The sequence below is a fragment of the Peromyscus leucopus genome, chromosome 4 (genome assembly GCF_004664715.2).
Source record: "Peromyscus leucopus breed LL Stock chromosome 4, UCI_PerLeu_2.1, whole genome shotgun sequence".
In the NCBI taxonomy this organism is placed as follows: Eukaryota; Metazoa; Chordata; class Mammalia; order Rodentia; family Cricetidae; genus Peromyscus; species Peromyscus leucopus.
This window is the reverse complement of record NC_051066.1, coordinates 69,851,022-70,133,480: the sequence shown is the minus strand read 5'-3', so window position 1 is coordinate 70,133,480 and position 282,459 is coordinate 69,851,022. Positions and strand designations below refer to the sequence as shown.

General features: G+C 42.2%; 1 protein-coding gene, 2 long non-coding RNA genes and 1 pseudogene across 3 annotated transcripts; 3 read left to right on the top strand and 1 right to left on the bottom strand.

The window, feature by feature from the left end:
- Positions 1 to 43,486: 43,486 nt before the first annotated feature.
- LOC119087866 lies at positions 43,487 to 45,938 on the top strand. Its single transcript, XR_005091361.1, has 2 exons — positions 43,487 to 45,095; positions 45,290 to 45,938. It is a non-coding gene; the product is annotated as an uncharacterized LOC119087866 (long non-coding RNA).
- Positions 45,939 to 54,631: 8,693 nt separating this feature from the next.
- Positions 54,632 to 135,275, top strand: LOC114699734. Its single transcript, XR_003735574.2, has 4 exons — positions 54,632 to 55,006; positions 59,907 to 60,009; positions 112,847 to 112,942; positions 135,036 to 135,275. It is a non-coding gene; the product is annotated as an uncharacterized LOC114699734 (long non-coding RNA).
- LOC114699741 lies at positions 67,470 to 67,571 on the bottom strand (annotated as a pseudogene).
- A 5,779-nt stretch (positions 135,276 to 141,054) lies between the features above and the next one.
- On the top strand, positions 141,055 to 272,799 carry Hsd17b12 (hydroxysteroid 17-beta dehydrogenase 12). The gene is made up of 11 exons (XM_028879005.2): positions 141,055 to 141,328; positions 191,872 to 191,918; positions 194,526 to 194,601; positions 227,935 to 228,042; positions 241,401 to 241,465; positions 242,265 to 242,309; positions 253,755 to 253,789; positions 260,336 to 260,417; positions 261,875 to 261,940; positions 271,444 to 271,593; positions 271,867 to 272,799. The coding sequence occupies exons 1-11, from the start codon at positions 141,169 to 141,171 to the stop codon at positions 271,969 to 271,971; spliced, it is 939 nt and encodes a 312-aa protein (XP_028734838.1). The 5' UTR covers positions 141,055 to 141,168; the 3' UTR covers positions 271,972 to 272,799.
- Positions 272,800 to 282,459: the final 9,660 nt, after the last annotated feature.

Sequence of the window (282,459 nt, the reverse complement as noted above, 5' to 3'; positions counted from 1 at the left end):
TTCATCACCCTCTCCATCACTGAGCCATCTCTGCATGGGATGCATCATGCATCTTCTCCTCCAACACTCCGAGCTGCTGTTCCCCACTCTGGGCCTCTGGGCTCCTCTGTCTCTGCCTGGGGCTCTGTCCTGCTGGCCCTCCTCTGGGTAATTGCTCATCCCTAATACTCCTTAGTACCACCTCCCTTGAGGAGCTTGCCCTGACCAAGTTCCTCAGCCCCCTCTTGTTCTATGGTGGAGAGAAAAGCCAGACATTCAAACTCAGAGGGTGGTAGTGGACTGCGGAGGTGGAAAAGCTGAGCGGGCACTCTCGGGTACCACCTTGGTTGCCTTCCTGCCCGGCCTGCTCATCACAGGAAAGATGCTGCTTCTCCCACCGACTACTGTATACCTCGCCATCACTGCCTGCTTCAGACTCCTGGCCTCCTCTTCATCCCTGAGCTGCTACTTCATTCTCCTGAATGCAAATAGCCCTCCTTGCAGTATGTTTCCCCTCTCTTTAGTGAGCTTTGTTCCGGGGAGTACCTACCGCCTGCCCCATGCCAATGGTCTTCCTGGCTCAGCCTTCATGACGGACTGCGGCAGAAGAGGAGGATGGGGAAAAAAGATGGACCACAACAGGAACATGTGGTAGTCAGTCTTGTATGACTACAACAAAGTACCTGAGGCCATTCTCTTATAAGGAGAAAAAGGTTTATTTAGCTCATCATTTGGAAGGCTCCAAGTCCAAGACCAGGAGGTCTGGCCTCAGTGGCGCATCATGGCGGGAGCACGTGCAGGAACACAGGGTCACATCATGACCCAGATGAAGAAGAATGAGAACAGGCAGGGCTGTGCCTGACCCTTTATAACAGCACTCTAGAGAGGAACTGAGGAGTTCCATGATCCCAGCACTTAGCAGGCTGAGGCAGGAGGATTGACATGAGTTCAATGCCAGCCTGGATTACACAGTGAAGCCTCATCTCAAAACAAAAAGGAGTCCCACGAGAACCACCGAGGGAGTCAAAAGATCAGCTTCCCACCACAGCGTTTAAAGACCTCTGCTAGGACCCTCCCACGTGTCCCCACAGTTCCTGCCTGTGGACCAAATGACACATATGACCCTGTATGTGAACTCAGCATCCAATGGCAGCGGGGAGCACTAGATGTGTTTTTAAAGCACCCTCACAATTACCTACCTCTACCTATCAGCTGTACCCACTCGTAAGATGGAAACCTCCTGAAGGAAGAACCCTGTCTTGCTCATAGGTATCAATACATCCCCATCTCCTAGTGGAGGGGCTGGTTCAAGGTGAGTTTCCTTATATGTGGTTGAACAAACAATTGATCTGTAGCTAGGTGACTGATGGATAGAAGAAGACTGGGTTTGGAAATGGGGGATGAAGGGCCTAGACAAGGTTAAGGGGTATCACAGATGGAAGACAAGAGAGAGTCCATCTGTGATGGAAGACAAGAGAGAGTATTAAGAATAACTGAGCCGGGCGGTGGTGGCACACGCCTTTAATCCTAGCACTGGGAGGCAGAAGCAGGTGGACCTCTGTAAGTTTGAGGCCAGCCTAGTCTACAGAGTGAGTCCCAGGATAGGCTCCAAAGATACACAGAGAAACCCTGTCTCGAAAAACCATTTAAAAAAGAATAACTGAGGTGTATGTATGGGGGGAAAAAAGCAGACAAATTGGGCTGCATCAGAATTCAAAACTTTTGAGTTTAGGGTGCTGTTCAATAGTTATAAGCAGCCCAAATGATAGGAGAAAATACCTGCAAATCACACATCCACCAAGAGAAGAATACCCAGGGGCTGAGTCGGTACAGTGCTCGCTGTGCAAACAAAGGACCTGGATTCTGTTCCTGGCACCCCCCTAAAAGCCAGGCATGGCAGCATGCCTGTAATCCCAGCACTGGGAAGGTGGAGACAGGAGGATCTCTGGGACTTGCAGGGGCTCACTGGCCACTCATTGTAACATTGAACTCCAGGCTCAGTGAGAGACCCTGTCTCAAAGGATAAAGCAAAGACTGATTGAGGAAAACACTTGATGTCTACCTCTGGCCTTTATATGCACAGAGAGAGAGATAGAGAGAGGGAGAAGGATAGAGACAGAGAAGAGACCAGAATAGATAACAAGCTCCTAAAACTGGGAGTGAACTTGGTACCACTTAGACGAACTTTAGGAGCATCACTAGGTGAGCAGGATCCTGCGTATCTCCATCTGTAGCATTCCATGGTCTGTACCGGGAGCTCCTGTCTTATCCAACTCCAAAACAAGTGTCTGCGTATCTTGAATACTCAGCCCCAACATACCTTATGTAACCCAGGCTGGCCTTGAACTCAAAGCTGGCCTTGACCTTTGGATGCTGCTGACACTACATCCTGAGCGCTGGGATTAGACACATGTATGTGGGACTGGGGATCAAACCCAGGGCTTTGCACACATTAGTCAAGCACTGGATCAACTGAGCTGCATCCCCAGCCCTGAGTATCTCTTGAGTGTGATACAGCACATTCCTGGCTACCACGCCCTCTCTGTTCTCTGCCTTACACATCTTTTAGCCCCTGTGGGTGTCCCTAGGTCAGTCGTTGATAGCTCATCAGCAGCTGGTTACCGAACCACCAAGCTCTACAAAGTAGCCTCCCCAGAAAAGAATACTTGGACATTCCCTTCCCCCTATGGATGCTGAGGGAAGACGCTAGAGCTCCTGCAGCAATGCCGGCCGCCCACAGTCACATTCATCCAAATACTCCTGAGGGTGACATGTCTGCGCCTTGTTAAGGGGAAGGAGTTGTGGAAACAGCTAACACTCATTTGGATCCGAAGCTGTGACTAAGGAGGGTGATCGAGCTGGGTCATTCTGGGGGCAGAAATGAAATGCGCTTAGAAAGAAATGAGCCTGAAATTCTTTTGTCGTTTTTTAAATGTGTCCCTAAGAACAGCCCAAAGGAGCCCTAGGCAGCCATAAAGACAATGTCTGCCCCTCCCACAGTGCCTGTGGGGAAGGGGTGCACAGGGTGCTGAACAACATCCCCTTTTGCTTCTGCTGGGGATTTTAAGTCTGAGTCCTTTGAGAAATGAGGCTAGCACGGATGCTCTCTCTAGAAAAGTGCTGTGAGCCCATAATTTGCATCTCACTTCAGGGGGCTCATGGGTCCAGGTGGAGGACCCCAGACTGGAATGAGCCCAGTCCTGCAGGGAGGCGCTACAAAGCAGCAACTGGTCTCTCCGGTTCTCAGTTTCTGCCCACGGAGACAGCGATGGGCACAGCCTAGTAGTGTGACCTACAGAGATCCCTAGATAGTCCGTGAGTTTCTCATACAGTCTTACTCGATCTCGGACCAGATGTGCGGACAAGGTCCCTGGGTAGAGGCTGCCCCTGGCCCACAGTTCAGAAGCACAGCCTGCAGTCCGCCTTCCCGAGAGCATTAGATTCCACCAAGGTTCTTGTTTGGGAGGGAGCAGGAAAGAATCCTGGGGTTCTAATAAGACTTGAGCTAGGCATGATTTTGCTTTGACTGCACAAGGGTCAGGTCAAGCCAGCTCGGAATCCAGTCTGGTCTGGTGTGTCCTTTCCTGAGGAGCAGGATAACTCCCAGGGGCTAGCCGCCAAGGGCATGGGATGGGAATCCACTGGCCATGAGGCCTTGCAGCCACAAGAGGGAGCCATGAGTTCTGAAAGGGGACAGTCTGGCTATGAGCCTGTCTCCCGCCTTCATCTCCCCCAACACCCACGCAGGCTTCCTAATCGTGATATTGGGTGCTGATTATGGAGGTGGGCAAGCCATAGGATGCAAGGTGTGGGTGAGCAGCAACTGGGCAGGTGCTCCCCTTCTGCCTGCCTCCTGGCAGGAACAATGTGCACAAAGCCTGGGACACCTTTGGGACAAGATGCCCACCCCCAACGCCTCTGAGCCTGCAGGCCTTTTTCAAGGAGCATCTCACCCTTTCTTATTCCTTCATTTTCTCGGTGAAATCAACCCAAGTTCAAAAGGGAAATGCGGAAATGCAGTCAGGCAAGGGGAACCTGTAAACCACCCCTTCTCAGATAGAGGGGTGGTTACCAAGATAGAAGGCGTCCTTCCTAAACACCGCTCCTCAGGAGATTAATAAACACCAGGGGGACTTTCAGGAAGAACAAGGGTCACTGCAGATGGGTGCCTTAGCAGTTTGTATGATGCCTAGAAACACCTGAGCTGCGGTATTCTGGAGGGAGAAACCAGTGGACCAGACACTCCTGTGTCCCCAAGGTTGGGATGGCTGCCCTGTTCAATGCCAATGTGCCATCCTGCTATGGTCCTGCTTTATAGCTGAGGAGCCTTGCAGCTAGATCTGAAGTTGAACTGTCTTGCCCAGAAAGAAAAGTACTTTTAGAAACCTCTCAGGGTCTCTAAGAGAAGGGTCTGTTAGCTTTCAGGCTCACAGAGGACCTGGCCCTGTCCTGACTACATCAGCACCTCACTCCAACCCGTGCCCTCAGCGTCCACAAACAGCCCAGAGTTCTCAGGATGACCCCAAAGTTACAGCGGTCATCCAGTCAGCCCCGTGTGTCAACTTCACCATGAACTGACCCTGACCAGCTCTCAGAAGCTGTGAGAGCTGGAGAGGGGGATGGGAATCCAGTCCTAGTCAGATAGCTAGACTGTTTCCTGTCCTTCTCCCTTCACGAGGGACTCTAGAGCAAGGCCTGCAACAATGATCCTGAAGAATGGGCCAGAAAGGCTCCGATCACCTTCCCTGGAGAGAAGCTCTGCACCCTTCCTTAGCGACATCCTTCTCCCAGCCCTGAGAACAGCCCAGACCCCTCTGTTCCCACCTCCTGTTCTTAAGACACCTATTCCCAGACTCAGCCTTGAGGCCCAGGGAGAGGCCACTCTCTGTTGCCAGGGCAACAGCTTCATTGTTCCCGGGCAGTAGTTGAGCTCCAGGCCCCCTCAGTTCCTGGACTGGGCTCTCCCTACCATTCGGAGCCAGTGGAGCTGGCAGGGCCCCCATTCTACTCCTCAGGATGCAGAGAAGGGGGGAGACAGGCTGGCTGGTCACCATGCCAACATCGCACTGCCCACATTCCTGAGGGAGGGAGCAGCAGGGTGTTCTGCAGTGGAGAAAGCGAGTGGGGAGTCCCTTGGGTCACCTGCCCAAAGGCCCCTGCTGCCACCAGCCTGCAGGCTCAGAGAGGGAAAGGATTTTCCTAGCATGGGTATTTTTGCCCATTTTGCTCCATGTCTGCATGCTTAAACAAAGCTCGGGCTTAGGACTTCCCCTGGCAGACCTGAATCTTCAGCCAGCAGGCAGGTCCATCCCTAGCTAAGGCAGAGGAGCCAGACCAAGTCTCCCTAAGCCTGAGCAGTGTTACTTCATCATCCACTCTTTCCTTCCCTGCCTGTTCACTTACAGCACTCGCCAGGGTGACTCAGGACCATCTTCTTGGTTAATTTATACCTGGGGGAGAGACTCTTCAAACTGTGAATGGTCCAAAGTGTCCCTGACACCAAGCTTCCAGAGGAGGAAGGAGCCTGGGTCTGCCTGGCTCCAGCATCCCCACTTCAAAGCTGAGAAGAGATCCTCACATCTGCCCACCACCCCCTGCATCCTTCCTCCCTGCGGTGCACAACAAGTAAATTGATTATTGACTAAAAATGAAGCTGGCTCAAGGAAGTTAAGGGCAGGGCGTCTTGCACGGCTGCGGCTGCTCCGCCGTATTGCGATGAATTCGTAAACAGACGTTCAGGGCGGCTACCCACTGTGTCCGGGTAATAATGAGATGACAACTGTTTACTCATTCATCCTTTTCGTGCTCACGGATCCCGTGTGCTCTGAGGACAGAGCAGACACTGTGGTGAGAGGGGCAGATGTGTAAACTGTCCTTTCCACTCCAACAGGAAATGGAGGGACTTAGAGGCATCCCCACACGTAGCGTCTTGATCGAGGTCTGGAGGGTCGGAAGCCACTCAGTCTGAGTTCAATGGAGTCTCCCCGGTGGTAAGCCGTGAGTCACACACGGGCTGGGCTGACAGTGATTCTGACACTCCTCTCGCTCAGTTTCCATGCAGTCACCACCGTCTTTGTCATATCTGTGTACCACCTACTGTTAGTCAAGTAATCATTTTCTTCACACTGACTAAGGTCTAAAAATAGAGGCTGGAGAGCTAGCTCAGCCAGTACGGTGCGTGTACGGAGCCCTGGGCCCGGCCTGGTGGACTTGGTGGGTTCATGCCAATCCAGGCGGATTCTCTCTCTTCGACCGAGAAGGCATGGTGAAGAATTTAAAAAGCAAGAGTTGTCCTTGGTAGGTCATTTCATTCTATTGTGGGGCTGCCATGCCAGAGCCCCCCAACTCCATCCTTCTGCCACTCCGTGATACCCACACTGAAAACACAGATGCCTCTTGGCTCCTCCCTGCATACATTTCTGCACATATAGAAGACAGGCCACAGCCCTCCTGATGACCCCTCTACACAGTCTTCTGTGTGGTCCTCACTCCCCTCCACTGACTCAGTATTTCCACTGTGGCAATCTGCTGTGGGCTCCACTCTCACAGTCCTCTCTCCACCCGTGGCCTCCAGATCAGCTCAATTTGGTCCCCCCCTTCCTGTGCCTTCACTCCATCAGCTGGTCCTCACCCCGGAGGGGAGCCCCGAGGGAGGGCCGAGATTTCCCAGCCTTGCTTCGCACAGCAGGGCCTCAGCCACTGAGTGACTCACTGGCAACCTCCTGGATTCTGTTTTCTGTTGCCTTTTGGGCATTTGCCCTTCTAAGCACGTTGCAAGAGAAAACACGAGCAAGGGATTATTACACTCTAAGGATGTAAAAATCTGAGCCTGCAAATCCTGCCCCTCCACCGCGACACACACACACACACAAACACACACACACACACGCAAATGCGTGTACACACGCACACCGTACACATGTGTACATCTGTTACAATTGTCTGACAGTCTATCTCTCATGCTCTATTGTGTTGAAGTATTCTTCCAGCCAAAATAAAAGGCCAGTTTAGAAACCAGTTTGGCTAGTGTGCATTTTTACTTCATTTATATGAAATAGCCAAGGCAGGCTAACCTGGAAACACAGAGATGGGAAACAGATCCGTGGGTTCCTCGATGTGGGGTGATGGGGATTTGGGGTGATGACTGGAGGAGACAGAAGGGTTGCTTGCTTGCAGAGCTGTCAGGGGAACCCATGTGCTAGGCAAGTGCTCTTCCACCAAGCTGTGCCCCCACCCCAACACCTGTTTTGTTTTGAGCTGATGAAAATGCCCTGTAGTTATTTGTAGTGATGACTGCACCGTTGTGGGAATATAGTCAAAAACATTTTGAGTTGTAAGATTTAAATGGCTGAACTGTAGGTAAGTGTGGATTGGTACCTTGAAGATGTTACCAACAGATGAGATAAGAGGAGGGCAAGGAGGGGAAGGGAAAGGGGAGGGCAGGAGGGGAGGGCAGGACCCTTCATCTGCTTCCATCACTGCCCTTCGTGTGTCTTTATTACAATTGTCCAACCTGCCCAGTCTGTCACCCACCCTACCAGCCTCTCTTCCATCCCTTCCATCCACCACTTACTTTAGTGATAATTAGAAGTAGCACTTGCCGAGTTGGTCAAGAGTTCTTGTTTAATTCCTTGGTGAGGCTGGTTATGCACAAAGCTCACCGATACCGGTCACCCATTTACCCCAAGCAGAATGTCAGGGGAATAGCAGCATCTTTTGGTTTCCTATGCTACTCCCAGACCCTTCTGCGAGCATATCCTTCTTATAAAACTAGGCCGCCCCACCAAGCACCCTTCAGTCATCAGCACGGTCTGCCAGTCTGCCGGCTCCCGTCCAACCTAGCCTTCCCCAGACTGTGCCCACCTGACTCATGAACAAGAGCTGTGGTCATGAGGAATGATCAGACTGTGGTGCTGACTCCGGTAGTGTGATAACAAACTCAGAGCCTTCAATCCAGGGCTCACGGTACAGCCAGGGAACCAGGGATGTCCCAGGACTGTCCTAAGAGTGTCCTGGGTTGCCTTAAGGCAGCATCATCGCCTTCAGAGTTAGTGAGTGAATAGAGCCCAAGTTCAGACACAGATTTTTATCCACAGGTTCTTGACTTGCAGTGTTGGTTGAACTCAGAGCCTCACCAGATTCCCAAGGTGAAAGTCAGGTCAATGGTTAGTTAAGACCGCAGAATCAGAGAGACAGTATCCAGGGGGCTTTGGGTAAGTCTCATCGCCTGAAACCCACACAGCTCCATCAAGCTTCTCGCACAGGTGGAGACCACCTCTCCAATCCTACCCAAGGCAGCTAGTCCTGCTTGCTGAGAGACTCTGTGGCTGTCCTCTGCCCTCAACACTTGCCCCAGCCTCCAGATCCACCATTAAAGACAATCTCTGTGTTCAGGGAGCCAGCTGGAACGTTAGTAACTTATATGCCAGTGAGATGGAAATGGAGAAGAGAAAAGAAGGAAGGAAAGTGGGGAGCGAGAGAGAATGGAAAAAAGAAAAAGAAGAGAGATGAAAAAAAAAAAAAAAAAAAAAAAAAAAAAAGAAAATGGGACAAAATAGAAGAGATAGAATTCGGACCGTGAGAAGGACATGGAACAGAAGCAGGTGAGCAGCTATCCAGGGAGGGTGTAGAAGCAAAAGATATGGCTGAGACACTGATGCATTGTGTTAAGATTTGGCTGGTCAGTGCTGATGAGTCATCGGATGGGATAGAGGTCAGTCAGGGAGAATGGGTGGGGGAGTGCGTGTTGCTGTGATACAGATGAATATGTGAGTGTGTTAGTAAGAGTGCATGGCCATGAGTGTGGGGGTGGTGTGGGGAGATGTGTGAGTGTGTGTAAGAGGAGGCCAGAGGTGGGCGTCAGCTGTCTTCCTCGGTCACTCTCCCTCTCATTTTGAGACAGGGGTTTCTCAACAATCCTGGAGCTCACCAATTGGGCTGGGCTGGCTGGCCAGTGAGCCCAATGGTTCTTCCTGTCTCCACATCCCAGTGTTGGAATCGCACGTGTTCAGTGACTCTCGTTTTATGTGTGAAAATGTTTGAGTTGTATGTATGTATGTTCACCATGGACATGCCTGATGCCTGTGGAGGTCAGATCCCCTAGAACCAGAGTTACAGATGGTTGTGTGACACCATGTATGGGCTGGGACCTAAACCAGGTCCTCTGCAAGAGAAATAAGTGCTCTTAAGTGCTGAACAGTCTCTCCAGCGCTTGTCTTGGTATGTGAGTTCTGGGGTAGAACTAAATTCCTTAGAGTACGGCAAACACTTTACTGTCTAAGCTGTCTCTCCAGCCCTGTTCCTGGGTGACGAGATCCCAGCATCGGTTATACTGTAAAACCACAAATAAACCACTGGCTAGATAAGAAATACAAGTACGGTAAACACAGACGGCAACAGAACCAGAGTGACTGCCAGATAAAGGGATCTGTAGTCGCCAACCCATTATGGATAGCAAAATATCCAGGACATTGCATCAAGATCTTCTGTGAATAGTTAAGAAAGGGAGAAGGGAGGGAGGGAGGGAAGAAGGGAGGGAGAGAGGGAAGGAGGGAGGGAGGGAAAAGGAAGGGAGGGAAGGAGGGAGGGAGGGAAGGAGGGAGGAAAGGAGAAAGGAAGGAGAGAGCTTAAGATCTAGAGAACTGACAAATTGTTTGAGGATATCAGAGGGGCATACATCTTCACTAAATTCCCAAACCACATCAGGTTAGGAGAAAAACGGTGTACTCTGTAGCATATGACATTGCAAGTCGCTGCTGTAACTCTTCTTCCCCAATTCCCCCCAAGGGAGTTGTGGTCATTTAGTGGAGTGATTGTACTCTGACAAGAGAGAAACACCAGCCTTCTCGGCTTATCGCAGCTCTCAGTAAATGAGAATCCCTGGCCATGGGTTGAGTAAGGAATTAAGATCCTGGAAATTAATGGAGTGTAGGCCAAACGAGGACAGGACAAACAGACTGGTTTCTGCCCTGTGATTGCTCCTCCAGGCCCTGAATGTAGAGCTGAAACACAAGCACAGATGTAGGCTGACTTGACCTGTGGAATACAGAAAGTCAAGACAGGAAGCACTAAGAGAAAGTGCCTGATGACATCAGTCCCCAACAAAGAAGCCATTCAAAATCAGTGCTGTGCTTTGGGGCCAATCACAGAAGACTCAGGCAGGGGTGGTATGCTGGAATCAACCGACATGGACTCCTGGGACTAGTTCTCATGAGGTGTGTGTGTCTGTCTGTCTGTCTGTGTATGTGTGTTCTGTGTGTGTGAGTCTGTCTGTGTATGTGTGTTCTGTGTGTGTGAGTCTGTCTGCGTATGTGTGTTCTGTGTGTGAGTCTGTCTGTGTATGTGTGTTCTGTGTCTGTCTGTGTGCCTGTCTTGTTCTGTGTGTGTGTGTGTATGTGTGTTGTGTGTGTGTTCTGTGTGTGTGTGTGTGTGTGTGTGTTCACATGTATGTGAGCCAGTGCATTTGTATGAAGGCCCGCGGTAGACAGCATGTCTTACATATAGAGCCAGAATCTCTTGGTGATTCAGTGAGTCTACCCAGCCAGCTCTCCCTAGGGATCTGCTGTCTCCACCTCTGGAGCACAGGACTTACAAGCAGGTAGTCACACCTACCGAGCTTCCAAATTCATTTCCTCCTGTTTGCAAGGCAAGTGCTTTACCAACGCCATCACTTGGTCTCCCCCGTCATGAGGTCTTTCCCATAACCTCATGATAACCTACGTCTTTGGATGTTTGCGATCTGACAAGGCTCTGGAAGTTAAACAAGGAAATAGGAAACACGTAAATCGGCGTCTCTCTTGAGCTCTTGCTCTCCTTTTCTGAAGCCAGCTTACCCACAAGCCCCTGAAGACTCCCGTCACATTCTCACTTCCTGTACATTTGTGCATGCCTATCCTGCACTTGGAGAGTAATGGCAGTGTGTAAGGGTAATCAGATTGTGAGTTTAATTATAACTGAGGTTCCAGATGTGCTCTGTTTATTGAATCCTATCAACACAGCCTCTGACACCTACTATGGTTAGATGAATGGATGCCAACATGGATGGAGCACTGTTTGTACAGAGGGAGCACGTCAGGAGTGCATTGCTTTTGCTACTGCTTTATTGGAATTCAAATACGGCACTGAAGATGAGCAGTACTATAGTGTTGAACAACCAGGCTCCACTGCATTACAGTTTGGAGAATGACTTGGGTTCATCTTACAAACAACTCTTGGTGAGACTTGAATTTGAAAACTTGGTTCTGTATCCAAAAGCTGCAGTCACAGCTGCCTGACTCCCGACTTCCTGACAGCTGAGGGAGGGTTCCCTAGATTCAGCACTTGTCTCTCTGGTTCCAAGCTCCCCATTTCTCAATCGTGCTTGAGGCCGTGAGCAACTCTTTAAAGAAATCAGTGATGAGATTCCCCCTGGATTCCTTCCAGGGCCTCCCAGCCCTTCCAGTGATTTTGTGAGCATCCAATGCCCTGAATATTTGCTGCGTCGATTGACTCTCCTGGATTTGTGTTATCTGCAACCTAACTCTAATACATACCTCTTTCTCAAGCTTTTTTTTTCACCACTTTTTGAATCTGCTATTAGATCACCTCTCCTTTTAATCCCCAAAGGGATTTGGGGGGGGCAGGATATATGTAACATTGTGTGGGACCTTCTCAACCACTGCCTCTCTGTGGTCTCTGACATCTAGCACCACCATCACCAACTTGCTGTGTCCTTCCTCCGAGTTGAACCACCTTAGCTCTGGAGCCCACCCTCTTCCAGAAGCGCACGGCTTCCTCCCCGCTGCATCTTAAGTGATGCTGTTCTCATGCTACTGTTTACCCACTAGAGAAACACCACCAAGATTGCCTCACTAAAACAACAACAACTTCAAGTTCTTTGCATCCTTCTAGTTAGGGACACTACTAAGCTCTCTGAAGGACTCACCCACCCTTCTGCCCTTTCCACGGACTCCTCTCTCCATGCAATTTAGCATTTTTCATCTTTCGTTCCATTGACACTGGCCCCACTCACATAACCCATGTGACCTTATGGACAGTGTGAGGGGATCCTTTCCTGACCTCATCTCCCTGAGGCAACAGACAGCACTAACTCTCTCCCCCATCACCACCATGACAGCACATTTCCAGGCCTTTCCACAGGAACTTGTGCTTGGTCCTTTCTCCTTTGGAGGCTCCATGTTCTTCTTCAGAATGTTTGTTTACTCAAGGCCCTCTCCCTGAGCCCTCCTTCCCACCCACCCCCCTCTCCCTGAGCCTCCTTCCACCCACCCCTAGATAATCTTATGCAAGCCCTTTGCTTCAACTCCAGCAACCACCAGGATCTGCCTACAACCCAGACCCTCCCCCAACTTCCACACTGTGCCTATCGACTTCCTACTCTTTCAGTAACTTTCTACTTACGTCCAAAAATTTTGGGCATCTATTCCCACTGGAACCTCTCACAAGCATCTCATTCTCAATATGTCTAGCACAGAACTGATCTCCCAAAATACATGCTTCCTTTTAAGTCCTTGTCCTGTGTGGTGATATTTTATTTGTATGTTAATAAAGTTTGCCTGGAGATCAGAGGAAATAGCCAGCTGTTTTAAGTAAACACAAAAGTCAGGCAGTGGTAGGACACGCCCTTAATCAGATCACTCGGCAGGCAGGGTCTCTGTGTGTTCAAGGTCACACTAGGGAACAAAGCCGAGTATGGTGACACACACCTTCAATCCCAGTACCAACCATAGAGACCTGGAGGTCTGTACAGACAGGCAGTGACAAGGAAGTGAGGTAGCTGGGCTAAGAGCCAATGAGAGGGCAGAACAGCAAGGCAACAAAGGCGTGAGTAGACAGGAAATAGCTCATTTTGGGGTAAGCTCATTTGGGAAGAGGTAAGGTTGGTGGCTCTCACTATTTCACTGATCTCTAAGGCTTTCACCCCTATATTTGGTTTCATGTTTTTTATTTAATAAGACCGTTTAGAAATTCGTCTACAGTCCTGTGAATGACACCATCGTTCACACAGACACTCCAGGAACCATCTTAATCCTTCTCCCTTGTCACCCACACTAGACTGTCAGGCAGGTTTCAGTTCTACCACAGAATGCTTTGGTAATGGTTTCTCTCTTCTTCTTTTCTGTCCTGGAGGTTCCCAGAGGACTCTCCCCTCCTCCCCCACTCTTCCCACTCCTCTCTTCCCCTACCCACTCTCTTCCCCTCTGCCCTCCCCTCTTCTTTCCACTCCCCTCTGATCTCCCACCCCAGCATCTGCCCATTCCCTAGTCTCCCCAACTCCTTTTTCAACCCCCGTCAGTCCATTCTCCGGGAAGAACAGAAGCCTCATCACACCACTCTCTTCCTAGACCCCCAAGGTGACGAGGTTGCCAGGATGAAGTCCATATTCCTAGACCGGAAGCCCTTTGCTGTCCGGCTTCTCTAGCTCCAGCTCCCTCCACTGACCACAGACGGCTCCGCTGCTGTTAACCCACGAGAACACACGTCACGCCACAGGCTCTCCTCTGTGTGGCAGACTCTTCCTTCCGCTCTTCACCTGGGCCATTTCTCCATCGTTCTTGAGACTCATCCCCCTCACCTCCTCTAGGAAGGAAACCCTCAAGCAGAGAAGGCCACCTTTCCTTTGTGGCCCTACTATGCCTCCTGTACCCTGCACTCAGCTCAGGTTGGTGGCGCACGCCTTTAATCCCAGCACTCGGGAGGCAGAGGCAGGTGCAGGCAGATCTCTGTGAGTTCGAGGCTAGCCTGGTCTACAGAGCGAGAGCCAGGAAAGGCGCAAAGCTACAGAGAGAAACCCTGTCTCGAAAAAAAACAAAACAAAATAACAAATATTTTAAATTCTCCTACACTAGTGCGTCTAGAAACAGACACCTCTTCTGCAGCATTCATTTACCTAAGTTCCATGGGTTTTTTTTTTTTTTTTCACCTGTCTGTATTCTACTGAGAGACCAAAGGCTCCTCAAGGGCCCAAGCCACACTTAGTGGTATGCTTCTTCAGACTAACGACTCTTTTCATGGACTATGTTGGCCCTGGACATTCTGCTACCATATAACTACAGACTTCCTTTTTTAAATTCTTTATATGGATGTGTATGTGGAGTGTGTGTGTGTGTGTGTGTGTGTGTGTGTGTCACACTTCACATGGGGAAATCAAGGGACAACCTCAAGTGTTGTTACCTTCCACCTTGTTTGAGAAAAGATCTTTTTTTGGGTTTTGCAATTATGTGCACCAGGCTAGCTGTAGAAATTCTCTTGTCTTTGTCTTCCATCTTCTCCACAGAAAGCTGGGATTACAGGCACATGCTACTGCTCAGAGCTTCACAGGCTTCTGGCAATTCAGACTCGGTCAGGTCCTCACTTTTTTTTTTTTGTTGTTTGTTTGTTTTTTGTTTTTTGAGACAGGGTTTCTCTGTGTAGTTTTGTGTCTTGTCCTGGAACTCACTCTGCAGACCAGGCTGGCCTGGAACTCACAGAGATCTGCCTGGCTCTGCCTCCCGAGTGCTGGATTAAAGGCGTGTGCCGCCGCCGCCGCCGCTGCTGCTGCTGCTGCTGCTGCTGCTGCTGCCGCCGCCGCCGCCGCCACCACCACCCGGCTCAGGTCCGCACTCTTGTATGGCAAGTGTTTTGCCTCTCTGTCCACCAAGTTATCATCTCAGCACTTAAAGTATAAACCCCTCTCTAAATTGCCACGGAGTACCCAGGCAACTTCAACCCCAATGTCTCTAGCCTGATCCCCTCATCTTCTGGGACACTCACTTTCCTGGAGCTAGAGTCTTTCTCTCCTACCTACACCATGTGTCATGGCAACAGTGAAGGAAGAAAAGAGGCAGAGAAGGTAGGATCTGCCTGTCCCAAAGCCCGGTCGAGGTGAGGAATGCTGTTCAATGAGGAGTTCTGTATCATAGGAGCACCCATGGCCTCTTGTTCCCCATGGATGACAGTTGTCCTTTTAGCGGACTAGTGACAGTAGACGAAGGTACTCCCAGAAGTGTTCAGTGGTCAGGGCTCAGGGGGAGAGGGACATGGAGGGTCAGGACACATGGCTGCCTTGCTCTTGGGCTGAATCAGAGACTCTCAGCCTTCCCACACCCCACCTTCAAGACACCAGTTTGTCTCCTTGCCATTTTCTCCGCACCAGGGGGAATTGTTTTCGTCTCCATTAAATATTTCAAATATTAAAAAGGAAGTGCCAAATCCTGAAAATACAAACACAGTAAATAAAAATCCTGAAAATACAAACACAATAGCCCAAGCTACAGACAAGAGTTCACTCTGACATCCTCAGGTTCCCAAGAGCCAACTCTCTGCTGCCCAGGAAAGCCACCCCCCTACTCTGCCTGGGTCACCCCTTGGCCCTGTTCCCTTTAGAAAGGTAGAGGAGAGCTCGGTGGACTTCAGCCTGAGTATCTGTAGGTGGGTTTCCCTCTGGTTTCTGCTAAGCCTCCACCCCCCCACCCCCGACACACACACACACCACCATCACCACCGCCACCACCGCCGGTCCTTTGTCCCTCTCTGCCCCTCTTCCTGCACCAGTTTCCCTTTCCCCTGAGAGCTGAGCAACAGCTGGGGGCAGATGAAACATGCCCCCAGGTCTGATCCTGCTAACTGTTTTTCCAGGAGCAGGAGACAGTGGCTGTTCCTCCTGCATCAGGTCTTCATGTCACTGATGACAGTGTCTATTGTTCAGCACAAAGCAGTGGACAGAAGACCTCAATGATTGAACTACAGCCTTATCAGGTCTTCTGAGAGCAGAAACCAGCTCCTAAGAAAAGAGTAGGGTAGTCCTCTTAGAGCCCCCACTTCCTAAACCAAGGACTAAGTGTGGTTTGCAAGGGCAGTGTCCTCAACACCCACTGAAATTACTTTAGTTTCCTTAAAAAAAAAAAAAAAGGAATCTGGATTGAGGTTCCCAACTCCCTCCCCAGAACTGTGGGGTGGGGAACATAGTCAAGGGCCTTGCAGAGTTTTTCTGACCATATTGTTGAGGAGATTGGATCCCCCTCTTCTCCACCAGCGGCCCCCAGGTGCTTCTCCTGAAAGCCAGAACCAGCTGCTCCCTGAACAGAAGCCAGCATGCTGGAGGTGACTAGGGACCGAGGACTAGAGTGCTTCAGGGATTGCGGGCAGAGGCCTGGAAAGGCGAAGGCCTGACTGAGCTGAGGCTGTTCTCACTGAGATATGGCCCAGGCCCGTGTCATAGGGGTGGTCAAAGGAGAAGATGTATTGAGAGAGGAAAGAAGAGGATGAGCAGGTGCAAGTTTACTCACAAGCTCACACACTCTGCTTATTCTTTTAAAACATACCACAGCCCAGTCACTTGTCTGAAGATGCACCAGCCACATCAAGAGAGGAAACCCTTGTCCTCAAGGAGGTGCCATCCTAGCATGGTGGCCCATGTACAGGAGCACCTACCTGCCTCTGGTTCCAGCTGCTGTCTGGCAGCTGCTGCTGTAGGAACATCTGGAAAGTACCAGGTACACCCCATCACCACAGAGCACTGGGAAGAAGCCAGAGCTGGGGGCTGGTTATCTAAGGGAAAATGTGACAGGAAAATATACCCAAAAGAACAGAAAATGGGACTCCAAGGAACTTGAATGTCCCTGTCATGACAGCATTAGTCACACTGGCCAAAGTTAGAAACAACCCAGGTGTCTGTCCCCAGATGGATGCAGGAAGAATATGTGTGTGCGCACGGTAAAATGTTCAGCCATAAAAAGGGATGGCATTCTGACACATGCTACAACATGAACGACTCTGGAAGACACTGCTAAATGAAGTCAGTCAGACATGAAAGGACACATGGTGTATGATTCCTCCTGTGTGAGACTCCTAGAATAGGCAAACTCAGAAAAAGGAAGTAGACTGGGAATTGTTAGTGAAGAAAACGGGCCAGGGTTACTGTTTAACGGGAACAGAGGTCCTTTGGGATGAACACACCCAGGAAATGAACAGCGCTGAAGGGCATAAAACATTGAGAACATACTCAATGCAACTTAATTGTGCACTTGGATTTGGGGCTAGCAAGATGGCTCAGTGAATAAGGGAGCTTGCTGCCAAGCCTGATGACCAGGGTTCAATGCCAAGAATCTACATGATGGAACGAGAGAACTGACTCCCACAAGTTGTTCTTTGACTTCCACAAATGTGCTGCTGCGGCATGTTCAAGCCCACACACAGACAGACACACAAATTAAATTTATTATATATATTTACCACACACGCTGTCTATATATGGATTTGTGTGTATGTGTGTGTGTGTTGCACAAGGGCATGCTTGTGTTTGTATACATACAGGAATATACGGTATGTCTTGAAGCTCTTGATGGAGTTCCCAGCATGCACCTCAGAGCTCAGCCAGGTACAGGTATGTGGAACTTGCCTGGATCCAGGAATGGACAGAGCTACAGATACAAGCACAGAATCTCAAAATAAGGAGCAGATCTCGGATCAGGTCATCTGGGAAGTCATCCCATCCTCTCCAGCCCTCCATCACCTTCAAATCTCTTTAAACACATGGTGTAGACTCAAAACCAGGAGGAGCCAGGGTGAGCACCTTGAGTAAGTGACATGAACCCTAAAAATGAGTGGGAGACACAGCTGCATTTAAAACACCCTCTATCTTTTTCTAAGTCTCAGCTATGTTTATTTTTAATGGATAGTACACTAATCATCTCCTCTCCTCATCAGATGTTTGAGCCTTTTGTAAAATCTTTCATTTCTGACCTTGAGTGTGGATCTTTACTCCATCAATAATAAGGTTTTCCTGTTGCCGTGCATTCTGAAGTTCCTCTTGTGAAGGAAACTGAACCAAGCCCACGCCTCCGTGAGCCAGTCTCTCTGTCAAAAGGTACAGCTCTTTCGTCTATGGCCACACTGAGCAGAGTGTCCGCTCAGCTCACTAGGTCCAAGGAACTTTTCTGATAAAAGTGATGGGCTGGCCAGCACTCCCATCATGCCCCTCGCAGCCGAGACTGCCACATTAAAACTGGAAGACTCCACGGCCTGCCTCTATCTTAAGGAACAGCTCCATAAAAGACAAATAGGGCTGTGGGCCCTGAGCTGCCAGAACTTCCAATTCGGCAGAAATCAAACAAAACAAAGATGCTCAAAGTCTAGACAAAAACCCTAAGCAGTCCACTCTATTGGTTACTTGTTTCTTTGTTTGTTTGTTTGTTTTCAGATATGTTGCAGAAACAAAATACCTTGTGGGTGAGCTCTGGATAGAGACATTCACTTGCTCTGTCCTGCCAGTTCTAGACAGGTCACTGGCTGGGTTTGCTTGAATACCTCTGATGATGGAGGAGTTCATTGCTCACTTAAAAGATATTTAGTTTTTACTTATGTGTATGTGTAACTCTGTATGTGCACATGCAGGTGTGTGGGTGCTGGCAGAGGCCAGAAGATGACAGGATCACCTGGAGCTAGAGTTACAGATGGTTGTCAACTGCCTAACGTGGGTCTTCTGAGAGAACAGCAAGCATTCTTAATCACAGAGCCATCTCTCCAGCCCCACTTACTTTTTATTTTTTATTTTTGTAAGTTCTAATTCTAAGGAAGATCTTGGGTAAACGTCCACTTTGTGAGCTATTGGTGACATTATTAAGGCCACTCCACGTAGTTAAAAGGGAGATTTATTAATGCCGTAACTTACAAATGAAGGGATAGGTAGGTTGCGGGTTCTGGGAAAGACGCAGCACAGTCTGGCGGTGTTCTCTGGAGAACTCTCCTCGGTCTACCTCTCGCATCCAGGGTCCAGGAAACAAGAGAGCTCAGCGCATCCGGATCTCGGATCTTCAGGGCCCTCTCTTGGCCCCGCCTTGAAGGAGTGACAGTTACCGAAGCCTCAATGGGGGTTGGAGCTTCCAGACCAAACCTGGAATGGCTACCCATTACAGTGAGCAAAGAAGATGGCCCAGTCAGTAGAGTGCTGTAATGCAAGCATGGAGACGTGAGTTCTGCCTTAGAACCCATGTAGAAGCTGGCGCAGGGACCCATGCCTGGAATCCCAGGATGAGGAGGCTGAGACAGGATGTCTGGAGCTCACAGGCCAGTCAGTCTAGCTGACTTATTGAGCTCCAGACTCAGTGATAGACCCTGTCTCAAAACAACCACCTCTGCCCTCCAGTGAAGGTGCATGTGCAGACAAGCATACACAGACATGGACACACACACACACACACACACACACACACACGGGGGGGGGGGGGACGGGACACATTACCATAAACCACCGAGTGCACAGACTTCACTTATTCTCAACACTTTGAGTAGCCATACGTCCCTGCACTCTGCCTTTCACTGCAGAGAGCCTTCTCTGGTCAAGGTTGAGCATGGCATTTGTCACCAGCATCTTCAGGCATGGGTGCTTGGATGAGGTCTCTGTACATGTGCACTTTAAGATGCTACAAAGCCACTCCTGATGTCCACTCTGCCATATAGACGTATTAGTTATGTGAAGTTAAGAGACAAAATCCCTGGGTGGTGGTGGCTCACCTTTAATCCCAGCACTTGGGAGGCAGAGGCAGGAGGATCTCTGTAATTTGAGGTTAGCCTGGTCTACAGAGCAAGTTCCAGGACAGCCAGTGCTGCACAAAGAAACCCTGTCTCAAAAAACCAGAGAGAGAGGGTGGGGATGAGAATGTGAGAGTCCCAGCACTTTAACTTAAACCAGTGAGGCTGGATTTTCAGTCACACGTGAATTCCCACTCAGAACTGACACATTAACCAATCTTCCTGGTATACCTGTAGGACCTGAGAAACCAGAGGAGGAGGGCATTCTACCCAGAGCCTGGAGAAATCTGGAAGGAGAGCCAAGCACAATGTCTAACCTAACAATACAAATTTACTATTGTTCTGCATCCCTTGTCTCTAAGGCATCATGGCCAAGAGAGTTCCTTCTTGTGTCGCCCAAAGAAAGGCAGACAATGAAAGGAGAGAGGACAGGTGAGACCTTTCCTGACCAGGCTCACAAGGTGACAAGGCCGGGTAGTTCAGCCTGGGCAGACACCCCAGCCCTCAGCAGCTGCAAGCAGATGGGATGTCTCAGAAGCCTGAACACCTGCTGGGGTCACTTACAAGTGACCCACATACAGCAATCCAGCCCCAGTGCAGGCCAGGCCCCAGGGCTTCTAGGATTAAAATACTGTGGCAATCAGACAATCACTGCCTCTTAAAGACGCCTCTCTGCCAGGGATATTCAAGGGCACTTAAGCACATTTTTAGGAAGCCTTCTACCCTGTACCTGTAAAGCCAGGGCTTGGGAGGTGGATAATAAACCCAAGGTCATACTCAGGTCCCTAAGTGAGTTTGAGGGCAGCCTGAGAGACATGAGTCCCCGTCTTTAAAACTAAACATAGTGGTCAAGGGTAGACAAGATGAATTGGTGGAGAATGTGCCAAGTCCCTTATGACCATGGCTCACGAGACTCCCTCTGCAGGAATTCCTTCAGTTTTAGTGTGAGTGTGAAATCAGCCTAAACATCACCTCCTCCAAGGAGATGTGGCAGCCTGTGTAACTAGTCGAGATATTTGCCAGCCCTCCCCAGATGCTAACCGTGTGGAAGGGTTGTTTTCCTGCTCCATTTACGTGGACGTGAATCAGCCAACTGGCTTTGGTCAATAAAATGGGCGTGGGAGTGGCAAAGCGAACCTTGGGGAAGTTATCACACGGCTCCACCACCTCTAATGTCCTCCTGCTCAAGAGAGTGGGGTTCCGCCATTGCTCTCCCATCCAGAAGGAAGATCCGTGAAGCAGAACCACAGTGCTGGGGGAAATTAATGCAAAAAAAAATATATTTTTTAAATCTTGTTTTTAGCCACTGATGTTGGGCTCATTTGTTACCGCAGCATATGCAGTTCAAGCTGATTGATGCACTCCCCGGGGCAAGATATCTGCAGCCTCCTCAATATGCTCTCATTCTGCCTCTTGTACAATCCGGTTCTCTGAGTTCGCTGTGATGTAATTGGGCTTTGTGGTTTGTTTCCTCCTTGTGTATCCAAAACTCAAAGCCCATGTCGTTTTGGCTTTTTCACTCGGTGCCTAGCACAAGGCACGAAACAAGAAAACAAACGAATGGCCAAAGAAGCCAAATGCTCTGTCCTGTCCTCACAAATGAGGGCAACCCTCCGCAGATTGTGCTGAAAATCCCTGTCTTTGAGGTGACATCAGGTGACGAGAGTTAACGGAAGTTCAAAACAAACAAAAAAACCAGAAAACTCAAGTTGGTGCTAAACTACATCACATCAGAAGTAACAGGAACTCCGAGAAGTCAGTGCTGGGCAGGGAGAAGGCTTTCTAAATGATGGGTCTAAGTCCCCATTAACAACAACTAGATTCAACATATTCATTACAGCTGTGCATGGAGCGGGGCAGGACCCTGAGCTAGGAACTCTGGCTTGTGAAAGCTGACCCAGCTTGTGTGCTAGGCAGGTCAAGCTCAAATAGCTTCTACTGGACCCCGGAACTCGACAACACGGCTCAGAAGCCTGGGCCCACTTGCCTGTCTCCTAGGAAGATTTATTTCATCCTGGCCACTACATTTTGGACGGAAGGGTCCCAGGCATCTCTGTCAAGGCATCCTCATACTGCCATAGGCTGGCTAAAAGCTGCTGGCACCACCTAAGACAGAGCTTTGCCACCCGTGTGATTTCTGAGGCTCTCTGGCTTGTCATACTTATTCTCTTACCTACTGTGTGTTCCCAGACACTGAAAATGCCTATCTCGGCATCTGCCTTTGCTCCCTGCACCCGTAAGAAGAGAGAGAGCCCAGGTGAAGTTTGCTGTCCAGTCACAAGGGCAGTGAGTGCATCTGCTGGGTTTCAGCAGAACCAAAACCACCATGTTTCCCGCAGGGAGGAAACGTGTCATGAAATCAACAGAGAAGACTGAAAGAACTAGTGTTGTGTCTGACCAGGCTCAGCTGCTCCTGTTTGATTTTCCATTGCCCTGTCCAAGGTGTTCACCGAAGTGGCCCTGGTGTACAAGTCTGAGCACAGTCCCAAGACCCCACCACGCCCCTCTGCTGTTAGTGCCAACGCAGCCTGGGGAGAGGTGGCAGGGATGGTCAGGGAAGCCCAAGGAGATGTGCTTTTTTTTTTTCTTTTGAGACAAAGTCTCAGGAATCCCATTCTGGCTTCCAGCAAGAACGACCTTGAATTCATAAACCTTTTCAACCTCCTGTCTCTGCCTCTCAACGGCTGGGATTACCTGCTTACACCGCGCTGGGGCTCAAACCCAGAGCTTTGTGAATGCTAGACAAGCTCTAGCAAAGGTGCTACACATCCAGCCCTGAGACAGGCACTTTCAATGCCTGGGGAGCAGGGGGATAAAGGATAGAGACCCAGTGACTGGAGTCTCACGGACTGGACCACCACTAGGGAAGTTAGAGGGGTGAAGACACAATGTCCTTTGGGAAGCCAAAGCAGGTTGAGGGCAGGGAAAGTAAGCGGGGTGGGTAGCAGCTAAACAGACTAGGGTCACCCCTAGAAGCCACCGCTGTCCGTCCCCCCCCTCCGCCCAGAGCACGCTGCGCTGCGGAATTCTGCCAGCACGAAGCAGAGTCACGAGCCGAGCTGGGAGCGAGGAGCGAGCAGGACATCGTCAGCGCCGGGAGAGCACGCGCGCGTGGGCGGACGGGGGCAGGGGCCTCGCATCCAGCCGCCCACTCCCCGTGCCTCCCGGGGCTCGCATTTCCATTCCGCACCTCCCTCACCTGCTTCCCCTCGCCCCACGAGGATGTGGAGAGGCTGGGAGGAGGTCTGAAGCAGCCTGGAGCCCCCATCCCTCCTCTCCTGCCTCCCCCTCCACCCCGGCATCCCGCCCCCGCCTCCCACCCCCGCCTGGGCTCCGGGGCTCCGCACCGCCCCCGCGCGCAAGGCTCTAGGGGCGGGAGAGGCAGCGGCGCCGGGTGGGGCCGGGCGGACTCCAAGGCTGCTACGTCAGCAACCGCGAGAGGGGATCCTGGGCGCGGCCCCGCCCCCTCACGTGCGCGCGGCGCAGGGCCCCGTGCCGCCCGCGTGACCGCCGCCCCCACTGCAGCTCCGCTACCACGCGTGGGAGGGAGGCCGCTGCGGCTGGAGAAAAGCCTTCCATCTGCGGCGGCGCCGTCTCCTGGTTTGGGACCCTCCCCTCTGCCCGGTGGTTGCGGGGGCGACGGGTCCTGGCCTGTCCACTGGCCTAGGTTTGAGGAAGGGATTTGATCTCCCTTCCCCACACCTCACTGGCCTTGCGTCCCCACCAGTGGGAGAAGGAGACCGGAAAGGAGTCGTTTATCTCAAGGGAAGACTTAGTTTCACATTTAAGCTGGAGCTTGGGAGGGGGAGGAGAGGGAGGAGAAGAGCTTTGGATAAGGAGTTGGGGATGGTGTTGCCAGCCCGATGCAGCCTCCCTTACTGCAACTTTGACCTGATATCACCTCCAGGGTTGAGCTCGGCTCCTTTGGACCTGGTATCGCTCGTTCGTCACCGGAACCTGGGTGCAGCATCTTCGTCTTTCCTGTGTCATTGACTTCACTGATTTCTTCTGGTCCCCCAACCCCATCACAAAGTTGCAAGTGGAGGTTGGAAAGAACCAATTAGGAATGAGGACAGTAACAGGCCAAGCACAGTGGAGTAGCCACAGCAACGGAGTAGATGGAGACCCATCATCTGTGCTTTGCCGATGCGTCCTTAAGTGACCCGTTTTCTGAGAGGTATCAGGTGCCAAGGTAGCCCGTACAGCCCTGTTGCTGTCCTGAGACCTCTGTCTTCTGGTTGCTGTGGTCACTGACCAGTTACAGGGAAAGTGGGGCTGCCTGGGACTAGGAATCTGGAACTGAAGCTCCTAAAGTCAAGAAAGCCATGTTTGGTGAAGCATAGAACCTGGAATGGAGGAAGAGTGGATGCCATTTGTAGATCAAATAACCAAGCTCTGGAGAACCGGGGTGGGTGGGGAGGACACTGACCTAACCCTGCCCAGTTTCTGGTCTCCGCAAGAATCCCAGCGTTCGTATGCTTGCTTGCGTGTGCCTTTTGTTCCCAGAACAAGCAGCTGTAGGCAAGGCAAAGCTTCATTGTGTCCAGATCTTAGTATGTTTTGTTTCCAGTACGGCAAGGAAATGAGTGAGCGAGATAAGGGGTAGGGGGGGTCATGAGTCCCATTTGTCTATGCATTTGGATACCAGTGTGTCTGGGCAATTGCGTTTTTATTCTTGGCTCCTGAGAAGGCTGATCAGCTCTGTATACTCAAATCTGGAAGTGGTCAATGTAATGGAGCTGCTATCAAGTGCCAGGCACTGTATGGAAAACAAAAGGAGTGCCAGTAAACGCCACCCACCATCCAAAGGAACATCTCTATCGGGAGAAATCTTATATGAAGTATGTGATGGTAAGAACCAACACCTTGGGGGGATGGAGAGATGACTCAGCGGTTAAGAGCACTGGCTACTCTCTCAGAGGACCTGGGTTCAATTCCCAGCACCCGCATGGCAGCTCACAATTGTCTGTGAGTTCCAGGGGCTGGGACACCCTCATACAGATGCCATGTAGGCAAAACACCAATGCACATTAAATAAATCATAGATAGATAGATAGAACCAACACCAGGCACCTGAAAGGAAGGGATGATGCTGGTTTGTCTGGAACAAGGGAAAGAATTCATGACCAGGGAGAGCCAAGGATCTGGTTAACAAATGAGTCTACTGAAGGGGTAAGGCATAGGCTTCTAGGTTTCTCAGCCCCAGGGTGCCCAGTGCACCCTAAACCTCAGATGTAGTCACGTAGAACCCTTGCCAGTTACACACAGTGGCTGACCTTGCCCATATCTATCATGACACCAGAAGGCCCTTCAAGGTTTCACAAACCTCCCTCTTCAGTTTTATCTTCCCATGCATCCTTTCGGGCCTACCATATCCACTGGATGACCTCCAGACTGGAGCATGGCCTCTGAAACCCTGCTTGTATGTCTTCACTCACATGCTTTTCCTTCTCCTTCTCCTCCACCATTTCTGTCCACTCATCCTTGAAAACGCAGCTCGCTCAAGTGCCAGCTCATCTCCCAGACACGTGCAATCTGAGTTCCCCCAACATCGTGTGCTCTGTCTTGGCATCACACATATTCTGCTGTGTTATAGGTGTGCAGAGGACACAGTCCTTCTGAGTAAGGATCACTCACCACTGATCAGATGGCTGTTCACCACCTCAGTCAGTGAAGCCACAGGCTCCTCCCTCTCGCCATGTTCCAGCCCTTTGTCATCCTCCCGCCTGCTCTCTTCAGTCACCTCTACAGCAGCCAGAGGGATCCTTCTAAAATACTCATTAGATCAGGCACTCCCCTCCTCAAGATCCTGTAATCACCTCCAGACATGACTCAAGATTTAGTGTGCTAGGTAAACCTATATCTGGGGCCGGAGAAATGGCTCAGCCCGTAAAGGCACTTGCCGCCACATCGGGTGACCCGAGTCGAAAGAAGAGAACTGAATCCCACATATTATCTTCTGACCTCTACACTCTTCCTGTGACATGTACATGTGCACATAATACACACACACACACACACACACACACACACACACACACACACACACGGAGAAGGGGGGAAGAATTTTTTAAGAGGGAGAAAAGTATTCACTACATCTGGCCCATCTGATATATGCTACTCTACCTTCCTTGGCCATCCTGACTTCCTTCCTGTTTCTGGAATATTGCAACTTATGTCTTCCTCGGAGACTCTTGGCTTGCTGGCCCTGGTAATGGAGCACTTGTGTTTTAAATTTTATGTGGCTCTCTCCCTTACTTCATTCAGGTCCTTTGGTTCAAATGACTTCCCTGAGAACCATTTCCTGACAGCCTCATCTGGAGTAAGCCTTTTTGCCAGCCACTCTCCATTCCCTTCTTTTTCCCTTCATGGCCTTGGCCACTGTCTGAACACAGCGTGCCTATTGGTTATCATTTAGTTATTATTTGTCACTACTATAGAAGGCAAGCCCCATGAGGTGAGGGACTTCAGTCTTGTTTTTGGATAGAGAGAGCTTTCTCACATACCGTGTTTCCAGTTTGTTAAATAGTGGGTAGGTCTTAATTCTGAGAGTAAGCCATACATTCCCTGAGGACAAGCACATATTTCAGACATTTGGATTCCCTTCTCCATCCCTTGTTATTTACAGGCAAGTCTACTCAAATACTCTCAGAGTCTGAAGAGAATTCTTACCTGTTGAATCCTGCCCTCCCATTTACATAACTGAAGTAGTCCCTCCTCCTCTGTGGGTGATAAATTCCAAGACCCCCATTGTATACAGTACTAAATCCCCTGTATTCACTGAAGTTTTCAATACTTACATGCCTATGATAACATTTAATTTGTAGATTGACACAGATTAAGAACAACCTTGATAAAATAGAGCAATGTACCATACAATAAAGTTTATGTGTTCTTCCTCAAAATCTCCCCCTCCTGTGATCATGTCAGGCCCACCTTCGTGGGCAGAAGACCCAGTGTCTGTGTGATGAGTGAAGCACAGTGGATGATGTAGATGTTGTGATGTAGCTTAGGCAGCACAATCCTGAGTAACCATGGGTGGGTAGCATCTATGGTGTGGATGCACCAGACAAATTAGGATTCCTATCTAGAGCAGAGTTTCTTCACGCTGTTTTTTTTTTTTTTTTTTTTTTTTTTTTTTTTTTTTTTTTTTTTTTTTTTTTTTGCTATGTATGTGGGAGCGTGGGTGTCAGTATGCACCCATGACATGTGTACAGAGGTCATAGGGCAACTTTAAGGAGTCAGTTCTCTACTTCTAACATGGGAATCCTAGGAATTGAACTCAGGCTATTAGACTTGGTGGCAAATGTCTTTCTGTACTCACTGAATCATGAATTATTTGGGGAAACTTTCCATTGAATATTTTCAGACCAAGGTTTACTGTGGATAAAAACTGTAGCTAAGGGGAGCAGGGTATTCAGAAGATACCAGGAAGTGATGTTACCCTACCCTCCACTCCCAAAGATGACCCACTTTTTATCACAGGCTCTTGGAAGGTCTACCAGATCTCTGTTTTTCCAACTGTGTGTCTCAGTTTGTTACTATGCTTTTAACCCATAGATTCTGATGGACTAGAATGGTTGAGGAAATTCAGAGCGGAGCACAGATTTTGAAGCTAAACATTACTTTCAGCTGGCTGTATATTTTCATACCATGATATAAATATTGTTGGCTATGGTTCAGAAGCTTTTTAAGCTCTAGGTGCCTCATAGATAGTCATTTGCAGAATGAATGGTTGCTCTTCACAGCTAAGTAGCATGTGCTGTGGGGTCCCTGTGCATCAGTCACTATGTTACACAGCCTTCCATGCATTGTCTCATGCAGACATTGTTGTAGGTCTAAGATCAGGGTGCTATTGTTCTAATTATTATCTCTTGCCTATGAACACAAAGCTGGCAAACAGCTAAACAGATGGCCTACTTCCAGAGCCCTGCTAACCATGATTCTGTCATGTATTACAGTGCCATCTAGTCACTGAAAAAGCTCTCCTTAGTTCATGTTTGAAAATAAAACACTACTTACCTGGCATTGCAATGGGAGAATTATTTTAGGTGTCTAGTAGTTGTCAATGAGATGGATGGCCTGGCATGGTGGCATGTGCCTTTAATCCCAGCACTTGGGAGGCAAAGGCAGGCAGATTCTCTGTGAGTTCAAGGCTAGCCTGCTCTACACAGTGAATTTTAGGACAGCTAGAGCTACACAGGGAAATCATATCTCAAAAAATACAAAGCAATAACAACAACGACAACAAAAAGAGTTCCACAGACAGAGGGAGCTTGAGAATTACTTGTCTAGATGTGCACAGGGGACAGGGGCTTGCACTCATGCATGCACGCACCCACACACACATGCACAAGCACACACTCATTCACTTTGAAGGCACCCATAACTGACTTTCAAGAGGGCAATTTGTCAGAAGCTGTGGTTTCAGTAGAGAGGGAAAACAGACCCTAGCTTAGACAAGGAGAAAGATGGGGTGCATGTGTGAATATCTTACCACGCTCTCCTCCAGTCTTTGGCTCTCCCTCCCAGAGCTCCCCACCCCCACCAGCTTAGACAGGGATCAGGAGGGTCTGCTGATGCATTCCTTAGAAGTCAACCTCCTGGGGCACAGAACAGGTGGAGAGAATGCAGGATGGATCTAAAGGGGTGAATGCAGAATCCTCAGCTTCCGATCCTCAGCACTAACAAAAACTAACAAGAATTCTCCAGGGATGCCCTGGGATGCAGTCTTGGCTCGGGCAAGACTTGACAGCTCACCACAGCCCTCACATCTACCCAAAGGACAAGATCAGAATGGGACAAGTGGGGCATTGTACTGTCTTGAGCCACACTGTGAGCCCCTCCCTTGGCCTTGTCTTAGTCACTGGACTCCCAGGGAGAAACACCAGGCCAGGAAAAGAGCTGCACCCCCACATCCACCTAGGTATCAGCAGCTCTGCCAGCACTCTGGCATCTTGTCCATGATCTAATCATGGCCCGAGGTCAGTGGGTTTTTTTTTTTTTTTAAAAAAAACAGGCTGGGGATTTGATTGTCTGGATGGCAGAAATTTACTCCTGCCAGGATTTTATATGCCTCAGAATTGAACCCCCTTGAGGAAAAAGAAGCAGGGCAAAGAATGGGCGGTGGGGGAAAAAGAGAGGGATAGAGTGCAGCCTTCCAATGGTGTGTTCCTGCTGTGTACACTTTCAGAGTTTGCAGGCAAATTTGTGGCTGCAATTGTGGCTAAAATATGAATGAATGTGGTTGTGTGCAGGTGCATGAATGACTGTAGTTTCTATGAATGAATGCATTTGTGATGAAGGGTGTATGGGAACCCTTGCAAGCTGGGGTAGTGGCTTGCAGGTGCCTGGCTGGCTGAAAGCATCCACGGATAAGTATCCTTACTGAAGTCTGTGAGGTGAGGTGGGGGTATGTAGGGGGAGTATTTGGTTTTCTCATAGCATCTGCTTTTTATGCTATTGTTGTGCTGCTGCTGCTGCTGCTAAAACATGGACCATTAGCAACTGTATGGCCCTCCCAGAAGCCCCAGAGAAGGGGAAACAGGCAGTCTGTTTGTTATCAGTTGAAGGCTCCTCTGGCCACTAGGAATTGTCCTTAGATAAACTCTAGCCCCACAGTCTCCTTTCTGGCCCGATGCTCTCTCTTCCTTGGGGCTTAGCAAGGAGCAGGTGAGTAGTGTGGCGAAATGGGGTTCTCTATGACCTGCATCCCCCTGACCCACTAGCCTGGCAGGGAAGAATTATGCAGATTGTTTCCTTGTCTAACATGCTGGGGTCGGCATCTGATGCCCTTCTCTTTCCCAACCAGCTTCCAGGGAAGGAGGAACTTCCTAATTTGGGGATAGAGTAATAAGCAAAACTGATTTGGGGGGGGGGGGGCGGGGCGGGGCGGTGAGAATTGTAAATCAGACCTGATAAATATGTTTAAAACTTAAGGAAGGTCCACTTAGTTTTAAGTCATATGAGCTAAATATATTTTGGACTCTTCTCCTCCACCCAAGGCATCCTTTGTCATTCGAGTGGTCTCTGTGAGTGCCCTTGTACACAACTGTCCTAATTAGTCCCCTCGTTAACAGTCTGGCAGATGCTAAGGACAGAATGGGTCAGGAAAACCAAATTCTTTCATCATCTAGAGGTACAAGTGTAGCCCATCTGAGGAGGATGAACCAGGGAGGAGCAAGGAATATAAGAAATGAAGACCACCAGATGATGATCACGTCCCTCCTCTGAAAGCAAAAAAAAAAAAAAAAAAAAAACCTACACCACCCCCCATCCAGGATCTCTGGGGGAGGCAGTGGGTGTTCACGTAAAGAAGTCACACGTACATGTGAAAATGTTTGGATGTAAAACAGACCTTTAGAAATTACACTGTTTAGCTATGTAAAGGACATAATTGGCCCCAGTAACAAGCACATGTTTAATAAATGCAGATTTTAATGATGCAATTTTGGCATCAGGTTGCTTATTTAAGTTCCCCTCAGATGAAGCCTTCTTCTATTTTGAGACACGAATTCTGTATTTTTCTGCCAGGCAACCACGAGAGGAAGAATATCCCAGAGTCCTTGTCTGTGAATGTACTGCCTCCACGAAGCATGAATGCATCGCTGGCACTTTGTGTCTCTATGAATGGGGGTTGCATGTGCTGGTCAGAGGCCACGTGAGACACGTGGGGTGGGAATTGTGTCTTTGGAAAAAAATGAATTGGAAGAAGTGAAACAGAGAAGCTATGAATGGCATAAGTCTCTCCCATGGTGCCCTCCACCACAACGCCCCTCACCATCATAAGACACACCTGTTTCATTAAAATGAATTCCTGGCTTTGCATATATCAGTAGACCAATGTCTTTGCTTGTGCGCCACTGTTCACAGGGTCCAGACTGAAAAAAAAAAAAAAAACCAGGGCTGCAACACAAAAGATACCGCAGTCAGCTCAGGCAGGAAGCTATTTTTAGATCAGAAAAAAAAAAAAAAACCAGCAGAAAAGAAAAAAAGAGAGAAGAAGAAGCACTTCTGGGTTTTGCAATCTAATTTGGTCCCCTTTCTTAAGGAAAAAAAAAATCCCATCGATGGCAATTTCCATACAATCTGATTCTATTTGGCTCCTAGCAAAGAAGAAGAGATCTAGGGCTGAAAATTCTGGAGTTTTATGGCTGCTTCTAGCTAGTAGCCTTTCTTCACCAGGCTCCAGCTGAATTAATTTGATACTATTTTTGAAAGTCAGTGTTTCTAAGGGAGACCTAATGACGCACTGACGTCAATGCAGGTCAATAGCACACGCTGCTGGAACTGGGCGTGCTACACGGAGCCAGGGCTGGAGCCTTTCCAAACAGCCCCAACTCTGCAAATATCCCAGCTTTGCAGGAGGGGGCACGGGGGGCGGGGGGGAGTGAGCCAGGGTTTTGTAAACATCAAGACCCCCATCATTCCCAGAGCCTCTTCAAAATCGACGCATATTTTCCTGACTCAAAGAAAGGCTAAATAGAAGCAGTCTCACTGCAGCATTAAAAAAATAAAAATAATACCTGTCAAAGGAATCATATGTAATTCGGGCAGCATGCACACACATTTACACTCAGAATGCAAGGCATATCATTAGGGTGTGTCTATAAATAGAGCCCAGTGTGTATGCATTGGGACTTAGTCCCTGGTCTGGGTTTTTGAACGTGGGTGATGAATTCTGTGTTCTGATCAGTTACTCGGGAGGTGCCTGAATGTGAGGGGGTGGGAGGTGGGAGGGGGCTGCCTCCTCTTCTCTTTCCCTCCGGCTGCTCTTCTCTCCTCTCCTCCCCCCTTCTCTCTTCCCCCTCCCTTTCTCCCTCCCCTCCCTCCCTCTTTCAGCATCTCCCCTACCCTCTTTCTTTCTCCTCTCTCCCTCTCTCCCCTCCCTCTCTCCCCCTCCCGCTCTCTTCTCCCTCTCCCTACAAGTCTGGCACTGAAGGAGAACTGTTTTGCTTTGCTCCGGGAAGAGTGCAGACACGACGTGAAATCCGGAGCTCTTTGCGTGGTGCATTTAAAATGCTTCCTTATTTATATTACCCTCATCCCCTCCCCTCTCCCACCCCCTCACCAGCCCTTCCAAATTTCCCTAGAAATCTGTGTAAAGCGTGGAGGGGAAAACATTTGCTTAAAAAGTGAAGGAGCTCGCCAAGGTAGGTTATACCATGCACTGCCTTGTGTTCGCCTTTTGCAAAGTTTATGATGTCAGTTGGTGAATGTTTGGAAGAGCAGTTCTTTATGACTATCCATGATTACTGTCTTTTTTTTTTTTTTTCATTGAACAATATCTGTACAAATAGCCTAGACTTCTTGAGCAGGCTTTGCTAGGGTCTTGTGTGTGTGGTTCTTGCAAGGGGCATGCCAATCGGGAATCAGGGAAAGAGATGCTGTGTTGTGGGGTGGGGGTGGCAGATTGGAGGGGGCTTCTCTAGTGGGCAATTGCTCCTTCCAGTTTGCCAGACTTGGGGATGATTCTCATTCACTAAATGTCTTCATTATCTGGTAATGATTTTGCACATGAAAAATCTAGTTCCAAAAAGGTTTCATGAAGTGAGAACAAAGTGAGGGGGAGTACAGGGTGATAAAGAGAGTTGGGGCATGCTGGTGGTGGCTGTGGCAATGTTTCCTTAAAAGAATTCAATCTCACAGTATCTGGGAAAATATGCTAAGTCTTCAATGGGTGTAAGCAAAAATGATTTTTTTAAAAACCTTATTAGTAGGTAAAATGGGGAAAAAAAATGTTTCCATTGCAAGAGCAAAAACCTGCTGCAGCTCACAACCACCTGTAGAGGGAAATCTTTATGCACAATTTCGTAGGGCCGGTTGTGTGGAGGAAAACCGCCTGGAAAGGCGCCTGGCAAACTTTGCTGCAGGAAGAGAGGCAGGCCCCCGCAGAGTGAAGGGCGAAATCGCGGGGGCGGGCAGCGAAGGGAGGGGGGAGGACGGAAGCTCACCGGAGTCATCTATGAAGCTGCAAAGTTGGCCTCCCTTGCTTTGGGGTGGGGGCGGGGGAGCACGGAGAAGGGCAAGCGTGAGCTAAGGGGCTTGCAGGGTGTGTGTGGGGGGAGCATCCTAGGAGGGTTTTGTTGGTGTGGTATTAAGTACCTTATGGAGATGTGGAGGTCTGAGTCCGGAGTTTCCCCTCCCGCCTTGTTCTCTCTTGCCTCCTGCCCCTGCACAAAGCCAGGTGGTAATCAACAAGTGTCTCTCCCAAGACTAGTTTTGAAAAGGAATTGGAGGGTTTTCTAATCGAGGTAAATCCACCGACTGTATTGTGTGTTATAGAGGGGCATTCATTGTTAGGTAGGAGCTTTGAAGAGTGGAGGGGTGGAGTGGGGGGCTTCAACGTCAGTCATTTGACCTTGGGAAACAGAGTTCAAATCCTCCGGAGTATTGAAAAGGCGGAACAAGGGTCATGATTCTCATCTTTCATCCCGAGCTTTCCAGGTACCCAGAGAAAAATCTAGCGCCTGCTTTTGGCCACACCTCGTCAATGGGGATTCCATGTGTCTGAAAAGCAAGATTTTTTTTTTTTAATCTAGAGAAGCAGGCAGCGCGGTCAGCTCAAGTGCTGTGTTTTCTCTCCCTTGCATACGATCTTCTAGGAAACCTGGATAGCCTCTTCTCTGAACAGCTGCCTCTTCTGAGAGCTGTAACGCAAATGCGTGTGGGGAGGGGGTGCCTTAGCTATCCTCAGATAGAGATAAGAGCTTGCTTGTCGTTTGGACGGCTGGCTGAACAGAACCTGAACCAGGGAAAAGACAATGAGACTGGGGTGGTGGAAGGGAGGACCAGCTGGATGACATGTCCAAAGGAAGGCGATGGTTTGTGAGGTTTTCCCTCCCAAAGGGGCGAAGTGGCTGCGTCACCAAAGGCACCTGATGAGGAAATACCAACAAGAAGATGGGAAACTGGGGAAGGAAGTTGGAAGTTAGAATTAGCAAGTCATTGCCTCACCCTCTGGAGCTAGAAATACCAAAACGCAGAGACATAGAAATAGTGAGTGCTGGGCATGGTGAGACATGGATGTAATCCCTGTGCCCAGAAGGTAGAGCCAGGAGAATGGCCACAGGTTTGAGGCCAGTTTGGTCCACATAGTGAGTTTCAGGCCAGACTGGGCTACAAAATGAGAGCCTAACTTTAAAAAAAAAAAAAAAAGAAAGAAAGAAAGAAAAAAAAGGGTAGGAGCTGGGGAAAGGGCTCCGCAGTTAAGAGCACTGGCTGCTCTTCTAGAGGTCCTGAGTTCAATTCCCAGCACCCACAAGGCAGTTCACAACTGTCTGTAACTCCCGTTCCAGGGGATCCAACCCTCACACAGACATACATGTGGGCAAAACACATGAATGTATATAAAATACAAATAAATTATTAAACGAAAGAAGCGAAGAGATGGGGTGGGGGAGGGGGGTGTCCAGGCTGTAGTTGATATGAAACACTATCAATCTAGAGAGAGCAGAGGGATAGGGACTCCACCCCCCAGTAAGGCCAGGCCAGCATGTCTGATAGGCACCCCAGCATCATTTAGGGTCCTGGTTAGGGGACTGCCCCATCACTTTCTGGCCACTAGAAGCATGGCAATGTCTTTCAAAGCCTAGGAGGAGTTGAGGCCACTTGGATTAGTCTTCTTGGAAGGAAATTGCCCTACTCTTTACTTAGGCTAACAAATGTTTCCCTCAGCTGTAGAGGAGAGAGTGGTTAGGAGAGAAACTAATATGGCCTTGAAATCCAGCCATGTGGCCCCCATCATCCCCTGAACCTATAAATCCCTCTCTGCTCTCAGCTGTGGTCTCTTGAGGACCAAATTCCAGAAGGACAATAGACCAATATATACTCTTCGACACTTCGTACTCACTAAAGGAGTTTCCTGTCCATCAGCCATCCCCCACCCTACAATCCACCTTTATCAGGTCTGAACACGCCCAGGTATATGTCAAGTGCAGACATGTATGCAAAGTATACATGTATCTGTATGTGTCAAGATGACATGAACACATGCAAATTTGCCCGGGGCTCTCACCACATGGAAGTCCATGAGCAACATAGAATCTTTCTCTTCTCACGAGTCTGGAGATGCCAGTTGAGAAATGCTACACCTGGTTTAGGGGTGGATCTGACATCCCTGAGTGTATGTGGTGAACCTGAATTTGCCCTGGGTTTCCTCATATTCATTCAGGAGTGTCAGTTGCCTCTTCTCTCGACGCTGGAGAGAGTTACCTCAAGCGAACATCCATTCAATGAAAAGAATGAAGTCCCAACTCAGTTCTTCAGTGCCTTGAATAATCCTGGTGCTTCTCTTCCCTTTCTCAAAAATAGGGGAATGAGCAGGGGCAACTGTATAATTTGGGGGGCCCAATACAAAATGAAAATGTAAAACCCCTTGTTCAAAAATCATGAAGATAATGCCATTAAAGACACTAAAATAAAAGGTTTTCTCTTTCTTCCACGGGCTCTCTAGACTCATTGTGGAGCTGATTGCATGCCTTCAGTGTTATGGGAAATAAACATTATTTTATTTTGTTAGTGTGAATTTTGCTACGCATCTCTATACTGTGCAGCGTTGGCTTTAAATACAGACAAAAGAACATCTAGCTTGTCTTCCCAGTCCCAGAAATTACACACCTCCCGCTTGTAGTCCCTGCATGCCGAGGCATCTCATTCCTACCAGAATGATGGGACAGCAAACAAAATGAGCTTTCCTGTTTTATATCTCACTTCTTGGTAAGGGTACCCAGTGCCAGTGCTCTCTGGCTTGCTGTTGAGTGGAGGAAGTCTGAGAAGAAAAGCTCTATGGTTCACTTTCTCTCCACCTCTCCTACGTCGTGGTTTTCAGTATCCTTCAGGTGGGCAGCAAATACAGAGAAGGGCTGTGCTGCCTGGCTTTGTCAGTCTGACACAAGTAATAGCCGTATGAGAGGAGGGACCCTCAACTGAGAAAATGCCCTCATCACATCTGGCTGTAGACCAGCCTGTGGAGCATTTTCTCAATTAGTGATTGATGGAGGAGGGTCCAGCCCATTGTGGGTGGTGCCATCCCTGGGCTGGTGGTCCTGGGTTCTATAAGAAAGCAGGCTGAGCAAGCCATGATGAGCGAGCCAGTAAGCAGCCCCCCTCCATGGCCTCTGCATTATCTCCTGCCTCCAGTTCCTGCCCTGTATGAGTTTCTAACCCAACTTCCTTCAATGATGTGGAAGCGTAAGCCAAATAAATCCTTTCCCCCCTTAACTTTCTTTTGATGATGGTGTTTCATCTCAGCAATAGTAACCCTGACTAGGACAAGAGCCATGAGTGACAAGTGCCGTGCTAAGGTCCCTCAGTCATTGGTGATGTTTAGAGCTCCTTGGCTTGTCTCCTGCATTCAAAGCAGCTTCTGGACAAAAAGCATGACCTCTCAGAACTGTGGGATCCCCTTTCTCTCAATCCTAGACTTATAACTCACCTACCCTGAACCTGACTGAGCTCTCAGTGGCATTCCCCAGAGGGCACCGCCAACAGAAAACCAAGTGGGAACCCATCCCACCTGTCTTCTCCATTCACTCACATGCTCCACTCTCCTACAGACTTACAGAATACAACTTCAAAGATAAGATAATTAAGAACTCCAAGGTCACGAATTTTAGGTTCTAATACAAGCACTCAGCCCTTCTGAGCACAGAACCCTACATGATGGCCACACACGTCACAAACTTTTGAAGACATCCTCAGCAGGAAGGGGTGAACATTGGCCCAGCTCCTAGACCAAGAGTCCAGTTGCTCACCTTCCTCCATCAAGCAAATAATTCCATCTACAACAGAAAACTTCGACATCCTCCATTACTGATTGGAGTACTCTTCTTCTCTAACCAAGTTCCACCTTGAAAAGCCCACTACTTCCCGATGTTCCAGCTTTGAAGACAGACCGCATCTGTTGATCTCTCCCAGGCCCACGGATGCCTTGCACTAGAGGCCAGGCCTTGGAAAAAGCATCCATTCTGGTCCATACCTGTCATAGCCAAGCTTGACTAGATCAATCAGATGCCCTACCCAAGTGTACCTTTAGGTTTTTCCATCTAAAGCAAATAAAGTGATGCTCAACATGCTCCATGAATGACTGTGCCAGTGATTTAATGCTAATTAATCATTATCAATCTCCCCATCACTCTGAAGTCTATCTAGAGATCTCCTGCCTTGGGATGACAGGTTTTTAGAAATTACTTTGGCAGTATAGTCAATTCATGTTGACTTGAAGGAGTAAGAGAACTTGAGGCTTAAAGGGCCCAAGGGAAAATAGTCCTGCATTCCTGATGGATCCCAGTAAGAAAGAAATTTTTCCTTCCTCCACCAAATGCCTTCCTGTTTCTAGCCGGCTAAGGAGCAAAGCAAGAGTGGTGCGGTGGACTAGGGTGGGACTAAGGTAGCATTAAAAATGCATCCTACCTGGAGAGTGAAGACACTATTGACCCTGCAGCATTGGCTCAGGGACTTTGAGGGTTGTGTGTTTCAGCCTTAAGCTGGCTTTTCTTTTCTGCCAGGCCCATTAGGTGACAGGAATGCCCTTTAGTGAAATACTTAGTTTGGTTGAAACTACCGAGTCTGTGTAGGAAAAAGAAAAAGGAATTACTCTTGCTTGTTCTTTTCTGTAACTTTTACTAGGCTTGGGGCAGCTTTAGTGATAGTCCAGTTAATGGGCTGGAACACTAATCAGTGAATTATTATTTATTGTTTATGAATTGAGCCTAGCACTGAGTTTGACCCATCATGAGTAATTAGTAAGTGATAGCTGATCCTGAGTATCTAATGATACCAAATAGAGTTGGCTGCACACTACTAGATTTTAAGTAGCCACATGGATGTGTATGGTTTTAGGCAAATTATTTAGCTGCATTGTTCACTTGACCTGAACAATGGGAGTATTCACCTCATAATCCATACCCTAGAGCAGTGGTTCTCAACCTTTCTAATGCTGAGACTCTTTTAATACAGTTCCTCCTGCTGTGACCCCCAACTATAACATTATTTCATTCCTATTTCCTAACTGTAATTTTGCTACTGGTATGAATCTTAATGTAACTATTTCATATGTGGAATATCTGGCATGTGACCTCCAAAGGGGTCAAGACCCCCAGGTTGAGAACCACTGCCCTAGAGGTTATCCTGAGATTAGAATGAGATGGCTTATGTGACATCACTCTAGCACATACAATGTATATGTTTGTATACATGGGTACACAGAAGCATATTGGAGGATTTATTAAGGCAACTCCATGTAGTTAAAAAGGAGGTTTATTTTGGGGGGTAACTTACAGCTAGTAAAGAAGTTGGTTACAGGACCCAGGAGAGGTGAGGTGCAGTCCAGCTGGGTTCTCTGGAGAACTCTGCTTGGTTGACCATCCAGCATCCAGGAACAAAGAGCCAGCACATCTGAATCTCGGGTCTTAAGGGCTCCCATCTCTGCCCCGCCTCAGAGGTTAGGCCATAGGGTAGGCGTGACAGTTACTGGAAGCCTCATTGGGAGTAGTACTTCCAGGTCAAAGCTGGAACAGCTACCCACTACAGAAGCAGATACCAAAGTGTCTTTAAATCTAGTCTTCTTCTCTTCCCCAACTCACTGAATGAAGGTAGATGCAGGATCCTGATAGTGTTCTGAATGCAGTATAATGATGAATAGTCTAGGCTGTGCAACCAAATACTGACTCCTGTACTTGGTTGGGTATGTGGCTTTTGATGGGTTATTTCAACTCTCTAAGCTTCAGTTTCTTGGCAGTTAAACTAGGTACCTATCTCAAAAAGGAACTGTGCTAATTCATTAACTTGATATTTGCATGTGGCTTAGCACAGTGCCTGGAGATTACCGAGTATCTGATAAGTTATTTTCAGAGTTGTCTTTACTGTTATATCTGTGGCCACTGGTGAACCTGTGGAACCATCAGAGAAGTGACTTGGGAACCATGTCTCTTGAGGCACATTGTATGCTCTACCATTGGTTTTTCCTACCAGGGTTAATTCCTCCTTTTCCAAAGCTACCATTTCCTTCACTTGGGGACCCTGGTCTTGAGATAAAATTTTTCTTCCCAAATTCCTACTAAAAGGAATTTCTCTCCACTGGCCTAGACTAGGCAACTATAATAGAACCTTCACCCCAACTCAAAAGTCCATTCATTCTTTTTTTTTTTTTTTTTATCACAACAGCCTCCACTCTGAAAGGGGAGCATGCAGGTAAGGAGAAGCTTGTCACAGACCTGGAGCTCAAGGGTATTAGTGGTGAGGGCTGTCTGCTGCATTTGGCTCAGGGGAAGCCAGAAGCCAGATCTCCATCACCCCTCACTGAACCAGATCCTCCAAGTACTCCTTAGACTTCATGAGAGCCCTCCTGGGAGTCTTTGGAGACGAATGTGACTGCTTACGTCAGATCTAGATCTTGAGTTTCAGTCACCTCATTTCTAGTGGAGAACCAAAGAGAGAAACCCCTTACCTAGCCTCCCTCCAGGCGTGGAGACTCTCCTGGATAGCAGCCCACAGTTTTAGCTCAGACACAAATCCTCCATGCCACCATGGCACCTGTAGTCAAGAGAAGAAATATCCCTTCAATCGTCCACATTCTTCTTCTGGTGAGGGCCTTAATGACTCTGAGTTCTTAAACAATTAGACAGTCCTTGTGTGGACCGTAAGCCATCAAAGGCCTCTGTTTCTATTCCGAATTTATCTGCTCTACGGCTTTCCTGCTCTACTAGAACTCCTTTCATCCCTGAGCTAATTGATGTCAGTGTGTGAATGGTGTGCAGGTACCAGTTGGGAGAGAAGAGCATGTGCCATTCACTAAGATCACAGAGTTCTAGCAATACTCTTGGTGAAGAGGCTAGACTTTTATGGCAGTATCCTCTTGGTGAAGAGGCTAGACTTTTATGGCAGTATCCTCTTGGTGAAGAGGCTAGACTTTTATGGCAGTATCCTCTTGGTGAAGAGGCTAGACTTTTATGGCAGTATTCTTACTAGAAGCCCGTAGTCTCATTATGTCAGGGATCCCAGGAATATCGGATTTTCTCTGACCCTACATCTTGGTATTAACAACCACAAAGCCAGAGACTGGGGAGATGGCTCAGTTGGTTAATTTCTTTACCAGCATAAGAACCTGAGCTCCGTCTCCCCAGAACTCATGTAGCAACGACAACAAACAGCAAATAGTTGAGTGTGGTGACGTGTATTTATGATTGCAGCACAGGGAAGGTGAAAACAGAGGGATCCCCGAGGCTTACTGCCTTGACAGTCTAACCTATTTGTCCATCGCTAGGCCAGGGAGAGACTCTGTCTCAAAAATAAATAAATAAATAAGGTAACAAGCTGCTGAGGAACGGCAGCTGATGTTGTGCTGTGACCTCCATGTGTACGTGTATATACATACTCACACAATTCTCCATTAAAAAATAGAGCTACAGCTGGGCGGTGGTGGCGCACGCCTTTAATCCCAGCACTCGGGAGGCAGAGGCAGGCAGATCTCTGTGAGTTCGAGGCCAGCCTGGGCTACCAAGTGAGTTCCAGGAAAGGCGCAAAGCTACACAGAGAAACCCTGTCTCGAAAAAACAAAACAAAACAAAAAAAAAAAAAAAAATAGAGCTACAGAGTCAGAAGTGGCCTCAACATCTGCAGCAAGTGGCCTCAACCACAGCTCTGCCCGCAGCACTTTGGATCCTAATGTAGGGCAAGGACTGTCTGTTCCTACTTATTATTTTTCATACTCTGTTTGCACAGATTTGAAAAGAGAAATGACAAGGAGAGGTGATATAAGGGGGAAGAGAGGATCAAAATAGTTACTATCTTTTCTCACCAGCTCCTTCTTAGACATGGCCACCAAATCAAGAGTTTCTCCTACTTTGCACTAATTTTCTGGCTTATAAGTTTTCAGTTTTATATATATTTGTGTGTATGTGTTTATGGGGCAGGGTATATGTGTATGCCAGATGCCTAAGAGGCCAGAAGAGAGCTATTAGATCCGTTGGAACTGGAGTCATAGACAGTCATGGACCACCCAATGTGGGTGCTGGGAACGTGGGTCCTTTGGAAGAGCAGCAAATGTTCCTAAACATTGACCCATCTCTCCAGCCCCAAGTTTTCATCTTTTAAAAAAATGTTAACTGTCTCTATTTTACAAACTGCAGCATCACAAAAGCTGATCCCTGCTGAGGGCATGCTGCATTCCTATAAGAATCTAGAAGTTCAGCCGGGTTGTGGTGGTGCACACCTTTAATCCCAGCACTCAGGAGGCAGAGGTAGGAGGATCTCTGTGAGTTCAAGGCCAACCTGGTCTACAGAGTGAGATCCAGGAAAGGTGCAAAGCTACACAGAGAAACCCTGTCTCAAAAAAAAAAAAAAAAAAAAAAAAAAAAAAAAAAAAAAAAAAAAATCTAGACGTTCACAGCGCTACAAGTCCTTCATCAGAATGAACCCCGTATCTATCAGAACATTGATTCTGCTAAGTCAGTGGTTCTCAACCTGTGAGTTATGACCCCTTTGTCAAACCTGTACCTCCAAAAATATTCACAATATGATTCATAAAAGTAGCAAAATTACAGTAATGATGTGGCAATGAAAATAATTTTATGGTTGGGGAGTCACCACAACATAAGGAGCTGTATTAAAGGGTCACAACCTGAGGAAGGTTGAGAATGAGTGTCCTAAGTTATAATCCAGACCAATGTTGTGCTTCGATTTGTCACCTAACTACTCTTTCAATCCAATGGAGTCCCACACAGCCACTGACGATAGTGAGCTAGGGCCACAAATTATCCCATGGATTAGAACGTCGGGTGCTTGTGCTAACTTGAGTAGTACGCATACTGACAAGGTGATCAGCATGAATCCCGCATGAGGATGGCAAATGCCGTTCAATGCTAACTCCATAGATGTAGGCACCAGGATAGGCCAGGGTGGGCCTGAGTTGGGGTCCCGATCTTCTTCCTGTACTCAGTGGTCCTCAGGCTCTTGGAGTTTCTTTTCCTCCACATCATCAGAAACTCACCTCTTTACCGGACAGCTTCCTTCTGGGGGCTGCCGTCAGTAGAGGATGAGTATAAGGAGCCAAGCTCATTGGTGGTGGAGGCAGGCTCTTTGTCACCTGTGATTAAGGAGCTGTGCCTCCTGTGATGTTCTCTATACAACTTCTGCTTCCCCTGAGTGATCCAAGTCCCTGTATCAAAGACATCCACACTGCCCTTGCCCAGAAGTGGGCAAACAGACCCCAGTAAAGACACAGGTAAGGATAAGGATACATGGAATAACAGGAATGGCGGCTACTGATCCTCCATTACCCGCCCCCATGCTATTCCTGATGGAACTTCTGAAGAACACCTTTTTTTTTTTAAAGGCGTTAGGATCCCGTGGGTACTACTCTGCAATCAGGACCCGGATGTCAGTTTTCCAGCTCGTTCCCAAAGTATGAAAATACAAAGCATTTTACAAAACCAAAATGTAAATGTGTCCTGTTGTCCGAGGGGAAAGGAGAGAAAACACTTCATCCTGGTGTGGCTTCTCCCTCTGGGATAGGCTGCATGTGCTCTATTAGAACAAGACAGGACGTCCCATGCTTTCATCAGCCTTGGTTTGACCTTAAACAAGTGTGTCCTCACCTGCACAGCCTCTGCTGGCCCTTGGAAACCTTTCGTGACACTGAAGCACATCTCATTGTGGTCTGTTTACGAGAAACTAGCCAGGGCTCAAATTTCAGAATACCAGCACTATGCATGACAGCTGTTTGAGTTTAAACAAGTAGTTTAATCTCTCTCTACCCTGTTTTCTTTCTTTCTTTTTTTTTTTTTCAACTAAAAGAGTACATTGTATTAAGACCCCTTTGTCAATGTTGGGTGAGGTTTGAATGGGATGATGCATACACTGTGTGTTTCAGTACATGAATACATGTATAGTCCCGAAATTAGCAGATGCTCAATGGCTATCATTACTTTTGAAAAGAAAGAACGCTCGCTCACCTTACATTTTTAACCTTTGTGAATGGCAAGTCTTTGCCTCATTCTGAGTCCCTTCTAAGCTATGTGTCATCCTGTAAGTAGATGAGGAGCTGAGTCTCTCGGGCACCCTAAAAGAAATGAGGCCACTGTTAATCAAACTCATGTAGTGAGCAAATGTTAATTGTAAGAGAGACAGAAAGATCTCTCCTCATCACCTGGGCTACTACTAGTGAACTGATTAACTATGAGTTAGAAAATAAGTGTGGAAAAATAGCTGTGCCTGGGTAGGCCAACTAACTGATTGGTAGGAATCTCAGAAAGGGAAGAGTGTGGGAAAGCTTGGCTCAGAAACCTTGGGACAATCCATCTGACTTTGGGCACCCGTTTTAGGTCCCTTGTCTGAAAGGGATCCCACACCTACCCTTTAAAGGCTCCCCAAAGCAGGCGTGACTATTTCTTTTACTTTACCGCTAGTCACTGAGCTACAAAGCCACCTTGGTGTAAATCTGGGGAACAGGGGAATGCTTAGACTCTATGATACCTTTGTAGCAAGTTTTTACTAAGCTGTTAATATCGGTTTGCAGCTGTAATCCACCTGTTTGTAGAATGAGGATGAGCAGGAAATTAGAGCATCCTCAACACTCCAAGGGTCAGAGATGTGTTAGCTCCATGCCTCAGTCCAGGATCTTTGGGGATGAGTACTAGGGGAGCCATATTTTTTTATTCCATTCAACCCAAGAGTTGAACCTTGACGGGACTGAACCTGTCACTAAAATTCAAGAACCCACATGTTCTCTGAAATAGGCCCAGGTCAGAGCCCTTAAGTTTCTAATTTTCTCTAAGCAAAAGAAGATTTCTGATGGAGAAAAAGCCTCTTAGCAGAGATTTGTTTTATGAACTGAAGAAAATATAGACAAAATCCGTTTTTACTCAGGAGTGCCCTCTACTGGCCCTGTGGTAAAACTCCATAGCAGCCATACTCTGCTGCCCCATGGACAAGCCTCTGAGCATTTTGGTCTGATTTCTTCTGCCTCCTTTATAACTTATCCTCATGTTTACTGGGCACCAATACAGTGTTAAGTGTTTTGCTTACATAATTCATTTCCTGTTTACCAAAACTCCATGCCTGAGTTTTACATATTAGATGACTGAGATCAAACATTGTGTAAAACAAGCCCCTGGTATCTCCATTTTGAGATCCTCATTATGCTTAGGAGTCATAACTCAAGAGAAGCAAGAACCAAGCAGGAATGTAAAGTGGGGAGTGGAATTTGCCCTCAGCACTTAATATAAATAGGTGGACCTTGGCTCTGGGATTGCTCCATGACCTTTCTGGGTACCAGAGCATTCCAGCCCTGCTGTTGAAAAAAAAAATACAAGCCCAAGAGGCAATTCATTAGATGGCTGTGTTCATCTAGTCTGTACTTTATTATACCCACATTGAAGAAGGCAGAGCAGCCATCAGGGTGACCAGGAAGAATTTCCAGGACAGAGAGGAAGCTTTTCCAACCTGCACAACATGTTCACACCAATGTTTTCACAGGTGAAGTTCTGTGGGGGAGGTGTGACAGGTAGCAGTACATTCACATGTTGAGAAATGAAACAACTGAGGGACTTCCGGGTTTTGTTAAGAGCCAGCATTGGCTTAAGCCCTGACTTTCTGCTTGGTGTTGGTTGGGGCTGAGTTCTACGTCTGGCTTTTTTGGAAAGAATGTGAGGGTGTTGTTTCTACAGCTGTGTGTATATGGGTACCCATGGAAGCCAGAAGTGGGCTTTGGATCCCTTGGAGCTGGAGTTAGAAGTGCCATAAGCCACAGAATGTGGGTAATGGGATCTGAGTTCTTGTCCTCTTAAGTGCTCTTAACCACCAAGCCCCAGTAAGTCGGGCTTTTTAGTTACAGGAAATAAACACTGTAAAAACCTTCTTGTTACACATGCAGACCCTTTCTTGAATTTCTCCTTTCTCGTATTAGATTGGTTCTTCATCTACCTCCCTTGGTATTAAGCATTTGAACTAGAAATTTCACTAGACACTTGTCTTTTGGAGGCAGATCTCTTACCAGTCCAACTTTTAGGGTTATTTAGAGCCCTGGGGAAAACCCAAATATACTTCAGTGCTCCTGTCCATGTGAGTGTGAAGATGTGTACATTTTCAACCTATCCAGGAGAATCTCAGAGCTTGTCCACACTAATTCTTCCCAGGGGTTTGAGCTATGGGTAAGTAATGGGGCTCTCACTGCTGCTCTGGGAGGGATGCTGGTCTCTAGTTTCACTGGCTGTGTCACAACTATACAGAGACCTCCAAAGCACACCCAACTCCCCTTCCTCCAACTCCAGACCTCCCATTAGCTGTCACTCTCCCTACAAGCCATGACGTCATAATAGGGTCAGAATGATGCCTACTGAGAATACAGAGCCGACAAGAGCAGCCTTTTGGGATTGCCTTCTCTGTGACTGCTTGGGTATCACTGGCCCAAACAGAGTGGCTAAGCTAAAACTATTTGCCCATGATGTAAGCCCGCCCCCGCCCCCTGAGCCTTTAGTGGCTGGTGGGAGGAACAGCTGTTTTTTGACTTGCTAATACCAGGAACTCCACTTTGCCAGAAAATGGGGTTTCTTGATGAATAGTTCCAGATTTTGCCAGTTGGGAGTGAACACGTATTTGGCCACCGGCTGGTAAGGGTGCCCATCCCTTTGTCCAACTGTTGCCTTGAACGCTTCCCCCTTGGACTCCTCCTGTCTCTAGGAAAGTCTAAATAATGCCAGGGAAGGAGGGGAGGGGCTAGCCTAGAGCTGAATGCCTGCAAGGGATTGTGAGTGATGGAATGTGGATTGCTGACACCATGTCCCTTTCCTCTCACTTGTTGTAGGAGCGCCAGCGACCGAGAGGAGACCAGATGAGTTTTCAGAGCAGTGCTCAGACACCCAGGACGCATGTCATCCTTTGCCTCCTGCTTTCTGCAATGTTGCTGCTCACCTTCATCTTCCTATTAACCCTCGCCATAATAATCCCCTCCTGACCGCCGCCACCCTTTCTCCATTTGTCACCCACTCAGCTCTTTCTCTGAGGTGTCACTCCCATGGGGCATGGCTTTGTCTCTGGTGAGCTCCCCTTTGAATCATATCCAGATGGCTACCATTATTTTCCCTTTCTTCTGTCTCCTCCTCACACCAGACTCAGCTAACACTCAGTCCCTTGATCAGGAAAACCCAAGAAAAACCTCCCTCTTCCAAAATGAAGTCACAGATGCTCTGCTGGAGCCATCACACTCAGGGAAGAGACCCCCCCCCCAAGTATAGCTGAGTGTGATGTCATTGAAACCGGATGGAAAGACCAGAAATCCTTTAATCCCAGTGAGACCTAGTGAAGGAGCTTTACTCATGACTGTTGAGACTGATTAAGGATATGGGGGCAGGGAGGAGGAGAGGGAGAAAGATGTTCTGAATTGGATTGCCCTTTAATACAGAATGGAATCCCCTAGATTTTTTTTTCTCCAATTAAATGTGCATTTCATTCTACCACATTGTGATGGCTTCACTATAGAGGTTTCCCCTGGAGACCCAAGGCTGTTCTTCACGGGTCCCAAAGCCACAGGCTACCAGATGATGAGGTAAGTGACACTGTCTAGAATGGTCTGTAGTGATCTCAGAAACCAAGTGCTCATGAAGACCCACCATATGAGACAGCAAGGTGTGTCCTCTGTTGAGTCCCTCTTGACTTGAGCCCTGGCAGGGAACCCCAGAACAGCAATACATGTTAGTGGGGCTCCACATTATTCTAGAAAGCAGAGAAGACCCTAAAGGCTGACTGTATTAGGAGCTGGGAATATCATTCTACTCTCTTAAAAAAAAAAAAAAAAAAAAAAAAGTCAAGCCTCAGTGACATATGCCTATAAGCCCAGCTACATGGGAAACTAAGGCACAAAGACTGTCAGTCAGTTCATGGCCAACCTGGCCCACAGAATGAATTCAAGGCCAGCCCAGGTAACTTAGTAAGACGTGTATTAGAAAAAGAACAGAAAACAAAACAAAAACAACAAAACCCAAGCCTACAGCTCAGTGGTAAAGAATTTATGTAGCATGTGTGAGGCCCTGGGTTCTATCCCCAGCACCCAAACAACATAAGTAACCTAGAATTGCTAGGAGATGCTAGGTTTTCATATGTAAGCTGAGTCTCCCTTCTTTTTTTATATTTATTTATTTATTTATTTATTTATTTATTTATTTATTATGTATACAGAAGAGGGTGCCAGATCTCATTACAGATGGTTGTGAGCCACCATGTGGTTGCTGGGAATTGAACTCAGGACCTCTGGAAGAGCACTCAGTGCTCTTAACCTCTGAGCCATCTCTCCAGCCCCTAAGTCTCCCTTCTTAATGACACAATTCAAAACCAGTTCAATAATCAGTAGATGCTTGCCAACAAGTGCAAACGCACAGCAGGTATTTCTAGCCAGCCCTTCCCTCTGGTCCACAGCCTAGATCTATTGGGGTGGGAACTACAGAAGTACAACCCCATTCATTATGATTGGCCTGTGAGACCTAAGCTTAGTAGATCCACAGCTGATGACAAAGCTGACTTAGGGCTATAATGTTCTGATAATTCTGACCCACCTAGAGCCCCATGAATTTGTGATGGTAATGACTCTGCCTGCTGAATTCTGGGAAATAGACCACTGTCCATCATAAGCTAAGTTCCCACGGGTGTCTCTAAGCTTCCCTCAGGTCATTCTTTCTTCCTGCAGTCTGTGCTTCTGAAGCTCCAGTGCCTTGCTGTTTGGCCTCTAACATATGCTGGCTTCCTGAGCTCCACCCCACTCCCTCAGCTTCTGCTCTGTATCACATGCTTGCTCTGGCTTAGTCTTTGTTTAGATCCTCACCATGAAACCTACTCTAGATATTCCTGGATGACTCTCCTCACTCTGTAACAAGTGCCTTTCAGGGGCAAAGCATGAAAACCCTATCATCTGGTTCTCCAAGGTGCCTTGCAGTTAGAATTAGGATGGAGAGGGGCTTGCCTCTTGACAGTGGAGTTGTGTGCAGATACTGTCTTAACTCTCCTGGAGTTGAATAATGTTAGATACTTTCCTGTGACTAGAGAACTGAGAATCTTTTACCATTGACGACAACAGAAAAAGATGTGGGGGTGTGGGATTCCCCCAGCATTAGACTATTCACTCCCAAACCTTCAAACGCAGTGGCTTCTAAGAAATGTTTCCCAAGGCTTGAATATACCTCTTGATCAGGTTGAGTGGTGAAAACATGTGTTTAAGAGAGTTAGGGGATTGTGGAATAGCTTACATTATGCATGCTGTGGCTTAGTCCCTGCCCCCTTCTCTCCGCTAATGGCTCAGTGTCTAAAGTTTTCAAAATCAGGAAAAGGATCAGGGACACCCATTTCTAAAGGAGAGCTGGGATGGATGGTCAACTCAAGGCTGTCAACCAAGACATCTATCTTGGAAGACTCTTCCCACCTTCCCCCTAGCACACAAGGGGCTTGTTTCTTTCCGTGTAGAGACGTAAGGGCAGCAGCCTGAATGGAAGGAGAAGTTTGATGTGTTTCCTCCCCTCTAGCTGGTTTCAGACAAACCCCTCCTGTTTGGAATGAAGCTAAGCTAGCTGAAGCCTTCTTTGCTATTGGGGTGGTTCTTTTCTCCAGCAGAGAGCCCCACCTCCAGACTATAGGGAAGTAAGGCGGTATCTCTTGATTCCAAAGACTTCCCTAGCAGGAGTAAATCAGTTTTATGAATCCAGTTATGGCTGAGAAAGCTTCACACACATCCACCTCCAAATGATGGAGTCTAGAACTTGAATACTGAAGACTAGAGTTGGAATTGAGCAAGCATGTTAGGTGTGGGCAGTACGCATTGCAGACACACAGATGGGAATCAGATCCAATCCCTGGTTTTGCAGCTTTAAGCTCTAAAGGGTTTTAGACCAGTCATTTAGACTTTCTGACCTCTATTTCCTTGGCTTTCAAATAAGAAGAAATAATAACTAATGGTTTGGGAGTGATTTCTTTACTTCATGATCCTATGAGGCCGGTGTCAATATTATAACACCTATAGAATTTCTGTGAGGATTAAATACCATAATTTCTGTGTAAATGTTCAACACAATATCTGGAGTATAGTTGGTATTTAAAACTATCATTCTTCCGTGGGTTTTCTGAGACTTACATTTTTCTCTCCTGTCCCAAACACAGTATTTTACCTACTGGCATTTTCCTTGATGTTTGGAAAAGAGAGAAGAGACCTAGGCAAAATATTCCTTGGCTTTGCTGATCCTGAAAGAGGAGAATCAGTTCTTCTCAAGGTCTACATGACGAACAGCTTACTCTTGCACGTTCTCTGAGGGGAGCATCAGGGGAATCTTGTCCAATTTGTGCTCATGATCCCAGGGATGGGTTGAAAATGCAGAGTGGTTTTCATCTTGGACAGGTTCCATGTCAGTCTATTAATTCCCCGAGTCTTTAGTTTGAGTGCTTAGACAGGAATTGGGCACCAGAGCCCTTAACAAAGAATGATGAGAGAGCTGGGAAAGCCAAGGTCACCCACTCCAACCCAAGCATGCACCAAAGGCTAGGGAAAAGAGAACCCGGAGAAGCGGGAATTGTAGAGGACTAACTTTCTGCAGTGGTGGCTTCTGTGTTTCCTAGCCCTGCTCAGGCAATCTAGTCAGTCCTGTGACTGCAGCATACCAGGACACGGCAGAGAGTCACTCTCTTCTGGGAGGAAAAGCAGAGCCACTGACTCCACCAGGTGGCCCCAGTTAGGTTATATTTTTCAGCTGTTGTCCTCAAAGTTGTGATGGTCAGGCCTCAGAACATTTCAACTACCCCCATCTCTATATTATTCAGGGTTTTCTGAAAACTATTAGGAATTATGAATGAATTTTCTGTGATCTCAAATCAAGCATGGTGGCATACCACCACCACATAGAGCATAGACAGCACAACACTATTCTGAATGCATCTCTTCTGTATAATTTATGTCATCTATGTAGAAACCTTATACTTTCTGTGAATGAGCTCACATCTGTGCTTATATCTTATGTCTTAAAATGCACCTCTGTGCCTTTAAATACACACTTAGCTGACATTTGTATGAATCCGAGACTACTTCATTGAAACACTGCCTGCATTTCATGTCCACCTGGTCACATCTGATGGCCCCATTGATATAAGCCACCCCCAGTACGAGAACCAAAGCCACTTCCTCCCTCTCATTGATGCTGCTGCTGGCTGCACACCAGCCCACTGCAGCAACATTCTCACATGCATACATACATACGTGCATTCAGAGAGCTAAAAATAAACAGCTGCTGATGGGCTGCCCGAGGGTGTCCTCCATATGGAGCAGACGTCCTCTGTCCCTCTCAGCTTAAGCCACGGACAAAAACTGAAGGGACTGCAGGGGCTTAAGCTTAAATGGAAACCTTGTAAGACAAGTTACAAAGGTTAGGAGGGGCGGGGGAGAGCTACAATAGCCTGAGTCTCAATGGCCTTCTTTTCCAGACCTTAGGGCCCAAATCCTCTTAATGACCTCTGAATAATTGTTTATTGGCATCCAGCAAAAGAACTGTAAAGGAAAGTTGATAATTAGGGTAAGAAAGGAGATGGTCCATGCTTGCAACCTGTGTGTAGCCTCTGACTTCCTATTTTTTTTTTCCATTCTCCGATCAGAGACCCTTCCAGGTAGATCCAGTGCTGTGTGCATCAGAGGAGGGGAAATTGTGTGTAATTTTGTACAGATTTTCCAATCTTGAGGAATTCTTCCCACCTCCATCGATCAAGAAACCCTTTGTCATGCTGAGGTGTGGCATTTCTTCCAAATACCTCCTATTCAGGCACACACACACCTAGACACACAGAGACCGTCATGAAACAAGGGCCATTCAGACTGGTTTGAAAATAACGCTCACCCACTGAGCTCTTTTCTAGGGTCATTATTTTAAGAAGGAAAAAAAAATCTGCTGGTATTTAAGAGTAAAGCTTCTCCTGGCCTCCAAAAGGCCTGATAACGTGGCTAGAGACAGCATCTGCAGCCTTTTTTTTTTTTTTAAATTTTTTCCGGCCACCTCATATAGAAAGAAAAGTTGCATATTCACCAATATTCTGCTATCTATATTTGTAGGGGCGGATTCCCTCCTTAGAGGTGAGGAGAAAAAGACTGCCTGACCCACCCTCTAGGCGTTCCCACCACCAGCAGCTGATCATTGGCAAAAGGCTACCTGTGCTGGTGTGTGTGTGTGTGTGTGTGTGTGTGTGTGTGTGTGTGTGTGTGTGGTGTGTGTGTTGTGCACGCTCGAGGTCACTTTAAGGCTTATCCGTCCCCGTACTGTGAGTCTGTCGGTCTCTCTGTAACTCAGATCATTGCTCTCTGGGAAGCTGTAGCTGGCTGATTCCGTGGGAGACCAAGCAGGATGCGTGGGCGCAGGGAAAAGAAGAGGAGAAAGAAAGAGGAGGGGGGAAGGGATCGAGAGCTGGAAAGAGGCGGGGGAGCCGTAGAATCTGTTATTTGCGTCACTCGAGGAGCCGGGGCTGTCTGGCCAACAAACAGAGAATTAATCCGAGTTATAGCCATAGCCTGCTCTGTTACTGTGGCCAGATGCGAAAGGGCGGGGAAAGCACGCGCGCCGGAGTCTGTGCACCGCCGAGTTTGCAAAGGGCGGCAGGATGTTTGGGGAGGGGGCAGTCTGGCTAGGCACGCCCCTCGGGGGCCCTCAGCACGCCCTGTGCCTCCTCTGCTGATGGCCAGCCCAAGCCTGGGTTGGCGCCCACTTCGACCGCCTCGCCTGCTCAGTGGCTGCGCTCAACACAAAGCGCTGTCTCTGAGCAGAAGCCTCTTCTAGCTTGAACCAGACCCACCAAAGAGGAGAATCTGCACGTGACGTCAGCAGCTGATGACTGACGCAGGCTGGCAGAGGAGACTCGAGGCGGCTGCTCCGCGCTGTCTTCATGAGTCTCTTTTCTCCATCCCCCCTTGTAGTGAATTACTAGAACGCAAAACACACACACACACACACACACACACACACACACACACACACACGTGCAGCCTTTAAAAATTTACATTTCCAAAGGCGGTGTGTTGCAAACACCACGCGATTTTGCAAAGCGTGTGTAGGGGATGTGGGAAGGGTATGGATGATCGTCCCCTCCCCCCTATTTGGGGATGTCCATCGTAGATAGTGTTAGACTCTAGAGCTTTCCAGGGAAGCTCTTCTGGGGGAAGGGGCTAAGCATCCCCAGTTTCCCCAACGTGTAGGAGATCTGGTCAATGGAGACCTGAAGCTCTAAGAATACAACCACTCCAACGCCTTCTGCTTGGGAGACTGTGAGGAGCTTGCAACAGGCAGAGGCATACAGGAGTTAATAGGAGGGAGGGAGAATATAAGAAATAGTAGGGTATTTTTCTGTTTTGAAAGACATCTATAGCAATGCAAGAGGGTCTGCAGAAACAAGTGAGGAGGGGGCGCTTGGTGCACCTTTAATGTTTTGGACTCAACGTTCCAGCGAAATGCCTTTGTGTGTGCAGGTTTTTTCAGTACTTGCTAAAAATAGCATCTGGGTTTGATCGTGTTCCAGAAATAGACCGAGGGCTGTACTGGGATAAAAAGCCAGCGAGGGTGGAAGAAAACCTGGACACCACCGCACCCCCCTCCCCATGTCTGGAAATTAATTGTTGGATTTTTCCTTCCTCTCTCCTTTATCCAACCCCCCCCCCCCCCCCGTGTTTCTTCTTCTCTTTTAAGGAGTTCCCGTTTGGGTAAGTAATATTATGTCATGTGCATGCTGCAGACTGTAAGTACAAGCTTCGTGCATGCTCGGGATGCATTCTTGGCTGCCTTTTTGCCCCTTTCTAAGTGGAAGAAGGAGACTGAGTAGGGGGTGAGGTGTAGCGCTCTCTGTGTGTATGTATGTATATAATGAATTGGGGGCTGCATGCAAAGGAACCGAGAAGGAATTCTTGCAGAGTTGGGAATCACCCTGACAAATTTGAGTCAATAGCAGCTGCAACGCTCTCTCTCGTTATGGGTCGGCGCTGTTGAGCTGGGTTCTCTCTACTGCCCTCTCCCCCTCCCTATTTTCTCCGTCATAAAGGGTGGCCAGACAAGATTTTATGGGCCATCTCGATGCGAGATTAATGGAGACTATGGAATATAGACCAGAACTGCATGGGGTAAAGGTAATAAAGAGAGGGGAGCGATCCCCATTCCGCTGACAAACCTCTCTACTTGCTTGGGTTGGGGTAATCAACACCTAGATGCTGGTCCTGACTGGTCTCGACTGATCCCGCCCTTGGTAGCTGTCCACGAATATAGGTGCTGAAAATTCCTTGGTCCGCAGCAAGTTCAGTTCTGAGCGCCAGGGGGCAGGATTGGCTCCAGCTGAAGCTAACCCCGCCCTGGATGCAAAACAGGGATCCGGAATGGAGGGGGTTAAGGATGTTCAAAGGGGATAGTCGTGACTTCGGTGAGAGCTTTGGGAAAAGGAGGGGTGAGTGGGAAGGAAAAGGGGAAAAAATTAAAGGAGAGGGAGCGAAGTGTTAGATTCAAGGATGAGCTAAGGCCGGGCGCTCCAGGAACCCAAGACCAAAGCCGGAGGCTCACCATCTCTTCCTGCAGAGGCTGGCCACTGTCTGGGTCTCCAGTCTCTGGCTCCAACACCTTCCCGCCAGTGGTTTTGAAATATTTCTCCCTGATGATGATGATTCTCAAAATAAGAGGCTATAGGTTGCTTATTTCGACCCTGTCCCCCTCCCACTTCATGCTCCCTCACATAACCACATCCTGCAATTCCTGGGAGGGGTGTAAAGGCGTGTGTTATGTCACTTACTACCCCCGCGTCCTTTGCATCCTAGTCACAGAAGCTCTAAATGACTTACTGGGATGGGAGTATTAAAAACCAAAGGACTGGAGTTGCTGGTGCTGTGCACAGAGAATCCAGGCTTCGGAACATCGCCTGGCGCCTGTAAGGCAGTTTTGCAAACCACTAACAGGAGAAATTAGGGAGGATTGTTCTCAAGGTTGACAAATGTTACTGGGGAAACCACCAGCTCTCTGGGGGTGAGTTGTGAGTGAGATTCATTACAGTCAGCTCCAGATACTTTGGCAGAACCTGTAGCCAGACAGATGAGGAAGGAGAAAAGTTATTGGGAGAGGGGATCACTCGCACACAAAGCCATATATACTGATTGACTCCTTGGACTAGGGTGCATCCTTAAACTGAGCCACAAGAGTAGCCAGAATGTAGACGGTGGGGAAACGAAGCACTCTTGCAGTCTACAATAAGCTTATATACATGCAGGAATATTGCATATTTGTTCTTTTGAAGCTCAAGTCGATGAGGTTATCTGTGAGGAGGGGGCACAGGATAGAGAGGGGGGAGACTAGGTAGTCCCTGTCCCACCTGGCAACAGCCCTGCCGTGGGTGACCGACCTACATCAGGGCAACTGGATTATAGCCCCTGGAGGGAAAAGAGAGTGAGTCGAGTTAATTTTAGCTCCGAAGGTCCCTTTCTGGGCAGGTTTCCTTGCTGTGGCTGAGTCTTCGTCAACTCCTAATAGTAACAAGGGCTGTTACTGAGGTGCAGAATAACCAAATAACGCTGCAGCCCACACTTTGTCTTGACAATCCAAGCTTGAAACAAAGCTGCTGCTCGCAGCTTCTTGGCCCACCCCTCCGCCTCCTCGTCATACCAAGGGGAGATACTAGTTCCCTTTTCCAAGTCTCGCCCCTCTCGGTCCCACAAGTTCCCTGTTTACAAATTCTGCCTCATTTGCAAAGGAAATTGCGGGGCGGAGCGGGGGGGGGGCAATCAAACACCTGCAAAACGTGAAGCAGTGGTGGTGGGGTTTCCAAGAGCCATGAATTGGGAGGGGGGACACCCCTTGTCCTTATGTCCCTCTAGCCCTCTCTCCCTTGCCTCTTCACTGCCTGGCACAATGCACAAGTTTACCCCCAAACTGGATCCTATTAAATAATTCAATGGTAGCGGTGCAATTTTGGTTGGAACCAGCACGGATTCCCAAGTCGTGACTGCAAAAAGTGAGTAATGCGCGCTGGCTGCGTCATGGCTCTAGTCACAGTTCATTCCGAACTGAGAAGGAATCGTGACTTCGCCTGGAGACGTCCCCTACATGGGAGTTGGGGAGGGGGGGCAAAGCAGGGGCCAACGGGGGTGGGGGAAAGACCTATCCAATGAAAACCTCTGTCAGGGGGTGTTGCATTTGAACACTGCACGCAGTGCCGCTGTCCCCTCTCTGCCCGCTGCACCCCCGCCCCCCAGCCAGCGCTCTCTGCGGTGCTGGCTTGCCTCTCCCGCTCCCCGAAGAGTCCTCAACAAGTTGGAGGGAGGCAGGAGCGCAGGGGTTAAGCTCGGGAAGCTGCAATTACCAAGATCGTGACCCTCCCACACAGTACAGTAACTTATATACTTACCTGGAAGAGCCCGCTTTGCCGCTGGGCAAACACCCGTGGGGGAGGGGAGGGACAAGAGGGGAGCGGGCTGGCCAGAGAGGGCCGCTTCCAGACCGCTGAAGTGCACACCGAACCAATGAACTCCCAAGACTCCCGGACTCAGGTAAGAAGAAAGGATTTGGAGCACTGGACGCCTGGTGGTCGGTAGGCTCAATGGTCGACCGAGCAGAACTTTTTTTTCCCCAATTGCCCCGCGCCACGCCAGTGGCAGGCGCAGACTGTGGAGCCCCCTCTGGCGTGTCGCTCAGACGCTGGGAGGGTGTGTGCTTGCATCTTTCAGTAGCTGAGCCAAGCAAAGGAATGCAGTGGGAGGGTGGGTGGGTGGGTCGCAGAAGTGTAGGAGGGTGATGCATGGGTGGAGGGGGTAGGCCGACAGGAACTTGGGAGACCAAGACTGAGGTCTAGAGATGCATCCTGTGGGTATGATGGGCCAAGGGCGTGTGTGTGTTTGTGTGTGTGTGGATAAGTCTGCCCGCACGTCGATTCCCGGGTGGCCAAAAAAAAGAAAAAAACAACAACAAAAACTTTTGCACCTAAGTTCTTGCAATGTTTGCAGTAAACCACCCAGACTTAGGTTTTCCCCACTGGGAGACGATATCACTGGAGAGGGAGACAGACATTTACTTGATCACATCCTTCTTTGGCATTCCTGGGGCTAGGCAAGAGGGGACTGAGAATTGGGTGGCGCTTCGCAGTAAAGAAGAGAGCATCCGCTGGAAGTTAGGATAGATGGAGTGGGGGAGGGGCCTAGAAGGAAAAAAGGAAAGCGGGAAGAGGAGAGACTATGCCCCCTCCTTTCTCTCCAGTCTCTCTTCCCCTCCCTCTTGCAGATGCTGGAATCTCCTGTCGCTGTGGCAATCAATGCCCAGCTCAACCCTTCTTGTTCCCCCAACGTTTTGCAGAATGGGGCGTGTGGGGGGGGGGATGCAGCAAGGAAGGGGCACCTGAGGCAAATGGACCATCTGGACGGGTTTTGAGGGGGGGTCGTGCGGAGGGAAGAGCTTCACCCTTCTTAGTGAACATTCAGAACTTTTGGGGGGCAGAGTGGGGTAGGGGGACTCGAGAAAGTCTCGTTTTTCTAGAAATAGGCCAACTAGAGTGGGGTTTGAGCTTATTTCATGTTCATCTTTGCCAGTCATTTTCCGTCTGGTTCTCCTGGCTTAGGTCCCGGTGGAAGAGGTCGCTCTCTTGAATCCCTCTTTCCCAATATACACTGCCACCCCCTCACCTGGGCTAGAATGGGAGGGAGTCATGGACAGTTTTTGCAACAACAATATTTTAATGTGTTCTAGTCTAGGTTTTGTTGAATAATTAGAAATGGAAATATTTTTCTCCCTCCCCCTTCTGAAAAAAAAAAAAAGAAATGTGAGCTCTCTTCTGATTGGTGGGTGACGATTTTAGTCCACACCAATGAGGTGGCGGCCCTGTCTGTATTTATTTAGTGCTCTGGGGGAGTTTTTCTCTTTACGCAGCGCCTGTAGTCACGGCTGGAACCTCTGCTGGGGGACTAGGAAGGATAGGAGGGGATTCGGGGGAAATCTGGACCGTACCTGTTCAGAGATCCACGACCTTGCAGCCAGGGCTAGCAGAACGCTGATATGGGAATTGGGTGTTAGACTAGATAGGGTCGGAGGCTCGGGGTGCTAGAGCGAGAGGGGTGGAGGCTGGGCTCAGGGATCTGGGGTCCCCCTCCGAGCTACCCTTCTCGTCTTCCACTACCTCTTGAGGTTGTGCAGGGCTGAGTCGGAGGATTTCGGACTGTCTGGAGAGAGAGAGGGATGGGTCTGGGGACGCGAGGAGGGAAGCGCGGCGCGCAGGGTGGGGAGGTTGAGCCGCGGAGGAGCGCGCCGGGGACATCCAGCCTCCTCGGCTTCGGGGTTCGGAGACGTGCTGGGCTGAAGGCGGCGGCGGCGGCGGACCGAAGAAGCGGGTAGACTGCCCTTCGCGAATCTTTTTGCGGTCTGGGCTTGCTGTACATAACTCAAAAGCCGGAAGCCCTTACCCCAAAAAGCATTCGCGGAGGGCGCGCTCGGCGACATGACTGCAGCTACCAGCGACCGCCCGAAGCCGGCACCTTCCCGAAGCGGCTCCATCCGAGAGTTCCCCAGTCTTTCTCCCCGTTTTCCACGGAAGAATCAGCTCTTTCCTTCCTGTCCTTTCCACGCTATGGGAGGCTTTGGTCACTCGCCTTCCCGCGGCGTGTCCCCCGCCCCCAACTTTTTAATCGACTTTGTATCACAGGGGAAATTGGAGAGGATGGCGTGCGTGTTTTCGAAGAAGTGAGAAGAAGCTAAAATGTAATAAAAGTTTACAGAAGTTGTATCGTTCCCCCACACCCCACATCCCAAATATCCCCACTCACACAATAAAAAGTGGGGGGGGGCATGGTTATAGGGCCAAGTCAGCACCTGGAATATGAATCAGTTTAGGACATTTTACGGTCATTTTTGACCCAAAGGATTAGAGTCTGCAATGGGGGCGGGGGGAGCCCTTGAGAGAGGGGCAGTAGACCCTAAGCATCCTCGGTTAGGATGCGCGGAACCTGGAGGAGGTGAGATGAACCTCCGTGAATCCGGTAGCTCCGAAAAAGAGGGGAAAACACCCAGGCACCGCCCGCTCCCCGGAGCCTTCCTTCTGAACCTTCTTCCACCCTAATTTCAGGCACGTTGCAGGCTCCAGTACCCACCCATCTCCTCTTTTTCAAAACTAAGTAGCTCAGAAGAGGATAAAACAGGCGGAAACTAGGGAAAACCCCCGCGGGGAAAGAGCTTCTGGGAGCTGCGGTTGTTGAGCTGTGGCGGCTGTAGCAGCCCCATGCTGGCCTCTCGAGGCGCCCGGACCTGGGGAGGGAGGCAAGCTGCAGAGGGGAGAGCCCGTGGGCCCCCCTCCTCCCCCTCCACTCTTTGCAGTCGTGACCACTTCGGTTACAAGTGGTACAAATCAGGCCTTCAACACGTTTTGTGCCCCGTGCCCTTCGCTAGCTAGGAACACTGCTAGACGCCCTTGCCCTTAAGGACTGGGCCAGAAGGACACACAGACACGCGCAAGTGCCCATGGAGATGAAAAGTAGATAGGAAATGGGTCTAGGGATGTGATAGCCCATGACCCCAGGGCTGCGAAGCTACCCATTTTCGGGGAGGGCCTCAATTTCCCCCGCATCCTAACCTTTCTGCTTTCCACAAACTCTGTGCACCATTATTTCTGGGTCCTGTAGTTACCCACCCAGACTCTACCCTCTCTACCCTCTCCTGAAAAAAAGGGAATGGCTCAGGGATGCTGAGAATGCTGGACAGAGGCAGCCGGTAATAGCTCAGTACGTGAGAAGGCACAGAACGTGAGGACTCCAGGCTCCAGGACTAAATCAGGGTCTCCCTCCCCAGATAAAGGACATTTTCCTTCTCCGAATGCATTTTCTGAAAGAGTAAAAGGATCTCAAAGATCTGGACAGGCGGTGGAGCGGGAGCAAAAGCTGGGGGGGATTTTCTTCCTGCCTCTCACCTGGGGCCGTCTGTGGAGCGATAGCTCTCGGAGGGAGAAGCAGGAGAGCCACGTTAGGTTAAAAATAGCTTCACACTGTGTCCTTTCACCTACTCCTTTGTCTTTTGCTTACTGTATCCCACCTCCTCCGCCCCCCACCCCCAGCCAGGAAGCCCTTCCCTCTCCAAAAGCCTGACCATTCACCAGATTTGGGAGCGAGGTGACCTTAGAGAAGTGAACTCGCATAGAAGGGCTTGAATAACCTGAGCACAGGCTTCTCAGAGCTCCTGTGCCCCCCAGTCCCCTCATCTCTCCCACCCGGGCTACACTGGGGACTGGAGTTCCAGGGCCCTAGAGCACCCGGCAGCGGAAGGCGTCGTGCGGCAGCGAGTCCTCGCCTCGCCTCGCCTCAGCCAGACAACTGTTGCTGTCTGAAAGCCGCCGCCGCCGCCGCCGCCGCCGCTGCCTAGCAGCTGCAGCCCAGAGCCGAGGCTGCTCACTTTGGGTCCTGCTGGGGGTCTGTGAAGGGGGGTGTCTCTCATTCCGGGGAGGACAGTGAAAATATTCCTCCCCCCCTTTCTCCTCAATAAGTGAAAAATCAGTGGCTTTTTGCATCTTTTCTCTCCTGCGTATGGTGATTACATCACTCAGGACAGTGGGAGCCCATTCCCCACTCTGAACTCAGTTTGCCATTGTTGAGGGAGGCAGGCAAAGGTTGGGGGGGGGAGGCATAATCTCTTTAGTCATTAAACTTCTAAGGCATAACCGCTCGCCTAGTGAGTCAGGGGCCTTGATGGAAACTTCTAGGCGCTTGCATCTGATGCCAAGCCCCAAAGGGGCCTGTAGAAGAGCCGGCAGCCTCTGGCTCCAATCTGCTTTTCACTGGGCGTGAGGTAGATGGGGTGCTGTGTGAGGTATTAGCAAAGCTGCAGTGAAGACCTAGTCCCCCAAGCCAACTAACTAATGTAGCTTTTGCCTGTCTTAAAAATCAAGACTAATGATTTTCTCCAGAGGTAAAAATAGGGTAAAGGAGCCACAGAACCCCCCCCAGCCCCAGCCCCCCTGTCTTCAGTGAGAAGAGGCAAGTGACCCAAGCCAGGCTGAGCTGTCTCATTTTGGGCCCACTTCACCTGCTGTGGTCTTAACTGTGCCAGCCGCTCGCCCCATGTCATTTCAAAAGTCTCCCCCCCACACACACATTATATTACCCCCTTCAGTCTTCCATTGAGGATGTGTGTTTGCTTTAAGTTGCCCTGTTTTGCCTGTCTCGGGCTAGAGGCAAAGGCAGAGCCTGATTTCAGGCATACTTCCTGCGGTATCAGATTATCTCAGGGACCTCTCAACAGCAAGATGCATTGGTCATCTCTGAAAAGCTCTCCTCTTGAACCAGCATTGCCCCCTGCCCTGGCTGCTCATTTCCCTTCTCACCAGCCTCCCATGCCTTGACTGCAATATACCCCAGTGCACAGTCTCACACTTGCTTCTCAGGCAGCTAAGTAACCTTGCCCCGTCTTGTTACCTTTTAGGTGGTCGAGCCTGTCCTGATACCGAGGGGTGACCACCCAAGCAAGGCAGTCTCAGAGGTTACAGAAGCTGGAAAGCCTGACTGAAGGATCTCAGGAGTCCCAGGTGAGTGGAGAGATGCCAACCCATGCATGGCCTTCGCTGGGGAGCCTCAAGGCTTCCACATGTACTCCTTCGGTGTTGAGAAGGCAGCGGCAAGGGGTCCAGCGCTTGGAAACAGTCCTCAGAGAAATGCATCCATCAAAGATGGTCAGCAGAAAGACAGCACCAAAGAGGCAAACCTACTTGTGATCCCAGAAGCAGGACTTGGGTGTGTTTGGAGGCTCCCACAACCACCAGTTCTAAGGGACAATGGCCTTGTTTAGTGAGAACTACGATCCAATCTTCCTTTCATCTTCTAAGCTGTTTCAGGCCCCCTAAGGAAGGGGAAGTTAAGGAGTCTTTTGCTGTGGTCAGTTTCTTCAGAGATACCAATAAGCTAAGTGACATCTCAATGGAGCTCAGCTTAGGATGGAGAGAAAAACTTTTAGGCTAATGATTCCTTGGTGCTAGGGAGGGAAAAGCAACCAGAAAATCTCCTTGCTTCTGAATGTTCACTTAGCTGGCTTTCCAGGCTACAGTCATACTTTGATTCTTACTGGGGCATTCAGTTCAAAGCTTGAAAGAGAGTGAAAGCAGGGGCTTGTAGAATTGTGAGGAAGGGAGAAACAGACCTACCAAGCTAATCCTTAGGTTCCACCTGAGCCCAACTAGGAAGCTGCCTTAAATCTTAGAGGGGGGACTGAAAGAACAGAGGCGTATTGCACTGAAGAAAATCTTCAGATTGTTAAGTCATGGACTGACTTGCTATATTAATTCAATGATGGTCATAGGGATTTTTAAATTTTTTTTTTTTACAATTTGAGAGCAGAACTCAAATAAAAAAGCAAGTTGACTGGAATCTTCTATAAATCCCACCTTGTAAAGTGGGGGTAAAGCTGTCAGATTGCTGGTTAGACCTAACTTCTTTTGAATCCCCCCCCTCAGATCCTTATCTGAGGTTCCCAGATTGAGAAATAGGTAATGTTAATTCTAAGAAGATAAGATCAACTCACTTTTCTCCTCAATTGATATTCCAACTGACGTGTGAGGACAGCTAGGAATGCAATATTGGGGAGGTATGGTTTTCTTGTCTGTAGGTTAATCTGTTTTAATGATGTTGGAAGAATCCATTGATAGCTTAAGCTTCAAACAGTATAGTATATAGATATAGATATGGTATGCAAAAACTGGGAGGTCTCATATAATATAAACATGCCAATCTCTCCATTTTATTTATATATCAAGTTGCTTATGTAATTTTACCTAGATCACTTAGCTGGGACTCCAACCCACATGGTCTTCTCTGGGTTTTCATTTATTAGTCACTAAATATTGCCTATCACTGCCAAACCATAGAGATTATTCATAAATACAATGCAGGATGTCATAACAGATTCCTTTCCCAAAATGGCTTGCATTTAGAATGTAAGGTTTCAAAGGAGTGTTGATAGCAAGTCTCTCTAGCTAGGAGCGTCCTGGGGGCATTGATTGAAGGTTAGGCCAATCCTCATCTCTTCCTTGAGACACTCACCATACTACTTAAAGGTTCTGAGGAAGTCTCAGCCCAAGAAAGTTGCTGTGTCATAGAATCCCAGGGCCGGTCATTTTCAAAGCCTCTGCCGGCAGGAAGGAGCTTGATGAGATGAATACCCCTCTTTCTCATTTTTTTCTTCTTTCATGGGGAGCAGAGTAACTGAATTAGCTTTTCTTATCTGATGGCTACATTGGGATCTGGTAACACGGTTGTAGGCCCCATTTGAATTCTCCTGGGAGCCTTCTCACCAATGGGAGGTCTATGATTCTTGTCTCTCCGGTTCGTTCTTTCCTATTCTTTTCTTCTCTGTTTTACGTTTACTTATATTATGCATCTGTGTGGGTATACACGTTACAGCCCCTGTGCATAGGTCCGAGGACAACTTGCCGGAGTCAGTTCTCTTCTCCCACCATGTGGGTTTCAGGAGTCACACTCGGCTCCTTTGTCTGCTGAGCCACCTCACAGACCGTTCTTTCTTTCTTTTTTTTTCTTCTCCTTTTTTCTTTCTTCAGTTAATTCTGAAGACCACCTGCTAATGGGATAGTTATTTGCCAAGATCAGTTTGAAACTTAAATTTTAGCCTTCTCCCAGATCTGAGTTTATTATGTTTGCCTCATGCACTTTGACCAATGGCAGCCATCTCGATGCCATGTTAATTACGTCCTCAGGATATATATATATATATATATATATATATATATATGAACAGCAGCCATGATGTGTGGGCTAGCTCAGACCCATGGCTGTAGTGGCCAGTTCTACCGGCTCTCACAGCTTTTGTTTTTCCCAGATGCACTTAGTGACGGCTTCTAACTAGGAAGTAAGATTCTGTGCTTCAAAAAGAAACAAGGAGAAAAAATACCAAGTGATACAATGTGAAAGTAGGTTTGTAAATACTTAAGGATACTCAGGCCCATGCAGGTCATGAATCTGAATGGCCCTCTCAGGCCTCGATTTCTCCATCTGTAAATGAGATACTGTGGCGTTCACACCCTTCTCATCCATGCGCTGACTCTGCTACTGTTGAATACATAGTTAACAAAGACTTACTGAGTCCCTACAGTGTGTATCAGATCTTCTCCTCAAGCACTGGACTTAAAAAGAAATCATTCTTCCTTTAATAATCTGATGGAAGCAATAGACTCTACTTTCCTGAAAAGAAAAGTATAAACATTTTATCATTGTTTCCGGGATTTCAATATGCCCCTGGTCTCCATGGGCCTCATGTTTCTCTAGTCTTCAAAGGCTTTCAGTTTATGGTATTAAGATTTGAGTTTAGGGTTCATCATCAAATCTTGATTTTAACTCCTTCCCTCCATCCCTTTCTCCTTTTTTTTTTTTAAAAAAAAAACTTAGTTGCCCTGTTGTACTCTCTCTCTCTCTCTCTCTCTCTCTCTCTCTCTCTCTCTCTCCTCTCTCCCTCTCCCTCTCCCTCTCCCTCTCCCTCTCCCTCTCCCTCCCTCCCTCCCTCCCCCTGTCCCGTGTGTGTGTGTGTGTGTGTGTGTGTGTGTGTGTGTGTGTGTGTGTTGTGATGTTTGGTCCTTTCTGTTTTGAGAACAAGCATTTGGAACGTAATAGAGCACATGTTTAGAACAAATACAGACCTGGCCTGCCAGCCAATATCTGAGAAGCAAAGTGGATGTGGGAGAAGAGGGAGGCTGATGTCCAAACCAGCCTAGTCCTAGGAATCTTACCTAGATAGTCCACCTCTTCGTAGGTAGTATTTTTGACAGAGTTTGAGGGTGGTGAAAGGAAGACAAGTTTATGTGAAGCTGTTCAGTGATCCACAACCTTAGGGGTCGCAGCAAAGACAAATTTCCTTGAATGCCTTTGACCATGATGCAAAGTCAGAGCTAGCCAGAGCCTCTCAAAGGGTCCCTTGAAAAGCAGAGTCCAGGCCTGTGAGGTTAGTGGACTGACAACTTCCAGATAACACAGCAACAGACTTTATGGCAGGCAGTTCTGCTAATGTCTCGAAGAAGAAGAAAATGGATGTTATCAGGAAGGGGATTGTTCTTTCATTTGTTTGTAGTGCTGAGGATGAAGCCCTGGCCCTTCTGTGTGATGCTTAAGTGTTCTACCACTAAGTTCCAGCCCAGCCTGAAAACAGGCATGTTAAAGGCTCAACCGAACATAGAAAGGTCAGAGGGCAGACTAGTTTTTCAGACTAGTTCTGGTCTTTCAGAGATTTTTTTTTTTTATCTGTCTTTAGTGCCCCCAAATTCTGCCTTTTAGTGAGGAGGCCAGGGGTCATTTGCTGACTCTAGTACTGATCAGATGTTAATGTATCTGTGAGTGGGAGGGAGGGGTTAGATGCTCTTATTCCATGTGAGTCCTTGTATAGCCAATGGGAGTCACTGCTGGGAGATGGTCATCTTTGAAAAGGCCAGATGAGGGCTATAAAAGCTTTGTGTCGAATTGTCAGGGGGTGGGGTGAAGTCTATGAATTTCCAGTTCAGCAGGAAAGCAGTGGGTTGGTACTGTGAGGTTAAGCTGTAAGAATTCATAGAAGATAAACCACGTGTTGTCATTTTCTCAACTTTCTCATCTGTAAAATGGGGATCATTGTGACACCTGTTATCACATTCTGTCGAGAATTAAATGAGATTGTGCATGTAAACTGCTTTCCATTAATGCTCAGTACATGATAACTCTTTCTAATCTTGTCACTATTATTATGGTTGGATTTTTTTTCCATCCCAATTGATACATATGGCAGTGTCGTAAAGGCTTAGCCCATAGACTTAAGAACTATGGGGCCAGAGCTATTCCCAGAGTGACAGATTAAAAAAATCATATTTTGTAGAAGCATCTGTCCTTTTGCTCCATAGCCTGCCAGTGCCTGGGATTATCCAGGCGAGGAGCTAGCAGAGGGGCTTGTAAGAAGGTCTCTTCCCCTTCACATGCTCCCTTATGGACCGCTGCTTTCCAGTTTCATCTCCCCTTGAATATTGTGACTTCCTGTTTTTTTTTATGACTGAATTTAATCACAATTGTTTTTGCAAACCTCTCTTTGACCTTAAAAAATAAGAGAAAAACAGAAAACCCCACCCTTCCATCTGTCCAAAAGCCAGTCTACCCAAGGTTCGTTCCATTCAAGCTTTACTCACAACCGAGTGCTAGTGTAAATGTTCAGAGTCTGGGCAATTTCCCCCAAGGATTAACAGAAGTCGTGCTTTTGTGAGTGATGGTTTCTCATCCCCTCCCACAAATGATTTGTTTTCTTCTTCTAAATTCACTCTTCAGAGTCTCAGAAACCTTAGTGTCTTCTACAATCTTCTCATTCTCCCTCAAATCTCTGTTTTCTTCATGTTGGTCCACATAATTTGTCCTCCTTGCTTTTTTTTTTTTTCATATTGATTGTAAGCATTAGTGTTGATTACAGGAAAAATAGGATGTAGACCCTGCATTTCCTGGATAATTCTAGAAAACTAAGGGCCAAGGCCACCATTTGTACCTCAAACTTGGCAAGTAGCTAAGACATTCCAAAGACAAGAAAGAGATACTCAGGAGTTTGGTTTGGGGCCCTGAGGATTATTTTCTTCTTCTTTTAGTTTGCATACATATTGGCATCTTCTCCCACGGACATTTTTACATTTCACACCGGAGCCCACCCTCCCTGCTTCTCTTCAGCCACTTTTCTTTCTACATATCATAAACAGAAGCTCAGGGACACATTAGGCACAGCCTAAGGAGTGGTCCTGTTATCTCTTTGCATCATTTGGAGGAAGCAGGAGGCGGTAGTGGGGGAAACAGGGAAGTTTCATGGTCGAGAGCTTTGTAGACCAAGTAGGTTTCCTGCCAAATATTGCCCCAATCCACTGCATGGCTTGAACTAGTTACATCTCTGACCGAATGTCCTCACCTGTAAAACACAGATACTGAAAGTACCTGTTCCATGAGATTGCTGGAAAGATGAAATGAAATGTCAGTCTGGACCTTTAGCCTGCAGTATGGTGTCAACCAATATGGACTGTTAATATTGTTGAGACAGGTCCCTCTGGACCCAGATCTACATAAGGGAGGTCCTGGGGTGGTTGGATGAGGAATGAGCAAGCAAAACAGCAATTAGAAAGTCATTAGATGTCATGAGGGAGGAGAAGACTCTAGAGTTTATGGTCCCAATCAGTATTTGGACTGGACCAAGCTTTTCCAAGTGCTGTGCATTGGGCTATGCTGCCTAGATGATAGCATCCAGGGACTTTGTGTGGGCCTTCCCAGTCTCTATGTCACACTCTGGTTAGTTAAATCACAGTGACTTATTCCACACTGAATGCTTAATGTCTCATCTGACAGATTGTCTAAGCTATCTCTAAGGGAGTCATGATCTCCAGGGGCAATTCATCTTTAAGATCCAGATTTGAGGATTGTTTTAAAAATAAAACAAAGAAATAAAAGCCAGAGATGTATCTTAGTGGCAGAGAGCTTGCCTAGTATGTGCAAGACCTGGGTTCAATCCTCAAAAATACACACACACACACACATACACACACATACACACACACACACAGAAGCTGGGCAGTGGTGGCGCACGCCTTTAATCCCAGCACTTGGGAGGCAGAGCCAGGCAGATCTCTGTGAGTTCGAGGCCAGCCTGGTGTGCAGAGCTGGCATCAAAACTACATGGAGAAACCCTGTCTTGAAAAACAAAAACAAACAAACAAAATACACAGAGAGACAGACAGATAGACAGATAGACAGACAGACATAGACCTTCTCTGGCCTTAAGTGAACAAATTAAATGTTCTGTAATCCCAGCATTTGGAGTAGGCTTCTGAGTTAGAGGCTAGCCTCAACTATGTAGGAAGACCTTGGTTTTGGTAATTATTGGATTTTTTGGGTTGTTTCTTGTTTTAGTTTTGTTTTGGGGTTTTGTTTTTTTTTTTCAAGTGAGAGGAATGGTATTTTTTTCATTAAAGAGGTTTATCTCCTCTTTGATGGGAGCTAACCAGAGCAACTGGGCCAGAGGTAAGAACAGCAAAGCAGAAGGCAGATTCTAGGAGCCCAAATAGAATCTTCTGAAGACCCTGCCATTGTCAGCGAGGAAGGGTCAGTGAGCAAATCAGCCTCCTGAACATTTAAGCTCTATTTGGTTCCTGTCTTATCTGAGCATTAACACCACATTCATGAGACAATGTTTTAATAAAAAAGGAAAACCGTTTCCAGCCAGCAAATGTCTTTATGTTTAGTTTATAAATTAAAAGGAAAATGTATATATAGGCAACAGAGCACAGAAACTATCATTTATAATAAAACTCTGAAAGGAATTTTCAAACAATTGTCTGGCTAGGTTTCTGAATTTAAATCTGCTGCCTGCTGTTTGTAAAACAAAAGTTTAAGAAAGCGTCTAAAGCTGTCATAGAAATGAATGCCCAGCCTAGTATCTTCCTATATTTTTCAGAGCCTTCTAAAGCATAGATGCTTCTTCCCAAAGTTACCCCTCAGGTAGTTGGTAGGAAGGAAAAAAACCTGTCTCAGCTAGTTTTACACAAGAAATAGCTGCGTTGAAATGTGGAGCAGTCAGGAAAACTGTAGCTGCCATGCCAAATAGCAAGCAAATGGTATTCAAAGAAAAATAAATAAATAAATAAATAGGCTCATTGCTTTTTTAAGGATTAGCTGTTAGCTTTGGATTTTTTTCTTTTCTTTTTTTTTTGTGATGATTTAAAATTCTGGGAGCAAGGGAAGTGCTTTTGAGAGAAAGAAACCCCTCAAAATTGAACTGTATCATTGATTTTTATTTTCAATTTAAAATCTTGTTTCTCAGTAAGATGCCTCTTAGCTAATCTGAGACTTAAAAGGGAATTTTATTTCTTTGCTTTGTCTTTCTTTTTCTTTTTCTCCTTTTTTTGTGTGTGTTTGTTTTCTGCATTGCTAACATGTTCAATACTAAATATAATTTAGTAAAGGTTATCTTCCTATCAAAGCTCAAATATCTCATACAGTATTTTATGTGTGGCTATAAAATAATAGCTTTTCACCTGATCCAAAGGAAATACAGCTTTCCACAGAGTTACTACACTTGATCTTAGCCAAAAGGCAGAGAAGCGATCCACAGAGTTACATACTCATTCATTGATGTGTTTGTTTGAGGGAAATATACCATGATGCTTATATTCATTCTTTAATTTGAAGTTAATATTTCTGTTTTAGTTAAAAATTGGGGAGTTATAAATATAGATATTGATCAATTTTTTTCTAAATAAAATCTTAAACTGAGAGCATATTTTTAACATAATTTTTAAGTTTATGTTTTCACTCTGAGTTTATTTCTTCTGTTTCTTTTCACATTTATAAATTATAAGTCTATAGGCCTTAGTGTGACATATCCAAATCATTTGTTTTATGTATGATGCTTATACTTATAAATGACACTTTTATGTACAATGCTTATACTTATAAATGGCACTTAACAGTGACTCTGCTTTGCTTTTAGAGGATGTTTATGTTTTCTCTAAATGCAGGAAAGTCTTATAATAAATTAAATTGCCAAATTCTGACAGTTACTAAAAAAAAATCACACTCTAGAATTAGTGAATTTTAATAAAATTTTCCATAAATTAAAATTTTCCATAAATTAAAAAAATAAAAATCTAAATCTCATAATTTTCCCCAAAATTTCACAAATTGTTCATTATTTTTCTTCCTTGAGTGTGTTCAGGCACCTGTTGCACTTAAATGTGTTTTCTAATGTGGAAGAGAGAAAATGAAAGGAAGTGAATTGGGAGATGGAATTCCTTATGAACTTGCTCCATCTTTCGTCCTGCCGTTCCTGAGCAGACAGGATGAGCAGGGCCACTATCTTTCTATCCCTGAGTCTTTCCCCATCTTTCTGTTGGTTATGCATATGCCGCTTACTGAGGAAATGATGACTTATAAAGATTTTTCAAATAGAAGTGTTGTGATAGAGAGGGAAACCAACTCATGTTTATTCTTTCTCTTTAAGGGACTGAGACTTTTTTTTTTTTAATGTTATGTACTCTGGGAGACTAATGTACATTTAGTGAGAACAGAATAGAATAAGGAGGCTGAGGTCTCAGAAAACTCTTTAAGGATGAGGGAAAAGTACATCACCAGCCAGGAACTACTGTCAGAAAGGACAAGGTAAAAGTGGATATAGGAAGCTGACTTCAACAGCTCAGCTCAATAACATGGTGCAAACCCTGAAATTGTGCAATCAGGATGGGACTAGGTGCTGTTAATTTCATAATGGCTATTTTGTTTATGCAGAAGTGTACAGCTGTGCAGATGCGCTCTCTCTCTCTCTCTCTCTCTCTCTCTCTCTCTCTCTCTCTCTCTCTCTCACACACACACACACACACACACACACAGGCACGCGCCCACAAACACATACACACTAAGATCCAAGTTCATATTTCTCATCTAAAAGATGGGATTTAACCTTGTGTCTGGGAAAATTCAATGTGAGCATGGAGCTACATGCTCGTCTGAGGTGAATTAGAATATAGAAATTCTAAATTTCACCTAAAATCAGAGTAGAGATCTGCCACATAATGTAACTAAATATTAGCTATATTTCTGGCATGAGGTGGTCTTTTATTCAAAAGTAAGTAACCCTCAAATCTGATGTAATCACCAGAACCCTTTTGATTCTTTAAAAAACCTTTGTTATAATTTTATACAATTATAGTTAACAATGCTAAACCAAAACCTTTGAATACAATTTTAATCTCCAGCTTTGAATATAGGAGAATCCAAAGTATGGCCTAAGAGAAGCCCTGTCTAGAATGTTTCAGTATCAATATTCTGCTAAGAAAATGCAGTTGTCAAATTTTTAAAGCTTGTAAAAAAGAGAAATTGATTTTGTCTTTGTAGAGTACCTTGAGATCATTAGGAGAGCAGTTGGTGATATAATTGTATAGTTGGAGCCTTCAATTATTATTTACTGATGATTTTGTTAAGAAAATGAGAAATTTTAGGAAAAAAAGAATGAGAAATACCAGAACAATTTAAAAACTAAAATTTAAAATGAAAAAGGAAAGGAAAATAATCTGAGCCCAAGAAGTAAAAATTAGAGGCCGTTTGAGGTAGGTTTAAACATGCAGTCTACATGTCAAATGAAATTCTGCGCCGCTGTCTTCTTGAAAGAGCATATGTACATAAAGCCAAATGCTAGGCACAAAAATATTAGAACTGATATATCAAGTTTTTTTTTGAAACCCTACTATTAAAATTGTTACCTCTCCCCCCTTTTTTGTAAATGTTTACTCTCTGGAGAACATGACCTACTCATGCATCCCCCTCCCCATTTCTTGCTGATTTAGGGACAAGTATAAAAGGAGAAAAGTCAGTGCATTCTGCCTGATAATTAAAGACATTCTGAGAGCTGTAAAGAGAGCCAACTTTTTAAAATTGTAATTACTCTATAATCACACAATTCTTGAAAAAATAGTAATCATTTTTTAATGTTCTGGATTTTAAAAACTGCATCTTTAGGAAAGGTTCTCTCAAGAAACAAAATGCTAGCAGTTTCTACCAAAAGTATCCAAGAAATCAATAGAAAAATATGTATTTGGTTTTAGGAGAAGCATTTAATAGAGCAAAAAAAAAATCCTGAGAAAACAGAGTCTTAAAAACATTGTATTGAAATTTTTGAGCAAAAAATGTGATAACCATTTTGGTTTTCTTTCCTTCTTTTTCTTTTCTTTTCTTTTTTTAAAAATTGTATTGATGTAATGGCATTGAACTCAAAGCTTGCTATTGTGTGGTCTGGTTAGTACTTTGGTCTCTTATGAGCTAGTACTGCCTGTATTTGCTAGGTGGTCCTCGCTGTCAAAAAACAAAAACAAAAACAAAAACCCTGCTCTTTCTGTTTGCATTAAAAATAATGGTTCACCCTGTGGAGTTCATTAGTTGCTTGTTTTTCTTCCCAAATACTTGCTTTTTCTTCACAATTTCATTATCATCTTGTCCCCTACACTGCCCAAAATGTCTGGTCAGAGTAGATTTTTTTTTTTATTCTTTTTTCTTATTTCAGAATTCTTGTCTTTGTCCAAGGCACATACCTTTTACTTCCAGCAAAGTGGCAGTCCTTCTGGAGTCAGAGCTGTTTTTATGGGGGCCACTGTAGCAGTTCTAATTTGCTGCCACCGTGACATGGCTTTGGGCAAGATGGCCTTGGTGGACTCCCAGAGCTCAGCCCACATTTGGTGTAAATGAATGTGAGTGTAAGCCTGACCCTCGCTGTGCAGAGACCCTGAGATTCCTTTCAGTTCCCTAATCCAGCAGAAGAGTCACAGGGTTCTGCATCGTGAGGCTTGTGGGGGTCTGTAGAGGGCTCCACCAGCATCAAGCTGAAGGTTCAAGCCTGTTCATGAAGACACCTGACATGGAGTTTATGTGACAGAGCACAGTGTCCCTGTACAAATGCTTCATTGACTCATGCTCACTTGTCTGAGAGAAGGTCTAATTGATAGTTTTTGGGGAAAAAAAATAGCTGAATTTAGATCCACTGGCTAGTAGCAAGCTTTCATTGATTACCTAACCAAAATCAGCCATCACGCGCTTCTTCTTGCTGCAGTCATCCAGGCAGCCCTGTTGATTCGATTATTTGTTTATTTGACAGGATGTCCTTGAGGATGTTGTTAGATATACATGGAGGCAACTTACTTCTTGATGTTGGTTGCTGGATTCTGTAGGATTGTGGATTTTTCAAGTGATCTTCTACCATAAGATTAACTTATTTAAAATTAGTCTTCACTAGTTTCTCATTAACATTGACTAAAAAAAAAAAAACCATGGCAATCCCAAGTGTAGAGTAACCAAGAAATGCTTATTAGCATGTAGATATTCATTTGAATAAATGAAAAACAATTTTTAATAATGTACTCTCATAGATTTGCAGCTTCCCGTCTCTCCTCCCTTTTCTCAAACAAGAAAACACACATAGAACGTTAGTGCACACATAAACAAGTGGGAGGCGGTGGAGAGGGACAGGAAGACAGAGTCCCAAGTACCCTGCTTACGTGATTCTCAAATTAGTCTGAAGAATGAATTGATTCTTTGTTCATGTTGCATATGCTCATTCATCATAAGCTATTAAGAACTTTCTAGAAATGATAGAGGCCCCTAAGACTATCTGGTTCATAATTCTTTTGTACTAGGAAAAACTGAGCAAGCATAAGTAGCCCATCTTGCCTCAAGTCCATAGAACATCAGTGAAGTCATGACTGGTCTGGAATGAGAACCTCCTGGCTTAGTAAGAATTGACCTTAAGCAGACTGGAGATGAAGTGCTGAGCTCCTGGATGGAGTATACTGGAGATGGGGTGCTGAGCCCCTGGGTAGAGTTGACTGGAGATGGGGTGCTGAGCACCTGGGCAGAGTTGACTGGAGATGGAGTACTGAGTCCCTGGGTAGATTTGACTGGAGATGAAGTGCTGAGCTCCTGGGTAGAGTTGACTGGAGATGGGGTGTTGAGCACCTGGATGGAGTAAACAAGAAAAAGCAGTATCAAGGGATTGGGGAGAAAGAAAGAAAAGAGGAGGGAAAACAGATGGTACAATTTCCTGGCTAGGACATTTTTCTAAGACAGGCTTATCGAGGACTCAATTTCGGTCAGTCTTGTCTCTCTGCTATTGGGTTATCAATAACAATTCCTATTGCTATTGTGAAATAATCCATCTAACTCATTCTCATTCCACCAAGTCTCTCAAAGGAAACATATTTCAGGAATCTCCTATCTGCAGAAGTTCAGATTTCAAACAGAAACCCCCCTTTCTTTCCAGTATAACATAACAAGCACTCATATGTATTTGTATGTGTGTGTCATGTCACTGCATGCATGTAAATGCCAGAGGATATATAACCCATGGGAGTCAGTTAACTCCTTCCACCCAGTAGGTTCTGGGGTTGGGGGTGCGGAACTCAGATAGTTAAGCCTGGAGACAGGTGCTTTTTCCCACGGACTTGCCTCTCTGGCAATACAGCAACCCAGGATACATTAGATGATATCTAAGAAAGTCCCACAGTAGGGTTGCAAATGTTCATTCACTTACCACTTACAGGGGCAAGTTTAAATCAAAACAGATTTAAACTGCTGTAAATTCAAGGCAAAATGAATTGGATAATAACTAGAGGTCAAAATCTACAGGAGCTGATGCTGTAGGGAGCTCAAGGGGGTGGGGAGCGTTGTGAGCTCAGGCTTGTGCTGTGAGTGGGATTTTGATAGAAAGATAAAGAGCACAGGCGTGTCTGGCTGTTGGAACTCCACAATAATCTGCAGTGGTGGGTGCACAGTATATGCTGGAAACCTTAGAGGCTATTGTTATTGGAACATTGGGTGACGAGAATGGTAACAGGGAACAAAGGGAGCCCAAAAGGTGCCAGATTGTAGAGGAAGCTGAATGCTGAGCAAAGGACTTTGTATTAATTCCAAGGGGCCCTGGAGAGCCATCGACGACCTCTGACCGGAAAAGTTCTCTAGTGACAGTATTGAAGAGGTGTTTCCAGACTGGGTTTCATGTAGTCAGAGATGTACTCAAACTCACTATATACTCAAGGATGATCTGATGTTGCTGCCTCATCCTGGGTACTGGGGTTACAGGCATGCGCCGCCATGGCTGGTTTATGCAGTACCATATGTCCAAGTCAGGGCTTCATGCGTGCTAGGCAAACACAACCAAGTGAGCTACATCTCCGTCACTGAAGAGTGGTATGGCAGGGCAAGAAAAAGGAGCAGAGAGCCTACAGGTGACCCAAACTGGTCCAGATCATTAAGGAAAGCTGCTGTTGTCCTCCCCTTCCCCAATCCTTTCCTTCAGGCCTCCTCACTTCCTGCTCCTTCTCTCCTCTTCCTTCCTGTCGCTTCAAGCCCAGTGACAGTGCTTTAGAATCTCTAGTAAGGTGACTGGACCCCTGTGAGGAGCTATATGTTAGGGACTATTTAGGTCCTCCTGTAGGACTTGGGGTACCAACAACCAGTCAAAACTTTTGACTTGAAAAACAAAACAAAACAAAAAACCCACAAATAAACAAAACAACTCTGAAAAGCAGTGAAATTCTTGGGTATCCTGCCGTTGTGTGCACTGTGTGTCCCCTCCTGGTGTGAAAAATGCTCATAGCTTGGGGAGAAAATGACTTTTAAATATCTAATGTCTTCACGATTGTGTGTCTTATGCCTTCAGTGAGCTACTCTCGTGGCTTTTGGATTGTGTCCCCAGAGGAAATAGTGTCACCGTCCCCCGTAGTGAGTCTTTTCATTTGGCCACCTGGGTCTGCCACGTGTCCTAGTCCCAGATGTATTAGATGTAGGCCACTTTCAGAATATTTTTTGTCTGTGTGCAATGTGTTTGTGTGATCATGAGTGTGTGTGTGTGATGTGTTTGGGTTTTCATGAATGTCAGTGTGTGGGTATGTGTGTGTGCATGCGTGTGTGCATATGTGTGCGTGTCTGTATCTGTGTACGTGTGCATGTGTGTAGGGGGGGGTGTTGTTCCTTGGGAGTCACCAATCTTGTTTCTTTGAGGCACATTCTCTCACCTCAGGCCAGGGGCTCAGGACATGGGCTGGGCTGGCTTGAGTGAGACCCAGAGGACTCACTTCTCTTGTCTTTGGTTAACCAGCAGCAGGATTGCAAGCATGTACCACCACGCCCTGTTTTAAAGCTGCTTTCCGGTCTTGTTTTGGCACCCTTTTACTAGTGAATTGATGGAAGTGAGGTTGATTCACCCCTCTTGCATCACCGATTCTATTCACAGCTGTGTATGCCGAAGTATTTGTAAGCAGTAAAAACAGATCCTGCTAGGATTTCATCCCATCCTGCAGTACTCTTCTCTTCAAGCTTTGTTTTCTTGTGAGGCCACGTCTGCTTGTTTTCCATGTCTGCCCACACACTGGAAGCCACATCACTGCACCTAAGCCCTCTTCCTCTCTTAATCCTCTTGACTCCATCCACACTTCCTTTGCTCTGACATCCTGTATTAGGCCTTCCATGTCAGAGGGGCACAGTTAGTTCCCTTCTCTGGGTGCAGATAAGACACTATAGAGTAGCACCAGGAGGGTCAGCCATGGATATACACCGGAGGTAGAACTGTATATATACATACCAAACCAGCAGAATTGACATTCAAGAAAGCAACTAAATGTCAGCGTGTAGATGCTAAATTATACATTTCAAAGGGTGGCTTTTATGGATAACTCTGCCATTGATTTCTTAAGTTACTTTAGACAATACCACAGTCTAGAGATTAAACGGTATCTTGTTAGTTAAAATAGTACATATGATATCACTGCTCAGCCCTCTACCCATCTATCCATCCGCTACTTCTTATATCAGCATAAAAACTGTCTGCAATGGTGTTTATCTGATGGTAGAGATGGTTAGTTATTTCTGATGAAGGAGAGAATGCAATGTTTTAAAACACATACCAAACAAACAAACAAACAAACAAACAAGTACCTTCCTTTCACAAATAGTCTTCCATAGTGCTTAATTTCCTGATAAGAAATCAGACTACCATCGGGCGGTGGTGGCGCACACCTTTAATCCCAGCACTTGGGAGGCAGAGCCAGGCAGATCTCTGTGAGTTCGAGGCCAGCCTGGTCTACAGAGCGAGATCCAGGACAGGCACCAAAGACAGACAGAGAAACCCGGTCTCAGAAAAACAAAAACAAAAAAGAGAGAAAGGAAGGAAGGGAGGGAGGGAGGGAGGGAGGGAGGGAGGAAGGGAGGGAGGGAGGAAGGAAGATATCAGACTACCTACCAAATATGATATAACTGGAATAGACTACATGACTCTTCCCATTGATATGTGTGTGTGTGTGTGTGTGTGTGTGTGTGTGTGTCTGTCTGTCTGTTTGTCTGATTCATTTACTTTATAAAACAAAAGAAGTAATAAGTCCTGTCCAGCTCCCCAGTCTGTGCTTCCTTGTTTACATAAAACTCGCCTTATTGTTTGTTTCTTTTAGAAAGTGTTTGTCACCAGGTGTGGATAATAGCAACATTGAGATGATGGAGGCAGGAGGATCTCAAGTTTGTGATCCTCTTACTATGTAGAGTGGGGACATTACTCAGTGGTAGAGAGCTGACCCGGTCTGCCCAAGGTCCTGGATTCTATCTCCCATCACTGTAAAATAAAGAAGTAAAAAAGTAGTTTGCTACATTTCTAGGTTCATATAACTAGATCAAGAATTGAGTGGATGCTCATGGAGAGACACAGATCCTCAAAATATTATTAGCCTCACATAAAATAGGATTGTGCTTGTCCTGCTATTTTAAAACAAAAATATTACAGGGAATGTTACTTAAAATCCAAGAGGAAAACAGATTGAGAATGTTTTAAGCCTCAAGTAAGCTTTTTTTAAAAAAATTTATTTATTTATTTATTTATTTATTTATTTTTATCTCTGGGCACATCCTTTCTTAAAGTATCCCTGCTAGTGCTCTGCAGGGCTCGGAAATGGTGGCAGTGGGTCTTTCACCCTCCACGGCTGATTTTGGGCATTGATTTATTCCCTGCTATGTAAATTAAGAACTTCCCAGGTGCTTCCCTGAGCTGCTTCCGTGGTCATAGCAGCTGTTTTACTAGTAGTATCAAGTAATATTGTTTTTATTTGTGCATTATCAAGTTTTGTGTCATTTTCATTCTTGCATCTACCCATAATTCATAGCTATTGTCTAGAACTTACTTCTTCTACTGTATCATTTTACTGCGTCTTCTCCATTCTTGAGTTATTTCATTTTATTGTTTAACTGGCTAGATTTTGCTGTAAACACATTTCTCTTCTAAAACAGCTCATTGGTCCTGTTTCATTGAGCTCATTTGTAGATGTTGCCTCTGCATTTGCAAAGCCTCCTGTTCTTGGGCTGAACTGTTTGAGAAAGGCAAGCAGCTTTCTTTGTATCTCGGCTTTGAGTCTCATTGTGAAACAGGCTGCCTGCATGATTGGACATCTACGTTTTTGTGACTGAAAACCTAAAAAGTCCTTTTTGGTTTTAGCCCTGATGTTTTATTTTGAAGTTGTGAGCTTTTAAATTAAATATTTCCAGAACCTATGTCTTTTAAAAAAAAAAAGTTCAAGATCAGCTGGGCAACACAGTGAGACTGTGTAGGATGGGGATGTAAGCTTTTCTACACTTAGTAGTATTCACTGGAGGGATTCAACAAGTCACTTAAATCCTGCATATCTCAATCAAATTGTTTATCTGTAAGAGTAAATAACTATACACACCTCTTAGAGCTGCTGGGATTGTATATACACAGAGTGAGTAGAATCACTCCTGTTTCATAAGGAACATTGCTTAAAGGTTGTTACTTTAAGGGATATTTTCTTCTGTTACTTCTTTTAATACTTTTTCTACCTCATTTGTTAATTTGCTCCTCCAATGACATGTATAGTCATGATTATTATTTTGTTACTCACCTTTACTCTTTCTGATCACTGACTTCTCCTTGATTTACTTAATACATTTGCCTTTTTCATTTACATAATTTTGTTTTAGTCTATAAGCCTATGACTGTAATCTCTATTACACTGGGTTGATTGTACTCTTTGGCATTTTTACTTGTTAATTTTTGAAATGGCATTTTTGGGCCTCGTCTGTTTCTCCAGATCCACTCCCCCCTCCCCCACCCCCACTTCCCCCTGTAATTTTGTCGTTTTTTATGAACTCGTGCCTGGGTTGGCCTAGTCTTCAGTTAAAGGCACATAGGAAGCATGTTTCTTTTGTTTCTTGAATTTTATCTATTTAGTATTGCTTGGGAGGAGGCATGCACGCCATTGCTCACACTCAAAAGTCAGTAGACAACCTTCAGGAGTCTCTTCTCGATTTCTACCCTGTTTCTGTATACTACCGTGAGATGCATACTTTCGGTTCGCTGGCCCAAGAACTTCCAGGGGATCCTCCAGGCTCCCCCAACCCCCCCCCCACCACCATTTCAACATAGCAGTGCTGGGATTGTAGATGTACACCACTGCCTCTGATTTTTTTTTTTAATTTAATTTTTGCCTGGGTTCTGGGGATCAAATTGAGTTTCTCAGGCATGGTGGCCAACACCTTTTACCCAATGAGCCGTCTCCATGGCCCTGAATTTTATTTTCTAGTCTGTTTCTTGGTGTTCGTGTTGCTTCCTGGGGAGGAGAGGTGGTGGTGAGTAGGTATGTCTTTGCACTGATGTCATTCCATTTTTTAAAAATCATGATTATGCTTAGACAGTTCCCTCTTACATATTTTTTGTTTGCTTTTCAAAGCAGAGCCTCTTTATACTTATGTATTTTCTATTTTTAAAAAGTTTAATTGTGAGGCTGGGAGGTGGTGGCGCACGCCTTTAATCCCAGCACTCGGGAGGCAGAGGCAGGTGGGTCTCTGTGAGATCGAGGCCAGCCTGGTCTACAAATCGAGTTCCAGGAAAGGCACCAAAACTACACAGAGAAACCCTGTCTCAAAAAAACCAAAAAAAAAAAAAAAAAAAAAGAAAAGAAAAAAGAAAAAAAAAGTTTAATGTGTGTGTGTGTGTACACGCATGCATGCATGAGTGTTGGTGTGTGTGTGCCACAGCCTCGTGTGTGTATGTGTGTGGGGGGGGGTCAGAGGACAAATTCTGGGAGTTGACTTTCTCCTTCTGCCTTTATGTGGGCTCCAGGGATGTGCTGGGAGCACCTTCTGCAGCCGAGCCTTCTCACAAGCCCGGATGTACTTACTTTCACAGTGCTTGTGACCTTTTGACCCCATCTCACACTATCATCTGGCTTTCCCCTTAGGCCCCATAGTTAAAGAGCTGCTTTTTATTTTATTTATTGACTAAGGATGAGGGGAGAGGGTGGCCTCTCTGGAAGTCTTTGTTGGACATCTCAGATTCTGCCTTTCCTTTGGAGGATCTTTCTCGCCATCCTGTGCCCCTGCGATCATTACTGGCTTGGTGGCAGCTATATATCTCCTTTTGATGGAGAGATAACATCTAGCTGGAGACCTGTGTCCCTCTGCCAGACTCTGCCTCCTGGTACAATTTCTCTGCTTCTCTCGGCAGCTGTTTCCAGATGTTTTACGGTGGGAGAGGAAAAACAGATGCAATACCCTTGCAGTTTTCTTCCCACTGGGTTTGTCATTTTCAGTGAGAATTCTCGGGGTGGGCTTGACTTCTTTCCAGAGCTCTTGAGGTGTGAGGAACAGTTGGGTTTGCCAATGGGAGCTTTGCCATTCTGATGCCCAGCTCTGCCACAGAACCAACTTCACGCCTCAACTGCTGCTTTCTGAGCTTCCGGTTTGACTGAGGTCCTTTTCCTGTTAATTGCTGCTAGTGAACTCCTGGTGTTAAGTCACTCAGAATTGGCTGAGATTTTTTGTGAGGCTATGCTCTTGTTTCCTTGTGATTCTTGTTCTTCCTCCGGGTCTCCTTCATTTCCATCTGTTTTGCTGCAATCTCTTCAGAAATAATTGGAGGGCAACAGTAATATGTTAAAATTTGCATAGCATTATGTTTAGTTACAGAAGTTGATACATGCACTTTGTACAAAGTTAAACTCTACCTGGATATATGTACATGTACGTCCTGCACTGAGCATCCTATTTTCTTCTCTCTCTCTCTCTCTCTCTCTCTCTCTCTCTCTCTCTCTCTCTCTCTCTCTCAGCAGTGTTGGACTTGGGACCCTGGCCCATATGCTAAGCAAGTGCTCTACCACATTCAGGTTTCCATTTGCATGAGACAGCATCTGTGATGGGTTAAAAACTCAAGTGCACTTTTAGAGTCAAATTACGGTTGTAATCCACTGTTCCAATAACGTCCACAGGCCAATCCCGGCCTTCCATAGAATCAGGTCATCTGGCAGAACCTTCCCAGTGTGGTCTTGGGAGACAATAACTGAAAGAAGAAAAATTCAAGGACTGCACAAGCAGAGATTTGGGCTTGCCTAGTGCCCAAGTGGGACTCAGTCCCCTGCTGTCTCCTCGGTGCCCTGATTGAATAAACAAATGGATGCCTAACAAGCCTTAGGTGCTTTTATTTTGAAAGCTATTTAAACTGCCCCTATTGCTTTGAGGGCAGTGGGGAAGGGCTGGAATAAGAAGCTGTGGGCAATTTGAGTGGATATCTGTAGACAGCTGTGTAGCTTGGTCGAGCTAATTGCAGGTTTCAGTCCCAAAGGGAAAACAGACAGCATCAGGCACAGGTTGAGTCTGAGGCCTGGCAGGTGGAAGAGATCCTTCACTCCTTGGCTGGGCCTTTCGCTTAGCTCTGTTTCCCATACAGCCCTGAAGGTGAGCATAGCAGGTCTTAGCCTGGACAGGTTTCATGTTAAAGGCAAGATGCTCATCAAAAAGCCTCTGAGCAGCTGGCTGTGGATTGTGTGTGGCTTTGTGCCCACCCAGAAACACCCCTGGAATCATAGCATAGCAAGATGGGCATGAAGCTAGTTTGGTCAATTTAAGAACCGACTCCCCTTAATTTATTTTTCTGAGATACTTGTTCTCTTGGTTAAGAAAAGCGTTAATGTCTGCCATATACTTTAGCTGTTAATCACATTTCACTTTTAATGTTACTATTTTTATTTTTAGTTGTTGTTGTCATTGTTCTTTTGGGACAAGGTCTCAGGAAGCCCAGGCAGGCCTCAATTTGATATGTAGCCAAAGCTGGACTTTAACTCCTACCTAATCCCCTTGCTTCTGCCTTTCAAGTCCTGTTCTACTAAGTTACTTCCCCAGCCGCAACTAAGATTTTATCCTAGCTTTTTCTTTTTCCTTCCTTCCTTCCTTTTCTCTCCCTTTCTCCTCCTTCTCTCCTTCCTTCTTTCCCTCCCTCCCTCCCTCCTTCTTTCCTTTCCTAAGGCTCGACCCCATAGCCCCACACATGCTCAGCAGGTTCTCTGTCACAGAACTACATGTAACCCCAGCTCTCCTCCATTGCTACCTACTGACAGCCTCATTTAATGATGTGCACCCCCCCACACTTTCGGTAGTACTGAACATGGAACCCAGGGCCATGTGCATACCAGGCAAGCTCTCCACCACTGAGCTACAGCTCCAGGTCCCGTGTGACTAATTCTTGACCAGGCCATTCAGCCTGTTTCCGCCCACTCTTCCTTTGGCTTGATCTAGTTATACCCAAGTATGATCAAAACTGAAAGTTCACGGGTAACTTCAATTAAGTCAGCTGGGAGGGTCTCCTGGGAGACCAGAAGGTGGTAGGAGAGACTGATGGTGGTGTGGGAGCAGGCTTATCCTTAGGGGAGGTCCTTGAACTAGCCTTCTAAGTCCTGCTGCTGGTTTTTGTTGGTTGGGTTGGTGTTTGTAGGGTTCACCTTGTAGAGTTTCACCTTAGCCCCTTGCTGGCCTTGAACTTGCAATTCTTCTGCTTCAGCCTCTCCAATCCTAGGATTATAGTCCCAAGCCTATGACAGGGTTTTGCATAAAAACTGCTACACAAACACAAATTTAAGATTCATTTTAAAAGTGAAAAAGAAAACCTTAGGGTGTTAAGTTGTGGGGGTTTTTGTTTTGTTTTGTTTTAATAGCTCCCAAGCACTTTGCCCTGTTAGGGGGCTCCATTTTGTTGTTGTTGTTGTTGTGTTAATGTGGGGGAGAATTTCTCCTTCTGAGTAGAACTGGTATACAAGAAGACTTGTGTGTATTGGATGTCCTGAGGCACTCACACTAGCTGGCCAGCTAGAAGATGGAGATTGTTATAGAAGTGGATTTGGAATGGTCATTTATATTTTGATGTTCTGTGGATTAGTATAAAAAAAAACCCAAAATCTTGGGCTGGAGATGTAGCTCAGTGGTAGAGCACTTGCCTAACATATTCATAAGGCTCTGAGTTCAAACCCAGCATTGCAAAAAAAAAAAAAAAAAAAAAAAAAAGTAAGTAAAAATAAAAGCCTACTTCATTTTTTGCTCATTGAGATTTTGCCTTTTGGGGATTAGAGGCAATCTGCATGCCCAACTATAGTACATTTATGTAAAACTTGTACATGACTTGGGGCTGAGGAGGTAGTTCAGTCAGTAACCCAAGCCTGAGAGTGTGAGTCCGATCCCCAGCACCCATGTAAAAAGCTGGAGTGGGATACACGTTCAGAAGTACCAGAGCTGGGGGGGTCAGAGAATCACAGATCCAGGGTCAGCCCAGCCTAACTCATCATCCCCAGGTTCCAGCAAGAGACCCCAAATCAAAATAATGAAAATAAAAGCGAGAGAAGTAGACACAACTGAGGAAGGATGCCTGAGACTGACTTCCAGTCTCCACACACATGTGTACTCCCACACACATAAACATGTACACTCACATGTGCACACTCACACACATGTAAAAAAACAGGAAAAGTTTTCATCCAACTTTATTCTATTATCTCATTTCTAATATAAATGCCTTCGAAAAGACAGCCCGATATATTTATTTTTCTGTATTTATTCTTAGCACAGTGGTAAACTTGTATAAAAATTCAATCCAAATTTATCTCTTAAAAATGTTAACATAAACTGTTAATTAAAAAAAGACATACTACTGATGTATTTTAACTTTGTAATTTTGTGGCCCACATTTGAAAATTGTTATGTTATTTGGAAATATTTTAATATATGTGAAATAACATGGAACCTTTGTATTTAAAATTCATTATTATATAACATGAGCTTATTTTGAGTTGTAACATTTCAAATACCTGTTTAATTTTTATTAATCCCCACATATATCACACCTTATATGTATTTGTGATTGAAAAATAAATATGTACACATTTAAAATAAACTATAAATCTGAATATTAAATAATTTCTTATTTTTCTTCTTTCAAATTATAGAGTTTATCCTACCTAGGTAGGTACTTGTTTTGACCCACACTGGTTCATTTTGTGATGCTCAAAATCATTTGAACAAATAATTCTCATTTAGACTCGGTATTCTTTATTTCATAAAGGAGGACACTGTGGAAATGCCGTTAGTGGGTTTGTATGAAAGAGGCCCATTTTACTTAGTAACTCTGGTTGAAATTTTGCTATTTTGTTGATGTCAGTCTCTCTGAAAATTGTGTGCTTTAGCTTGCTTTGTGATTTTTAATGTTCTCTTACTTTTTTAAAGACCCCCGAAGCAATTTTGAAGGCAGCCACCATTGTTAACACAATACTGGTGTCAAAATTGAAACACAAAATTGGGAAAATAGTTAGAGCTAAGGTTCCCATCATCATCCATTACTGGCACTGACTGCAGAATTGTTTTAACGAGTTGGTTTGATGTAATGATTCCACAAGCTCCTTGTTCTTGGGGTTCATACCAGCTCACACTGCAAGAGGAATTTCAACTTCCTCATTTGGAAGATAGTTAGGTGACCTTCTGCCTGCCTCATAAATGTGATTTTTAAGGTGCTTTAAATGGAGAACGTTTCCAATGATGTCTTCCTGGTTGCAAAGCTCTTTCATGGTGATATGATTTTGTATTTTTCTGTCTAACAAGTTGGCTTACAGCTGCCTCTGTAACCACAGCAGGTTGCTAATTTCTTGGAGTTTCCTTGAGTTTTGTCATCTGTCTGAGGGTGGTAGTTCAAGAAAATGTCAAGGTTTGCTGTTAGGAGCCGCTATGAATGGAAAACCGAGCCAGGGCGAGAAACCCATAGCAGGTTTATGTGGTTGAACAGACACAGTGTCTTGTAACAGGAACAGGGGTCTACCTTAAAAGTAGGTACCCAGGCTCTCTGGGGACCAGGAAATAAGGAGCCTTGTGAGCCCTGGCATGGAATCCCTTGTTCCTTCTTACCCTCATTCTGTCTGAGTTCGTCCATGGAATTGAAGTAGAGTTCTAGTTACCAACAAGCTATGTTGTCTTCAGACAGCTTGCTAAATACCTATATCTCTGCTTCATCTTCTATAAAATTTAGACCGTAATAATAGCCAATTCATATCATAATTGTTCTGAGACTGAATGGGATAGAATATAGTGCATGATCTAAAGCACTATATAACATAAGCCATTTATTATAGTGGGTAATGATCATAGGCTTTCCTGTGGAAACTGAGAGCCTGTATTAGGAAGTTATGTATACACAGACAAATGTACAACAATGAAATTATCATAATGATTATGAGTGCAACTGATTTAATGACCAAGAAGTCCAGAGCATCTAAAGGAGAGTAATTGACAACACTAAGCCACTAAGCAAGGAAATATATTGCCAGAATACTCTAAAAGGACAAAAGGGGGGAATACCAATATTAATATAATATTGTTATATTAAAGTACCTGAGACAATTAACTTCTAATGTATTCACTGTGCTCACAGTTTTGGAAGTTCTGGTTCAAGACAGAGTAGACTCATTGTTTTGGGCCTCTGGTGGGTGTGGCAAATGGCCAAAGCGGGAGCGTATATTACAGCACACTGACATCCCTGTGTCTGGGGAACAAAGGACAGGGGCAGGCACCACAGGCCATTCCAAAGGTGTGACCCTCAAGCCCTTCCCAAAGGCCTCTGGCATCTTCCAACACCACCACTTTGGGACCAAGCCCTGACCGCAGAAAACTATGGAGCACACTCAACATTCAGACTGTAGCATCCTTCAAGATCATTCACCTTCCTCTATGACCAGATCAAATCCTGAAACTATTCACAGTGGAAGCATCTGTGTTTAAATATCACCATGGAGGGAGCGCTCATGAAAGCTGTAGTATTTAATCAACTTGGTCTGTTTAGGAAAGTTCTTCCTGTTGGCTGTACCCATTATTGTCACAATGCAGGCATGTTTTTTTTGCAGTCCAGGGGCTTTGAAGGTACCATAGACCATTCAGCTACCTCCCCATGGAATCTGATGCTGGGAACAACACTCCCAAGGCTGCACACCTCAGCGGTGATTTGAATGACTTGGTCAGTCTGCCAGTTGGTGAAAGTGGTGGTACCAAGCAGTGTAGGACTGTACCCATGAGGGATCCAGAGGATTCCCCCAACAATCATCCGACCTGACTGTGTGCCCATTAGGCTTTCCTAAGACTGGGAATTCGCTGTCTCTCATGAAGAGCTCAACTGTCACTGTCTCCACTTGAAATATAAAGAACCCGATGCTTAAAAAGTGGAGCAAAGACAAAAGACACAGGAGTCAAACACAGGAGATTTGCCTCTAGCCACAGAGCACTAACCCAGTGTTCCCCAGAGAAGTCCCCCATGTTCCCACCATTCCCTTAACCAAATTATGCTAGCCATATTCTTTGTAGCAGAGAGTTGGGTCACCAGATTCTTTAAACTGAGGCCAGTCAGTTAATGCCCATCCTGACCCGTGCCTTTTCTAGGGAGTCATCCTGGGATAACAGGATGACCTGAAAGCCTATGTCTTCCAACTGTCACAGCTTCACATGGGAAGTTCATGGGAACCGTTTCAGGTGATTCCGGGTCATAATATTTAGCTTCTCCAGGCCCCATTTGCTGACTCAGTAAAAGAGCAGCTACAGTAAAGCCTACTTCAGATGGTTGTGGGGGAGGTTATGTGAACGCGTATAAATTGCTTAGGGAAGATAGGGGTGAGTTTATCGCATGACATGTACTATGTAAGTTATTGCTATATTGAGGTCTTTGCTTCATTGCAGAGATGTCCTAGGTGGGATACTATCATAGTCCTAAATTGTCTTCTCCCTTTTGTGAATGTCTAGCCATGAAGAGTACAGTGATCTTTGTATGGGTAGGAAAGAGAAAAGATGATGATGATGATGATGTGTGTGTGTGTGTGTGTGTGCACTTGTGTGTGCGAATGTGTATGTGTGTGCATGTGGAGTATGTATGTGTGGTGTATATTTGTATAATATAGTATATATGTGTGTTTAGTGTGTGTATGTGTGGTGTGTCTATGTGTAGTGTATGTGTGTATGTGCGATAGTGTGTATGTGTGTAGTATATGTGTGTAATGTATATGCGTATATGTGTACTATGTATGTGCATGTGTGTATGTGTGTGGTATGTCTGTGTGTAGTGCGTGTGTGTATGTGTGGTATGTGTGTATGTGTGTAGTGCATGTGTGTAGTGTATATATGTGTACTATGTATGTGCATGTGTGTATGTGTGTGGTGTGTGTGTAGTGTATATGTGTATATGTATGGTATATATATGTGTGATGTATATATGTGTATATGTGTATTGTAGTGTTGTATGTGGAATACGAATGTGTGTTTGTATATGTGTATGTGGTGTGTATGTTTGTAGCGTATGAAGTATGTTGTATATTTGTGTGTAAAGTGTATGATATGTATGTGTAGTGTGTGTGTGTGTGTGTGTGTGTGTGTGTGTGTGTGTGTGTGTAGAATCACCTGGTATAAAAGGCCTGAGATGCACGAATTAAACCAGAAAAGTCCCCGAGAGGAAATCAATGCTGGAGATCGTTCAGAGAGGCGTGAGCTCTTTCCTCACAGAAAGCCTCTCAAGCTCAGGTTCAGAAATCTGGGCTGTTGTCTTCTATTTCAATCGCAGACTTCAGAGGGAGGTGTGGCGGGAGACTGTGACGGAGTAAATCAAACCCTGCACATCACAGTGCATCCAGAGTGAGCGGCTCTGGTCTGGTTTGTGCTAGTGGCCAGGATGTCAGGAAGAGGAAATGACACTCCTTTGAAGAGTAATATGTGAGTTTTTAAAGTAAAGATAGGGGCCACCAAGGTAGCTCAGTGGGTAAGGCCATCATCAGACTTGAAGGCAACCCACAGGGTAGAAGGAGAGAACCAACTCCCGCAGTTGACTTCTGACCTTTGTTTACATGTGCACTGTGCGCACGCACACACACACACACCAAATTAAAAATATATTTTTAAAGGTTTTAAAAGGGATCTGAGTGTGACTCAGTCCACAGAGTGTTTGTCTAGTATGCATGCTGTAATCCCAGTACCCCAGGCGTGGAGGCAGGAAGACCAGAAATTCCATGTCATCCTCATCTACACATCAAGTTCGAGGCCAGCCTGAGGTTCATGAGACTCTGTCTCAAATATAAAAGAATAAATAAGCAAACAATTTAAAAGTAAAAATAAAACTTTTCCTTGATTTAAGAAACAATACTTTATTTAAAGAAGATTTTTAAAATTAGAAAATACACTCAATTTCAAAAAAGACCCACAATTCTCTTACTCAGCTTGGTATGTACGTCTGTGTACAGTTTTTTTTTTGTTGTTTGTTTGTTTTGTATTGTTTTGTTTTTGTTTTGGTTTTGGTTTTTGTTTTCGAGACAGGGTTTCTCTGTGCAGCCTTGGCTATCCTGGAACTCACTCTGTAGACCAGGCTGGCCTCGAACTCACAGAGATCTGCCTGCCTCCGCCTCCCTCCAGAGTGAGTGCTGAGATTAAAGGCATGCACGACCAAGGCCCGGCTGTTTGTTTTTTACACAGCAGACTCACTCATGCATTCTCTTCCTACAAACTGAGAATAATCCTTCATGCAGTTATCTATCATCGCAGCTTTCTGGATGCGGGCATGGAACCAGAGTCTTACACACTCAAGGCATGCAGTCTACTGCTCAGCTGCCTGCCCAGTCCTCATGCAGCATGACTTTAAATGTCCAGTGATGCCAGCATGTGCACACATCCCGGTGGATTCCACCATTTTGTATTCTTGGAAGATTTTCAACTTAAAACTAAAAGGTTTTTTGGCTGTCATAGGTAAAGCAGAGACGAAAACACTGTAGTTAAATCCTCATGAGCATCCACAATTATTTCTTAGGCTAAATTAATGCCAAATTGCTTTTCAGAAAAGTTGTTTCAAATAGTGCTGCTTTTTGGAAAGCATCTCAAAATCAGGAAAACGAGAGTTAAAGACAGCCAGGAGGGATGCTGGGTAAGTGGGCTTGCTTCAGTCGGTGAAACAGCCTTCTTGTTTCTCCAGGAAGCCAGGTGTGTGAGAGCTCACTGCTTCTCAACAAACAGCTCCTGACTCTTCTGTCCTTTGCCTGGTCCATGATCAGTGGAGGACCTACCAGAGTAGTGGGTTGAGGTGAAAAAGATCCATGTCATCTCTCATCCATGTCTGTCTCTCATCTACATTGTGTGACACTGGGAAAATTTAACAGCATCTCTGAGTTTCATTTTCCTTATCAGTAGGAATGACAGTATCTCAACTTTCTTTCCCATAGAGACTCTCTGAAGGTTAGAATTCCCAAGTTAGAAAACAGATATGCCATCCATCTCAGGGCATGGGAAACCTTTACCCATGGAAGCATTGATGACTACAATTGATGTATATTTAGTCTCCTTCAGAATCTGCCCTGATGTGAGGGAAGTGGATCCCCACCTTGGCAAGTGGGTGCAGGTTCTAATAGACCAGCCATCCTTGACAGCAAGTGACCTCCTCCTCTCTGGAACTTTGTATTGAGAGACATTGTACTCCCCAATTTCCATTATCAAAATTTCGGCATAATTTTCAGCAGAAACTCCTTTAAAAATGTGTACACAGGAGCCCAGATATCTTGTGCCCTCACATGCTTTACAAATACTTACCAGCAATGAGTAATCCTATTACCCACCAAGGTAAATTTTATCCATCCTCCAGATCACATTTAAACAACACCCCCTTTATGAAGCCCTCCATTATCCCAATTCCAGATGGGCCCATGGGCATTAGCAAGGATCAGCATCTCAATGACATTATTTCATTCATCAAATGGATATAATACACAGTTAAGAATTTGTCATACGAGGCTTATGGTCGGCAGTATGGACATCATTTTGTTTGCTTTGTTTTGATCCTGATCTGCAGACTACCAGATATGTGTGGAGCCTCCCTGATTCTAGCTTTTTGAGGTGACAGGCCTCCTCAGCAAGCAAAATAGCCCTTGTCAGGAGCAAGCAGCCACTGTCTCCTTCAAGGTATCTGATGAGGCAACTACTAAAGATCATAGAGGATACTTTAAACTTCTCATATACTCACCCCTCATTGGATATTATTCTAAGTTCTGTCGACTACCATGGAAATTTCTGCCCCTTCAGAGATGAGACTCTCAGGCTAAAGTCATGACACTTTTCCATGTGTATCACTATGTATCAACTCATAATTAACTCTATAGAATACCCTACTTCTTCTTGGGGCTTAATACATTTTTAGCAATGGTAGTTAATTACTAATATTAGTAATTTGGGTTTTTGAGACAAAGTCTTATGTGCTCAGGCAAAGTATGACCTTGCACTCCTGATCCTCCTGTCCCCACCTCACAAGTGATGGAGTTATAGCTATGTACTGCCACATCTAGCTTATTATTATTATTATTAATATTAATTGTGATGATTATAGGTTTCCCAGGAAATTACAAACCTCGTATCATTCCGTTATGTCAAGATCCTATCTTCCCTTTATTTCTTTTCTGGCTGAAATTAACATCAGAAAAAGATTAATACTCTCTTGGTATCAAATATAATTCATAGGAAAGGACTTTGAAAGCCTTAACACAGTCCTGAAGTTTTATGCATTTTGTTAACAACAATTATTACATTGCAGTTAAATAGTTCTATCAACAAACATGCTAGTAATTAGGATTGTTATAATTGTTATCATAATTATTACTATAATATTTTGGTCCATCTTCATCTATCTTGGGAACGTTGTTGTTGCTGAGTAAGAATCTTATTCTCTATCCTTGCAGAGAAGGGGATGTTTAGTAAATATATCATGCACAATACAACTGAATTTACTTAATAATGAGGTTGGTTGGATCTGTGGAAAAGTCTGGGTTTGGTTGGGTTGACCCAGAAGTCAGGCAGCTCGGTGCCAGCTTAAGCAGGATACATAATTTGTTGGGATGGAACACATTGGTTCATTCAACAAAGGTGTGTTGAACATCTGATGTACACTGGGAACCTATGGAGACAAAGGGAAAACAGCTGTGGGCAAGAGAAGTAGAGTCCAGCAAAGAAGGCAGAAAACACACAAGAAAATATGGATGGCATTGAGAATGCAAAGAATGAGAGTGGCTCACGTGAAATAAAATTAAGAAGCAGGACAGAGCATGTGGTCAAGAGAGGCCTCTCGGGTTGGTAACATAGGCTCTGAGATTGAGCAAAGATACAGAGCCTGCCTTCTCCAAGGAGAAGAGTATCCTGGTGAACATAAAGACTAAACACAGCCCACTTGTAACCTCAGCTTTCATGCAGCTAAGGCTGAAGGACCTGGAAGTCTAGGATAGCCTGGGTATACTGTAAAACCTGTAAGCTATGAAGGCTATATGTATTTCATCTGTATTTTTCCTGGTAGACCTAGCAGTCATTATTTGCATTCCTAACTTTTGATTACCTTCATGCTTTTCCTTTTTAACTAGAGATTGAACACAGAGACTCTTATGCATGCTAGGCAGATGACCCATCCTCAGCCCTCTTCCTTTTTTTTTTTTTTTTTTTAGGCAATGTCTCTCTAAGTTTCTCAGGCTGTCTTTAAATTCACCCTCTAACTAGGACATGTGCTGAATGTGTGATCTTTTGCCTCAGCCTCCCAAGTAGCTGAGATTACAGGCCTGCACCACCATGCTCAGTTCCTCTCATGTCATCTATAATGTATGTTTTACAATATGATAGTTTCATATGTTTTATTCTGCATATAGTATAAACCACATACTTGTGTAAACACTTTGCATAAGACCCATATCTTAACTGGATGTTCTTTGCTCCTGTATGTATAGTTTTCCTTTAGCCCAGAGGACTGACTTCCTTGAATATTTCTTTGTTGTTGTTGTTGTTGTTTTTCTGGTTTTTATTTTATTTTATTTTATTTTATTTTATTTTATTTTATTTTATTTTTTAGACAGGGTTTCACTGTGTTAGCCTTGGCTGTCCTGCAACTCACTTTGTAGACCAGGCTGGCCTTGAACTCAGATCGATCACCTGCCTCTGCTTCCCAAGTGCTGGGAGTAAAAGTGTGCACTACCATCACCTGGCCTACCTTTAACATTTCTTGTGGTGAAATTTTCTGGTTATGCATTACTCAGCACCCTCTCCCAAGAAAAAAAGCTCTTGTCCTTTTTTGAGGTGAATTTTCACTGGACGCAGTCTCGGGCTTTCTTCTTAGTACAAGGACACTGTTCCATCGTCCTCTGACTTCCATTGTTTCCAGCAAAAAGTCATCAGTGTTTTTATTTTTTGTTCCCTCTATGCATGCTTAAATTTTAGTGATTTTTCTGTTTACTCTAGGGCTTCAGAAGTGTGGTTTCAGTGTGTCTGGGTGTGGTTTTTGTTGTGACTTTGCATCTATGCATTTGCTGAGTTTGGATCTGAGGACTGAGGTTTTTCTGTCAAATGGCGAAGGGAGATAGTCATTAGGTATTCAGGTTTTTTATGATTCAGTCTCTACTTTCTTTCTGAATCTTCACTTATCTTAAGCCTCTTTTATTGTCCCTTGGTTTTCTGGGATATGTCCATTATTTCAGCCAATTTACTTTTCTATGCTTCTTCTGCAGTGTCTAAACTGTTGTTAGACCAATTCAGTAAATTTTAAATTTTATAGATTATCACTTTCACTTTTAGAATTTCCATCTAGTCTTGTTTAAAAATCTGGTCATTTAAGAATGCATTCTATTTCAGTATTGGGACTTTTAGGGTGTCTGGTTTTGCTTTAAGTTCTTGACTTTTTGTTTTCTTTTTATATTTTACAATTTCTCTTTTTCTTTTTTTTTTCATAGACTCTTGCTACATGATCCAGGCTTGCCTCAAACTCACAATCCTCCTTCCTCTGCATCCCAAGTGCTGGTATTACAGGCATGTACTGCAGCTCTTGAATTAACATGTTTTAAAGTCCTTGGTCACATTTTTCTCTCTCTTTGCACATCTAGTGAGGTTTTTGTTTGTTGTTTGTTTGTTGTTTTCTGTTTTTCTATTCACTGAACATTTTGGACTTCACATTATATCACTCTGGAAGGTGTTAAGTTTTATTCTGCCCAATAATTAATTTATTCACAAAGTTGCTTGATCCTTTGGGGTCTTGTTCTTAAAACTATGGAGAGAAGATGTAGAGAAATTCTCGGTCTGAACATGGAACAGTTTTATTCCTAAAATCCCTACCTTAATCAAATTGTAGTTCCATGCCCAGTGTGTACAGTGATATGACCTTATTCTAGATGCTCAGATCCTCAGTGTTTTCTAGCCTGCCACAATTGTTCCACAGAGCTGTTTTGTTTTGTTTTAATTCGTGCAGGGACTTACCATCTCTTCCTATGTGTCTACAGTTTGGTAGCATTCAAAGGAAAAAAAATGGCATTGGAAGGAACCTGGGTCCTTGCATGTGCTAAGACAGGTGCTCTACTACTGGCGTACCTCCCAGCTCAAGGAGATGTTAATGTGTGTTTCTAGAGCTGTTTCTCTCGACATTTCTTTCTTTCCAGAACCTACTGCACAAACCCAAAACTTCAACAACCCTGCACTCCTGCTTCTCCCATCACTCAGTGGGATCATGGTCCCCTTTTCTGCACCATGGTTCAGAAGTTCCAAGCAGAAGCCTCTGACAATTGGTGCCTTCTACTTTTCTCAGAGATTTTATTTTCTGAACTATATTTAAGCCATGAAAATGCTTTGGATTGATATTTGCTTTTAGCAGGAGGATTAGTCTTGAGTTACTCCATCATGGCCGACAGTGGAAGGCTTTGGTGCAACTGAGTGACTTTCAGTAGTTCCTCACTCTTGGATAGCTACAGCTTTATCCTCAAGAAATGGGATGCCTCTGAAAAGACATATGAATGTGAAGGCCAAGACTAAAGTTGTGTGTTAATTCAAATTGTTATTATTTTTTTTACAAACTCTGACAATGTTTTTCCTAAAGTGTGGCCATGTACTTTCATACAATTGTGTGAAAGAGAAGAAGGGGAAGGGGAAGAACAAGGGCTAGAGGACGGACTCAGAAGTTGAGAGGCTTGCTACTGCAGTTTGAATCCAGGCATCTATGTTGGACAGCACACAATTGCCCACCTGAGATCAAATAAGTACCAAAGCAGGAAAGACTTCCTGGAAAACTTTAATTTTTTTGAAAGAATATCCAGCATTAAAGTAATTTAAAACTTAGAAAAATGATTAGCAATTTGCTACATTTTTAATGCTGATCATGGAGCTCCCATAGTTAGAAATCCTTCAGTTTCTTTTTTTTTTTGAGACAAAGTCTCACTGTGTAGCCCAGGCTAGCCCTCATCTTGTGATCTACCTGCCTCAGTCTCCCCAGGGTTGGGATTATAAGTGTCCACACTATACCAGCAACTCTAATGTTAACTGACCATACTCACAGCTATCCTTTGTGGTTGGAACTTGATTTTCTAATTTACATATTATAAAACTGAGATAGAGGTAGACAGGGCATAACTTTGTTAAGGTTAATGACTAATAGACAGCAATTGGGAGCTGATCTCAGGTGATCTGAAAAAAATACATACATTTTAAACAGCTATGTAGCCTTCATATTAGACGCCGATCTTGGCACTGTCTCATGCCCCACTTCCCTGAATCAAACTAAAGAAATTGCATGGTGGTCTAAGGGATCTGTAAGTGCCTCCTTGGAATTTGGACATGGAGATACTTGGTCACTGATGAGACAGGCATTCTGTTGGTCCACAGATCTTTTTTCCCATTATCCTCTTTTACTCTTCCATTCCATCAGCTTTAGTCACCAATATTCTCCTTCGATGGTCAAGTGACCTCCAAGTATGGAGGAAAGTTGCTGAGTCATTTGGGAAATTTTCAGGGTCTCTCTCCTTATCTGGAACTCTTGAGTAAATCAGAGGACCATGATGGTGACCCATACTACATTTTGAAATGTACTATGCTGTTTGAACAAAATCCTTTTCTTAGTTAATTCACATCAGGAAATTTCCAACCTCACCCTCCTTTTGCCTTTGGGAAGGTGGTAGAGATGGGGAGAGTGGATATGAATCCGACCAGCGGCACTCGGTCTCTCCAAGGGCTTCGTCTTCATTTCTGTCTGACCATCGCTATTGCTCTTGGATGAGTTCTTCCTCTGATCTCTGAGCCTGCAGGAAGGAAGGAGGCCGCAGATTGCAGGCTATTATTGCAGCACTATCCTTTCTCTTTGGCCACCACACAGTCGTTCCCTGAGTCATGAACTACTCAACTCAGTGGCTGCTGAACTAAACTGCCTTTGAAAATCAGAGGAGAGAGTCTGTATGTGCCAAAAACAAGGCCCTGAGTCACCTAGCACATGGCAAGCGGGCAGCAGTGGGTAGGGTCAGAAGTGGGGGGAGGACCCAGCCCTTGCAGGGGTGTGGCCCTTCAAGTGCCCATACCCCACAGAAACCATCCCAGGTCATGAAACCTCATGTCCTCATAGACAGAAGATAGCACTGTGGGTCCCCTCCTTCATCTTCAAGGTTCGGGGTTAGTGACTCATCAACCTAAGCATCTTTTAACATAGATTGAGCCATGTATTATGGAAATCATGTTTTATTTGCCATGTCTAATGAAACTGTATTAGATATGATTTGTGGAACAAAATAGGCAGAGTTTGTGTTTGGAAACACAGCATCCTATTTACTGGGAAACTCAGATTTAGAGAGCTGTACTTAAGCCTATCTCAGAAAATGAGTGTCTTTTCCATCTTATCAATTACAGTTTTTCAATGACCGTGTATAATTATTTTTCTTTTCTTTTTGGAAGGAATCTTCTGCTGAAGAAAGAATCTAAAGAGCTGCATAAATTCCTCTAAGACTAATAACAGCAAACTTGATTTTATATTATAGATGCTTGTCCATAATTTTTCCACATGAGAAATATGTGCCTTCTTCAGAGACCCTGGATTAGAATTATTTTCTGGTGGTGTTTGAAGAAGAATCTGAACCCTCTGGTGCTGTTTGATTGTTTTGTAAAGAATTTTAGATTGTGTTTCACAACTTAGACTAAAAAAAAAAAAATTAAAAAAAAACCCACAAGAAATATCCTTTTACTCAATATACATTAAAGATAACTTCTGGCTGACATTTCCTCACATGAAAAAGTTGAGAAACTGCACTATATATATTATATTTAACTAACTTGAGGGCAGCTGTTATATTGAAAATCATTACCGGCAATTAGAGTCAACTACTGAAGGGTCCTAGAGTGTGGGCTGGGATCTTTCCTCCCTTTAAATTCTTACAGGAGAGAGAGAGAGAGAGAGAGAGAGAGAGAGAGAGAGAGAGAGAGAGAGAGAGAGAGAACAAACAAATCCCTCCCTCTAGCAAACTACCAGCAAAGTTCCATGTGATCCAACTTTAAACTTGAAATCAGGAAACATTACCATCAGTTTCTGAGGATTCCAGGGCTAGAAGTTAGCCAAAAGCTTCATAGTTCAGGGCTCAAGGGCCTCAGAAAACAAATTCTGAGCTCGAGCCCTATCAGCTCCCAGGTTAAAAATAGAGAATCATAGTTTTATTGTCTGATTATGACATACTCCGCACCAACGTCAGTAAGACTCAAATGTGCGTTGAGTGTAGCCAAAGGGTAAACAAATTAAACTGAAGTGACTCAGAAGACACGTAGGGAGCAGAGACGTGTAGAGGTAAGAAGGGACTTCGTTTCTGAGAGCAATCCCACTTAGAACTCAAGGGAGAGAATCTCATTAGAAAAGCCAAAGAACTGTAGAGCTAAGATAAATTGCGTTTATAAGCTTTTGTAACAGATGGAAGAGAACATACGCAGATGACCTGTGGACACTGCTGTCTACACTTTGGGAGTTACTGAACACTTGCTTGGGCATTCAAACCAACAAAATTTTTCTTTTAAACCAACAGAATTGCTGGGCCATACCTGCTAAGAATGTCAACTATAAAAACAGACTGATGGGGTGATGTAGGGACTTCAAGACTTCCCTCATCCCCACATGCCTCTTGGAAACTTACTGTGAGGACAAGGAGCAGTTGTTGAAGCTGGTAATGAATACTCTGCTCAGAAATTTGCCCTTATTTACTTTTGTGCTGTTTTTGTCCATAGCAGGACGTGGCCCAGTCATTCACTGACTTCCAGGAAGGCATCTATGGAAGGCTTGGGAGTCTACTTGTTAAAAAGGAAAAATATGTTTGTGTTTGGCCAGGATGAAGGTAGCTGGAAATTATGCTGAGTCACTTTCAAGGTGGCTACCTGGCAAGCAGGCCAATACCACTGAGCAAGGTGGGGTTCATCCATGGCTTTGAAGTCAGCAAACCTGGGTCCTGGTCCTTGCTGGGAAGACGGCAGGCTTCTCAACATCTCTATATTCCCTTTGCCTTCTCTTTGAATATCTTCTGCTTCTCTCCTAAGCATACATCATGCACTAAACAGGATATTCAGCCTCATGACAATTCCATGGAGTGAACCCGGACACCCCCATTTCACAGATGAAGACACTGAGACTTCCAAAGCTTGCGGTGCTCACTCAAGGACACAAAGTTAGGAACTCGAAGAGATTCAGATTCCCTTCAGTCGTATTTCCATCGAGGTCTTCACTCTGAAGTCCAGCTGATACGACATCATAATTGATGCTATGGCAGTCAGAAGAGATGATATTTGTAAGGTGCTGAAGTCATATACACATGTCAGATGTTCTAGTTGTCACCGTTAAGAACGGGAACAACCTAGACACAGTCCCAGGGCACGGTCAGGGAAAGGACTTTCAAAGGGCCTGTGAGCCAGAGCTAGTCAGTTCTAGTAAACCAGCTTAAGACTTCCTAACACATTTTCCTGACAGTGCCTCATGAAAATGTTAGAAATACTTTGCTCAAACTTTATAGACTTATAGTAAAAAAAAAAACAAAAAAAAAAAACCCAAAAAAGAAAGAAAGAAAAGAAAAGATAAGGAAGGAAGGAATCAGAAAGAAAGAAAGAAAGAAAAAAAACAGTAAGAGCCCTTTAGCTGCCATACACCTTTCTCAGGAGTGCATCCAATCCCAGTGTTTGGGACACAAAGCTTAAACCATTCTTTCTCAGGCTAGCAGTCTAGTGAGCTCCTCACATGATGTAAGCCTGCCCTCAGCACTCTGCTCTTGCATCTGAGACTTGACATCCACTCTAGTGTAGCTCAAGAGGGAGAGGAGGCCCTTCCTGTCCTCCCAATCAGCTCATGGAGTCCACAGAACCCTGAGGGCTGTTGCATAGACAGACGTGCCTGTGAAAGCTGGATCAAGAGTAAAGGGATTGAGGTCACTCGGAATAGGTCGGTAGGAAAATGCAAGTTCCTGCCCTGGCCTCTGGTTAGTATACCTTCTGGAGAAACTGAGCACTGGAAACTTAGGATTCATACTTATAAAGACATATTTTTCAAATTATTAAGTTGAATGGTGACGACAGCTCCACAAACAGAAGTGGTGGGATTGATAATTGTTTTTCCAATTTCCTCTTTGACAGAAAAAAGAAAAGAAAAAAAAACAACAACAACCTTTGAGTCATAAACTTGGACTATACTTGGAAAGAATGAAATCGGAAATGGAGCCCCTCAGAACTGGCTCCATTCTCCTTGGTTGTCCTAGGTGATATCCACCTGCTGAGCCTTGGAGTCCTCTCTGAGAACCAGTGAGGTCTTCTGCCACAGGTTCGGTTGAATCCCAGAAGCAATCAGGAAGCCGGCTCTCCCGGCTTTCCCCTTTGTCCAAAAGTCATAGCAGGTTTGCACCCTAAATATATGAAGTGGCCTTCATAAAGCTGCATGGATGGTCTCTGTCTGCGAAGAGAGTAATACAGAGAGGGACGACCCCAGGGTAGGGAGAGGTAGGGGGTGCTAAATGTGCTCCTCAATTTTATTTGGAGAGAAAAGGGAATACCGCACAAACCCGCTGCAGATCCTGTTCACATCTCAGAGTCCCGTGGTAGTCCCCACCCAATTAAGGATGGATTTCACCATCTGAATCTGGAGTCCCACGTTCTTTTTTTGTTTTGTTTTGTTTTTCGAGACAGGGTTTCTTTGTGTAGTTTTGCGCCTTTCCTGGAACTCGCTCTGTAGACCAAGCTGGCCTCGAACTCACAAAGATCCTCCTGCCTCTGCCTCCCGAGTGCTGGGATTAAAGGCGTGTGCCACCACCGCCCCACATGGAGTCCAACGTTCTTTATATGAGGCAGAATATTGAGAACTGCTTTTAAAAGAAATGGAAGAGGAATAATTAGGGAAGGAAAAGTGATAACACCATGGCAAGATTTTTATAAAGAAAAAAATTACAAATAATAGATACAATTTTGGAGTTTTTAAGACAAGGTATAATATGGTGGATTCATATGCCCAACCTCCTTTCCATAGATTTATGTGGTTATACATCAGTGTTTCTCAACCAGTGGGTCACGACCTCCTTGGGGTTGCATACTGGATATTATTTACAATTCATAACAGCAGTAAAATTACAGTTATGAAGTAGCAATGAAATAGTTTTATGGTTTGGGGGTCACCACAGCATGAGGAATTGTATTAGAGGGTTGCAGCATTGGGAAGGTTGAGAACCACTGCATATACACTTTCAGAAGAAAGTATGAACAAGGGAACACCACAGAAGAAATGAAGAAAACAGTCCCCCATTTTTATTTTTATCTTGGTTTTAGTTTGCTTCTGATTTGTTTTTTGTTGTTGTTTGTTTTGGTTTGGTTTTTTGTATTTATTTTTATTTTTTTGGTTGTTTTGTTGTTGTTTTTTTGTGGTGCATTATCAGAATACTTCTATGTGAGCGCTAACCAATAGCTGAAGAAGAGGCCATCATGAGTATTTATTTCAGCACTGGAACATGGTCTGTGATTCTCCACTGTTTAAAAACAAAAATCTTTGGGGGCTTTTTTGTTTTGTTTTTTTTTTTTATTTGATTAATGGTGGACAAAGTCCACTCATGATGCCAAAGAGTATGCTTCTTAGCAGTCACCACATGAGCCTCAACAAAATAAAGAAATAGTAACCATAAAGAGAAATAATATTTATCAAATAATATTTTAAGCCCAGCTCATTGCTAAAATCAAGTTTTTTAAAAAAAATTTTAGGTGACTAAAACTTTACTTTCCCAATTATATTCTGGAGGAATAGAGACTATAATTCATTTAAATGACTGAAAGTGAAGGATTCCATGCAAGTCTTTCCTTACCAAGATGTCAACAGTATCTGATGACATAATGAGGATGTGTGTCAGAGACGCTGAGTCAATCATGTTTTAACCCTTTCTAGTCTACCCATCAACAATTGGGAGAATTATAAACGAAGTTTTAGTTTTTCTTCTTTTATGTTTTTCAAACGACATTGAAGGTAGACTACATATAGCCAGATACACACATGTATATTTACTTTGTGAAATGATCATTACATTTTTCAAATTTATGTCATCGAACAAATCTTACAAATTAAGACATTCCTGCATCCAGTTTCTTTTTGGAAAAGTAACTACTTTGAAAGAGTAATTCAGCACTGTCTTGAACAAACAGAGGGGGTTTTGTTGTTGTTGTTTACTTTTTAGTTTTGTAAGATGGAAGTAAAGTTAAAAAAGTAAGTTAAAAAATACGTGTGTGTGTGTGTGTGTGTGTGTGTGTGTGTGTGTGTTTTCATGAATACAGAGGGAGAAGAGGACAGTTGCTTGCATTTTCCTGTGTGTGATTGCCTGATTAGGAAGATCTGTGATGGACTTCCGAAAGAGAGAACCAAAACCCGGGCAAGCTTAAATAAACATGTGCCTGCACCTGCATCTCCACTGCCTAAAATACCACGTTTCTCAGAGTCCTGGATGTACCAGTGAGGCTGTCAATGGAAAACAGCAAGAATGACAATTCAGAATCGTGCAGCTTCAAGAACCATGGTCCTCCCCAGCCTTGATCTGTCTAGTTATCTGTCTAGACATACAAATTGAACTGAAGAGTGGAATCCATTATTTGGATAATTTAGAGGAGGGAATTCTCCTCAGTGAAAAAAGATCTGGGTAGTTGGAGTTATCTGGATTGTCTTCACTGATCAATTCACTAGATAATTGCACTTTCCTGTGATTTTGAAGACAGATCAGAAGATTTGAGCCAGGGAGAAATTTTGTGAAAACTTCCTCCTCTTCCTTCTCTTCCCTCTCCTGTTTCTCCTTTTTCTCTTTCTCTTCCTCTTCTTCATTTTCTTTTTCTTCTTCATTCAACCTCCACGAAATGTGTATAAATATAGAGGAGAAGAAATACCTTGAAAAATCAATCTTCTTTCAAAAAATAGATTGGACAGGGATAGTAATGTTGGTATGTTGGTAATGACTTTCCTCACCCCCCCCCTCTTTTTTCCCCCTGAAGGCTAACCTTCAAAGCATTTTTCTGTTTCAGATGAGATGACAAGACTTAGCCAAGGAGAAAAAAGACTCATTAGGCTCCCTGTATACTGGATATGATGCTTTGCAGTGCATATCACGTGTGTATATGTTTTTTATAAATCCAACAACTTAAACGAAGGAAAGAATTATTCCCTGCCTATCTAGTTCACAGTAGGGTAGCAACTGGTAAATCTTAAAATGCCAGTCAAGCCATGAAGTTATAAAGTTCTAAAATTCAGAAGTAATTACATCAATTCTGAGCTGAAGGTAGAGGATCTTTTGAAAATATTTTTGAAAACCTATTATTTAAAACAAAACATTATGATAAACACTTTTTAATTTTTAAAAATAAATATTCACATAAGATTAAACTGGATTACAAACTTCAAGGTAAAATCAGGCAGACTAATGGTCCATTAAATATATCAGATATTAAAATTACAGCAAAATTTAAAATGCATTCATGATAGAAATTGTCATGGCTGAGGCCTGTCCTATGTCCTATTGGGAAATTAGAAGCATAGTATTTGAAACAGGAGAGTTGCAGGAATATAGCAAGGAAGCTTATCTCAACTGTTGTTCAAATGTAGGAGTGTGCAATACATTCAACATACTAATTGTAATGCTGCTTTAAATAAAGGTTCAGGCACAAAACTGAAAGGACAGTTTAATAAACAAATTATTAAAACATTTTCTTCAACTATCAGACATGATCTGCTATTATTTGATCATGAAAAGTCAAAACTTGAAGGAGCTAGTAAACTAACATAAAAACTAAAAACAAAACAAAACCGAAAAATTAAACTCTCTTCACATTTTACTTTTCAGAACATACTATACAATTTTGTAATATTTGAAAAAAAATTTTCACAATGTCATCTTTAGGTATTTTAAGCTCTTAACCTAAGGCTGTGGCAACAGTCTGCCTAAATCACTAAATGCTAAACTAATGATCCTGTAGGATAAAATGCTCAACAAATTAACACATAAAAACATATGCCACTGAAAAATATGACTGTTTTCAATGTCTCTTTAGAATCAATGTAAAAATAAATTATTCTAGAATCAATTGAAAAACAAAGCTTTGATCATCAAACATAATTTGGCAGTCGATTTATAGTTCAGTAAAAGGCAGATATGTTTAAATGTATTTTTAAAAACTGGTATGTAACAAATTGTAAGTATTTAAAATATTTTTTCATGTTTATGTGAACCTCTTTTTAAAGGGAGAGAGAAAAAAAATTTTATAGACTATGTTATGCTGCAAGTTATACTGTTTAAATTGCTGTAAACTAGGAATATTTTGATGAAGGTCAATTGATCACAGTTCAGTTCAATTACTGGGTCTGTAGTTAAGAAAAAATGTTATAAAGAAAAAAAAAGAACATTTGCCCTGTGATGCTGTTTTTTAAAAGCAATTATTTTTTTCCTCCCCCAAAAATTATTGACAATTTCTCAATTTTAAATTCTAATTCCTTGATATTTTTACTTAGGAATAAAACTACTGTAAACATTTGAGAACTCTTATTTTGAGAACAGTTTAAATTCTTGATATTTGATCAAATACTGGCATTTACAGTATTAAAAGAAATGCCAATTTCATTAGTTAAACATTTTATTTCCATGAAAATGAAAGAAAATTATTATCAGGGGCTTTGTTGATTAAGATTTTCTTTAAATTTAAAGAAATAATATTGAATTTTAAAATTGTGCATTTGAATCTGTTTGCAAGACAAATGGGAAGTAGAGATACTATTTAAAAGCATGTTCTAGAATCTAAAAGCAATCTTCAGTAAATACAACAATTTTCAATCATCTTAGTTAAGCTCTTATCAGATTTGTAATGCAAAATAGCAAAAATTTTACTTTCAGTACCAGTCATTTAGGTGATTTGGTCTTTTTTTCCTCAGACTTTTGTACCTTTTCCTTGGAATATGAAACTTCTATTTATGAATTTGTTTCTGAATTCTATAGATTGAGTATAGATTGAGGCTTTGTCACATACGCTTGTTGATTTGGAAACTTATATTAAAAAATATTGCTTCCTTACTTTTACATATAAATGAATGAACCAGGAGTAAGAAACAGAAACCAGCTAGCACATTGAAGTTTTGTTTCATTTTAATTTTCTTTTTAAATTTCTAAAACAATGATTTTTAAGAAAAGGAATTTTTTAAATCTCTGAAGCACATAGTATCTTAAATAGTACTTTCAAAGGAAAACAAGAATATTTTCTATAAACTTTCCATTTTGTCAAGTCTTAGATTAAAATGAAACAGCTAGAGCCAGTTATAATTTTGATTCAAAATTAGTTAAACATAGATCGTGATCATATTCTACTAAACTAATTATTTATTTTTATGTTCTATAAATGTTGTACATCCTAGGGGGTTAGTTAAAAAAAAAAAAACAGAGTAGCATTATATGAGAAAGAGAAAGTATTACAGAAAGAATCAAGCCAAAGGGCATTTTAATACAGTTTGAAAATCTCCCAATCCATAACTAAATAGCTGTGTTTGCTTTCCTTAATTAATATCCCAATTGTGAACGTTAAGGAGGGTCAGCTTGGTTTTAGAAGGTGCCAAAAGATTACATGAGTCAGCTCTGTCTTCTTGATGTTCACAAACATCCAATTGTTAGGCACTGTGCAGGCAGCAGAGCCCTGGTATTGTTGGAATTTCACCCAGACGAGCTGACACTAAAAAGGCACAGTGATTGCTTTTATACTGATAATACACACATTAATATACTAACATTAAAAAAAGCACTAGAGATAAGCCCTACTGTCTTCTGAACTTGTTATCTACCTCATGAAGTGCTCTCTTAGGTACCCTTCTATTAAAAAGAAACAATGACTACAATGAATTACATTTAAGAAAATAACTTTAAACTTGTAGGCAATGAAGTACATTCAAAATAAATATTTTAAAACATATCCATTTTAGATGCAAAAATGTTGGTGAGTTAGAATAAAAGTAACATGATTTAGCAAAAAAATTTGTAGTATTGCTTTATTTAAAATGAGCAATAGATGAAAATTAAAATGGCATTTTGCTGTTTTGTTATAGCTTGCTGTTAGGCATTCACTAGATATTAAAGATATTCTATAAAGAACGATGTTAGATCTGTGGCCATGTAATTTTTAATTAACTTTGAAAAACTTCCCAATATTAAGAAATCTGTCCTTGGCTCTCTTAAAGTAGTATGGTATTAACAATAAACAACTTAAAGATGTAGTTTTTTATAAAACCAATTTTCAAGAGTTTTAAATGGTATTTTCTCTAGATCCTGATTGAAGAATTCTTATCTTATCCTAAGCTTTAAAGTCTTGATCACTATAAATAAATCTTTTTAGAGTTTTGATTTTGAGTGATGTTATAAATCTTTTATATCTTAAAATATTAAGACATTACTAGAAAATTCAAATTCAACAGAAAGAATTCCTTTTTTAACTTTTAATATAAATAGCAATTTAACTTTTCAACTCTCAATAGTAGTTCCTGAATTTTTATCTTTGTGATTTTTTTTTACAAAATGTACATAAGAAACCTAAAGTTATAGCATAGCATGTTTTATATCATGCCAAATAAAATAAGCACCACTAAGTAATGACTATTTTAATTACTAGAGAAATTGAATACCATCTTAGTGGAATTTACTTTCCCCTTATAAACAAATTTTTTTCTTTACCTTCTGTTGGCTTCCTGTGTCTTATTTTTAGGGTTATTTCCCACTTTGCTGAAGGACTTTCTATTTGTGACCCACTCAAAATAAAACATTTAATTAAGCATCCCCAATAACTTTGTAGTCGGTCTTGCTTGGCAATGCCCAACTCTGTCTCTTTTGCTCTCAAGCTACTACTTAAAACAAAAATAAATACATAAAAATAAACAGAAACCCCTGACCCCCACACATTAAACCCTCTGGTCTTGATTACTTTTTTCTGTCACTAATGAGCATTAATTTTAAACAGCATTTTTACTTCTCAAGATTTACCCGGCATTCAGATGATTTCTTGCTCATAACTTGCAGGCAGAAAACAGCCAGCAATCCGAAAGGGTTTTGAGCAAATATAAATGTTAAAAATGACCAAGAAGACCATGGGTTTTGGGTTGCTTGCAAATACTATGTCCTACTGTAGCTTTGGCTGTGGAAATGCTAGTCAGCAGGGCTGTGTTAACTTTCTAGACCTTCTCATCAGCAAAGCATAATGATTACATATCATGAAAATCCCATAATGAAACCCATTATTCTGTATGCTAATTTAAAATTTTAATTCAAAGAAATACATTTTTTGAAAACCTGCATCATAAAAACAGACAAAAAATTATAAATCAACATGCTTCCTTGTACTCAGGGTTAGATAGGTTTATTCTAATAATTTCTGTAGCTAAACTATTATATGACATTATGCTTGTAATCTAGCCATCCCAAGCGTCTCTTAAAAAAAACTTAGCAATATCAAAACAACACAATATCCACCATGAAAATAGACATTGTTATCAGTTATGCTTAAATTAAAAAAAAAAAAGAAATTGTTTTTAGCTCAGCATGATGGTATCTGCCTGTAGTCTCAGCATTTAAGAGACTGAGGCAGGAGGAGCAGAGTTAAAAGGGTAGCCTGGGCTACAAATCAAGTTTCTATCTCAAAAAGAAAAATCCATACCATAAAAAATAGTGTTTTCCAAATTTGAGAAACTCATCTAAGTAATTTTCAGTAGAGCATTGTGGACTTTACAGCATCATTGGACTGGTCAGTCTAAAGCATCATTGGAAATTCAAAACGTTCCTTGCACTGACTGATGATCTTGAAACCCACCTTTACTAAGTTTCTGGGTTTGTTTGTCATTAGTACAATGCAGTTAATTGGCCAAACATGATCCCTCTAGTCTTTATGAGTTATTTTCTTGCTTGTAAATGTGATAGTTCACTTACTCAATGTAGGGTCTTTCTGAAAAGCATTCTTATTCCTCTCTATCTACACAGTATGGAAAGGAAACATTACAATGGCTGAATCATTCTGCATTGAACAAACCAGACCCATAGGCAAAATATAATTTTTTATACTTATGACTGGTTTCCAATGCTCAGTGTCAAATGATTATTACTGGGTCCTGTGAGGGCTTAGTATTTCAAGGTGTGGCCACCCCCATATTCTTTTTCATGACAACAGTAAGAAGGTTCATTTCTTGGAATGTATCTTCAGAAAGCTATTTTTACATTTTTCTTTGCCCTTGGCATTTGTGGGTTTTTCTCTGATTCTCACATTTAAATATATTGAATGCCCCTAACCCACACAGGTGATGGTGGGTTATGCTAGACTTTTCCAACAGTAGGGGTTAAAACATAGGCTGTCTCGCCGGGCGGTGGTGGCGCACGCCTTTAATCCCAGCACTCGGGAGGCAGAGCCAGGTGGATCTCTGTGAGTTCGAGGCCAGCCTGGACTACCAAGTGAGTCCCAGGAAAGGCACAAAGCTACACAGAGAAACCCTGTCTCGAAAAACCAAAAAAAAAAAAAAAAAACAAACAAAAAAACAAAAAAAAAAAAACATAGGCTGTCTCATTTGTGAACTGCTTGAGCCTGCCTGGTGAAGTCCTCTCCTCACTGTCCTGAAGATGGACTTGCTTAGTTCCAGGCTCACCGCATGGTATCCATCACCTCATTTAGTGAATTACTAGTGACTGCAGCTTCCACTCTGCATTACACGAGCAAATAGGAAAAGCCATAAGATTGGACTTCCAGGCATGGTTCAAAACGTGATGTTCGGTCTGGAAAGGAATTTATACATCAGTGTGGACTCCATTCTTCTTAACTGTTAGGCAAGGGGGAATGTACCATTGGAATCGTGGTTTTCCAAGTAACCACTTATATTACTTTGCCCTCCAATTTGAATTTTTTGTCTTGTTTTTTCTTGTTAATTGAGATACTAAAGAATTTTTCAAAACAAAACTGACAGTGCAAACAAAGACTCTTGAGTTTGTCCATTGAGCTGCTCACTCCTCTCTGGTGGAGTCCTTTCCTGACCCAACATGGTATTACGCACTGTTTTCACATCAGCCAGAAGAACATCAAATCCTTGTCAGAAAAATCCAACTTTGCTTCTAGGTCTAGCAGTGGCTTTTGGTACAACTTCTTTACTAGCTTTTTGTTTGTTTGTTTGTTTGTTTTGATCTAGAGAACAGCATAAGTACCCTGTCCACTCTCCCCCAGACGGTTAGCTATCCTGTCATGTTAACTGACACATGGGTAAACATTTTGAAAAGGTAAAATTGCACTGCATAGGTAAACAAGCTGGAGGAGAGGGCAAAAGTGCCAGATCTTCAGCTTGTTCATTATGGGATTTGGGGCAGATCACTTCCTTTCTCTGGACCCTGGTGTTCTTACTTACAAAATGTTAAAATTGAATGAAATGATGCTTAAGACTTCTTGTGGCTTGGACAACCTGTCTTTGGGGCTGATGGTGGCTGTTAGGACAAGCTTCAGGTGCTGCGAGTCAACAAGGTGCCACACTCCATTCCAACGGGGCAGTCACTCTGAGTTCAGGCTGATGCTTCTCATCTCTATTTGCTTCTCATGTGACCGGCTTCTCAATGATATTGTCCTGAAAGAGACTTCAGAGAGTGACCAGATAAAGTGGCTTTGGGTATCTGAGGGTCTCTCTTATCTTAAAGACTGACAGTGAGGAATCCTGGCACAGATTATGCTGTGTGGGGAGGTTAGCTAGCCAGTGCCCTCAACTTCTAAATACCTATGAAGTTCATCATCTTCCAAGAACTGAACTCTGTGGCTTTGTCATAAAAGAGTGAAAAGGATGAAGGACTGAGGTGGCTGAGTTTTTACTGCTTTCATTAATATGTCACCTCTTTTTAAATAGTTTTAAAAATTAATCTTTTTAATTTTATTTTGAGGCAGTGTCTTACGTAGCTCAGGACAGTCACCAACTTTCTACACAGCTGAAAATGACCTTAAACTTCTTTTCATCTTACAAGGTTGGAGCTGTTGGCTGCTTGGATATATGACTTAGACTCACAAGGAGGTTAAAGTTTGGTCGTCAGAAATCTGATGGTGATGGTTTAGCCAGAAGGAAAAAAGAATCTGCAAGGTTTTCTGAGCAAATGCAGTTTGGAAGTAGGAGCTCTTGGGTGCCTCTTCTTAAGGATCTAACAAGATAGCTCCAAGTTAGCAAAGGGTCTTCTCAGCGTTTCCCTCACAATTCCTAAAGGTGTCTTCTCAGTTGTCCTGGGCATGGTTGATCCTAAGGGCTCCAGAGAGCCTCCTTATATCCAAACAGGAAGAGAAGGGACACAGTAAATACTGTGGGTAAGGTCCTGAGTGAGGATGGTGAAGGAGGAGGAGAGGAAGAAAAGTTCGGGTTCTCCCACTCCCCTGTCTTACTTTTGTTCTTTCATTGTTTTACTCTCTGTTCATCCTTTAGCAGCTCTGACCTAAAGACATCCTCCAGCCATTGCAGTGAGATACAGATTCCAATAGAAAGGCTTTGGTTTAGAGTTGACTAAGGGTCTGGGTTCTTTTGGTTTGGATTATGTACTGGCCAGCTTTCACTTCCCACTGATAGTGCCCTGGCCTTTCCATTCCCATCCCTCTTCTCAGGACACTGAAAGACATTTTGTTATTGCCTATCAATGTTCGAGAAAGACAGGGGAGCATGCTTAGGGTTAGGGACAAATTTCAAAATTCACTCCCTTTCTCTGAAAAATTGTCAGAAAGTATGATTACCGGGTTAGGAGTGTAAGTCAGTTTTTAGAGTGCTTGCCTAGCGTGAATGAAGCTCTGGGTTTGATTCTCAGCACCACATAAACCAGGTATAATAATGAACATCTGGAGCCCCAGCACTCTGGAGGTAAAGGCACAAAGATCAGAAGTTCAAGATCATCCTTAGCCTATATAGGGAGTCTGAGGCCAGCATGGGCTACACAACATCCTGTCTCAGAAAACAAAGGTACAACGCTGCCTCTTTTCATTTGGGCAGTTTTTCTTGCATGTCCATGGTTTATACTTTGAAAACTCCCTCTCTTGAGGTCTTTGCTGTATATTTTAAAAGGCAATCCAAAAATCTGAGTGATGTTACTCAGTCATTTAACCTCTCTTGTCCCCATTGATAGAGAACCTGAGTTAGATGCTCTCCAAAGACTCTTCTCACTTTAGGACTGATGTATCTACTACCGGGCATGTAGAGACCACCAGTGAATATTTATTAGATGAGTAAGTGGTGCTGCTGGCATTCTATTTCCTGGACGGCAGCATGCCAGCAAAGGATGGCACAGCAGAGCGTTTAGACTATGAGTGTCATCTTTAGAGACACCTTAAAAAAAATCCCTCTGTGTGTGTGTGTGTGTGTGTGTGTGTGTGTGTGTGTGTGTGTGTTCGTGTGTGCACGCACGCCTGCACGTGCGGGTGTGCATGTGGGTGTTCATGGGTGTGTGCATGGGGGGGGGGTTCTATTTCTTGTGGCTGTTATTGAGTGGAGGCAGGCTGCATCAGACTAATCATCTGTAGGGCAGTATACACAGCCCATCTGTCCCTTCACTCACCTGTCAGGAGGCACTACAGTCATGTTCAAGGTGGACTTCTTAGATTTTAGGTCACCAGGGATCTCGTATAGGGCTTTCCCACTCCTCGCTTGTTAGTCATTATCTTGCCTTTAGGTTTTGCTCTAGAAAGTAGCCAACAATGAACTTAAATATTATTTTTTTCCTGGAATATTCTTTGTAACTTAAAGGAAAATACTGAGGACTGTCTTTAAATTCTGGTTACCCTGTTCGTCCACCTCATTTTGAGGGTAGCTCACTTTGACTCTATATATTCTTTTTTTGTAGATAAATTATTTATGGGAACATAAGCATTTCTATATATTTATTTTTTATATGTAAATCTAGTCATGTTGGTGTGTTGCTTGGAATGATGTTAATAAAAAAAGCATATGCATCTGAGAGTTGAAGAATACACTCAATTCTTATGCCTTCAGCAAAAATTCTTTACTCCAAACTTGTATTATAGACCCCTCTATTTAAAAAGTGTTTTAAAGTATAGCATGGTTGCTTTTATTATAATGGAATAAAGAGGTAGCTCTTAATATATTCCCCTATACAGTTTTATTAAATATAAACAAATAGTAAGTTTGTTCTCTTGACTCATCAATTCTATGTAATCACCCTTTAAAAGCAGTCACATAAGGTACCTTGTGGATTCTTGAAGAAGGGGAATGACCCAGGTAAAGGTGAAAAGAATGTCATCTAACTTTCCAAGCAATGTTCCTACCCTAAATGACAGGGAAGAAAAGCCTTGGAGACAGCATCACATGTAGACATAGCAAAGCTCTTGTTTGAGGGTTTTTTTTTTTAAATGAAAAAAACTCATGTGTGAGAGGCTTTGGTACCTCAAAAAATGAAACAAAAGGGAGGAGGAGAAAACTGCAGATGAGGAGAAAGAGCAATCTTAGCTTCCTGTTTATGCCTCTTTCTCTCTCACTCTCTTTTTTATTTTCATCTTTTGAGTTGGGGTCTCCCTATGTATCCCTGACTGTCCTGGGACTTACTGTGTAGATCGGGCTGGCCTTGAACTCACAAAGATCTATCTTCCTCTGCCTCCTGAGTGCTGGGACTAAAGGCATGCACCACCAACCCCAGCTATGCTTCTATTTTCTACAAAAGGATAAGTGAACTCTTTTATTCTAGTGTCTATACTAAATACTACTTATATTTTATAGTTGGTCAATCTCTAATCCTACCTACCCTCTAACTGACTTTGAAATAACCCAGTTATTTCATCACTGTGGATTACAAGAATGTCACTTTTGATGAATTAATTAAATGATTAAAGGTAATGTAAACTTAAAACTAATCTGAGATTAGTAAATTTGAGATTCAATAAATTTGACTCTGTATACCATCTTTACATGTTGTTTAATTTTATCACATAGACCACTACTGAAATATTAGGGGAACAATCCCATTAAAACCATGTGATTCTATTTGGGGTCTGTGGTCCTCCTTTTTCTTTCTCTTTGCTCTTTGGTGAACACTGATGATTGAAGGAAACAATCTGTTCGAGATGGCACAATTTCTCTTGTCTATTTCTCATCAATGTTTGAGTCAAGGGCTGCAGAAATAAGAGCATGACTGGATGGTTTGTAGGGGTAGCAGGGCGTCTGCTCAGAGCAGATCTGAGAAGGTGCTGAAAGCCGGGTAGAACAAGCTAGAATGTTACCTTAGAGCTGGTTTGGGGGTACTTCCTTAATAACAGAACAGGCGCTTATGAACGTTATCGAGGAACTCAAATTCTGAGTGGAAAGATTGGAATGTGGCTCTGGGATTAGAGAATGGTTGTTAATTGAGTAGGCATCATGATGAAATTGTGGTTATGTAGAAAATGTGATATCTGTAATTTCCTTTAGAGAATTTTAGTGGGGAAAAAAGACAATGGTGCAAATACGAGAAAATGGTAATTATTAACCAGAGGTGATGTATGCCTGGGTGCTTATTATACCAGCCCTCCTTCATTCGAAAATGTCTGTAGTAAATAGTGAAAAATACTAGAAACCTTGGGATCTGCTAGTTTAATACTAAAAATGCTACATGTACCTATAAAATCTTCTTAGGATGACATGTTATGTGCACATACAAGGCAGTGCTTAGATTTAAAGTTTCTCTGGACTCATGAGCAGGGTAGTTCTTAGGAGACAAAACATATAAATGGGTATGTAATGCAAATCCTGGGTAAAAAGATTATTCATTTTATTTTTATTGCCTTTGTAAATTATAGAAGTAAATTTGTGAGAAAAGCATAACAGACCCAAAAAGAAAAAGAAACAAACCAAAACCAGAAAAGTAAGAATCATTTACTTTTACTCAGTTAAATACTGGGAGACTTTGGGGTTCTGATCCCAAACTCTTTGAGGATCTTGGATTCATAGGTGAGAACTTCAGAGGGAGAATAGAACAGCCAACCCAGGTACGGTGGCACTCCTGTAACTGTAGCACTCTAGAGGCTGAGGCAGGGGAATCACCATGACTTTGAAGCCAGCCTGGGCTACAGAGTAAGACCCTGCCTCAAAAGAAAGAAGGAAATAAAGGAGGGAGGAAAGGAGGTAAGGGAAGGAGCCAGTATCAGGGACCAAGTTAAGTGACAGTCTAAAGGTGGTCACATGAGCTGTGAAAAGAGTGTGGTGATGTGGCTCGTAACGTAGTTTGAATTAGCAGAAATAATGTGTTTTTTAACATTTTTCTTCTGTGTTTTGAATAGTTATTACTTCAGCAGCTATGTTCTAAGTCATAGAGCTGTATCACAAATTGTGTATGTGTGTGTGAGTGAGAGAGAGAGAGAGACAGAGAGAGAGAGAGAGAGAGAGAGAGAGAGAGAGAGAGAGAGAGAGATGAAGACACATAAACAAAAGCATTTCCAAAAGCAAACGGTTATTTTGGGGTAATATTCGGGTGCTGAGTCCAGATTCAGTGGTGTTGATTCCTTACTGTAACAAGGTGCTGCCCAAATTTACAAAATTAAAAATATTAGGACTGGGTATGTAGCTCAGTGGTACAGTGCAGCTTAGCATCCGCAAGACTGGGGTGGGGAATAAGGGTGGGGTTTCCTGCACCAACCTGAGGCAGGTGGGGATCCTTCCAAGCCTCAGTTCTGTATAGACAGGGAAGAAGATGTGTTTGTCTGGACACCTGTTTACTTTTTGCCTAATAAATATAAATCGAGCTTACTTTGAAGTAGCTTGTCTCTGGTAAGAAACAGTTTCACAAATACAAACAGTTTCACAAATACAAAGACTTTAAATGTATCCTCAACATGGAGATGCTTCCAATTGATCGGAGGCTACTGGTGATCTTGCTCTTTCTAAACTGTTGATCTGCTGCTAACCAAGTCCCGCTGGGTGCTAGAAAAAAGAATAAGGGACTTGCATCCTTGATCCTTTGTAAGTTGTCTTTTAGCAAGAGAGGAAGTGTAGGTTCCGTGGATAAAAGTCCTGGACTAAGAAACACAAGACAGGGGCTGTTTTAAAGTCTTAAATTCAAGCACATCTCCCGAATTACTGAAGCATTAATAAATGGTGTTTTTCACAGAAGAGCTACGTTGCTTCTAGGTTCCAGTCATAGGTTTGTCACTAATTACTGACGTCAGTGTCTTCGTGGTCAAATTGAATGACCCCTGTTAAGTAACAAGTGCTGCCATGTCATCAAACACTTCAGTTTCCAAGGAAAGAATGAAGTTATCTTTACAGTGATGCAGGATGGTTTCTTGGAGAAAGAAATGAATTAGATTGAAGGGGAGAGCAAGGCAGGACTCAGTGCAGAGAAAAATGGATATTAAATTATGATCCAGGAAAATTTTCTCAGAAATACAATGTTCATCAACTGCATAGTTTTTTTTTAAACATTGTGAAAGTTAAACAACATGTAAGGGAAGAATTATTATATAAAGAGCATTATGGATGGGGGAATGAGGTTACATCTAGAAGGTTCATTTTGGTTGATAAAGAATAATTAGCAAAACTGACCCAAGTTGCTCTCTCTGTGCACTTATAGGATCTCTGGTGGACCTTCCATAGGTCTGGGCTCTATGGAATTAGCCAGAAAGTAAATTTGCAGTGAAGCCTTTTGCTAAATCATGACTGTTTGGAAGGGGGAGGGAAGGCAGAGTGAAGAGAGACAGCAGGGACACATATAGAACAAAGTCCAAATGTGGGTGCTTCTGTGGAAATACTCCAGTTTCTTTGGATCAGCACGGCCGCTTAGAGACTGTTAGAGCTAAATGAGACTTTGTAGCCTGTCTGGTGCAACCCCCTCATTTTACATTTTACAAGAGGATAGAAGCTTTGTTAAAATCAGCCGGGACTGCAGTGTAGTGAAACCAGAGAAGCTGGTGGTATGCTCCCAGGAGATTTTAAGTGAGGAAGAAGGGAAGTGTGTGTGTGTGTGTGTGTGTGTGTGTGTGTGTGTGTGTGTGTGTGTGTGTGAAGGTGTCAGGGGATGGGGATCCTTCCTTTTGAGAGTGATGTCTAAGTAGGAAAGCATAGTAGAGAAGGCAGGCAATTTTGCCAAATTAATTAAAAGAGAGATGGAATTAAAAGAGGGATTTTGTGGAGGGGGTTGGGGGAATTGTGTAATTTTATGCTTAAGAATCTTAGGTCGGATATGTAGTTTATGTTTAAGACTTAATAAGGGAAACTCTGATTATTTCTAGGAACTTAGTTTCCTGCATGGAAAGGAAGTTTGGGAATTTGGCAGTTCTGCTGGATCAAGCAAATGAAAGAATTGTTTGCAGCTGGTGCGGGACCTGGTAAGTAGTTCACACTAATCTGTTGCTGTTTAGGACCAGTCAGTTTGGCTTTCCAAACAATCACTCTTAACGAAGTGTATGCTTAGGACTAGGATTTAAATTGCCGGCTGTCTTGATAGGAACTAATGAGTCAGATTAATGTGGCGTGGAGTCCCGAGCAGAAGACGAGGCAGGAATCTTTTCAGAAGGTTGGGAATGCTTTGCCTAGCTTCTTTTACAATTATACTGGCCAGGGCTGGGTTGGAGGGCGTCTTTCTGAAGGTTGAAAGGCTTCCTACTGTGTCCGTTCCCCAGTTACAATGGCGTTGGGTTCCTGAATGAGGACCAGTGTGCTAGTGTGCTTGCCTAGTTTCTCTGTTTTCCTGAAGAAAAAGAAGCTGGTAGTGCTGAGGATGAAGCAGAGATGAGGTTTTTGTGGCTCTGCACCCACTTATGTCTTATTCTTTGTAAAAAAATCATTTACCTACTATATCTGTAAAAAATTTAAAGAAGGCTTTTAACTTGGCATTTTCTTATTAAAAATAGTATTATTGCACCAATGTCTTACTGGTTTATGGCTGGTACTTTGTAAAAGTTTGGGACTCCTGGGAGCTCTCCATATTGGACCCCTTACTGTTGTATAAGGGCAAAGCCTACCTCCATTGCTGGGAGAATGGCTGGGGAAATGGACAGAGCTGCAAAATAAAGCCATCTTAGCTTATTCTTTGGATGGTGCCTTCCCTGTCTGCTCTTAGTCTAGGGTCTGCTTGTTCTGCTGGGTGATGGAATCAAGTCAGAAATGTGTGGTTAAATGTTTACCATCAGCCTCCCATGAGCCTGTGACCAGGCAATAGAAATAGCAGTACTTAAGTACGTGTTTTGGGTGGAGAAACTTGGTGGGCTACACTGCTTCAGCCAGAGGCCTAGGCTGGGCCTCTGAGTGGCCAACTCGTCTACCCTTGAAAAAGACTTCTGCTGTGCATATTCAAAATTATTTCATAAAGATCACATTCTTTGGGGAAAGTTAGCCGAGATAATCCAAGATTGCAAAGAGTGACATATAGGAATAGCATTTTTAAAAAATGTCTATCTATACAGAGTTTACATATTCTAGATTGCTCTTGAAACATCCAGGTTGGTGTTGAGCAAGATACCACCTGTACTGAGCAGGGTCAAGGCTGTGGTGGGTGGACATCCTTTCTTGTGGTCCTACCCACCTGTGCTCCCCAACTTCATATATTCATCTGAGAATCCTCAAATGGAATGCCACGGCAGACAAGGTGAAAAGGAAATTGCCAGAGACTAGAAATTGGTTATGTTCAGAGTAGGGGAAAAGAATCTCAGCCAGGCTCTATTTTATATCTAACCCCCCCCACACCCCGAACAAAATGAGAATATGCCATCAAGTTTTGGGGGAGAGAGTAGTTAGGTGAAATTTGTTGTTGTTGTTTTTTTTTTAAAGAAAAAGAAAGGGGCTGACTAGTGTGTGGTGCAGTTGTATGGAGGGAAGACTGAGAAAACAAGTCTTGGAAGCATCATTTGGAGGGGGAAAAAAACCAGCCCAGAATAATGATCATTTCCCTCCTCTAGAATTTGATATAGCAGGCACACCCCAGAAATGAAGGAGGAAAGGAAGGAATTTGAAAGTTTTCTGAACAGAAAGTTCTTGTGTAGAAGGCAGGTGAGTTAGTGACTACAAATCGGATTCAGGGAGAAAATTATGGGGTGAAAGAGGTGGGAAAAAAAAGCATACTTCTTTTTAAATATCCAGGCTAAGTCAAAAATCAAGGGATATTTAATATATCCACCATAGAGGGTGCGGTGTTCTGAAGATTTCAGTTTGAAGAAGTTGATATGGAGCTAGAAAGACATTTTAAAAATTAGATATTTTAGGCTTTGGGTTTTTTTTATTTCATTTTATTTGAAGTTTAAGTTAAATATTGTGTTTTCAATAGACATTATTATGTATTAGAAAACTTGGGGAGACAGATGGGATTAGTTAGCAATGAAATGTAGTATGAAGATTTTAAAACTGTGGAGTTATGAATATGACCCTTCATTTCTCAGACATATTAGTGGCAAAATAAAATACAGAACTGTGGGTATGAGGAACTGTGAAGTTATGATAGTTTTGTGACAAAATCTAAAAAAGAATTAAAAATTTTTTTTTCCAGCATTAACTATATTATTTGAAACCACTGCTGTCTAGCATTAAACTCAGAAATTCAAATATCCTTCAGCCCATTAAGATTTTTCACAGGGTAGGGGTGACCATAATTATTTACATAGTTTTTTTTAATATCTATAGAAAAATATCACAAGTTTTACTTCCTAAAAAACTGAGGGTTTCCTTTTTCTTTCTTTCTTCTTTCTTTCTTTTTATTACTTTTCCTTTCTTTTTTTCTTTCTTTCTTTTTTTACGATTTTGTAGGGAGATATACTCTTTAGTTATTAGTTGATAGGGAGCATTTTAATCAGAGAGTAACAAGTAACAAGTATTTCTGCTTTGCTTGTCCTAATTGATAGCACGGAAATGACAGAAAGGAGGAATATTAAGTTGAATGAAAGTACTTAATCGGAAATTTTTATTTAAAAGGATCAGTTTCATGGTTAAAGAGAAAGGAAAAAAAAATTTGCTTGTTCTTTGTCATAGACTGCCAGTACAGGATTCTCATGAGGAATCTTTGAAAAGTATTTAAAACATGACAAAATTAAAGTGAAAGTTATATTTATGATGCAAAGTAAAAAAAAAAAGGTTTTTTTTCAAATAAATTATCATAAACATAAATGTCAACCAATTCAATAAAAAAAAATACTATTTGGGTGGATTTGAAAGACAGGTCCTTGCTTGAAAACCAGACCAAGAAATTCAAATTAATTAAGGTTTGAACACTAACAGGGAAGATGTTTAAATACATGCTAGGAAATAATTGTTTTGAAGGGTCAGAATATAAATATAAACAATTTGTTTAATCTGTCAAAAACCTGCACTTCATGTGTGGCCTCTTTTCAGATTTTGGTGATTATGTTACAGCAGTAATGTAAGATAAGAATAGACAGTCTAATTTTTGAGCATATTGTAAAATCAGCAACCCAGTCTACTCTTACTAATAAATACTTTTATTAGCACGGCTTATTTGCATGGATGTTATAACTTCCATGCACAAAAAGCAGATGTTTAAAACCAGATAGCCTAAAACTGCAGTTATAATATCTAAACAGCTTCAGGTTCTGTTAAGTATTATTTTAAATGAAAACAACAAGGTCGTGGTTATAGAAATTACACATAGAATTTCTTATAACTATGAAAGGCTGCATTTTTTAGATGCATCACCAGCACACATTTGAGAGAAGAAATAGGTTTTCATGTTTATATTCAACTGATTGAATACATTTTCAAAAAGCACAAAATATCTGGTAATTTAAAATATATTAATACAATTAGATATAAGTACTTTGAAAAATATTTAGTAGAGAGTTTATGTTTCAAAAGAATACACATTAAGAATTAATGTAGTAAAATAGAATTTAAGAACATTGGTAGGAAACAGTAAATTTCTTGATATGAAGTTAAAGAACTTCATTTCCACAATAAAATTGTCCTCTTCCTATAAAGATATTTTTATTAATATTAAGTATATAGTGTAAGGCTTATTTTAATTACTGAGGCAAGATATGTTGAGCTAAATTTTTTTCACAGAAAGACTATAGTAAACAGAAAAAGATTAGAAAATTTTTCTATTGTAATTCTTACAAAAAGTTCTTTAATACAATAACTTTAATTTTTATTGTTACAGTTAAAGTAAAAGAAAATATGATTGATCTAGTAGAAAAGATCATTTTGTAATCCTGAGAGGAAAGTTAGAAGCATAAATAAATATATTAGATCAGTTTCATTTCTTCCTTGTTTCTTGGGCCTTCTTATGAATCAAATACTTAACAGTAAGAGGATGATATATAAAATATGCATCAATTATCTATGTTTTGGTAGTTATTTAAAAATAGAGGGAAAACAAAACTTTGTCCAGCTAAATACTAATTAAAGTGCTAAGTAAAAATTAGAAAACTATAAAATCTAAACCAGTATAACAAACTAAAATTTCAAAGACACACATATTTATGATTTTTATATTTTAATATGTAGTGTAGTATTTGTCGAAATTGTTTATTTAAGTACAAATGTAAATAAGTAAGAAAGCAAATGATGGATAAGGATTTTTCTCATTGTAGTTTAGTAGATGTAAAATATATTAATAAACTAACTGTAACATTAAGTAGGGAATCTTTTAAAATAGAATTTGAAGAATTTTACGGATGGCGTATTTATATAGCAAGGCTTTGTTGGGGAGGTTTCCTGTGTGCTGCAGGATTTCTGAGCTTTGTGATCTGAAATCCATGATACATTTGAATGCCCTTTCAAATTACAAAATACTTCAGTGGAAAAAGTAGACACCGTGTCCATTTTACTCCATATTTGAGAACAGGAAAAACAACAGATATTTTGGAAGAATGCTGGTTGTTATTTTAGTGCATGCATCAAACCCCAAACCATCGTTTAGTCCCTTCGTCAGTTACCTGTCTGGGAATGTCAGTTTGTGCATGTACATCATGGACTTTTTAAGTTACATTGATGATACATCAATCTCTAACATTTACTTGTTAATCTTTACTGAAATTATGGCCAAAATAGTTGAAGGAAATGCATTTAAAACTTTTTTTAAATTAAATCCAAACAGACTTTGAAAAAGTTCACTCATGAGTAAAATATGCAATTGTACAGTTTCCAGAAAAAATGAATTTTCAGTATATGTTTAAAATCTTATAAGAATGTTTATTTGTTGTTTTTTTTTTTTTGACATTTTAAAGTCAGGAAAAAATGGCATTATGTGCTGTTGTTATTGACAGTCTTTCTGTGGAGAAAGAGAAATATTGTTAGCAGGTGGGGTTTCTTCCTAAAATTTTAGCTTGAAATTGAAAATGTACGTGGTCCACAATTAATTTTTCTTATTAAGACTCATTTGGGGTTGCATGAAGTTTGTAAGTTAATGTATTTGAAGAAAAAATGGTTTTATTAAAAGGGGAGATGTAGAACATTGTAGCAGGTACAGGATGGTCTTCCTTTTGCGTCCCAGAGATCTAGAAAATGTATTTTAAATTAAAATAGTGTTTAGTACAAGATTCTGTGAGCTATAATAATTTAGGAAATGCTAAGAAAATTATAAAGGTTAAAGGGAAAATTAATTGAACCTAAATGTACCCTTGCAATAGTGAGTATTTCACAGTGTGACATCTCTGGAGACTAACAAAAAGTACTCTGTCAGGGATAATGTTCTGGGAAGCTGAGATTGTTTTTATGATAAAGGAAAGAGTCAAGATAGCGTAAATGTAGTTGTTGGTCAAAAATTTCTAAGTTAGTTTCGGATTGTGAGGGTTGAAAGTAGGTGCAACAGTTTGGTTTCAGGACGAGGCAAGGAGCAGGGATCGCCAGCCCTGGAGCCACTACAGGGTTAACAGCAGGGCCGCCCGCTGCACTCTGGGAGTTGTAGTCCGCAGGCATTGTGGGAGTTGTCGTAAAAAATCCGCTCGTTTTTGCTGTCATGGCCGCCTCCGAGATGGCTGTAAGAGGTTGTCTGCCTTCCTGAGGGTCTTGGGGGACTCTCTGGCCCGTTAGAATGCCACCAGCAGCCCCCTGGGGTGGCCAAGGGCCTGGCAATCTTGTCCGGGCGTGGACAAGCGGCCTGAGAGGGTCCATGCTGGGCTTGCAGTGTTTCCATGAGCCAGGAGGCCTCTGGGGTCTGTGAACTGCTTGAGGGGTCGCAGCGGCCACATCCTGGTGGTCTGGCCTTCTGCCTTTGAACTGTCTGTGTGGCCTGTGTCTGGGTGTCTGAGTGTGCTTTCTTCTGTTATGGTTTTGTTTGGCTTGATCTTATATTTAGCACACTCTGTAATCGTGGTTGCTCAGGACCCTGGTATCTCTGGGCTTTTTTCCTGGGGGTGGTGGGGCTTAGGGAAGAGTCAGAATTTCAGCAAGTGTGTTATGTGGGTGTTGTCTGTCTAGTTTGGTGTGTAAGATTTTTCATGAGTTTTCAGCGTGGGTGCGGACGTGTATTTCGCTGTCTTTTGCTTGTACTGAACTTTGTCCTTGTTTGCAAAATTTGCTTGTCAAGCAGTTCTAGCTTGTGAAATTCTCTTCTGTTGGCATGGGTGTGTTCTTAAATCTGTATGAAACTCCCCAGGAGTGTCTTTCTTTTTAATTGTTTGTGGGAAAGTATTTGTACAAAGCTGAAGGGATGCCAGAATTGTAAGTACCTTTATCTTTAGGGAGCAAGCCTTGTTGGCTTCCCTGGTGCTGAGATACTTACTGTTCGGATTCCTCTGGGGAATCCAGGTTTGGTAATACCTGTGTAACATTTGGCTCACAGTGTTCCTCTGCATGTTGAGACTTTGATCTTTGATACTGGGTCCTGTGAACACTTGAGGCAAAATGAATCACTGTGTTTTGACATGAAGTGTCATGGTTTCAGAATCTTAGGGTTTTAGGATAGCATATGCTTGCTGAGCAGCCAGTACCTGACTTACCTGTCCATACAAATTTGGGTCTCGGTGTTACTGCCAGTATGTACTTACATATATTCTGTTTCCACAGTCTGGAGTTATCTACCTAGTGGTCATGAAAAACCGTTTCTCAGTACCATTAGGAAGTTTCATCACTCACATTTGATGGAGGAATTTGTAATAAGGTTTTGGAACTCTGATATCAGTTTTTAAATGTAAAGGCAGTCATGTGACAGGACTTACAGAGAAAGCGGAAAAAATATGTTGCGTTGTGGTTGGTATTTTGTAATATGTAAAAACAGTTCCATTGTTTTTTGTGCTGTCACATTCATATGTTATTTAAAGAAGTTTTGATGTGTGTGGTGAGATTTTCCTAATTATTCTTATCTTTGCATTTACTCTGTACCTGACCACATGAATGTAGTAGAAAGAAAGAAAGAAAGAAAGAAAGAAAGAAAGAAAGAAAGAAAGAAAGAAAGAGAGAGAGAACTGTATGTGCTAGAATTGTATGTGCAAGTCTGTTTAAATGGTTTCAGTTTTGTTCCATAGACTCCTGTTGCTCATTGCCTTGCTAGTCAGCCTGAATTTCCCCCGACTTATTCTGACTGTTGTTATTGTACTCATTTGCCAGTTGAGTAAAGATTGAGAAATTTCTTTTAAAAAGGTCCATACTGTCCAGTTTTCTTACTGTGTGCTGATGTGGCAGAATGCACTGATCCTAGCAAACTGGCTCTGTGTCTGGGATGGCCAAATGTCCGGAGGCAGTGAGTTTGCAGAGTGTGGGAGGCCTGCTGCCACCCTTTTAAAGGGTTCCTTCAAGGAGGAGAGAGGAATAAGGAACTTGTAGATAGAATGATAGGCCTAGCCAACGAGAGGAAAGACAGAAACACAGGATAGCTTCGGGAGGACCTGGATCAATATCCATTGGCCCAGAACTTTATTCAAAAGGGCTATTTATAACAATCCCAAGGAGTGAGGCAAAAGACCTCCCCCTGGTAGATACAATGAAGTGTAGACCCATCCAAACACCTGGTACTCAGGCTTGTGGTCCAATCAACCTCTTATGCAGTCCTTCTGGGTAAAAGCAAGCTCAGATCTCACTAGGAAACCTCTGTGGGCTCCCACAGCAGAGTCATTCCAAACTGTCACAAGTACAGTGTTAATTTGCTTTGAAGGGAGTTACAATTACCTCTGACTTGTTAAACAGTGCATTAGGAAGTGTTCCAAAGGTGCTTTGGGAGGGGCAAGGTGCTGACTTCAGTAAGGCTTAATCTTTGCATTAGCACAGCACATTCCAGGATATTTATATAAGTGGATAACATTTCCCTCTGAAACGGTGAGATTTATACACCCAAGAACCCTGGCATTTAATCCCTAACATCTCTGTTGGGTGCTGTGCCTTGCACTGTTTGCATTCTGGTTCTGTAATTGCTGTGAAATGTTTTCTGTGTTCTACAGTAGCAGTGGTAGTTGTTTCAGAAAAGAAAATGTGGTAAGACCCACTTATATTTTCTATTTATTTATATTACTAAGGTTGTGCACACATGCTTGATGTATGTGCCAAAAACTGACTTCACTAAAATTCCTTTAATTGTGAAGTAACACCAAAGGTTAATTCATCCAGTGAGCTATCTGTGCTCCCAAAGGATAATTTTCTTACCTAGTATCTTACAAATGTAAGCTTTAGAGAATTCTCGTGTTTTTCACAAAAGAAATATAGAATATCTGGAAAGATAGCTCAGCAGCTAAGAACACTCGCTACTCCTCCAGAGGACCTGAGTACTTGAGTTTGGTTCCAAGCACCTACAATGAGCAGCTTGTAACTCCAGCTCCAGGGGATCTGATGTTTCTCTATGGGCACCTGTACTCATGTGACATGGGCATGTGCACATGCACACACATACATTGTATTACCTTTTTTTTTTTTTTTTTTTTTTTTTTTTTTTTTTGAGACAGGGTTTCTCTGTGTAGTTTTGGTGCCTGTCTTGGAGCTCACATTGTAGACCAGGTTGGCCTTCAACTCACAGAGATCCATCTAGCTCTGCCTCCCAAGTGTTGGGATTAAAGATGTGTGCCACCACCACCCGACCATTTTATTACTTTTTAAAAAGTAAAATCTTAAAAAGAAATTCAAACTTTTGAAGATGACAAAAACTTAGTTTTTCATTTGTCAGTGTCACCAAAATGTAGGGATATAGAGAGGGATTTGGGTAGGAATATCTGTTTGGGACCTCGAGTCGCCTTTATAATGTGTAGCTTGAGTTTTCTGCTTGCCACAGTCAGGACAAATCTCTGTCACCCGCCAGTCCACAGCCGCTCAGACCCAACCAAGTAAACACAGAGACTTATATTGCTTACAAATTGTATGGCCGTGCAGCTTCTTGTTAACTGTGCTTATAGCTTAAATTAATCATTTCCATAAATCTATACTCGCCACGTGCTGTGGCTTATCGCGTCTTCACATGCTGCTGGTCATGGCGGCGCTGCAGCGTCTCTTCTGCTTTCTGTCCTTTTATTTCTCCTCTCTGTTAGTCCGCATATCCTTCCTGCCTAGCCACAGCCGATCAGGTTTTATTTATTAACCAATCAGAACAACTTGACATACAGACCATCCCCCAGCACAGCCAAGTGCAGACCATCTCAAACACCTGCACTCAGGCCCATGGTCCTAATCATCCTCTATACGGACCTGCTGGGTAACGCCACAAAGAACCCAAGAAGGGCTCCCACAGGACATACAGAACATCCCACAGCAATAATGTCTTGTTTTCCTGTATGCAATAGTTCCCATTACTGAGAATAAATGCTTTATTAGTGTATCTCTGGATCCGTGAACATTTTTTTATGTGCATGTATGTGTATGCATGTATGTGTGTGGAGGCCAGAAGTTGATGTAAGATGTCTTCCTGCATCACTTTCTACCTTACATACTTAGGAACCTCAGAACTTCCTGATTGGCACAGTCTAGCTAGTCAGCATCTCTCAAATTCCCTCTCTGTCCCTAGAGCACTGGACTTACAGGCAGGTCGCCTCATGGATCCTGGGGAATCTAAACTTTGTTCCTCAACTTGCATGGCAAACACTGAACCATCTCCCCAGCCCATCTGTGAATATTTGTGTCAAGATCATGTGTGTGGTACCTGTTTAGAATTTGATCTTTAGTTTTCATTTATATTATTTGAAAAATAATTTCTCATTGCCATTTGTATACTTATATCTGGATTTCTTAAGTTTAACATATATTTGGCTTGAAATCTTAATACTGTTGTAAGTGTGTGTGTGTGTGTGTGTGTGTGTGTGTGTGTGTGTGTGTGTGTGTTGGTTCATATGTGCCACAGCACACATGTGGAAGTCAGAGGACAATTTTGTGGAGTCATTTCTCTCATTCTGCCTTTATGTGGCTTACACAGGCTGAGCTCAGGTCATCAGGCTTGTACAGCAAGCATTATACCCAGTGAGGCATTTTGCTGGCCCCAGAATGCAATAGTCTGAAAATGGAGTGCATCTTCAACCCTCTCCCTCTGGAGGATAAGGATACTGAGAGAAGGATGCAGAACTGTCCAGTGTGGCCTGTGAGCTGCACACCGCCTTGGATAGTTGTGAATGTGGCCCAACACAAAACTATAGACTTGCTTTTATGGTGGTGCATGCCTTTAATCCCAGCACTCAGGAGGCAGAGACAGGTGGATCTCTGAGTTCGAGTCCAGCCTGGTCTACAGAGTGAGTTTCAGGACAGCCAGGACTACACGGAAAAACCAAAAACAAACTCAAAGAACAAACAAACAAACAAAAAAACCCTGTAGATTTCAAATATTATGAGTTTTTCTTTACTTTTTTTTCCTCTTTCTTTCTTTCTTTCTTTCTTTCTTTCTTTCTTTCTTTCTTTCTTTCTTTCTTTCTTTCTCTCTCTCTCTCTCTCTCTCTCTCTCTCTCTCTCTCTCTCTCTTTCTTTCTTTCTTTCTTTTTTGTGGAGGGACTCAATTGTGCAGTTCTTGAGCGTGAACTTTGTGGATGGCAGCACTGAATCACATCAGCATGAAAAGTTTGGTCCAGCCTGAAGGTATTTCACTTCTTCCATGCTTTCTCTGATGGATTTTATTTGTTGGTTCTATCAACATGCACTTCCAGGGCAGAATTCATTAGTTTTTGTCTGCTGGGTGGCATCATCATCATCATTTTATTGGTGTTTTGAGACAGGGTTTTTCTGTGTAGCCTGGCTGTGCTGGTTGTGTTTCTGTGTGGACCAGGCTGTCCATGCACTCAGAGATCCACCTGCTTCTGCCTGCCAGTGCTGGGATTAAAGGTGTGCACCACCACCACTCTGGCTTATTATTTTTAAAAGACAGAGTATTATGTAATTTTAATGGGCAGGTTAGAGCAAACCACCAGTTACCTTCAAAAATACCGAATGTAGGTAGACGCTACTGATTCGAGTTCCCCTTGGGAAGAAAGTGAGGTGGTGGACATAAGTACTGCCACTTAAAGGTTTTATATCCTACAGCTTCAAAAGCCATCAAACATCGTTTTGCTTTGTTTCTGCCTAATTGATTTTTTTTTTCATTCATCTTTCTCTCCTCGTACACTTGTGTGGATTGGGAATTTAAATGGGAATTGAGTGTGGTGTCCCGCAGTTGTGATCCAGCTCTCTAGAGGCTGAGGCAGAATGATTGCCACAGGTTTGAGGTCAGCCTGGATTACAGAGTGCATCATTGCCACAAAACAACATCATTTAAGTGATATTTTTATTTTGGATTTTTCTCCTTCCAAATCATGTGCTTTGGCTGCTTAAAAACATTCGTCATAGGAACTTGACATTAATAAGGAATCCTTGTCATCTTATATTTTTATACTTACAAGGCTTTAAGTGTTTTATTCTAGGGGGAAAAATGAGTCAGTGACTTTGTTAGGTCTTACCAGAATTTGGTCTATAAAAAGAAAAGAAAGAAAGAAAATCCAGGATAGAAAGCTGTAGTTTCCTTTTCTGTGGTGCAGACTTGGCACTGTGAAGGCAGATGTATGGCTTGCCTTTTTTCAAAGGAAGTCTGGAGACCTGGGGAGATGGCTCACTTGGTAGTGGACTTGCTGCACACGCAGGAAGGCCTGAGTTCAGATACTAACATCCACATATAAAGCTGGCCTCAGTAGTACATTTGTAACCCCAGTGCTGGGATGGTGGAGACCAGCAGATCCCAGGGGCTCACTGACCAGCCAGTTCTATCAGAAATAGTGAAGTCCAGGTTTATTGAAAGATCCTACCCTGTCTCACAAAATAAGGTGTAAGGTGCTCAGGAAGCCTAGCCTTTGTACACATGGACTCACGTGGGCAGGTTCACCTACCCACAGGTGCACACACATATGCCATACACACACATACAAAGAATCTGAAAAGACTTCTTGCCTGACACTGACATAATAAGTACATTGTGGAAATTTATCTGGGTGATATAAGAAATTCTTGACTTTAGTCATCGAGATGGTTTAGTGTAGGGGAAGGGCACTTGCTACCAAGCCTGATGATCTGATTTCAGTTTCTGGAGTTCACATTGTGAAAGTTTAGACCTGACTCCCAGTTTGTCCTCTGACCTCCACATATGTGCTAAGATATGCACACGCACATACATGCTGATTTAAAAAAAAAAAAAAAAGGTAAAATTTTAAATCCTTGAATGGGCCTGGAGCCATAACTCCATGGTTAAGAACAGGCACTGCTTTTGCAGAGGATTCAAGTTCGGTTCTTAGCACCCACATTGGGTTGCTTGGAGCCACCTGTAATTCCTTTGCCCTCCATGAGCACCTGCACTTGTGAGCACACCATGTAAAATAAAATTGAAATCCTGAATTCACAGTAGGATAAAGTGGTCCTGTCTGCCTTGCTGCTCTAACAGTATTTGTACACTGCTTTTGTAGTTTCGTGGAAACCCCAAGTCTGTATTTCTCCATTTGAAATGGCTTCCAGGGAGTTCTGGTTGAGTTTTTGTTTTGTTTTTGATGAAAAAGCCGTATGTTTTCAATGAAATCGTATTAAGCGTAGCCAGTTTGTTTCTGTGTGTTTCATTACTGCCCAGAGGTACAGAGTGTGTGCAGTATATAATGGAAAAGGGCCCATTGAACTAAAGGGTTAAAATGAAGACAGTGGTTGTAAACTATTCTGTACCCTTTGCTAGAATTATTTTCTGCGGGTCTGGAGAGATGGCTCAGAGGTTAAAACACTCACCTCCTTTCAAAACACTGGAGTTTGGTTCCCAGCACTCACATTGGGCAGTTCACAAGCACAGTAGCTGTAGCTCCAAGGGACCAGCTGCCCTCCTGTGGCCTCTGCAGACAAACACACAAATAAATAATTTTTTTTTTTTAAAAAAGAATTGCTTCCTGATAAATTTTATATTTTAATATCTTATAATGAACTTAATTTTTAAATATTTATGTAATGACCTATTTCCAGGTAAGATCCTATATAGTTAATATTATTATTTATTTCACACTAATTTAAAACTGCTATTGTGTATGGCATGTGAGTGAATGCAGGCTCATGTGTGCTGTGGTGTGCATGTGGAATTCAGAGTACAATTCTCAGGAACCAGTTCTCTGTCTAGTATGTTAAGAAAAGAGCTCCCTTGTTTCTGCTGTGCTGTGTTCTCCAGGATAGCTGACCTGCAGGCTTCGAACTCTGCAGATTCTTGGAGGAAGATTTTATATTTTATAACAGATAACAATATGAGAGACTATATTTTGCCTCTAAATTTGACAAATAACTAGTATTTGCAAGAGACAATGCCAAGGTCATAAAAATAACTAAATAAAGGCTCCAATAGGACAACTGTCCAAGATTATAAACAAGCAGTTTTTAGAAGAGTAAGTCTAATGAGCTAAGAACATAAAAATATGTGCTCATACTCATTAGTAACCAGAGGAACCCAAATTAAAATGACAATATTCTTTATACCCAGTAGACTAAAAAATTAGAAAGATGAATGATGGAAAGTCTGGGGGATTATGAGTAAAGTGGTAAAGCCATTCCGAAGACAGCAGAATGTAATGCAATGGATACACATATTGCTTCTAGGTATAAATGTATAAAGAAACAAATATAGTCGGGTGATGGTGGCAGTGGCGCACACCTTGCACACCTTTAATCCCAACACTTGAGAGGCAGAGGCAGGTGGATCTCTGAATTAGAGGCCAGCCTGGTCTACAGGACAGTCATGGCTATACAGAGAAACCGTCTCAACAAAAACAAAAGCAACAAACCAAACCAAAAACAGAAACAAAAATGGGGAGGGAAACAAATAAAATGATAATTGTCATGATATTGATAACAGAGGCTTAAATCCAACATGGCATCCATCACTGTGGAGTTGTGCGGATGTAATATAGTGGATGTGGATGTGAGACCATGCATCTGGTAGAAGCAAAAAAGGACCCTATATATTAACAATATGTGGTCTTTCAGAAATATTAGGACTAGAAAAATGGCTCAGTAGTTAAGAGCACTGACAACTCTTCCAGAGAACCTGGGTTTGGTTCCCAGCACCCACATGTCAGCCCAAAACTATCTACTGCCTGCAACTCCACAGATCCAACACTTTCTTCTGGCTTCTGCAGATTCTTACACACATGTGGTGTACATACATCATTCAGGCACACACATATAAATAAGGTAAATATTTTAAAACATAGCGTCTAGCAGAAATAATAAACAGTGGAACCTATTTAATACTATCAGTATAGATTTTAAATGTACATAAAGTGTTGGGCGAGAGAATGTTCTAGTAGATACATCAGACACCTTGGAACAGGTACATAAAGGCCCATGGAGAGCTAACGAGGGAAAATCATGGTCAAAGATGCTCGTTCTAGTCAATGTGAAAATTGCTGTCACCTTTTACTGAGGGTTGTATCAAGTTCTTTAAAAATGCTCATGTAACCACTAACATGGCACCACTGAAAATATAAAATTCCTCAGATCAAGTAGAAGAAATTGTCCCCATGCCTTGTACAGTGAAGCTGCAAACTTGCCAAGAGGAATGAGAACGCACACATGACGAAAGACAAACTGTGTCGTAGACTGTAAGACTCAACCGTGTGAATATTTCAGCTTGCTTCACACAAATCCGTCAAAGCCCATAAACAGTCCCAATCAGAACACCCCAAGCTCTAATATTTTTATGAAATAAAATAGTTGTCTCTAAAATATGTGTGGAAATTCCAAAGTCCCTCTAGAGTAGCCAAGACAAGGGCAACAAGTTGGAGGGTTTAACGTTCCCTGGTTTTAAGATTCCCTTTGAAACTGAAGTAATTAAGGCATGGTTTCTTACAGGACGGTAGATGTATAAATCAGTGGGTCATTCCACAATGGAGACAGACACAACACCAAGGGATTTCCAATAAAAATGTGAAGGCCAGTCGGTAGGGGGAGAATTTTTTTTTTTCAACAAACGCTGCTAGAAGAGGTTGGTCCACATGAAAAAGATCCCTTTCCTGTGCCCTGTACTGTATTCACAGATTAACTTGAAATGGTCATACACCTAAATTGTAAGCGCTAAAAAAAAATTTAAATCTGTGAACTTAAATGATGCAAGGTTCTCTTCAATAAAACATAGAAAGTAGGAATTATAGCAAAAAATAAATTAGACTTCATCAAAGTTGAAAAACATTCAAAATTGAGGCTGGAGAGATGGCTCGGCAGTTGGGAGCACTGGATTCTTTTCCAGAGGTCCTGGGTTCAAATCCCAGCACTTACACCTGTCTGTAACTCCAGTTCCAGGGTTTCTGACACTCTCACACAGTCATACATGCAGGCAAAACATCAATGAACATTTAAAAAAAACAATCAAAATTCTGTTTTGATTATGCTCTGTTAACAATATGAAAGGCAAACCATACATATGCAAAAATACCTGATAAAGAACTGCTGTCCAGATTGTAAGACCCGAAGGTGGTTGATAGAAAACTGTTCTTCAGACACGACAGGCTAGTTGCAGTATGAACTCACAGGGATTGTGACAGCATTTAGAAGACCTGCTCCAGCTTAAGCCAGACAAAATCTCAGCATAGAGAGAGAGGTGGGTGAGATAGCCCACCATGAGCTAAGGAGCTGTTGGTATTTGATCGCTGCTAGAATAGAGTGAGTCAGCTTGCTTCCTTTCTTTCCTCTCTCCCTTCTTCCTTTCTATTTTTCTTTCTTCCTTTGGAACTTTTTTTCTTTTTCTTTTTTTTGGAGACAGAGTCTCTCTACTATGTAGTTCTGGCTATCCTGAAACTTTCTATGTAGACCAGGCTGGCCTCAAACTTGCAGAGATCCATCTGCCCAGCTTTGAGAGTCAGTGTTCTTGAATGGTGTGACCACACATCGGTATGCCTGCTTTCAAGAATGGTTGGTCAACACAAATTGGATTTGATGGGTTTAAAAAAGGGAAACTGAGGTTGGATGGGTAGGGAGGTAAGGGTAGCTCTGGGAGATGGGGTGTATACAAGCAAGATATGTTATATGAAATTCTCAAAGAATGATAAAAAATAAAATATTCTAAAACAAAAACTTTCCAGAGTATATAAGGGACTTATAATCCATTAATGAAACAGTCCAATAAAACAGCAAAGGGTCTTGTGTGATGGCACACCTTTTTAATTCCAGCACTTGGGAGGCACAAGCAGGCAGATCTGCCTGAGTTTGAAGCCTTCCTGGCAGGCCAGCCAGGGCTGCACACTAAGACCCTGCTTGGTATACAAATAAGCTGAAGATGTCTTCTTTTTCCTTGATAATCCCCAAAGTCTTCACTTCTTGTATTGTTTGAACAATTCACAAAGATAAGTAGATTTCATATGTGTACATTAAAAGATGCTCATTTTCATAGTAAAGGTAACCTTAATTAGGTCACGTTGAAATGCTACACAGCAACCAGACAACGAGACAGCACCAAGTAGCATGTATGTGGAGTGACTGTAGGAGAAGGACACCAACACCTTACAGACACTTGGCAGTTTCTTATAAGACTAAACACTATATACGCTCCCTTTCCCCCGGCCTTTCAGTGTTACTTACTAAAAGGAATTAAAAGTTTTGTTTATACTTTGAAATAGGCCGGCTGGCCACTGAGCTTCAGAGACCTGCCTGTCTCCACCAACAACACTTAGGTTACAGATGTGCACCAAGGGGTGGGGGAGAATTGCTTTTTCTGTGTGTTCTGGGGATATGAATTCCAGCTCTCTTGCTTGTCAAGCAGGCACATCACTAAGCCTTCTCCCAAGAACCTAGTTTCTGCTTTTCTATTTATTTTCAAACTGGCAGAGACTAATAAACAATTTATTCTCTCATTAATAAGTAAGGAATAAGTGGGATTTTGTAATAATATATAAATATTTAAAGATACGGTACATCAATTTATAATTTTCTTCCCATGGGAAATGGATGAGATTAAAATTTTAGACCCAAGTTCTTTAGCAACAAGATCACTAATTTCCTTTATTATAAAGTCCATTCTAATGTATACAAAATTTTAATTGATGTCGTGCCTTTTAATCTCAGCATTCAGGAAGCAGAGGCAGGTGTATCTCTGTGAGTTCAAGGCCAGCCTGGTCTACAAAGTGAGTTTCATGCTAGCCAGAGCTACATAGTAAGACCACCTCAAAAAAATAATTTCTCCCTTTTAGATTAAGACTTGATTTATGTCTTAAATCCGAGTGGATATGAAGTTTGAACAAGAGCAGAGTTGTGATTAAATTTAAACATGGAGCCACAGTAGATTCCCTGGGGAATGTAATGGACCAGGTGCCACATCCAGTGTGCGGTAAATGTTCCCATCTATTGGCTAAGCTACTCCTGAGTAGGCATTCGGGACCGTAAGGATGATTAAATGTTCTCACCTACAGTCAGGGAAAGAAAAAAGCTATCTGCATGGAGTTTGAACATCCAGTCCGTGGGCATTAAAAGCCTGGGATGTTCAGGGATTATGGTCTCAGAATCAACAAGTCTGATGATGCCTCTCTAACATTGACAAACTCTAGAACAGCAAGAAGGAATCTAAATGGCATCAGAAATATTAAAACAAATGGCCATGTTTTTTAGTATCAGCTACATTTTGAAACGAAGAAGTATTGCTAGTAGATTTCAAATTTTTTATTATTTTCTTGTGTGTATGTATTGTGGTATGTGTATGCTTTTTAGATAAGTGCTGGGGATTTGAACTCATTCCTTACGCTTGTGCAGCAGGCATGCCTACCCACTGAGCTGTGTTTTCTATGTACTTGCAAACTGTATTCAAACTTACGATCTGTCCACAATCTTTGTTTTCCCCCCTCTATAAATTTGCAGTGAATTCTATTTCTATAAACAGTGCCTTTTCATATGTTAAGACCAGCTTATTTTACCTCTTCTATGAATAAGAAACAGTCTTTGGAAAGCAAGTCTTTTTCTGAACATTACCATTTAAATGATTAAAATATCCCATTCATGAAATGATAAATGAGTGGCTTATTCAGAAGGACTTGGTGAAAACATTGACATTAGGCCTTTTGCTCTTCCTGTAAATCAGACCAAAAATAGGCCCATGGCATAGGACTTTCCCAAAGACTGTTCATCCTTAGCCTTAATACACACATTATGATATACAGGGATAATGAGGTATGGAACCGGTCACCAATAAGATAATTCCCAAGCACTGTCTGAGATGGCATATAGGTTGGAAATAGAAACCAGTTCCCCAGAATTATTTAGGTATTGATAAGGCAGTTTCTCTAGGGGCTGGGGAGATGGTTCAGTGGTATAAGTATGAGGACCTGAGTTTGGCTCAGAGAATTAATGTAAACTTGGGTTTAGAACTCTATCTACTATTAAAGCAGTAGATATGACTACAAGCTTAGGCACTGTAAGGCAGACGATGTCTGACTCTGGGATTGTTATCTGTGTGTCTTATGTTATCTGCTCCCTCCTTGTCTATATCAGAGATTCTGGTGATCTCTGCAGTGACTTCTCCAACTTCGGGAAGACTTCCTTGTTGTGTGCTACAGTTGGGTACATGGAACAGCTACAAATGATGGTTTGCTACAAGATGGAGTTACTCTGGCTAGGCTTTGAAGGATTAGTCCCATTATGTTACCAGAGTGTTCCTATCAGAGTACCTGGGGCCTGGCATCCACAACAAAGTAACAAACACATCTATTGTCAATACTCCAATTAAAGAGACAAGCAATCATGAAAAGCAGAGAAGAAATTATTCATTAGATGTGGTAAAATCTGAAAGAGGGACAAAGTGGTCCAGTTGACCTTCCAAGTCATCTTTGGGGTCTTGAGGGTTAGGTTTATATCAAAGGCAAGAAGTATGAATAGCTAGGCTGTTCAAGTCAAGGCATGGTCCTACCCATTGTTGACCCATCTTTGTCTCTACTCCAGTCTCTTGCAAAGTTGTTTGACAGTTGTTCCAGGAGACAAATTCCCTTCTGATTGGCTTCACACTCCAGCCAGTTCTTTCTAGCTGGTGTTCTAGGGGTGACCCTGATTTCTTGGTGACTGTTGTTTCAACAGTCAATAGTTCCAATAGACCATTGTTCCATAGTCTGTTAGGCAAGAGAAGGGCGCACATGTCTCTTTAAAGTACCTTCATTCCTGTCAGGAGAGATGTAACTTTAAGGAGTAGACATTTCTTGGGGCAGGGAGATGAGTCAGTGGGTGAAATTCTTACTGTCCAAGCATGGGAACTCAGTTCAGATTTCTAGTACCCATGTAAAAGCTTGGTGCTGTGGCACATGCCTGTAACTTTAGCACAGGGGAGTATAGTCAGGCACATTGCTAGAGCTCATTAGCCAGCCATATATCCAAATCTGTGAACCCCAGATTCTGTGAGAGATCCTGCCTCAAAAACTAAGCTGAAGAACAGTGGAGGATGCCACTTGATAGTGACCTTTGGCTTCCACACATATACACATACACATGCATAATACACACACAGAGAGAGAGAGAGAGAGAGAGAGAGAGAGAGAGAGAGAGAGAGAGAGAGAGAGAGAAGGAGGGGGAGAGGGAGAGAGAGAGGAAGAGGAGGGATATATTCTCACAGTTCTGAATCCAACTGTGCCAAATCAAGGTGTTGGCAGTGCTGCCCTGTATCTGGAGTGTCTAGCGATGGCTCTTTGCTTCTTCCTAGCTTTTGTAGTTGTCATCAATCTTCAGCTTCCCTCTGCTTGTGTCTGCATCACTGTATTCACCCTCTATCATCACTGGGCTTTTTTCTTCTGCCTCTCTGTATGGCTCTCCATCTGACTTTCTCCATGGGGGATGATTGGATTGAAAGCCGCCCCCACCCAGTTGAAACTCATCATCACTTCCTTATATTCACAAAGACCCTATTGCGAAATAGCAATGCCTTCGACAGGCCGGAGGGTGGCTAGGTCCTCTGAGGAGACACACTGCAACCCATGACAGGTTTTTGGGGAACAGATGCTGAGGGTGAGATTTGCTTGCTGGGGATCTATTATGGAGTACTCTAGGGACAGCATTTGTAAGAGAGTGAGGGAAGAAGGGTTAAGCCGAAGAAGCTGAACTGAGACCATTTACAATTGAGGCCTCAGGCCATGTCGCAAGAGTGCGGAAGCTGGGAGGCTTTCAGAGCTGTCCATTCATAAAGTAAATGGCCCAGGCTTTTGTATGTCTCCACCTACTAGTCATGAAGTGCAAGTTTCCATTGCGGAGGAGGTGAAGTAGCTCCTCTGACCAAGGGTAATGCTCACAGAGGGACACAGCTGCCAGCCTTCAGCAACCAGCATTCTGGCTAATGGGAGAGTAAATGTCATAGTTCTGCAAGGAAGATCTGAACTGATGCCCCAGCATCCACTAAATGATGCTTATGAAACAGAGCTTAAAAATAAGACAAATTCATAGTGAACTCACTAATAAAATCACCACATGGAAAGATTATAGAAGCCACTTATTCACCCAGTTCCCAGCTCTATGCCCTCAGAGAGCCTCTGTGCACAGAGAATGGCCATTCTGAACACTTACGCTATCAATTATATGTGTATAGATCCTAGCCTTAGAACATATACATGTTTATGTGTTAACAGCTGTTAAGTGTAGGTATGAATAACATTTAGACAGGAGACCAAGAATCGGTGATACTGGGTTGTGGAGATGGACAGAATGCAGGCAAACGAACACCTGAGTCCTGAGAGAGAATCTAAAGCTAATTGTTTTCCTGGTTTCAATTCTGTCTTGATGTTTTTCTTTTATTTTTTAAGTGAATAAATCCATAAACAGTTTTATAAAAAAAAATAAGGCAAATTAAACACTATTGTATGTATCTGTATATCTATATATCTAGACATATATATGTGTTGTGTATATATATATATATATATATATATTTGTGATAAAAGTGTGTTTAGGACAGTTCTTGGGTGTTTAGTTTGCTGTTTTCTATTACATTTGACTTTATAATCAACATTCTTTTTGTTTGTTTATTTGAGACAGAATCTTACTATCTAGTTCAAGCTGTCTTTGAACTCTGGCTCCTCCTGTCTCAACCTCCTAAGTGCTGTGCAAACACTACCATGCCCATTTATAAGCAATTTGTATTTTGTATAGTCTTTTTGCGTGCATCAAATATATTTACCAAGAAAATAAAGAGGAAAAAAAAGACATAGGCAAAAGCAATAGAAATCAAATTAACAAGATTCTTTTGGAGGGGAAAAAAACAATCCATGAGCAAAAATAGCAAATGCTGAATCCATTGCAAGCAAGAAAACACATGAAGGTATCCCTCTGTATTCTTTCCTTTCTGTTTTTGCTTGCAGAACTATCCTAATATTTGCAGGTTTTGTCTGGCAGCAAGACATTGCTAAAACATCCTTGTTTGCTTCCCCTTTACCCAGTTGGAGCTGACTTAATTGTGGCTCTGATTGTTTTTTAAAGGTGAAAGTACCCTGGGTAAGATAGCTGGAGCGATTACTAGGTCTGGTGATCCAATGAAGTAAAGCAGTTACTGAGGCAAGGCTGATGGGTCAGGATCCATCAGCTACCAACCAGGAAGGGTACTAAATGGCTTGGCATACTTTTCTGGTTTTTATAAGTCTGTGTGAGTCTGGGAATTGAAAAACTGAGAGAGTTATTGAAGCTGTATTTTCATTTATTGATTGCACTCATTCATTTGTTTTGGTGTGTGTGTGTGTGTGTGTGTGTGTGTGTGTGTGTGTGTGTCCCGTGGCATGTTTGTGTAGGTCAGAGGACAGCCTGAGGGAGTTGGCTCTCTCCATGTGGGTCTCCGGGATCTAGCTCAGGTCATCAGGCTTAGCGCCAAGCACCTTTCCCCTCCGAGGCATCTCACTATCCTTAAAGCTGTATATTTAAATTCCTTGTTTCAATTTGGCTGGATCTCAGTTTTATTTGAAAACTGTTTCTAGAAGCAACATGAATATGAGCTCAAGTTCTGTTTGAGCAGAAAGAGCCCTGGAGTTTTTAAGTGCAGAATGTCTTCTTGCAAGGGTGATCTGACTGTGATATGTAACCCACTGAGTGCCAGGGTGGATTCAGTTGATCTAGTTAGCCAGCCTAATGTCCTCTTCTCCTTCCCTCCAGAAGCTGTGGACTTGGCAGAAGAAGACAAGTTTCTCTGATGAAGGAGGTCTATCTTTAGTCAAAGGTGTATGAACAGCTGCCCATCCCTGCTGGACCTTCAAAGGAGCTTGCAAGATGTCTATTTCTAGAGCTAGACCATAGCAGAAGAAGATCTACTAAAGAGCTGGTTTCTTTTTTCTTTTTTTAAAGATTTATTTATTATGTATACAGTGTTCTGCTTGCATGTATCCCTTCAGGCCAGAAGAGGGAGCCAGATCTCATTACAGATGGTTGTGAGCCACCATATGGTTGCTGGGAATAGAACTCAGAACCTCTAGGAAGAACAGCCAGTGCTCTTAACCTCTGAGCCATCTCTCCTCTTTGGCAGGAGAGTGGGGCTGTTGTTTTTGGATGCAGTGATGCCCACGAAAATACTTAACATGAAAACCCAATATTGTTTTCTCATGATAATGTTATTGCTTAAGGAAATCAAATAGTAACTTCTAAGTATTTTCTAATGCTAAAGATTTTATTTCTTTTAAATTAGTTTGTTTTTCTTTCTTTCTTTCTTTCTTTTTTTTTTTTTTTTTTTTATTTTTCGAGACAGGGTTTCTCTGTGTAGCTTTGCACCTTTTCCTGGAACTCACTTGGTAGTCCAGGCTGGCCTCGAACTCACAGAGATCCACCTGCCTCTGCCTCCCGAGTACTGGGATTAAAGGCGTGCACCACCACTGCCCGGCTAGTTTGTTTTTCATAGAACTTTTTTCTTTTTTTTCCAACCCAGGATTTGACAACTGGAGTGTAGAATGGAATCATAGCTCAGTGTGTCCGGCTGGGATGTAGCTCTGTCAGTTGACAGAGCGCTCACCTAGTAGTTGCAAAGTGTGCTTCCCAGCACAGAGGAAATGGCTCTGTTGGTATCCGCCTAGGTTTCAAGCATTCAGGAGCTGGAGGTTCGAGGTAACCAGAAGCTCAAGTGTAGGAAGTTCAGAGCCAATCTGGGTTACATGAGAACCTACCAAAAATAAAAAGCAAGCACAATGTTGAACTATGATCAAATGAAGATCAGATAGTACAGTGGATGATGGGACTGTTAAGAAGAAATAATGAAGGGTCTGGTTCTTGTGTCAAAGGTTTAGCTATGATGGTATTCTTAAAAACTCCCAACTTCTGTGACATTTCCTCATTATGAAATTTTCTTTTATACAACAAGCTACTCCCAATTTTGCTATGAAAATTGGATATGAATTTGTACATATTTGTATCACAATGTAGAAAAACTGCCAATGAATTCCAATGGAAATCTATGTGTATTACTACAATACAATGTTGTTAATTCACATTTTTACATTAAAGACTATTCTCAACTTGAAATCTTATAAATAAATGATTTTGAAGTCCAATATGATTGTGTCTGATTCTCTACATGTCTTCTTTTTTCTCTCTTTCTATTATTTATTTATTTATTTGGAGCTAAGGATCGAACCCAGGGCCTTGCGCTTGCTAGGCAAGCGCTCTACCACTGAGCTAAATCCCCAATCCTCTCTCTTTCTTTTTTACCTGACAAGCTATTACTATGTAGCCTTGGCTGGCCTGGAACTCATTTAGCTATGTATGGCCTTGAACTCACAGAGACCCATCTCTGACTTTGGGATGATGGTATTAAAGTCATACACCATTATGCCTTCTTCTTCTTCTTCTTTTCTTCTTCTTCTTCTTCTTCTTCTTCTTCTTCTTCTTCTTCTTCTTCTTCTTCTTCTTCTCCTTCTCTTCTCCTTCTCTTCTCCTTCTCCTTCTTCCTTCTCCTTCTCCTTCTCCTTCTCCTTCTCCTTCTCCTTCTCCTTCTCCTTCTCCTTCTCCTTCTCCTTCTCCTTCTCCTTCTCCTCCTCCTCCTCCTCCTCCTCCTCCTCCTCCTTCTCCTTCTTCTCCTCTCCTCCTTCTCCTTCTTCTTCTTCTTCATCTCCTCCTCCTCCTCCTTCTTTATTTTTCAGAACAGGGTTTCTCTGTGTAGCTTTGGAGCCTGTCAGAGAATTTGCTCTGTAAACCAGGCTGGCCTCGAACTCTCAAAGATCCGCCTGCCTCTGCCTCCTGAGGGCTGGGATTAAAGGTGTGCGCCACCACTGCCTGGCTATGCCCAGTTTCATATCTATATCTATATATCTGTATCTATAACAGAAATTCTTCAGCAGCAATATCTGTTTGCCAAGACAGCTTCAGAATGACTAATTATGAAGCTATTGCCTTGTAGGATGAAAACACTTGAGATTTGCATTAGTTGGCAGTAGTAGAGCTAAGAAATCTCTCAAGGTATATTTTGGTCACAGAATAAATAGACTTGTTGAAGAACTGGATATGAGTATTTGATAGAAAGGAAGGTTGACCCCCTAGGTTTTGCATCCCAGAAAAATCGTAAGTAGTGGTCCAGTTAAGGAGATGGAAAAGAAAAGGTAAAAATGTGTCTTAGTTACTGTTGTATTGCTGTGACAAGACACCATGGCCAAGGCAACTTAAAAAAGGAAGCATTTAGTTGGGTGCTTGCTTACAGTTTCAGAAGGCAAGTCCATGAATAACATAGCAAGGAGCCTGGCAGCAGGCAGGCATGGCTCTGAAGAAGCAGCTGAGAACGTACATTGACCCGTCCAGCAGGCCAGGTTATTAGGTAAGACTCGAGGAGGCACCTCCTAAAAAACCAATGGGGCGAGAGAGAAAGGAGACCAAGTGCGTAAAGAAAACAGAGTCAGTCTGAGTTGCGTCAAGGTCTCGTTTATTGCAAGGGAAAGTAGGCTTATATACACTGATGTATAGGAGAAGTGAATAGGGGAAGGGAGGGGGATGGGAAGTTTGAAGAATAGAAGAATAGGGTCCGGGTGAGGTCTCTTCTGAAGAATAGGATCGCAAGGTCTCTTTGGTCCAAAGCTTGTGCAACCGACCAACCTGAATATGTTCAAGGAAGTTATTCTAAAAGTATATTAATCTAAAGGTACATTTTGTGTTTTTTTCCGGGAGTTATTGTTTTTTGTAACTTAGTAATGGTTGTCAAGGATGTAGTTACGTCAGATCATCCAAGCAAGAATGGTCAAGGCGCATTCATCCATTTTTTGGCTCCCAACAGTACATCTGATCCACAAGCAAGAGGCAGAGAAAGCTAAGTTGGATTCGCATGGATTTTTGAAACCTCTACATTCACTCTCAATGACATTAAAGCCACACCTCCTAATCCTTCCCAAATTGTTCTATCAACTAGAGACCAACCATTCAAACATATGAGCCTATGAGGGGGCATTCTCAGTCAAACCACTATAAGAGGTATACGAGGGCAGGTGTGGAGTTCTGTTTTTAAATATATTAAGTTTGAGTTAGGCATGTAGCTCAGGTGAGATACAGTGCTTGACTAGGCCTGGTTTCAACCCCCAGCACTGAATTAAAAAACCAGACATGATGACACATACCTGTAATCCCAACCCTTGGGATGAACAGGCAGGAGGATCAGGAGTTCAAGGCTATCCTTGACTACATTGCCCACTCCAGATCAGCTTCAGATACTTGACATCCTGTCTCAAAACAAAAATAAACAATAAGTAAATGTATTAAGCTTGAGTGGAGATGTTGAATGGGCACCTGGACCTATAAGCTGAAGGCAGAAGATGAGCCTGAACAGAGATTCAATTTGTTTACGTGTGTCCACCCCCTACCCCCACCCCACCCCCGGAACTTTGCTGAAGTACTTCTGTGATCTACTAGACATCACACTTTTGTGTCCCCTTAAAGGTTCCTTTCAGGGGCAGGGGAAATGGCTCAGTAGGTAAAATGCGTGCTGCTCAAACATAAGGACCTAGGTTTAGATCCCCAGCACCATGTGAAGGCCAGATGCAGTGGCTTGCATCTGTGATCCAGCACTGCGGAGGCAGTGACAGCATAGCTTATTTAAACAGGTGAGTACCCGGTTCTTTGAGAGACCCCGTCTCAACAAAATAAGGTGGAGAGAGGTGAAGACATCCCATGTTGGGTAGTCACTGTGGCACACATCTTAAATTCCAGCACTCGGGAGGCATGGGCAGGCAAAGAGCTGAGTTGGAGATCAGCTTGGTCTATTTAGATATTGCCAGGACAACCAGGGTTTCAGAGAGAGACTGTCTCCAAACCAAACCAAAACCAAAATAAAAATGACACCCATGTCAACCTCTGGCCTCCATGCAAGGGTGTACACTCTCATATACCACCAGTTACCAGATTTAGGGCCACAGCTTGTTCATCAACAAGTGCGGTTTGGCCACCTGTCCTTGACAAGTCAATTAAAGCAGTCAGATTAATGGTGAAGAGCAGGGGAGAGAGAGAGAGAGAGAGAGAGACAGAGACAGAGACAGAGACAGACAGACAGAGAGACTGAGAGAGACAGAGAAATTTATTCACCACCACCACCACCACCACCACCACCACCACCACACCACCACCACCACCACCAAACCATGTTTCAAGTTCTGAAGTGCAGTTATGGTTTAAGAAGAGGGCCAGACAGCAGACACTTGGGAGCCTGGAAGAAAAGTGAAAGACATGGGGCGGAGGGACTCAGAGGCAAGTTAATAGTTTTGTTGCTATGGAAACATTGGGGCACTGAGGACTTATGCTAAAAACTCAGAAAGAAACTCAATCTTATTCCAGTCTGACTGGGCCTATGAAAGAGGAGAGTGGTAGGTACATTCTTTGGGGACTGTTGAAACAGTCAATTTCCTCAACGGAAATAGTTCTTTGGGCTAATTTACGTGGCCTCCCGAGCAAGGCCAATGATGTTTGTTTGTTGCCTCCCGAGCAAGGCCAACGATGTTTGTTTCCACCCATGACCAGGACAGCCAGCCCCATGAGATGTTATGTAAACTGGATTGCAAACTAGAACTCTGCTCAACAGGCACTGTAGACAGAAATAAAGCATGTACTTCAGAAGCAAAAAAAAAAAAAAAAAAAAAAAGGGGGGGGGGTGGGGTGGGGTGGGGATTGGTAGAGCGCTTGCCTAGCAAGTGCAAAGCCCTGGGTTCAGTTCTCAGCTCTGGACAAAAAAAAAAAAACAGGGCCAGAGTTACACATACCTAAGCAGTCCCAGTCAAAGTGTGGTCCAGCTCACCACTGACCCCTCATTGCCTCTAATGTAAGGTATTCTGGGAGAAGAGTTTGCCCGGGGTTTAGGCTTTCTTTTATCCCAGCATGAAACAACTGGGAGGGGTGCATAGGTTTCTATTTCGAGTCCATTGTTTTAATAGTTTAGATAGTCAAAGGACACAAATGTCTCTTTAGAATATCATTAGTCCTGCCAAGCCGAACAAACACACACACTCTCTTCCCTCCATTATCCTCCCACAAAACCAGAAATATAGTGATGCTGGTTCTTCAAGGTGCACTTCAAAACGATTCATTTCCCAGGAGACTTGCTCCACAAGCTGTGTTCTTGTAGCATATTTTCATTCCTATTTACAACTGTTAATGTAAGTAGAGTTGTCTCCAATTCAGAATTACTGGGAACCGTGAGTCTAAAGCTCAAACCCTGGAGCGAAAGCGTGTGGCGCAGACAGGGGGAACCGCAACTCTTTATCGGAGAAGTTCACAGAATTAACAAGGGGTTGAAAGTGGTTAATGCAAAGGCGTAAACATAAGCGCAGCTCCACGGGGACTTCTACTACAACTTTCCCTTTCCGGTTCCAGTCCTTCCTGAAAAGCAAAGCTAAACCAGGTTAGGTCTCACTGGCCAATCAACGCGCAGCCTTCTGTAGTCGTGAGGGGCGCCTCCGCCAATGAGAGATCCCTGCACTCCGGTGGCGCGATGTGAGCTCGTGGGCGGGGCCAAATATTGAGTGGCATGTGAGCGATCCACTGTCTTAATACGAAAATGCAGCGCTCAGCGCGCAGGAGGGGCGTATGGGCGGGGCTACTCAACGGGGACTAGCCAATGGAAGACACAGTACTCTCATAGGACGGGGAAGTCACCAATGGCGACATGGGTATGACACTGTGGGCGGGTCTTGGGTCCAAAGCATTCAAAAAGCAGCATCAGCCAGCGGCGTCCTCGCCGTCACGACCGGCTCCGCCTCTTCGCTCCATTCATTCGTTGTTTTTTTTTTTTTTCCTTTTCCATTCACGGAGGTAGTGAGGCCTAGTCTCTGGAGCCATGGAGCGCGCTCTCCCGGCGGCCGGCTTTCTCTACTGGGTGGGCGCGAGCACCGTGGCCTACCTGGCCCTGCGGGCCTCGTACTCGCTCTTCAGGGCCTTCCAGGTGTGGTGCGTGGGCAACGAGGGCTGGGTCGGCCCGCGGCTCGGAGAATGGGCAGGTGAGTGGACCGCCATGGCCCCGGCGTAGCCCTCTCTCACGACCGCTCTGCGAGCCAGCTTCTGGAGCGCGGAAACTTGTGCAGATCCTGGGGGCATTGGCGGGTTCTGGGGGATCTGACCTGCAGCCTAGCGGGCACGGAGAAAACCTTTCTTAACTCTCGGCGGCTCGTCCCGTTGAAACCACTCTGAGTTGGCGGCCCGAGTCAGGTGCCTTGCCCGCTTTGCCCCTTGGAGTGTTTTTAATAAAGTTTTTCACTTGGCTTGGAAACTGGCCCTGTTATGAGATGCATAGGTGAGAGGAAAAGAGGAAGGGATGCGGGGACAACGCATTTTAGAAGTCCTGATTTGGGAAACTTGCCTCCCCGGTTACTTGGATTGGGTTTATTTCATGTAATTTACGAAGTCCTTTGGGGGCAGGGGCGGTGTCAGAGGAATCCTTGCTAAAATCTTCTGGAGTTCCAAGGAGTAAGAAGCGCTGTGTTGGGAAAACGGCAAGTCTTCTTATCGTAATCGGCAGTACTTTTTGCAAAAGGGTTTGAGAAAAAGTGTCTTCACAAAAAGTGAACAAAACCCGGGAACCTTGCTTTTTCAGTTGGCAGATTTTAAAAACTAGGACAAAGGTCGTTATCAGAGAAGTTAAAGTCATGGTTCGCTCCCTCCCCCTTGGTTTCCTTAATTCTTTTTGGCTCAGAAAAGAAAAACTCTGGTAATTATTTATGATGTATATGTGGTTCACTGGTGTTTTGTACTCATTGTTCACTTCTCAAATGTTTTATAGAATTTTGGGGTATGGTTGCCTGTGGACTACGCACAAAACACAAATCTTGTTACTTTTCAGGGTTTTTTTTTTTTTGTTCATTAAAGAACATTTAAACAACTTAGCAGGAAAGACATGACAGTTAATCTTTTGGGACAACGACCTAATATTACGAGAAAATATTTCAAGTAGAAACGAGTTTGTGAGCTCTTTCCTTGATGTGGGGCAAATGGTGATTTTTATACAGCTTTTCAAAGTCACTTGTTACCTTTTCATAGTCCCTGGGGGAAAAAGTGTTCAATGCAATTAAGATCTAGATTATAATTTCACAATTGACTTGCTCGGATTCATCGTTGTCATCTTGGAAAAACTTGTTTGTGGGTTTTTTTTTTTTCTTTTTCTTTAAGTCAGTATAACAGTAATGCCATAGGGAATCAGCTATGCAATAAGATGTAATTTGCAAAGAAAGCCTAGTGTTACTTTAGTTTTGCTATTTTAAACTGTTTATACAGGCTAAAACTCAAATGTGAATGCACACATGCACACATCCATAGTGAAAGTCAAGTGATGTGACATTGCGCTTCAGAAGTAACACTTGCTCTTAGGCTTGGCTCCAGGTGAAGGGAAATTGGTAAATTAGGGAAGAGTTTATGTAAGTAGAAAAGAAATTTGAACTAGAACTTTGGGACAGGAGAGAACCGTGGTGTCATAACAGAGTGAAATATTGTTGAGGTCAATTTACTCTGGAGTTTTGGGGAAAAGATTTTTTTTAAACCACATTTTAAATGCTGAAGCAAAAAGAAGTGATCGGGGGTCATCAGCAAGATGTCTCAGCAGGAAAAGGCACTTAGTCCTCAATTTGCCAACCTGATTTCCATGCCCAGGACTACCCAGAGAGGAAGGAGAGACTGACCGCTGACCGCTGACCCCTCTCCACATCAGTGCTTTGGCACAGATGACGCCTTCCCTCAAATAAAACCACACACCCCCATGTTATTTGCATGTAGCTTAGGTCTTTAAACACTTCCTTACTTTCCAAATTCAAGGATTCTTTAAATAACAGAATTCAAATGAGTTCTTCAAAGCAGTTGGATGGATGAAGTGTGTTATTTAGAAAACAAATTAGCAGAGGCAACACTTAGACTCTTAGGGGTAGGTTGTGATTAAACAGTGATTTGGGGAGAGTTGTGATCTTAGGAATAATTTTAATATGTAAGTAGTATTGTTTTTTCCCTTATAGAATTGCTGTCTTAATCTTGAGTGTTTATTCCCTGAGGTCTTTAAATAAATGCTAGTTGCAGGTATTCTTAGGGGGCTTTGCCTAGTTTCTGCTAATGATGTTAATTTATCTTCCTCTGTATAGACAAATAAACCCTTTCTTCCCTAAGTTGTTTTTGGTCATAGTCTTTATATCACAGTAGTAGAAAGCAAACTAGGACATAATTGTTGAATTAATAGCATAATAAAATTAGTAAGATTAACTATATGAGTAAATGGATTTGTATAGGTCAGTTCCAATGCCACTTAATGCTATTTGTAGATAAGGATACATTTGGAAGGTTAATATTTTACTTTACTTCTCTTATTCTTAGCATTGTATAATTGGTATATTGGTGGTATATTGGGTGGGGCCATGGATCTTTAGTATATCTAGTAATCTAATGTGAATTTTCAGGGTAAAAACCCCTGTGTTCTGGTATCCTTGGCAGGCTAGGTTCAGCTATCTGTCTCAAAGTTATGGTGAAGAGCAGAGGAAAGTTTGCTTCAGTTGGCCACCCACATTGGGAAAGGAACAGATAAGGGGTCCTGTGATCCCCTGTGTCTTCAGCTAAAAGCTTTGACTAAATAGAGGAAGAACTGGGCAAAGGGCATGTGGTATGCATAATTAACAGCTCTGGTCAAGGTGTGGTCTTGACCATTATTGAGCCTTCCTTATTTCAGCTCTGGACCCATGAGCTGGTCTGAGAAAGTGTGCATCTCTGTCATCCTCTCCTAGTTGTCATTCTGTGAAGGATCATTCTGGTTCCTACGGGGTGATCACTTCTGTTCCAGAGTGTAGCTCTGCCTTCGTGGATAGTAAGTGGCTGGCATTTGGAGTGGAGGGTTTGTTCCACCACCCTTTCTGGAATTGCAGACTGCACATTTATGTGATTTCAGTAGTCAAAGAATGAGAAAGAGGAGACAAAATGAAACAGAGATGCCAGGCTTTGCTCCTGCATTCAGTTACTGTATGGGCCCAAGTGGGGAGCCAGTGCTGTTTAGTAAAAGCAGTTTCTAAGTGTCTGTTTCAGCGAGGGCCAGTGATATGTATGGCAAACCGGAACCCAGTGAGCAGATTATGGTGGGAAAACAGTGTGCTTAATCCAGTGGGAGCTTGTGAGGGAAATCAGAGCTGTCCCTGGAAGTGATTCATTCCCAAGCTGAGCTCTGAGGGCCCCGTGTGTTAGCCTGGTGAAGAGTGGCAGAAAACAGGGAAGAACACCTTCCAGACTGTTTTTCTTTGGGGGAGGAAAAATCAAACCACTGTGGTATGAGAATTCTGTTAGCGGGGTCTGAGTAAAAAGGTTGTTGAATGGCCCAGCACTGGGTTATTATTTCCTCAAGGAAGCCCATACATAGTACTGTAGTGTGAACTGTTAGCTTTGTTTCATTTTCTGATTTTTGTTTTTCCCTTAGCAAAATAAGGCAAATTTTATCTTCTCTCCAACTAGGAATTCCAGCGAGACTCTCCTTTCCAAAAAGTTATCTGTGCAGCCATTAAGTACAACAACCTAGTCATAGGATGGTAGGAGGAAAGGCTAGACAATATAAGAGCTTTAACATTGAAGGCCAGGTATTGCATTGTAGTATATAGCTAACAGATTGGCTTTGGAGACGTCTGGGCAAGGGCAAAGGCAAACTTTTTTGCTCACTAAACTGTTCTTGAACAAAAATAGCTAACCTCTAAATATAACTACATCTTTTAAATGAGGTTAGTGAGTTTCTAGGGTAGTCTGGTGAAATTTCATGGGTAATAAGTAACATTTGACATTTTGTTCATACAAAGTACACAGATTTGATTGCTAGGGATTATTGGAATGAAGAAACAATTGTAGTTCACATAGCCAACTTCATGCTGACAATCTGAAGTTAAAAAGATCATAGGAAAGTAATGAGCCTAACCACAGGAGACGTCTGTACTTGGTAAAAATTTACTAGGCAGTTCTTTGTATCTGGCTCCCTTTAGTAATCTGAAGCTAGGATAGACATAGACAAATTAAGTTACATTCAGTTTTTCAAGTATTTAATCCTTCTCCAAATTTAATCCCATGGGAAATTCCCTTGCCTCTGACTTCACAGTACTCAGATATTATCATTTCTAAACCTTAATAATCTGTATGCTTTCTCAAGGCCCCTACAGATGGCCTATCACCAGTCCACTTCTGGTTCTCTTGTTCTATTAGATGGAAAGCATAAGAAGGCAAAGTACAGCTTCTTAGTGTCTCAGCTCCTGAGCCTAGGGTGCTCCTGGGCCTTCAGTGTTGCTGAGTACCCCACAGCTGGTGGAGCTCCAAGTTTAGGGTGCCAGGACACTCTGCTCTTTCTGCTACAGGCCTGGCCTTCAGGGGGTTAGGACTGTCAGCTCCTTAGCATCAGGGCACTGGAGCTAGAGATTCTCAGTAGTGTCTGGAGCTTGCAGCAACTGCAGTGTTGACGCTCCACAGCTCTTGCTTCCCCACAGTCTCAGCTCTGCAGTCTCTGCTCCCAGCTGTAATCTGGGATTCTTCAGCTGCCTTCTGACTGCTTCTGCTGCTGGGTGTGCCTAGGGTGGAGAGCCCCAGGAGGTGACTAATTTTGTGTTATTTGCTCAGATCCTTCTACCCATGATAAAGATCTAGAGTGCTCTGAGAATGCTGCTCATCCAAATCTCACCAATCTCAGGAGTGTACTAGCTGTTAGGGTGGGGGAAGTGCTCCTCCCTCACCAGATTAAGGACAGAAAGGAGATTAGGGTGGCTGTGTGTGGTCTAGTCATTTAAGGGTCACCTGAAGCTTTTATAACTCAAGTAAAGACTCCCGGAACAATAGCTATGACAATCAGGGCTTCTGGCAGTTGGGTAGGTAACTCTGGGGATTCAGTGGTTTGAGTCTTCTCTGGTTGTCAAAGATTGGATTAGGTTCCCTCTAGGCTGGGGGAAGATTTCACACAGCCAGAGCTGTCATGATGACATTTTGAGGATCCCTGCTGTGGGATGTCTTTCTGTATGCTGTGAATATGTGTGGCTCCCATTGAATAATAAATAAAGCTGCTTTGGCCCATGGCAAGAAAGCTTACAGCCAGGGGAGAAATCCAAGCAGAGATGCAGAGAGAAGAAGGGTGGAGTGGGAAGAGACTTGAGCCACCACCAAAGGAGCAACAAGATGCCAGCAGACCGGTAACGCCACGGTTACGTGGCAAGACATACAGTTTGTAATTAATATAAGCCTCTGTGTAATTATTTTATAAGCGGCTGTGGGACCATGGGTGGAAGAGATTCATCCAGACCATGAGGTGGGAGGGACCAGAGAAACTTCCTGCTACAAATCCCCAAGGGTGTGACTGCTTGATTGACAGCTCTGGGGGGTCCCTGAAATAGCTGAAGCTGCAGATGTTACTGATTACATGGACTTTCAGCATAGTAACATGTCCTGCAAACCAGATGTAGCTTGCTGGGTTTGCCTGTCTCTTAGCAACACCCTTCAGCAGTGGTCTTCACAGGAGTCTAACTCTAGATGTCTGTGTGGAAAGTTTAATTTTTAAGGTTCTTGAAAATTTCTCACATTTTTCTGTGGACCAGTAGATAAAATTCAACAAGTGGTCAGTTTGCTTCCCTATCTTTAATTACTAGAAGCACACTATCCTTGCAGCATCAGGACTGGAGTGTGCAGTCCCCCTTCATCTGTGTTGCCAAGTGCCTCTTCTCACAGGACACTTTGTACAACTCTATTGTTGCATAAAACCCCACAGTCAAATTGTTCCTTACACTTGCACAAAGTTTAACTTCATGGTAACATCAAGTTCTTGGCACATTTTTAATTTTTCTCATGTATGTTTCTGACATCTGTTTTTGCATCCTTATAAAAAAAGATTGAGGGTTGGAAAGATGACTTAGCAATTAAGAACACTGGCTGCTCTTCCAGAGAACCTACGTTCTATTACCAGCACCCACATGGTAGCTCCCAATCATCAATAACTCCAGTCCCAGAACATCTGATGCCCTCTTCTGGCATTCTTTAGTACCAGGCACACACATGGTAATACACACACACACACACACACACACACACACACACACACACACAACACACACGTGCTGAAAACCTAACCTGTAGCCTCTGGAAGATCAGCCAATGTTCTTAACCACTGAGCAACCTTTCCAGCCTATATGCATTCTTTCTTGACTGTATTTCTGCATGGGTTACTGTGTCCCAGACTTGCTTTTGCTTTCTTCCTCTTTGATATCTTTGTGCAGGTGTTGAGTATTGATTTTGTTGACTGAGATAGTCTTTCTCCTGTTCCACATTCACCTTCATGCTTTCAGCTTGTAAATTCTTTCCACTTTTTGAGAACATACATTATGATTTTTTTCCCTCCAGGACTACATACAGAAGTCACTGAACATTTTGAAGTGGTTACAATGCCTTGTGTGTGTGTTTGCACATTTGTTACCTTAGTTGTGTGGGTACATCATGTATATGTGATATATGCACATCTGAGTGAATGAGTTACCTCATTTGTTCTAAACCGTAAGCCCTTTAAGGGTTCATTATAATTTTATTTAGTGAATAGTGTGTTTTGTTTGGAAGTGGGGTGTTTAACTTTATTTTTGCATTTTGTAAAATAATTTGTACATCCTCCCTCTTTGATTTAAAACCCCAAGTATCATATGCCTCTGAAAAGCTAGATTGAAATTAACCAAGGCTGTTCAGACTAGACTTGTTACAAAGTTATGAAAGCAGGAAATCTATGGGGCATTTTCTTTATTGGTTATTGATATGGGAGAGCTTAGCTCACCGAGGATGGTGTGATTCCCTGGGCAGGTGGTGATGAAGCAGGCTGAGCAAGCCATTGAGGAGCAAGCCAGTAAGCAGCATTTCTCCTTGGCCTCTGCTTTAGTTTGTGCCTCCAGGTTCCTGCCTTGAGTTCCTGCCTGGGTTTCCTTTGATAATGGACTGTGACCCGACAGCCAAATAAATCCTTTCCTCTCCCAGTTGCTTTTGGTCATGGCATTTATCACAGCATTAGAAAGTAAACTAAGACTTGGTCACCCACTGACTGGGTCATGGACAGCCTGTCATAGGCTGCATCCCTGAAGAAAACTGACTCCTTTTTTTCAGCAGCCATCAGTTCCCACCAGCTTCTCAGCTAGTGGTGGGAGTTTATGAGCTGGAATTTTTGACTGGCCTGATTTTGTGCAGGTCTTGTGCATGCAGCTGCAACTGCTGTGAGCTCCTGTGCTCAGTGGCCCTGGAGTGCACCTGTCCTCTGCTACCTTGAGTGGCATGATGACAAGTTAACCTCTCTTCATCTATGGTTTTGGATATATGTACACTATTACATGTAATAACTATTTAAATATTAGCAGAATCTTGGTAACACATTTATTCATGCTTGTATCTTCCTTATAAAATTGTTCCAAATAGGTTTTCTTCTAGCAAGAAACTTTTTCCCAATTAAACAATAAAACCTTGATAATTGTGAGCGCTAAAATAAATTTGTGGAAATTGAAATTTTAGCATATTTGGCCAAAATAGTTTCTTAAAAGTTTAGGATTTCTGATGAAATAAATTCATGCCTTCTAGAAACTTCAACTCTTTTTAAAAGAAATTCTTTTTGTTTGGATCTTATGTAGCCCAGACTGACTTTAAGCTAGTTAAGGATGTCATTGCGCTTTGGATCTTCCTGCCTCCATCTCCCAAGTGTTAGGATAGGCTTGTGCCATCATGCCTGGTGTAACTTTTAGACTTTTATTTTAAAATACTGTAAAAAACTCCAGATTTCTTAGAAAACTTCTTTAATAGTAAGGACAGACTATACATATAGAAACAGTAACTGCAAGAAAGTTCAACACAACCCTGTTTATCAGTTCACAGGCTTAAGTTGGTTCTTGTGAGGTCACAGCAAGGAAAAACAGTTACACAATCAAGATTATGAATGTGTTTAGAGAAGGGCCAGGTAAGATAATTCAGTGTTCAAAGGCAGACAAGCAACTGTAGTATTGACAAAAAGCAGTATGGAATGCTGATAGAGTACTGAAAAGAGTTCTTGGTGAATTGGAGAATAAAAGCAGAGATGATTTATTGTAGGCAGACTTTTCTTTTCTGCCTGCCAGTTCCCAAATAACCAACATGGAGACTTAGTTATAAGTGCTTGGCCAGTAGCATAGGTCAGGCTTATTACTAACTAGCTCTTACAATTTAAATTAACTCATTTCTATTAATCTACATTCTGCCATATGGCATTACCTCTCTTTCATATTGCACCCCCTGTTTCCACCTGTCTGGTGACTCCTCTAACTTTTCACCCTTCTTCCTCCCAGTGTCCTTAGTCTAGGTCTCCTGCTTAACCTTACCCTGTCCAGCTATTGGCCAGTCAGCTTCTTTATTAAACCAATCACAACAACATATATTCACACAGTATAGAGAAGGATTATTGCACAGCAATTTGTGGTACCTGGTAAGCATCCCCAATCTGAATTATTCCCCAATTTTAATGCCCTTGAGCATGTGCTGCCCCCAAAGTTTCAGATTTGGGAGTTTAGGGTTTTAGATTTGTGATTTAGTGCTCCGCTCAAAGTGTATGTGGATGTTCCAAAGATTAAAACACTCCAACAAACCTTGAAACACTTCTGGTCCTGTACTTTTTGGATAGCCAGTCTGTAACAATGAGAAAGAAGTTGTGTGAGGAAGAAGATGGCCCTCTTTGTGAAAGAGCCTGAAGTTGTAAAGAAAGCAGAGGTACTGCTAGCCCTGGAGGCACCATTGTGTCATTCACTTGGCAGACCCTCCCGACACATTAAAAATGGGGAGGGTGTTCATTTTGTGTAGTGTTGCAAGTTAAGTTTTGGTGGATCCTGATGACAATGGATTGCCAAAGAAATATTGCATAGTTTTAGTGTATGCTCCTCAAAGCAGCCAGGAAAGGGGACAGTTTCTTTTAGAAATTTTTAGAAATTTAAATAATCGGTTTTAAAGTTCCCTTAGCATTTATAGCATGTAGAAAACTCATTCTCTAGATTGTTTTTCTCTAATGACTGGCATTAACTGCTCACAGCTAAGCTAGCTTCCAGTAGAAATACTGCCAGCCAAGCTCTAATGACAGCTGAGACTCCAGTCCTGTCACATAAACAGTGCTATTGCAATAAACAAGCTCCCTAATCCTGCACATTCAGTCCTAGAATTTTGGTGTGGGACAGGAGCTACTGCTTATCTGTGTCCCAGTCCCTATCGTTGCTTGTCATGTGAAAGGAGGCGATGATGCCTGTAGATAATGTGGAGAGACAGAAAGAAAAACAGCAGCTCCACATCAGGCTGGACAATAGCATTCTCGAATTCTGAATTAAAGGACACTGACTTCATGAGATGTTATTGTAACAATGACATCTTTATTTGCAGTCCTTTTTGAGTATTCTTAGACGATTCCATGACAACCCTGTGAGGCAGGTTAGTGTTGGTTTGCTATTTCCACATAATATACAAGTACCAGGGGGTGATACAGCCTTGAGTGTAAAGGTCATATAGCTTGCAAATGTCAGAAAAAATTGAATCTTGTTTTTTTTTTTTTAACTTTAAATTCCATGTTCTTTCCGATTTACTCTCCAAGTTTCTGAGTAAGGGTGATTTTAAGGCAACCTGGAATACATGCACAAGAGCTCATGAGTTGAAGCATTCCTCAAATGTTGCTTAAATGTGAAAGGTCTGTTTATGTCATTGCTATATCTAAACTTGGAGGACTTATAAGAATCAGGTGTGCTTGGTCAAAATAGATTCTAGGACTTCTACAGACCTACTGAGTCCAAAGCTTTAAGAAAAGAATGTGAAGTGTGTGTGTATAGTTTTCCTCTTCTCGACTTTTTCTCCTGTAGGTGACCCAGGCTGACCTTGAATTCATGTCTCAGCCTCCTGTTGGAACTCTGGGATTACAAATGTGTCATGACACTTATCCTGAAAAATTCTTTTTAATCAATAAAAGTTCCTTGTTAAAAAAATCCTTACATTTCTTTATTTGGGGGCCAGGGTGCACACATAACGCAGTGTGCCTGTAGAAATCAGGGGACTGAAGGAGCCAGTTCTCTTCTTCCACTATGGGAGCCCTGGCTTGTCAGGCTTGGCAGCAGATGCATTTACCTGCTTAGCCATCTTGTCCACCGATAAAGATTCTTAAGGGACTAGAGATAGAGAGATGGGTTAGCAGCTAAGAGCACTTGTTCTGTAATGATGAGGATCAGAGTTCAAATCCCAGCACCTTTGTAACAAGTACCTGCAACCCCAACTCTCAGGGGGTGAGATCAGTGGAGACAAGATTTTCACTGGAGTTATGAGGCTTTCAACGTTGCTGAGAAAACAGGAGAGAACCTGCCTCAGAAGGAATAGGAAGCGAGTAATAGAGGAAGATACCCAGTGCCCTCTTCTGGCCTCTGCATGTGCACAGGAGTAAGCATCCACACATAGTCATAGTCATACACTCAACACACACAGAGATACAGACATATATAGCCTGTAGAATATATATCCAGGCAGTGGTGGCACACGCCTTTAATCCCAGCATTTGGGAGACAGAGGCAGGCCGGCCTCTGAGTTCGAGGTCACCCTTGTCTGTAGAGTGAGTTCCAGGACAGCCAGGGCTATCACACAGAGAAATCCTGTCTCGAAAAACAAACAAAAACAGAGAAAACACACACACACACACACACACACACACACAGAATTCTTAAGATGCACTATTTTAGGAAACACTATTGTGGTCAGCCTCCTCAATCCAAGCAGACTTTTAAGCCAAGTATCCGTTCTTGAGACCAGGGCTTTATTTATAATAGTGTTAAAACTTCCAGTGTTTTCTGTATTTAATATGTGCCCATAACTTTGACAGTTAAGTAGAGTTTCATTTACTGATCAAATCTGTATTTGTGTGTTTGAAATAGATTAAAAACAAAGGAAAACACTTGATTCTTGATTCTCACTGTGTTGCTATGTGCTTAGAGCACATCCAGTGTGTCCCAGTTGTACCTAGTTGGAAGCTAGGAGTGAGGAGAAAAGGGAGTCAGTAAGACTGATTTTGGGCAAATACAATGGAAGTTTTAGATTTTGCTGTTTTAGATAGGCCCATAGAAACACAGCTGAAGGTTTTGAAAATTTAACTGTAAAGAGCTGAAAAAACAGTGCTTGTTGTTTTTTTCTGTTTGTGATTGCTTTTAGTGACTTAATAATCTTAGCTTATTTTTATTATATTTAGAGAAAAGAAAGTTTTAGGTATGCTTTCTTTTCTTATAGGTAGGCTGCTTTTAAAAATCACCTTTATTGTGGGAGTTGGAGAGCTAGCTCGGTGGTTAAGAGTACTTTCTGCTCTTCCAGAGAACCTGCGTTTGGTTCCCAGCACCCACATGGAATAGTAGATCATAGTTACTTAACAATTGCAATGTTGCTGGAGGGCTTCTCTCCAGGTTCCCCAAGCCCCGCAGTCTCACAATCCACTTATAAAATAATCACTCAGACGCTTATATCACTTATAAACTGTATGGCCGTGGCAGGCTTCTTGCTAACTGTTCTTTTATCTTAAATTAACCCATTTTTATAAATCTATACCTTGCCACATGGCTGGTGGCTTACCAGAGTCTTTACATGCTGCTTGCCCTGGCGGTGGCTGCAGTGTCTCCCTCCTCAGCCTTCCGCTTCCCAGAATTCTCCTCTCTCCTTGTCCCACCTACTTCCTGCCTGGTAACCTACTTCCTGCCTGGTCACTGGCCATCAGTGTTTTATTTATATAGAGCAATATCCACAGCATTGCAACTCTAAGGGGATCCAACTCTTCTAGACTCTGTGGGCATTTTACTCATTTGCATATCCCTCCATCAAACATATAATTAAAAAATACAGATCTTTTAAGAGATTATTGTATTGTGAAGTTAAATTAATATGAGTTACTTCTTGGTGAAAATTTCTTTTTTCTTTATTTTATTTTTTGAGACATTTTTATTGTTTCCCAAGCTGGCCTTGAATTTGTCATCTGTTTCAGCCTTCTGAGGGCTGATTCTTTTGTGTGTGCAAGTGTGTGACCATGTTTTTTTTTTTTTTGAGACACGGTCTCTCATTGGCCTAGGGCTCACCAAGTAGAGTAGTGTATGTGGCTGGCTAGGGAGCCCACGATGTCCCTGTCTCTACCTCCCCAGCACTGGGATTACAATGTGGACCACCATGACTGAGGTTTTATAGTGTGGGTTTTGTTGATTAAATTCAGGTCCTTATGCTTTAAAGGTACTCGCTTTACCAACTGAATGAACTGTCTCCGAAGATTATCATGATTCTTAAAAAAAATTATTTTTTAGATTTAGGTGCATAAGTGTTTGGCTTGCATATGTGTATGTATATCATGTATATGTACCATGTACATTCCTGGTGCCCTTGGACATAAGAAGGTACCAAATCCCCTGGAACTGGAGTTAATGGAAGCCACCTTGTGGGTGCTGGTAACCAAACCTGGGTCCTCTGCAAGAACAGCATATGCTAAACTGCTGAGCCACCTCTAGCCCTTAAGGATGATTCTTTAAAGAGTCAATATGGAAGGTAGAAGCAGGATTAGAGGTTTAAGGTCATCCTTGCCTGCATAGTGAATTTGAGTCCAGCCTGGGCTGCATGAGCCCCGGTATAAGACAATAACAAATAACAACAGACAGCAAAAGCAGTAGATTGAATAGGGTAGCAGTTGGTGGTTTTTAATTTTTTTTCCTGTAGACTTTATTTTTTTAAGTTTTTATGGGGCTAAGAGTGGAACCCAGGGGATGGTTGGTAATAGACTTGGCAGTAGGAGTTGGTGTATGGACTAAAGGAAGAGGATGGAGACTGAAGTCAAGTGGAGAGAAAGGAAGCAAAGACCATGGGCTTCTTTCTTTCTCTTTCTTTCTTTCTTTCTTTCTTTCTTTCTTTCTTTCTTTCTTTCTTTCTTTCTTTCTTTCTTTCTTTCTTTCTTTTCTTTCTTTCTTTCTTTATCTCTCTCTCCCTCCCTCCCTCCCTCCCTCCCTCCCTCCTCCCTCCTTCCTTCCTTCCTTCCTTTCTTATAAATGTGTGATCATGGGAGTAAGGGAGACAGCAAAGTTCAGGAAACTGAAATGTTGTAATAAGCACTATTCTGTCAAGTTCTGCGTGATGTCCATGCAGTCTTACCACAAGTAAACACCAGACTAAGCCCAGTGTTAGAAGTTCTGTGCTTAAATTATTTGGTTTAACAATTGATGTCTGTGGTAATATTGTGTTCCCAAAATATTGTGCACCCTAATAAACTTATCTGGGGTCAGAGAACAGAACAGCCACTAGATACAGAGGCCAGAAAATGGTGGCACTCACACATTTAATCCTAGCATTCTGGAGGCAGAGATCCATCTGGATCTCTGAGTTCAAAGCCACACTGGAAACAGCCAGGCATGGCGACTCACGCCTTTAATCCCAGGAAGTGAGGGCAGAAAGCAGAAAGGTATATAAGGCATGAAAACTAGGAACTCTAGAGTCTGGTTAAGCTTTTAGGCTTTTGAGCAGCAGTTCAGCTGAGATTGATTCTGGATGAGGACTCTGAGACTTCCAGTCTGAGGAAACAGGATCAGCTGAGGAATTGGCAAGGTGAGGTGGCTGTGGTTTGTTCTGCTTCTCTGATCTTCTAGCATTCTCCCCAATACCAGGCTCTGGGTTTGTTTTTAATTAATAAGACCTTTTAAGATTCATGCTACAGGTGTCTAAAATTCTATGCTGTAGTTTATAGTCTAGAAGAATTTGGAAACTCAGCATATAATATTTTAGGAAAGGGAGACTATTATTTGTTTTTTGGAGAACATTATTTTTGATTCGTGTATCTCCCAAAGCACTTTGTACTGTAGGTTGGTAAATCAGTTTTGGACAGGAAGTATAGTGGGAAATACAAGAGCTTAATTAATATTTCAGTTTTATCAGCTGTGGAAATTTTGATCATCTGTCTATGTCAGTCCCTGGCCCTGTCCTGTTCAGTGTCTTTCCCTCCCCCTGGCCCCCACCGCCAATTTGTTGGGTTTGTCTAAAAACTCTCACCTTGTCCATCTTCAGAGATGTTTTGACTCTTTGGAGGCACTGTAGAAGTGTAAAGCATTGTGCAGCCTCTGGACCTTGGGCCTTTTCCCCACTTCCATTTTCAATTAGATACCCAGAAATAGAATTGTCCCATGATTCAATCAAACTGTGTGAGCTTCACATTGCTGCTAGGTTTATTTTGGGTTCTGCTGCAGCTTTGTCATGATCAACACCTGATTCTCTTTTTGATGTGATTATCTAATATATGTCAATTTTAGAGGATAACTAAAATAGATTCCCTCTGCAGTTTTGTTAACGTAAGCTCTATTTCTGAATTAAAAGTTCAGTTAGTGTAATCATAGTGTTAAAGACGTACCTTAAGCTTTGATCTTAGTAGGTATAAAAAGTATGGAAATGAATTAAGGATATAGTGAGATTATTACTAGTGCAGTGACATTTCAACTGCCATATAATTAGAAGATTTTTGTAGCTTGACTAACTCCCATTATTTTATTATAGGCATTAGTTAAGAGACAGGAGTTCACGTCATTTCTGTTTCAGTACCCTACTGTTCCCAGCTTAGGCTAAAAGAAATTTAGAATTTTTTTTAAAGATTTTTATTCGTATTTCAAAATTAGATTATTAGAATTATGCTATTATGATACAACAGTACCTATTTATAGCAAAAGTAAACTCTTTGGACTGGAGTTTTAATTCAGTGGTAGACTACTTATCCAATGTATATGAGATCCTGGATTCAAGTCCCAGTATTACAAAGGAGGAACAAAGTAACAGATTTGAAATGAATATTTTTCAACATTTGTTTTGAATCTTTTAAAAATCATAAGGTTAGGATTATATATGAACATTATCAAGTCTTTAGAAATATCTGTTTGACAATATATTATTTTGTTAGAGATTTTGAATTAATTCTTTTTTAATACACACTATTTGTTAATATTACTGTGAATGGAAATATTTTTTACTTTTTGTATTTTGTATTCTCCTAGAAACAGTTTTTGAGACAACGAGTTGATTTGGATTTGGATGATAATGCTAGGAACACCAGTAGGGTATAAGAGAAGGGGATCTAGCCAATTTAGAGGGCATTGTTAGATGGCTAGCTGAAGCTTAATGCACTGCAGTGTTGGTACCAATGCAGACCAATGCTCGGGTCAGTCAGCCAAGGCGGGGGCTGGAAGTTCTGGTATTTATACACTAGAGGCCACTAGTCACCAGTTGAAGCTTCAGTAGGGAGGAACATCCATTTAGTAGACTTATTCTTCAGTGCACTTGGGTGTTGGTAGTTTCAGCCACGAGAGGAAGTTCATGGGTGGAGAAATGCCAACAGACTGTGCTTCCCACTGGGATGGTCAGAGGGGGGATATGGGCAGGACACCATCAACTTAGCTGTAATAACCATCACAATATTTGCATTTGGTTCCATTTTCTTTAAACAAAGCAATGCGTGAGGATGGGGGAGTCATTCCTGTAGATAATAAAAGAAATACAATAGAATGAAGCACAACTTGATGATGAGTGCTACAGTCTTGTGTTGGTGGAGTTTTTATCATAATCATGTTGGTTAGTAAATTACTAATACTAACTACTTGTAATTAATTGTTGGTAATATTAATATTTTCTGTAAATACAGGTGGACATTTACCAAATAGTAGACTCACATGTTTGTGTTAAGTGTATGAGCTAACCTTTTCCTCTTTATAATTTAATGCTGATTTATGATATGGGAAATGATTTCTACTAGTCCTCTACAGGGTAGCTACAACTCTTAGGTAAGTTGTAGCACATAGAGTTGTTTGTTTATTGATAGACTTTCAAATTTGTATAGGAAGTGAATACCCCAGAGGCGGTTGGGCCTTTCCTCTGCTGCAGGGATTAAGTTTCAGTTATTTCGGTGCTTGTTTTGTTATCTTTGCCTTGTGTGTTGTTTAGGGATGGACATTTGTAGCAGTGAGAAGGGAGTAGAAGTTTGCTGGAAGAAGGGCTTCTAAGATGCTTTCCTGAGCCTACAAGAGTCAGAAGAAAGTGTAGTTATGTGAGAATGTGATGTTAGCAGGCATCCATGCTACCAGAGGAAGCGTACTGGGAGAGACTCAAGACTGGGTGTAGAGTAGAAAGATGGAAGGCACTGGGTCCTATGAGCCTGGCACCAAGCTGCTGACCTCCCATGCTGATGGAGCCTTACACTGTCCCTGACTTTGAGATGATGAATTCCACTGTTCTGAAAAGGACTTCTGTTGCATGTCACTGGATAACTCCTAAGCTATAGACTGAGGAGAAAGGGAAGAACTGCTCTTGTTTTGAATGTAATTTCATAGTTGATCAAAGTCCTGCTTAGGTAGATACAAAAATCAGTAACTTTTCTGAACCAGGCATGGTGGGCCATGCCTGCAATCCCAGCTCTTGGAGGTGGAGGAGGAAAAAAGACGCCAGCCAAAGTTATCTTCAGTAGAAAAACCAGCGCTGGAGAAATCACAATACTTGATCTCAAATTATACTACCAAGCTATAATAACAAAAACTGCATAGGACTGGCAAAAAAACCCAAGCAAACCAAAAACAAAAGCAAAACCGAAAAGGTCACCCTAATATACACAGCAAATCTTAATCCAGTCTGGGCTGTATGGCACCCTAACTCAAGTAAATAAATAGTAGCTTTTGTATATAGCAAAAACAAACTTTCCAAGAATGAAATCGGGGAAATCTCATAGTAACTTCAAAAATAAAAATCCCATGAAGGACACTCACATGCCTGCTGCCCAGGGTCACTTGCCCTGGGCAAGGAGGAGATGCCACAGGCCAGCCTGGCCTCTTGTGGCACTGGGTGGTAGGGTGCTATTACGGTGAGCCAATATATGGTGGTGAATGGGAGAGAGAGAGGTAGAGTGGCTCATGTCCTGTGGAGAGAGGCAGATCTGAAGAGGCAAAGGTGGTAAGGAGTAGGCTTTTACCACTGGGGGCCACGTTGACCTCCAGGCCTGGGCTGCTGCCAAGGCCGTCTTTGTTGATGTCTGTGACTCCTGTTATCACCGAAGGCTGTGAGGACACACAGGGTCTGGGCCACCATATGTTCCATGTTAGTCATGCTACCACAGGGTCTCCCTGCCCCTCCGCCCATCTGAGTGGCCTGCACAGCCACCTGGGGCCAGGGAGGCATCTGGGCTCCAGTTGGAGCTGAGAGCCATGTCTGGGTCTGTGGCCTTACTGCAGCCAGATTCTGTGTTGATGTCCATGGCCCATGTTGCCACCAAAAGGCCACAAGGATGCTTGGGTTCTGGTCTGCCCCCTGTGGCCATTCAGATCGCCATGGACCCAGTGGTTGCATGTCCTTTAGACCCCAACATGGCCTCTATGTCAGCCAGGGTCTGTGTTGGTGCCCATGGTCCATTGTTTCACCAAAGGTCACAAGGAAACCCAGGTTCTGGGCTGCCATGTTGGGGTCTGAGGGATGTGCCACTGCCAGGGCCCTGTGGATATAGGTGGCCTGTGCTGCCACCCAGGACCAGGATGTTGTCCCTGCCCAAGCTGCTCCCAAAGGCCATGTCTGGGTCCATGGCCTTACTGTGGCCAGGGTCTCCATTGATGTCTGTGACTCCTGTTACCACCACAGGCTGTGCAGATGCCCAGGGCCTAAGCTAACACATGAGGCCATGCTGGTGCCTGAGGATCAGACAGCTGCCAGGGCCATAAAGATGGGGCGGCCTGCACTGCCACCCATGGGGGTGGGGGGCATGCCTGGGTCTGTGGCCCTACAGCAGCCAGGGTCTGTGATTGTCTGTGGTTCCTGTCACCATTGAAGGCCTGGGCAGCTGCCCAGGTTCTGGGTGACCACCTGGAGCAGTGTTGGAGTCTGGGGACCACGCTACTGTTGGGCCCATTCTAATCTAAGAGGACTATGCTGCCACCCAGGGCCATGGTGACAGCCACATCCAAGCTGCTCCTGCTGGCCATGTCTGGGTCTATGGTCCTGACTCAGCTGGCATCTGTATTGATGTCCATTGCCCATGTTACCACAGGTGCCTATGTGAACTATGTGTTGAACCATGTGTTGAAATACAAGGGCCATGCTGAGCTGTTGCCGCTCCTCACTGGCCCCTCACGGGAGAGCTGGCCCCCTGCACTTGGGAAAGCTGGCTCTACCCCTCACCTGAGGGGGGTGGTCCCGGAATCCGGGACTGACCAACTCAGCTACCACCCAGACAAACATCCAGGGCTTTGAGTTGACACTCCCAACATCTACTCCATCACTGACCTGCTGGATGGCCCTGGATGGCCCTGGGGAACCATAGCTGCAGGGTCTCCATGACAGGGCAACAGCAGGACATCTGGGAGATTTGCTGAGACTCCAGTATATACCAGAAGCCAGAGGCCTTGAACCTGACCAGCCACACTACACAGATAACATTTGCAAGTGAAGCTGTTTGGACAAAAGAGTCTACTGCATGATACACTGTAGCTACCAGCACCACTAAGATGAATGAAGAGGTGATGGAGAGGCGGGAAAGATGGAGGAGCGAAGTGTTTTTGTTTGCTTGCTTTTTTGTTTGTTTTGTTTAAATTAATATTCTTATTTGTATTTTATTTTTATTTCTTTTTAAGTTTTCCTTGAGGGGGGCACTATAAGGATGAAGGGTAGGTAGATGCAGAGGAACTGGGAAATGAATGGAATTGGGGTAAATGATATGAAATTCTCAAAGAATCAATAAAAAATTATGCTTAAAAGGTGAATAAATAAAATTCCTAGGAATAAATCTAACCAAAGAGATGAAAGACCTTTATAAAGACACCAAAGAAAGAAATTGAAATCACTAAGAGATGAAAGCTCTCTTATGTTTTGATAGAATTTTAATTATGAAATGGCTGTATTATCAAAAGTAATCTACAGTTTTAATGTAATCCCCACCAGAATCCCAATGCATACTTCATAGAATTAGAAAAACAAGCCGGTATCGTATGGATCTTTTAGTTCAAGGCCAGCCTAGTCTACAGATGAGTTCCAGGACAACCAGGCCTACATGGAGAAACCCTGTCTTGAAAAAAAAGAAATAATAAGAAAGGGAGGAAGGTGCTGGGAGCACGCTTTTAATCCCAGCACTGGCAGAGCCAGGCGGATCTCTGTGAGTTCGAGGCCAGCCTGGTCTACAGAGTGAGATCCAGGACAGGCACCAGAACTACACAGAGAAACCCTGTTTCAAAAAACAAAAAGAAAAAAAAAATCTGACCAAAAACCTTTCTTAGTAGAAAGACCTTTGCTGAAGAAACCACAATACTTGATCTCAAGTTACGCTTTTGAGCCATATTAACAAAAACTTCATACTGGTAAAAATACAAAATAAAACAAACAAAAGATAAAAACCAACCAACCAACCAAACAAACAAACAAAAGCAAGGAAATGGGCGTGAAGAATCAACAGTATAGACTAGAGAACCTAGAAATAAAGCTGCGCAGCTTTAGCTACCTTGGTTTTTTTGTTTTTGTTTTTTGTTTTGCCACCTTGCTTTTTATACCTCCCCGAGGTCCCCACAATAGGCTCAATAGGCTCTTCCTCTGATTCTTTCAGAGGTGGGAGGCAGAAAGCAGAAGCTCTGATCCTCATGCCAGACACAAACTCTGGGAAATTACTCGTATAAAGTATACAATTTATACTTGTTTATACCTTTTATAAAGGTATAAACAACATACATTGGAGAAAATAGTCCTGGAAAAACTGGGTTTTCATGTGTACAAGAATGAAACAAGATCCATATCTTCAAAAATCAACTCAAAATGAATCAAAAACTTTCATAAGACTAGAAACTTGGAAACTGCTAAAGAAATTGCTAGGTAAGGCAATTAAAAATTGGGAAGCACTTGAAAAAAAAAGTGCTCAAATACCACAGGAAATAATCCCTAGAATTGACAAAGAAGAGTCGGGAAATTAAAAAGCTTCTGCACAGTCAAAGAAACAACCACCTTACTTTATCCCAGCATTCAGGAGGCAGAGGCAGATGGATCTCTGTGAGCTTGAGGCCAGCCTATATAAGTGAGTTCCAGGCTAGCCAGAATTATATGGTGAGACTCAAAATCAATAAATAAAATAAGAAAGACTATCAAAGTGAGGAGACAGTCTACAGAATAGGGGGAAATTTTGCTGACTGCATCAGGCAAGATGTTAATATCTAGAATATATAAGCAACTGCAAAATTCATACACAGAAAATCCAATTGATAAGTGTGCTAATGGATTGAATAAACAATTCTCAAAAAGAAATAAAGATGGCCAACAAATACTTGAAATTGTTCACCATTCATAGCCACCAAGGAAATGCAGATTGAAACTGCTGTGAGATCCATCCTATCGCATCAAGAATGGCTACCATCAATAATAAATACAGGGCTGGAGAGATGGCTCAGAGTTTAAGAGCACTGACTGCTCTTTCAGAGGTCCTGAGTTCAATTCCCAGCAACCACATTGTGGCTCACAACCATCTGTAATGAGATCTGGTGCTCTCTTCTGGCCTGCAGGCAAACATGCAGGTAGAACAAATAAATTAAAAAAAAAAAGAAGAAATAGAAATAAGCTGGATGATGGTGGTGGTATATGTCTTTAATCCTAGCACTCAGGAGGCAGAGGCAGGTGAATCTTTATGAGTTTGAGGTCAGCCTGGTCTACCAAATGAGATCCAGGACAGGCAAAGCTACACAGAGAAAACCTTTTTTTAAAAAACCAAAAAGAAAAAAAATTTAAGTAGCCTAAAGGCTGAGGGAAATGAAAGCAAACAAGCAAATAAGAAATGCTGGTGAGGATTTGTAGAGAAAAGAGTTCTTACTGCTGGTAGGAGGGCAATGCATGCATTCACTATAGAAGTCAGTACAGAAGTCTCTCAGAAAAACTAAAGACAGAACTATCACATAACCCACCAGGAAGTCAGTTTACCACAGAGGTCTTTCAACGCACTTCTGACACTGTGTTGTAATAGCTAGGAAATGGAACCAGCCTGGATTGTGGCCATGCTCGTTTCTTTTTTCCTTAGTGATGTTTGAATGTGGTGCATTAGTGATCTTGTTCTCTTTGCCTGATATCCCTTCTTTGCTTGCATCAACCATATCAGTTGGTGGTGCTTTCCATTGTGGGTTTATTTTTGTTTGATTCATTGAGTTCTTAATTCTATTGTATGTAGTTCTTTTTTTTTTTAATTTCAATTTCTTTGCTGAGTTTTTTGCTCATGTTGCTAATGCTTTCATCTGTCTTCCTGTTTGTTTTTTTTTTCCATGCATTTGCTGACTTTCCAGGTACTAGATTGGATTCCTATCCTTGTTTGTATCCTCTTTAAAATAAAGATTTATAAATTATATATATGAGTGTGTCTGAATGTGGGTTTATGTGTGTATATCTGTCCAGTGTCCCCAGAGGCCGTAAGAGGGTGTTGGATACCCTGAAGCTAGAGTTACAGGTGGTTGTGAGTCACTTGTGTGTTCTGGGAACTGAAATGGTCTTGAAGAGCAGTGCGCATGCTTAGCTGCCGAGGCATCTTCCAGCATCTTGTTTGTATTCTCCTTTAGGGTGCTGATCATTTTTATCAGCTCACTTTTGAGATGTACATCTGGCATTTTACCTATTTTAGGATCTTTGATTTCAATAACAGTTCAGAATATGCTTTGAAGGAGTCACATAGCCTTTCATTTTCATTTTTCTTGGGCTTTTGTGTTGTGGTTTATGAATCTGTAGCCTTGACTGTGTCTTCTGATTTTATTTGAGCAGCTTATTCCTCTTGAAAATTATTTTATTTTTATGTATATGGATGTTTTGCCTGTGCACCACATTTGTCATGGTGTCTAAGGAGGCCAGAAGAGACATCAGATCCCTGGGATTGCAGGTATAGAGGTTGTGAGCCTTCCTGTGAGTTCTGGGAACTGAACTCAGCTCCTCTAGAAGAGCAGCTAGCTCTCGGAGCCCCTGGGCCATCTCTCCATCTCTGGCGCAGCCTGTTTTTGAGGACTTGATTTCCAGTACCACTCAGCAAGGGGAATGGAAACTGCTTTGGAGCTCCACCAAAGCTGGCCTAGGTGCATTGCTGTCTCTTTGCACCTTTCAGGTGCCCTTTCGCCTGCTTTGTGACTCTGAAGCTTTTCCTGTTTGCCTGTGGAATAAACCTAGTTTTCTTATTCTCATTCTTCTCTCCTTCAGTGGACATGGATGTCACTTTTGGCCACCATCTCTTCTGGGAGTCCTAAGCTTTTGTTACATTTTATTTTATTCTCTCTGTCTCTCTCTCTTCCCCCTTCTTCCTTTCTTTCTTTTGAATTAGATTCTTTTCTCACATTATGTTCTGATTACAACTTCCTCTCCCTCTACTCCTCCCAGCTACTTCTCACCTCCCCTCTCTTCCAGATTCACTCCCTTTTTATCTTTCAAAAGAACAGGCTTCTAAGGGATAATAATAAAATAAAACAAAAATAAAATAGAAGTTAAAACAAAACTATCACATCACTGTTGGACAACAGAAACAAACAGAAGGAAAAATAACAAGAGACTCCACAAGAATCAGAGATGTGCTCATTTGCACACTCAGGAATCCCATAAAAGCACTATATGGGAAGTCATAATATATACTAGTATTTGATTGCTTTTGGTGTGCCATGTTTTGCAGTGTGCTGTGAGTATAGCATTGAACAAAATGGACAAAGTGTTTGTTTTCATACAGCTTGCATATTAATAGGGGAAGACAGACAATAAGCAAACATTTGGCAAGCCTGATGAGATCATCAAAGTAGAGAGAGAGAGAGAATAATGAGGGAAGGTGGGGAGAGAGTTTATCCCTACCATTTTACATAGGCTCACGCAGGCTTTCCCATTCAGGTGACAACTAAACAGATCTGAATGAAATTTCTTCATTCCTTTCCAACCATGTGGGCCTCATTGTTTCTAGCGAATTTGTATCACAAAATAACTTTTGTATTTGCTTATTCCTTTGCCTGGAGTACTCTCAATAGGTAGCCATGTATTAAATAAGTGTGTGTGTGTGTGTGTGTGTGTGTGTGTGTGTGTGTGTGTGTGTGTTGTTTGTTGTGTGTTGTGTGTTGTTTGGTTGGGGTGGGGTGGGGGAATTGTGGTCAGCTCTTATCAGGCAAATGGAATTCTAGAACTTCACAGGCTGAACCTGGCTGCTGTTGAGGTACATGGATAACCCCAGCTGAGACTTCTGTGTTTCTTTGATAAATCATTTTAAAATAATGTATCTAAATTGAGAACCATCACATACATATACATGGTACTCTGATCCTTTTGAACACTGAGTCCCACTGAAATTACGTTGTTTCACTTGCTTCTTCACAAAAATTAATTTGGACTAAGTATAACAAAAAGCTAAATTATCTTCTTCAAGTTGGGCTGAATTAACAGAACACTTCGGCCTGGTTGGTTTGAACAACAGACATTTAACTCCACGGCTCTGGAGATTTGGACACCCAAGGTCAAAGCAGATGATGTCAGGGGAGGGCACACTTCCTGGTGTGCAGATGGCTGTCTGTTCTCCTGTAAGGACCCCAGGCCCAGACAGGGGCTCCTCCCTGATAATCTCAAGTCTCATCCACAGATGCCATCACATTGCAAATTTAGGCTTCAATATATGAACTTGGGGAGAGAGATGACACCCTGAGTTTATAGCACAAGTTGTAACATTTTGTTCACTGGACTAATAAAGTGCAGTATCTTATCACATTACCTGTTCCATAAAGAAAAGTTTGGAAAATTTTGTGGTGAAGTAGAAGTCTAGAAGCAGTTTTATTCTAAAGCAACTTTATTTTATTTTTGAGACAGTGTTACTATGTAGCCTTAGTTTGTCTGGAATTTGCTAAGTAGACCAGGCTTGCCTTGTACTCACAGAGATTTCTCAACCTTTGCCTCACATGCAGGCCCCACCAAGCCCACCCTCTAAAGCAGTTTTTAAAAACAATAAAAGGGTCTATTGTTGTTTAAGCTTCTTTGAAAACTGCGCATTTATTGAGTACATATGAGTATAGTGTTTATATGTTTATCTGCTGATCTCCTAAGTACGTGGAAAATATTTTAAACTGTACATTTAGAATTGATTTGGTTTATAAAGAAAAGAGAGCTCTGAATTGCTGAGCAGCAAACTGCTGATGTAACTCTAAAATGATTATACAAAAAATAAAAGTAAACCTTATTTTTGCTGAGCACTCGACTGATATCTTCATGTCTCAGCCATGTCTTCCTGGCACAGCTGCAGCTGGTGTACTTAACAGAATTGCTACTGCAGACTTGGTGTTCTCTCTGCCTAAAGTGGGTCATTTCTACCACAGTGTTTATCTTTCCCTTTATCTTTTATTTATACTTTATAGATAATGGTGCTTGGAACATAATTGGTCTAGCTAGTTAAAGATCACCTTTTGCAGTGGTTTTCAAGAGCAGAAGTGAAATACTTAAATATCACCAAGACTTTTCCACCTGCAGCTCTAACCCCTTTACCCATGCTTCTTTCTGGGATGACAGAACAGAACAGATTAGCTTTGCCAAGTTTTCTTTTAGCTCACTGTGCCCTCCAGTGGAGAAAACACAGGGCAATGAAACAGTTCAGGTAATAAGTGGGAAGGAAAGGGCTTAATGAGTTCACAAACCAGCCAAGTAGGTGACTGTTTCCTGTCCCCCAGATTATGATGGTAGGTCATCTTCTGTTGGTTTGTTAACTCCCAGAGAGGGACTGAGAAGCAGTGCTTTGATTTGATGCCTTTTACACGGTGTGTTGTGGCCTTTTGTCCAGTGTTATGACACAGTTTATGAGACGTTAGTCAACTTTTTGTTTGTTTGTTTGTTTTGATTTTCAAGACAGGGCTTCTCTGTGTAGCTTTGTGCCTTTCCTGGAACTCACTCTGTAGCCCAGGCTGGCCTCAAACTCACAGAGATCTTCCTGGCTGTGTCTCCCAGTTGCTGGGATTAAAGGCATGCATCACCACCACTCGGCGAGACATTAGTCAACTCTTAACAGTTAGGGAGAAAGTAGGTTTTCCCCACTTCTACAGTGAACTCAGATGGTGACTTTAGCAACCAAAAAAACTTCTACTGTTATCCAGTGTATATTAATGAGAAACATTTTGCGTTTTGCTGCACATCTGTGTTTTTTCAAAGCACTCAGAATATGGGCATTTGGTTACCATTCCCTGTTCTGAAGAGAAAGGACTGTCTTGTGCTATGATGTGATTGCTGCATGGTCTCTTGGTGACACTTGGCTTCACTGCTGTGAATGGTGACTGCGGGTGTCTCAGGGTGCTGAATTCTACAGTCTGGTGGTGTGCACATTGTATACCAATTTCTTTGCCCTTCTAGAAGGGAGGGAGAACTCACTAAATATGATTTCAGTTATAAAAAGTTCTTTACTTGTATTTTTATTTTAAACGATGAGTTTTGTTTTTTAAGATTGGGTGAACTGTAATAATACACTCTAGAGAGGCTGATGAGCATGGGAGAGTTTTAGAATTTATACTGATGATGACTTCTATTCAGATAAAGCTTCTTTTGGATTTTAGCTAGTTTTTAGAAGTAAACACTCATTTTGTCCTCCCAAAAGGCTCAGTTCAAAAATACTTTTTTTTTTTTTAGTTAAGTAAATTACTTCTGTCCTTTGAAATTCTTTAAGGCTTCTGTTGAATTTGTGGGATTTCCATAAATTATCTTTTGTTCTGGCTATTTTTATGCCAACTTGACACAAGCTAGAGTCATCTGAAAGGAAGGAACCTCAACTGAGAGAAATACCTCCATAAGATCCACCTGTAGGGCATTTTCTTAATTAGTGATTGATGGGGGAGGCCCAGCCCATTATGGGTGGTGCCATCCCTGGGCGGTTAGTCCTGGATTCGAAAAGAAAGCAGACTGAGCAAACCATGGTGAGCAAGCCAGTAAATAGCACCCCTTCTTGGCTTTGTATCAGTTCCTGCCCTGTTTGAATTCCTTTCCTGACTTCCTTCAATGATAGATTATGGAAGTGTAAGCCGAATAAACCCTTTGCTTTCCAACTTGTTTTTAGTCATGGTGTTTCATTGCAATAGAAACTCTAACATCTTTGAATCCTTCTTTTGAAGGATTATATTTTGAAGTCTAATATTTTGAAGCTGTTTTTTGCTTTTAAAATAAAACCTAGTGATAGAGTAATATATCTTTTTTATTATTGATTCTTTGGGAATTTCACAGCATGCATCCCAATCCTGCTTATTTCCCAGTCCCTCCATATCTGTCCCTCACTCCCATATCATTCCCCCCCAAATGAAAAATTTAAAAATATTAATTAAAAACAAAACAAAATATCTACTTTGCTCCTCTGTCTTTCCTGCCTCTCCAGCACCTCTTCATTCGCCTTAGTGGCATTGGGAGCTGCATGATGTCACACAGTATATGCCCTTTGGTCTACTCAGCCTTACTTGCAAATGTTCATTGCAATGCATTGTTGGTCTGGTTCAAGACCCCTGACTTTTGGTGTACCATCAATACTGGACCGAAACTCTTCTCAGATATTCTGTTCTTGCCTTGAGTCATGGAAATCCCAGGGCTATGGTTCCACAAGACCAGTCTCTTCATGCACTCTGGCAGGTCATAGATGGGGTAGGTGTTGGGATGGGGCAACTCAAATCCCTGGATGTGGGTCTGGGTGATAGCTGATTTGATCAGTCTGGTGCCAGGTAGGCCTGTGGATGTTTCCGCCAGCCTGGGCTGTGAGGCTATACATGGCTTGTGTAGAACATTCAGCCTGGGACAGGAAGCCATGGGTTCCAGCTGCAGTGCTGAGGTGAGTGAGATGAAAGAAAAAAGGGTGTTACAGTAAGAAATACAGTGAATTGTCTTTAATTGGGATATTAGTCATTTCAATGAATTTTAATAGAAGCTGCAATCAATCAATTTATGAAAATGATGTATTTCCAGACTGTTTATTTCTTATGAAATATCACAGTTTCCCTTATTGCAGGCCATTTTAGAATTCTCTCTATAATTTGATATGAAGATTGTTCCATTCATTGAAGGCAATGTTGGCCAATAGGACTTTTAGTGGTGATGAAATTAGTGTCTCTTTGTTGTACAGTTTGGTAGTTAGGAACCACTGAGCACTTGGAGTATGGATAATGTGATTTTTTTTTTAATTTCTAATTTTGATTGAAAATTTTGATAGCCACATGTGTCTTATGGATACCATATTGGACAATGTAGAGTTTAAGTCTTTCATGTACATCAGGGATTGAATTAAGACTCTGATAATGTGTGTGCATATCCCTTCCACCCTCTGTACATTTATGGTCCTGTTTCCAAATAACCACTGTAGTGTCCTGGAAACTGAGTTGGTAAGTTTGCTTAGCTAAAGAATCCTAGGACTTAAACAAACAAACAAAAACTGTACAAATTGTGTTTGCTCTTTGGTAACCTAGAACCCTGGAGGTTTGCTTTTGTCCTTTTGAATTAAAATATAGCTAGATTATGACAAATGACAGCCAAAGTGATCGATGAAAATATAATAAAAGCATCAATGAAACAGTACTTATATGTACCTGTGTGGAACTTTATTTAGGAGTTGATATGCTAACCCAAATGTCCTTAAGTGTAGCAAGTAGATCGTCATACTCTGAGAGTAACTTGACTAGTAACAGGAAGCTGTTTGTGCTTATGTGTGGTCAATAATGATAGAATAGTGCTTTATGCTTTCTTAGGAAGTTGTAATTCCATTTTCTTGGGTTATCAGCTCCATTTTATTGATGAGAGAACCATGCTGTAGTCAAGGTTTTAAGGTTCCTCTAGTCAAAAAACATTTGTTGATCACTTAAAATTATATGCAAATTTTTATGTTATGTTGGAAGAGTAGTTCCCTCCATGGTGGACTAATAATCTAGTGGAGACAGTTAAGCGATGAAACCCCAAACTAGAATATGGTGTACTCTTAATGTGTTGTCTGTAGATGCAGGTGAGCAGGGGACCTGAGTGGGCAGGAGTTCCCAGATAGAGAAGACAGGGTAAGCATACTGCCTTTCTTAAGAGAGGATGTGGGAAGAGGAGAGAAACTGTTCGTGTTCCAAGTGAGCAGAGGCATTACTTAGTGAAGATTCAGGTGCACCAAATTTATTAGTGGTCTTATATCACCCTGACCTTGTTTTTCTTCTTGCTCAGTCTGAAGAAAAAGCTGAGCTAAAAATAGCTCCTGGAACAGTGATGAAGCATCTAAGTGACAATTTCAAGGAGAAAGTTAAAACCAGATTTAGTTGCTTGGCAAACACTAACTCTTAGAATATTGGAAATTGGAAAAAGCATCTTATTTACTAAAACAGATCAATAGTGTTCTATCCTGATTTCCCTTATGAGAATATAAACTCTAGGAGCTCTATCCTTGTGTTTTGCTCTTGTTTTCTCAGGGCCTAGTAGAATGCTTAGTACCTATCGGGTACTAAGTATATAATTATAGGTACTTAGTACCTATTGGGAACTCAGTATATAATTGATGAAGGGATGGATCCTAGGTTATTATTCTAATCACTTGCAGTATTACTCAGAATTTTATAGATCATTTTGGGACTCAGGAGAAGACAGCTTTTATCTAGTCTCTTGACTAGGATATCCCCACTGGAGCTAACAGATTCATGATGGCATCACTTCCATGTCCAAGGATTGCAACTAGTTAATTTGGCACTTTCCATTCTCTGCTCATTCACTAGACTAGATAGTGGCTTTATATGGTATTGAGATTATTTGGAGAGGGCAAAAACAAAAGTTGTAAAGTATCTTAAGGCTTTGGTTTTAGAAGCCGTATCATGCCAGTCCTGCTACAATCTTCTTTAATTAAAGTTACTGACCGTTTCACATATGTACTCAGTGCATACCTGACTACTCTCACCTGTCACCCTCTCCTATCTCCCTGCAACCCTTTTACTTCCATGCCTCTACAAAGCTCTTTCTTTCTTTTTTCTCTTTTTGGTTTTGTAAGACAGGTTTTTTTCTCTGTGCAGTTTTGGTGCCTGTCCTAGCTCTCGCTCTGTAGACCAGGCTGGCCTCGAACTCACAGAGATCCGCCTGCCTCTGCCTCCCGAGTGCTGTACAAATCTCTTTCTTGTATTTATTTCTATTTTGTTACTCACTAAGTTTAATCAGTGTCGTCTGTGTGAGGCTGTCTGTTGGAGCTTGGTAAACTCAGCAGTTGGAACACATCTGAAGACAAGACATCCCAAGAACAGAATCTGCAGTAGCCAAAAGCTCAGCACAAGAGTTGAGTCCCATAAATCCTTCCCTTGTACATGACTGATTGTTGATAGGGCCATTTTTGTGCCAGCCCAACGCAGGTAACCATAGTTGTTGAGAGTTCTGATTGAAGAGGTTGTGTTTCGGTATAGAGGACGGTATTTCACAGCCATTCCACTGTAGCTTCTGGTTCTTACATACTTCTGCCTCCTCTTCCACAGTGCTCTCTGGACCTCAGAAGGAGTGGTATAAATGTTTAGAACTGAGCCCTCAACCATCACTTATTCTCAGCATTTTGAGCAGCCATGGATCTCTGCATTCACTGCCATTCACTGGTACAGGTACAGGGTGGAAGCCAGTTCCACATTCTGTTAGATGGAGACATAATCAGCCCAGATTTAAATGGAAGGACTTTTGATGAGATTGATGAGACAGTGGCAGATTCTCATAGTAAAGTGGGAGAAGATGGGTATTATTGTTATAGCCATCTCTGGAAATACTTTGCTACCGTCTACTCACATCTCTCCATATGCAGAATATATTTAGCACTCCCCTAGAAGTCTTAGTTCATTGTGATATCAACTTGAAATCTAGTATCTTAATCATCTAACTAAAACCCAGGTGCACATGAGATTTCTTAGGCAGTTATATGATACAGGACCTTGAGTAATCAGAACCAAAGACAAGTTACCTAACCCTCTTGGCATCCCCCCCCCCCCAGTGTTGAGGCAGGAACAAGAATGGACCTTCCTACTCATGAACAGGAAACAGACAGTTATCACTGGTCCACAGCAATTTTGAAATCTATGGGGTCTGTGTCCGTAGTTCTTCCACTCCATTTACCAAGGATGTTCCTTGATTAGTGCCCTGTTTTGCTCCTGGGAATGTTTCTCCGCTTGGTGTTGTTTTCTCTGACTTCTCTCTACCACTTGGGCTTTCTGCTTTGCCGATGCTTTCCCTTTTTCATGAGAAATGGGTGTGTTTCCACCTGTAGGAAGTAACTTCTCATGTCCTGGAGTTTTTGTTGTTGTTTGGTTTTGTAATCTTTTGAAATGCAAGCTTGTTGTACTTTTAGTGGCATACTTTTCTTAAAGGTTTTGAGAGTTTTCTGTGGATTGATTATCATCCCCCAAACCCACATCTATAATTCCTTTCCAATAGTCTGTTGTAGAAGGACCTTAAGATTCTTGGAAGTCAGTTTTGTAGATGAGTAAGTTTAGGCAGCACCTCAAATCCTTTCAGATTCTCAGCAAGAAACCTTAGGGACAAACTCTTCTTTGAGTTGCACTGGGAACCTATTTCTTGTTGAGAATCCTTGCTGTTTGAAAAGAATACCACAGTACCCTGCACGTCCTCTTAATTCTGCTTAGGAATTAAAGTTCTCTTTTTTTCATTGATTTTCTCTTCCTGTTTTTATGTATAGATAAAGTAACCAATTGCCACTTTCAGTATTCTACCTGGAACAAACATGCCAGATAGATAAATATTCCATCTTGGAGTGGTCTTGTCTGACTCTCACCACCATACACCATTCTCTTTTAGCAGCAGTTTTTTCATGATTTTTCTGACTTTTGCAAACAGTGTGTTTACCACTTTTTTAATCTCTCTTGGTTATTAGGTTTTTTTTTTAAATCTGATACTTTGTGTTTTAAGTAATTGGGTTTTTTTGTTTGTTTGTTTGGTTTCTTTAGGTAGGGTTTCATGTATCCTAGGGTGGCCTTGAACTAGGTATGTAGCTAAAGCAAGCTTTGAACTCCTGATCTTCCTGACTCTTATCTCTGAAGTGCTGGGATTATAAGGATATGCTACTATACCAGGCTAGGTGGTGCTTTTTGGTACCTCACTTCTAACTATCATGTTCTGTCTATTTACTGCTATTGGAAAACAAACCATTCTAAAATGTGATTACTTAAAGTCATAGCCAATTCATTGCAATGCAGTACTTCAGAAATGTGCTTCTGTGCCATATAGGATCAGCAAAGATGGCTTTGCTGGGGCAGGGAGATTTAACATTTGACTCTACTTTTGTGGAGCGTACTTCTGATTGCCACAAGACCTAAGATGGCCTTATTTACATCTGGAATCTTGACTCCCCTCCACAAGGCTTTTCATTCAGTAGTTTTGGCTTTATGAGACAACATCTCACTATGTAGTCAGGTTTGCCAAGAATTTGTGATAATATTTCTCCCCAGCCTCCTGCTTGCTGAGATTACAGGCCTGAACCACCATGCCCAACTTTGTTCAATTATTTAGAATGAGAATTCCTTTTGTAGTCTCTTAAGGCCTGGACCAGACTAGAGAAACCAAAACATGTTGATCAAAGCAAGTTACACATCTAAGAAGGAGAACAGATTCCGTTCTGTTTTTGATTTTGATGGGAGGAATGCAAATTCACATTGTAGGAGGGCATGTGGAGTGGGAAGGATTATTATGGTCATCTTTAGAATAATCCGTTGCACCAAGTAAGTACAAACTTGGGGGATTTACTATAGGTGAGACGTTAATAATAAATGGTACCTCTCATCTATCTGGCTCATAGATGGGGTTTGTTTGGCTTGTGTAGGGTTTCATTGAAAAGAAAAACCAGTACGTTTTCAACGTTAAACAGTTGGAAGATTTCAGCCAGAAGGTGTACTGACCAAGGGTGAAAGCAGTCATGGAGGGGGATATGAATCCTGGTGCTTTGAATGTGGTGCTGTGAGGGTGAGAAGTGGTTATATATGGTGTGAAGTTAAGAGGATGTAGACAGGTCTTATGGATGGATGGATTGGATGTGGCATGTGGGAACAAGAAGAATGCCAACTTTGAGGCTCTTGGCTTGTGCATATGAATAAGTAGGTAGTCCTACAGCCAGTTTTGACAGTAGCTTGAAGTGGGAAACAAGAGCACTATCTTGATCATTATTAACTTAGCAAAGACTTCTACATAAATAAGATCGATGGTAAAAACTCACAAAGAAATTTTGTTTATTTTGTAATCATTAATGTGTTTTCTCACCTTAGCAAACTTTGCAGTATATAAGTGGAGAAAGCATGTGGCTGTATCTTGGAGGATATGCTTATATTTGAATGAGCAGCTGTTTACTATAGAACACCATCAGGAATTAGGAAGGGCTTGTTATTCTATTGTGAGAATTTGGCTGGGCCTGGATGCTCACCTCTTTTCCTGTTTTCTATCTCTTCCAGTTGGGTGTGCTTATAAAGTTTCAAGTACAATTCAGTATTCATATTTTGTTGTTATGGAGAGTTAACTCAGTTTTATTATTAAAAATGATTGCATATAGGTGTGTGTCTGGAGTCCTAGCTACTTGGGAGATTGAGGCAGGAAAATGACTTGAGCCAGTTTGAGACCAGCCTGGGCAAAGTTCAAGACACCATTTAATTAAGACCAGAATCAACTGTAAGGCAGGACTGACCGAGGTAAATGAATTTGATGAATAAATACTCTGCTTATGAAGTCTTGGTCAAATTTGTATTTTAGTCATCAGGTGTTTACTGTAAATGTCGGTACAAAATGAGATAACAGATTTTTTTTTCACTCCTTCCTAAAGTTATTTAGATGAAGATAGAATTTGATTACATCATCTGTTCAAGTTACCTGGCTTAGAAATAACTTACATTTATTTTTAAATTCATATTTTAAAGGGATATTATCATGAGATAGTGATAATAATGCCAGTCTATTTTATTATAATGGAATTGGGAGGAAATAATCTTTTATAAAAGGTGAGTTAATAGTTTATTGCTTTCTCCATTTATTTTTACCTAGTTTTAGAAAATGAAAAGCATTTAAACTTAAATTCAGTATATACTATATTAAAAAAAAACTGATGTAAAAGCATATAAAATATCTTATCGTGCTAACAAAATGATCGGTTTTTCCTTCTTTGTAAAGCCATGAGTTAAAATGTCCTGGTGAGTGAGGCGTTTGTATTCCAGTGGTGTAGCTGAACCAGACAGGTCTGCAGCACACTGGTTTATTTTTAGACCTGGGTTGCCATTTTTATCCTGCAGAAATATTCATCAGTATCTTGCTGACAGGCCATCAGTTTTATAAATGTGCCATCCAGACCAGATTTTGTTCTTCATCTCATTTCCCTCCAACTCCTCTTTTCTCTTTGATTTGTTCATGCAGCTGTTTGGAGGAGGAGAGTGTGTTTTTTTTTTTTTTTTTTTTTTAATTTCAATTCATTATTAGATACTTCAATTCAGAGATTTTCAGCATCACACAGTTCATTCATCTAGCTGCTGCTGTTTACTCATTCTGCTTATTGTTTAATATGGAAAGCCGTTGCAAATCATTGTGGAAATCAAGGAAGAGAATGCTGTGTACATAAGGGGCTTTCTGGGTACATGCTGTTTTTGACTACCTCCTCCAAATGCCTTGCTTTATGTATATATGTATATGTTCATTTACTTCCTTGTCTCATGCATGGGCTTGGCAGTAGCTCAGTTTGCTTTCTAATGGTACTGAGGGTCAGATATCCAACCCACCCCCCCACCCCCTGGCTCTTGGGTTGAGCACAAATACATCTTTATCCTGTGTGGGTTAGAATTCAACAAAAGACTATAAACTGATTGGCTTAAAAATACAAATTTACTTCCTACCATTCCAGAGTCTGTGAGGTCAAGATGGAGGCATGGTATCTGGCAAGGTCCTGGTTCATAGATGTGCTTTCTTGGTCTGCATCCTGACTCACAGAGGACAACCCATTGTCCTCACAAGGAAGAAGTAGATGAATGAGCTCCTTTGTGTCTTCCATTCATGAGAGTTTTGTCTTCATGTCCTCATCCCCTTCCAAAGGTCCACTTCAGAACATCCTTACCACAAGGATGAACATTTTAACTTGCATGCAGATTTGAGAAGACCCAAAACATTCAGACCTTAGAGACACTGAATTTTGATTCTAGATACTTGAGTGATATAATAATAAATAAAACATAAGGTCAATCTCTATAACCAAGAGAAGGCAAGGGACACATCCTCTTATAATAATATAAGCTGCTGTTGTTGTTGTTATTATTATTATTATTTGAGATAAGGTCTCCCTGTGTATCCCAGATTGGTCTGGTGTTTATTATATGGGCAAGCTAGCTTCACACTCAGCGGTTATGCTGCCTCAGCCTCCCACCTGCTGGATTTAGAGATGTGAGCAACCACATCCAGTTCAGTATCTCATTTTCATAAAATTTAGAATTGGGGTTGACTTGTCTGTCTAACACATCTGTGAAGTACCAGCTTAAGGGCCTTGGGGGATTCAGTGGTTTGGAAAACAAGACTCTTGACTTACAGAGCACACAGTTTAAGAAGGAAAGACTTATGTGTGGGTATTTTACATTGGTGGCAGTATAGCATTTTGTGTCAGACTGTGGACATTAAAGCCAGGAACTTGGATTTGTAAATTAGACCACCCATCTTCTAGCTCTGTTACCTTGGGCAAGTTCTTTAGCTTTTCTGAGACTCATTTTACAGACTTCATTTATAAAACTGATAGGTAACTTAGATGTTATTGTAAAAGTTAAAGAAAGGTGTTGCTTATTTAGCACTGTAGAGAAAATACTAGTGCCAGCCAGGCATAGTGGTGTACAACTGCAATCCCAGAGGTGGACGGTCCTGAGTTCCAGACCAGCTTGGGCTACATACTGAGATACTGGCTCAGAAACAAAAACCGAAAACCTTTAAGCCAACAGAAAACAACAGCCCTCTTCCCACCCCCATCACCAAGGTTTTTTTTTTTGCCTGGAACACAGTGAGCATGTTACAGTTTGGGACAGTAGCAACAGTGAGGGGATAGTAAGTATTCTGAGTCTTCTGTATTTCTTCAGCAGTCAGGAATTTTTCAGCTTTAGGTGGGACAACTGACTGGTGGCTTGAACAGACCAGAATTTATTCAACATCAAAGAAGACTGAGTAGCCCTGGTTGAGTGTTAATTTTCAATATTCATTGATAATTTGCTTGCCAGTTATTATTCAGGGCACAGGGGATTCATCTGTCAGTAAAAGCACTTTGCCTCTCTCATGAAGTTTATGATCTAGTTAGAGAGAGAGATTAAAAAACACATAAGCGGGTGGTGGTGGCACAAGCCTTTAATCCCAGCACTCAGGAGGCAGAGCCAGGCTGATCTCTGTGAGTTCAAGGCCAGCCTGTTCTACAGAGCAAGATCCAGGACAGGCACCAAAACAACACAGAGAAACCCTGTCTCGAAACAATAACAACAAAATAACCCCCCCCAAGACCCCAAAAACCAAAACAAAGCAGAAAAATACATTAAAATTATTGCCATGTTAGAAGGGGGACTCATCCAAAGCTATGTATAGGAGGACCTGTTTAAGTTGGGTCATAACCAAATGGCATGGTTTTAGAGTGTGGCTAAGTTGGGCGAGAGAAGACTAACAAAGATATAGTTATAAGGAAGAATGGAGTTACCTCTCAGAGTGACTTTTAGTGATTCATTAAGCAATCAGTAGCCACACATGTACAATTCTTGATAAAATTTAATAAGAAAATATTTCATGCTATTTTACCTTATAACAGTTAACATGTACTATAATAATCATTGATCGTAATATATAGTATGTAATTATTCGAAGTGCTTAATGATGATAAATACACACACACACACACACACACACACACACAAGCCTGTGGACGATGACCACAGGACCACTGTAGAGCAGAACATTCTGAGTTAAGAGTAGACAGTGGCCATGGACCATTGCAGATCAGAGCACTCAAGATACATCAGGAGAGTGGACAGTGTCCACAGGGCCACTGCAGAGCAGAACACTCAGGGGAGAGTGGACGGTGTCCACAGGGCCAGCAGACACTCAGGGGAGAGTGCGGACAGCAGTCGACCACAGGACCACTGCAGAGCAGAACACTCAGGGGAGAGTGGACGGTGACCACAGGACCACTGCAGAGCAGAACAATCAGGGGAGAGTGGACAGTGACCACAGGACCACTGCAGAGCAGAACAATCAGGGTGAGAGTGTATGGTGGCCCCAGGACCACTGCAGAATAGAACGCTCAAGGTGAGAATAGGCAGTGGTTCCAGGGACCATTATCCATACTCTACATTTTAGGTAGTCTTTCTGCAGTTTCTAAAGCTCTGTAGAACAAACAGCGGGCCCCAGAAGATGGTATTGGATCACCTGGAGCTGGAGTTACAGGTGGCTGTAAGCTGACTGATGTGGGTGTTGGGAACTGAACTCAGGTTTCTCTAGAAGAGCAGCAAGTGCTCTTAACCACTGTGATGTCTCTCTAGCCATCTCTCACCCCACCGCCGCCCACCGACAGCTTCTTGAGGTCCATTTTTCTGTTCAGGTGATTGACAGGCCCATGGGAGGGGCCAGTGGTATATCTTTGTTCTTTATCAGAAAGTCTTAAACCAGGTAGTAAGTAATCTTGTAAGGTTTGGATAGTTGTCAGTTAATGACCTTCCTATCCATTCAGAATGTCACATCTTCTCCCAGGCCAGAGAAAGGACTCCGGTCCCATACCATTCTTCTGATCATTAAGAATCCTGAGTTTTGCAAGTTGTTGATTATGAGGAAGAGCTCCAGTTCATTGTCCTCTAATCTTGCTGCTATTTTACTTGCTGCCCAATGCAACCATTGTTACCAATTTATAGGCAAATGGACTTAGGTAGAGAAGTAGACCAGTGTTATTTGTCTTTAGGGACAATAAGAAGAGAGGCAATGGTGTTCTAGGCTGGAGCACACACCCAGAACCTGTTCTTGCTAGAAAGTATGAACTCCAAACTTTGGTCTGCAAAATAACTATGAGTATGGCCTAGTTAGTCTTTAGAGAAGTAGTTATTCAGTGGGAGACTCTGGGTCTGGGATCTTCTTGTCTCTGCCTCCTCAGCACTGGGATTACAGATGTTTGACAGCACACCCAGCTGGGGTGCAAACTCAGGCCTTTTGATCAGCATTTTACCAAACGAGCTAGCTATCTTCCCAGCCCTAGCATATTTTATGATCCGATGAATGACTATTTAACAAGTTAGAGAACGTTGGTTCTGTGTGTCTGTTTTGAATGTGAACACATTATTTAGGCTCTCCTGCTGGAATCCTAGAATCCAGTAGTCAGCCATATTGGATGATTGTTGTGGTCCATAAAGCTTAGAAGTTCAAGTTATTAAAAGTGGTTGATGTGACTGGAGAATAAAGAAGAATGGTTCTGTCAGTTTAAGGAGTAACTCAGGCACACATGGAGCTGACTCCCTGTTGTGTTCCATTTGGGAAACATGAAGCAGTTTGGCTGGAGGGGAGGCTGACTAAGGAACAGAGAGAATAAAACTGCATTTAGCATCATCAGATTAATGAGAAAGACACTGGAGCATTCATGTAAGCATACTGTACTGTGACTAAATCCAACTGTGAAGGTTCATAAGGCAAATTTCCTAGTATAGGAGATTCATGTTCTAGCAATTAGATTTGGCATGGTATGGCTTTTGGCTAGTTGTTTAACTTCAGCGATGTTTCTTCATCTGTAGAATTAGGAACTATCACAAGGCCCCATTTTTTCTTTTTTAACTTTTTTTAAAAAAATACTTTCTTAATAGTCTATGCAGCTCATAATTGCGTTTTGTGGGATGCTGAAACAACTTGTTAAGATGGCATCTGTGAAGTGTTTGCTGCTGTTTGGCACCTTAGGTACTCAGGAAAATCCAGCTTACCTAAAAGGCCTGTTCTAGCCAAGAGAGCAATCCAAATGCAGACTCCACAGTATGGAGTAGTGTAAAGTGAATGATACATTGATCGGAGTTTTACTTCAAATTTAAGGGACTGAGAAGCAAGATTAATTGCAATTTCCTTTGGAAAAAAGAGGAATATTAAATAACAATTTTCCTTTGTTTCTTTCTCCTAATATTCTGCATCTCATTGCTAACAGTTATTGAGAACTTACTCTGTCCAGGTACTTTGGTAAACACATGATATACATTGCCCTGTTTAATATTTTCCTAGTCTAGTATGGTGGTTACTCAGTAGTTGTGAGTCTTCTATCATGATTCTGTGAAACAAACAATGTTAACTTTACAAATAAAGAAACAAACAATAGAAGTTGACTGAGTTGGGGCTTAAACCTGGCCTGGAACCTTTGCTGTTGTGATTTTATTGTTCATAAACTTAATGACTTGTTTTACTATTTGTATTAAAATAAGAGCCTAATTCCATATGGTGTCTTAATAGTCCTGTGACTCAAAGGTGGTAATCATTCAGATCCCTGCTCTCTGTAGCCTCCTCTGCTCTACCCTTACATTTTGGGCAAGGAAAGCTATGAGCACTTTGGCTTTATGAAATCACATGGTTGCATGAGGATTGATAGACTTTTTATATTACATAGTGTTTGCATTTTTAAAGAGGATATGGCATTAATTGAAATGAATCATTGCTTAGAAAGGTTAGGGACAAAATCAGGCAACAACCTTGCCTTGAAGTTGACTAGGGGATTTGCCTCTGTAAGGGGATCCTGCTTATCAGTTCTTATCTTTGTTCTGAACCCATAGGTGCACTAGTGCTGGGTGCTTGGATATTTTCTGTTTGCTTCTTTGAGTTTGTTTCCTTTTTTGTTTTTGAGACAAGGTTTTTTTGTGTAATAGTCCTGGCTGTCCTGGAACTCACTCTGTAGACCATGCTGGCTTTGAACTCACAGAGATCTGCCTGCCTCTGCCTCTTAAGTGCTGGGATTAAAGGCGTGTGCCACCTCTGCCTGGCTTGAGTTTGATTTTTGTGGTTTTTTTTTGTTTGTTTGTTTTGTTTTTTGTTTTTGTTGTTGTTGTTGTTGTTAGTGGCATGTTATAGCTCTCTATACTATCTATCAGGCAGAGAGGTAGTGGAAGGTGGGAGAGAGCTGCTTGGTAGGAAACCTGTAAGAACTGCCTGGGAGACAGGGAAGTTTATGTTAGTATAGTACTGTAGTAAAGTAGGCATCCACATTCTATAGTGATCAGTGGTGTGGCTGAAAGTTTTCCTGTGTTCCTCCTGGTTCACAGGTGCTCAGACCCAAGTAAACACACAAAGGCTTATATTAATTAAAGCTGCTCTGCCATTAGCTCAGTCCTACCACTGACTAGCTCTTACACGTAAACTCAGCCCATTTTTGTTAATCTATTTGTTGTCATGTGTTCCATGGCTTTACCTGTGTGCCATTACATGCTACTCCCTGGATGGCAGGCTGGCATCTCCTGACTCAGCCTTCCTCTTCCCAGAATTCTCCTTGTCTGCTTATTTCACCTATACTTCCTGCCTGGCTACTGGCCTATCAGCGTTTTATTAAACCTGTGTACAAAAGCATTATCCCACAGCACAGTGGTGTTTGGAAAAAAGTGTATATGACCCCAAAGTGTAGTTGTAGGAAATGTCCACATGTCTAAGTTTATTCATAAATTTAATTTTTTCTGAAAAATAATTTTTAATTATGACTAGGAGAAAAAGTTCTTACTGCCTGTTCCTATTTTGTATCACTGTCACCATTTTTTAATAAAAATGCAGGAAGTTACTGGTGTTTTATGAACTTGCACCCTGCATGCTTCTCTTCTTTGTTCTTTGTTAAATATGAGCTGGCATATGTTAGACTACGTTAGCATTTGCTCTGAGGGACTTCAGTGCTTTCTAAATTCAGCTCTGCTAAGCCTGGAGACTGTTTGCTTGAATCAATGGAGACTGCTATTTTTAGCAACAAAAGGGAATTGAAATAGCAATTTTCTTTCCATGCAATAGATCCCCAGGAGGAATACTGATCCAACCTTTCTGTCACTTTTTATCCCTCCCACCGCCCCAAGCAGTCGGGAAAGGCAGCTGTCATGGTTTGTGGCAGTATTAATCTTTAATCAATCGAGTGTTTTCTGCATTCAGGTACTCCTGGGGAGGAGGGAGTCACAGGAGGATCTTGCTTGGAATAACTAAGCTCATATGCATGGGCTCTGCAGTCAGAGTTTAGTGGGCAGAGGCAGGGAAGGGATGAGAGAGCTAAAAATAGCACGTTTGCTCCCAGTGTTCCTCTAGTCTATTTTTGATGTTTGATTTTGATAAGGTTGATTGGGCTCTTACTAAAAATATCTGTTCCTAGCAAGTTGAGGACAAAAAGAGTAGAATATTTTTAACCTACACTAACTAAAGTACTTTTTGTTGACTGTATAAAATCTGGAAGTAGAGTCCTGGTCAGTTGCCAGTATTTTATATAATCTGTAACAAGCGAAACACTTCTGGATGCCAAGTTGGGATATTCTTTATAGTTGTCAGTTCTCATCTTCTCAATACTTGCAAATATGGGTTCTGGTGTTATATTTATCTGTACAGACATAAGCCTTTAAAAAAAATCTCCTTTTCCCAGCTCCTTCTTTCCTTTCTCCCCACATTCTACTCATGGCCATTCTTTGTATTTCCCCAACCCACAAGGTAGCTTTTTTGTGTATGCTGTGGAAAGCTGTCTAAATATATCCCCTTACTCCATAGCAAAATGGGATCTGAGGATACCCACTGTTAACCCAAGAAGCAAATATTAGGGACAAGGACAGTGAACTTGGACTCCTTAACTAATCTAAAGTGTCTACTCTCCCCCCACCCCCTCACCCCCCCTTCTAATCCTGTTTGGACTGTGTCACTGCAGACCAGCCCTGGTACCTTAGAGCCAAGTGAAAACCAGGTCTTTTCAAGGAGATCCATAGATTCCTTTGAAAGTATGTATGTAACAAGTCCTTTATATACAAGTTCAGCATCTCACAATAACATTTTTTAAAAATCTCATTTTAAGATTATTAATTCTTGTGTGTTATTGAGAGGAGCTGAAGTGTTATTTCCAAATAAGGAGTGGATAAAACGGTAAGTCTTGTCACAAAAGGCCAACTTTTTATCAGAATCTTACTCATTCACTCATCCATTCTGCAACAAAGCCTCATGAATCCTCTCATTAAAATAACTTTTAAAAATTTTTATGTGTATGAGTGTTTGTTTTACCTGCATGTATGTCAGAAAAGGGTCTTGGGTTCCTTGGAAGTGGAATTACAGGTGGTTTATAAATCACCATGTCGCTGCTGAGACCAAACTCAGGTTATCTGAAAGAACCACAAGTGTTCTTAACCACTGAGCTCTCTTTCTGTTGCTTTTTTTCTTTTTTTCAAACCAGTCACCAGTCACTGTTCTAGCAGTTAGACTGTGGAGACCAGACAGAACCTGTCCGGTGGAAACCTATGCAATTAATGCTCTAAGGGGAGGTATAGAGGACTGTGAGAGCTTAATAGTCTAGTTGTAAAAGAAGGGGTAAGGAGAGCAGATGTTCAAATGAAAACCTCCAGGATGGAGAGCAGAACTCTGCTATGAGTAGGCCTCTGTCCATTTGAGCTGCCAGAACAGCTGCAGAAATTTAGAAAGCCAGAAACTTAAGTCCTCATGGTGCTGCATGTTGGAAGATCCAAGATCAAGATGGCCACAGGCTTGCTTCTGTTGTGAAAGTGTTCTCCCATTCAGTGACTTGCTGTACCCCTGGAATGCAGTTTCCTTTCATGTAGGGACAGAGAGCAAGGGAGGCTAGGCGAAGGCTGCATGCTTTATGAAGCTTTGAAGAATCCCGTGCAAAAAGGTAGGACCTCAGACCATAAATACATCTTAAAGGCCCCACCAAGACCCCACCTTGGCCTGCTATCACATTGACCATTGAGTTTTAACACCTCAGTTATAGAAAGGACACACTCAAACCATAGCAGAATATATATTGGAGTAAAGAGAATCATGCCTGTGAGGAGAGTGCTACCTTGGAGGAAGTGGACACATTCCAGCATGCTGGTGGGAGGTAAGTTCAACTTACCAAATACTTGGTAAAGGGTGAGGGTAGGGGAAGTTCATTCATTCACTCATCCATTCATCTACCAGAACTAATCATCTCGTTTTGGAGTTACTGGCTTAGCAGTTTGACTGTAGAGACACAGACAGACACTGGCTGACAGGTATTAGGCAGAAAAATGATGTGCAGATTTGTAGTTTGGAGTGATGACTTTGGCCCAGGTGTGGAGAATGAATAGGGGAGGAATAAGAATAAGGTGATGTTGTTTTAGGAGTTCCTGGAGAGATGAATGATAGGAGCTCCAGGTGGTGGCAGTGGGAACAAGTGAATAGATTTGTGGTTTTGGTTTTATGTAGTTGACAGGAGGGGACATTGTCACTTCTTGACAAATGATGAAATTATAAAGTAGTTTCTAAAAGTGATAATTCTTTTTAAAATATTAATGTATTATTTTATGTGCATGTGTATGTATGTGCTTGAGTGTATGTATGTGCACGATTTCTGTGCAAGAGTTTGCAGAAGTCAAAAGAGGACATTGGATTCTCTGGAACTGGAGTTGCAGATGTTTATAAGCTGCCATGTAGTGCTGGGAATTGAACCCAAGTCCTTTGCAAGAACAGCCAGTGTCTTAACCACTGAGCCATTTAAAAACGATAATTCTTAATTGTATATAGCTTGCATCAAGTGAGAACGTAGCAAAGGTATCATTCCTCAAGTCTTGGGTGTAACCATGATAATTTTCAGAGCTAACTGGATAACACCAGTGAGGTCCCTTGAGTGGATATTTTCATAATGGCATGAATATTAAAGCCCTTTCATAATACAATATTTTACTCTTGCTTTTCAGGGCCTATAATAGTGACTTCAATAAGATAGGCATTTATTTTTCACCTTTAAATAGTAGATATTTTACATATGCTTTCTTCTCCATGATAAGCTGAGAGGGAAGGAAGGTAAATTTTATTTTTTAAAAAGGCATGGTAGTGGTTATTAGGGGATTTGAAACCTGAGGCCTCTGCCTTTAGGGTAACTTCATGGTTCATGAGACTGCTGGACCCTAATCATCATATTTGAATTGTTTAGAGGAAGGGAAACTGCTTTTCTTATACCACTTAAATCTTTCCCCCCAGAATTCAGTTACACATCCATTCTAGCTGCTTTGGAAATTGGAATAAATAAATATCCCAGGGCATAATGTTTTGGACCCTGAGTCAGTACTCCTTTATTTATTCATTTATTTATTTACTTATTTGTTTGTTTGTTTAGGAGATTTTCTATGTGATTCATCCCTGAGTCAGTACTCCTTTATTTATTTATTTATTTACTTGTTTATTTACTCATTTACTTGTTTATTTATTTGTTTGTTTGTTTAGGAGATTTTCTATGTGATTCATCCAGCCTAGAATCTGTCATGTAGCCCAGGCTGGCCCTGAAATTACAACCCTCCTGAAATTATCCTCCCACAGTCTGGGTTTATAGGTGTACACCATTATCATATCTTGGGAAAAACAGTTTTCCATTGCAAAGAAGTGAGGGGAGGAAGCATAGGTGGTTAGGAAAGCAACTAGCAGGCACTGACCCGGGGTACACGTGAACGATGGGTTCCCCCGTGTATTTCTACACATTGCATCTCTTCATCTCATTGTAGCTCTGAGTGCTTAGTTTTTGGTGTGTGTGTGTGTGTGTGTTTTAAGAAATAAACAAAAACAACAAGAAATATTTCTGTCTAGATCTTTGTGTCCCACAGAGAAATCAAGAGATGATCTTTTGAGTGTTTTCAAGTCACTCTGTCTGTCTCTTTCTCTCACTAATCTGTTAATAAAGAAACTAATGCTTTTCTGCCGCCGCGCCCCCCCCCCCCAACACAGAGACAGGGTTTCTCTGTGTTGTTTTGGTGCCTCACTCTGTAGATCAAGCTGGCCTTGAATTCACAGAGATCCACCTGACTCTTGCCTCCCAGTAGTGGGATTAAAGGTGTGTGCCACGCCGCCCGGCAACTAATGCATTTTTAAAATAGAAATCAAACAAATAAATAACAAGCAAATCATTAAGTTTTTTATTGCATCATATTTAAGAAAGTAATTCATTTTAAGAAACACTAAAGTAATCTTGGGAAGCACTGCCTTCTGGGAAACAGGAGTAGAAAGTGGAGCTTTCTGGCTCAGTTTTGCTAACTTTGTATGCATAATAGTAAAGAGCCTTGTTTTTGGGAAGGCAATGCCTGCATATGATTGAAAAATTTAACAGTAAAAAGAGTTTAAAAAAAAACCCAACTTTCTTTAATTTGGTAGAAGCTGCCACCAGCAGACTCTTAAGATGATATTTTGGTTAACTTCCTGAGTAAACAATGGAGTTTAGGTCTCCTGACAGTAAGTATGGTCAGATGTTCACAGTGAGAACCAGTGTTATTTTATATAAAAATACTAACCTTTAACCTCATTATGGAGGAGTTGTAGCTTTAAAGCAAAAAAAGGGAATTTCTTCTCATCCTTCTTCATGTCCAGTCTTCAGTTTTTTTTTCTACATTCATCAGGTTGACTGAGAATTGCTTGTCTGTATTTCATGTTATTAAAAGTATAGTACTTGGCATATATCCTGGAAAACAAAAAGATCTATCACTTTCCGGTGAGAAAAGTGATAATTTAACCCCCAGTTGTCTGGCCATTGTATGTAACACTGGTTATTGTAAAGCTGAGGTGTCTAACAGAGGCTTTCCACCGAACCGATTACTTACTTATATTGTTCTGTTATTAAATAAAACTTCAGAGTCAGATACTAGGGTAAAAACCTGATAGATACAGAGTGCAGCGGAGGAACAATCAGCTGACCCTGCTTCTCCACACTTCAGGATCAAAAAGTCCCTTGACTCTTTCTAAGCCCCTCCCTATTTCTTCCTGTGTCTCTGTTCTAATCTGGGTTGGCCAACAACTCTATGGTTAGTTCTGGCCAGTTGAATGTTGACTCCACCCTCTGATTCAAGGTTTAACTTTATTGGGAATGTCGGAGTACCATCAAAATATTTCACAACACTCTACTTCCAGTTTCTTTGTCTGTCACACATACACACATATGAGTGCATGCACACACACACACCACAGTTTTTAATTAATTAACAGATAATGCCAAGTAAAACCATTGATTTTCATTGTGACATAACGAACATGATAAGGAAGTGTAATATTACCCTGGATGGTATATTAAGACAGAGAAGAGACATTCAGGGACAAGTAAGGAGGTCTGCCTAAAGGTTGGACTGTAGATGCTACGTTGTTGTTTGTGAATTGTGACAAGTGTACCGTAGTCTTGTAGGGTGTTAGCATGAGAATGGAACTAGGGATAGAGGTAACCTACTACCTTTTAAAAACTGTACATCTAAGTCGGGCAGCAGTGGTACACGTCTTTAATCCCAGCACTTGTGAGGCAGAGGTAGGTGGATCTCTGTGAGTTCGAGGTCAGCCTGGTCTACAGAGTGAGTTCCAGGACAGTCAAGGCTACATAAAGAAACCTTGTCTCGAAACCCCCCCCCCCAAAAAAAAAAAGCAAAACAAAAAACAACAACAAGCTATGTATCTAAAAAATTAAAAATGTATTTTAAAACTTGTTTATTAAAGTGTCTCCATGCAGTTTTCCTTGAGAAGATACTGCCAAGTGTACTATTATACCGAGGCAGGGAACCATGATCTAGAAAACATGAGCTTCATTCAATACAGGAGGAAGACAAGATAATTCCAAGATGGTGGGTGCCTCCACCTCTGGTATAGCAGGTTAAGAGAATAAGTAGTCCAGAGTGCATGCAGTAGGAGGAGAGCCGGAGTGCTTTGGGAAGGTCATTCCTAAGGTCTGGAATGGGGTCGATTGTGTGGAGAGTTTTATCAGGAGGTTGTTAAAGCAGGGCTGTATCTACCTGTGACCTCAGCACTAGGGAAGCATAGGCATGCGGAGCAGAAGATCCTCCTGCTTAGCAAGTGTGAGGCCAGTCGGGCCTCCATGAGACCCTGTCTTAAAGGAGCAAGCAACAGCAAAAGCGAGGAGGCTATTAGGGGATGGAAGAGGATTTAAAAAGACCACATAAAGGGGGAGGGACAACTGTGTCCAGGAAAGATAGAAAGTTGACTGGGAAGTGCAATGTAATTACAGTCTAGTATTTGGCTCAGTTGTGAATATTTAACCATACTGATAGTATAACAAAGACCTTGACTAACTTTTGTCCTTGGTTGGAGGATGGCGTGTGGAAGCCCCCATATCCTTATATTTTTCTTATTCTAGGTGGGCCTTTGGAAGTTGAGGCTAATTAACTATTCATGCTAGAAAGACTGTGATTAGAGGTTGAAGCTTTGAGCACAGTGGTAATGGCTCAACCTGCAGACTGCTGATTTCTGCAGGAGAGTTAAGGACTGGAGTCTCTCTTGTGTGTTTATAATGAAACCTGAACTTGAGTGGGAAAGCCTGGTTGGGAAAGCCATGCATGTACTGGGAAGACTATGTCCTTGCTCTGATTTATTTCCCTGGGGTGGGGTGAAAACTCCATGGGAGCCCACCTCAGACCTTACTTACCCAGCCTGCCCTTCAGTTGGTACTGACTTGTATCCTCTGCAATAAAGTGAATTAGAAGGTAGCCTGAGTTCTACAGATTTTGAATTTTCCAACTTGAGGTGGTTATGGAAATCCCCCAGATTATAGTCAGTTGATTAAGCTAGCCAGAGACCTCTGAAATTGGTGTCTATCTGAAGTGAAGGTAGTCTTGTTGAGGACCAAACCTTCAACCTGTGAGAGATACTACTATACCTGTTTTACCCCAGCTTTTCTTTGTATAGTGCAGGGGCTTGAACCCAGGGCCTCGTGTCTTAGCTTAGTGTTTTATCACTGAGCTACACCCCCAGTTTTGTATCAAATTCTGGTTACTCTAGGGATGTATTTGTAGTGTTCCAGTAATAAATGCCAATTATTGACAGAACATTGCAATATAACTTAATTGAGAGGATGGGGAATGAGAAGGGTGGGGAAGTTCTCATCAGCCTTAAGTCTACTACTAAAAACAGTTGGACAGGAGATGGCAGAAAGGGTCTAGAATGTTGATAAAAACAGAAGGAAAAATGTGGCAGCAGTTGCTTCTGGAGATGGAGTAATAGGGCACAGAGAAATGGTGTAAGGAAGTGCTGTTCTAGTGTAGACCTCTCAAAACTGTTTCCCCCACTGCTTGTGTTATGTAGATGGAAGGAAAACCAGTCCTTGCATGCTGTCAGTAGTTCACCTCTGCCAGAGGCCAGTTCCTGGTGAAGCAGATTTGAATGTTGACTTGTGTATGTGTGTGGTGCGGGGTGTACTGAGAATGCTGTCAGGGTTGGCAGTGCTAAGGAAAGTGGAGGAAGCAGAATTGAACTGAGAGAGAAGTGAAACAGCTGTAGGCTTAGCAGAGTCATAGATGCTACTATTGGAAGCCTTGGTCCTTCAGATGCTGGAGGCAAGGAGCCCAACTTTTATGCCTGAGTATTTTAGACATGTATTGTTCAGAACAGAAAGTGGCTGTCTTTAGATGAGGGCAGTTATTGGAAGATAGTAGGTCATGAATTGACAGCAGGTAAGACTTGACAAGGGGATTGAATGGATAACTCTTTTGGGAGGGGGGAGCTGACTGTATTAATCAGCTTTCTGTTACTAGAACAAAATACCTGACATCATCAGCTTATAAAGAGGGAAGGTGAGTGGAGATATGGCTCATTGGTTAAGACCACTTGATGCTTTTGCACAGTACCAGGGTTCGGTTCCCAGCACCCATAATGGGCCGTTCACAATTATCCAGTTTTAGGGAATCTGATACCTTCTTCAGGCCTCTGTTGGCATCTACACATGGTGCACATGCAGAGAACCAGGCATACATGCATACACCTACATAAATAAAATAAATCTTAACAGAGAAAAGGTTTATTTTGGTTCACAGTTTTGAGGGTTCTTGGCTGTGACTGGGTGGTCTGACTGCTTTTAGGGCTCTGGAGGGAGAGCAGCACACCATAGCAGGACATGACATGTAGCATAGCAAACCTCTCATGTCACTCATGGCCCAGTTGCAAACAGGAAAAGGAAGTGGCTGCAGTCCTACTATTGTCAGTGACCTGAAGACTTCCCACTGTGCATGCACAATAAAAACACAGGGAAAATACAGCAGTACAATTGCACAATAAAAACACACAGGAAAATACAGCAGTACAATTCCCATTGAGAGTGCTGATGTGCTATAGGGCATACAGCCTTACAAAGTACGCGTAGGCATCAGAGGGACGAGAAAGGGTTCTTTTGCCTTAAATGTTCTGGAACAGAGCAGTTGATAGAGCCTGAAGAAGGCTTTGAAAGGAACAAAGTAAAAATGAGGGTCTCAGATCTTGAAGAGAACTGAAGAGTCTGAAAGAGAAGAAAAAGGGAGAGTTGAAAATAGCCAACATTTGCTTGTCTTTGACTTGTGACATGTTGGTGTGTCAGGAGAGAGTGCAGGATGAAATCTGGACCCCTGGTCTCCAGAGACAAGAGGTGAGACTTTCACATGCTGTTCATTTTGTATCGATAGTTTCAAACATTGTTGTAGAGCCCATGTATGAATGTTGTTTACAAAGCTATAACAATAAAAACAGATCACCCTGCAAATTACCAGGCAGCCACTTTTGAGAACTGATAATAGAAGAAGTTAAGTATGTTTTTTTTGTTTTGTTTTGTTTTGTTTTGTTTTTACTTACATGCAAGTTCTATGTAAGCAACCAATTAGGGTGTTCTGTGGAGATATTCCATGGAGATATTCAGGCAATTATGGACTTAGATGTCACTTTTGCAGCCTAATAGGAAGTAATGGAGCATGTGCGCGTGCATGCGTGCACACACAGACACACACACAAATTAAACGTGAACATGGTCAAGTATCTATATATACCAAAGAACAGAAGAACATGTTATGTTGTATCAGGGGAATGCAGTCAGCAAATAACAGACTAAGAAATCAGAAACCTGTTATACATGGTGTTCAACAATAAATTGAGTTGGGGGAGAAGAAGGAAGAGAGAGGAAGAGACAGAGACCATTGTAGAAATTTGATGACTAATTTTGCTTTTTTATATATTTATTTTTTTGACATGAATTAACATGGGTTTTTTTTGGACTAACTTTGAAATCTGAGCTCAGTGGATAAGCATTGGCCTCCCCACTTTCCTAAGCCTGACAAACTTCAGTTCAGTCTTGAGAACCCTTGGTCGAAAGAGAGAGCTGATTTCTGAAAGTTGTCTTTTGACCTCCACACATGTACTGTGACACTATGTGCGCTCTGTGCACAGTGTCTCTCACACACACACTCCCACTCATGCATACACGCACACACATGCACACACACAGATACAATTGTTTTAAATATAAAATATGAAGTTGATCATTGGTTTACTGAGCCATAGGTGAAGGTTTGCTCCCTGGTTTACTTTTTAATCTAAAAAGATTTTAAAACTTCCGGAAATATGGTGGCTGAGCAGACACTTCGTAAATGTACATTTCTTTGGCCCTAGGAAAAGAATATCTTCCATGTTTTTCACTTAGTGTAATGTTGTATTCATGTGTTGTATGTATCACAGTTCATTTTGCTGCCGTTAATTATACATTGTACTTACACATTATACTTCTGTTTACTTACTTATTCTTCTGTAGATCAATATTCAGGTTTTACTAGCATATAGCACAAACACTAGTAAAGCTCCCACGAACATCCTTTTGGTAGACCTCCAGCACTCTTCTCTTGAGGATTGCTGGTTCATAAGGCAAACATATCTTTAGTTCTGAACATACTGATGAATAGTTTTTCCAAAACTATTGTGTCAATCTGGTACTACTGGTAAGGTATGAAGGCTTCCACTTCTTTGTATCTTCACCAACACTTGATATTTCGGTCTTTTCAATTTGAGATATGATGGGCAGCTAATTCTAAATTTGAGTACTGGTGTTGCTTATTTATCTATTTATTTCACTAGGCATTTGAAGTGTTTATCTAAGTTGTTCTGTTATTAATAAAAACTCGGGAGTCAGATCAAGGGATTAAAAACCTGATAGATCAAGAAAGTGGCAGAGAAATGACCACCTGACACACTCTCCACCCCTTCCCAGATCCAAAAGACCAGTGAATCTTTCTAAGCCCCGTGCTAGCTTACCTGTGCCTCTGTTGTATCACACCCTGGGTCCTCCAGATTCTCTGTGGCTAATTCTGGCCAGCTAGTCATGGACTCTTCTACATAGTTCAAGGTTAACTTTTAATAAAGACTATTGATATAGTCTTGTAGTGTCACAGTGCAATCAGATATCCCGCAATAGGAATTGAAGCCAGGGCCTTGTGCATGGGAAGTCCTGTGCTCTGCCACTAAGCTTCACAGCCAGCACTGGATAGTGCTCTTTCCCATCAGATAGTGTACAGTGCTCTTGGGCATGCTGGTGATTTCTAGCTGGACCACTTCCTTGCTGTAGTTCTTAAAGTAAACTATTCTTCTCTTTTCTTAGTTGTTACAGGTGGCACTGATGGAATTGGAAAATCGTATGCAGAAGAGGTAGGTGATTTTCCGAGTCTATTTTAAAAATAAGAAAAAAAATAGAATAATTTCTTAAATAGTAGCCTTGATTAAAATTTTATTACATTTATTTTGTTTTATTTATTTATTTTTAGACAGTATCTCACTATGTAGCCCTGGCTGGCCTGGAACTCTCTGTGTGAGCCAGGCTAGCCTCAAACTCACAGAGATCCTTTGCCTCTTGTTTTTAAAGATTTTAGTGTGTGTGTGTGTGTGTGTGTGTGTGTGTGTGTGTGTGTGTGTGTGTGTGTTTATACCACACAGGAAGGCAGAAGAGGGCATTGAATCTGGAGCTAGAGTTACAGGCAGCTGTAAAGAAGCCTGAGATACATGCTGCAACGTGAATTTGCATTCTCTGCAAGAGCAGTGCACTCTTTTTTTTTTTTTTTTAGGTTTTTCGAGACAGGGTTTCTCTGTGTAGCTTTGCGCTTTCTGAACTCACTTGGTAGCCAGCTGGCTCGAACTCACAAAGATCCGCCTGGCTCTGCCTCCCGAGTGCTGGGATTAAAGGCGTGCGCCACCACCGCCCGGCGAGCAGTGCACTCTTAACTGCTGAGCCATCCCTCTAGCCCACGTTTACTATTTGTCTATATGTTTGTAGCTGCATGCATACCACAACATGCTTGTGAAAGTCAGAGGACAACTTGTGGGAGGAGCCATTTCTTTCATTCCAACATATGGGTCCTGGAATCAAATTCAAGTCATCAGGCTTGGTGGCAAAAGTACTTTTACTCACTGAGCCATCTTGCTGGCCCCAGTCATCGTGCTAGGGAGGGGCTTTCTACTACTGAGATGTACTCTCCAGCTCCTTATAAAAGTGACACTTGGAGAAATGCAAGCCTGTTATTTTGCAGACAAAATTGAATTTGTCTCCTCATGATCAGATTCAGGGTAAACATATTTAACAAAAATGGTAATAAAAAATAATATTAATTCTTTTGACCTCATCCTATCAAGAGACACAACACACCGATGTGCTCCATTATTGATGGTGTTAAGGCAAACAATTCATTAAGATGTTATTTATCACAGTTCTTCATTATAAAAGTAATGGGGAATGTATGATGTGATGCTTTGGGACTATATACCCTATTTTCTAGCTGATTTTTAGTTCAGTGTTTTTCACACCTGTTGATGATTTTTGCCTGAATTAGTTTACTGTTACAGTTTAGTGATTTTCTAATATATGTCTTCCTCTGTAGCCTAAGCTAGTCTAGAACACATTATGTAGCTCAGGCTGACCACAAGCTCATTGCAGTACTCTTTCTAGAATTACAGCCATGACCCACCATGCCTAGTTGGTGTTTTTCTATAAATAAGAGCTTTTCCTGCCCCTCCCCCTTTGTTAATGTGTTTCTCTTTTTTCTTAAAGTATCAATATGGGCTAATGGGTTCTTTAGTGGTTTTATAGCAGATTAATTTAGCAAATTACCAGGCCTTGTTATTTTTATAAAAAATGATCTTCCACAGCCTCATTTGCAATATTACTTGTTACTTAATAAAAGCTGACTTTAGGATTTATAACTGGGAGTGAGTGTACTGAATCACTTATACTTCATATCTCCCAAGTGTTGCTCATTTGTAAATTGTCTGGTAGTTCAGTACAAAGTTTTATGCCCTCTAGTGTTCTTTCTCTACCTCCGTATTTATGTGTCTCTATGACAGGAATACATCACTGTGAGTGTTTTTCATTCTGTGCAACATTACATGGTATTATGTACATATGTACGTAGAAGGTTCTCTTCAAGAAATCCAGTATTGATTTGTTCATTAACAGTAGCTAATGTACTTTACTTTGGTTGCCCTTTCATTTTAATGTCTGTGTTACTTATTCCTTTGACAAAATAACCACAAAGGCAACCTACGGAAGGCTCAGTCTGGCTTCTAGTTCAAGGTGGAGAGGTCATGGCCGCAAGACCCATAGGCAGCGATGTCTTATACCTCTGTTGTCTACTACAGCTTTCATCAAGAATTAGCAATACTGTGCTCATCTTTTTAACAATAATCCCAAACCCCAGCCCATGGCATGGAACTGCCCACATTTTGCGTGGGTCTTCTCTCCTTAGTTAAACTTTTCCAGAGCCATTCCCATAGACACACTGGGAAGTATGCTTCCATGGCGATTATAAATGCAGTCAACAGTAAAGATTAACCACCAAGTCCCAAATACACATTTTAAGATTGATTGTATTTATGGGAACTGCTAACATTTTAGCTGTAGTTTTCTCTTTTGGCCCACTGATATTTATTTTATGTATCTAACCTATGACAACATTTTAAATCCTAAATTTGAAATTACAGAAGTTATAGACATGTAACAGTGTAAAAAAAAAAGTCCACACCATGTATTTAGGCCTAAAATAAAAAGTGGGAATCACCATCCTTCCAAATGGTTTAAGATATCAGTGCTTGGTTAGAAATGAAGGTTCTGGGGAATCAGGGTTCATTTGGATCACCAGCTCCTGATACTTGTTTTTTTCAATTTGACTGACCACCTGGTGAGGTTTTCTTAAATGGGAATACATCTAATTTCTGTTTTAGCATACGCTTCACAGATGTAATTCAGATCTCTTTTATTGTTTTCAGTTAGCAAAGCGTGGAATGAAGATTGTCCTAATCAGCAGGTCCCAGGATAAACTGAATCAGGTTTCCAGTGCAATCAGTAAGTTTTCACATTTTAAGCCCAGATCACCCAAGTAGTACAGCCAGTCTAAGTAGTTTTTCAAGCAGGTGCTCAGTAGCACATTCCTTTAGTGTAAGTAAATGCTAGAGCTGCCTTCCATATTGCTAATGGCACGGCTTAAATTTCTAATACAAAATTAAAAAAAAATTGAGATAGTCTCATTGTTTAGCCTTGAACTTGTTATATAGCATGTCGGCTTTGAATGTGGGATCCTTCTATGTTTGCATCCTGAATGCTAAGATTATGATTTTTTTTTTAACTTAGAAATTTTTATTACTCTTCCAAAAACTTAATGAAATTATTTTAGAACTATTTTGATTTGATTAAGATGTCTTTTGATGACACATTTAGTTGAACTTAGAGTTAAATTGTGAGTAAAATTTTATCATGTTCTACTAAAATAAATTACTTATTTTAAAAATGTCCTGGAATATTTTGAACTTTGGTGTTTCTAAACACCGGATGCATATGATTGAGATCCACTGGGACAGGAACCAGTATATGTGACAGGGAAGCTGCTTCTTTTAATCTTTCATGTTAGTTAGCTAGACTCAGTCTGTACCTGAATTCTGACATGCAAATGGTCTCTCAGCTGATTTTACTAAACTAAGCAGATATTTAGCCAGTGCTGTTCATTTCCTTGGTAAAGCACTGTCTACAGACCTCACACTTATAGATGTGATGTCTGATGCTTGTATGTTTATACTTGGTTCAGTCACATTGGTTTACTCTTGCTGGCTAACAATGAGTTGTGTTTGTATCTGAACTTAAGCTGAGTTCATTCTGTAATGATGAGGTATTACTATAAAAAGGAGGGTTATGTATTTAAAAACTATGTTGCTAGCTCTGAAAACTAAGTTCTCACAGAAATTCCTTTGCAGTTGGCATGACTAAGATTAAGTATAAAATACTCAAAAAACTTGTAAGAAGTAAAAGAAATTTGGTTTCTGGTTGTGTCATATGTGCAAAGGTCCTTTGTGCCTTAAAAGAACTGAAACTGAAGCTAGAAATGGCTCTGGGCAAGGAAGCGTAAGATCCAGTCTCAAAACAAAGCCTGGGCTTCCGAAGAGGAGTGGTACATGAGTTACATCTGGAGTTGGTTACAGTGTCTGTTAACGTCTGTGATGCCATGGCTTTACTGGCTTCTGAGAAAGCAGCTAACAGAGTGCTCCATTCAGATGAGAGGGTTATTAACACCCATCACCCACTTTCAGCATTCCACGGTGCTTTGTTGGCTCCTCCTCACCTTTCCCCACATCTCCGTGAGGGTCGTGCTTTTGTTACTTTTCTCCTGCCCTAGCTAGTCTCTGTGAGCAGACTGTACATTAGACTTGTCTGTAGGTAAGAAAACAAGTCTGATTTGGTTTGGGGGCTGAGGATGGAACACAGGGCCACACGAAGGCTAAGTACTTTCACTAGTTACACCCCAGCCCCAAAGCCAACTGTAGTTGGAGGTTCCTAATATTAAGCATGTGGAATTCCAAAAAAAAAATAAGTCATTTTGAACCTTATTGTAAGCACAGATCTTTACAAACTGAACACTTAATGTGTAGAATTCAGTAGATTTTTGGCATTTTCATGTTTAAGATTTTAGCTATATAAATGCAATTCTGAAAGATCAAGACATGGACTGATTTGCAATTTTTGCTGAAGTGTGAATTTGAATTAAGACATGACACCAGTGATCCTGAGGGGAGGAATGTAACTTAGTACTTAGGTCTAGGTCCTGTCTCATTCTTGAGTGCTTAGTATTAATAACTTTTAAGAGTGGTGGGAATGCTCTAAGAGTGGTGTGGATAGAAATTCAGTCTTAATGAAAGCAATTGCTAGCTGCTACAAATAAAGGTTCATAACCAGAAAATGGAAGCTTGATTAACTATAATGTTGAATCTTGAAATGTTGGTAGGAGTGAATTCACAGTTTCCTTGCTCGTAAGCAAAGATACCTTAGGGCATTCTTAAGAGGTGTGCCAACTTATGTAGAGTTTGTTGAGTGGGTCCAGAGATACAAGTTGATGATATTTGAGAATCTGGTTAATTTACAATTTAAGGTAACATGAATATTGGGTTGCAGTTTCATCTTGTTCAAATATTTTCATAGAAGAAAAGACAGGCATTGAATTGACCTTTATTAAAAGGAATATTTTGTTTTTGTTTTTATTTTCTGATCAAAATACACATTTAAATAGAAGTTATAGCAGCAGACCATATCCTAAGCTGATGAAATACACATACATATATTACAGGTAATTTATAAATAAGGGTAAGTTGTTGAGATACAGCTTCATATATTTCAAACTGGCCCAGTATTCTATATACTTGAGACTGACCCTCCTGTCACTGTCTCCTGAGTGCTAGGATTGCTGTTCACTACCACACTCAGTTAAAGTGGGTCTAGGAATTGAACCCAAGCTTTAGTGCATACTAGGCAAATACTTTACCAATTGAGCTACATTCCTACTCCCATGAAAAGGTTTAATCGACATATAAACCTTATTTTTGGGAGGATGTTTTCCTGATTGTGTCCAGGATCTCATATTGACAAGGACAACTATGTCTTTGGTGGTACTTTGAATACCTCTTATTGAATGCCTGTGTACATGGTACTATGCTAAGCATTTGAAATATTGTGATGAACAAATAGGATGCAGTCCTTGCTCTCCTGTAACCTATATTCTAGTGAAAGAGACGGTGACAACGAATGATTAAAAAAACAAATCTAAATAAATAAAAAATAGGCAGAGAACTAAGTTGCTGCACTGTGTACAAAGGGCTAGTAAGGGAACAACAGAGAAGTTATTTTGTATGGTGAGTTTTGTGATTGGCAGGATACCTGATGCCCTGTACTAGCACTCCAGTAAATGACAGTGAAGCTTTGGCAATAGAAACATCCTCTGGCCCTTGTGGGGATATAATAATAGCAGGATTATGATTGCACAAGGTACACATGATAAGTCAACTTTATCATTCTGATTTTCTTAGGGCTTCTGGTCCATGCCTCTACCTAATGCTATTAAATGCAGTCTCTTCATAGCACCCATGTTTCAGTCAGCCCACGGGGTTAACTGAGCCCCTTCCATATATAAAGCCATCGAATCCTAGTTCTCTGGTAAGTGAGTCATATAAAGAAAATTGGCCCATTCTGATTTTTTAGTCTAACATAAAAACCCATTTTCACACATATTTCTCTTTCTACCAATACAAAGTAGCAAATTTTACTCATCTTGACAAGGCTCACCTTGTCATTTCCTCCTGTGTTTCAGTGCACCAGGAAGAAGCTGTAGTATGCCATAGAATCTGTGCACCTCCTCTCTACCCAGCTCAAATATGGTAGTGCTGTGTCCCCTACGGTACTTTTTCAATAGTTCTGCCTTCCCTGTGTCTTGTTGCATTGTGGGTGTTTCCCACTGAGAAGGAGCTCTGCTCTATGTTCCAAGGACACAGCTGGACCAATGTACACATCCTCTGGTGGTGTTCTCAGGAGCCCACTCTGGTTGCTGACTCTGTCAGTCACTCAGGTTGGTTTAACAAGGCACACACCCTCAGTAAGTGAGCAAAACTCATCCCTCCCATTCCACTGTGACTGAGAGAGGGAGATGTGCCAACCAAAGAGAAGGAGGCCCTGCTTGCTGCTTTTCACCATCTGTCCGCCATCGCCATGCAGACTTGGTGTTTATTCCTTGAGAAGCAGTTCTTTGTGGATGTAAAGGCAGTTTTTCGGGCTTCTAAAGTTGCACAGGACTGCAGGTATCTCCAGGAAAGGGTAAGTTCCAGGTCTTTGTAAAGGGACCTGTCTCAGAGCTATGACCATGTAATATACTTATTATTGTGAACCAGGATTATTTATTTGTTAACCATTTTTGTCAGTTTTGGTGTCTCAAAGAAAAAAGTCCTAGCTAATTTTTGAAGGTGGAGCTAGATTTTTGTTTACAATGAAGCACGACACAGAGACCAGTGAAGAGCAGCAGCCTGAGCTCAAAGCTGTTAAAGCTGGTGGCATTTACAGCTCAGGTGATTTTGTGGCAGTCAGTTCTTCTGATTGGATGCACTTTAATCAGCTTTGATGAAACACAAACAAAGGCACTTTTGTTTTTGTTTTGTAATTTATCTCCTGGTTAAAGCTTTAGGCTGGCTCTCGTTCCAAGACTTCATCTCTCCAATGCAACCCTTTTACAAATGAAAATTTTCCTGGTTTCCAGTCAACAGAAGAATAAGATTAAGGCAGAATGTCCATTTCACTTTTCAGTCCTTATTTGTGTTTAAATCAGTCCAACTAAGATGTAGCTTTGACAAAATAAGTTTGTTTCACAATTTTTAAAAACCATTTACTATTTTGTGTGTGTGTGTGTGTGTGTGTGTGTGTGTGTGTACACATGTGCCATGGTAAGTGTATGGAGTCAGTTCTTGCCCACCTCTATGTGGGCTTCTGTCATCAGACACACACCTCTATTTGCCAAGCCATTTGATGGCTCCAAATTATAACTATGGGAACGAGTTCATTAGTTAATTAATTAATCTGGTGTGCTCGTGTGAGGAAATCAGAGGCTAACTTGGAGTCGGTGCTCTCCTTCTCCCGTGAGCATCCTGGAGGTCACACTCGGGTCATTGGTCGTGACAGCCTTGCCTGCACTGCCATCATCTCCTTAGCACAGCCCATCACTTTGAATGCTGTCACAGTACCATTGATTGGATGTCCAGTACAGTTAGCCTGTTTCCATTACACAAGGGCAACAAGAAGCAGCAGTGAGCAAAGCCCTTTGTGTTTTATGTTTAGTGGAACTAGAAGCCCATGGTGTTAAGATGAGAGAGGAAACACATATGCCCTAGAGTTGTATTTCTTAAATCACCTCTACAGTGCCAGAAGTACACAGTTCGAAGCTAGGAATCAGGTCCATCCATCTTTGTCCCCACTTGTTTTGTATGTTGTACTTATGGGTGTGGAGGTACCTCCTTTCTTAAATGTCTTAATATGTCAGTTCTGTGGCTTTCCAGAAAGTGGCATTCTGTGCTACCTCTAAGACTGACCTATTAAGTCTCTCAGTGTTGGATTCACATATGGGAATGAAATTCCTTTTCTTTACCAATGGGCTTGTCATGCCAAATTGAGATTTGACATTAAATTAACATTTCTGGTATGATTCTGGTTATAAATTTGTTCTAGTTTGCAGGGGATATCTTTCTGTATGCTGTGAATGTGTTGCTCTGATTGATTGATAAATAAAATGCTGATTGGCCAGTATCCAGGCAGGAAGTATAGTATATGCAGGATAAACAGAGAGGAGAATTCTGGGAAGTGGAAGGCTGAGTCAGGAGACACCAGCCTGCCATCCAAGGAGCAGCTTGTAACAGGCACACAGGTAAAGCCACGGAACACATGGCAACATATAGTTTAGCAGAAATGGGCTGAGTTAAAGTGTAAGAGCTAGTCAGTGGTAGGCTTGAGCTAATGGCCAAGCAGTTTTAAATAGTATTAGCCTGTGTGTGTTTATTTGGGTCTGAGCAGCTGCAGGACCGGTGGGTGAGAGAGATTTGTCTTGACCACAGGCCAGGCAGAACTGGAGAAAACTCCAGCTACACTAGTTAATTATGTCCTCATAAGAAGGAAGATAGATTCCTACTAACCAATGCAAATAAATATTTTGCCATTTAAAGTAAAATAACTCAATAGAGATATGTTATGTTATATTTGACTATTGATTTCATTGGTTTTGCAAACCAAGCCAGTGAATATGTTACATTTTATATGTATTCTGTTCTCCTTTAAACCCACACACTTTGTTTACTAGTTCGTGTCTCAGTATCTGAAAGGATGATAAATGGCGCTGGTGGTGGCGCTGGTTACCTTGAGGAAAAGTCACAACTACCTAGTTTACAGAGAGCTTTATTAGGAAGAAGAGGGGGCCGGGGTAAGAGAACTAGGCCTGGAAAGGAGCACATGTGGAGGGCTGAGAGAGAGATGGGGGGGGGGAACCAGCGAGAGAGAGAGAGAGAGAGAGAGAGAGAGAGAGAGAGAGAGAGAGAGAGAGAGAGACAGAGAGAGACAGAGAGAGGAGTCTGTGTCCAGCTTTTTTAAGGGCTCCCTATAGGGAGCTACACCAGTGGCCAGTGCACACTGATGATGTAAGATGCAAGACCTTTTGCTTAACTCCTGAACTGCGCATGTGCAGTCATGTAGCTGGAGTGAGGGCAGAATTCTAACAGTATCACTGCTTAACAAACCACCTTAAATTTAACTGTGGTAAAGCGGCCACTGTTCAGATGCTTGTTAGCTGTGCTACTTAGGAATTTCACCAGCACTGAGGTGGATAATTCTTTTGTTCCTCATGTGCTGCTGCAGTCACTCAATGATGGGCTGCTGGTGGATGGATGGTCTAGTATGGGAAGATAGCTTCTTTCTGATGCCATGGCAGGAGGAGGTTGAAGGCTGGACTCACTCTGACTGTTGTCTGGAGTGCCTGCAGAGTGGTAACTGGGTAGCTGGAGTTCTTACATACTACATATTTTACCCAGGAGAACATGCTTTAGAAGGACCAGGCAGACACACACCCCTGTCTTTTTAGGATTAGTCTTGATGCATACAGTTACCACAGTCTGTTCATCAAAGTAGCCATTTTCCTCTCTACCCCTCTCCTTAGGGCTGAGGAGGAGGTAGAGGGGGAATCAACTCCAGGGTGTCAGTCACAAGTAGAAGACACTCCACTACTGAGCTTCGCTCCCCCTTTTTTAAAAAAAATAAAATCTTAACGTGTACGTTGAGTGTACACTGCCGTGCCCTGCTGACCCTGCCACCATACTCCCTACCCTTCTGTTTCTTGCCCTCTCCCCATCCCCTTGGGCTCCACCTCATGCTGAGTAACTTCTGTGTAGCAGGGAATGCCATCAGAAAGTACCATCTGCACTTGACATGACAACCTGGGGCTGCTTGTAAGCTGCATTACAGTTTCCCAAAGAGTATTTGCTGAATTAGAAGGATCGGGAGGAACACGACACTCAAAATATTCAGTTCAGTTTGCCCAAATAGAACTAGCTCCCATGTGAATTAGTGAAAAATTAAGAAAGAAAAAAGTAAAAATTGTTCATTAGGTTCATTTGGATTTACAAAGCATCTGACTTTGGAATATAGAGTCTTTTAAATTTTTATTGACTCAGTTTCTTGGTATTGACTATCTGGTGGTCTGTTTTTGGTGCCAATGTTACGTTACACTGTGTAGAAAAACTGATCCAGGATTTCATTCTCTGAAACATCAAGCATAGCCAAGAGTACTGATTCATCTTTTACTAATACATACATACACACATATATGTATATTATATGTATATGTATATTTGTATATATGTATGTCTGCATTTGTGTGTGGGACTCTGCAGAAGAGGTATTGGATCCCCCTGGAGCAGGAATTTACAGGTGGTTGTGAGTAGCCTAACATGGATGCTGAGATCCAAACTGTGGTCCTTGGAAATAACAGTAAGTGCTTTTATCTACTGAGCCATTTCTCATGTTTCTTCCTTGGGACTCAGATTTTTTTACCTCTGGCATGTTGTTAGGGCTATTAGGTAAGCTTAGGGAAAGTAGGAACCACTTAACTTTTAAATTTTATTATTGTAATTAGCACAGTCAGGGTGGAATATAATGTAGAACCAATTAGTATGATTTAGTCAGTGGTTATCCTGAGGGCACGAGCCTTATTATGTATACCAAAGATACTGGAAACTCTCTAGAGACTTCCATAAATTATGTTTTAAAATTGCTGCCATATAACAAGAGTACTCTGTATTTAGAGACATAATCTCAGAAAATACATTATTTGCAGTGTGTCTATCATTGCAGAGGATCACAGATATGTTTCATCCATCATCAGAAGTGTGACACATCAAATTGTATTCATTAGTTACACCTTGTCTACATACAGTTGACTAGGATGTTGACGATCTTTCATGGATTTAACAGAGCAGCTCCCAGCAGAGAGCAGAGCTAAGGAGGAGTGTGGAGAATGCGCTGCAGATGGGGCTGCTCAGTGTGGCTCCTTGATGCCTGTCTAAGAAGGACGGACCATAGTGCTTTGGTGTAAATGTATTGTAATCAATAATTTTATTCTTAATTTGAGGCCCAAATTTGTAAAGACATTTAAAAAAACATAAAGTCGACAGAGGTCAACGAAAGCACCGCTGCAAGGAATAACTGTTGTTAGGAAATTTAATTTCTTCTGAAACAGCCTTTGAAAAAAACATCCAACAGCAAGAGGCAGAAATCAACCCAGCAACTCAAAGTTAACTGACTGTTTTTGGAAGGGAGTGTTCTGGGGAAATCATAGGCTTGCCAGGGTGGAGAATGAAGAGACAGGACAAACTTTTATATTCTCAAAGATTAATTTTCCCCTCAACAACTGGTTCCAGACTATTTAATTCGTGAGCATTTTTTTTTTAATTTCAATGTCTTATACCCTAGTTTTGCATAAATTTAGACAAGTTAGCATTTCCAATTTTGCATTAAAATGTTAACTTTATGTAGTGTTGCTGTAAGCTGGTACACAAGGCACATTGAGTTTGCCATCCTAATTGGAGTTTTCTTTATGAACTTTAATCTTTAGAATTTGTCCACATAACCAAAGATGCTTCATTATTTAACTAACCATGATTTGTGGCGGTATTTTATAGTCAAGCTAAGAACCACAGAGATTATTTTTAAGTTGACATTACAGAGCAACAGAATCATCATTGGCACCAACTTTGTCAAACAGATGGCATTTAATTTCCCCATAGGTTGTGAAAAGTTACTGAGTTTAAATCATTTGTGGCCCTGAAGTTTAGAGTCAACTAATAGTTAGAGTAATAGTTTATCTCTGTAATCCCAGCACTTGAGAGGCAGAAGCAGGAGGACCAGGGGTACAAGGCCAGCCTGAACTATGCAACAGGTTTAAGGTGGTCACGCTCATCCATTTCTACAAGGATTGACTTTTCTGAAATGGTGAGTCCATTTCAAGCATTAGAATTATTGCCTTTGATAATTTTCTTTTATTAGCTTTAAGAAAGTACATTAGTTAGTTTTTATAAACTATTCAGATTCTCTTTTGCATTTAAAGGAGCCAGTAATCTGAATTGAAATCTGCTGGGTTAAAGTCTGTCTATTTACTCTTTGCTCTCTATTTATCTTGCTCTTTGATCTCAGTTTTATTTTTTTCTGCCTGCATTTCTAAACTGTATGCTTTTTATTATTTCATTGCTTCATTTATTAGCTGTAAATATTGTTTCTTTTAAAGGTTGTATAGATGATTTCAATGAAGAGTCTCAGGGGTTGTCCCTTCACTTCCTCACCTGGATCCCCTTCAGTACTTTTTGTAGGTTGTTTTGTAAAATTCTGTATTTTTCAAAGGCATTTTACCTGGGTATAAAATTCTGAGAGAAAGGGATGTGGCTATGTTTTTCAGTAATTTATGCCTTTTGCTTTCCTTGTTTCTAACAACTTAAAAGTATCTGCTCTCATTCTCATCTTTTTACATGAGTGAGTGTGTAGAAATCTCCACTCTTTGCTTTTGTTAAAGATTTTTCTCTGTAAATGGTTTACTTCTTGTAGTTTCTTCCTCTTAGTGTGATTTTTCTTCCTGTTTGTCTTGCTTGTAGTTTCTTAAGCTGATGATTTCCATAATGGGAAAATATGGCACCTTAGTTCTTTTATTTCACACTGAAATTATCATTATATTTCCTTGTACTAGTGCTATTGATAGGAATTTACATTCATGTACTTTCCTACAGTGTCTGATCTGTTTATTGCAACATTGAGGTTTTTTTAATCCAGACATTGTATTTTTTCTCTATACATAGAAATTTATTTTATAATTTTAATAGATCACTATTTTGTCTTTATTTCTTCTTAAATGTTCATCTGTATCCTTAAACATACAAAATATTTGTAATGACTTGATTGTTTGTGTACTGGTTCCTCAGTTCAGAAGGGATAGCTAGGCTCTGAGTTTCTCTTCTCTTCACCACCTAAAATAATCTTTCCAGGCTGAAGTGAGAGCAGTCATAGGACTCAACCACTTGTTTCATTTCTTTTAGGGAGCACTGCCTTGTGTTGTTTGTTTTCAGATGTGAAAATCATCACTTCATATGTTTTTTTCAGTTTGAAGCAAAAGAGTAAATTTAAATTTGTCTTATACTGCAGAAGGCAGCAGATATATTGGCCTTCTTCCTCACCCCCTGCTTTTTTTTTTTTTAATAAACCATTCATAGATTTTCTGATAAATATAAGTTTTGTTTTTGCACAGGGCTATTAACATTTTGGTTTACATCAGATTCTAAAGAGAGAAGGACCCAGTCCTGCATTTTTTACAGCAAACTTAATTTCATTCAGAGGGATGTGGGCACTTCTCAAGTGTTGTGTTGCTGACTGTGGTGCTTTTGTGGAACTCACTGACTTCTTAAATTTTCACAGAAAGATGCTTTGCTATTTAGTTATGTTCTGATTTTGGCACACATATTCTAGTTGTCTAAGCTAGTGTGAGACCCTGTCAAAAATCTGCCCCAGTGGTCAGCCTTACCAAATGTAGCTAGCTTATTTCAGCTCCATTACTGTTTGTTACCAGTCGTTTACTGATATGGAGAACAACATCTGTAATATGGGTGGGTATTTTGTTAGAAATGTGCATACCTATCAATTAGTTGGCCCAGCCAAATTAGAATGTGCTGGTTTGCATCTCCAATTAAGTCAGCTGCTTGAATGTTGCTTTTCTACAGCTGGCATGAGGCATGTGGGTGTGCCCAGTATCATGGCCAGACACTAGCTGTACCTCTTAATTAAAATGTTTGCCTATGTTTCTATAAAACCGTGAGTGGTCTTTGCAGTTGGATTAGTGACTGTTCCTTGACTTTTATAGAAAAAGGGCCTCTTTTGGGGGGTTGGAAATGTGGGCCATGGTACTCTGAAGTTGGTGTGCACCATTTAAGTGGAGGGTTGGGTTTCTCCTCCTGCCTGTGGGCTTGTTGACCTCAGTGGATAATTGTAACTGTACAGTCTCCCCCGAAAAAAGAACTTGTAGAAAGGCATGTTCTTTGAAATTTTCATAGAATGCAGTACTTTCATGTGGGACTTGCTTGTTTCATCAGAAAGAGAAAGTACTTTAAAACTTTAATGGAAATGGTCACTTTAAAATGGAATTATGTATGTTTTTGTCAAATACCAGTTATTCTGTTAATCTCATTTGCCCAATACTTACTAAATGTAGCTTTTATTAGATACTAAACTTAAAGTCACTTACTGAGGTGACTTAAATGACCTAGTCCTGTATGTAGTACTATGAACAAACAGATGAATCCACTAAAACCACAGGACCTTTTACAAATACGATTTGCTTAGTTCCTTCTCATTTGTAAAAACAATTCATTACTATTGAGCAGGACAGATATGGAATAAGCTTTCACTGTGTTTTCTTTAAGTTTAATACTGCAGAAATGTCCAATCTAAGGCAGAATCACTGGGGTGTCTGAAAATGTATTAAGCCACAATGTAACTATATCCCCATTGTGGAATATTCATTTAGAGATATACGTAGTTTGGAAAACATACTCTTCACGTGATTTAAAATGCTTTTTAAAATTGTTATTCATATGAGTACGCATACATGTGTGGACAGAGGACAACATGGGGACATTGGTCTCTCCTTCCATGTGGGTTCCAGGATCAATCTCAGGGTGACAGGCCTAGCAGTCAGTGCCTGTATCTGCTGAACCATTTTACTAGCCCCTCCTCACATGATTTTTTTTAAAGCTCCTCTGTTTTAGGAACTTCTGATAGGGTAATTTATTTTATATATCCAGAAACCAAGTTTGAAAGACCAAGTAATACCTAGTTAGTGGTAGAAGTAGACATGGTTCAGACTTCTCCATTTTGTGCTTTTCATTATTGAGCATTGTTAAATATACTGAAAATGTGGTAGCGGGATAACTGGTAACTTCTGCAAGATCCAGCCCCAAATGCAACCTCAAGAGGGGAAATGCAGCCTGACTTGTGGCGATATCATTGCATCTTTAAGAGACACACAGATCCTGATTAAAATGGATCACTTGTCTGTGTCTTGTCTTTTTGGATTAGTAAATTATACCTAAAGACAACTTTGTGTCTGTGAATACATTTGGTGAAAGCAAATGGTCTTGCACTAACATTTGCAGCATTTCCTAATCTGTAGTGAAATGAGCAGCTATGTGTTAATCCTCAGAACAACTGTGAAGGCACAGACCTGTCCAAATAACCCAGGACCACCTAGCAAGCTATAAAGCTGAACTTCAGTCATAGATTATATAGCTCCAGGTCCAGCTTTCCTGTTTGTGACAGTTCTGTTAACCTTCCAGTTTATGGTGTTAGTCTTGAATCTAAAAGCTCATTTAGTATGTATTTTGTTTTCTAACCTTGTCATTTAAGTCAGAGTTTTTGATTCTGATTTCTGAATTAATGGTAGATGCTGCTCTCACTGACCCTTGCTAGAAAGGCTTTATTAATTTTTGTGTACCATTTAGTCATGGTTGTGAGAGGACGGTAAATGCTCTTACTGGTTACATACATGGATGGTGGTCTTTTATGGGACTTCTCCAGAACCCTAATAGTTGCATAATTGGATGTTGAACCAGCAGTGTCGGGCACTCTCCTCGTTAGGGCTCTAGATCTCTTGCTCCATTACTGTTGATCACTTTGATCAATTTTTATATAGTTACCTGCCCTGAGTAATATTGAACCTTGTGTGTATCTGAACCTTTTCCCTATCTGCCCTGCTGCTTTCTCACAGTAACATAGTTATTCTGGCCTTTCATGTTTAATGACCTTTGCATATGTACTCTTATGTATCGAGGATTGAGGCCTTTATTAAGTTACATAAGGGTCACTTAAACTTAAGCACTACAGTGTCAGCACAGTTGGTCAGATTAACAAAACTAAAGGACTAAGGATTAAGGAGCATATACATCATGGATGTGTTGGACAAAGCTCTGAGTCATATCCTAGGCAAGATAGAGTTGGATGGCATACAGTTTTATCAGGCCACTCACATGGTTGGTATACAATTTGAAACTCGAGAATAGTTTCTTTCTGAAACTTAGCATTCAGTGTATTCTGACTACACTTGATAGTGGGTGACTGACAGCGCGTCAGCATAGCCACATGGAGGCTCTGCTGAGGGTGCTTTATTGAGTTTTGCATTCTCTTGAAAAAGGGCCTGTTGCAGTGAATTTCAGAAGCCACCATTGCTTCCTTTTGACAGGGATCTATTTTTCCTCCACATGTGTCTTTGTATATCTTATCTTTCCTTTTCCTAAGAGAAAGACATGTTTGTCTCTCTAAAAAGCCAGCCTTCTGTTGCCATCTCAGTCCTATCTCTTGCCTGGTTCCTTGGGGAATTGTTTATATTATCAATCTCTTGTTATATTTCTAACACTCTGTAGATTGCCCTTTGTTTAAAAAAATCAGGTATTTTCATCACGTAAATTTTAATTTATGTTTTTATCTTGAAAAATTTCTGACTGGGCTCAACATTCCTACAGGGTGACTTACTATGAGCTAGAGATATGACAGAGTTGTCCTTCAGATAAAATGTATCACATCAGGTTTCCTGTAGCCCCTCCTACTTAATGGTACTCAGTAATATCCTTGAGGACATTGAGTGTGCAGCCTCTTACTGGGTCAGGTCTCTTGGCATACATAAAAAGAAGTTCAGCATTGTTTACAAGGCAGTGTAGAGCAGTTGCATGACATGAACATTTTGGAATGTACTGTATTTTCAGCAAGATGTATTTCTTCTATTATTGAACTTGGGGGCACTAACTGTGCCCCTAGCCAGGTCCAACCACCCATTCTTAGTAAGCCAATCAAGAGTCCGGCAGAAAAAAGAGATTTATTCTATATGGCCACATTGGAAAGCGGGACCAAGAGATCTGCTGAAGATGACCCCAAGTCCTTAAATAAGATAGAAGTTTAAGTGGAGTGACCAAGATAAGCACTTCTAATCTAAGCAGGCCCAGCTCATCATATGAAGTCGTCTGGCAAGTTGTTAGAACTGTATGGAATCTCTTTCAGGGAGACTAGTTAACCCTCTGGCTGGTACTCTTTCTTTTTCCCATCATGAGATTCCTAAGAAAATTGCCATTTCTTTAGGTTCCATTATTTCAATAGTCTGATAGATTTGGTTATACTTCTGTAGGGCATGTTAATACAGTATACACATTCTCCACTAATTATGCTTTTGTGTCATAATAGAAACATTCCTGGAAATGTTAATACAAGTACCACACATGCTTAGAACACAGGAGACCTTGGAATGCATATGTGTAGGTTACTGAATGGTGTGGATGACTAGCAACCACTCCCCATTCATCATTCCTGCTGTCTTCCTGAAGCCCAGTAGCTGTCTTAGCTTCTGCTGATATTACTATTTAATTTCAGTTTCTTTGAACTTCATAACACATTGCATGATGCAATAGTTTTTATCTTGAAATTTGACTTCAACAAGAATTATGTTTCTGAAATTTTCCATATTTTCAAATGTAGCTGTAGTTTATTTATTTTATTGACTTTGCAGATATGCCATAATTTAGTTAGATTTCTTTTTGCTGACATTTGAGTTGATTCCATTTTGATAATATTAACAATAACAATCTTATGGTTTAGGAGCAACACATTCATTTCTGTTATTGGCTCTTAGTTCATGAAGAGTGGATTCATTCTTGAAGTGTAGTGACAGCATCTTTCTTATGAACATGGTGTTGCTGTTTCTCTCGGGTTCTTTGGAACATAGGTAACAAATGCAGTGTTGAAGATCATGCTGTGCAAGTACAGCAGTAGAGCCTGAATTAGCTCCTGTACCTTAAAATCTTTCTGTGTATGGTCACCTTAAAAGCAGAACAATGATGCCTGAGACTATTAGTCTATTTTTATGCCTTACCTTCTGGTACGTTTTGTGATTTTCAAACCCATCAGAATATAGATATTTCAAAAGCTCACAGCCAACGTTTTTAACTTATCTGCTTTGAATGTTCATTCTATAAAGTATCTGTGAGTTGGTTCACCAGGAAGTGGCCCTTTGTTTGGCACGCTTCTGAGTACTGAGTCACCAACAGCAAGGGACTTCAAAGTGCATCTTAGAGAGTATGTTAACAACGACAGAGACTGAGTATGCTGCATGTTGCCTCATTAATTGGAAAGTTAGCCATCTTTTAATCCCCTTTCTCCCACTCCAATTTGTTCTTACAAGTTCATTCTTGAAAATGTCATAGACAGATAGATATGTGTTGGTAGTTAACAATATTTTTGTGGGTTTTTTTTAGCATTGCTTTCTTTCCAACAACCATTCTGATAGGTCTGAAGGAAATCCCAAGCACTCCAAAATGATAGGCCCACTGACTTGGTCCAAATTAACAGTGCTGGCCCAGCTCACACTGGACTGTCGGATTGCTGGTGACTACTTTGAGCATTCCTCAGGAACCTGTGAAACGGTTTCTGTCTGCTAGGAAAAGCCGCTTCCCTATCTCTTCCTTTGGTGGATGAAGTATCTGGCTCCCTGTTGACATGAACCTGTTGTGCTTACCAAAGCCAGTGCTAGTCTGCAGACTCCTCAGGTGTCTGCCACATGTACTTGCTGTACATCTCAAAGTCCATACTAGCATCTTGGCCTTCTTACCTCCTCTTGTACCCTAAACTCCTAGGCTGCTTCAGTCCAGGGACTTCCCTCCCTGCAGTTACTCATCCTCCTTATAACTGGCATGATTCTTCTTCACTGTTCTTGCTATTTTCTCTTTTGCTATTCTCTCTTCTCTGGTAGAGAGCCCTAACCATGTGCAGTCTGCTGCTGCTGCTGCTGCTGCTGCTGCTGCTGCTGCTGCTGCTGCTTGCTGCTGCTTCTTCTTCTTCTTCTTCTTCTTCTTCTTCTTCTTCTTCTTCTTCTTCTTCTTCTTCTTCTTCTTCTTCTTCTTCTTCTTCTTCTTCTTCTTCTTTTGCCCCCCCCCCCCTGGATTCTTCCAGATGCCTCTGGGTGTTCTCTTTCTTACAATAAAAACCTTCCCCTGGTTGGAGTGGCTATTTCTGTGGTTCTTTACTGTGCCCTCACACATTGATGTACAGTACTAAAGTGCTGTTAATTCAGTTTTTCTTGTCCTAATTATAACTGACTTTATCTATAAGGGCTTAGTGATCATTTAACATTGTCTCTGGGACTTTTGTGCAAGGCGGCTGACTGGTCTTGGTGGACGAAGGAAATGAATGAAGTACCACTATACAGAATCTGAGGGATGGAAATGTATCTAAGAGTTAAGTGTTCACAGTGCTGCTTTGGGACCTCTGTGGATGAGGATGAACCTGTGGTGATGATTACTTTTTCTTGGGTAGAACAGAGCCTCATGGGAAGATAGGCTGTTTCTCATTGTTCTCATGAATAGTTTTGGGGCGGAAAATAAGACTCTCCTGAGCCACTTCCGTGATGTTTAGAAATCTCTTGAAGAATGCTTTATGGAGAAAGTTTTGTCTTGGTAGATTTAAAGAATATTTCTGAAGGAAAAAATAAAAATAAAAGAAGGACATGACTACTCCTAGGTATGGTAGAAGAAAGAGGTTTATTGTAGATCTGTGGGAGAGCACAGCCAGAGGCATCTGGAAGAGGCCAGAGTGAACATGATCCTGAGCTGGGCCATGTAAGGCCCAGGGGAAAGGGGAAAATCAGGAGGCAGAGAGGCCTAAAAGTAAAAGGGTAAAGGCCCAAATAGCCCAAATGGCCAGATTATATGGGGGAGAGCAGGGCAGCCCAGCTAGGAGGACCCTGTAAGGTGTAGGGACTGAGGGATGCTGGGAGAAGCTAGTGGCCAGGTCGGCTTTGAATGTTAATAGGCATCTCAGCTGCCACAGGTTTGAGACTAACATTTTTGCTGCATACTTATTTTTAAAATAGGCATTATTTTTTTTAGAACAGTTTGAATTCACAGCAAAATTGAATCAAAGGTATGGAGCGCTTCCACATTCCTGGTGTGGCCTCCCACCCCCAGTCTAGATCCAAGTGCCTAGTACTCCCTTCCTAATCTAGATCCACATGCCTGATGCTATCCCCCAGTCTAGGTGTGGACCAGAGTAATGTACTAACTGCTGATCTTGTGCTGACTTGCCATTATCACCTGAAATCTGCAGTTGAGCCTGAGATTGTATAGCACTTTGCAAGGGATAAATTTAGATCTTAGGTTTTTGTTGTATTCATTGCTTATGTCTGCATTTGGTTAATTAGCTCAGCCTTTGACTTTTTAAAACCACCAAAAAAAGTAGTTTACATTTTATATTTTTATTTCTATTAAGTTCAGTCTTAAGTGTTCTCAAAAGTGTGTTTTACTATATATGCCCATCTTCTACATGGTCATGAGTGTGAGAAGTGAGCTGTGTAGCCGAAATGCAAGTATTATTTAGACTTTTAGCCACATAAATAAAATACTTTCTTGCTAAGCTGGGGTTTAAAGTGTAGTGTTTTACTAGCCTATTTTTTACCATATATCATAAATAAATTTTAAGTTTATTATTTAAGATGATATTCTCAAGCTAGGGGAAACCCCCAGTCTATTTATCATATATTTGGTTACTCTTGAGGATCCCAACTAATGTCTCAGCCAGCAACTAATGACTGGATAGATACCCACTATATCCTGTGCTATGGCAAAAGATGAAAACTAAATCTTATGATCCTTTGGTAACACCCTAACCACAATGAGCAGACTCAACCTTTGCACCTTCAGCTCTGGATGCTGTTTCCCCGACATCGTTTCCCAGTTAAGGAACCAGGACTTCTGATAGAGAGATCACCACTTCTAAGCCAAAACAAGAAGAACCCAGAATATCTCATTGTGATAGAAAATCCAAAGAATGAGGAGGTTGTATCAAAAAGACAAGGCTTGAAGAAGATCCCATTAGCCATGTCTGGACAAATTGAGCATAAAAATGGAAATGATAGGAACAAATTATAATCCATTAAATAAACAAGTGAAATCATCAACCCATGTACCTAATAATTTTTTACCACTCTAAAGACAGTGGAACCTGGGAGAAGTGAGCCTAAAAATGAGGTGGACTAAAGTCGCATGCATAGCCAACTTTATTCAGAGCATCAGATAATTTGTAATCTGAGGGTTAAGAGGAGTTGTGAGTGAAACATAAAGTCACAAGGGTGAGCTGCACGTGGGGACAAACCCTATGCGGCAAGCGTGTTTTCTCTAGAGGCAGATAAACAAATAACACTAGTCAGTTGTCACGAATGATCTAAAGCGAACTCACTCCTATTGCTACACCTGGGAGGGACAGGAAAGCACGTTCTAAGAACAACTCCTTGTTTTTTGAAGAAACTGAGGTCACAAGACTCTTGTCTTGTTTTCTTGGAATTTTCTCACAAGCACTAAGAATTCTCCTCACATGACTCCATTCTTGGACGTGTTCAGACAAATAATGAGCTGAAATTTTGAGGCAGAATGGGATTTCATACGTTGGCAAATCCCACAAAATGTCAAAATTCTTGTGAATTAAGAAGAGAAAAGTAGGAAGTTTGCAATGGGAAGAACCTGGCAAACACCCCCTTGAGAAGGTGGAGTCATGGGACAAGTCAGAATCTGATGATACCTGATGGAATGCAGTGAGAAGCACAGTTCCTGACAAAGGTACAGGGCCTGAATCTAAGAGGGAAATGAATGTCCAAATTGAGGGCACTGAAGGCACTTGGCCTGTAATTTCTAGAAGGTCAGAATGTAAAGATCAGAAACAGTGGAAACACTATTCCAGGTTGGATGAGGCTGACAGTGGTGGCTGTCCATACAAGGTGTACTAATCTCAGTGTTTCTGCTATGAAGACAGTTGTTGAAGTTGGTCAATATTGAATAGACTTTGAAGATTAGAATACAGTACTGCATCAGGTTTCATTTCTTGATCTGGTTGGTTTTATTAGGGGACTGTCTTCAGCAAGTACATACTAAGCAAGCATTATCAAATGCTATGGTCTTTGGATCCGTTTACTGTAACTTCTAAAAATTTATTGAGGATCAAAAGCCTGTGTTTTTGCAGTGCAACTATTAATGCTTATTGCCTTATTTAGTCATATGGGAGATTTAAAAAAGCATTTATTTAAAACTAATAGCAGCAAATCTGTTACATGTTAATGGAAAAACATTTTGGGGGCAATAACTTTTGAAACAAAATTGAGTGAGTAGAATGGCATTAGTATACTTTTTTTTTTTTTTTTTTTTTTTAGTCTCTTCAGTGTCTTGCTTAATAAAAAGATGGTTGGATTTGCTTATCCACTCCTACAGTTTGTTATTTTGGCTGAAGTGTAAGGAAAAAAAAAACTATCTTTAAATAGATAAGTAGCAAAAATTTTAATAGCCTCTTCAAGTAATTGTGGGTATTTTGATATATCAAAAGTATATATAACTAGGGCCTAGCTAGATGGCTAGCACATACAAAGCCTGATGCCCTGAGTTGAATCCCAGGCCCCATTTAGTGGAAAGAGAGAACTCCCACACTTGTTCTTTGACTTCTACAAGCACTAGAACACGCATGTGTCCATTCATATATATGAATAAGGTGGAGTTTTTTCCATTATGGGGTTAGAAATAATAGTAATGAAGTCTTCATAGTTGGTCACATTAACACTCATTGTCTACTTATACCTGGAATAGGTATTTTATCTCCCATGACTTTTATCCCTTTAGGCTTTGGGAAATGTTGATTTGTGAGTTTTATAGATTTTCCTAGTATTAGTACATTATGGATGTTAACATCAAACCCTTTCTCATACAGAAAAATCTTTTTTTTTTTTTTTTTTTTTTCAGACTGGTGGTAGATGTCTTTCAAAACTGATTTTTATTTAAAATGCTAAATTTTTACCATGGACAACAAATAATATTGCTTGCTTTTCTTGAAGTGGTAGGTTTGTTCCTTCATTTTTGATATAGTATCTGCCAAATCCGAGTAAATACAATTTTGCTATTTGTTCTTTTTTTTTTTTTTTTCCATGACAGGATTTCTCTGTGTAGCTTTGGTGTTGGAACTCAGTCTGTAGCCCAAGCTGGCCTCGAACTCACAGAGATCTGCCTGCCTCTGCCTCCCAAGTGCTGGGATTAAAGGCACTATTTATTCTTATAGTTAAATGGTATTGCATGGAAAGGGAGTCAATTCAGCACATGGGTAGTGACTCAGATCTTTTACTTCCATGTAGCCATTGTATTAGATACACAGAAAGAATGTATACATCCCATTTCATCATATAGAAATTTGCAAATATGTATACAAAGGATAGTCATGCAGTAAAACTAATAATTTTAGTGCTTGATCAGGGAACATTAAGAGAAATTGACTTTTGTCTTTTTGCTACAAATACATGAAGGATGCAGGGACCTCCAGTACATTGAGTTCCACTGCTTTGATTTGCCTCAGCCACCATTGCTCTTTGTTAACACAGTGAAGACAACAGAGAGTGCCCTGGTATTTTGACTTTCATTAGCTATGGATTTTGAGGGTCATCACATTGAAGTAGTTCTGGATGCTGAGCATCATGGCAGCAGTTTAAAATGACTCAGGAATGGGGAGTCACTGTACAGTACTTTAATCTGAGATTATTTTTAAAAAAATGCACAAATAATGGTTTTTCAAACATTGAAAATAGGTATTTATGAGAACAATCATTTGCAAACTTTAGCAGTATGCCAGTAAGTCTTGTACAGAATGAATGACATAATGTTCTTGGCACATAATTAATTTGAGGTAATAATTGATTGCTGATTGCTGTAATAATTACTGTTCTGATGGTAGAATGTTAACTTTAGCCCCACACATTTTACATGGTACTGTGTGTCTTTTAGGGCATCCTGTGGTCAGAATGATGTGTGCCAAGTTCTTATTCCTGGTATTGAAGAATGAGACATCAACTACCTTGTTTTCATTTTGGTTTACTGTTTGAAAGCTATGCTCTTAATAATGTAAGAGGATGGGTATTGGTTATGTTCTGTGTTGAACAGAAAGATGGTTCAACTCTTGGCAAAATGTTTAAGGGGTCAGTGAAATGGCTCTGCAGGTAAAGGTACTTGCCTCCTAACATCATGACCTCAGTTCAATCTCCAGAAGTCATACAGTAGGAGAGAACTGACTTGTACAAATTGCGCTTTTCTTAGGCCACACACACAGTTAATAAATGTAAAAAAAAAAAAAAATTAGCTGTGTTATTTTAACATAGTTATGAATCCTTTTACAAAATAGTACTAAAAGACAGATTACTTTTAGAAACATATTAACTCACACAGTTTTGGAAGAATGGTGCTATTCATATTCATATCTACCTTCTACATTTATCTGTCCTTACACTTTAAAGAAGAGGAGAGGAATGTTATGGTAGGTTACAAAAATAAATACTTTTATTGCCTTCTAACTTGATTTTTTAATTCAGTTATCCTGCATGGCTCATATCTCACTTCATTTTTGAGACCAACAAAGAGAAGAGAAGCTCATTCTAAATATTCTAAAACAAAACAGACATATTGTATTACATGATTTAAGAAAACCCTGAGATGCAATCACAGGATCTGTGAGACCAAGAGGACTGTTTCAGCTGGAAAATATGATAATAACCAGTTTGCTAAAGCAAATGGATAAAACCAGTGTGCCCTCTTTCTCTACAGCTGAGCAGCTACTAGTGTGAAATCCTGCAGACACCCATTTGGAAGTCTTCCCTACACTGGCCTGTCTCCCACCTCCACGGCTGTCTCTGCTCAGATCTCTTCTCTCTGGGGACTAATGAAGCAGATGTTTAGTCCTTTCTCTGCCACCTGTTACTTTTTATAATAAGGTGTAGGTCCTCTATTCTGCCACATCATGTCTTTTCTGAAAACAGATGTGATCTTGTCACCTCTTAGCTTACTAGTTACAACATACAGGATGCTAAGTGCTTATAACACTAGGTAAATGTTAACTTGCCGTAAGACCATCTTCTAGGTACATGGCGGGTGTATTTGTACAGGGCCCCACCTTCCACCCTTGGAAGGGCCCATTCTTGTTTAATGGTCTACTGTCACTTGCTGTGGGATATCTTTCTGTACACTGTGAATATATGTTGTTCCCACTGGTTAATAAATAAGCCACTTTGGCCTATAGCAAGGCAGCTTAGAGGCTGGTGGGAAATCCAAGGAGAGAGACAGGAAATAGGAAGGCAGAGTCTAGAGAGACACCAGCCTGCCACCCAAGGAGCAACATGCCAGCAGACTGGTACACATGGTAAAACATAGATTCATAGAAATGGATTAATTTAAGATATAAGAGCTAGCTAGCAAGAGGCCTGTCATAGGCCATACAGTTTGTAAATTAAAAAAAACAGTCAGCCACTGGACAAGAAAGTGCCCTTTACTTGCCTGCTGACAGTATGCTGTCCAAAATGGACAAGTAGGACACAAAGAAAGGACTGCTGATCTATGCCAAGACAAGGTAGGAAGGCCCTTTAGAAAATCCTGCTTCACAGATGAGTCTGTCAGATATGCTGGGCCTGTAGGTCGAAGATGGATGCCCCAGTGTTGCAGAGAAATCTTGAGTGACTGACAGAAGGCTGGCTGTTCTGTCATTTCTTACATTTTTTGGAAGTTGCTTGTTCGCACTTCCTGCTTACTTAGGTAATATTATTTCTTTCTCGAGTCTCTGAGGAAGTTGAAGATTAGATAGTTATAGTTTTCCTTGCTAACAAATTCAGAAAAGAAACATACTAAAGAGGTGTAAAGTGTATAAGTTTGAAAGACATTAAAAGATAGTTTTCTGTAGATGATGCAAATTAGGATAGAAGGTGAATTAGATACAATCCTTTGAATTCACAAAGATAGGATAGATAATGGAGTATTTTTGATGAATTTGTCAAATGCAAATGGACTAGACCTTGTTGATGTCTTTATTGCCTATGTATATTGTATATAGTTATTGTACTAATTGTATATAGTTTTTCTTATATTAGTTGTAACCTTTTATTATTTTAAACAAAAAGGGGGAAATGTGGTTTTATATTATGTACCTCAATAAAGCTTTCCTGGGGATCAGAGGACAAAGCCAGCCACTAAATTGGACCTAGAGGTCAGGCACTGGTGGCACACGCCTTTAATCCTATCACTCAGGAGGCAGAGCTTCCTCTGGATCTCTGTGAGTTCAAGGCTACACTGGGAATAGAGCCAGGCATGGTGGCACACACTTTTAATCTCAGCACTTGAGATCTCATGTCTTTGCTTGGGAAGGATATACATCTTTAATCCCAGCACTTGAGATCTCATGTCTTTGCTTGGGAAGGACACTTGCCTTTAATCCCAGGAAATAATATAGCAGGACACAGAAATGTAGTTGGAAGTTTTCCTGTGTCCCGGCTGGCCGGAGGTTGGGACAAATCTCTAAACAAAGACAAATATCCATAAACCAGTAGTCAGGCAGGAAGTATAGGTGGAACAAACAGACAAGGAGAATCCTGGGAAGAGGATGGGCTGAGCAAGGAGTTGCTAGCCAGACACAGAGGAAGTAAGATGTCAAGGCAGAACTGAGAAAAGGTACCAAGCCATATGGCTAAACATAAATAAGAATTATGAGTTACTTTAAGTGTAAGAGCTAGTCAGTAATAAGCCTGAGTTAATGGCTGAGCAGTTACAATTAATATAAGCCTCTGAATGTTTACTTGGGGGACATGAGTGGGAGAGATTTGTCCCGACCACTGGCCAGCTGGGACACAGGAAAACTTCCAACTACACAGAAAGATATATATAAGGCATGAGGAAACAGGAACTCGCTTTCTTGAGGCTGAGGATTTCATAGAGGTAAGAACATGGCTGCTGAAAAGCCATGTTCTTACCCCTATGTTCCTGCCTCCTCATGCCTTATATAGCTTTCTCCACCCAGCCATCACTTCCTGGGATTATCGGCATGTGTGCTTTCCAGTACTGGGCTTCATGGTGTATGCCACCACTGCCTGGCTCTGTTTTCTCTCCTAGACTGAGTCAATCTCATGTAGTCCAGGGTGGCTTTGAGCCCACTGAGATCTCTGCCTCCTGAATGCTAGGATTAAAGGTGTGTCTGACCTCTATGTTTAATCTAGTGGCTTGTTCTGTTCTCTGATCTTCAGGCAAATTTTATTTAGGATACATAATATATCACCATACACCACACATGGCATCCACAGGGGTTCTTATAACATGTATTTTTTTTCCCTCTCCAGTTTCTGTCTTTCTCTACTTTTCTGGATGGCTAGTTCCAGTTTTTCCTTTTTAAAAAACCCATGCAAATATCTTGTCCTATTTAAAAATTGTACTCAGCATGAGCGAGTTGCTTTCTCTTTGATAATCTGTTCACATTTATTACAACAGCATACATCCCTTTCACCAATTGAGGGTATTAGCTGTTGTCCTTAGGGTGAAGCCTGACATGTGGGTGATACTCAGTGTATTTCTTGAAGTGATTCAATCAGAACTCTTGTTACATATACCAAGTACTGTTGAACACTGAGTGATGAAGATGAAAAACAAACAGCAGCAACAAACCCAGGCACTAACCCCTGCCTCATGTTGCACTTTCAGAGCAGGTGCTCTGCTGGCTGCCAATGCCTCTTCGAGAAGTGAGTGTTAGCCTGCGTTCATTTCAGGTCATGCTTCCTTTACTAGTGATGGAAGGCCAGTTACAAGCTCTGAGATGTCCAGAATCTTGCGTTTGGGATCTGTTCTCCTTAATGCTGTCTTGTGGGTGTCAACAATGTCTTGGGCTTCTTTTATCAAATCTGAGACACTGTTGATGACAAGGCAGTCATGGCACTTACAAATACTATGGTAGTTTGAATAAGAGCTCATATGTTTGAATGCTTCGTCATCAGGGGGTAGAACCTTTTGAAAGGATTAGGAGGTGTTGGAGGTATGTCACTGGTGGTGGACTTTGAGGTTTTAAAAGCCTGAGCCAGGTCCAGAGTATCTGTCTGTCTGTCTCTCTCTCTCTCTTTCTCTCTTTCTTTCTTCTTATGGATACAGATGTAGCTTTCAGCCACTTCTCCAGTATCACACCTGTTTGCCACCACGTTCCTGCTTTGATGATAATGGACAATGTAGCTAGAGTTTTCCTGCCTTGCCCACAGTCAGGACAAATCTTTGTCACCCGCCAGTCCCACAGCTGCTCAGACCCAACCAAGTAAACATAGAGACTTATATTGCTTACAAACTATATGGCCGTGGTAGGCTTCTTACTAACTGTTCTTACATCTTAAATTAATCCATTTCCATAAATCTACACCTTGCCACGTGGCTTGTGGCTTACCGCATCTTCACATGCTGCTTGTCCTGGTGGCAGCTGGCAGTGACTCCTTCTGCCTTCCTGTTCTTTCTTTTCTCCTCTCTGTTAGTCCCGCCTATACTTCCTGCCTAGCCACTGGCCAATTAGTATTTTACTTATTGACCAATCAGAGCAACAGTTGCCATACAGAACATCCCACAGCAGGACAAAACTTCTGAAACTATACACAAACCCCAATTAAATGCTTTCTTTTGTAAGTGTTGTTTTGGTTATGGTTTCTCTTCACAGTGATAGAACAGTGACTAAGTCAAGCACTAAGAAAGCAAACTTGCTATCAGTTGTAAGATGTTATGATTCCAAAGATCAAAAGTGAAATTTAATGTACATTTTTGAATAGGTAAGTATAGTGATTCAAAAGTCTAATTTAAAGCAACCTAATTCAAAGAACTAGCTGGCTAGCCGGGCATTGAAGGGAAAGCTAAAAAAAAAAAAAAAAAAAAAAAAAAAATACTATGACATGAATCCCATGGATTATAACATAATAAATAAATCAATTTTAAAAGTAGAGTTGGGATGTTCATGGCCAGCATTGGCGTGAGGGGTGGTGGTGGGGGCTGTTGCAGAATTAACAGCATAAATAATACCTACAGCAGCCATGTTAGTAAGGAAGAAACAGCCATGCATCAGACCACCATCTTTGTAGACACTGGTACCATATTATGTAGCCATAAGAATACACTTGACCTTAGAGTTTCACTAGGCACATTTAACATGCTATCACAGGACATCTTTGCAGGAACTATGCAGGATGGATAGCATCGCCTATGCTTCACAGGCCAAGAGATGGAGTGAAAGCTGAAAGATTTGAGTGAGCGGCCCTCTGTCCACCACTCCTGGAGCTAGCACTCAGGCTCTGGCCTTCTGCTTGTATCTTATCCATCCCTTCGCAATGAACTCTGTTTCTATGCTCCTGGCAATATCATCTTGTGACCTGAAGCACAGTAGTGGAATTTTCTTTTTCTGTTTTTCCCCTCCCCTCTAAACAAACAAATAATTCAGGTGCTTCCATTGGTAGATAGGTTTTTTAAGGTGGAGAAAATAGCATCTTTTCAAAAAAATTTCTTCAGGAGAGGCCTGAGCAAGTGTTGAGTTCAGCTTTCAAAGAATGAAGATATCACTGCCATGAGGGTGGAGCGGGCCTGTGTGTGAAGTCTTTATTGCTAGTGCTCCTTCTAGTTATAGGCACGGGAATGAATAAAATATTGTAACCTTGGCTTCAAATAAAGAAGTGATTGTTTGGGGATGGAATCCTAATGAGCTGTGATTAATTTTTTTTGGTTTGACTGAAAGTGGGTCTCTTCACAAGAGATTTAAAGTATTATGAATATTTTTTCAAGGGCAGTGAAAAGAACAGACCATTATTTGTGTATATCTTTGATAATTATAACTAAAGGAACCTTCTAGCATGGAGTCAGAGCTGTCATTCTCTACTGGGTGCAATCACCTAGCCTCCAGAGCCCAAAGGCAGGTCTTCTCTGTGGGGAGATGTGGAGATTTCTCACCCAAGGAGATGGGTGACGTTGGAGAATGTGATCAGATCTAAAGGTAAAGAAGGAGACAGTAATAAGGATTTGCTTAGGGAACTTTTTTTTTTGTTTTTTGTTTTTTTGTTTTTTTTGAGACAGGGTTTCTCTGTGTAGCTTTGCGCCTTTCCTGGAACTCACTTGGTAGCCCAGGCTGGCCTCGAACTCACAGAGATCCGCCTGGCTCTGCCTCCCGAGTGCTGGGATTAAAGGCGTGCGCCACCACCGCCCGGCCTTAGGGAACTTTTTAATCTTGTCTTTTCCCCTTAAAAAATAGAAATAGTACAGAAGATTTGTATTTTTTCACATCTCTACATATATAAAATGTGTAATTTTGTGTGAAAATAAAGTTTCTTTTAAACACACAAGATATGTTTGTACTTAAAGGAAACTTCATAAGTTTAGACCTAAAGTTGATGATCACTAACTGTGGCACTGTTTGCCTAAGATCCTCTCACTCATTACAGGACTGGGGTAGGGAGACTAACCCATGACAAATAGCCTCAACCTTCTCATTCTATCCCGTGAGTTAAGGCTGGTTTCTAAGGGATCTTAGGATTCAAGTGTGTTTAAATTTATGGGAGTATTAAGAGGGAAAGAGCTGAGTTGTCTAAAGTGTGTCCTCTAGAACAGTCCTGTAAGCACATGGTTTGACTTCTATGGAGAGGTTGAAGAGTTATCGAGAAGATGGCTTTTTGAACCAGCTATGTTTGCCTCCATATTCTTTCAGCTTCCATAGCAGAGAGATGTCTACTGCATGCCAAGTACCTCACTCACTAGGTGCTGAGAAAACAAAGAATAAAAATTATCCCTGTTAGGAAGTGGAGACTCCATGCTAAATATACATGGTATGTGCCTAATGAGGTTATATAGGTCTCCAGATATATATATCTAAGAGGAAAAATCTTTTCCTTGAAGGAAATGGGAATCATTAAAAAATGTGTCCACACATTGTATGACTTGAGTTTTAGATGGTGTTACAATACAGAAAAGATGGGGTAAAGTAACAAGAATTTCATAATGGATTGGATTAGTCAGGGCTCTCTAGAGGAACAGAGCCTATAGAATGAATCTGTATATAAAGGAAATTTATTAGAATGATTTACAGACTGGTCCAGCTAGCCCAACAATGGCCGGACCAAGAATCTAGTCATTGTTCAGTCCTCAAATGTCTCGACTGGTCTTCAGTATATGCCAGAATCCTGAAGAAGTAGGCTCTAATGCCAGTAAAGAGCAAGAGTAGGCAGGTAGAGAGACAGAGAGAGCTTTCTGCTTCTCCCCTGTCCTTTATATAAGCTGCCTGCAGAAGGTGTGGTCCAGATTAAAGGTGGATTAGAGGTGGATCTTCCCACCTCAAAGATCCAGATTAGAAGTGAGTCTTCCCACTTCAAGTGACTTAATTACAAGAAAAATTCCTCAGAGGTGTGCACAAGTTATTTGGGTTTTAGTTAATTCCAGGTGTAATCAAGTTGACAATCAAGAATAGTCACCACATGGATGGAATCTGAAACGTACTAGGGAACACAGATGTATTGGAGCAGAGTTAGAGACCAGGTAAAAGAAGTGTTCTTTCAGTTTTATTGATAGAAAACTTACAAATACACAAGTTTATGTAAATTAGGCATACTCTAGTATTTTCATACTTAATATCTCCAGCTACTTAGGGGAGAGATTTGCAAGAAATCTTCCAAAAGTGTATAAAGTTATTAGACAAAGGAGATTCAAGTTCAGAATTTATCAGTTTGTTGAACAAAATGAAAGTAACAATGCATAGACTAGAATAATGTTAAACATTCTATTTTTCTCAGTATTTATGACCTTTATGCACTTGAACCGTGTGTTGGTTTTTATATGAAAGCTGTTTCAGCAACATCTTCAGAGTATGGTGGATTCAGTTCTAGACTTGATCTCAGGCTCATTCAGGATACTCTGAAACAACAACCTGGCTGTAGCGTCAGAGTATCCGTACTTACAGGTCATGGGATGGCTGCCACACCAGAGTACGCATACCTAGAGGTCATGGGATAGCCATAGCATCATAGTACCCTTTCAGCCATCTCCTAGCCTTCCCAATGGTTCAATTCTTTCTCTTAAGAATCTAAAGCCACAAGATTTCTCCTTGAGCCATTTATTATTATTATTGCTTAATGCAAACTCAATAAAACTAAGACTAAACAGATGAGGATAAGCAAGAAATTTTTGGAAGGAAGAACAACCAAGGAGATTTGTCCAGCTGCAGATATTAAAACCTGTCTTGAAGCTTGAAGCAGGCTATTATGAAAGGACAGAAGAATAACAGGAGACTAGTATCATGATTCTTATCTGTTTCCTAGCTCTAATTAGGGAATTGCCTGAAAAGTACAGCTTTATACTCGGTGTCTTTATACTCCAGCTATGATCATTCCTTGGATGTGGACCCATCAGAAGGGTATGTGATCTTGAGCCAGGCAATCCCAGAGGGACTGCCTGCTGACTGAACTGATGCCCTGGTTGGGACAAGAATTTCCTTGTTGAAGCACCTGACATGCTCTTCTCATGTCCACAGCAGTCTCCAAATTCTGTTGTGTGTTTATTCTACTCGCCTGTTTCTATTGATTTTATTCTATGGTAGCTCCTACTGGAAGAGATTTGACAGAAGCTCTGTCATTCCTTGGGTCTCTGAAGGGTGAGACCCAAGGGACAAGGATCAGAGTGGCCACAAATCAGTCCTGCTGAGGCTTTGATGTAGTTCTTGTTTTTCCCCAGCAGATGGCTGCTGCCGGAACTGGATGTGGAAAAACGGGTTGGGAAGGTAGTGACGTAAAGGTGGCATTAAGGGTTACTTATATTTTGTAGGTATACAGTGGTAGATGTTTCTGTTCTTGGTGTTTACTCCACCCTTGTGCTGTTCAAAGTTAGATAATTCTTGCCAATTAGTCTGTCTTGTTGGTGGGATCAGAAGCAAAGTTAGGAGTAGGGGAATGATGTGCCTAGCCTAGAATTATTTCCCTAGTTTCTTAAAAAGCTAAGCACTTCCTCCCAGTGAATAGATCTATAAAAACAAAAACAAAAAACCAACCCCCTGCATCCAAGTTCGCAACACTGTGGAAGGGGAAGTGAAAAGACCGTAAGAGTCAGAGGACAAGGGAATTTGCTGTCATTGTGTCTACTAATAATGTCAGGAGCGATTCATTAAGCCTCACAATCTAAGTCTACCTAAGCAGGAGCTGAACAAGGACAACAGCAATAGACATGCCCAAGTGGATGGGGGAACTCCCACAAAGGCTCAACCCTACACAAAGAACTACAGTCAACTAAGAGGTTCCGAGAGTTGGAGAAATAGTCTTCCCCGGAGAGGAGTACACCAAGTGGTCATCTAAAACCAAATGGCCAGCATTGAAAATATACATATAATAAATTACACAGACTGAGCAGGTTGTGCTTAAGAATATATACATATGCATATGTGCACCTCACAATCATCAACGAAAAAAGAGGCCATGAATTTGAAAGAGAGCAAAAAGGGGTCTGTGGGAAGGTTTGGAGGGAAGAAAAGAGAAAGGGGAAATTATGCAATTATAGTCTTAAAAAATAAGTAAAACAAGTGCTAGACACTCACCATATCAGCCTTTTGGGACATGTGCACTTTCTTCCCATCTGAGTGCTTAGGCACAGACAGGAGTTTTTGTCCTGTCTGGTGTGCACTGCTATTTTCCCTTCCCACCGCTTGGTGGATGTGGGACCTATTCATGGGACCCTCAAGGCTTGGGCCTGGGCCTGGTCAAGAACACGATCCTCAGAAAGGAAATGGATTAGATGTCTCCAGGATTCCTCGGGGAAGGTATTCTTGTCGGTGAAAGGGATTTACCACAGAAATGTCCATCTTCTTCCACTGGACGTTGTCATCAGCATGTGATATTTGGAATGGCCCTCATTGAATCAAGGGGAGTGAACCTAAGGAGATGAGAACACAGCGGGGAAGTTGTTGATCACACGTCTTGAAACAGAGCCCAGTGCTTGTCTGTTAGAAACTCAGTTCTGCCAGGGGGCAGATAGACAAGCAACTGCATACTTACTAAAAGCAAGGGTGTCGTGGTGCTAAGGGAGGGTGGCTGTATGTTTCAAAAGCTGGGCAAGCCAGGCTTCTCTGAGAAGGGAATAGTTGCTCAAGGACACAATAGAGATAAGGAATTTGGAAGAACATTCCAGACAGAAGGAAAAGGAGGTACAAAGGCCCTGCATGTATTCGGAACACAGTGTCTTCAAGGAACTATGAGTAGCCCTTGCCTAGAACTGGGGAGTGGTAGGAAGGACAGCTGGAGCCCAGAGTGGAGTAGCAGGCTACTTACCAAGGGCTTTCAGCTCTTACTGCAAGTGAAGTGGGGGATGTACAGATTTGGGAGGAAGAGGAGGGGGAGGCCTGTAGTAGAGGCAGTAGTGGAGAAAAGCTAAAAGGAAAAAGAAGTAGTGCTTTGTAGACTAGAACATGATTTGAGGTCATCCAGGAATAAGGTAGTTTTTAATTTAATTATCTTGAAAAACTTGCATCAGGAACCATGTTGCCTGTTCCAGTGTGAACGCAAAGAAAGCTTCATGAAGTTCTTCACTCCAGAACCTTCTTTTCAAAAGTCCATCAAATTGATTTTAGCATCATGTGTATCCAATGTTGTACACTAATGCAAGTGCCCTCACCAAATCCTATGTGCTACCCAGGGTGAATCTGAACGGTGTGTTGGGGCTTTTGTTTCTAGAGTACTCAGTACTTATATGGGAAAAATGCATTGCTTTTCAAATCAAATAGCTATAGGTATCTTATTTTATTCTTGAATAAAGTTTTACATTGAATATAATGTATCTTTTAGTCTTTTGTTTAGGGGCTTGTTTTTCCATGTTAATTTGGGACTGTTTTAATGTCAGTGTTAAGTAGAGTGGGGGAGTTCTTTGAGGCATTTTCTAGTAAGATATAATTGGCCTAGCGTTAAGTGACCGTTCATTCTCCAGTACATGAACACACATCATACTGACTGTACAGGAACAGTGTGTTTACCTTTAACACCAGGAAAGGTATTTCTTATGTAGTTCTTCACTCCAGGTTATTCATGGATTTCTATATAGGGTCAATACTTTTTATTGAGTCTGACTAAAAATCTAATCTGTCACAAGCCAGCTCTTTAGTTTTAGCCACAAATCCATTGAGATCAAGAATGGACATTTCCTATGAGGATTCATCATGAAAACTGCATGATGGGCTCACATTGACTTCCACTGAAGAAAGGTTTATTTTTGGAAGCAGGACTTTTTAAATGGATTCTTTTGAATTACTCTAGGTCAAAGAAGAGCATTCTTCGCCTTTTATTGGAAGGGAGGGCAAGGTGGTAGAGGAAGGGAAGTCCTAGCATTTGTGAAGTGCCTCCTGTACCAGTGTCATCCTCTGAACCCAGTGGCCTACGCTGGGCACTGGTTACTTTGTTGTATAGAGGATGCTGAGGCACCTAGATGATGTCTGTCTTGCTCATAGTTGTTCTATAAAGAAGTATGGGAATGAGATTGGCATCTTTGTGACCTCAGAGCCTGCATTCTTCAGAGGGTTTGGCTAGTGGAGATGGAAGTAAATGTTGTATGATACCCTTGATGTGTGTTTCCCTAGGTCTCACTCTTATTTCCATCAGCAGCTCGTGGGACCTTAATGGCTTTGAGAAAAGGAGAGCACTGAGGTTGTTTTTATGTCACTTCATATATTTATTACTGCGCACTTTGTGTTGCTCTTTAAATGTAGTGCCTTAACTGCTAACCAATCCAAAGACTACAGTAAGATCACATTCCTTTTACTAAGATGAATTTTTTTCTTTTAATGTGTCACACTTTAAGATACTTTACAACAGAGCTGGAGAGATGACTCAGTGGTTAAGAGCATTGGCTGCTCTACCAGAGGACCTGGATTCAATTTCCAGCACCTCACAACTGTCTGTAGCTCCAGTTTCAGGGATCTGGTACCCTTACACAGACATATATGCAAGCAAAACACCAATGCACATTAAAAAACAAAACAAAAAAAAAAAAAACTTAAAAAAAAGCTACTTTACAACATAAAGACTTCTTCCTGAGATTGAGAAGCATCAATTTGCAATTAAAATCACAAAGGAAATGATATTTAAAGAATATATAATATTATGATATGAATCATGCCTGAGTCTGAAAAAGTAATTACCATTATTGATTTACAAGAGGAGAATTGACAAGGCACACTCAGGCAGCCTAGTGATGACGCTAGGACTTTTAATTGCTGAACTATTGTTTTGTTGACTTTCTGTCATCTCTTAGATGGTCTCATGATTGCTCAAAATTACCCTGCTCTAAATGTCATATCAAATTGGGGGGGGGGTTGAAAGGATAATGTTACCCAGTGATTTAATCATAATTGCCATGTATTAATTTTCCTTTTTTCTCATCATTTGTCTGTTTTTTTTCCTTCCAGAAGAAAAATTCAAAGTGGAAACAAGAACCATTGCTGTTGACTTTACATTGGATGATATTTATGATAAAATTAAGACAGGCCTGGCTGGTCTTGAAATTGGAGTTTTAGGTTTGTATTCTTGCCACATTTATGGCTTATCTTGTTCATTCTTTGGCTTTTACTGTGTATTTTCTCTTTGAAGGTTAGGTGTCTAGTATTAAAATGGTTACTGATCAGTTGGTCAGTAGTGGATACTAACCTGTATGTACTTGAAGCTTCAAAGTGAGGAAAGAATTCTTTTTGCCAGTAGTAGGTCAAGGTCAAGAATGCCATTGAGCACACTGCAATGCTGGTATAAGACAGCATCTCATGTCAAAGCAGACTGGCCTAATATGTCAGTAGGGTTTAAGCCAAAAAACTCTGCTTTAAAGTTACTGGTTGAGGGCTGCAGAAATGGCCCAATGGTTAAAGCATTTGTTGCATAATCCTAAGGGCCCCAATTTATATCCTCAGAACCTATGTAGATACAGTAGTTTGTATTTGTAATCCCAGCCTTCCTGCTGTGAGATGGAAGATGGAGACAGGAGAATCTCTGAAGCTCATGGGCCAATTAACCTCGCCAATGCAACATCAAATGACAAGAGACCCTGTAGTTGGTAGTTTGCCTGTGTCCCACCTGGCCACAGTCAGGATAAATCTCTCTCATCCACCAGTCCCACAGCCTCTCGGACCCAAATAAACATACACAGCCTAATATTATTTTTAAACTATGGCCATGGCAGGCTTCTTGTTATCTAGTTTCATATCTTAAATTGACCCATTTTTATAAATCTATACTTTGCCATAGCTCGTGGCTTACTAGTGCCTTTACATCTTGCTTCTGGTGGCGGCTAGCAGCGTCTCCCTGTTTTCTCGTCTTCTTTCCTCTCTCTCTCTCTTTAGAATGTCCCGCCTAACCTTATTCTGCCTCACCATTTGCCAAACAACTTTATTTATCAACCAATCAGAAAAACACATTTTTACAGCATACAGAATGATATCACACATCAAGATCCTGATTTGTAAAATTATTGAGTGAATACTTGTTGAAACATAATACAGCTTTGGTTTTGATTTCTAGTTGAACTCAGATCAATAATAAAAACAGTTATTGCTGTGTTCCCATAATTACTGAAAACTCACTACAGGACTTGCACATGTATTATCTTCTTAGCTGGGCTCTGCTTTCAGTTTACTTTGTATTCTGTATTCTACCATAACGATCTCCTTGGCCATTGACCCTTCTAGCAAATGTGTTACCTGTGTATTGAACTGTAATGTTGAGGTCACTATCAAAGCCCCTTTGTGGGCTGAATTTTCTCTTGCTGCTATGTTGTATTTCAACTCTAATGTGCAGGCTCAGTGCAACCCTCTAGAAGTTATGAAGTGAGTCTCATATTTCTGTTGATTTCTCATGGCTCCCTAGTTTTCTTTTCACCTTCCTTTTTCTCATCTTGATAGCATCCTTTAAGATAGTCTAAGTATCAGTTGATTTCTAATAAGATGCAACAGTTTGTGCACATGAATGTGTGTATTTGTGTGGGGAGTGGGGTTTGTTTTCCTCAATTGCTTTGCATCTCAGTTTTTGAGACAGGGTCTGTTACTGACTTTGGTGTTCACCTGGTCTCTTGTTCCTGCCTTCCAGGACTTGGCATTGTAGACCCGTGCAGTTGAACGTAGGGTTTGGTTTTTTGGTGTTGTTTTTGTTTTGTTTGTTTGTTTATTGTGGGTGCTAAGGATCTGAACTCAGTCTTCCTGCTTACATGGCAAGCACTTTACCAATTAAGCATCTCCCCAGCCCCTAAGACCTAGCAATTAATATTAAGTTACAGGAAGAGTTTTTTCTGCTGAATATTAATTATAACTAGTAATGGTAGAAATAAAAATATCACTAGGATATACTCTGTTTGAATAGCATTAAGCACAAAACTATAATCAATGCTTAATAAGGAAAATGCTAAAGCCCTTTGTTATGAAAGAAACCTTAAGTTTTCAGTGAGGTAAGTGGAAAGAGAACAGTTTTGAACTGTGCAAATTTATACTGAAAGGTCACCCTAAACTGATGAGACTATGAATGCTGTAGGCTGAGAAGTTGGATCTGGGATCTATTATGTAAAAAGTAAGCAGCTGCTCTTGTCTTCCAGGCAAATGCCAGTGAATACAGACTCCAACAAGCTCAGAAAGCTTCACCGTTTAGAGAAAACCACCTCCTTACTGACTCAGAAAGCAATTGGTTAACAAAATAGGGTGGCTATAATGTTTACTTGATTTAGGGGAGACTCTCATTTGTGTTCCAGATTGGTTTGGAGGACTCTGTACAATACATCACAGATGTGTAATTTGCCAAGGCCAAGGAAGTAACCTTGGGCTTGAAACATACCACAGATAATACGTTTTTCCCCCCACAGATTCACCACTGTGACTTCTTTAACTTTATAAAAGGGAGAGTCTTTATTCCGGAAGGTCAAAGAAAGGCCCTTTGGAGAAAATGTAGTTACTCTGTGATTCAGGTTTTAAAAGCTACTGTAGCCTTTGAGTGTCCTGGGCAAGAATTTCCTTCATGCTAAATGTTTTCAGACTCCTATCTGCCCATAACACCCACCATGGTTTGTATAAGCTCCACATGAAGTAAGGAGCACCAGCTGGTACCAGATAGTGGTGTCATCCTGGCTTTAATTGATGTTTAGAGCTGTGTTATCCAGAACAGCCACTGACTTTGGGTTCTATCTATATACCTTGCCCATAATTTTAAGTGGCCTCATTTTAGTAATGATATGTATAGATAAATAGAGCTGGACTGAACCTTATTTCCTTCCTATGCCTTTTGTAAGTGAATAATTAACTCTGCTAATGTCCTTTTTTTGTATATATCTTTTATTTTTAATTTTTTGACAATTTCATACATGTAAATAATGTATTTTGATCATATTCACATCCAGTTACCTTCTCTTGTCCCCTCTCCCTCCTTAACTCCCCTTTCCCAGCTCATCCTCCTTCTGCTATAATGTCTTCGAGTATGTGTGAGAGACAGACCCAGACCCATTGACTTTAATTAGGATTGCTTGCAACAAACACAATTGTGTTGTTGAGTTATTTTTAATTAGTGTCCTTCCCTTCCCATCAACTAAATGCAAGTTTTAAAAAAATTCTTACCAGTGTGCATCCCTTTTCCCCATTAAACTTCAGAAATTTGAGAAATAAATGCATTCCAATTATCTCTCCCAAAGCCCATATTTTCTGCATTGTTCTGGAGCAGTCAGATATAAATGTTCTATTTACCAAACTAAAAGACAGTTTGAAAAGAAATATTCAGCAGGTTAGTATCAGTCAGTTCTGTTGGTATTCCTAAGCTTTCCAAGTTCCTTAACACAAGACCAAGAGGACTAAGCTAACTTCTGAAGACCAACTTGTCAATAGAGACGGCTTTCTTAGCTTTCAGTCCCTGAAACATCCAAGGAGGTCTAGACATGGGAATTAAGGGTGCGCAGAGCCGTGTTGAGGAAAGCTGTAGAGTTGTGTGGAAGGAAGGGAGATTGAGCACAGGAAATTATGATTCTTTGTAGTCCTGGTTGACTAAGAAAGTTAGGAATAGAAGCATCTTACTTCTTTAGAGGGTTTTAAAAATCTATAAAGTTGTAGCCTGTTTTCTTGCTGTTCTCGGGAACTTTAAAATTTTGTTTTAAGTTGTCTTCTTTTGAAGTATAAATACCTCTAAAAGAAACAGTGGTACTTGTCACTTTCATCTTGTTTGGCTTAGTTATTCATTTTGTTACTTTTGTACTTTCAGCTAATCAGTCACTGTCTTAGTCACTGTGTTATTGCTGGGAAGAGACACCATGACCAAGGCAACTCTTATAATAAAGAGCATTTAATTGAGGGCTGGCTTACAGTTTCAGAGGTTTACTCCCTTTTCATTAAGGCTGGGAGCGGTTGGCATGCAGGCAAGTGCTGGAGCAGTAGCTGAGAGGTATATCCTGATATATAGGCAGAGAGAGAGACTCTGGGCTTGGCATGGGCTTTTGAAACCTCAAAGCCCACTCCCAGTGACACACTTCCTCCAACAAGGCCACACTTCCTATTCCAATCCTTTCAAATATTGCCACTCCCTGGTGACTAAGCATTCAAATATATGGGGGTGGGGGACATTCTTATTCAAAACATCACAGTCATTTTGAAGATGGTTGTTTTTGTTAGTGAAAGGAATGGAAAAATCATTTTGAAATGGGGAAAGGTAGACTGAAAGGAAACTAGTTATAGGTGGATGATCAATAGGATGACAAAATGGGGGCAGAGCAGGAGAGCATGATCAAGTTCCTTGGGAGGTAACAGAGAGAACCTTGTGCTTAGAGCCCCCACCTTTTCATGAAGCACAAGTATAAGTGGCTGGAGCTTAAGAGTGAGCAGGAATTCTTAGCTGAGGTGTGCAGGACAGGATCCCAGGACTGGAACAGGAAGATGAGTGGGGAGGGAGCAGTTTATATCACTGCCAAGATATACTATTCCTTTCTGACAATCCAGGACAGGTGAGACTTCCTGTTGTCTGCTGCAGTCTCACTGGAACCACCCAAAGTCAGCAGAGTTGTTACCAGGTACAAAGTCAGTGCCCAACATGTGTCCATTTCACATGCCAGCTGCAAGGTGTGTGTCTCTAGCCACCTATTCTTGTGACTAGGTGACTATAAATTCTAGATTTCTGTGGCTCACTCAGGTCTCAGCTGTCAGATTACCTCACAACCATCCATAACTCTAGTTCCAGGGAATCTAGTACCCTTTTCTGACTTCGGCAGGCACCAGGTATACATGATACACATAGATACATGCAGGCAAAGCACTCATACACATAAGATAATCTAAAAATCAGACTTTACTTTTAAAGAGCCAGCTATATCTAAAGTATGTATTATGCTTTCCTTCTTATATTTAAAACATACTTTGAGGTACGGTATGCTACTTACATGCAAGAAATAATGTGTGTTGATACAATCAGAGTAATTGGCATTTCTGTCATCTCAAACCTTTATGTTAGGAACACTGAAAAAAAAAACGGAAAATCCTATTAGTTGTGCTAAAATCTGCAACTGATGGTTGTAAATCATAGTTACCCTGCTGTGCTGTAGATCATGAAGAGTTACCCCTCTTATTCAGCTGCACTCCTGTACTGTTAACTATTCACTCCATCCTCTCCTTCTTAGGTTGGTCCTTACCTTTGGCTAACCATCATTTGGGTCTCTATACTTGTTTGTTAATTGATTCATTCAACCAGTTATATGCTAATTGGTTAAACTATTAAAATTCCATAGCTATAGCAGTAGACACAACAGAAAAATACACCATCATTTAGGTTGTTTCTGCTTTTATGAAAGATAGCCATTAAGCAAGTGATTGAGAGTATGTTGCATTAACGAAAGAAAGCTTTTGAGACAATTATGTGCATCACATGAGATCTCCCTGAGAAAGTAATGTTTAAATTGAAACCAGAGGGCAAGAAAAGAGGTGTGGGAAGGGTTTCCAGGTAGAAGGAGCATCATGTGCAAATGCTTGAAGCCTGTATTTTGAAGGACACAAGAGATGATTTTTAAACCTGGAGCAAGGATTTTAGAGGGCACCATATCAAAAGAATCTGGTAATTAGGCAGAGCCAGATCTTGAAGGCTTAGAAAGCCAGCTTCATCAATATGGAGCTTTTAAAGGAAATAATTTAGGTGAACTAAACTTAACAGTATTTGAGCAAAGAACTCTTCATACCTCAGGCTACCTTAAGAACACAGAGTCTCACAGCTCAGCCCTGCAATGTGGGCAGGTAGAACTTGGGGGCCAGAAGATAGAGGTGAGGTACAGAGGTGGTTGGTTTACTCTGCCAACTTTGCTTTGTTGGAGCATTGTCAGAGCCATTGCCTGCCTGGGATTGACTTGGCTGCTGTATTCTCACTCACCCCATCTGTGTCAGAAGTATCCTCCTAAGTGCTCCCAGGTATGCTTGAGGAGAAGGACTTTTTTGTAGCTATGAGGGAAGGTATATGCTTCCTCCATGATGCTCCAGGTATGCTTGAGGAGAAGGACTTTTTTGTAGCTATGAGGGAAGGTATATGCTTCCCTCCATGACTGCTCCCAGGTATGCTTGAGGAGAAGGACTTTTTTGTAGCTATGAGGGAAGGTATAGCCAGAGGCATCTGGAACAGTCTAGAGCAGGGAGAGAAGGTAGTAGACAGATATGGCCAGTGTACTGTCGTTGGTCATGAGAGGGGAGATCAAGAAAGGGAGGAGCAAGGTGTGTGTGTAGGGGAGCTAGGGAGCACATGGCCGAATGGCAGAGTTAGATAAGCTTAGGGAAGGGAAGCCCATGAGATGGAGAAATTTAGGGTAAGGGGTGTGGTGCGAAGAGCTGAGAGGAGCAGGGATGCCAGCAAGGACTCTGTGACAGGTCCTTACTCTGTGACAGGTTCTTACTCTGTAACAGGGACTTACTCTGTGACAGGTTCTTACTCTGTGACAGGTCCTTACTCTGTAACAGGAACTTACTCTGTGACAGGTTCATACTCTGTGACACAGGTCCTTACTCTGTAACAGGTTCTTACTCTGTAACAGGTCCTTACTCTGTAACAGGTCCTTACTCTGTAACAGGTTCATACTCTGTGACACAGGTCCTTACTCTGTAATAGGTTCTTACTCTGTGACAGGTTCTTACTCTGTGACACAGGTTCTTACTCTGTAATAGGTTCTTACTCTGTGACAGGTTCTTACTCTGTGACACAGGTTCTTACTCTGTAACAGGAACTTACTCTGTGACAGGTTCATACTCTGTGACACAGGTCCTTACTCTCTGACAGGTTCTTACTCTGTGACACAGGTTCTTACTCTCTGACAGGTTCTTACTCTGTAACAGGTTCTTACTCTGTGACAGGTTCTTACTCTGTAACAGGTTCTTACTCTGCTGAGACAGCCCGGAGGCCAGCGTGTGCTCGTGCTAATGGGCACCACAGTTAGCCACTTGTCCCCAATTTCATTTGGATCTGACATGAGTTAGGTTTTCAGTTAGTTTACTTGCTAAGTAAAGTTGTAGTTTGTTAAGTAGGAGTGAAAGTATGGAAGTATCCTCAGGCCAAATTTAGTTTAAGAGTCATTTTGGGGAAGCCACAGTCGAATTTTAAGCACAAACTGATAACATTTTTAGGAAGTCCTTCTGACTTCCAAGTGGAAGAAGGCAAAGGAGTGTGAGGAAGCCAATAAGGCTATCCCAACAGATAAGATGGTGAGAGCATCTGTTAGATGGTAGCAGTGGATACGGGTAGACGTGACTAAGAAGATAAATCTGAACACTCCTGTGCCCCAAGCTGGGCAGAATGGTGCATGCCTTTAGTCCTAGTACTTAGAAGGTAGAGGCAGGCGATTCTGCATGAGTTTAAGGCTAGCCTGGTCTACATAGAGGCTTGCAGGACAGCCAGGGCTACATAGAGAGACCCTTTCTCAATAGATGGATGGATGGATGGATGGATGGATGGATGGATGGATGGATGGATGGATGGATGGATGGATGGATGAAAACACCTCTGCCCATTTTACAGGCAAGAAACAAATGTGGAGAAGTTAAGTGCATTGTTCAGAATTAGATAACCACTCAGTAGCAACTTTCGGGTCTTATCTTGAACAACAGGGAGACATTTTCTAGACAAGAGACTCTGGATGCAGAGAAAATTCTGTAAAGCAAAATAATGACTGCACTTGGAACTATGAGTGGTTGAGAGAAATTCAGTGCAAATCCAAGTAGCCGGAGGGATGACTGATAAGAATCCCCTCCTTTGCTAGCGGGGACCCTTTGCACTGAAGGAGGTAGAGAACTGGTAAAAGACTCATGGAAACAGAATAGGCATGGAGGCTCATTTCTATAGGACACTCTTTGGAAATACCATCCAGGAGAGTGCCATGCCATCCCACTAAATATGTTGACTGAGATAGCTTTCTGAAGTAAGCGTTAGACTGCTAGAATTCACATTTATTTTCTTCACTCAGACACTGCTAATGGCATTAATTAGAGCAGAGCCTTTAACTTAAATCTGGATAATTAACTCTGTGATTTCAGAGATGTAAATAGGAATTGATAAATAGCCCCTAATAGCTGCCTTTGAACCACTAGCCTTGTGTCATTCTTCTTTCTGCACCCACTTTCAATGTTTTGTGTGCCAAATCTTACCTGATTTTGTCATGAGGATCAGTCACATAGCAGTTTGTAATTAAACAGTCAAAGGGAGGTGTGTGCTGTTGCCTCTGACTCAATCTTAATTTTTCAATTTCTGATTAAAGGCGCTGCAAATTTAAAGCCTTGTAAACCTCTTTTATTTGGAAATTGCTACTTACAAGTGTATGAAAACTGTAAAGTTTGCAAAATGTTTTACATCGTGTTCCAAATATCATCTGTCAGTGTATGAACATGTGCTAGCTCCAGCAATATGTTAAGAAGGCAAAAAAGGAAATTTCTTTGCATCTCTGTCACTATCTCCTCCAACTGTGAGACTAGGTCTGTTGAATGCAGTGAAGAGGGCAGAGGAGGTACTGGGGTAAATCCAGCTGGTATAAACAGCTCCTCTGTTGAGAGCTGCCCTGAGCTCTGCCTTGCAGAAGCTCTGTTGTGTTGATGTTGGTCATACATGATAAAAGCAAGGTACCTGGTATTGGGCACAAAGTAGGAGGGCAGTAAATACTTGTTGGATTAATGGGCACATGACAGCAGCTTTTCCTTCATTGATTGACATTTTAACCTGCTCCAAACGGTATGTCCTTTGCTGAAATGATTGTTCCTATTTCATGTATGAAGAATAGTGAGGAAGCAGACTTATTTTATGTTCCAGTTTTAGAAGCAGCGATGATGCAGCAGGGCTGAACCCTAGCTCTGCTGGATTCTGAGTTCTGTAACCTCTTACAGGTTTTGTTTTTTGTTTTTTTTTAATGGTGTTGGAGATGGAGCTCAGAGCCTCCCACATGCTAGGCAAGTGCGCTACCATTGAGGTCAAACCCCAGACCATTTTACAGAAATTTAAGGCAGAAAGTGTTATCCCCCACCCCCAACACACACACACACACACATCCCTCATACAAACTCACTGAACCTTTGGTGTATGACATCATTGCTTGAAACAGGTTTTAGTAATAAACTCTGAAGTGCTGGGACTGGATATATCTATGAATGTAGCTGAAGTGTAAGCTTATCCTTTTCTGCCTTGATGTCATAAGAAGGAAACAAAGATACTTCATGTTATGTAATTTATATTTAGAAGCCCGACCACGAGGCAAAGTATTTTTAAACCACATTTAATTTCTGATGTTTCTGATTAATATAAAAAATAAAGCCAGTTGAAAGTGGTCTGTGTGAGGTTAGTGCATGAATGGATTTTCGTTTTCTAGTAATTTATTGTTGTTTGCTCCACCCTCATGCACAACCCAGATACCAGGAATCTAATTTTCTAATGACATCATTCTACCTCTGGCAACTAGCAGTGATAGAGGATTCTAGGCCCATAAAGAACAGCAGCACATGAACTTTGAAGGGACAAAATCTTGTTTTAAAGAATGAGATGTGGAAATGATTTTAAGCAGTTATAATATAATTAAAATATTGCTATAACACCCAGAATTTTTCTGGATTTTCCAAATCTTCTTTCTAAATGTAGCACTTTCTTTGACAATAGTATTCTTTGGGGTTCAGAATGGGCCCTCAAGAGTGAAGCTCCCTCAGTGAAGCTCCCTGCCAGTCCCCCCTGTAAGGAAGGACCCACTCCATGGGGACTAGGTCTCTAAGGATGGCACCTCTGCCTACCACCAGAGCCTTTCCACTTTCCCTTCCTTCTTGGTCTGTCTATACTTGTGTTCTCTCTCAGCCCCACCTCTTCCATTGGGTTCTGTGATGGTTGATCTTAATTCCCAACTTGATAGAAGACAAGCATTTAAACATACCTTTGAAGGATTATTTAGCCTCTGGGCATGCCTGCGAGGAATTCATTGAGGTGGAAAGAACCATCCTAAAAGTGAGTGGCTCTGTTTCCCTGGGCTGGGTCCTGGACTGTTTAAAAAGGAGGAAGTGAGGTGAGCATGTCATTCATCATTCTGCTTCCTGACTATGAATGGATGTAGTGTGAGCAGCTGCCTCCAGCTCCTCCCACACTCATTTTCCTGCCTTGCTGGACTGTGACCTCAAACAGTGTGCCAAAATAGATCTTTTCCCCCTTAAGTGTTTTTTGTCAGGGTATTTTATCACAGCAACATGACCAGAGATAAAGGTGAGCTTCTTCAAGTGTTAGGAAGTATTCAAGGCCTGGAGCTGATTACTGGGACAGTGAGAATTTTGAAGTTCCACAGATGGCTTTGGTTTCTGAATGAGATGATGTATTCACTACTGAAAGGGTTTGCAGGCCCTGAGGTGGGAGCAGCAGCACAGAACTGTGTGGTTCCTGGATGAAGAAGCTACAAAACTCACTGACAGTGCAGCTTTGATTCTAATTTAAGGTTCCACCCATTAGAAGAGATTTTTTGACTTTCTGAATAAGGTTAGAACAACTTGTGAGGTTGTGTTTGTGAATCCTGTAAAGCATCTTGTAGTAAGTACATAAGGTGACGGCACTGCTTGCCCCCATTCTTAAGGAGATTAAGCTGTAATGGGAGTAGTTCCGTCTCTCCCTCCTACCCACAGCACTTCCTCTTCCTTCAGCATCCTGGAAAGCTTCCTATCTGCTGTGGTTATTGCTGTCACCTACTGTCTCAAAATAAAACTGCAGTGGGTTTGCTTTTTCCAAGAGATTCCCAGTATGTGCACTTAGGGAGAAACAGTTAGGAAGAGTGTGATGGCTCTCAAACTTTCCCTCAGAAGATGTTGATGGTGCAGCCTGCTGAAATGATCAGATTTGTTAACACACACATGTACACTGAGTCCCACAAATGGGCAGTTAAAGTCGGATGGTTAAAGGGAGGAGTGGAGGAGGAATAAAGGTAATTGTGGAGGGGTAGGAAATGATTTTAGAAGTACTGAGTAGTACAGAAAAGAGATAAAGGCCTATGATAAAATTCCTCCAGCTGTAGGCGTGACACCTGATTTTCAGTCTCATCTGTGATTTGAGTAAGAAAGTGGAAGGTGATTCTGTCCATCTTCAGTGGGTCCGGTCTTTAAGTAGTGATGATGACTACAGAGCTTCATCCAGTATCTGCTGACTCCAAAGTGCCTTGAATATAAAATTCCAGCATCCCAGTGTACTGTGTTTGGAGCTTCTCTTTCCTCAGATCTGAGAAGAACAACAGTTGTTCACAGCGTTATGAACCCATTACTCTCTGGGAAAGATGATAGTTAGCCTGCATGCTACTGCAGAAGACGTCGTATACAGGGAGGCAGAGGGCTCAGGAGTCCTGGTGCCTGCTGTGCGTTTTGACATCTGTTTTTTCCTCATCCAACTCATAAGCCTAGACTTGATGCTCTGAAATCCCCTTCCAGATTTCACAGTTTTTGTTGGGCACTTAGGATACTTAACACAGTCCTCCTACACGATGGTTTATTACTTTGGATCAAAGAGTTGTTTTTTTCTTAATGCCGCTCTGTTGAATAGATTTCCCCATTTTTGTTGTATGAGCGACAGCGCTGCTAGTTTTCTTTGCTCAGTTAGCAGAGGCAGGTCAGAAAGCTGTCTACTGTTAATACTTTAACCAGAATCACAGTCCCCAGCTTGCTGAGTAGTTATTTATGTGCTTCCTTAGTTCAGTTTTGTGCTTGTAGCACATGCTAAGATTGCAAGTCAACTGTTCTACTTACAAAGTTCTAGATTTCAGAATAATAACAAAAATAGCCCACTAGTTTTGGCTCTTAAAAGATTTACAGTTATACTTTTAATAATTATAAACTATTTATCCTTTACAACTCTGCAGTGGTTGAACTAAAGTCAACTGCTCTTAAGGCCTTACCTTGGTTTTTGAATTTTTCACATCTTTTATAAAGTGGTGACTGAGACAGTTGATAGAGGGAGGAGTAATATAAAAACAGATCTAGAGCCACTGTTATTAGCTGTTCAGACGTTCTCCCTCTTCAGGTGGGCAGGGATCCTACTCATTGGCTTTCCTGTTTCCAGATGGCTATCAGGGAGCTGTTCAAGCCATCCTTACAGAATTTTGCAAGGAAAATCTGAAAGCTCAGACTCTAGTGATAGACCTAGCTAAATATGGAACACTGTCCCATTTCTTCCAATTATTAATTTGGTATTAGAAAAGGTACGCCTACAAAGTGACCATAATTTTGTTATCATCTTGCAATGACACTTTTTTCTAGTTCTTTGGTTTTGTTAAACATGCTATCAGTATTTTGTTTCTTTTCCAGTTATTACTGGTCACTTGTCTTGAGTAAATCCCAGATGAAGGTGTGTGGTAGTTTTAGTGATTTAAAGTTGAGGTTCTGTAGTCAAACTTCTGAATTTCAATTCTGGCATGGTTTGCCCTATGATCTTTTAAGTGCTGTGGATTTCAGCTTCTAGGGTATAACTTAGAAATTACCTCATGGGCTTGTTGTGGCAGTTAAATGTAGATAAATAGATAATCTATTTTGTAAGTTAATTAGTTTATGTAAAGTCAGGGATATTTCATCCATCTTGGCAATGTTCCTTATTTCTTGTTTGTCTTTGTCTTTCTGGGTCTAGAGAAACCGCTGATAACTGAGTATTCCACTATAAGACCTAATATGTATAAATCTATCCAAATGATCTATAGTCTTACAGCACCGAGCTGAGGTTAGATGACTCTGAACGAAGGAGGGTTCGAGGAAAGCCTTCCCTGGACTGTTTACTAGAGAGACCTAGTCTGATCTGCCCTCCTAGCTCACAAGAAGCCTCGAAGTCAGGCTCTCTAGAAATAGACTGTCATGACGCTGGACACTGTGAAATAATGGATTCTTTGGATTAGGAACCTTTCTCTTCCTACCAGGTTGTAAACCCCATGATATGAGAACCCTTCTCTGTCTGTCTGCCCTTTCTAGTCCCTAGCAGCACATGCTTTGCCTACAAGCATGTGGTAAATATTTGTTACATGACTGAGTAAACTCTTACATTAGCGGTGAATAGGCTGAGATGTGAACTGGACATGACTTGTTCAGGTCACACAGTTTGTGCCATGGCTGTAAGTAGAACCCAGGTTTCCAGTCTCCTGCACTGTGCATTCTCTGTTCATAAAGGTGTAAGGAGCAGAACAATTGATTGACATTATCTACAGATGACTAATACAGAGGAAGAACACACTTTCCAGAGAGCTACCAGGGAGAGGCATGTAGATGGTAAGTACAGAAAGGTTTCATGAAGGAAAGAGCATTTAAACTGGAGTAATGAGGATTTTAGATATAACTTTATATGTAGCATTTTAGTCTCAATAAATTAATCAGCATTTCAGGACATTGGTAAAATAAATGTGCTAGCTAACAATCTTGTCTTATTTCAGTGAACAATGTGGGCATGTCATACGAGTATCCAGAATACTTTTTGGAAATTCCTGACTTGGACAATGTGAGTTTTTCTTTGTTTATTATGGTAACAAAAAGAATGCATGAAAGTATCAGTGAGGCAGTATTGAAGAATGATTCAGATTGAGTATCAGAGTCCAGCTGTCTGCAATTCATGGCTTGACTCTTGTGGGGATGAGCCTAACCGTAGGTAGTTGTTTATTCACTCGCAAATGTAAAATAGGTAGCATCATAGGATTGCTAGAAGGATTGAATGAAAAAAATATTTACACAGTGCCAGGATCAATAATAGCTCTAATTTCATTATTACTGTTTCTATTAGATTAAGATAGCTCTATTTTAAGTATTGGGACATCAAAATTCAGTTTAAAAACTCATAAATATGTTAATATATAGCAACATAGTTGATTGAAATAAACTAGCTTTACCAAAATGAAAGCTGCAGCCTTGTTACATGCATAATCCTTTAATGAAAACTAAGAAGTCACATCCCTGAAGGACCATGTCAGTTTTTAAAATCAATTGAAGCTCTTAACTTCAATCATCTCCACTTTCCCTATTAGTTGAGAGGAAATTACTAAGTGTTTTATTTTGGATTTAATGTGTCTCTTCACTTTCAAATTTGACTTGTGCATTTACCTTACACTTTGCATATTAGTATGAATTGCTGCTTTTGTTACACATATTATAACATTGAGATAAAGCAAAAATCTACCTCTTGACCTCAGCTCCCATTGTATTTACAGTTCTTTGCAGTATCTGAAGAAGCTTTCCATTTGTCTCCCCCAAAGTGTATTTGTAACATCATTACTTTCCTAATTAAGTTATCTAATTTTTTGCAGACCATCAAGAAACTGATAAATATTAATGTTCTTTCTGTTTGCAAGGTAAGCAGATTTGTTACAAATCTGTCAACTTTTTTTTGGCTCTTTCTATCTAAAAACACTGATACAGAGTCTGTTGGCTCAACTTCTGTCAAGTCTCATTTACCATATGTATTCCAGGTGAATGTAGTCTGTTTCCTTAAGTCTCCAGGAAGCAGAAAGAACTGCCCCCAAACAGGCTTGTCTTAGTTTGCTTTCTAACAGTCTTACAGTTCTCATGAGTCTTCTGTGCACGTTCACCATGGTACGTACCAGGACTGACTGCAAACCTAGCTCAGGTTAAAGGCTGACTCTCCTGAGCCACTTGCTCATGCTGACTTGTTTTCATTCTGACATATGTAATAGCCACTGTTATGGGAAGTCAGGAGTCTGGAAACCAATGAGTGTAGTTTTTAATAACTGTACATAATAACCAGCCAGGATAGCCTGGCATGGTGGCAAATGTTTTTCATCTCAGCCCTGGGAGGCAGAGACAGGCAGAGCTCTGTGAGTTCAAGTCCAACCTGGTCTACATAATGAGTTCTAGGCCAGCCAGGGCTGCATAGCGAGATCCTGTCTCCAAAACAAAATAAAACAAGATCAACAAAGGTATCCAGCGTGGTCACTTGTTGCTCAACATGTGTTATAGTCATATTACTCAGTATATATAACACAAGGTTACATTGTGACTCTGCAGAAGGAACTCTATGCTGGAGAGTATAAACACCTAAGCTCTGCTTGCACAGGAGCTATGGAGGTTGCTACTGAGTTACATACACCAGATGAGGGGGAGGTGTTGCCAGAGGCTGCGTTCCCTTGAGCAGTGTCAGACACTTAAATGTGAGCCTTCCTGTAGAAAGCCGCTGCTCTGTTAGTAACTCATGTATGCTAGTTTATTTAAGGAAGTGAGAAGTAGTTTACGTCGGAACTATTCAAAATGATAAGATAAATACAAATAAGAATTAAATGTTGTTTCACTTTATGGTGGGATCTTGGTGTTTTTCTCTATTGTGAATTTTCAAGAAAAGCTACCTTCATGTCTTCATATCTGAAGAGAAACCAACAATGACCTCACGTGGCTGGTTTAAGTCCAAGAACCTAATGCTATTACACCTTGCCTGAGTTTTCATGTATGGCTTTGCTTTTCCCTGTGTAATATAAAGATTTGGATGTGTTAATTCAGTGCTTACAGCTAGCTGACATTGGTTAGATTATTACTTACAAAGCACCTCAAATGTAAATGTATCATGTGATAAAATGGCAAATGTTTTTGTTAAATAAATACTAAACTGTATCTTCTCCCTTGTTGTGATCAAGGGTTTCCTCCCCACTCCATCTCGTGTGTGTGTGTGTGTGTGTGTGTGTGTGTGTGTGTGTGTGTGTGTGTGTGTGTGTATTGTTCAGCTTTTATATAAACTGAAGTTTAAGAAAGCAGATGAGTCACCAGTGGAGATGTGAGTAGATGGAAAGCAAGGTCCACATTTGTGAAACTGATGGTTTCCAGTGTGGCTAATAGGAGTATATTATATAGTTTTAGGGGCATTTTCTTTACCAGATTCATATAAATGTTCAGGATAATTAAGGAACTACCATTTTCAAGCCATTCTAGTCTTGGGGTAAATTACTTTTTCATTTTAGTTTTCGTCTGTAAATTGAAGATATTTCTCGTATCTCAGTGACTTGTTTGAATGAAGCCAGGTAATGTCTTTAAAACTCAGAGTTGGGGGTGTGGCTCACTAGATAGAGTGTGTGCCCAGTAGACACAAAGCCCTGGTCAGAACCTAATAAAACCAGGCATGGTCACGTAGGCCTTAGGAAGTGGAAGAAAAGGTAGGAGGACCAGAAATTGAAGATCCTTCTTGGCCAGACTGAACTACATGAGACCCTGGAGAGAGAGTCAAAGCGAAACAGAGATAGACAGACAGACAGACAGAAGCAGGGGTAGAGGGAAGGAGAGAGAGAGAGAATGTTATTATTTTTTATTAAACTCAAAGCTGATATTTTTTACTAAATACATGCAATAATGATTTTCTTTTATTTTTTAGAAGACAGAGGTTTTTAAATAAAAATTGATATATTGTTCTGTTATTTCTATATCTTGTTGGATTTCCTTTTAAAATGAACGGTTTTACTGTTCTGATTTTTTTTTTCTGATTATTTTTTAATGTGTGTATTTGGCCAAATGCTTGAAAATAATGAGTGTTAAAGCAGTGTGAGGTATTTCACAATATATTGTCCTAAGTTAATGAGAAAGCCTCATTTGAGTACTTAAGCTTTATGTTGTAGAATTTTTTTTTTTTATTTTTTTTATTTTTTTTGGTTTTTTGAGACAGAAACTCTCTGTGTAGCTTTGCGCCTTTCCTGGAACTTACTTGTTAGCCCAGGCTGGCCTCGAACTCACAGAGATCCGCCTGCCTCTGCCTCCCGAGTGCTGGGATTAAAGGCGTGCACCACCACCACCCAGCTTGTTGTAGAATTCTTAATACCAGCTATGGGTTTGTCTGCTAATAACTTCTATTCTCTGTCAATCAGCTAGCTGTTTAGGGTTTTACTGTGGATCTAGTCTTTTCTCTTACAGTCCTGCTTGCTGACACTTCATTGTTGGCACTGCTTTAAAATGTTGGCCTTCGGATTTCCACAACATGAAGTTTAGGCTAGCCATCTGTAGAATACTAATGATAAAAGGCCAAGGTCTTGCCCTTAATCCTGGAGCTTGTTCAGCTCCACGGCCACAGACCATGTCCTTCACACAGCATCTTAGCATAGATTAGCATGTCATCCATCTCATCCTTGCTTAAAGACCAAATAGTACTATATGCGTCATGGATAAAATAGCACAAATCCAACAGCCCTGCAAAGTAGCTAGCCCATTTTAAAGTGATGGTAAACACCAGGGGTCATGATGCATATCTGTTAATCCCAGGACTTGGGGGACTAAGGCAGGTGAATCAGGAGTTTGAAGCTAGCCTGGCCTACATTGTGAGCCCCTGTCTCAAGAACAGAGGAGAAGAGGGGAGGAACTAGGAATGGGACACTGTTCCTAATATCTTAGGCACAGTGTACCCCCTCTTTATTCTCCTCTTCCCCATTCTCTTTTTGGATTGGCATAGGTTGACTGGTTTCCACCCACTGGCTTCATAGACACAGATGCTCAGTTTAAACACTTGTGAGCCATACAGAGGGGAAGCTTCACCAATAGAAGATTTGGATATAAGCTTAAAATGTATACAAGCCTTCTTTTGCAGACCAAATCCTGTTTTAAAAGCACTAAGGGAGTTTACTGTTTATAATACTTCCTAAATAAGTTGAATAAACATCCTTTAGTCGGTCTTAAGTGTGGATCTAAATTTTCTTATATCATTGTGATGTAAACTTTGAATGGAAAAGCATTCAGAATTCCTGCTTCATGGTGCCCATTGGCTCATGGAGCATGGTGCGCAGTTGGTTTGGTTTGTTGTACTGTGGATAGGATCGGTAAAATCACTTCCATGGTACCATGCAGATGTGAAAATGATTTGATTGGAGCAGTGAGAGTGGTTGAACTGTGGTAAGCCAAGAGGCAGAAAATGACATGAGGTCAGGATTGTACAGGAACTCAAGTGTTCAACAGATAGAGAATCAGAGAGAGCTGCAGAATCCAGCATATGTATGTGTAAGATAGTGCTAATGGTAGATATGACACACATTCAATTTTCTATGGCATATGTGTTTATCTTCTTTATACCGGGGAGGGGCATTCCCTGTGGGGAAGCTTTGTGTGTGATGCCCCTGAGTTTAGGCTCTTAGGATGCTGTGATTTGCCCCAGAAGCTCTTTTGATGACTTGTACCTATTGTTCTTTAACTGACTGCAATTTGTTGCCAAGGCCAGAACCACATTTTCAGTAGCAATGACTGCTGGGAGCCTTGGGGTAACTTAAAGGAGATGAAAACTGGTCTGGCTACAGGAGCTTAGGTTTTCTGGTGGTTGGGCATCAGAGGAGCTAAGGCACAGGTGTCTAGCCTGAAGCTGCAGTAAATGGATTTGGTAAGATAAGAGCAGTCCCTCGTCATCATCAGGTTCATCTTTTTTATGTCTTCACTAAATGATGTGGTAGAGAATAAGGAGTGTACCAGGAGATACTGGGGAAATCAGCTTGCCTTGTGATTTGGGGTTCATGCTCAAAATTAGAGGTAGAGCTCCCGTGTCTTGTTGGAAGGTTCATGTGCTCTGCCCTGTGTGAGTAGGTCAGGTGATTGTAAAAATCATGTAAGCCCTGCATTATAATAGTAAAATAATCCTGAATGCAAAGGAGTTTCAGGTTATCACTGGATAAAGAGATGATCTAGGAGAATATCGGGGAAGAAATATTAACCAGAGCTGTTGTGGCTGCAGACCCCTAGTGTTTAATTGTAAACAGCTCTCCCAAGCCACTCAACAATCGCTGATTACTTTATTTTTGAAAGATTTATTTATTTTGTGTGTGTGTGTGTGTGTGTGTGTGTGTGTGTGTGTGTGTGTGTGTGTCCCTCCCTGGGTTTGTGTACCCCATGAGTGCAGGAACCCATAGAAAGCAGAAAAGGGTGTTGGAATCCCCAGCACTGAATGGTGTTAAACCACCATGTGGGGGCTGGGAAGCAAACCTAGGTCTTCTACAAGAGCAGTGAGTGGTCTTAACCACTGAGAGAGCCCTGTCTCCAGCCCTGGTTTCTTCTTTCCTTTTGAATCTTTTTCCGTGGGGCTCACTTCATTAGTCTTTGCCTTCACAGGGATTCTTTAAAGCCTTGTTGTTTGTTTTTCCAATGCTGCTCTCAGATCCTCTAGGGATTAAATTTAGCCTTGTTTTTGTTCCCTGTACAGCAGGTAAGTGGTAGAAGTTCTGTAGAGGTGGCCAGGGTGGCAGATAGATAAACTAGAAGAGGAATCCTACCAGATAGTGGTTTCCTCCAGTTTGAGATGTTCCGTGACTAAAATCCCAGGTAAACCTCCTAAGAACAATGACCCTCACTTCAGAAACAGTGTGATTTAGAGACAAACTTGAGGATATTGAACTACGCTCTTGTCAAAGAGCTCCTGTTTTGTGCCTGGTGGGATTTCCCCCCTAGACTACAGAGAGTTTACAAATGAAATTGTTAAACTGCTATTGATTACTGCCTGGAAAACGGGAGTGGAACCAGAGCTCCAGAGGCAGGCAAGTAGAAGGCTGACTTCAACTGTGGAATTCTACAGCAGTCCAAAGACAAAGCTGACCCTACTCTGTACCATTTGTTTCAGATTTGATAGCTGCTTTCACTATCTTCCACTTTTGGGGTTCTCTTCCTATTTCAAGCTAAACTTGTCCTTTGATTGTTGAAATCGTCATTTTAGGAGCCTCAGGAAAAGATAGACACTTCTCTGCTTTCCAGATGAGCACTGTCCACATGAGAGAACCTTAGCTACTCACAGCACCTGCCTGCCTAAGAGAGGCAAAAACATTCCTTCCAATGCTCCTCACACCTGAAGTTCTTACTGGTGTTGGTAAATAAGGTAAAAGCTGGAAAACTAAGACTTCCATCCTATCAGAGGGAATATTCTAACCTTCTTAATTACCTTCTTTAGAACAGAGAAGACAATGCATGGTGGTAAAATTTATGAACACCTCCACTTGAGTGAATGCTGTTGCGTTTTGATAGTTGCTTTATTGAAGAATAGAAAGGAGCAACCTTAAACAGAGAATAAAAAGTTACCTGTTTCTTTGTCAAACTCAACCAATATATGACTGGAAATCTTGTCTTCTTAGGGCTGGAGGGCCAGCAGTCTCTGTCTCTTCCGGACTGTTAGGCTTGGAGTCACTTGGGCCCACGGCACACTGCACGGCCTCCCTTCGCCCTGCAGTGCTTGCTGTGGAGCTGTTTGCACATGAGCATTGGCACCGTGACCCGCTTGTTTCCTGCCTTATGCTAAGCAGTGCACAGCTGATGTTTTTCCTACAAACAGATGAATGCATTTCCAAAATTAAAATTTCTAGTTCTTTAAAGAATCACACCCTACAATGGTGAACAAGTGTCAGTTGAAGTAAATTGTGAGAAATTCTTAGGTCGGAGGTTACAGGCAATTGTCTGTGGCTAGATATGGCCTACCAGTGTCTTTTAGTTGATTCAGTTTTCAAAAGCAGAAAGCTTCACATTCAGATTTATAGTTTCTCTTGGGAAAACTCTAGAAATCATGGAAACACACCTCAGGAGCTGCGTAGCAGAGAGAATGTGAGAGGTTATGCCTTGCTTCTCTAGCTCACAGCAACCTGTGATCTCTGTTGTGTGATTGGTGCTTCTAGATGTGTGAGTGTGAGTTCCCTTCCAGGTAGCTCCATGTCTTCAGGCTACTCGAACTGAGCAGTTGCTTAGTGGACTTGAAGGAGTGGAGTGGCATGGACCAAATCAACTCCTCCGTCTTAGTCCATTTGCAGCTGATGTAAGAACAAAAACACCTCTGACTGTGTTGGATATAAAGAGCCAACGTATATTTCTCACCTTTTGGGAGTGTGAAAAGTTCAGGCTGAACGTGCTAATAGTGTCTGAAGAGGGACCCATTTCTCATAGCTGGTGCCTTCTTCCTGTGTCTTCACATGGTGAAGGGGGAAGTAAACAGTTTTCATCAGGTCTCTGTAAGTAAGGACATCAGTCTCAATCGGGAAGAGATTGTCCTCATGATATAAATAATCATCTCCCCAAAGTCCCCACCTTTAGTATACTGATGAGCTTTCCACTTATGAGCTTTGTGGAGACACAAGCATTCTTGGGGTTTTCTGAAACCTAAATAGAACCTTGAGAGGTGGCTCTCTTTTCCAGGTGAGTGCTGTCAGAACAGTATTGCCTGAACTGCCCGTTACCCTCAAAGCCTTGTTAGACACTTTTGAAAGGCTGTTTTCTCCTGCTGTGTCATCATGTCTGCATTGTAGGCCAGCTACCAAAAGAGCCTAGCGCTGTGCCTTGCCCACGATGTAAGTGTTTGGGTGACTGGCCAAAGGGTGGAGAGCACCAGAGCACTCATTTTCTCTTTCTTCCATGGATATGCCTCAGGCGGGAACACAGCATCAGTAGGGAGCCTCGTATTAGTTTGTAAATCTGTGAGAAGAGTTTTATTCCTCAGTCTAATTGTATTTAATTTAGGAATTTGCTAGAAATGTATCCTGATATTCTCCTCCCATATAACATTAGGAGATTAATAAATCCTAAGTAGGATGTGTCCTTCAACACTGATTCCCCCACCCAAGGCTTTTCTGGATGAGGATATTCCAAGATAATAGAGTCTTATTCATTTTGAATCTAGCTGTCCCTCTGCTACTTAACATTTTCAAATTACTGGTCAACTTAGCCTTTTGGGATGGCAGTAACAGGCTGCCTCAGATACAGTGGAGGCAGAGTATTTCCAAACTTCAGGACGATACTTCTTCCATGGCTTTCTTCCTCCGAAAATGAAGACACCCTTGTAGATTTTCATAGGAAAATGAAAACATGCAGTGTCTTGGACTTTAGGAATCATCTTCTCCTTTCAGTGTCTGTCACTTTTAAGAAGTTGTCACCTTGTTTGGGGGGAAAAAATGATAGAAGTACTTACATAGTCAAGTGTTACACCTTGGGAAACACCAGATGAAACTCATTCTTTCTAATCTTTGTTTAGAATATGTAAATTAGGGCTTTAGGTTTGGCATTGTTAACAAGCAACTCTACGTTCTGGGAAGTTTTTTCCCCTTTTGTTATATTTTAATGTAGATCAAAGTGAGATTTATTGGACAAGGAAAAGCTCTATTTATGGCCTGGGGCAACATTCCAGACTAAGAGAACTCTGAGCTTCCTGAAAGACTTAAGCATCAAGAAAAGGCAAAATCAAGTAATACTTACAGATCTCTGAGTGCTCTAAAAACTGTATCTAATTAAGCTTCCCACCCCCTGTGGCGTAAATACTCTGTTAGTTATACAGGTGAGATTCTAAGAATTTCTAATTAAGCTATGTTCCCACTTCCTCACCTCCATGGAGCTCAAATTATACAGTTTGCCAAAGGATGTGTGTACTGTGTCATTCTGGTGTGGTTTCCAGTAGAGTTCTCGGCTCATTTCTCAAAATGGGAGGGGGGGTATTGTAGAACATTATTGTTAATTCTTTACAACTACACTATGATTTTTTTAAAACTTGCTCTTTATTTCAGTTGAACACTTGTTTTAGATTTTTGTACGTAAGAAACTGTTTTCTTCTAAATTGGACAGGTCCGTTTCTCAGTGACCTGAACACAGACTTGATTGATTTAAGCAGGTTTCTTTGGAGGAATAGTTAGAGCAGAGTTAGGTGGACGAAGTGGCCGTAGGAGACGGCCCAGTTTGCTTGTGAAAAGCCTGCCTTCATGAAGCTGAGCTTGTATTTGGGGGCGACTTGTTCTACTTCTTTCCCTAGTCACGTGTAGTAGGACACAAATTTTATTAAATCAAGTGTCTTAAGTTTGATTAGTTGATCTTTTTCTTGAACTAGGACCCTGTTATGTAACTTGGGCTGGACTGGAATTTGGTGTAGGCCAGGCTAACTTCGAACTCATGATTGTGACTCAACATCTTGAGTACTGTGATTAAAGGTATGCACAGTGTTGCCTGGCTTCTTTATTATTATTATAATCTTTTCACTAGAGCCTTCGATCATTATAGGAGTGTGGGAACAAATGACCAAGTACCAGAAGCTACACGATGTAGAAATGTGTATTCTATCAATCTCCATACCAAAGAGTGGGAACACCTAGACAGCCACCTGGGCATGTAGTTTCCTTATAGCAGCAGGGACTGCTGCTGTGGAAATAAACGGAGAAATACTCAGGCTTTAGCAGTTTTGTTTCCATTAATTTTTTTTTAAAAAAAATAAGATTGTAAGGACTTTACTAATTATAAAAGTACCGCAAGACTGTTGCTAAAAATATTTGAAAGCTATATGAGCACTAAGAAGAAAATAAATCCTGTGTAATCCTGGCCACAGATGGCTACATTTTAATACAACATTTTCAAGGGTTTTCTAGGCCAGCCAGTGTATTTTTTGAGGTATGTATCTCAACTAAATGATTTAATAACAGTGATTGTAATTTTGTATGAGGTAAATGAACTTCATATTTCTTTCCTAGCCAGAATATGTATATCTGTACCAGTAAATATTTCACTCTTGAAAATGAGTATGTGGCTTCCTCCTAGGATTTCTAATTTAAGCTGCTAGGAAGCCATTCATGTATCTGTGTACATTAATGTACTGTATGCCACTTAGGAAATGATGCTAGAGCTACATGTGAGATAGTGTATATTAACTTTTTAGACTCTATAGTGTCTGTCTTATTTTATAGTGTGGATTAATGAAAACATCACTAAAATGTATATGTGTAATTATGAAATACTTGTTTTTCCTGCAATCTTTGAAGTTCTCATTGTTGTAAAAGTTCTGTTGTGGAGACTTCTATCTACTTTGGGGAAAACTGTATTAGATACTTTTCTGTGGTGTGATAAACACCATGATCAAGGCAGCATATAGAAGAAGGAATTTATTTGGATTTATGGTTTCAGAGGAGTAAGAGTCCATCATGGTGGGAAAGTGTGTCATCAAGCTGCAGGCCTAGGGCTGGAGCAGCGAATTCTTAGCCTAAGAGTTCACATTTTAAGCCATACCCAGTGCAAACTGGAAATGACATAGTATTTAAGCCCTCAGAGCTGCTTCCTGTGACATGCCTCCTCTGACAAGGCCCTACTGCCTAAGCCTCCTCAAACAGCTCACCAGCCAGGGAGCAAGTGTCCAAATGCAGGGGCCTATGGGGGACATTCTCATTCCAACTGCCACAGAATGGAATTAAAATTGCTTGCAGTGTATTTGTCGAGGCAACCTCAAGTGAAAAGAAAAACGTCTAGAAGTCACGTTTATTGTTACTATGTGCCTAATATTCTTAACCACCAAACTCACAATTGTGATAACATCATTTTAGAAATCTGTAAAGAGAAACAACAAACTTCCTGGCACAGTAATTATTACCTGCAGATGGTCTGAAATTAGCATATTGAATTAGCTACAGAAACACCATGTGAGCTGTGAAAGGGAGTGCAGATGCACAATGAAATTTCGTAACAATACTTGGTATATGGTATAGATACCCATACATTAAGATACTAGTAAGGCCGGGTGGTGGTAGCGCACGCCTTTAATCCCAGCACTCGGGAGGCAGAGCTAGGTGGATCTTTGTGAGTTCGAGGCCAGCCTGGGCTAACAAGTGAGTTCCAGGAGAGGCACAAAGCTACACAGAGAAACCCTGTCTCGAAAAACCCAAAAAAAGATACTAGTCAATAAATACAAAATAAAATGAGCCTTAACAACTTAAAATGTCCTATGTAAATGTGATGTTAGAGAGAATTTAATGTGAACACAGTAAAGTCTATCTACTTATATATTGAATATTTTTAATTTTTTTTTAGTAAAATCACATCAAGAGTACTTTGTGATTTCAGTTTCTTGATTCTTAGCCACATAATTATAGAGGTTCCTAAAAACTTATGAATTCATAAAATTCTTCTGCTTTGAGTGTTCAAGTTTTGTTTGTTTGGGGTAAATATAAAGAGTTGTTTGGTTGGCTGGTTGGTTGGTTTTGGTTTTTTGAGACAGGGTTTCTCTGTGTAGTTTTTGGTGCCTGTCCTGGCTCTCACTCTATAGACCAGGCTGGCCTGGAACTCTCTGCCTCCTAAGTGCTGGGATTAAAGGCATGCACCATTGCCACCTGGCTTTGGGAGTTTTAATCATCACTTTAACCTAATCTTAGAATTATTCTACTTTCCCAAGGAGATCCCAAATGAAATATTTTAAAATACTGAAAGAATTATCCAGAAACTTCTGTATGGTCAGTTGAAATGGATGATCTTGAAGTATGTTACTGTTCTTGGTTCTAAACTATGGTACATATATATTATGCTTAAGGGTAGCATTTGGGTGCTAAAAGGGTGTGATTGTGGGGGATACTAGTGTCCCTTCAGAGGTCTCTGTTCTGTGCTGTTTGTAGAGTCTCTCTCTCACATGTGTGTGCGTGCACACACACTTGCAAACACATACACACACACACACACACACACACACACACACACACACACACACACCTTTATTCCAAGTTGAGAATGTAGTAACATGTAATGTATTTAAATCTTCATTTAACATATTAGGACTTCAGAGAAGAAGAACCTAGTTCTGAGTCACACTATCATAAGAAGGGCTGCCCATTCGAGCCTTACTTTTCAGACAAGGCTAATCTTAGCCATGTTCACTGAAAACTTTCCCAGTGTGCTCTCCTCATGTACTCCTAGTGTAGTCAAATTCTACGGCATGTGTAAAATAAGTGTCTCTCTGTAGAGTGGTGAGTGGATCCCGACCCCTTCTCTCCGGGGTGGGTGGGTGTCCTTCACTCTTCTGTTGCCTGTGTCCTCAGCCATCATGAGTGTTTTGTTTTTTCTTGCAGGTGACACGCTTGGTGCTGCCTGGCATGGTAGAAAGGTGAGTCACACGCTCACACACAAGCACTGTGGATGCAGAGCTCATTATTATTTATAGGGAGAATCCTTTCTTTGAGAATTTCATTAAAGTGACTAATGAACCTAACTGTGTCTTAGCACCAGGCCAGTCACACAGTGGAGCATGAGTCATTGGTGGAGGAGGCCTTTTCACTAGACTTTTTTATTTCCCTCTCTAGGGTTGTGGTGGTTCCTTTAGATCAGGATTAAAAAGCCAGCCTGAGTCACCATCGCTAACTCAATTGCCTGCTATTCTGAGGGGGTGGTTAGAGTTCCTGGGATATTCCTGGGAATGCCTCCTTAAAGCTGTAGCCACTTCGAGCCTAAATTGGTAGAGTGTCCTGAAGTGAGAGGCATTCCTCTGGTATTTTCATTCTTGCTGGGGGATGGATGCATGAGGGACTAAAGCATAGTGTGAAGTGACCAGATGTCAGACTGACTCTTGGAGGGAAGGCAGTCTACCAGGCTTATCAATGTTCCATTTGGAATTGGGTGCCAGTAGAATACCCTAAATGTCTTCATTTTTGAGAAGTATGTGGTTGCATTTCCACATGTGAGATAGCACGAGTGTAAAATTTAACTAAACTCTGTTTTTGTCTCAGAAGAATCTAAATGTTGCCTAGGCATTCAAAGAAAACCTGCTGAAAAGAGCTGGATTTGAATGTTGGACCATCTTGTCATTTTAATTTAGCGCTCCATCAAAGCTTTGACAGAGGAGGAATCAAGGATCCACTTCTGTTGAAAGACCAGCAAGGCTTGCAGTTTATGCATATCAAATCCCTCCATATGTTGTGCCTCATTCTACCCTGTGGGTGGGAAATGGGGCTTAGACATCCATGTGTTGATCATGTGCAATGACTGATTGAGAAACTGCTTCTCAGCAAAGTTTGTTGTAATTCTGTTTTACATGTACTGATTTGTATATTCTAATTGCCTTATTTTAGTAAAGTTTCCCTTTAAAGCCTTCAAGCTGATTATTGACTGACAGTGGAGTATGCTTCCAAAGATAAGACACGAAAATGGCAGTGATCAAACCATACCAGAACTCTAGAAAAGACAGAGTAGAATCCAATAAGGATGAAATTTGGGCCACAGTCTTAGCCTGAGTTTTTTGACATCTGCAAATGGCATTATAAAGAAATGTTTGGACTTGGAGTAGGGGCTCAGTATTACAGCATTTGCCTAGCATGCCTTGGGTTCCATCTCCAACACCAAAAAAAAAAAAAAAAAAGAAAGAAAGGGAGGGAGAGAGAGAGGGGGAGGGAGGGAGGAAGGAAGAAAGAAAATCAAAGTTGTATGCCATAGAAACGTTATGAAGGAAATTTGAAAGGGTATTGGTGAAAGCTATATAAAAGGAATAATGGTTATGAAGTCATTTCCTGAAGCAGAAAGTACTGGATCCATAGAATGACAAGCCCAGTGCATTGCATTAATTTAAAGTAACTCTACCCTGTTTAGGTCAGCAGAAGATGGGGACTCAGTGAGATGGGGTGCCATGAAACACATGATGTAGAGACTCAGGGCCATCTCTAGACCTGGCAGTGCCACCAGTTATAGCTGACACTGCATATGGAGAAACAGCATGAAGAGGGGAATTCATGGCCATCCAGCAGAGCTTAGCTTGGGGAATCCAGATGAGTTCAATCCTTGCCTTTCAAGAAATCAAGTTGATTTTAAACTGAGGTTGAGAAATGACCTGGTAGAAAGCCAAGAGAAGCTATGGAAAGCTGGAATCATAGGAGCGGGGATGGTGTTTGTGGTGCTTGCTAAGGACTAGTTAGACATGTGTGTAGAGTTTGTTAATCAGTACTTTGTGTTAGAAGGGACATCTATGCCCAGTGGAGTTTCAGGAGTTAACAGGTATATTAGTCAATATGTGCTGACTGCAGTAACAGATTAATGCCTAACTTTATGGCTTATCAGGGTAAAGATTTATTTTCCCCTTATTTCTCTACCTAGCCACTTGGGGAGGTGTGAAGAGCAGCTAGAATAAAGCACTGTCCTTTAGAAGAAGCCCTTTGTTATTGGTTTCTCTGCCCTCTTCCCTTTCAGTGATTCTATCTCTGGTGTATGAAATTTTTGCCAAATGTTCTAGAACTATAGCCAACCAACTATCACTAAACAAGTATCAATAATCAGACCAAGGTATTATCACCATGCACATAGAAAGTGCATAATTACATTATCGGGAAACTTGCTCTCTCTACTTCCCTGGAATTATAAACATTGTGTACAGCTGGAGCAGAGAGGTGGTTGCCATAACAACCATGGGAAGGCTAAAAATAGCCTCTTTCATATTGTACTGCTTAAGGTGGAATTATGACATGTTATGGTGTTTTAGGGCAGGTAATTCTCTTTCATGTGCTAAATGTTTGCAAACTTTCTTCAACAAAGCAATATTTGTATAGTATGAGCATTTGATTGCTGGTTCTAATTGTATGCCTGACCCCATGTTCCACGATTCTTTTCTGACATTGAGCTCTGTTTTGATAGTTTCTCTGTGTTCTTAGGAGTCAATTAGAGAACTGTCTACACCAATTTCCATTTTCCATCTAAGCTTAGAAAACTCTTTAATGACCGTGCAAGAGTACACGTCTATCTTCTCTCGTGTGTAGTGGAAATGTAAAGAATTGAGATGGAGTCTGTATTTCACAATGCTGTGTCTGGTCAGCAATCTACACTGACTGACCTTCTGGCTCCTCTCCCTTCTTCTCTCTGTTGCAGGGTGGGGCAATGCTGAGGTTTCCTGAGTCAGGTCAGAATTAGTGACTTCTTTCAAAAGAGACTAAACCTCCACAGCACAGTATTTTTTTATAGAGTTGAGGACAGGGATGCTACAAGATCCTGGCGGAATACTGAGGTATTTGGAGAATAAAAGCTTGGCAGTGTTTTAAATATCCAAGTGACAATTAAATGGAGTCTCCTGGGGGCTGCCCAAGTCTCAGGGAATCCTAGAAAGCACAGCTGTAAAGAAGCTGTAAATGCAAGCTGCTGAACTTGACAGGACTGGACAAGCCTATGGATTGGCTTCTGAGAGGACTAATAAAGGAGGTGACTGTGGAGGTGAAGAGGTGTGTCCTTAAGTGGAGTTCATGGTTCTGCTTTGTTTCTGCAGTTCTTGTAGATCCTCCAACTCACCATTACATGATGGCTAGCATGTAAGCAGTGTGATCAATTATGAATATTATATCACAGAAAATGTTGCTTTATTTACTTATCTGATGTCACAGCAAACTAGGAAATGTGTTGAAGTATGGGCAACACAGGTCTTCAGTAATAGAACTTCAGCAGAAGTTCTTAATGTGCTGCCATTGTTCCCAAGCCTCCAGAAAATGAGAGATTAACCAGCTTGGCTTATGTTTGTCTCTGTGTGCAATTAAGCGTAGCCTATTTTGCCCTTCTGCTTGATATAACAGAGTTGTCATGAGCCCGGCTGTGCCATGGAAACTGGTTTGACATCACTGATTCTGTTTAAATGGAGGATTAGAATTAGACAGAGTAGTTGATTGTAAAGATGAGTCCTTTGTATCCCCCAGTCCCAAATGTTCACCCCCATTTCTGCATAAGGAGATACATTATAGAAATTGTGACAGGGCATCCCAGTGTTTGATTTGGGAGGCAGATAAAATGAAATAGAATATTTTTTCCTTCGAGGAGAGAGATTTGAATGCTGTTATTGAGGGTCATAGGAAGGTCTTTGATAGACAAATATGCATATTCTCAACAGTGTGACAGATAGGTAGGTGGGGGCTTTCTCTGTTGTCATTTAGATACAATTACAATTTGGCTGTGTATTTATTTACTCACATCTAGTGCATTCTCATTTTATATAGTACTTTGACAGTCTTAAATATGTTTTGATGTATTTTGAAATATAAATACTTTGTTTTTTATAGAGTACTTGAAATTTTTGACTTAGTAGCTCTACCCACTAGTAATTTCTTTTCTTTTCTCCCTCTCTCCTTTTTCTTTCCTCTTTTGGGTTTTTATTTATTTTTAATTTGTATGTTTCCTCCATGTAGGTCTTTATACCACATGTGGCCAGAAAAACCCCACAGAACCTCCACAGCTCTGGGGTTACAGATAGCTGTGAGCTGCCATGTGGGTTCTGGGAACTGAACCCAGGTCTTTGCAATAATGTCCAATGTGCCAAGTCATCTCTCAAGCTCCTAGAAATTTTCAATCAGAGTAGAATATTTGAGAATCAAAGATCTTAGTTACCTCAAGAAGTAAGTAAAAGAATGACTGCAACATTGTGACATGTTGGATTGTTGATATTATTTTGTAAAATGGGAAAAGAGCTTTTATTATCTTTAAATGACTTTTCCTCTGTTGAAGTCACAGCATTAAACTTTAACCTTTACCTTCAACTTTCTATATAATTTGTGAGTAACCGAATGAAAAAACGTGACTTTTGTTCAGGGTATATGCAGCCGCCCCAGCTAGCACTGTTGGAACAGAACAACCTGGCTCTAAGCAGCAGTGGCAGACTGCAGCTTCAGGGACAGCATAGCCTGCATGTGCTTCAGACAGGCTTTCTCTCCCCTTCCACTGGGTGGTTGAGGATAGAGCAGTTCCTGGTTAAAGGTTAATGTGGAGTGATTGTGAGGTTGGAGTTGCTCCTCAGGAAGCATGGTTGCCTGAGTCACTGCAGCCCTGTGTGTCCACCTCATTGGAAGCCCACCCATCCTAAAGGATATGTATTCTACTGTAAACAGATTCCTTGTGGCTTCTTTTACACAGAAACTACACATCTGTCTAAATTGTGCAGTCCATTCATTTTCAGCGTATTCTGAGCTGGACAGCTGTCACCACACTCTGATCTGAGAATATTTTCAACACTGAAAATGATCATTTGGAAGATGTAGTTCTTGTTCCATTTTTATCGGAGGAACAATCTGATTATAATAAAAGATTCTTTTGTTCCCCTATCATCAAAGGGATTTCTTATAAGTGTATAAAATGAAATGACTAGGTGTTTATTGCTAATTAATCTTTTTTTTTAAACCTAAAAGGGCTGAGATCTAATTCCTGATTTAAAAAAAAATTTTTTTTGCCTTAAAAAAAAAAGGATACCAATATAAGGATAATGTAACGAATACATTAGACACTTCTAACTTAAAACAACCTTAATATCATTCCTAAATTTGAAATTTGATTTTTATCACCGGAATGTTAGTGGGTTTCACTGCTTAGGACAATGTGTGTTACTAATAGGACTTGTGCTTTATAAACAACTGACTAGTCTCTGGTGACACATGAAGCAGAGGGCCCAGACTGCCCTTTGACGGCTGCACTGGCATCTTGCCTAAAGGCTGGCAGATGGAATGGTGACCTTGGGGATTATTTCTTTCCAGAGTTATGTCTAAAATAACTCGTATATGCCATTTAATCATGTTTCCTGTGCTGTTTTACATAAAATGGGTCTAGAATTCTCCTCCCTCGCTGAAATAGTGAAAAAACAGGACTTAGGAATAGAAATCCAGACAGAGAACAGGCTATATAGAAAGGAAGGAAGCTTAGGTGTGAAGCAGAGGTGGGTGGGGTGAGATCACAGTAGCCAGAGAAGAGAGGCTGGGCTGAGGTGGAGGTCATTTGGTAGAGCACTTGCCTGGCATGCATAAGACCCTGGCTTCCATTCTCGGTGTGCCTTGGAGAAGCAGGGATTTCAGAGAACAAGTTGGTAGCTAGTTTTCTTATTTAAAGTCATAATTCCATACCTTGCTGAACCATTATAAGCTTCTAACAACTGGGGTATTTACAGCATTGCTTTTCACAAACTGACTTAATTTATTTGTGGAAATAGAAATTCCTGGTAGTTGCTTGACTTAACTTTCAACAGGAAAAAGTTGAACTTTGTCTTTTGGCAATATAATATAGTTAATAAAATACAGAAAGGTAATTTTCAAGTTAGTTCATTGCCCAAATATTCACAGTAACTTAGGGAAGTTATAAAGTTGTCGTCACCCATTGCTATAAAGGTTTATGAAATACTTGTGCGTGAACAAAAGTGGGCTTTGGTGTCTAGAAGCTCAAGACTTTGTTAAGAGGACAGTGTTCACACATACACAATGGACTGCTGCAGTGTGCGGTATGCCAGTATGTGAAGCAGAGGTGTCTGTGTGGGTGTGAGTTTGCTTTTCCTCTGCTGGATTGACTGCACTGCCTTGCACATGCCAGGCAAGCATTCTACCACTGAAATATATCCCCCACTAATAAGTGAGAATGTTTGATGCTGTGGCCACAGAGGACTCCAGAAAGTATAGAGACAACTAAAGGAGACCATCTAGCTGATCCAGTCCTGCTTTGGATTACTAAGACTGGGAAGTGAGCTCATCGTAAAGAAGAGCTATTTTTAGTTCATTGAATTATGCTTCATTCACCGGCCAGACATACCACATGCTCATGAGAGGCAGGGAGACGTGTGTTAGAGCAGCAGCCTTGTTGCTCTGTTTCTCTCTTGACTGTAATTCACAAGCAAATGTGCATATAATTTCCCTCTGTTTATGTGGTGTGTTTTCAATTCTAGATCTAAAGGGGTGATTCTCAACATCTCATCTGCTAGTGGCATGCTCCCGGTTCCACTGTTGACCATCTACTCTGCAACCAAGGTGAAAAGCATTGCAGTAAATTATGTCAGTAGAGGACTGAGGGCTGATTTTTAGTCTGAGCAGTTAACATAGCTTCAGCTTTGTTGAAATGCTATGCTTGCTAGTTTTCCAGTGATTCAAGAAGGACAGGAAGATGCCCCGCATGGGCTTCTGGAATACCACAGATGGATATAGGCTTAAAATCAGAGTACCAGTGTGTCACAGCCACTGATTTTGTTCCCTGGTAGTTGGGTGATTTTAACAGGGACACTTATGCTTTCCATAGAGACCTAGCCTAAGCCAGTCTGCCCAGTTGATAGAACCTGATACTAATGAGTCTAAAGTCAGTGTTGGTGACATGAAGAAGTCAACTTCACACAGCAAGGACATGCATCCTGCCAGCACCACACATATACTCAACAGACAAGAAATAGACCAATAGCAGTGTGAATATTCTGCCACGTCATCCAGAATTCATAGAGACTGTCACTCCTAGAGTGTGACAGGAATTTTCCAGAAGTCCATACTTTGTGTCATCATGCAGCATTGTCATTCACTTCCTTATATTACTACTAGGGTAATACTTAGACTCTTATCTTCTCCTGCCTATAGGCCAATAGCCCCAACTTCAGATACTTCACTGAGGCATGGAAAACATTTCTGAAGGGAAAAGAACAGCCGTTTAGTATTCTCCCTTTAGGGGAAAATAAGCAAATCATAATACGTAATAAGAACTTAGAGTATGTCAGAGAAGGAAAAACACAAAACATACCTTTTCACTTGAGAAAAATCACTCATTACTGTCTTCTGAGTCCTGGCACAACTCCACAGCCCCCTGATCTACCTTTCTTTGTGGCTGGAACATACTGTCAACATGTTTACATGACACCTTGTGTTAGAATTCCAGTATCTGGTGTGTTCTCCATAGAGGTAGACTGTTGCCAATGGGGACCTTCATGGATTGTCATTAAACTTGGCATTTTAAGCCTGATACTAAGTCCACATTTGAAAAATGGTTTGCACAGTTTACAGATGGGTTTAGAGTTGCATTATCAGAAGGCTCTCGCCTTCACATCTCAAATCATGCTGTGTCACAGGACCCAGCAGCAAAACAGAGCTGAACCGAATCCACTCTGGGTTTCTGCTAGAGTGGCAGGTAGAAAGGGGAAGTAAATCCTTTGTTATATAATGGATTTTTTTTTCTTTTTTGGGGGAAATAATTTTCTGTGGGGGGGGAACCTTTTCTAATTAAGTCAAAATTGGTTAAATATTAAATTTAGTAAGATAATGTCATTTATGGTAGAAAAACCTCTTGAAGTTTTAAGGTATTTTTATCTCTTCTGCATTTGAAGTGAAAGGAATGACTAGAAACAGTAGTGTTAAATGGTTAATTTATTATTTTGTTGTTTCCATGGCTACACTCCAGGCAGATTGATGTAATATATGTGTTTTCTTTCTCACTCCCACCTCCCTCCTAGGCTTTTGTAGATTTCTTCTCTCAGTGCCTCCATGAGGAGTATAAGAGCAAGGGCATCTTTGTGCAGGTAAGTGGAGTTTGTTTCAGTTAAGTATCCCTGTTTTTGTATGGTTTCCACAGCAACAGTTGCTGTCTTGGCAACGAAAGAAAATCACATTCCTCAGTAAGCGATTGTGACGTGAGCACTCCCTTAGAGACATGGTTTCTTTTCCCTTATGCTCTTAGGTCTAGGTTTTTAAAAATTAGCCTTTCAAATTTTTAGCTAGGATATCCAAACTAGAACTAAATGTAAACAATTGAAGCATCATTATGTGAGTGATAATTGTTATTATTCTCACAGTTTATTTTGAAACAATCTGACTCTTTAAAATTGTGGTAGAAAATAACAATAACAACAAGATCTGTAGGCATGCAGTTCTGTGGCATGAGTCTGTTCACACTGTCGAACGGTCACCGCCACCATTCTTCTGGAACTTTTCTTCGTCTCTCCAAACTGAAATCGTATACCATTGACCACTAACTTTCCTTTCCCTCTCCCCCGGCCCCTGACAACCACCATTCTACCTTCTGTCTCCCTGGCACTACCTGTTCTTAGTCCATCCTGCGACTAGAATCGTTCAGTGTTTGGTCTTCTGTGATCAGATCACTTAGCATAGCAACTTCTCATTTCACACGGCACAGTGTGGAGATTGGGGCTAAGACAGTTAACCTGTGTTCCCTGTTGACCTAGGCCTCACAGCCAGGTCTGTTTGCTGTTGGAGCCCTTGTTCCTACTACTAGGTTATGGGACCCATCTGTGCTCAGGAAATGGTGAAACCACAAAGTGTAGGCTGCTTGCTGTCAGATAATCAAGCTGGGCCTAAGAGTCATCTATCTGTACTTTCTAAGCCTTTTTATTTTCAGTCATATTGGAGCTAAGTCACCCATCATGAGGAAGGGTGAGGCAAATATTCCCTCATCTTTAGGGTCCACTAAAAGCCTGCTTCGTCCAAGCCGTTTCCTTAGCTCACTTCCTAGGGGTATCTACTGACCACTGACTTGGTATTGTTTAATTTTCAGCTCCCTGTATTAATAGGCTGCACTGGGGAGGATTGGTAGAATCCTGAATTTTATGCCTTTCCATGATGATGCTATTTGTAATGCTGGTAACTGGAATTGCCTTGTAGATAGTATTTTGATAGCAAGGAAGCCAGTAACATTGGTAAAAGGTGAGGCTCCTATGCCTCTCGGTGTGACGTTGTTGTCTTTCTGCTGAATTTAGTCATTTTTAAGCCCCACTGAGACTCTGTGGGAACTCTAAAGGTCCCCTGGCTGGTACCCTGAAGGCTCCAGAGACGTGAAGTAGCATTGCCTTGAGAACACAGAAAGCAGTCCTGGGAGTAGCTGAGGCTGTCCCTTCTCTCCTTTCCACAGCCTGTTTTCCTCAAAGGTAGTTTCCTTGGATTCTCTGCCTAATATTAACCTGATATAACCAGCAACCACCCAAAGTACATTGGTGTTTGCCTTCTGAAATATCATATTTTGATGAGCTTGTATTGTTCCCATTAATGAATTTTAAATTATTTAATTTCATCCATCATTGTCTTTCTTCCTAAGATTCACTTGAGGTCTAAATTTAGAATGAATTTATTAAGAAAAGGAAAATTCGTATTTATGAAGAAAAGTGTGGCTGTCTTACTGTGGGAATAAATCCCAGGGCACTGAGGGGAGCCAAAAGAGCCCCTTGCCAGCTGAAACATACCCGTTTTTCTCTGGGTGGTGTTTCTGTTTTCCAGATTGGAGACTTGGGGGATTGGATGGCTTGTTCTACCTTCTATTCTATCCCATGTTTCTTGGGTGATCTCATTCACACACAGATCAGGTACTGGTGGCTTCTCTCACTGGCCTCAGGTGGCTGTACCTGAAGTTTAATATTGAATTCAGACCCCATAAGGCTGTTAGCATTCTTGCCAGGTATGTTCAGGCTAAAATAGACCTTGTAGTGTCTTCTTCATGATCTGCCCTTTGAACTATGACTGACTCCTCTTTAGATCTGTTCCACATTTCCTCCAAGTGGCCTTTGTCCCTGAACCCTGAAAGTCCATCCATTGTCAAGGCTCAGATCATAGTTCATTTTCCCTTAGTCTTTATCTCATGCCTAGACGCTCGATTTAAATTTCCCTTCTGCTTCCCTGGGTCTCACATGTCTCTTATCTGTTGCTCAATAGACTTTCCTTGACCTGCTCACCAAAGTGGCTGCCTGTTTGTTTGTTTGTTGAAACAGTATCTTGCAGTATAGACCAGGCTGGCCTTGAACTCAGACCTCCTGCCTTTGCCTCTGGGGTACTGGGATTACAAGCATGCATCATCACACCCAGCTCTCTAATCCTCTTGACAGTTTCCTTTTGTTTTGCTGGTGCTGGGGATTGAATGTAGAACCTCTAGGCAAGTGCTAGACAAGTGCTCTGCCACTAAGCTATGCCCCCAGCCATCGTTCTGGTAATGTTTTAGTCTCTAGCAAAGCACTCAGTCTAGAAGTAGGTATTCCGTTCTCCTATTTCTTGTGTTGCCTTCAATCTGGACTCTGTCTCTCTTTGATGCCACTGACACTTTGGAACAGCACAGCACTCCCCCCCCACACTCTTCTGTCTTTAACAGCCCTCATTTGGGGCTTATCTGATACATACGTGTGGCTAGATTCAGGATATACTTTTCTATCCACAACAGGAGGAGCATACTGCTGCGTCCTTCCTAGGATATCACATGGGAAGATGGGAGTCTGTCTGTTGCACTAATAAGCCATCAGTGTAGAGACTCATTAAAACATGCAAATATCCTACTTCCTTAGACAGTTTACCTTAGATTTAGCATCTTATACTCTTCTTCCAAACTTGCCTTATGAAGAGATACTCTGTTTGGATTTTAGTCATTTCAATCCAGACTCAAAATGAAAGCATGGTGACTTCGGTGATCCCTAGGTCCAGTCTAGCTTTATGCAAACTCCATTTATTACTTGTGTACTTAGAGAGAGGGAGGAAAAGACACCAAGCACAAAGTCAGCAGACCAAGATATGGTTCTGCTGTCACCACTCAGTGGTCATCTGACCTAGGCAAAATTTCTGTATTGCTTTGAGCCTTAATTTCTGACTTCTGAAGGTAAATGGGATGAAAGAGGTGACATACAAAGACATCAAAAACTGGGAAGTAATAGTAAGTATAGAGGAGAGAGAGAAGAAGCATGCATTTATGGAGCACCTACAATATACCCCATGCTCACTCATTATTGCCTCATTTGAGCTTGATATTAACCCTACCTCATGTCACAGATTGGAAAATAAAAATTAACAGTTGTATGACTTGTCTAAAGTCAGTGGGTGTCTGCTGTTTGTTAGTGAGGTAGCAAAGGTAAGTCAGACTCAAAATTCCTGCCTCAAGGCACACAGAGGAAGAAGACTGTTTCTACACATTACCCATCAGTAGGCCCAAAACAAGAGGTATGTGTATTATGCCTCACATTTCTTCAGTCAGGAAGTATGTATGTAGAGTGTAAATTTTGGTGTGGCAGTTGGGGATATAGTAGCAAGAAAGACAGTGAACAAGAAAACAGGGATTGTGATGGTTCTCTAGCGTCAGAGTGCTGTGGAAACTCATGGAGGCTGTGCATGTCTGCAGGTGGAGAAAGTGTAGGAGTTACTCATCCAGGCTTATGGAACCAAGGCTGTGGGTCTGCAGGCCTTGGTTCTCGGTGTTGGTGGTGTCTGCACCATGCAGTTTTCTCCCTAAACCTGGGAAAATGGTCCTAAAGTGTTATAAACCAAGAAATCAGTTGCCAGCTGAAATTGACCCCTAGGGTTGACATTGCCTGACCCTGTATGTGAGGAAGCAGGATGAGATTGCATGAACCCAGTTGTGGGTTTCAGCTGTCCTGAAGTGGAAGTGGATTTTCTCATCCTTAGCGAGACCAAAGAATACACCATTTAAATCTACACTTAACACCGTGAGGAAACCTGTGGCCTCCATTTCATGAAGCTGCTGCCTTCTAGTGCTTTGTGATGAGAGCTGATCATTAATTCAGTTTAAAATGTGTTTTTAATCAGAAAGGATTCGGCTTCTGTGAGATTTAGAAGGCAAATAGGACAAATTAAGATAAAAAAAAAATGTGTTTTGTTAAAATGTTGCTTGTAGTAATCACAAATCTGTTGGTCTTCAAAGAAATCTAAATGTTGAGAAATGGCTACCAAAATTGAAAACAGAAATCCCTATCCATTTTTCTTGTTAATTACTACCAACAGTAGAAGAGGTAATGGAGTGCCTTTTAGTGCACATGGAGTCCAAATAGAAATATAAAGTGATGTAGGATTCTTACTGGAAATACAGCTGTACCAACTTTGAGAAAATGGACTCCAACCAGGTGAATCTCAGTTGGTGCCAGTGATGTAGTTTTTTTCTTGACCCTTTTGCTATAATCCTGTGCCAGAAGATCTCCATAACTAAAGTCTAGATCGAGTACTGTGTGTCCAGAGAATGAAGGTCCTTTCTCCACCGGCAGATTCTCTCTGGAACTTGATGTTTCTATACCTCTCACAGGGTATAGAGATGGAGATGGGTTCTTTTCTCATTGCTTGTGATCATACAAGCATTAGAAAACTTAGAAGAGAACTGCTAGTACATGCTAGGGCTCAACTCGCACACTGAGCCTGTTTGATATTGTTCCTAACATAGTAAAGAATTGCAGTTGTTCCCACTTGCACAGGGATTAAAGGTTTGGATCAGTAGTGTAGGTTGTATGTATATAGCAAGCCAGATTTAGTTCAGGTTGGTCTGATTTCAACCAGGGTCATGGTCTTCCCCTATTTTCCTACTGTCTCTTTCTTTCTCCAAAATACAGTCCATCAGATCACTGAGTACCAAACCAAGTCTGTTCTGGAGATGTGTCCAGTCTGGCTACTTCTTGTGACATCATTGGCACTACTTTAATCTCGGGTACCATTGTGTCTTACCCTGGACTGGATAGTTAACTTGACATAAGCTAGAGTCAATTGGGAAGAGGGAACCTCACTTGAGAAAATGCCCCCCCCATTGGCCTGTAGGGCATTTTTTTGATTGATGATTGATGGGGGTAAAGAGGGGACACCTCACTGTGGGCAGTGCTGTCTCTGGGCTGATGGTCTTTGGTGCTATAAGAAAGCAGGTTGAGCAAGATATGAGAAGCAAGCCAGTAAGCAGTGTTCCCCCATGGCTTCTCCTTCCTCCAAGTTCCTACCCTTCTTGAGTTCCTATCCTGACTTCCCTGGATGATGGACTGACTATAACTAGGCTGAAATAAGCCATTTCTTCCCCAGGTTGCTTATGGTCATGGTGTTTTATCACAGCAATGGCAACACTAACTAAAATACCCCCTCTACCGCTGTCCTTGCAGATAGTCCTTTTTGTCTGCTCACTGTAGCCAGAGTTGGTGAAGCAAAATCCAGTCATATCACTTCCCTGCTTAAAATTCCACCAAAGCTGCTCATGTCCTTTAGAGTAAAATTCTGAGTTTTGGGACCCAGAGAGTAGCACCCTTGGCTGCTCACCTCTGTTTAAAGGCCCTGCAGTCGGATCACCCAGGCTAGCCTCTGCCCTTGGAGCATCAGAACATCACTCAAATATGATCCTATCTGAGAGGCCTTTCTTGATAACCTAACTGCAGATATGGCCTCCACCATCAATGCTTTTTGCCCACATCCCTCTGTAAAATTGGGGGCTCTGGTTTTTGTACAATTAGCATACACATTCCACATGTTTGAAGGCAGGTTCTTCGTAGGACCAGTAGTCACCCAGAGTGTACCTAAGAAATGCTAGAATTTATTCTTGTTGCAGACGTATCTATCATCAGAAAGATTCCTTTACCTCACATTTTCTGGATTGTCTAAGTTCTTTGTAACCACTGAGTTAGTCAAGAGGGCTTTTATGGAAAACTCATAGTCTGCAAGTAGAGAAATGCAGACAGCTAAGCTATAAATACGTGTTTGGTCATTCAGGTGTTCTGGGGGACTTCAGATCCTGAGGTTTCGATAAATGAAGACACAGATTTAAAAAAGAAGTGAAGCTTCCCTGAACTCACAGGAACCCCAGCCTCTGCTTTAAGACTGTGTACAGGCTGGAGAGCGAGCTCCGTCAGTAGGAGTAGAGTAAAGCTGGACATGATGGCTGGTGCTGGGTGGGTGGTGGGTGGTGAGGAGTGCAGGCAGATTCCTGAAGCCAATGGCCAGCTTCAGGCTCGACAAGAGACCCTGCCCCCAAGAAAAAAGGTGGAGTGTGATCAAAGAAAGAGATCTGAACGCACATCCTTCTGACACGTACACACATCACGTATGACTTGAAAAAGAAAGAAAACAACAGAAGACTGTGTGCTGACTGTTGTCAGCCTAATGCTGAAGTTGTCCTGGAGCTGGCTTAACTATGCTCTTCCTTTACTGGACCAGAAGAAAGGTGAGGAAGCAGGGAGGGAGGGACCACGTGAATCTAGAGAAGGCACATTAACGCAGATTAGGTGCCACATGAGAATCCTGTTCAAAGGAGCCAAGTCTGCTACTCCTTGCTTCACATTTCCCCAAAGCATCATCACAGAAAGTTCTGATCGTTTTTAGGTTTGAGAAGTCTTTCTTAGTTCACAGTTGGCTCTGCCATGTGAAGTTCCAAGACTCAGTGTTAGATTCTTGCACATCTGCCATGTGGCTTCCGGCTTCCTTCTTCCCACTACCCATGGCGTCCAGAGCACATGCTCTATGAAGACCATAGTCTAAGCAATCTAATCCAGGGATTAAGGGGAGAATAATATACCAAATTGTGGTCTCCAGGGACTTTTTATTTTAATAAGCTGAGCAGAGACACAGCATCATCAGCTCTGCCTTATGGCCTAACTAATATTTCCAGTTTGAGATTCTAAATTGGGAAACTAGGGTACTTGCCCACAGCTGTGGCTGTCAGAGTCAGGCTGTTTTTGAGGGGGCACAATTTGTAATGGTGATTTGTTGAGCTTAAGTGGCTTTTCAGTGTTGCTCTGTTGAAAAACTTCCTGTTACAGTATAGGTGTATTTCTGATTTTGTTTCCCATAATTCTTTCCTGCATAGGCAGAGGATGGATGAATTATTGTTTCTTGGGCATTTGTTTACCTTCATAGCTTTTTGGTATAAACATTTCTATACTTTCCATTTTTATACTTTTACATACTCCTTTTAATTTCCTTCGCAGCTAGATCAGTAGACTTGCCTTTGTTGAGACAGATGATCTTTCTTAAGCTTCAGCATATTTAAAATGCTGGCTGGGTGGAAAGGGCCTCGGTATTGTTCAGTGACTATGTGCATATGAAATACAATTCCATACTGCCTTCAGTAGACTGTCACTGCCTGCCTGTGTACCGAGTGCTGCTTTCAGCACTGAGAATGGAGGTGGGTACAACTTGTCTTCTTGGTCGAGTTCGGGAGCTTGCCCAGCACTTGGATTTGCTTTCTTTCAGCTGTACCAGACTCCTTTCAGTTCCCTGAGGATGCCTTGCTCTTCACAGCTCTTCCCTGCTCCTATTGTTCGTTTATCTCTTTACCTGGCTGAGTCCTCTATTTCCTTTAGGGCTTAGCCCCAAAGCTATTTTATCTCTGAACCCTTCATACTTCAGAAGGCCACTGTTAGCCACCTTGACTTCCAGGGTGGAAGTACCCAAGCCTTCCAGTGTAGAATTTCCCTTTCTTAGTTGGAAAAATCTAACTTGACCAGGAATTCCCAAGTACACATGTTTTTTCCTGCCCCCACCCCCCACCATAGCTGGAGGCTCCTTCAGAATCCCACCACAGGCTAGCTGAACCCTAAAGCCATGCGTTATCTTGTGGTGCCACCATGTGGTTCAGTTAGGGAGTGCAACTGAATTCTCCTGCAATATCAAAATCGTCCAATTTATGCCACTTACATCTTCTGAGAGAGAAAAATGGAGGAAAGAAAGGTGCAGAGCATTATGCACAGGTGAAAGACATAGTTTCAGGCTGGCTTTATCTCTGGAGCTCAAGACTTCCCAGCACCCCTTGTAGACTGTGTCCTCTGGAAAGGTCTTCTCAGTCTTATTATAACCAGGAAGCCTGAGGCAAAAAGATGAGGAAGGCTGTGCACATGCCTGTTGTTACCTGCTGTCAGAGTTTGTTTACACATGGGTCTGCCCTGCTTCACTATTCCAGGTAGTGAGCAAACAGCTTAACAATTGGACCCCGCAATTCACAGCCTGTCAACATGACCCTTCCCTGGTCTGTCTTCATACTGATGGCACAAAATGGACAAAACATTTTGCTCATTAAAAAAAGAGAGATGAAGGTGTATTAATAATCCCAATAAAGAAATCCTCAGAAGTCAAGTTACATAATCAAAGTCATTCCTTAGTGCAGGGCCTGTCTTCAAGGGTGAGAGAGATGGAGAGTCAGACTAGTTAGATGTCTTAATACATGAGTTGAAATTTAACTCACACATTAAGGACCATGAGCTATTCTTGGACTTATACTTGGGAGTGAGAAGGATACAAAATTATAAACAATACATGAACATGCAAACCCCCAAAGAGATGTGGGGCTGTTCCTTCCACTCTCAGCAGAAAAGATATCCAAAGTGTGGAGAGCCCTCAGCTTTATTTGTAATGTACATTTTCACTTCAACCACATATTGAACTGATCCTTTTCTTAAATAGCAATACCAACAGACCTCATTCTTTCTTTCTTCTACACTTGTGAGGGGAACAAGTGTTTGGTGAGCTACTGTAAACATGAGGTCTTTTTACCTCACAGAAGGAACCTCTCTCCTCAGTCTCCCAGACTCATTATGGTGGAGGTCCCTTGTGTTCTGTCACACCCAAAACACTGGGTGCATATGCAATGGAGAACCTTGCATTTGTGAAGTGCCTGAGAAAGCTCAGGTTTGCATTCCCAACCCTACACCTGCCCTGCCACGTGACTTCTGTCACCCAGGCTATTTTCTTCTTGTTACACCAGCTCTTCCCAAAACAGAAGATGTGTTCCTGTCTTAACAATAGCAGCTTGTAAAACTTGAGGAGCAGGACGTAAGGACATGAGGGAAGAGAGTGGTGAGCTAAGGCTGAGGGAGTGAAATGTATCTTTGAGAAGGACTGAAGTGATAGGACAGACACACTTAATTCACCAGGAGGGCTGGGGCAAAGCAGTGCTCCCCATCGGACACCAGAATCTCCTGCTTGATCAGAACAGGAAGGACAACCTGAGCCTCAGCTCCCCAGATGTCTGCCCACTGCTTTCCTTTGAAAGGTTCAGAAATGGTTGCTTCTGCTTAGTTTTCATATTTCCCAGCCTCCAATTTTGTTTTACCCAAAGGTCATTGTAGTACAGTTCATGGCTTTGCTGTTATATGTTCAGTGAAGTCAGCTTTAGATAGCAGCGTGGGTGCTATCTAAAGATACAGACTCTAGATTTCATGAGGATGCTTCGACTGCTGGACAAACAGTCAGGCATCATGCTCAGTTTGGAGTTGGTAGCCTTCCTAATTGATGGCATGTTTTGTTTTGTCTTTTTCTCTCTTTGTATGTGTGTTTGGATCCTTTCTAGAGTGTCCTGCCATACTTTGTAGCTACAAAACTGGCAAAAATACGGAAGCCAACTTTGGATAAGCCCTCTGCAGAGACGTTTGTGAAGTCTGCAATTAAAACAGTAGGTTTGCAGTCCCGAACCACTGGATATGTGATCCATGCTCTCATGGTATGTATAGTTCTAAATCTTACTATATTTTCCAGTTTGGGCATTTCTTTCTATATTATCTCATAGGATCAAAATGTATACTTTGCCGGACAAGGTGGTACATATCATTAATCCTAAAAAAGACATTTGTATATTATTTCAAACTGTATACTTAAGAACTTTAAAATCTCTGTAAGTAATAGTGATGAGAAATGGAAGATGGCTGATAGGCTTCACTTCAGTTTAGCTCAGTTGTGGGCTGTACTTATGTATCTCCCCAATTTCTTTCCCTAGGGTTCAATAAACTCAATCTTGCCTCGTTGGATTTATTTTAAAATAACCATGGGTTTCAACAAGTCCTTGCGGACTCGCTATCTGAAGAAAACTAAGAAGAACTAAGTGTTGATGAGTCAGTGAGCCCCTTGGCCAGATGCCTGGACCCGTACATGTTCACGTTCACCCAGGGTACCAGCCTGTCCCAGAGTCTCCACTGTTATTTCAATAATTACTAACACGGCCAAATGTTGGCATAATTTTAGGAAAATAAACTCCTTTTAGAGGCTTTTAACATATATTCTGGATACAACAGGAGTAATTTGAAGTAATTTGAATGTAAATGCTCTTGCCAAAAGTCTGAGACTACTTTGACAGAAAGGAACAAATCCAGAATATATTGTCTGGAGCCTACTATAAAGTGTAATGTCTAGCTACTTCTTTTGTTGTTTAACATTAGAAGGAACAGGGCTTAGTTGATTTGTTATGGGTGGATGCAATGCAGTTTACATAGATTAAGATTTTCTAAATGTATGTCCCAGCTTATGTATTTATAAGGAACCATTCTTCTCAAAAGTAGCTAATAACATAAAGAGAATTAAAATACAGAGTTCTTTCTGACACATGGCTCCACAAATGTTATCCTTGTAACACATATTATGTCTTTTCTGTTCAAATGTATGTAAGTACTGAACACTGTATAGTATGATTGAAATGTAAAGGCAAGTGGACCAAAATGTATGTCAAGACCAACAACACCATGTGGTACCACTGGGATCCAGGAAAACAACCCGTGTAGACACCCAGATTTCCTTATGTCTGCATTGCACCCTGACATACTCCTTCTGTGGTAGTGATGGGTCATAGAAATGGCATCGTTCTAAGTTGGTGTCCTATTAGAATTCATATATATGCTTTTAATAAAAAGTGATGTAACCATGGTGTTGAATGAAAGTATGTTTTTGATGATGGAAACTAAAGCCCCAGTTACATTGCCTTAGAGTAAGCTAAGGCTGACTCTTAAGTGTCAAAGTATACACAAGGATGTCACCAGGAAGGATTCAGTACTGTGAAATATGCAAGGACTGTCAATGTGTGCATAGGCTGCAATTATAGTTTAAAAGACCAGCAAATCTATTTTTAAAAAATTTATTGAAGTGTTTAAATATTTCGAACTTTTAGTTTGACCAACCAGGAAAACACCCCATCCCACCAACATACACACACAAAATGCTATCTGCTCTTAAAATCGTTATGTAAGATATTCTAATAGTCACCACTTAGGAACACATAATCTCGGAATATAGGATAACCATTTAAATAGGGCATTTAGCTTAATGAAAAGCACATCTTCATTCTGTTCCCCATCATTTTGCTATAGAAATGGTAGCCTGGGTACTGTTTTCTGTGCGCTTCCACTTTGGTCTGGTGGTTTGGGTTGAGAGGTGGCAGATTTGCACCTGTAGGCCGAGAGAAGGAGGACTGGTCTACAAGCATGGTAAGCTGCAGCTGCAAACTCTGTTTCCTGGAACCAGTTAGATGGGAGCTGTAGTCCCAGCTGGGAAGTTTCTCAGCAGCTTCAAAACTCTCCTGTTCTGGCTTTAGCTGCTTCAGTGGGTCAGGTGCTCTCCTGTGTTCAACACTCAAGGATGAAAGTAATGACAGGAAAAGGTAAATTTGAAGTAAGGGCTTTGAAAAGAAAAGTTTTACTAAAACTGTATACTCGAAGCCGTTCAATCAGTGCAGCATATTTTGTAGTCACAGTGTTCAGCTTTCCATTGACAACTTCATACTCTCTGTATTCTCACATGTGCCGGGTCTCATGTATCCCATGCTGGCCTCAAACTCACTTTGTAGCTGAGGATGGCCTTGGTCTTTGAATCCTCCTGCCTCTGCCTCACAAGTGCTGGGATTATGGGTGTGCACTACCACACCTGGTTTTCTTTTATGTTAATTTTTATAGTTTTGCTCTTGATGGTACTGGAGATTAAACTCAGGACCTCATGCGTTCTAGGCAAATATTTTACCACTGAACAGAATCACTAGCATTAGCTGTTTGATGCCAGCCTGGGCTATATAGCAAGATTGCTTTTTTTTTTGAGAATTTCACACAAACAGTCAATGAAATATCCAATCTGCCCCCTATTGCTGCTTTCCAAGTTTCCCAATATTCTCCCAACACACCCCACTCCCAACTTTGTTTTTATTTTTTCAAGGTCTCTCCAGAGAGGGAGAACACTCCCTAATATTGCCATTTTTAAGACAGTTTTTGACTTTTTTGTTTTATGAGTATGGATGTTTTGCCTACATGCATGTCAGTATATCATGTGTGTGTGAGGCTGGAAGAAGGTATCAGATCCTATGGAACTGGAGTTTTGAACAGTTATGAGCTACCATGTGGGTGCTGGGTATTGGACCTAGGTCCTCTGGGAGAGCAGCCATTGCTCTTAACTGCTGAGCCATCTCTCCGGCCCCCATTAAGACAATTTCCTATTTGTGTATCCTGTTGTGCACAAAGACATTTAGCCCTACACAACATCCCAACCACAATGTATAATCTGGAGCTAGTCAAGAAGTAGCAAGAAAAACTGTAAGTCAAGGAATATTCCACAAAATTCTGAGCCTTGCTGGGCATGGTGTTGTACACCTGTAATCCCTGCACATGGGATGCTGAGGCAAGAGTCTCTCAATTTCAAGGCCAGCCTGGACTATATTCAGAGATCATCATATCTCATGAGCCTATACTCATCAGAACACATTTCAAATGAGACTTAAAGAGATGTGACAACTGAGTGCAGCATAGAATAGTCCTGTGTTGGATCCAGTTCTAACACCGGACCCCTGGTAAAATTTAAGTAAAGGTCAGTAAATTAGCTTCCTGAGTTTGGATAATTATACTCTGATAACTTGATAGAAACACCACCACCCTGTGTGTGTGCTGTTACATTTTTCAGGGAGAATAGAACATGGTATGTGCAACTGGGTCTCCAAAAAAAACTACTAAAACACATTCAAAGGGAGTGATAGTGGAAAGCTCGGCGTTAATATGTGGAGAATCTAGATGAAAGAATTTGTAAAGTGTTCGTTGTGGTTGTGAATTTCATGTAAATCTGGAATTTTACAGACATGCACCACCCTGCCAGGTCCAATGGCTTTAATTCTTCAGAATCTAAATACAGTATTTGTAGTTCTCATGGTTTATTTTCTTTGTTGTGTATGTATGTGCGTGTGTGCGTGTGTGTGTGTGTGTGTGTGTGTGCGCGCGCGCGCGCCTGCGCTTTCTTTTAAAACATTTTTAAATATGTAAGGGTGTGCATGCTCCTGTGTGTGTGGCGGTCAGAGGACAATTTTGAGGTTGAACTCTGGTCACCAGATCTGCTGAGCTCAGCAGTGTTTACCTGCTGAGCTGTCTTGACGATCCTGTTGTTTGGTCTTTCTTGTGGGGGTAGGGAAGGAGGTGGTGCACGCATGCATGCACATGTACACACACCACATGTGCGGGTGTGCTCTCAGGGGCCAGAGGAGGAGTTGGTTATATGTAACTGTGAGCCCCTTGGTGTGGGTGCTGGGAATGGAACTGGGGTCCTGGGCAAGAGCAGCAGACACCCTTAGTGGAAAAGCCATAGTCTTCCAGGTGCTGTCACTTTGTGTTTCTGTTCCAAAGTCCTGTTTGGCTTACTGTGTTCTAGGACAGCTCTGAGGGATGTTCCTCTGCAGATCTAAGCTTCCTTTCTCCTTTCCTGAGCCTGGGGCCTCTGACAACCTGGCACCACTCCATCCTGTGTAAGGCATCTGTCTCGGCTCAGCTCTTAGGCTTTCTAGAGATTTCTGTAATTAGTCTTCTGTCCCCACACTGGGTTTCGGCGTTATTCTCAGGGGAAACTGCTGGTTTCCTGTTCTCGCTGCTTACTGATTTCAGCTCTAATATGTTTTTCTCTTTTTGCTTTAGTGAGTTTTCTGGCCCTTAGAGATCTGACTGGTTCTTGTAAATCTAGCCTTGCAGTAAAATGCTTAGAGTGTTAACGAATTCGTTTTGCAGGAATTTGGGTCTGGACTAATTATTTGTTTTGTGTTTTAATTGTGGGGATTTTGTCTGACACAAGCAATGAGCTAGAATAAAAGCAGCATTGTGGAAACTAGACATCTACAGCAGCCAGATGGGGACAGAAGCAGCTTTCATCGGGCATTCCCAGGGTCTTCAGCCCCTCCCTCAGTTCTTCTTACCTAGCTTTACTGCAGATGTCCTGCTACTCCTGCTGGAAGCTTCCTGAGTTCTTCCTCTCTTGTCTCTCTCTCTCCCTCCCCATTTTTTTACAGTTTAGATTTTTGCTAGCTACTCTCTATTATTGTAAAACTCTTTTTAAGTACATGAAGCAATTAACTTAAAAAGAGGAAAAGTTTTTTTTTCATTCACAATTTTAATTTTTAATAATATTTATTTTATGTGTATGAATGTTTTGCCTGCATGTAGAACAGTACATCAGTGCCTGAGGAGGCCAGAGGAGGGCATCCAATCATCTGGAATGGGAGCCATGTGTTTGTAGAACATGGAACCTGGGTCTTCTGCATGAGCAGCCAAGGGCTCTTAACTATGAAGCCATCTCTCCAGCCTCTAAAATTTTTTATTTTAATTTTTAAAGTTCTGATTCTCTCTTGACCTCCCAAGTGTTAGGATTACAGGTGTAAAGCACCACACCCCATTTATGTGGTGCTGGGGATAGAACCCAGGCTTTGGTGCATACCAGGCAGATACTCCATCACCTGAGCTATATTCCCAAGTCTACAATTTATTTATGTATTGCTTTTCTTTTTTGGGTGTAGGGCAGGTATCATGTTGCTCAGGTTTCTCTAGAACTTGCTGTGTAGGTGAGGATGATCTTGAATTTCTGAATAGCTTTGAACTTAAAATCCTCCTGCCTCTGCCTCTCACTGGTAGAATTCCAGATGTGTACCACCATGCCAGATTCTCTCTTTCAGATGGTTCTGGGAATTGAAGCCAGGGCTTCGAGCATGCTAGCCAAGTAGTCTACCTACTGAACTCCTCTCCAGCCCCTGGTTCACAGTTCTAGAGGTTTCAGTCTGTGAGGTTGGCTCCATTGCTTTTAGAATGAGCAGCTATCATGGGGGTGTGGAGTGTGGAGAGGAATTGGCTTACCTTAGGAAGTCAGGGAGCAGGAAGAGAACGAGTAGGTGCCGGGGTGGCCCATGTGCCCCCCACCAAGATCTCATCCCCATGTTACTGAAAACTTACAACCAGGCCCACCTCCTAGATGCTCCCCCAGCTCTCAAGAGTGCCAGAGCCTTTAAGCTTTTGGGGGACACTTACCCAACATACAGCAGGTTCCCATTCCCACAAATGACTGGGCTGTATCTTAGATCTGTTTTAGTCTTACAAGAAAATAAGCAGAAAGAAGAGGTCCCATAAAGCCCCTCCCTCCTACCTGTTCTAACATCGTATTTTAGTATGATGTACTGTGTTTGACAACTGGCAATGTTCCGTTATTATATTAAAGGACTAACATCAGGTTCACCCTTTTCTATGGATTTTAGCTAAATGTGGCATACATTCCCCACTGTCATGTCATACTCAATGGCTTCCATTCCCTGAACATTCCTTGTGGCTCACCTAAGGATCTGTCCCCTCCTCTACCTCAACCTTTTGGCTCTGACCCTTTTACTGTCTTTAGAATTTTGCCCTTCCTGGGGTGTTACGTGTGCAGCCTTTCAACCTGGCTTTACTTTGTCAACATGCATTGAAGCTTCGTGTCTTTTGAGGCTGTGCTTTGCATCACAGAATAGTGTTGCACTCTCTGGATGCCCCACTGTTTATTAGTCATCCACCTACTGAAGGACATCTTGATTGCTCCTGACCTGGGTATGATCAACTGTGGGTTGTTTGCCCTTGGAATCACATGGCTGTGGATCATGCCTCCTGCTCAACCTCATGACATCCTATACAACATTCACTAGTGCTGAAAAGGATAAAAATTCAGAACCCAAGGTATCATTCATTCTTTATTCGTACCAGTTTTGCACCATTCTCAAGTCAAAGAATTTTAATGAATCACTGATTTGCAAATAAAGATTATTTAAGGCTGTATTAACTATATTCAGACATAGGAGTACCGACTTTGATCTGCCTTCAGTTAAAATTCTTAGTACAGTGGTTGGGCTGGAGTGGGGAATGAAAGGATTGATGTTGTTACTAATGCTAGTTCAGTCCCCAAGCCTGCTAAAGTTAGACCAGTGGCCTGAGGTCTCCGGGGACCATTTTTCGGAGTCATCTTAGGGACACATATTCTAGAACCTTCTTGGGACTGGTGAGATGACTCCGTGGATAAAGGTGCTTGTTGCCAAGCCTGATGACCTGAGCATGATCCCAGGGACCCACATGGTGAAAGGAGGGAACTGACAGCCACAAGTTGTCCTCTGACGTCCACGTGTGTGTGCACACATACACACAAATGGAGTAAAATGAATGAATGAATTAGTAGAGTAAAAATAAATAAGACCTCCACCGAGCCTTTGTGAACACTGTTACCTCTCAGAATCTCCCCTGTTCCCTGGATTTTTGTCTGCTCTCTGCAGTTCCACATCCAGTGAGACTGTTAACTGCTCCCTACAGCTTGGGGTTGTGTCTTTTCAGCATTTACAGTCATGTTAGCACTTCCAAGTCCAATTCCCTGCTGGCGTCTGGGGAAGCACCTTCAGTCCCTCAAGGCTGCTTGGAGTTGGTGGAGACTTGGAAAGCTCACAGCGAGCATGCTCCAGAGTTAGCAGGACCCCTTCTTACAGTCCTTCAAGCTAGGAACTGCTGAGTCCCAGGTGGTGGGACTCAAGCTGGGGCTCTCTCCATGCAGCGGCATCCCTGGCAGCTGTGAACATAGTGTGCCATTATTTTCCTTGGTTTGGACTTCCTCAGGAGTACAGCAGCCGGCACTCCACATGCTACATGTGATTAAAACAGGGAGGTTTGGCAAGACTCTAGTGTGAAAATCAGCCTCTGAAAATAGGCTCATATGTAGCTCACTCTACACCATATGTAAGAGCCAGCAGCCCTTAAAACATCTATCGGTTTTCCAGCCAGGGGCCGGGATAACCATTGAATGAAGACTGGTCTGCTGCAGAAACCAAGCAGCTGCAGAATGGACAGAGCACTCTGCAAGTGCTTGCAAACTGACATGAGGTGTCATGAATGCAGATTGCTGGGTACTCCCCAGAACTACTGACCAAAATTGTGATAGGGCTTGGATTACGCAATTTTTCTGAAGTTTTAAAAATTTGTTATTTGAAAAAGGATTTCATACATGTATACAATGTATGTTGATTATATCCACCTCTCACCCCCCCCCAACCCACTCTTATCTACTACTTCCCAACTTCATGTCCTTTTTTTTCCTTTTCTTTTTTTAAACAAGGTTTCTCAGTGTAGCCCTGATTGGAACTCGCTATGTAGACTGGGCTGGCCTTGAACTTATACAGATCCACTCGCCTCTCTTTTTCTTTCTAAAATATTTATTTATATGTATGTGTGCATGCCTACATGTGCACATGTGTGTGTGCAGGGATCTGAAGAGGTGCTGGATCCTCTGGAATTAGAGTTATTGTCAGTTGTGAGCCATCTGATGTGAGTGCTGGGAACCACCCAAGGGCCTCTGCAAGAGCAGTAATTCTTAATGAGCAGGGTGAAAGAAGAACTAGCTCCGAGGACTCAGGCACACGGGGCCAAAACAGGCAGAGCAAGTTGCAAAAACACTTCCATAAGATTGGCGCATAGGTAAGTCCATGGGAATATTGTCTTAATTGGTGATTGATGTGGGATGGTCCTGCTCAGCGTGAGTGGTACCATACCTGGGCAAGTGGTCCTGGGGTGTACAAGGAAGCAGACTGAGCAAGCCATGAGAAACAAGCCAGTGAGCAGCATTCTACCATAGCCTCTGCATCAGTTCCTGTCTCCAGGATCGTGCCTTGAGTTCCTGCCCTGATTTCCTTGATGACGGACTGTGGTGTGGAAATGTAGTCAAAATAAACACTTTCTTCTCCAGGTTGTTTTTGGTCATCATGTTTTCTCACAGCGTTGGCAACTCTAAGATATATGGCTTCTCTCTCTTGTCTCTGTTCTTCTGTCTCCTCTTAAAGGAACATCAGTCGGTGGAGGAAGACCCACCTCGATCCCGTAGGCCCTCATGTTAAACCCCTCACTTCTGTAAAGATCGTGTTCTGAGATAAGGTCACACAGTTTGAGTGAATGTGAATTCGAAGGAACACTCTTCAACCAAGGACAGAGGAGCCCCCAGGAACCAGGGAGGAGAGCCCTATGTTAGCTAGTTTTCTCACTCTGAGACCAAATGCCTGACAGAAATGACTCAAGGGAGAAGAGGTTTTCTGGCTCACAGTTTTCTGGTTTGCAGGGTTTCAGTCCAGCATGGCAGGTAAGGCATGACCACTAAAACACTTCCACAGTGGTGGGAGCCTGTTTGGAGGTGGGAATAACGCTTCAAAGGCCCTCCCCTCGTGGCCTGTGTCTCCTGGCTAGGCATCCACTTTCCAAAGGATTCACACCTTCTCAAACAGCACCCCCAGTGGGGACCTTGTTTGCAAACACATGGACCTCCATTGGTCGGGACATTTCACATTTGAACTTTAACAAGTCTCTTCTCTACTAGTGATGCTCCAGTCCTAGGCCAGACAGCAGGAAGAACTACTGAAGTGTGCACACAGGACAGTGAACGGGTGGCTTTGGAGCTGAGAGGCAAGGGGGTTGACAATTGGCACAGCCCAGCCCTTTGGTCAGTTGACATCTGCACCCTCTACTCAGTCATGTTTATGTAGAGCAGTACAGCTCTGCTTCCACCTGGAGAGGCATAAGACTCTTGTGTAACTGGTCGAGTTCTCATCATTTCTGCATGAATGAAATAAAACGAAATCCCAAAACTTGGTCTACTGTAATGACTTCCCAGTGCAGTCATAATCTTACTGGAGAATCTGTTAACTAAAACCTAAATTGCAGAGGTAACTCCCAGGACACACACGGTGGTTATCATCCACCAATAGGCACACACATATAACAAGCAGAGAACACAAGTTAGGCTGGAGCCTTCATTCCCGCCATTGACTGTGAAACCAGAGTCTACATTTATGGCTCCTTATTCTGCTGTCCTTCCATGTTTCCCTTGCCTTTAGCCAAGAACCTTGGCATCCTGGTTTCTTTTATTAGCAGAGTGACCCAGATCCTCATTCCTAAAGATGCAAGCTATTAATTATGCTGTCTTGTCACTGTTGCTGGTGCTGTTTCCTGGTACCACTTACTGTGGGCACGAAGAACTAAGAGGCACCTGAAGCAATGCCCTTGGTTCTGGACACAGCTTATTGCCTCCATTATATACCAGCTACTCAAATAATTCTCTAATAATTGAGATCAATCTCCTCAGATGAAAGAACCAAGCTTTTTCTCTCATTTCAGTTCAGTGACATAGAGAACCCAAGAGGGCCAGGGGGCAGTCTTCTATCCCAACTCAGTGGGAATACTGTTTTACTCCCCCACACCACCTTCTTACAGATAGGCCAACTGTTTCCAGGTGGTGGGGATTTAATTCCATGGGCTTGAGTCCACTGGTGTATTCCCTTTGCTGTGAAGTCATTTCCTTGATCAGGAGCTGTAAATACCCTTGGGGATGCCATTGGTGAATAAGACATTTGGGAGTTCACAGATGGTCTCACTGGCCAAAGCAGTATGAGCCAGGAAGGTATCCAGAGTGTGTTTACACTCCAGGGAGAATGAGGAGTCTGCCCTCGCCAGGATGGAAAGGGGCCATGTAGTCATTCTGTCACCAAGTGACTCGGTGACTGCCTGAGGCATGGTAACATATGGAGGACTCCATAATGGGTTACAACATTTGCAGATTAGGTTTGAAGTAGTAGCAGTAGCCAATTCAGCTTTGGCAGGGGGAATTCATGTCATTGAGCTCATACATATCCTCCATCCTTGTGGTAGTGGCTATGTTTTGACAACTAATTGGGCAGGCAGGCCTTGAGAAGAGGCTGGCATTGATAGAGCATGTCACTGCATCGAGTGGTTCTAAAACCCTCCTCTACAGGGGGTGGGAATGCCTTCATACTGTACACAAACATCTTCATTGTCTACCTGCTTCACTTTGTCCCAGACTTCATGGTCACAGCTTTCCCATTCTTGATCAAGTGTCTTTTGACTATCCAGGGAACCCAATACCCACTCCTCATGACTCAGTCTAGTGATCTCTCACCACAGAGTGGTCAGTCAATAGTGATTTAAATGGGAATGAGTTAGGCATCATCATCTAATTCTTGCAAGTCTTTGATAGTAGCTGAAGCGGATTATGAACCATTTGAGCCTATTGTAAGTCAAACTAGCTATGATTCCATTTCTCACATGAGCACCACAACCTCTCACTTTCACTAACTTTTATTAATGGACAACAGTGATATTTTAGGTTTTGAGGAAATAGCTTTAGTGTTTTTTGTTGTTGTTTTTAAAGTCCTGTATGGATGTATGTGTGTGTGATGTGAGTGGATGTGCAGGTATGTATATGGAGATCAGAAGACAATTTTGTGGAAATTGTTCTGTCTTCCACCTTT

Bases quoted from the DNA above. Each gene is read 5' to 3' on its own strand.
- Hsd17b12 (XM_028879005.2), top strand. From the start codon at position 141,169: ATGGAGCGCGCTCTCCCGGCGGCCGGCTTTCTCTACTGGGTGGGCGCG. The intron at 194,602-227,934 runs GTAAGTTTTCAC...TTTTCCTTCCAG, and splicing joins TCAGGTTTCCAGTGCAATCA to AAGAAAAATTCAAAGTGGAA. The intron at 260,418-261,874 runs GTGAAAAGCATT...CCTCCCTCCTAG, and splicing joins CCATCTACTCTGCAACCAAG to GCTTTTGTAGATTTCTTCTC.